Raw genomic sequence first — 288,358 nt, forward strand, 5'->3', positions numbered from 1 at the left:
TAATGAAAGCTCTTCCTGCTGCTCAGTGTGAGAGAGAGAGCTGAATTGTCAGAGACTGTGGACCAGCCACAGTGTGTCATAATGCACTCACTATAGGAGAGCAGTAATATGCATCGATTTGGAGGACAAGTGAACAATCTAAAACAGACTGAAGGAAAGAGACAGGAGCACAGACCAGAACATTTTAGCTTTGTAGAGCAAAAGTGATAGGCCAAGGTTTGTTTATTTGGTTTGCACATACATATACCTCATGTCAAGTTAACAGGTTCATTTTGTTTGATTGCTTTATTATGGCTCAAGTGTTGGATTAAGGCAGAATTTGCGATGTTTAAATATTTACCTGCAGGTTTGCATTGCTTTGGGGCTTGTTGAAAAATAATTTAAAAAATGTGTTTTAATTAGGGCTGTCAATTTAAATATGTTATTATGATTAATTTAGTATGACCCAAAAATGGTTACATTTAGACAGAGTTTGCATCAATTTATCAGCAAGGTTGCATTCACTTTCCAGTTGTTAATTTTTATTTTATTATTTAATATATCACTTACAATATTTTATGGTTTAATTAGGGCTGTGACATTATTAGAGCTGTGGCTCTTTTTTCTTTAAATATTCAATCTCTTTTTGTCTATTCAATAACGTTTTTCATAACTTCATTAAATGGCTTTTCTGTAAAGGTAATATTGATATTTGTGTAATCAGTAATCAGCATTACCTGATTTATTTGATTAACATTTTTAATTAATTGACTGTCTTTATTATAACAGTGCCATTTTTTATTAATTAACATAATTCACACTTATATTTTTGAGTGTGTGTTTAAGAATCCAGGTCTACTTTCTCAGGGAGGAAATAAGAGATTTTGTGAGGGATTTTGGGGCAGCTTGATCTTAACATTTTCCAGTAATACTCAAGGTCTCAGACTGAGGCCTGCTCAGACCTTTAGTTGGTGTGCAAGTATTTATGCATGTAAAAGTGTCTTCCATCCATGCGTGACTGTCGGAGGACACACACACACACACACACACACACACACATTGATTGATGTGTGGCATATGCGAGTCTTCAATGCTGTAGGCCCTGCTGATGGATGGCCTGTGGCTCCTATTTGGGTCGCTGGGCGGCTCAGGCTCTCGAGAGCAGACCGAGAGGGTGCTGTGGAAAGCAGCGTTGATTATCTCCAGTAGGTGGTCTGCTGGCTTCTAGCATGCCTTTTATGTACATGAGCTTCGCGGTGTGGACTGCGGACAAATGAGCGTGTTTTTGACGGGCACTGCAAGATACGTAACAGGAATGGAAGGCGATCGAGTTTACGAGAAGGCATTAAAACAAAATAACATCAGTAAACAACAAAGCATCTTTTTCAAGTAGCTATCAAATGAGAGAGCAAGGCTCAAAGCCCCACTTTGCCCGCCGAACGTCAGTTTGGGTCTCGTCTGGGTCGATCTCTCTTCCAGCGCATGCCAAGACCAGAGCGCCTGGCAATATGAAGCCCCATCATGGATTTAATCATCTCATTCTAATCAGATTAATTAGCATTCTTACGGCTGTCAGGAATAGCACCGCCAATTGTCTTGTTTCGTAGCATCTTTTGTTTTCAAAGCCTCATCGCCTCTGCACAAGATCAGTCAAGCGTGGACACACATCATTGCAGTGCTAACGTGAAGCGTAAGGTTGAGAAACAGAACCGCGGCGGTCGGTTTGACGGAGACCTGAATTGACAGTGACGGATACTGTGCACGACTTACAAAACGTGGATCAGTGTCCATGTTACAGGGACATTAAATCACATTAAAACGGGAATGGGAGGAATGTTTTCAATATCAGAGCTTTAAAGTGTTCTAGCATGAGGAGTTGGTAAATAATTGACTAGCTTGGCCTGGGGTTGGTCTCATTGTCACTGGGTAACAAGCACAAGGACACCGGGCCTCTGTTATTATTGGCCGTGAGTGTTTCAGCTGGAGAACGAGACATGGAGCAGAATAATATGCGCTTTGATCCTCAGCCATCCTTCACACACACTTACCATGCAGACGTCCAGTCAGGTGGCTGCTAAGTGTGTGTGTGTGTGTATATGGAAAGCCCAGGGTCCGCTAATGCAACCCAGGTGGAGCCAGAGCATTTGGATATTAATTAAACCATTCACTTTTGTTCTTGCTCTCTCTCCCTCTCTGTGTGTGGTGAAAGGCCAGCTCTTTTGTTACTGCAGGGTTTTTTTCTTTCTTTCTTCCGAGCTATGACAGTGCTCATTGTTGTGGCGGAACGGAGGAGGTCTGGGCTATAAGCGAGGGAGCGAGTCAGCGGACGGGGTCTAGGCTAATGACAGGAAGTCTTTAAAGTCTGTAGTGCATTTCATCTGTGGCAGTGGGGAGCCCGCTGGCCAGCGCCCGTGTTTGATCCATTCCCAGCCAGGAGCACAGCACTACAGCCACTTAATTAACAGAGCTCTTATTACACACACACAATGTCACACTTAAGAGAGAGATGCACACAACAACATGCTGTTGCGCACAAAGAGCCTAATCCATAGTGTTTTCTGTCGAGCTACAGCTATCATGCATCTTTCATATCGTATGCTTCCCCTATCCTTCAATAACAGCCTGCATTACTTCACAGGATCACAAAGAAATGTGTTCAGATTAGACTGAAGTGATCAGGGAGTATTATTGGTTTCTGCAGAGCTGTAGGTGCTACACCTAGGCAGAATCGGCACAAGGTTTAGCCAGCTTTCTTGTTAAGGAATTATAAGGTGTATCCTATTTGCCTCATCACCTCAACGTAGCATGTGGGGCAACCACAAGTTATGGTTCGCAGATTCTGAACCACAGAAGTATGTCCGAGTAAATGTGTAATAATTGTATCTGTAGGGCAGTACCACAGAAATAACTTAAAAGGGGTCATATGATGTGATTTCAATTTTTTAGAGTGTTACAAGCTTTTGGTGAATAAAGAAGATCAGTAAGGTTGCGAATACTATTGTGAAGAGATATTCTTTATAAATAGTTAAGAGTCAACTACACCCTCCTAAAATGGCTCATTCTAACACGCTTTGCATTGCGCCACCCAAATGTTCACGCAAAGAAAGAAGGCATAACTTTTATTCTCGCTGTTGCCGCCACTGCCATGTTGTGGAGACACTGTTTGTTTCACTGTTAAAGTGAAACTACTTTGTTCGGCCTTCAAAAGAGGACACAACTAGAAATCAGTGATTAAGTTGTGTTTACAACACTGTTCCAGAACAGTTCAACCCAAATATCCAGTTGTGTGCAGCGCATTTTATGAAGGATGTGGACTGTTTCCTGAACCAGTAGCCTAAAATGGTTCTGTGCACAACGACTGTTTCTATAAAGTGGGTCAATTCCAACTTTGCAAGGACAGTCTGGTGCTTCTGACTCACAGCCTGTAAGTAAGTTTACGTATTTAAAGAATTTGGCACTGATGATTCAAACGCGATTTGAGCAGTGTAGAGTATCGCTTATTGGTTGTCATTTCTCCATCACAAATGCAGACATGGTTTTATTTTTATGCAGTGCAGTACGCAACACAACACGTAAAAAGACAGCAGAAGTCATTATAATCAGTAATTATGTCCTGAATGGATACATCAAATGCCTCGTTTGTAATGGGTTTTATTGTTTGGTCTAGTTGAGACAGGACAGGGCATCATAGTATGGTACGTCACACGCTTGAGGTATTCAGCCAATCACAACACACTGGATAGCGTCAATCAGTGTATACTTTGCTTTTTTTTTTTGAATGGTGAGCTTTGTAAAAATGTATGCGTTTCAGAAAGGCGGGGCATAGAGGAGCAACAATAATGTACATTAGGTGGAAAATAACATGTTTTTTTTTACCTTAAACCACATAAACACATTGCATTACACCAAATACACAATTTAATGTTCTTTTTAGCAACGTCATATGACCCCTTTAACACTAGAACTGCCAGAGTTTACTATATACCTAAAACAGCCAGCAGGTAAATTTTACCCTCACACATTACAAATGTTTTTACATGGCAAAAAAACAAATTATTTCACAGAATTTATGCAAATGTCTAGAATCATGAAAAAATTATGTAGACATCCGATATATTTCTGTCCTGTTGTTTTATGTTCAATGCTTTTTTTTTATGCAGGCCACTAATCTCTTTTCATAACTGTCAATATAAACTAAACAAGCCTGCACTGACAACGAGAATTAGAAAGAAGTATATACATATTTGGGTGGTGTAATATTACAATACAATGCCATTAATCAATATATTGATTAATATGAATAAGATATCTCGATCGCTGTGAGATGAGCTGACCTAGGACGTCTTTCTTATTTTCCCACCATCAGTCTCTCCATCGCTCATCATGGTATTTAGTGCTTCTTATACCTCTTCAGCATCTATAAATCACCTATTTTACGCAATTTGTCTTTATTTTTTTTAATTGATAACTGCTAAATTTACCCCGTGGAGGTTCAAGTGTTAAATCCACCTCTAAAAGGTGCATGTTGGTACCCTGGAGTAGTCCAGTAATATTTGCACTGCCTCAGTGAAGCTGTTGTACCCTTAAATGTACTTTTTTATGGTTACTGTATATGGCTAAAAAAAAAAAAAAAATATTAAGGATTGGTTTCCTTTCAGCTCATGACTCGGTTTAGCTGGCCACACAGGAAGTTGAATTGGAATGACAGAAAGTGGAATTTAAAGAACTTTAATTCAAAGAAGTTCAAGTAATGGCATTCTGGGAAATTAGGTGCCCCCTCCCCAACTATAAAAACATATTTGAACATTTGAAACATCTGTTAAGCCAAACTTGAAAGTTTGTCTTTGCAGCTGTATACTTTATTTTATTTTTTTTAAGAATTGCATTTTATATCAATTGTATGTACATTGAAATGAATTATTTTTCCCACACATTCATATTTGAGTTTCTAGCTCATCTCTCTTCTAGTGAAATCCATCAAAAGGAATTGGAAAGTAAAAGACATTCTCATTTTTGAATGGTCCTCAGCCCTTTACTGATTGCTGAATAGGTGTTGTTAAACGTGTAAATGTGGGAGGTCGAATGTATGTTTTCAGGTTTCTGACATACAAAGTAGTTTTTTTTCAGCATAGTTTAGTTTGATTTTGTAAAAATGTTTTGAGGAAGTTCCAATGTGTCTTATAGCACAATGCAATCTAATCTCAAACGATCAAGGTAAATTGCATTCCTTTTGATATTACCCCTTTATAAAAGCTCTACATGTCCAGTATGTCTGTGCAACCTGTTGTATTTTGCTGGTTATGCAAAATTGAATTGTAACATTACGAATGTTTCCAAAAACTATGTTAAAAAACAATAATCCTCCTAATCTCCTAATTTCCTAATCTATTCGCACTTTACCGTCATCTGTACCCAGGGGCCAGATCCCACTGGGGGTGAATTCTGTGGAGACAGTACTGTCTTGCAGTAATCTTTTTCTCTGTCTGATACCTCCATCCATGAGCTGTTTGAGTTGTTCTGTGAGTGCTTGAATCAGCTCAAAAGCCTGTAATGACAAAATATATTGGCTTGTCCTTTGCTTGAGTAGATAACAGTTTAGACAAGTAGCACAGTGTGTGGTCCTTGGGTTTAGTAAATGCCTTATAAATGGGGGATGTCTTTTATTTATTTTTTATAGAGGATTTCAGTCACAATCAGAAACAGTGTCACAATCAGAAACAGTGGGGAGAGTTTGCTAGCAATACTATGCACACTGATGGCATTGTTTATTTACACATGCGATTTACTCTCACTTATATGTAGACATATGTCTGGTTAATATGCACTTCTCTGATCATTCGATCATTATTCGATCAGTGTCATTTTAATATCGTAAAGATCATATTTTAGTTATTATTAATATTTGAGTCAGATTTCTTTTACATTTTGATTTTAATTTTTTAATTGATTTGTATATGTCTGTATATTTTTCATTCATTTTTATTTTCCGTTTAAGGCATTGTAGAAGGAGCCTAATGGTTAGAGGGTAGGACTCCCAATCGAAGGGTTGTGAGTTCTAGTCTCGGGCCGGCAGGAATTGTGGGTGGGGGTAGTGCATGTACAGTTCTCTTTCCACCTTCAATACCACGACTTAGGTGCCCTTGAGCAAGGCATCGAACCCCCAACTGCTCCCCGGGCGCCGCAGCATAAATGGCTGCCCACTGCTCCGGGTGTGTGCTCACAGTGTGTGTGTGTGTTCTCTGCTCTGTGTGTGTGCATTTCGGATGGGTTAAATGCAGAGCACAAATTCTGAGTATGGGTCACCATACTTGGCTGAATGTCACTTCACTACATCAAGTTAAACTAAATTGAAATCACAGGTTCTTAGTGAATTAGTTTTGCACGTTAAAATTGCTGCAACTGTTCAGTTATTAGCTTCTGTGTGCATTTGCGATTCACACGTGAGCTATTCTGGCTTGTGACTGATCTGTTTACCCTGTGATAAACAGAACTAAATAGCGCTGGCCAAAGTCTCCCGCTGTCTCGCTAAGGGCCTCCTGTGATGGACAGAGACCAGGGCTGTGTATACATGTGCAGGCTAACCACAGCTGCGCCAATCCTTCACTCAGACGTCAACGGCAGCGCTAGAACTGTTAGCTTAGCTCCATCACCACCTTAACCTGCATGATTATTTACCCCTGCGATTTAAACACAGTTCACTGAAATCCCGACGCTTGACAAAACTGGACAGAAGACCCGCTTAGATCTAAAGGAGTGGCCTTTTTTCGCTCGCTCTCCCTGTCCTTGCACTTGTGTGCTTGAGTGGCATTAGCCTAATGGCTCCGGCATTCAAATGACCTTATTACCCTTTTAGTAGCCAGTGTGTGTGTGGGCAGTCACAAAGCCACCCGCTCAAACAGTGGCTGGGCTCTAAGTGGAGACAGGGCCCTGGGTAATTTAGCTGTAGTGGAGCGCGCTGGCACTAAAAGCCTGCTGGGTAATTGAGTGGCGCGGGCTGGAGAGAGGCGCCCCTGCCCTGCCTCATTATGCCATGTCTCCTGTGCTGCCTGTCAGAGGGACGCCGCTTAGCCCAAGCCACCCTCGCCTAATGCGCTCTGACATGCCGTGTCCTTTCTGTAAAATAACAGTATCTTCCCTCAGCCCCTGGACCCCTCAAACACATCGATATACAGACGGATGCGCGTGGATCTGAGAGCACGTACAGTACGTACTTGACTGTGATCATTGCAGGTCGCGGACCGACGTGCATCTGTCAGACTCATTTACTGTAATGACCACTTCTTCCACACTAAGTCTATTTCAAGCACAGCTCTGTGAAACCCCGCCTAATGGTTGTCATATTCAACCTGTTATAGTTTATTTCACGACTCTGACCCACGTAGAAGGACCACAGAGCAGTTTAGCATATGTTCTTCTTTATTATGTCACCCCACTCCATATCAGTCCCTCTTATCCTTCCATCTCTCGCTCTCTCTCGCTGTCTGTGTGAGCATGTGTCTGTTATAATTAAGCTGAGGTGTCCCTGTGGCAGGGAAGCAGATCGATTCAGTCTCCAGTGAGATCTGTTGCTCTTACAATCACACACGAACTCAGCGGTGCAGTCCCCTCATCCATAAAGCACTACTCATACCTGTGTGATCTAAGTGCTGGACCATTTGTCTTCATTTTTAACTGCAATCTCAAATGATTTATGAATTGAACCCAGAGAAGGCGACTTGACATGATGCCATGGATCGCATTCAACAAATCAACCCCTGCAATGAACTCAATTCATGGGCTTCCTGCACCTGTTTTTACATTAAAAAAGGCAATTTTCCATTATTAATGTGCATTTTCTCAATTGTCTCTTCAATCTTTGACATTGTTTCATATAACTTGATGCATCCAGAATCAGTCTCTCTTCTAAAGTGTTTTGATTCTCACCCCAGTACTACCCACATAATGATACATCATGCAAATTGTCCATTAATCATTGGTTGGGAGTTGAAAGGTCAGCAGCAAATGAGGCCAAGTAAAGACCCTATGAAATGGCATTATGCATGCAATTTAGTTTTTTTATGTTGACGTATTTCCTTTTAAAAAAACAGGAAATTTGGGCATGACATACATTGAAGAAATTGTCCCTTTACAGGTTTTATATATACATTTTTTATTATTATTGATTCAATAATTAAAATTCATTTTAACCATGTGATTTTAACCACTCGTCACAGAGAAGGAAGTATAAACAAATATTATTGTGACCAAAAGCATGAATCTTATTAGTTGTCAAGAGTACTATGAAAAACAGATTATAACAGCTCTCCTTAAAAAATAAAATAAAAATCTTTGTAGTGCAGGATGAGTCATCAATATGTTTGCTCCGTTTTGCCAGAAAACAATTAGAATTTAAAATACCTATATCTGCTAAAAATGACTATTAGTCATGCACAAGTGGACTTAAAGCCACAAAGCTCATTTTGATTTCATGGGGTCTTTAGAGTGTGTGTGTGGAGGTGCTATTCTTACCAGAAGTGGTTTGTTCATTGCCACAAGCTATTCTTGTCACCTTTGTCCTGTGAATGTGTGACTGTTCTGAGAGTATTAGAGCAAAAGAGAATGACAAAATGAAATTATAGATTATGGTGTATTCTTTTAGCCCTAATATACAAATTAAGTTTATCAGTCAGCCATTTAAAATTATTTCTATTTCTTTGATGCCATAATTTACTCCTTTAGGTCAAAGGAAATATTTCTCATTCATTCCTAAATGTAAAATAAAATTATGTAAAAAGGAAATGCTCTTCTTTTCCCTTCCTACAGATGTGAGAGATACTTCCCTGCTCTTTCCTTACTAACTGAGTGTGACAACAAATCAATAGCTTTAGTTTTCTTTGTCTTCTCACTCGCTCTTCTGCGGGTGTATTGACCAGGCAGCACAGAGGAATGAAAGGATGAGGTGGGCAGTGACCTGTCTCTCCATCTCACAGGGGCTTGCATGGCTGAAGAATTTACACTGGACCCACAAAAACAGTTTTGGTGCTTTTATATTTAGTGTGTGAACTGAGCAGTACGAATGTTTGAGTGTTCACTGTCTGAACATTATCCTTTTGTATTGTATATTATGCATCTTTTTGTGTGTCTAAAGAGTTGGAATGTTTAAAACAGAGATACGTGCATTGAGCAACTGAATTCATTTAAAATTCAGGTAATGATGACTGTATTTGCCTGAATTAGATGATTGTTCATGAGTCAGCACTGCTTGTTGGCTTCTGTGTTTCACTGACTGTTTCTAAGTAGATGTTGAGAGGGTAAGAGAGGATTTTTCACTTCATGAACACTTGCTGGTCATTCCCTAACCACACCTGATGGGTTTACACGGATTACATTGACTGTGTGTTTGCGCATATGTGTTTCTGGTGCCAGGGTCTACGAATTCACGCTTTACGGTTTTCAGAGCATGCAATTTGGAATCTGTAGTTTAATATGGTATTTCTAACATATGTGAAATCCAATGATGTAGAAGCTACTTTAAAACTAACTTCTTGTTCAGTATTTTGATTAATTTATTTTATTATATATATATATATATATATATATATATATATATATATATATATATATATATATATATATATATATATATATGTTATATATAAACAGATAAATTAAGGCATTTTTATAAAAAATATTATTTGTGTGTGTGTACATATATTCATCGTGATCAATTGCATTCAAAATAAGTTTTTTTTTTACATAATATGTGTGTGTACTTCGTATATTTACTATGTATATATAAATACACACATATGCATGTAAAGACTATATTTAAAAAATATTTTATGTAGTAAATGTATTATACATATTGTACATTATATATTAAATATATTTAAATATTATATATATGTAAATCAATGTAAATATTTTCAAAATATATGCTGTGTGTGTAAGTGTGTGTGTGTGTGTGTGTGTGTGTCTATATATATATATATATATATATATATATATATATATATATATATATATATATATATATATAGACACAAATAAATATATGATGAAATCCACTTTTCTTTGCCAAAATCATGTAGTGGCCTGAAGTAGAAAAATGTACAGAAGGTTTTGAGAGCCTTTAGAAAGAGGAAGTGAGGGACAGAGGGAGTGAGAATAAGAGAGAAAGAAAGAGAGAGTTGGTAAATGGGGAAGTCTTCCTGTGAACAAAAGACACAGGCGATTGTGTATTGACACATCCACACCACAGATGAACGGAAGCAACTGTGTCAGATAAAAACAAGTTTATACCGCCGAGATCTCAGCAACTAGAGGCACATTTGTACATTTGTCTGTGCACATGTGTCTGTGCTATTCTTTGTGTTTTGTGTGTATATAATTGTGTATGTGGTTCATAAGCATTTTTAAGGATGTGTGTTATTACTTTTAGTATCATGAGGAGATTGTAATCATTCTCTCCCCTGAGCTCTCTCTTACATTTAAAAAGCATTGTTTCTTCATCCACACGTGGACTATACTGTAGTTCCTCCCACAGGCATGACTAGAAATGGCCTCTGAACAAATAGTTTGATTGTAAAGCTGGTTTATATGAAGGTGAAACAAATTGATTTTCATGTGTGACAGAAGGCCTGCGGTCAGGGTTTCTATATGAGTGGATGGGGGGTATAAGGTACAGAGCTTAGCCAAGTGGAATGGATTAATGTCTGTTCAGAGATGATAAACCCAATGGACTTTTTGGAGGTAAAAGTACAGTAAGGCTGTAGCTGGTTGCACATTGTTTTCAACTGATTCAGACTGGCCATTTATGGTTTATATTTGCTAGAAATAGTAATATAATAATGTAATAATTAGAATGTAATATCTATCTAATATAATTATTAAATATATACATATATAATAAGTAAATACAGTGTGTGTATGTATACATATATATATATATACAGTGTTGGGCAAGCTACTTGGAAAATGTAGTGAGCTAAGCTACCAGTTACTCTACAGTAAATGAAGCTTCACTACACTGAAGCTACCCCCCTGGGAAATGTAGCAAGCTAAGCTACATCAACAGTAGCTTGCTACATCTAAGTTACTTTTAAAATTAAATTTTTATGTTGAACATGTTTTATTACAAGTCAATTCTATCTCAGTGCTTAAAGCTGTCAGTCAAACCGATAGTCAGGTGTAATTGTTTAGTTTAATAGTTTTTTGTGTTCCTTATCAATTTGGCAACAAAAACAATCAAAATACATGTAATTAACAATGTGCGCACAAGTAAGTGTATGCACCTGTTGCATGGCCATGCTTAATATACTGTAGGACTTTGCAGAACAAAATGCAAGACCTCCAAACAGTACAAAAAAAATGGCCAGGCTGGCCCTTATGAAACAAAAATATATTGCAGTATATTGGAAAATATCATGTATTATATTAGGCATATATTCTTATATATATTTATTTTTTCCAATATATTGCAATATATTGACAGCGGGAATCATTTGTATATTTTGCAATATATTATAATATATAATATATGTGTCATCAATATTTCATTAAATGTATTCAAATATATAAAATATTAGAAATAATATAATACAATATATCACAATATATTTTAAGAAATATATTGGTAAATATATTTTCCTTTCGTAAGGGGGACCCTGATCATTTTTACAAGTAGCATCTGAAAACATATTTTCTCTCTGTTATCTCGGTCAGTGTCATGTACTTGTCGAGGTACGGCCACGGCGACTCACTCCTCGGGATTAACTGTTCTCCGACCTCATCCTATGCCATCATTTCATCAAATATTTTTTTGCGTGACTGGCCAAGGAGTGGTACCATCCGGAGCGGTAATGCATCATAAAGATGGTTGGTTGCTATCCACCGTAAACACGAACAACAAGAAGTAGCGCCGTCGCCTCACTACTGATCCAGGATCAGCGATCTTAGCAGTTGTATTTCCCGATCTGAGTTTGAGCTTCAGAAATGCTTGTGAAAATGTAGCTTGTGTGGAAGCTACCGCACTACTTGGTAAAAAAAAGAGCTACGACCAAGCTACCGAGAAATGTAGTTAAACTAGTAGCTTCGCTGCTTGTAGCGACGCTACTGCCCAACACTGTATATATATATATATATATATATATATATATATATATAAGTTTGGACACACCTTGTCATTCAAAGAGTTTTCTTTATTTTCATGACTATGAAAATTGTAGATTCACACTGAAGGCATCAAAACTATGAAATAACACATGTGGAATTATATACATAACAAAAAAGTGTGAAACAACTGAAAATATGTCATATTGTAGGTTCTTCAAAGTAGCCACCTTTTGCTTTGATTACTGCTTTGCACACTCTTGGCATTCTCTTGATGAGCTTCAAGAGGTAGTCACCTGAAATGGTCTTCCAACAGTCTTGAAGGAGTTCCCCGAGAGATGCTTAGCACTTGTTGGCCCTTTTGTTTTCTGTCTGCGGTCCAGCTCACCCCTAAACCATCTCGATTGGGTTCAGGTCTGGTGACTGTGGAGGCCAGGTCATCTGGCGCAGCACCCCATCACTCTCCTTCTTGGTCAAATAACCCTTGATGCCTTCAGTGTGACTCTACAATTTTCATAGTCATGAAAATAAAGAAAACGCTTTGAATGAGAAGGGGTGTCCAAACTTTTGGTCTGTACTATATATATATATATATATATATATATATATATATATATATACATACATACATATGTGTGTGTGTGTGTATATATATATATACCGTAATTCCTCAAATAAAAGCCGGGGCCTTTATTTACCTGAACTGCAGAAGGTAACAGGTTTATAAGAAATTGTTTTAAATAACCGTTTTAAATTAAAATTGATAGCATTCCAGTGGACAGAGATCATAACATTAGCACAGAATCAGTTCAGAATCAATCACCAAAAGAATCAGTTCGGTTCAGACGCGTTCTGTGACGGTCTGCTTCTCACTGAATCACGCATGCGCAATATCATCAGCTCATCGGTTCTCGAATCAGACGCGTCCGACAGAAATGTTTCTCGGTTCAGTGTACTGGTGATCCGAAAACCGATGCAACCGGTTCTTGACTCGAGAACGAGAAATGATCTGGCAGTGGGCATGTACGTTCGTTATCTGGCTCTGCTGCACAAAATTTCCCCCGGCCTTTATTTAAGACCGGCCTTTATTTGTCCATATTGACCACACCCCCATTCACTGTAAGAGGCCCGGCATTTATTTGACTACCGGTTTTTATTTGAGGAATTACGGTATATATATATATATAACTTCTATATACTACAACAATATTTCAAAATAAATGCTGTTCATTGAACTTTCATAAAATAATCCTGATGTATCATGGTTTCCACAAAAATATTAAGCAGGAAATGTTTTAAATATATATTAAACCACATAAAACAGTTCATTTAAATTGTAATAACATTTTACATTATTACTTTTATTTTGATCAAATAATTACAACCTTGATAAACATGGACTTTTTTGAAACATTTAAAAAAAAACTGAATTATTCCACACTTCGATTACAACACTAGTGTGCCATGGATTTAACATTGTGTAAATTATAGTCAAAATTGTCACACAGTCCTCAGATGCAGTGGAGTTGGTAACAATTAGCCATTAGCTGTTAGCCGCTAGCTGAACTGTGGATGATAAGGAACTGGTCAGTTCATTAGCATGGTTAATGAGAACCCCCTCATGAAGCTGATAAGGGAAGTAGCCCATTAATTGTCATTCAATTAACAGCAAGTGAGATTGCATAAAGGGTGATAAGGGGACAGAAGTGGTCATTAGCAATGATGGAAAGCAGAAAAGAGTTGTCCTTCATACGAGCTGTCATTAATGAGACGACAACGTTTCTCCCTTGTGCTTCTGATGTTTTGAGTTTTTTCTTTTTTTGCCACTTAAAAACCGTTGTCTATTCTGTAATAATATCAATATAATTCCCAATAGATAAATTAAGTCCCACTTTCTGTTTCTGTTTCGTGTTTCACTCTAAAACATCTTCAGTTACACAAGTAAAATGAGTTGTGAATGCCATTTCATGTTAAGATTAAATGTGTAAGGTCTCAGAAACCAGAGAATAATGTTAGCTCAGTGTTTGTTCCTGAGAGACCACAGACAAAAAAAAAGCAGACTCTGATCATGCTGACACAAATGTGTCTCTGAGAATTACACACACACTCTGACGGACACAGGACAGACCGGGATGCCAACAGACGCAGATGTTGTGTGTGCGTGTGTGTGTGTGTGTATGTACATGCGTGTCTGTCCTCCCCACACAGTATGTGTCCTTTGCCATGTTCGGGTCTCCTCACGTCCTGTCATATTCAGAGATTTTCCCTCACGAGAAGAGACAGAAGGGGGCCCAAAAACAAGCAACACAACACACATAGATATCCACACACACTTAACAGCCAGTGGGGGTTCACTGTCTGCCGTAATCAATAGATAAAACTCACATGCTAACAACACATACACAAACATGGTGCCCTTAAACAGCGACTTTTGCAGCGGTGGAGAAACAGTGCAGAAAGTTGGGGGAGAAACAGTTTTATTATGATATCTATTTTAGTTCATCAAAAGAGCTTTTCTGAACCATTTAGCTCTAAACTGTTAGCTTGCTAATCAAATGTGAAATGTGCTCAGATCCGATATTTTTGTATAGCTTTTCACATTGGTGATCAAATATCCAGTGTTAACAGATCATCATTCTGAACTGCAAAAAAACTGTATGAACAGGGTTGCCAGGTTTTCACAACAAAATCCACCCAATCAGGGTTTTTTTTTTTTGGTTATGGTAAACATAACGCATTAGTGAGGTTGCTTGAAACAGAACTCATGGTAAGAGTGAAAAAGTAGCCTAATTTTGTGGGAAAACTGGACTTGATAACGTTTGCGCAACACACTGTCATACAGAAGTATACACAGATGGTGTAAAGTAAATGAGTATGCTTTTATTTATTGTAAGATAGTCTGCAGACAGCGAAATTATGGAAAGGCAATATGAAAAATAAGAAATAATACTTTTATGATACAAGCCCTCATGTTTTGCTTGTAAATAGAATTGTCACTCTATGAGTTCTGACGCATCACATTGACTACCTTTCGCAATTGTCGAAAGGTAGTCCACTGCCTTAGTGCTCTTTTTTTTTTTTTTTTTGGATCAGGTTTTTTTTTTAATGAGCTGTCTGTTAGGGAATCTATGTACATGCACAAAAAAGGTAAATACATGCATAGTTTTGTGTATTAATGACAACATGCGCTCGCACACTTATTGTGCTCCACAAAAGCATGTTGTCTCTGACTCCTGTGGCTTGGTGTGTTGCAGTTGAGGGAGTAATTACAGTGTATGTGCTTTGTTTTCTGAGATGTTTAATTATGGTGTTTCTGTAAACGACAAAGTGACAGTTCAGGGCCCTTCTGTGTGTGCGTTCTCGGTATGCACACAGTGGATGGGTAATTTTGGTTGTTTGGTTAATGATATAGCAAAAGCCTGTGACCCTTGAGTGTGTTCTGATGGTTTGATCTTAATGGATCCCCATCATGGCGCTGAGCATCCTGTCTCTCTGGTTCTAACTTCCTCACTTTCTCTCTCACATCGTCTATTTATGTCTGATACTTCTCGGTTCACTGACACAGTTTATCTCAGTGGCATTAATGTCTTCTTTGTAAAGAGTGGACAAAAGCAGGGTGTTATTCTCCTCATTACTAACTCATGAACTCGCTACGCTTCTGATCTGAGGCCACTAAACATAGCCCAAACATCTCAGCTTTTAGAACTCAGCATGAAGTACTAACTGGAAAATGAGTTACAGTGAATATTGAAGTGAACTAAGTAAAGGCCTGTTCACACTAAGAATGATAACTGTAATGATAACTATAGAATTCACACCAATGGAAGATAATGCTGTGTTTGTTGTATGTTGCCTTCTGTTTTAAATGCTTTCGATTTTTTTTTTTAAGTCGGGTGGATTATTTTTTTTCTCTTCTCAGTGTTTTTGTTCATCAGCTCATCAACTTCTGAAAGTTATTTTTTATTCTTTTTATTCTTTTTAAATAGTTTTATGTAGCTGGAATTCATTTTTATTTCAGTTTAAGTTTTAGTAAGTTTAGTGTGCTTCGTTTCAGTGGGGTTTTGTTTTGGTCGAACAGAAGCATCAAACAGAAGACGATTTGTTCTAGTGTTGGGTCATCTTTACCCATTTTCATTTTTCTTTTTATCATATGTAAAACCGTTGGCATGTTAGATTGTATTGTCTAGTCACATTTTGACACCCATTCTGAGAAAACGACTTTCAGAGTGAAAATATTTATTCATAGGCACTGCATAAAACCATACTGATGGACAAACACCATCGCTTCAGCGCCGCAGGGTAGATTGGTTGTATAACGTTTATTCAGATAGACCTCTTTGTATAGGAATGAGAGGAGATGAGACTCATTTTTTGGGAAGTCCATCCAGGAAAACGCATCGAATGGCGTTTATCTCCTGGGCTGCGTTGGCTTCTGAACGCAGGTGCGACCCTGACCTTACGCATACAGACTGTGTCCGTGCCTTTTTTCAGAGCATCAGGGACACAACGATGAGCCGGAAAATCACTCAAAGTCACAAAACACGATTAATTATTAAAAAATGATCGCAGCTCAGTAAAAGCACATCTGTGTAGAGGGCAGGAGTAACATGCAAACGGTAGCCATTAGCACTTGGTGATGTGTGGGTGTGTGTGTGTGAGTGTTTGTAATCCTGTGCACTGCGCATGAACCCAGTACCCAGTGCAGCTAATGAGCTGGCCCGTACGTAATGTGATTAAAACAGTGAGATTTGGTGTCATTCTGCTGGTGTGTTCAGGCGTGCTGAGATGAGCTTTATTAATTTAATAACGCGAGATCATTGGTTGGCTGGACGTGCTTTCCGACACCCCCTTCTCCCCACCTCACAGCTGTTCTTCTGCCCCCATTACAGCTCTCCCCCTCCGTCCTGACTAACACCACCCTATTCAACCTGAACCCTGGCCGACATGTTCACACACTCACCTACTGCCAGTCGAAGGGCCGGCCTGCGGTCCCCACAATGGAACAAAATGCTTAATAATAGTAAATATTATGTGTGTGTGATGTGTATATATACCCATCTCCGTTAAGATACAGTGAGTGTTTGGAAGGATGAAACAGTGTTGAATGAAGTTGTAGAATTTATGTAGAATAAATGTAAAAGTGGCACATATAAGCGTATACATATGAAATAGAATCACTACTCACTATATTTATACACTCCTTCTGTATACCTATTTATTAATAACAAACCTGAATGTGTTTTTCAGTGGAATATTTATTTATTAATAGCCATTACCACATTTAATTTCCCTAATAAGACATCCGAGACACCCTAAAATGTATTGACAAACACTGACAACTAAAATGTATTTTTTTAATCTTATTTTGTTAAACAATTAGATGTATTATGATTAGTTAATTTAACCTATTCTCAGCCTAAATATGTAAGTCATAATTTCTGTTTTATAGGTTTCAAAAAGCAAAATTTCCCCTCGGCTGATTATACTTCTCTTCCACTGTTCATCACTGTCCATAAATGAACTTTGAGAATCTGCATTAGGACCTTAATATGTGTTTGTCAGTTAGTCAGTAAGCTTGTGATTCGTTTATGTCAGGGAATGCATGCCCAGTCATATGTCCAGCTGCATGATGCCTGTGTGTGTGTGTGTGTGTGTGTGTCTCCAAGTGTCTTTGAGTCCATCTTCCTCTCTGTACAGTTCTGTGTTCTCTAATTTTGTGCGCCAGATGACTTTTATTAGTTTTGTGTGACAAAGTCTTTAGAGAGAACGCAGATGGCTGAAATTAGCTGTACAAAAAGCCATTAGAGTAGGTAACAGATGTAAATAGGTTAATCTCTTTGTGTTGCTCACTCCGGAGTCTAACCTCACAGTCACACCGAGTCAGAAGAGAGATCTCTTATTTTCCTCCTCCTCCTCTCTTTGATTCCCTCCCCGTTCATTTCCTGTATGTGACCTGCATAGCAGGAAACAACTTAATTGTGTGAAAACACTGGTCTTGTGTATACTAGTTTGACGCAGATTACCGTTTTTCTTCGTCATGCTGAGTTTTAAATATTGCCTGCGATAATACAGAACAAGCATTCTGCCGGTTACAGAAGATAGACATCAAGCACCTACTGTATGTTTTTGATAGGGCATCAGACAAGACAGAAGATAAAAAACAATTTAGTTATCTATATTATTGTATGACATATTACAGTGGTTTTTAACTAGGAGGCCACTAGTGGGTCTTAGCTAACTTCCAAGTGAGCCCTTAAAATTGTTTAAAATATGACAAACAAGCGTTAGCATAAGCTAAAGATATGTCTTATTTCAACCCAACCTCTGAACAACAATTTTTTTATCCTCTCCTTTTTTCTTTAAACAACCTGGATTGCTTCAGTCTCGGAAAACCTGGAAAACCATGGTAGCCATTTAAGCTCTAAAATATTCAATCAGGTATGAGTAAAAAAAAAAATATTTTAATAATTCTTATACAATAACCTGGAAAAGTCATGGGTCCTTCTAAGTCTTTTATTTTTTGTGTGCAGAAGCCTTTCACCGGAGATCAGGTTGCAGACAACACTAGCAAATCCATGAATTATTAGGCTATCTATAAAAGTTTTTGTCAAACTATCACAATTATTTTTCAAATCCACTGGTCACAAACTGAAAGCTGAGCTCAGAATTAACTTGTATACATCAGACAGACACTAATATAAAGTAGCCTAACAATAAATTGAATAAATGTTAAATAAAATCAAAGTAATAGAGAAGAGGCCAAATCAGTCAGCAGACACCAGGATTCTTCCTGACTGACTGTGGGGCAGGAAGTCGTGGCCTAATGGTTAAGAGAGTTGGATTTATAATCCAAAAGGTTATGAGTTCGAGTTTCGGGCCAGCAGGAATTGTAGGTGGGGGAGTGAATTTAAAGCGCTCTGTTCAGTACCACGACTGAGGTGCCCTTGAGCAAGGCACCGAACCCCAACTGCTCCCAGGGCGCCGCAGCATAAATGGCTGCCCACTGCTCTGGGAGTGTGTTCACGGTGTGTGTTCAATGCTGTGTCTGCGACTTTGGATGGGTTAAATGCAGAGCACGAATTCTGAGTATGGGTCACCATACTTGGCTGTATGTCACGTCACTTTCACTTTCATACATCAATGCCATACAACAATTAACCTTCAGGTGAGATCGGGATTTTTTTTAAACACTATGTCTATTTAAACACCCCTCACCACAGTATAGCAACCTTTTACCTCCAGCAGTCGGTGTGAATGAGGACAGCTCAGTATTTAGTCCAGCAAACACTTCTCCAAGTAATTAGCATCTTTAACGGTTGACTTTGACTAAATAGCAAAACCTTTTTAGTACTGCTTAGGACCATGTCCTTTCATGTTTCCTGATCTCTTTATCTGCGTGGATGAGCCATGATGCTCAGTTTCACACATCCTTTCTGGGCCTTATGTAAGACAACGGTCGTATGATCTCTCTCTCTCTTCAACTCAGTTCTTTCATCTTTCCATCCTTCCATTCCAACAAATAAACAGGCCACAGGCCCACTTTGCATTATGGCCTGACATAGTCCCCATTTTCTATGACTGCATTATATAAGCGCTCTGTCACAGAGGCCAGAGAACAAAGGACCTGACTTATCTCTCCTCAGAGGGGAATTCCACCCCAACAACAATGAGATATTCTTCTTTTTCTGTCTCTAATGGAGTCCATCGATACACAAGGCATCTGAGCTGTTTGACCAGGTTTCCAGTCAAACTAATTTTGCTAGTCATTTGTATAAGATGTTTGCTAATATGCATTTAGCATTGTATCATACATAAATTATTATATAGAATGTTTGGGATATTCTAAGTTGTTAATAGTTAAGCCTTGCAGTTAGCACACATGCTACAATCATGTAGCACTAGCAGTGACAGGAAATGATAAACACGTGCTAAACGCTAGGCCAAGGCCCTGACAATGCAGCTTCCATCAGGACTCGAAAACTATTTTTTCTTGTTGTCATGTATTTTTTAAATTCAGATTAAAATTCAGCATTTTAGTAGCAAAGTAATGGTATGCTAACTTAAAAAGCAAAGCATATGGTACTATATGAAAAAATATTTCAGAAAATGTAAAGTATTCAATATGATCCATGTGAACCCATATTATGTCTACTGAATATACTGCGCTACTTATAACAAATATACACTTACAAAAATACTGTGGTACTACTGTGAAAATACCATTATATGTGTACCTTATCTTTCTACCTGTAGCTTATTATTTCACAGAAGGATGCTTAATAATTGTTTGGTAACACTTTTGCTTGCTTGAGTGTTTCTGAATTATACGAGTGGCTTTGGGATATAAATCGCAGCACTTTATCAGAAGAAAAAAAAGCTACTTCTATTTGTGAAAATATCCCAGGAGATTTATAACGAGTAGTTCTCTGCATTATTACAGTAAAGCGCGTCATTACAGTACTAAGTCACTGCAATGGAGCAGCTCTAATGCTAGTTAATTATAGATGATGAACCACAGAACAAAAAAAATGGAAAAACGTGGAAAATATATTTTAATGGGCATAATTAAATGTGAAAATAAACGAAGGATGTACAGTCAAACCAAAAATTATTCAGAGACAAGATATATATTTTTATATTTTTTAGTGGGTATAGGACACTATTGTTCATTAATGTAAGTGAGGATAACAAAATAAAATAAACTACCAAGTAAAACCAAAAATTATTCAGACCAAGTCTGGGGAAAAAATTGCATAGTTGTGATAGTTGTGTAAGTATTGATAATTGTGTAAAAGCTGTCATACTAACAGCTGTCTTTTAGTTGATTGTAATCCATTACATACCTTTCTATCAAAGTTATCTAGCATTATCCAGATGAATTTGTTCTGACACAGTTAAGTATGAGTTCTTGTCATATTGTATTACCATCTTCTAAACTATATACAATAAACTCTGATAATGTAAGAAAGGTTGAAGGTGTCTGAATAAATTTTGGTTTGACTGTATCTATTTAATAAATTTAGTTAACCAGCTAACATTATACATACTATTTTGGTTTCTGAACCCATTATTTAAAAAAGTTACAAATTAAATAAAAATATCGGTATTGGTACTCAGTACCGGCAAGTACCAAAAATAAAAGTATCGTATCGGGTGAGTACTGTAAAAAGTGGTATAGGTTGGTGGTATAGGTTGTAGTTAATGATTTGTTAATAGCGAGAATTGGGCCTTAAAATAAAGTGTGACTGATCGTTTCATCTTGATGTTCAGATAAGCCACACAGATCCATTTTTTCTGCCCCTCTGTAGTTGCTATTATTCACTCTTATTTTGATCCTAGTACATATCTTCTGTATTCTGAGGTGCCATAATGGAAGACGTCGCTGCTATTTTGTGAGCTAGAAGATAATGTGGGAAAAACAAGTCTCCTAGAGACAGAGTAGTTTGTGTAAGGAAGGTTTGCATTGCTTTGCCGTGTATTGTTGTGGAGGTGTTAGCCGCCAGCTCTCACGCCCCACGTCTGAAAAGACCAAGACAGAGGAGGTAAAGAGTGCATTCAGCCCAGGAACTCATTTCGTCCTTTCAGGGGCCACTCTCAGATTAACAGTACAGGCTTCCATCATGAGATGAGGGCGAGAGAAAAGCCACATCACTGAAGACTAGCACACAAAAGGGGATTTCAATCAGCATGGCACTCAGGCTGGCTTTATGGGCTGACAGGAGTAAATAAGACCGTGCTTTAAGCAGGGCCTCTGCGCTGACACTCACACTCACACATTTGTAGGAAAGATATACACACATACACACACAGATAAACAAACATACACACACTCCTACCTGTAGGCTCAGAGCACAGAAAAACTGCATTATAAACACACATACACACTGTTTTTGTCTAAAGTACACGCCCACGGTTGTACAATATAAGTTTGGACTCACTCCACTGAATTTGTTTCTCATGATCTTAAAAATCTTCTGTAAAAAAAAGTGTTTATAAAAAGGCTAGTAGTTAGTTTTGTAGCTGATTTAAATTGTATGTAATTAATCTCTGTATGTAAGATTTAAGATTTTTATTAAGATTAGATGGTAAGATTTTTGATGCTTCTTATGCTCATTAATGCTGCATTTATTTGATATTGAAATTATCAAATTGTCATCAGCCATCACTTCAGTCTTCAGTGTCACATGATCCTTCAGAAATCATGTTAATATTTGTCAATGTAGAAAATGGTTGTGCTGCTTAATATTTTTTCGTCTAGTTTTTTTCAATATTTAATATTTAATAATACACACATGATATATATACAAGCATACACACACCCAGTCACAATGTTGAAATTTATCTTGAATCCCACTATTGTACAATTGTGGGCCTGACCTCATCTAAACGTGTTGTACAGACATCTCCTTCACAGAGGACTTCAGGCTGTACACTAAATGATGACATCCAAGTTTTCTCGGCGGATTATACACGGCAGCGTGCAAGATTAGAAACTTACAATGAGGCTCAGCTCATGTAATGAAAGATCCCAATGTTCTCTCAGACTATACAACCATGTCTCTCCAGCACATCCCTGCAATGTTCCAGTGAACGCATATACAACCACGTCTCCTAAATCTCATCTGGCTTGATCTGTAGCTGTGGGACAGTGGTCTAAATCTCCCAAAACTACTCACAAATGACATGGTTTACCAATCTAGTTCTAAGAAGGATGATATAAGTCTTAGCACTGGGTTTGTTGAGGAGAATCAGAGCTTGCCAAGAGTTCTGATAAAGCTGAGAGAATCCTCTCCATTCTGCATGCTTACACTCATAAACTCAAGACGAGACATTTTAAGTACCGTACAGTTTACAGATGCAAAGATAAATTCTGTGAAGGGGATTAAGAGTGTTTCAAGTTGTTTATGAACAGAAAAGTCTACACAATGTCCGTCTTGAGGTCCAGAAGTTCTTCAATTTTTAGTATAGTTTCACGTTAGAATAGTTTCAAGGCAGAACACTCAGTTTGGCAGAACAAAGTTTAATCATTTTGTTTTCACCATCATACAATCTCTTCAAGCGGTGAAATGCTTCATCAGTTGAGAGGGCTGGAGAGCTTCAGTCGAGTTTCTAACTTTTTCTTTTCATGTGCGTTTTGTATAGGTATAAGACAACACAAGGACAAAACTTTCACCAGAAGGAGCCTCGACTGACTGGTACGTAATACAGTAGGTGCATCTGCAAAAGGGCTTTACAAACTTTCCCAATCCTTGCATTTTTCATATGTCATTATTATAGTATCCTCATGGCCCATTCTGGCCAAAGAGATGCAGTAATGTCTGGTGTATTCAACTTTTAGACCCAGATCTTTGATCTATTGCACTATTAAAGTATAACATAAGTGATTATTTGTTACTCCTGACTAAACTTAGTGAGAGTTCCTGAATATTTGATATTTACGTGTGTATATATATATATATATGTTTGTGTGTGTGTGTGTGTATCATTATTTACTCTACCTTCAAAGGTTTGGAGTCATTATGTTTTTTTTTTTTTTTTTTTTAAAGAAATACATTATTCAGCAAGTGCTGATTGAATTGATCAAAAACACAGTAAAGCTATTTATAAAATTACTAAAGATTTTAAATAAAATATTAAACAGCATAGCTCGTTTTAACATTGATGATGGTAAGAAATACATTTTAGTGACACAACATATTAGTAACACTGAAGGCATGATGGTTGATAAAAGTTCAGCTTTTTTATATTTCTGGTCGACTAGTAGCCGTTCATTTAAAATATCAGTCGACTACTTGCACGTTTATTTATGAACTGTTAAAATCATTATAATGAGCATTTAATTGCCTACAAAGCCACAAGCACTCAAGCACACATATAAAATGTTAGACTGCATTAACATTTAATATATTTGCTAAACTAGTGCTTTCTTTGTTCTCTGTTTAAGAGATGAATTCGGCGACACTGACTCATCATCTCTGCAGTAGTGATGCACCTTGTTTCATAGGGAGTACGTAATCAGAGAATATTTGTTTTCCATTTAATTTGGTTCATTTGAAAGTAGACATTTCACTCTCTATAGATATATTTTTAATGGTTGTAGGGCAAAGATATAGCTACATGGAGTTTCGCGCTTAAGTTCACAAGGTTGCTTTCATTATTTTACAAAAGCACGTTTGGTTGTTTTTGTAAGCACACACAAATAAACTTATATCTTTACAGATTTGAAAGATGAATTACTCTTATCTGAATGACCAAAAATGCCTATTTTAGAGGTAAAGTTCACCCAAAAATAAAATTTTTATGTTTATCCGCTTACCCCCAGGGCATCCAAGATGTAGGTGACTTTGTTTCTTCAGTAGAACACAAACTGTTTTTTTTTTTAAACTGAAACCGTTGTAGTCTTATAATGTAATTGGATGGGAATTATGGCTCAAGTTTGCACATTGCGTGTATTAGAGGTAAAAAAAAAAATTCTTGCACAGATTGATCGTTTTGTGTCTTTACACATCAATGTATCATCACAAGCCGCAGTGTTTAATTAGGTTTTTATTGTATGTTGTATGATATTGACATTTACTTGAGGTGAAATACTAGTAAAAGGTAAAATCTGTGTGTTTATGTACATATACATGTACATATATATAGGTGCCCTTTTTCCTGACTACACAATACTGAAGTGTGCTGTACTTGCCCAAATGCTTTTATGGTGGAACTTTGTAGTTCATTAATGAACTATGAAAGCCTTGATCATGTAGTAGACATTGCCTCCTGGCTCTTTAGACAGCATATGTTCCTCATCCCCAGCGTTCACACACTTACACACTCAAACTCACCTATGAGCGCCATCAGGGGTCTGATTATGTTTATGTGTGTGTGCGTGCGTGGATAGAAGCTGGAAAGGGTCTGTTTGTCTGTTCATCTGTGTTTGTGGGTGGCTGGGGCTGTCGGTGGGCGTCTTTGTCATGTATGTGTGCCATACATGTCTGTGTGTGTGGGACTGTATCACAGACGGGCTCGAGTGTGTCAGAGAGGCCGCTGTCTCGCAGCTTGTAGTCATATTCCATAAAGCCTATGAGACTCAGCTGGCAGTATGTGTGAGTTCGGTCTATTTCCGTCTTTCTGACTGTGGCACTGCCCACCGTGTGTGAGTCTGCGTACCACTACCCACTGTCTATGTGGAATGCCAGTGGGAGACCGTCATCCTGTGCCCCCTTGCAGCGGGATCTACTATTCCTGTGCCTTCATCTCCAACTTACCATCCTCTCTTTCTTCCTGCATGTCTCTTTCACTGTCTCCACCTCCTCTCCGTCTCTCTTCATTTCTCTCTGTGGGTATCTATGTAAAGTACATAGTTTTGGCAGGCAACAAACACATTTATTATTGTTAGATTTCTATTTTATCTACACTATAAATAGTAATCTGATTGATGTCGAGTTTTATTTGTAGATACTTGCTATAGTCGATGACACGATGTGCTCTGATCCAGAAATCATTGTACTGTCCTTAGTCCCTAATGGCACTGGAGCTGGACCCACTTAGGAAACAATGTTCATTATTGACTCCAAACTTCTATCAAGATATTTGCTTTTTGTTGTCTGGCTTAGACAGAATACCGGCTAAAATCACATCTAATTTCGATGCCTTAACCACCCAACAAAACACCCCACCCCCAACTTGTGGTGATTTTCGGAAGTCTTTTGAATAGATTTAAACATAGTAAAAGCCTTTTGGCTGCACTATAATTGTTAGCTGAAAGCATAATAAAATTTCCCAAATATTCAACAAATGGACATGAAAGGAATGGCAGATTTTTTAAGCATTTGGAACAAAGAAATCTTGTCCCAATTTTCATATCATGCCTCTACCTCACAGTGGTAACACAATCAAAATCTGACTCACTTTTTTAAGTTCTCAGTACTGTTACTGAGCTTAAACAATGAAAAGCACAGTGATTGTTTATATATATATATATATATATATATATATATATATATATATATATATATATATATATATATATATATATATATATATATATATATATATGTTTTTCTTTTAAACTTTATATTCATGGAAGAATCCTAAAAACCTTTTCCCACAAAAATGTTAAGCAGTACATCTGTTTTCAACATCAATGATAATAATAATAATTGTTTCTTGAGCACCAAATCAGCATATTATAATGATTTCTGGAGGATCATGTGACACTGAAGACTGTATGAATGGCTGCTTAAAATTCAGCTTTGCCTGTCAGCACAGGAATAAATTACATTTGGAATTATATTTAGATTATCAACAATTATTTTTAGTAAAAGTAATAATTTCTCAAAATCTTTCTCAAATTTTAAAACAAATATATATATACATATACAGGTGCTTCTCAATAAATTGGAATGTCGAGGGAAAGTTCATTTATTTCAGTAATTCAAAGTCAAATTGTGAAACTCATTTATTAAATTGAATGCACACAGACTGAAGTAGTCTAAGTCTTTGGTTCTTTTAATTGTGATGATTTTGTCTCACATTTAACAAAAACCCACCAATTCACAATCTCAACAAATTAGAATAAGGTGACATTCCAATCAGGTAATCAACTCAAAACACATGCAAAGGTTTCCTTAGCATTCTAAATGGTCTCTGACAATCAATGACACCCTTCACAAGGAGTGTTAGTCACAAAAATTCACAGAATGCTGTACACAATCATGTTAACAGAAAGTTGAGTGGAACGAAAAAGTGTGGAAGAAAAAGATTTACAGCCAACTGAAAGAACCACAGATTTATGAGGATTGTCAAGCAAACTTGATTCATGAATTTTAGAGGACTTCTCAATGAATGCACTGAGGCTGGGGTCAAGGCATCAAGAGCCAATGTCACTGCACCCGTTTACCAAGAAATTATGGAGCACTTCATACTTCCTTCTGCTGACCAGCTTTTTGAAGATTCTGATTTAATTTTTCAGCAGGATTTGGCACCTGCCCACACTGCCAAAAGCACCAAAAGTTGGTTAAATGACCATGGTGGTGGTTTGCTTGACCGGCCAGCAAACTCACCAGACCTGAACCCCATAGAGAATCTATGGGGTATTGTCAAGAGGAAAATGAGAAACAAGAGACCAAAAAATGCAGATGAGCTGAAGGCCACTGTCAAAGAAACCTGGGCTTCCATACCACCTCAGCAGTGCCACAAACTGATCACCTCCATGCCACGCCGAATTGAGGCAGTAATTAAAGCAAAATGAGCCCCTACCAAGTATTGAGTACATGTACATGTACAGTTTCCAGAAGGCCAACGATTCACTTAATTTGTTGAGATCCTGAATTGGTGGGTTTTTGTTAAATGTGAGCCAAAATCATCACAATTAAAAGAACCAAAGACTTAAACTACTTCAGTCTGTGTGCACTGAATTTATTTAATACATGAGTTTGATAATTTGAGTTGAATTACTGAAATAAATGAACTTTCCTAAACATTCTAATTTATTGAGAAGCACCTGTATATATGTATTCGCAGTCGTTGTCAGGCAGTTGTGTCTGTCGCCTCCAGTTTTCTCACCTCTCTTTCCTCCTGAGGCCAACAGCAGCAGCAGCAGTGGCAGCGGCAGCATCGGCATTCCTAATTGGCCGTGTGCTTGACGTCAGCTGTTGTGATCATATAAATTTATTGGTGCTTAGAAGGCACAAGCTATTAAAACATTACAATAGACATTAGTGCAGGCCCTAGCAGTCTGCTCGGCCTAACGAACATATGCTTCCCTACCAATGCCTAAACTCTTATTTATGGATTTAATTTAATGTGCGGGAAGAATTCTAAATTAAATTTGGTGTGTGCCTCTGGAGAGTGTCGGTGTATAATAACATGGTAATTTTTACACATCTTTATGAGAAATGAGAAAATTAATTCTTTCTGACAAGCTGTAATTACTGGGCTTGGACCAGTCGCAGCTGAACAGTTTGAGCTCAGCTAGTCTGCCAATGAACTGAAGGAGAGGAGAACAGATAAGGAGGACACACACAATTATAGACGCACACCCACATGCACACACGGACACAAAGACACGTAATTATATACACCCACAAACACACACCCCCACACACACCTACAGACCAACATACACACGCTTAATGCTAAAACACGCAGTCACGAATGCCCATGCAAACTAACAGACTCCTACACACGTAATTGCACACACAAATATATAGAAGATGCCATAAACCAGTAGTTGTAAGCTGGTTTTGCTTCAAAACCAAGATTTTGCATTGGGGCATCAATTGGTAACCAAACACTATACCGAAATCGCAACCATGTTCTTAAAATCAATCAGTGAAAAAATTTTTTTTATTTACATTTTGATTACACTTTAGTTTAGGGACCAATTCTCACTATTAACCTAGTGCCTATTATTAACATATTTGCTTTATAAGTGCTAATAAACAGCAAATATTCTGCACAACCATATTCTACATCCCTAATCCTGCCCAATACCTCAACTTAACAACTGCCTACTGACTATTAATAAGCAGCAAATTAGTAGCTTAATGAGGCAAATGTCATAATTAAAGGGGTCATATGATGTGATTACAAGATTTCCTTTCTCTTTGGAGTGTTACAAGCTGTTTGTGCACAGATAAGATCCCTGAGGTTGCAAAGACTAAAGTCTCAAACCCAAAGAGATATTCTTTATAATAGCTAAGACTCCTCCATGCCCTCCTAAAATGGCTCATTTAAACACACCCCACGTCTACATCACTGTGTGGGAAGATTTGCATAACACCAAGTGTTCAAGAAAAGAAAAAAACTTTTTTTCTCGCTGTTGCTGTGCCCCATAATTGTGGAGACACTATGTGTTACATTGTGAAAGCGAAACTACTTTCCAAAAGAGGACACAACTAGAAATCAGTGGTTAAGTTATATTTACAACACTGTTCCAGAACAGTTCAATCCACATATTTATGTGTGTGCAGCGCATTTAAGGGAGGACTGTTTCCTAAACTACAATGCCGGTAGTTCTGACTCACAACCTGTAAGCATGTTTTCATATTTAAAGAATTTGCTTGTAATGGGTTTTATTGGTTTGTCTAGTTGCACCAGGACAGGGCATCACAGTATGATAAGAGGTGTAACATTTCCGTCACACGTTGTAGGTATTCAGCCAATCACAATGCACTGGATAGCTGGCCAATCAGCATACACCTCACTTTTCAGAACGTATTTTTCAGTGCGTATTTGACTTGTTTCTTAAAAGTGGAATTTTTTTCATCAAATGATTTAGTAGAATCTGAATGGACTCAAACACTATATAAAAAAGTAAAAATAAATAAAGGTATAAATAAATAAAGATGGTAAAAAAGGCGGCTGTGGTTGCTAGAACTGTACTGTAAAAAATACAGTAGTAACATTTTCTTTCTTGTTTTATTAGAAACAGTTTTTTTGTATGTGCTATTTTCATCATTTTGACAGAATAATATAGAATTTTAATATTGTACATTTATTAGTTATTGGCTAGAACATAAAAAAATAAATATTAACTTATATTCTGAGGTTTAATACAGGTGCTGTCAACATTTCCCAAAGGATCAACCTAATTGGTTCTCTTCAGAGCAGCATGTGATTGGTGGAAAACAAATCGGACATTTCGGACAGGGTTATGGGGGAGGTCTCAGCCGGTAGGGGGTTCTGTTGGCCTGTCCGATGTCATCAACATGAATCACTAGCAGATCTGCCCCATTCAAGGTCATCTGCCATTTAGTATTCACAGCAAAGCTTGACCACCCCACTAGGTCTCATAGCTAAATAATGATCACACATACTTTACCCTATTGAATTTTGTAATAAGAGAGGAGCTGTTTTATAGCTGTTGTTTCTGATGCTATCAATATGACATGATGGGTCACTTTAGTTTCAGCACTGTAGTTGTGTGTGGCACACGCTGACTCTGCATCCAGGGGCCATTTCAGTTTATTTATTCATTCTGTTCCATTTTGTCATGCACTGTTAAATGTTTAATCCTCTCATCCCTGTGGTTGGGGACCGCCAGGGGAATGCCGCCCTAGTGGTCACTGGGGTAAATAATACATGACGATGTGTGCATGTATGTGTGTCTGTAGTGATGAGATGCAGGTGTCAGTCCATAAGATGTCTGTTTTGATGTCTCTCTCTCCATCTCTCTCTGTCACACACACACTTTGAAACACTAGGTCAGAGTCTATTAACTCTTCTGAAGGGTGGCCTGTCAGAGTGTGTTAGCTGATGGCTCCATTGTCTTTCACTTTGTGACTTCGCTCACTCTAAGATAACAGGTTGAGCTCACATAAGCACTCAGAGCTGCTCTGGGTGCCCTCTGTCTGTGGATGGAGAAGATGAAACATTTATTTACCTGGAGTGAGGAGTTTGGGAACAGACCACCACTCTGTTTTTGATCAACAATGACAAAGCATGCTGTCATATGTTTATCGGACAACAATGTAGAGTATTCGTGATTTCTCCCGCACCATTTGTGCTGCAGACATGAGTAATGCCTCAGATTATGTGGCTTGTTGATGAAAGTTATACATTACTTTTAATGCCACCACACATTACTAGGCTGAAACTCAGTGTTCTGTGTTTGTTCTGTTGCTGCAAACTAATCACAGATTAGGTGCGTCAATTACAAGATCATCCTTTTTCTTTTTTGTAGATGTTATCCCAAAAAATTTACAGCATTGAACTTGAAAAAAAAAAAAGCTTCAAATAGTTTTCAGATTTGAAAAAGGTTTTATGTGTTAATTGTGAGATTTCAAATCAGATTTCACACAAGTTACATATTAGGTTTTAAAGCACTTTCAAATTTTAGGCAAGTTTGAATTCAAATTTACAAATTAGATTTGAAACTGCATTCAAATTTCAAACCTGCCTGAAATCAACTTTCAAACCAGCTTTTCAATACATTTCAAAAGATACAAATTAAATTTCAAACTACTTTTATACTTTTATATAACTTTTATATTTTTTCCAATTTTAAATTAGATTTCAAAGCAGTTACAAATTAGATTTAAAACCATTTTGATTTAAAACTATCTTGAAATTTGTTGTATCTGTGAATATTTACAGCATAAAACAAGTTAGCACAGTAGACATTCTGCAAGCTAAACACTTGCTGCATACAAATCGCATACTTTTTCGTAGAATCAAAGGGTTACAAGTTTCAATTTCATAGTCAGTCTTACAATTTTTGCAGTGCAAACCATAAAAAATCTGAGGTCTTCAAATACACATTTATTGCTACATGGTAAATTGATTGTTCTATAGGACTGTTCTATAGGACTTTTTAGTATCCCATCACTACAATGCCCTATGAACTTAAACGGCCTCCTCAAAGGCCAGACCTGACACAATACAACTAGACACAATCTCACAATTGCTGGTTCATTTCACTGACACCCTCTTGTTTCCAGGAATCTGAGCCTGCACACAAAACTACTAATCAAACCACTCCCTTTATGCAAATCAGCCCCTTGTTAACCCCAATCAAAGAGGTTGCTGGATGCTGCTTTCAACATCCCTCAATGCAGCATCTCCACAACTGCTGTGGCCTCATGGGTAATTACAAAGCTACCCGGCCAGTCTGTCTGACAGCGTTGTGCCACTATGCTCATGACCCCGGCATGACCTCTGAGAGTGTAGGTAATCACCTGTGTGTCCTGAGCTTAGATCTCTATTAGTGCATAAGCACAGTTCAGCTCCACAGAGGAGGGCGAACACACCCCACATTCATCTGCTCGCGGTGAGGTCAGCTCACCTATGAGAGGGAGACTTGCCTGCCTGGTTAGCACACGGCCCACTGAATTGTAGGATTATATTGTAGCTTGATGTGGCATGATGGATGATGTCATGCTGACTAACAGGAATTTTAATATATATATATAAATAGAACATAAAAAAATAAATATTAACTTATATTCTGAGGTTTAATACAGGTGCTGTCAACATTTCCCAAAGGATCAACCTAATTGGTTCTCTTCAGAGCAGCACGTGATTGGTGGAAAACAAATCGGACATTTCGGACAGGGTTATGGTTATGGGGGAGGTCTCAGCCGGTAGGGGGTTATATATAAATATATATATATATATATATATATATATATATATATATATATATATATATATATATATTTTTTTTTTTTTTTTTTTTTTACACAGTGTATGCTATACTAGTTGAAAATTCAGTTTTAGCAGGTATATACACATTTGGAAATTTCATTCTCCCGTACATTTTTTTGCTATACTATTTATTATATAAATTATTATTATTCCTTTTAGTTTTATAAAAGTTAAAAGATTCTATTTTACTGTTCAATTTACAACATATGTTTAGTATTAATAATTATAATAATTTCAGGAAAAAAAGTCAGATTGTCTTTACATAAATTATTGCATGAATCCACAATATATGACGATTTTTACTATTTTTTATAATAATAGAAGAAAACTGTAATTGTTGCTTTTAAATATTACATATTTTGCTTTTACAACAACAATTTATTATTATTATTACTATTATTGTTGTTGTTGTAAAACATACAAAAAAATTATTTTTACTATGTAATTTTAGACATATGTTAATGTAATATGTGATCACATATTACGGCACAGGCATATTTGTAGCAATAGCCAACAATACATTGTATGGGTCAAAATTCGTGATTTTTCTTTTATTGCAAAAAAAAAAAATTTGGATATTAATCAAAGATCGTGTTCTATGAAGATGTTAATTTCCTACCGTAAATATATCAAAACTTAACTTTTGTTTGGTAATATGCATTTCTAAGGACTTAATTTGGGACAACAATTTGCAGATTTTCTCAGTATTTTGATTTTATGGTTAACTAAGCATACATGAATAAAAAGCTTATTTATAAAGCTTTCAGGTGATGTATTGATGTCAATAATTAAAAAAAGGACCCTTATGACTGGTTTTGTTTTCCAGGGTTGCATATAATGTCTGTGTTAATGTGTCTTCTGACATATCGTAGTATAAAGTGTACAGCTCTTCCTGTAAACCTCTCACATCTTTAACTTTAACATTCTCTGTTGTATGTCACCCCATCTTTCTACACTAAATCCTTATCCGTCTATTCTGGCCAAGAAAGCGAGTGATAGCTACAGTATGAAAATAGTGTGGGAAAACTGCCAACAAAAAGTCTTGCTTCCCATTATAGACGCGCTCTAATTAGAAGTATAATAAGATCACATGATCTTAGTCGTCCAGATGTATACATTCATGCAAAGCTCAGACACTTTGACAAGGGGCACGTCAGCTGTCTGCATTGGTATGCAGAATTGCTGCCCCAGCCTAATGTATTCATGGACATAATCCCTCTATTGGTCCGACCGCATGCATATGCATGTTTTCTTTGGACCTTGTGTCCAAGAGGGCAGCTAATATGCTTCAAATGAAGAGCAGCACTCCATCAGAGATGATTAACATCAGGTGCAGAATTTTGTCATGTGGTTCCTCTGTCTGGGGCTAAACTAGGTTAAGCTGAAGTTTATGTTTGATATCTATCTTTAACTGTGCATTTTAGTGTTTTTTCTGTCAAAAGAATGTAAACTGTTGATTCCAGAGCCTCCCCTCCAGATTTTGGTCCCAGAACACTAACCACCATGAAGAAGAGCGACACAAAGCCCATTGGTGGATGGAAGCTTCTGTTCAGGAGTTTTGCTCCTATTGTTGCAGTGTAAGATAGAAATACGAAAGTCTTTACAGGGAGAGACACGTTTGATAGAGTTGTGGGACGTCTGTGAATATAAGCTGAAGGACAACCATTGTCTCTGGGCGACCTCAATTTGGTACTGTATAGTCCTTCTCGCCACACTGTCTGCAGCCACAAAGCCACCATTCTCCTCCTCTTGCTCTCCAGAAAGAGGGATTAGTCAAATAACGCAACTGCGTGTCCAGATTTCTAACTATCGGACCACATTACAGAGGGAAGAATGAGTCCAGGGGAACTGGGCGGGAAGATGTTTTTATATAACTTCTCTTTTTATTTCCCCTTTTCACATCTCTGAGCCGAAATAAGTTGGGTCGGATGGATAGAAAATGATGGAAGCCCATAAGGAATGCGGGGTATTTTGGAATGGGGGGGGGGGGGGGGGCTCCAGACACAGCTGCATTTCCTGTTTATACTTGGACAAGTCTGAGGCCCTCCATGAAGAACAGGAGATCCATTCTTCTTTCTTTCTTTCTTTCTTTCTTTCTTTCTTTCTTTCTCTACCTTCTGCCACCCATTCGGGCTCAGGGCACAGGTTTTTGTATGTGACAGACCTGTTTTCAGTGTACACGCCCCTTACATTGCTAATTCTGAGAGGGCAACCAAGATTAATAAGCAATTTTAACCAGTGATATGGACCGTGTCCATAGCGTCATTGTCAGGTGAGACAGGTGAGGACATAACCCCTCAATTTCCATTATATGTTTACAGCTCCTTTCTCAGGAGGTTTGCTAAGAACAGGTCAATTTTAGCCTGTCTAATAAATATTCATGAACCTCTCTTCTGATTGGCCTGTTGTTTTCTGAGTGACGCACGGCCAGGCCAACCACACGTTACTAGGGTCACCCAACATCACAGCGCTAGCTGGAGGCAGAAAACAATGGGGAAACTGGGGGCGGCCCACTCAAACCAGCACAGATTCTGCTATGTAAGGAACTTAAAATATCATCTTCTTGTGATGTTGGGTGCCAGAATCGATGTAATACAGCCCCAAATTAGAAATATGATCGCATATTTGCTGCCACTGCCAGACAAACAAACTCTTGACAGCTATAGTTAACCATGATAAAACAAGCGTACTGGACAGAAACATTCATAAAAAAAATCTACTTTGACAATATGGGACCTTTAATATGTTGTGTGTTTTAATAGAACAGTGACGACTGCACAGAGTAGCATTATAACAGAACTTTCAAATGTATCTAATATGATAAATCAGTGCTGCTTTTCTTTTTCCCACATACGCATGACCAGAAGGAGCGGAAGTGCTCGACTGTGGCATAATAAAAGCTCTGCTGCTTTCAAACCATGTGTCACGCTCGTTCAGCGACCTCGTTTCCCTTTGACGGCTTTTAGCCTCACCTTGCTTCTTTTACTACTACGTAATAAATCATCAGCTCATCCATACACCAGATTTCTGCTTGAGGACCATTGGCTGTGTGGATGAAACTCCCTTGTTTCCACACTCAGTCACAGCGTCATCAAACAACGCTACCTGGTCTTTGTTTATTTTGAATACCCACCTTCCAGTGGTGAAAATTACATATTGTGCCTTTTATTCACTTGGAAATCCATCACACAAGTAAAACAGATTGCAACCACTGTTGCGTCTTGATGCAATTCTATAGAAGTTACTCTTCCTGTTGTTCAATAAACCACCTGTCTGGGTGATTTAACAGTGATGTTTCATTTGCCTCCATCAGTGCTATAGAAAAGGTCAGAATCTTGCATTTTACCATCATCACAGTCTCGAGTTTAAGACATGAGAGATGGCCTTTCTTGCTTCTATCTCAGTTTCTTTCATCGAGTCGACTCTTTAGTCTATCAGGTGCTGTGAGCATGTCAGAGGCTCGAATGCGCCCTTACATGACCCTCATTGTCCTCAGACTGGAGACACAGATGGGGACTTGAGCTGACCTGCCTTTTTCTATTGTGAGATGTCTGAAATATCCAGAGAACCAAAGCAACAAACGCTGGGTGTCACTCAATGTTGCTCAAACTTTTCCATTAGCAACTTTGTGAAAGTCACACTATTCAAACGCAGGCTTTAGAAATGATGCCCAGTGTGCAGAATGACCTTCTGGAGTCACTCATAGAAATCTGTAAACAGACCCATTGTGAAGGATGTATGAACTTTAAGAGCCCTGGAGTTATATACCACTCAAAATATATTATTAACTCCTGTAAGAGTCCCTTGATATTGAATAGATTGAAATCAGTTTTGTCCTTTTCCTTCTCTTTTGAATAAAACGTTTTCTGAGTTCGCGTTCCTTCAATCAGTGTAATAACTCCCAATGATTTGATAGAATCTAGTCAGGTTTAAAAAAAAACAATACAAACAAGTGTTACAATTTTTTTCTTTTTTTCATGATAACAGCATAATTTGGTCGAAAACAGACCAAACACTGTGCTGTAACAGTAAAAGAGCACTTCTCCTTGCTTAACTTCACCTCTCTGTCATTCTGTCCTCGCCGAGTTTCAGATATAATGAAGACGGAAGATGAAACAACAAGACAATTATTTTTGCATGCATATTAAGCGCCATCCATCATGCTTAATAGCCTCTTTAAGATCGGCCCACATTCAAACTCGTGTTGTTTATTCTTCAAGGTTAAATTTGCTTTTGTTTCCCATCATGTCGAAGGGGAACAAACTGCAACCAAGTTGAATCAGGGAGTGCGTGAGATGTGACACAAGGACCACAAACCAAGTCCTGTGGTGGACTGGGACGTGCTAGTCCACTCCTAATGTATTCATTACTGAGAGGTGACTCTCGCCGTGAATCGTGTTGGCAGCTCACAGGTGTTTGTCTCTTTCATTTCTTCTGCCCCTGTTCTTGTTTTCCGCCTCGCTCATATTGCACGAGCGCACACGCAGACACAGGCGCACATGCCCGCAGACGCGTACAGCTGGTTCGTTGTTGTCGCAGGTCTGAAAAACAAAGCTCCAGCAGATGGTTGTTTTAGTGCCAGAGCAAAGAGGATCTACAGTTCCGTCACCATGGTCACACACACACACACACGTTTACACTCACACTCACTTTGTCTTTGTCTTGCCTGTCCCTTTATTCTCTCTCTCTGTCTTTCTGTAATGTTTATCAAGAATATGATCCCCTCTGAAAGTGTGTTACTGTCCTGCATTCTGATTTACAGAGAGCAGTATACACGCACCTACACCTTACCTTGCTATTTAAATGAGGACACATCTAGACATCTGTTGTTTTATGCAACAATTAGTTCTTGTCCATGAATTGTATTGGTCTAGCAGCATTCTAAGAGGGCTGGAATTTAGTTGAACAGCACTTGGGATGTTTCACTCAGCTTTGTGTGTATATATATATGTGTGTGTGTGTGTGTGTGTGTGTGTGTGTGTGTGTATGTGTACATATATTATGTAAACACAAACTTTTATTTTGGATGTGATTAATCGATTTGACAGCAATAACTATTTTATTAAAATACTGTAAATTATATATGTATTTATAAATATTTAACTTTACAATTAATGCTATAAATTAAATATTTATTTATAATTATTTCATTCATTATTTCATTTTTTTAAAATTTATTTCTTACTACATTTATGTAATAGATCAGGCATACTGTCACTTGTCCAGGTAATAAATTCATAGATGCACATTGGTTAGTTATCGTATGGACAATATACTTTACATTTTTACGTCCCTGAAAATGACGTGGAACAAAACAAACTGTGATTGGTTGCTTTACATGTGTATCAGACAGCCTCTTTTCCAGTACTTGGCCAATGAGAGCTGCTATGGAGCCCAGAAAGTCAGTTAAAATGTTAAAATGGCCGGTGTACGGCGATAGAAAATAGTTTGTACAGTATAAAAACCATCACGCCTATAGAATTATCCCATAAAACATGGAAACATGTGTTTGTGTGTGTAAGTAACTGTGTGAGAAATGGATATGTCATTGATTGGGCCTACCAGTCTGACCAGCTATCGGTTTGACCCCTCCACACACCAACCATAAAGTGCAAAGTTCACAATGCAGTTGTGTCTCTTACACATTGTTTGTTTTCCTATCATAAATTCTGTCGAGCTAATGATTTTTTTTATTTAATGATCCCTTTATTCTGCTCCTAATCCCCTAAACTGAACACCACTCAAACCGTTTTAGATTTACATTTCAATAGTTTATATACTTAATTTCTCCACTATTGTTTATTAAGCTGATTTCAGGTCTAACTTTTCCTTGCAAGGGAAAAAACATTATGTTGACAAAACCTGACCCACACCCTGAAACAAAGGCATTATGAGAGCTTTATTTTGGTTTGCGAAGAATCTGACCCATAGTGCATTTGTTTTGCATTTGAACCTAAGTAGCTTATTTAAGCATGTGCTCAAGTTTAAATTCTATTACCTAATTATATAAGTTCTATAAAAACACAGGATATCCGAAAGCATGCTATGGGACAGGTGTAAGATCTTTTTTTTTATCATTCATAAAAGAATTCCAACCAATGTTAATGCCATAAAACCTAAACTTCCTATTAAAAAATGTTGGAATGTAAATCCATTTAACAAACTGTGCCAATAATCTGTTGTGATGCTCCCATATTTCCATGTCACGGTGGCAGCTCGTCGCCATGGCAGCAGAGGAAGTGGATGCTTCGCTGCGGTCATTTGGCTTGAAAATTTGATCTCCACACCAAGTTGACAATGAAGATGTCACAAATCAAATTACACTCATTGTCGAGCCGGGCCCTGTGAACAGGACAGCCGTGCGCACACAGACATGATGTACACACTCGCAGGATGATTGGGTACAAAATGCTTATTTAGAGTGAATGGTTCTTGAACACCCATTACAATTTTTGCCTGTCATACCTATCAAAATCATCATTAAAATTAACATTGAATTGGAAAATGATAACATTAGGTCATAAGTCTTAAAGGACCTTCGGATTTGAAGTTTTGAAGGATTTGCAGAATTACATTTTCCTAAGTATACAGAATGGGCTTCAAAGTGAACCAGACTTTGTGGCAGTTGTATCAAATCTAGCGATGTGAAATCCAGAGGAAACCCCTCATCCTGAAAGGCTGAGCTTCCCACAGAAACTCCTAAAAGCCTGTTTTAACTCACTTAACACATCAGAAGGTTATTAGAATAGCCTTTTTTACCTCCATCGATACCGTGTTTTAAAGCCCCTTAAGATTTAAGCACCCAGAGCGCAAAGTAACTGCGTGAACACGGGACCGCTGGACACGTAGCCATTCTCTCCAGCGGTTCCCGCCGCTCGGGGACCGGAGCTGCTGTCTCCGTGGTAACAGTGTGGCACTGAGGAGATCGAAGGCTGAAGTTCAGCTGTATTGATCTCGCACTGTTCCCTCTGTGCGCAGTCACTCTGAAAAATGGAGAACGCGAGACGAAAAGTGAAAATGACTGAATGGTGGAGTCCACAATTCATTTCCCGTGGTTTTGCAACACTCAGGGACACACACACACACATATACGTGGAACTGAACACTAGCTATATGTAGTTCAAAAACCTAAATGATCTTTTGAAAACAGATAATATCATTTTTTGTTATATATTATCACAGCTGGGTAGAATACATTAAAATAGTAATCTGTTAGTACTGTTAGTAGTTAGTAACGTGTTCCATTACATTACATATTTTCGGTTATTTAAACTGCCTACTTTTAAGTTACTTTTTGATCACTTTTGACCTATCTCTTCTATCACATCATATTGATATAAACATACTAAGAGTAATTAACAACATGAAGTCCGTTTTGAACATTACATGACATTAAGGTTTCCCAAACTGGGGTTTGTGAAGGAACTGAAGTGGGTTTGTGAGTTAATGAAAAGCTAATAATTAATTAAATCATAAAAATGTAAATTTTTTATAAATCTATCAAATACATTTTAAAATCTAAATAAAACACGTATTAAAAAATGTCGTTTACCGGCATGTCATGTGACCATAACCAACGTCAGAGAACCAAGAACATGCAAATGCGATACTTTACTGTTAAAATATTGGTTTTAAAATCTCCGATACTTCAAGCAAATATATTAGGTGAAAAAGAATCAGTTGACAAAAAAAGTTTGTGAATTTGTGCATTTTAATGTTTGAAAGACAAAAGCCTTTTAAAGACATAGAAATACATGGTTAAATAACCTATATGATAATTCAAATGAAAATTCGTGTTGACGAGTAGTTGTTGCAATGTTGAAACACTTCTTAAATTTCAAATCCAGTGGTCAAATGCTGTGTCTTCTACAAAACTGTAAGATTTTGGAAGAGTGTATATAAGCAGTAAGCTATTTTAGAAATTTAAAAAGATGAAAAAGATGAGTTCGGAAGAATCAATAAATGATGAATCATAATAATTTGTAATTATGTAATCGATAAAAAAGTAACTGTAGTTTGTTTACGAGTATTTTCAATTGCAGTTTGATATAATTATGTAAAATAAAATTATATATATTTATATTTATATATTGTCACGGGAGGAGCACAAGACAGACACAGTGGGCGTGGCGTCAGGCCTCGGATAGGCTTTTATCATAAATCATAAAATAACACGGGGATAAAAGGTGGCCAAAGGGGAGGAGTGTCCAAAATAACAGGGAATCTGGTGTCCTCGTCGTGCTGCAGGGTTCGTGTGGGCCGGGCAGTGTTCATGGAGGAAGGGTCCAGGTAAGGGGTGGAGTCCGGCGGCCGAACGCGCTCCCCTCCTCGGTCCGGGGCGCGAGGGGCGGTGGCTTCCTCTAGCGGCCGCATCTCTCTCATTGGCCGCGGTGCTGGTAGGGGATGGACGGCCCGGCATCCTGGGTGCGGGTGCGGTTCTACTCCGGATCGCGGGTCCGGCAGCTCACGTCTCTTGTGGCGCGGGAGTCCCTCAATGCACCCTTCCTGGACCCACGCAGACACCAGCGTGCATGCACGGGGAAGAGACCGGTCTCCCGAGGAGAGGCGCGTTGGGCTTTTAAAAAGCGGCGGTGATGAGGCTCCATTCCCTTCAGGTGTGCCCCATCACACGCCGCCAGCCCTGACTCGTCCAGCGCCCCTCCTCTCACACACCCACTCCAGTCGGGAGCCTGGTGAAGGGCGGCGATTTAGGACGGGGTGCCGGTGACAATCAGGGAGGAGGCAGCTGACTCATCACAATATATATATATATATATATATATATATATATATATATATATATATATATATATATAATTATTATAATTTTTTATTTTTTTTACCACTCATCAGCATGTAAAAGACAGCATATTGAGCATGACTTCAGAATGGTCTAAAGAGCATGTTGTGCTTCATTCAAAGGAAATCTTATTGTCTGTGCAAAGGATTCACATAGTCAATGTACTTATTTGTTTTAACATTTACAAAACATTTTATTTCCAGGTCTAAATTCAATTTTTGATGTGATCTTGTATTCAATGCTCTCTATAAATCAGTGAAATCTTTGTTGACGGCATCATGTTCCGCAACACAATTTGATTAACAGGTTAAAGTTCTCACTGTTTCTCCATCTATCATCTTCCTTCTCTCAATCCTCTCCACCCCCGTCCCTTTCTGTCTCTTTCGCTTTGCTTTCTTCTCCATCTTCTATTTGTATCCCCACGATGGTTTCATATATGGAGCCAATCTCCTGAGAAGAAAGCCTCCCACACTTTTATACAAAACGGCTGTAATTGCATTGAGAGTCGTCGTGAATGAAATGGATGGAAACCTTGACCAGGTGTCGCCCCCTTCAAGAATCCAGTTGCCTGTGAGCGTGCGTGCGAGTTCACTGTGGTTATTTGGAATACAGACCCAGACAAATTGACTCGATGCTTTTTGTAAAGTTAACAAATTAACGTCTTCATCGACGCTCGCAGTGGATTTGTTGCCTTCGGCGAATTGGTTATCGGTGTCTTTTGAGCAAGATCCAGAGAGTGGGTCATGCACACAGATACTGTAATCTTTCTCATGTTGCGAGGAATGTTTTTGTCGTCTTTTAAAACTTTTTGTTACTTACTACTTTTCACTGGCTGTTTTTATCATGACTAGTTGTCTGTTCAAAGCACTGCAGAGGACTGTTAAAGACTTTTATGGGTTGTTAGTTAGTTTTAAGCCACTGTTGGTGGAAGTGGAAGTGTCCGCTCTTTGAAGGCCAGAGACGGTCAGAGGCGGCATCCCCTCCGCCCCCTCCTCTGCTGGGCCGTGGAGAGACGCTCTCTCTGGGCCACAGCTAATTGTGGAGAGTTCAGGAAGACCATCATTAGCACTCAAAGCCACACATGGCCACCAGATGTGTGGCCATATAGAGACTGCCACGTTTTTTCTCTCTCTCGATCTTGCTCTGTCACTTTCTCTGGCTCTCACATGCCTCCCCCCTCATCTTCCAACTTAATAATCTGTCTTTTGTTTCCATGCAGGCTATTGTTCATTAAGATGGCCTCTGCCTTGTAAGAGAAGTCACTGAGTACTGAATAGCATTCTTTGTAACAAAGAGACGTGAGAGAGGGGTATAGGGCGGAGGGGGGCATCTTGGGGGATTTTGTGTGTCCCTCTGGTATTTTTATGGCTTGTTTGTGCAGTCTGAGAATTGGACATTGTAGTTTGTGAGAGACAGAGAGAGAGAGAGAGACGTGGTACCTTTCCCTGTTTGTTGACTACAGTCACGCTAAAGACTTTAAGGCCTTCAAGACTGAAGTCTTTTTGAACAAATTCATGATCCTACGTATTAAACCTCTCACTAAATTCATCATACGGACATGAATGATTTCTCATATAATGCATATAATGCAATCTGATTATCGCCTAGTGGGCAAACTGTGTCATTTCCAGGGACTAATATATCAGGTTGGTTTGGACCAGTTTTATTACAGTTAATACATTTTAATACATTATTTATTTTTCAGTTACTTTTTTATATATTATATATTTTGCATTATATATTTTTTTAAATATAATTTTATATTTTAGTTTATTATAATTGTTTTAATTATTATTATTATTATTATTTTATTTTTTCATTTTCAATTTGTCATTAACAATCCATGATTTTATTTTATTAAATTTTTTTTCATGATTTAATGATTTATTTAATTATTCAATCTTTACATTTCATACAATTATTACTTATTTTTTGTAATTTGTCATGTTTAATGCAGGATTTTTTTGTTTTGATTTGTATTATAATTTTTTTGTATTAAAAATACAAGAAACCATATAGTTGCCAATGCACTGGGAACTATTCACAATACACCAGAATCGTGTCGTTGAATGCACTTAAACTACACAAGCATTTTCTTAATTAAATGTTCAGATTTAGCTGTGTATTATTTTAATGCTGTCTACCATAATTTGTGGTAGATGTGTCTCTATTCATGTGGATGTGTGTGTTTTGTGAGGGTTCACGGCCTTCAATGTGAATGTATGTTTGTGTGCTTGTGTAATTGTTTCTGTTTGTGTGAGTAACATTCATACACGATGATATATAATAAAGAAAACCGGCCTTCTTCGGAGGGTTCTGCTCCAGTGTCAGAGTGGCAGCGGTTGCCATGGTTCTGTTTACAAACACTTCTCCCTCCCTTTAGCCTTTCTTCCCCTCAAGCGGAGGGGCTGGTGGGGAGGTGAGTACAATCGATTCACAATCGAACCGACATTACTCTGTTTGGAAGCTAATGCACTTTCGACTGAACTGGAAGAAAGATGAGGGGAGAAGGAAGGGGAAAAAAACGCACACAACAAAAACCAGTGGGAGAGAGTGTTACGGCGAGGAAAAGAAAGGGTTGTATTGAGGCGGAAAACATGTTCTCTGGGAAGAAATCAATTAAAACGAACCTTTAAATTACACCGCATGGCCGCGCCACGTCTGTTAGGGGCCGGGGCACTGCTGTGGTCTGAGCGAGCGACGAGCTGCGAGGGCCCACAACCACTGTGAAAAGTGCTGCAATAATGGCAGATTGGTGTGAGATGTCGAGTTGTGGCTGCGCCTCCGCACTAAACTCTCTTCTGTGTGGGGTTCGCTTGGTTTGCCGCCAAATCCTCATTGCGTCTGGAAGATGGTCCAATTTCTGTTCATTTCAATTGTATGCATAAGGAGTCTTTCACAATGGCCATTGTTACCAAGCAGATTAACAGAATTGTATGGAGGTGTCGTGCTCACATACTAAACAGTCTCAATTGAATATGTATGTCTCAGAAAACGAGCCCCTCCTGCACGCTAAAGCCATAGCTAAGAAGCCTGCTATGAGTTGATGATGGGTAGTTGCCTTAAAAATGACAATTCTGTCATTATTATCTCAACATAACGTCCTGCTAAACCCCTTTAACTTTTTATCATTTGAACGCTAAAGAAGAAGCTTTGATGAATGTTCACTCTTCTCTTTTCCATTCGATGAAAAAATATGGTGGCTAGGGGCTGTCAAGCTAATTAAAAAGCACAATGAAAGCCTAGTAAAGTACCTTATTTGAGTCTTCTAAAGCATGCAGTAGCTTTATGTGATAAACAGAGCAGAATCTGATTTAAGTTCATTGGTTTAGAGTGTGGCCACAAATGACTTTTGTTTTTGCAAATTTTCATGGACGAAATCCAGTAGTTTCAAAAGTTTCAAAAGCGAATTTCAAGTTTTTCTCCATGCAGATTTCGCAAGAGGTTTAAGTTGCTCACGCAAAATTGCCGCATTTACCAACCTGGTTCATTTGAAAAAGATGTCTATTTGTGTGATGCTTTTATACATCTCATTACTACTGACATAATTCAATTTCGCTAATGTTAATGACCCTTACACGAGTATGAGTAAATGATCACAGAATTTTGATTTCAGGTGATCTATCACTTTAACATTTGGAAATCAAGATAAATCCTCTTGTGGAGTTGAAGTAGAGGGTTCTTCATCTGGGGGACTGGGATGGGCCTCCTTGCGGAGCTGCGCCGTAGGCCCTTCCACTCTGTCACAAAGACAGGCCTGTATACACAGTCAGGATGTGTTCTCAGTTATGTGTCCGTACCACAGTGTCTTGTTTGTACAAGGCTGGCCTCAATGTTGTGCTGTTCTACAAGGCCATGTGGCTAGACACAGCTGAGTGCCTCTCGAAGGAGCTGCATCAAAGGGCACTGTATTCAGAAACAGACAGGTTGAGCATGTTACCTGCGCGGAACGACTGTTTAGAAACGGGAGGGCTGGATTAAATTAAACATATTCAGCACTCTCAGATAATTACATCAGCATGTAAAAGTCTAATTAGTGATCTCCAGCGGGACACATCTACTGACACTAATTAAATATAGTCAATCCTGCATTCCCCTCAACCCCACCATTTACACACATCCAGATATCTCACACACCACACTGACAGGTGAAGTGTGTGTTTAATGGGCTCAACAGTAATGTTTTTTTTGGATGGTCGGCCAGACTAGTAGTTCATTATTTTATTTGCCCTCACAAAAAAATCAATTCTTACAAACTTTGAAACCCACAGATTGGCATTCAGATTTATACCATATAGCTCTATTACAATCGATTACTAGCTGTTTTATTATTGTTTTTATGTTCTGCATGTTAGTCAACCATATGATTTTGATTTTATGAGCAAAAGTTGTTCAAAATATTAATAAGCAGTTTTTGTTTTCTTTTTATTTTCAAAGAAATCTTAATAAAAGATTATACCAAACTACTTAAATATTATTTCTTTTGAAAACCTTTTCTCTTTTAATTAGGATTTTTTTTTTAGGACTACTTTTGACTTTGTGAATATTAAAAAAAAAAATCAAAATGATTTTTAATTCAGATAATTAAAAACATGCTCATCTTAAAAGCGATATACAAAAGACTACTAAAGACATGTATCTATGAGTTGCATTTTATAGTAATTTTGAATACATTTGCATACTGGGACAAAAAATTTGCATCATGACATCGACGGATTACATTCCTAGATGTACATCAGAAAGTCATGTGACTCTGCCCTAATTCATGTGACTGAAGAATGCTGTGAATAAACCTAAAAACTAACCAGCGGACAAATAGACATTGCATAATAATACATTTATTGTACTATATATAGATCATCCTTCCGAAGCTCTAAATTCAACAAATCATATTAAATGTTTACATTTGCAAGATGTAAAAACACAAGATCAACAAATGTAAGTATGTCAACGCAGAACAGCTCCAAAACTCTCTCGCAGGGTCTCGGGCCCCACTTATTATTAAATACTTCTGCCTCTGGTGTGTGAAAGCTGGTATTTAGGAAAGAGGGCAGGGAATAGATATAGATCAGATGCAGCTCAATGTGTGTATTGTGTCTCCGTCTGTTTTAAGGTTCGACTGTGGGCCTCCTGTGGCATTTTTTCGTCTTTCAGTCGGTGCCCTTTGACCCTGAAGTCTGTCTCTGATGACTGCGTTTGTGTGCAAGTCTAGTCTGGAGTTTTGACTTGTGCACGGTTACAGTACTAATTTACTACCCCACCGTTTGTGTCTCTTCTAATTAAGGCCAAGTCATGGCAGACTAGAACTGGGCCCCATCATACGTCTGCTCCTTATTATACATTGAGCCTCGCACTCTCTAACACACAGTCACACACACAAATGGAGAGATTACCCTCAGGTCCAGTTTAATCGCTTTCTTCCTTCAAGTGCAGGCTCGGGGGTGGAGCATGCTAATTCCAGCAGGGGGTCGCCAAGGTAGCGAGGGGCTGCAAGGGCGGGACAATGGCAGTGTGCAGGGCATTGATTTGAACCATACCTCTGCACATTCCTCTACAAAACACAATGAAGTGCATTATTCTGCTCGACTAGCCCCCCTTCATCCCGACCCCTTTCCTCTTCTCTCTCTAACAAAGAGCCTTTCACCCGGTAATGTCTAAAGCTTCTCGTCCCACTTACTAACTGTTCTCACCTTAGACACACGTATGTCTCTATGTATTGGCCAACACTGGCACAGTGTTGTGTACTGTAGAACCCCAACCTCTCTGGTTAAAATTCACCCAAAATATAAGTTTGGATACTAAAAGAACTAAGAAGCAGGCTTTTATTGTTAACCAAACATTATTAAAACCTATTTGTGTGAATTAAAACAAATCTCACACAATATATATATAAAAAAAAAAAAAATATTAGACAAAAGCACATAAAGTTAATACACATGTATATAAGAAAATTACCTTAGAATTTACTCACCTTCGTGTTCCAAACCTGTGTGTCTTTTTCCTTCTGGAAACCTTTGCAGTGGTAATATAATATAATAATGCAGTGGTCTATAACTGAGACTTTTGAAAATGATGCTGACCCCATTTTAGTTTGAAAACTCTGGGGTTGCATTTCATTGTAAACGGACTAAAACGGAAACTTTCAATGACAAACAGAGACAGAGCGATAGCGTGGCTGGCCACGTGATCTCCGTGTATCCTTGATGACCATGTAACCGTATCATATCTCTGTCAAGTATATCACTGTGTTTGTTTTGGCATGACTCCCAATTGACATTATCGGCCGCCATGGCCGCCTTGTAATCATTAGTTATTTTGAGTAACAATTCCACCTCATCATCTGTCCACACAAACATTTTCTTGCTTTTCCTCGTCATCATGCTGATTGTTGAACCTTCCAGTGACTAGCAAACGACTTCTTGTCTATACTTTTACATGCATGCCCTGTGTGCATGAATGGTCACGTGACATGCACACTCTCTGTTTCTGGTCTTATAAAAAGAGATGTTTTGAAAAATGTTCACGCTGCTCTTTTTTTAGTAGAAGCATATTGTGACCAAGAACTGTCAGGCTCTAAAAAGTAGAAAGCAGCACCATAAAGGAGTCCATATGACTGGTGTGCTGTATTTCAAGTTTCTGAAACCAAATCATCTCTTTATATAAGGAACAGAGTGAAATTTCTGTTGCTAATTTCAGTCGCTATTGCACTGAAAATCTCCATCATACCTCTCAAATCTCAATACAAATTCTGCACATTCCCTGTAACTATTAGTCAAAGTTCCCTGTAACTATTAGAAAAGTTTCTTGATGTCATAGATTTTGTCACATCTATTGGGTCATTTCTCTTTAAGAACGGGATGTTTTTTCCCGCTTGTTTCAAAGATGGCAAAGTTGCATTTTTATCTGTCTATCAGCCCAACCGAGAGCCCATTGCACACAAAATAACTGGGAATTTATCTTTGTATCTGGTTCTTAACAAATACAGATTATCCTTTAAACTCGTGTGGCTGTATGTTTGCATATCGGCAGGAGAGAGAGAGCAGAAAAACACTTAAACCACTTTATCGGACTTGTTCGCCGTGTAAACAGCACAGAGTATAAACAATGTCAGTCTCGAGTGTCGAGTCCAAATCTATTCCAGAGCCGTTCGGTTAATTAAAGCCATCCTTCCCCATGTGCAAGTGAACAAATCAGCTGTCTTAATTATGATAATTAGCAGCAACATCCTTTCAGATTCCTGCACAAAAAACGGAGAAATTGAATCGCATGATGCCACTCGTTAACGAGGTCGTCAGTCAAGCGGCGCAGCTAATTACGACAGGAGGGAGATTTCTCTTCAGACCAATGCAGTGATTTTTCACCAAGTCAAAGAAGATGCTCACACACACAACGCCGGGGTTCCCTAATGCTATCGCACACACACACTCATATATACGGCCTCTGCTTGTCGCGTAACTTCCTGTATGCGAGACTGACTCTAGGGAGGTTTGCGATCACGACCGGTTTATATTTTCTAGCTCTGTTCTCTTGCTATTTTCAATGGTTGACTGCGTCTCTGTGCAGCCTGTCGAGGTCAGTTCAGACGCTTCAGCTCCCATTTAAAAGAACAAGTTGCAGCAGCCTCGTCTGGGAGCGTACATCTGTATTTGAGAGGGTATTGTAGATGTGCACTTATGTAAGTGTGTTATCTGTGTGTGAGAGTGTGTGTAGAACAGGGCTGATTGAATTAGAGTAATTAGAGACAGCTCACAGTGTCAGTATTAATCACACTGCAGTCTCATTATGGGCCCTGCACATCATTCCTTTCATCTCGTAATGATCCTCAGTCACCAAGTCACACATATTAACCCACATCCCCCGTTTCTCTTCTCTCTCGGTTTCTCTCGTTCCGTCTTACACACTTATATACATATATACATATTCAAACGTACATACTTAAACATACCCCCACACACACAAAATTATATCATTAATATGTATATATATATATATATATATATAAAGATTTAATATTTATAACAATATATGTTATATATATATGTATGTATATATTATTTTAAATGGCTCTCTAAAATACTTGAATCTGATTGATCAGCATTTAAGAGAATAGTTTTGAAAAATGGCTGTGTATTATACAAATGTTGCTGTAAATATGCATAATATATGCCGTTTTCCATACTGATTTTTTATTGTATCATTGCTAATCATAATGCTTAATAATGTTTTACTAATATAATCTATGAATTATATTCTAATATAATTGTAATAAGTTTTATAAGAAGTATATAAATATATATACACTTACAGATACATATTTTTTGTTATTATTAAATTCCATATAGAAATATTTCAGTAATTTGTAATCATATTTTTTTTACATGTAAAACTTCATTTATTCATTTGTACACACTGTCCGTGTAAAATGCAATTTCAATATATTTATATTTATAATTAAAATATTTTAGTATAAATTGCTATATATTTAGTAATTTTATATTTTGTATGCATATTTATATATTTTGGTTATTTTTATGTAAAACATCAATCATTTCTTCATTTGTTTTTACACACTCTCTGGAGTAGTAGAAGAGAGAGAGAGAGAGTGAGAGAGCGAGTGAGCTATTGCATTAGATAACAATAGCAAGTTCAATTCATCAGTCTCTCTGACAGAAGGGTGGCAAACACAAAACCTTTTCTCTCATATCACATCTAGGCTGAAGTTTGCCCATAGGGATGAAATAGCTCCATTTTGCAGATCTTTTCTGTGGCCTTATAATACCAAAACTTTGAAGCCTCAGGCAGTATGCAGCATCCCTGTAGTGAAGTATGGTGGATACCTCAGGGATCCTTCTCTGGGGCAGGAACTGGAAAACTCATAAGGATGGAGAGGGAAAATGGATGGAGCTAAGTCCAGATAAACCCTGGAGGAAAACGGTGCTGGGCCCTGGAAGATGATTCCGATTCCAACAAGACAATGACCTGTAACATACTGCAGTAGTCAGACTGGAGTGGATTGAAACCAGAAAGGTTACAGTCTTGGAGTGGCCCAGTCAAATTTCAAACCTACTGAGCACCTGTGGAATGACTTACATTCTGCTGTTCAAAAACGTCATGAGGAAAAAATGACAAAAATTAAGATACATGATGACAGAGACACTCAGAGATATTAAGACCTGACATGACTGTCCAAACTCTATTTACTCTTGAGGACAAATACTTTTCTTTTTCAGTTTCTTTTTACCATTATTATTATTTACGTTTATTTAGAGGAAAATCAGATGATTCATTTGGCTTTTTTCTTTGACTTTGTTTGGACATCTCTAGTACAGTATTTGCAATCCCGTTCTTGTAATTCATGGAGTTACCTGATGTACACAGTAAATGTATGATGTCTAAAGAACTGTGCATATGCACACTAACCTGAATTCTGCAATGATTGTGTGTTACAGACTGTTCAGCGCAATCCCGCCACACATTCACACTCTCTACAGGAGGAATGAAGACAGGTGAAGCTGAAGACAGGTAAGAACCACAGATCCGGGTCACTTTGGAGATTTTTACTATAAAAAAATATAACTGATCAGACACATCTAATTTCTGCACCCTATGCCGGAAACTGGTGCTTGTTGACACATGAGGAAATTGTTACAATGATTAAATCTCAGTTCTAAGTAAAAGTCAGGTGATACATGTGTTTTCTCTAGCATTGGCTTAACTTTCAAATTTTTCCTCATTTTGGTAACACATCTCACCGAGCTTCACACCACACCACATTTAATTTAGTTTTATTTTTGATTTTTTGATTTTTTTTCTGAAAGTTGTTTGGTAAAGTTGCTACATTTTTGTTTTGATTTTGAACATATCACAGAACTGTTTACATTTTTATTATTATTATTTTTAAGCTTTTGGGAAAACAAACATTTGTCACATTTGCTGTCATTTTAATTTAATATTTAAGTTTCATTGTGTCAACTTACTCCATAGAGTGTGACAAGATGCCCCGCTATTGTCACTATGGTCAATGTGTATTCAGTAAACTGTAGAGTAGGTTTTTTCATTGGCAACACCAGTGGATACGTTCAAGATATTGTTTATAGCCATAAACTGCCAGTTACACAAACACACACACACACACACATATATACACTGTATGAATGTATCTAAAGTAAAGAAAAAAATAGAAAATGACAAATCAGTGGTCATATGTTATGTAACTTATTTTTTATAAAATAAATATGTCTGCTTAAAAAAATCTAATATCTTTTAAAGGTAACGTCTCTGTTGCTTTATAACAAATTAATAAAATATCACTTTTATGAACAAGAATAGAAAGAAAAAAAAACATCAGCTCGAAGAAATGCTGAAATTAATACCCAGTCTGGGCTCAAGCTAAGGTGTCTCAGCTTTTATTTGTTTCTGCTCATTACATGCTGAACTTGTGTTTACACAACAGCAAAGGGAAATATCTCCATTTAAGAAGGAGAGCAAATCTCCAGCGTTCCCAGTGTCATTATTCATCTTTTTCTTTTAATGAATCTGAAATAATTATTTGGTTTGAGGAGTGCAATCCCTAATAAGGTGTAGCAGGAAAAACAACAGGGAAAAAAAGGAATCAGGGGAGCGGCGTCTTTTGAGTACAGCCACTGTGTTTGTGTTAATGAATGCAGGTTAGGTTAATGACGAGGAATAGACTTCAAACAGCACCGTGAGGTTGTCTGTCTCTGATGAGGGTCTTTTTGATGCTTTTTCATAACTGCTTCTAAGGGTAAAGTCTTTGCATTGGCTGCTCTCATCTCTGTAGCACACAGTGTCACATACACGCTGAACTCTGATCAGGGCTTTAGGTCAGCAATCTGTTGTAGAAGTCGGGCGTAACGCTCAGTGATTGGAGATTGAAAATGGCTCGTCCAATCACTGACAGCCGTCCTCATGGGCTGGAGAGGGAGATGCAGTGTGACATTGCGCGAAATCATTTGCTGAGGTTAACAATGTGGGCTGATTTGGACTTTTACATAGCTTAAAGCATCATATTATCATCAAGGTGATGTTAAATTCGTGTTTTTTTTTCTGTTGAAAGTGTGTGGTGTGTAAGTGAGCCTCAATAAAGCTCAGACCCCATCTGTATGTATATGTGTGAAGTAACACTTGAATATATACTTAAATGTAGGGCTGTCAAAGTTAACATGTTAATTAAATTAAATGCAATTAAACATTTATCTAATTGTTATATTTTTCCTAACCAATCTAAATATAGTTCTGTGGGGGTAAATTAATTACCACATAAATTGAGTTAGATAGAATAGCTGTTGTCGTTGCATTTATACCAAAGGGGATGATCATATTTGGGAGTCCAAAATGCCATAGTATCTGAACCTCCTTTGTATCTTTCTATATCCACATCTGTTTTTACACCCTTTCTCAGTCTTTTCCATCCTATCACCATTCATTCTTTCTGTATCCGTCTTATTTGATGTCATAAGTGCATGTTGTCTAGCTGACTGAGGGCTGTTTAATTTGATCTAACCAAAGGAAAACAAACAGACTGTTCCATCACTCATCTCTCTGCTTTGGACTTTTTCCTTCCTTCCTTCCCTCCCTGCTTTTTTTCTGGTCTGCTGCTCCTATCATTCTTTTGTGTACACACCATTCTATTCACTTCTCCTTCATTTCACTCTCTCCCTTTCATTTGTTCATTTTCTTTTGTTCTCTCAATCATTTCCGCCTCCTTTTTTCTCCCCCACAAGCTCTATCCTGCTTTCTCTAGCACTAATTGTGTTGTGAAACACCTTTGCTGTGTGTTCGGGGCCCGAGTCCATAAGGGCCTGTGTGTATGTGTGTGTTAGTGAGCGTTTGATGTGTAGTGCTGTCCGCGCTGCTCTGTATGCTGGTGAGAAGGGGATCATTATGTGTGCTTGTATTCGAGTCGTTTTTATTTAAGACGCCAGACAATGGACTGGTGATTGAAGAAAACAGCAGGCTGACAATGAGTCTCTGTGTCTGATAATGCAGCACCATCCTGCCGGGCAGCTTTAGGAGGGCCCCGGCTCATTGTGGCTCCGGAGAGAAAGGGAAATAGGGAGAGAGAACAAACCCGCTGCTTAGTAGGAGGAATATTTTGTCGTGGTATGTCATTATTTTGCAAATTTGTATTATCTCATCATGTTGTCTTCATTGTAATTGCGGCTAATTAGAGGGCTAGTTAGAGGCCGGGCTTTGAGGCTAGCTTTAGCGTGAAAGAAGCCCGCCGATTAGCACTCTCCACCAGAGGAAGCACAGAATGGGGAGATTAATCTGGTTACCTTGACGACACTCGCTTCCATCTGCGAGGAACAATGCGGTTTTGTTTCTTTGGATCAGTTCAGATCAACAGAACGTGGTGCTCTCGCTTTAACAATGCCCAATTCTGTCTAACCTTCACTGCCGCCCTTCTGTTTCTGGCCTCCCCTACCACCTCTACTCCTTCTCCTCCAAATCTTCATCCTCTTCTTTCCTCGGTTTTCTCGCTTCTTGACGTCCCTGTGATCTTTCAAATATCGTGACTTTTAAAGTCTTTGAAGTGTGCGTATAAGAGATGGCCATTGTGGTTGTTTTTGTCTACTTGACATGATAGATTAATCATCCAACTACTCAAGGAGTTGACAAAATATCATCCAGCTATTTGACATTTAAATCAGTCAACTGTTCAAAAACTTGACAGGTAAATAATATGACTAATTGACAGATACACATCATTCAAATGGACATACTGGAAAGGTAGATCCTCTGATTAAGAGAACTTGACAGATAAATCATTTGACTTCTTGGAAGATACTTGACAGTTTAAGTCTTTATCTATTTTAGACTAAGTATCCAAGTACTCAGGAACTCAACCCACAAGTCATCCTAACAGTACTTGCCAACTTGACAGAAATATCAGATGAATACTTCACAGCTAAATTATTTGAGTACTTGTAAACTCAGCAAATATAAATCATCCAAATACTCAACAGACATATAATCTGACCACTCTAACAGTAAATCATTTGATTATTCGATTACTAACCAGATAAATCATCCGACTAGCCAAGTACATGCCAGATATCATCCAACTAATTGAGTCCATGACAGTTAAATTGTGAGTATCCAAGAACTCAACCAAAAAGTCATCTGACTACTTGTTAACATGACCGATAAATAATTTTAGTGCTTGTAAACTCGACAAATATAAATCATCCAAATACTCAACAAACAAATAATCCAACCATTTTACAAGTTAATCATTTGATTACTCGATCACTCATCAAATAAATCATCCAATTAGTCAAGTACATGCCAGATATAATCCAGCTAGTTGAGTTCATGACAGTTAAATTATGTGAGTACCCAAAAACTCAACCAATTAGTCATCTGACTACTTGCTAACTTGACACATAAATCATTTGAGTACTTATAAAGTCAAGAAATATAAATCATCCAAATACTCAACAGACCAATAATCCGACCATTTGACAGGTATATCATTTGATTACTCAGTCACTCAGCAAATAAACCATACGTCTACTCAAAAACTTGACAGATAAATAGTATAGTGTTACTCAACAGAAAAACCATCTAATGACTTGAGTACTCAACAGATAAATCATCTGATGACTTTTATTCTCAACAAGTACTATTACTTGAGTACTTGGTGTACATGTGACCTGTTTATTGAGTACTCTGGTACTCGTGTCCATCCCTAGTGTGTGTTGATTGAAAGGCAGGAGAATGGGGTTGTGTGTTGTGACAGGCGGAGGTTACCAGAGGTTGTGACCTTGTCACGCCAAGCCTGAAGGTTCGTCCTCAAATCCCCCTCTGGGCTGAAAAGCACTTAATGAAATAATACACTCGCCTGACTGTAGACACAGCTCAGGGACTCCCCTGCTAACACCAGCCTCTGAGACAGTGAGCTTGTACAGTGGAAGAGAAAAGGCTGTTAAAAGTAAAAAAGTCTTTTGTTTTCTTTGTGATTAGGAGGAAAAGAGAGAAGGAAAAAATAGGAAGAAAATCAGCCTTGCAGACGCATGTAAGTGTTCATTGTGATGAGCAGTTAGAGTCTCTCCATCTGGTGTTCACTTTGCACTCTGAACAGAAAGAGAGAGAGAGAGACAATTGAAAGAATGCCAGTGACATCTGCTCCCATGGGCGCCACAATGGAGATCCATAGAGATCATACTCACACAGCCCTCACTTACAAAGACACCACTGTACGTACGAGTGTGTGTTCACAATCCATGTGATCTGGGACTCCACAGCATCATGACAAAGCCATTGCCATTGTGCCATCCAAAGATGAAACTCTCAAACTTCTGTTCTGCATTATAATTCAGAGAAATGTAGTGAAATACATTTATTTATTTGTGTTTGGATATTGTTGACAGTCTGTTGGTCTGACAACTTTATGCCATTGTTAAATATATAACATGTGTTTCCAAACGAGTTAAGTAAGACATGATGTACAAGCAGCCTGTCGTTACTGCAAAAATAAACACAGACAGAGTGATCAGGTTTCTTATTTACAGATTATGACTGGCTGACGGTTTCATTTATTCTATGAATATATATATATTAAAAATAAATATTTGACATGAATAATGTATTCAAGTTGAAATTATTTTATGGAAAGAAAAAAGAATAATACATGACACATGAATCTAGCATATAGAAAGAAAAATAGAAATTTGACTGCACAATCTCAGAATTAACCAATCAGAATGATATATTCCAAAGAACAGTAATAATAAAAATATATTGTGTTGTGTTGGCAGTTTATTAGCACATAACATATTTTCCCAAGTGCACTGCTGTTAAAAAAATTATTTGCTTTGCTTTCTTTCTTTTTTCTTTAAGAAATTAATACTTTTGTTCAGCAAGGATGTTAAATATCATTCTTTTGAACTTTGTATTCATCAGAGTCCTGAAAAAAGTATCACTGTTTCCCCAAAAATATTAAGCAGCACAGCTAAGAAATATTTCTTGAGCAGCAAATATGAATATTAGAATACTTTCTGATGAATCATGTGATGCTGAAGATTGTAAAGGAGTAACGACTGCTGAAATTTAAGCCTTGACATTACAGGAATAAATAACATTTGTAATAAATTATTTCAATTACAAAATATATTGAAATAAAAATATATTTAAAAAAACAGTATCACTCTTTTCACTATATTTTTGATCAAATAAATGAAGGCTAAGTAAGCATAAGAGACTTAAAAAAAAACATTAAAACATCCACCCAAACGTTTGAACATAAGTCTATACAATATATGCTTATTACTTCTCTTTAAAATGTTATAACTTGTAAATATACCTGTTTTTGTCAATATATCCAGTTTCAACTTAAAGCATCTTCTATCGAAGCAAATGAGGGTAAGGCTAGTGCAGGTATGTGGGTTTGTTAGTGCGGGGGGGTGTTTTTGTGTTTCTGCACACTTATCTTTGAGGAACATTTCCCATGTTGTTTTTCATGTGCATTCAAACTGGAGTCTGACGATACGCTCATAATTTCCAAAGTCATCTCTCTCCAAATCGCTTCAAAGATTTGCAGAGTGCCAAAGATTTTCACTTTTTTTTTTTTCTCGGGCCAGTTCTGGTGCAGTGCAGCAAGGAGTGGGGAACAACAAAAAGCAAAAAACAAAAATTAAACAATATCCGAACAGAAAGTGTTTTTAAAGAGCCTCCGTCGAGATGAACTTTCAGATGTGTCTCCAACGGCACACATCTGCTGTGTGTGATACATCTGTTCTTCAGCCACTGAAAGCTGACAGGAAATATCCTCATTATTGAAGCGTCGCTGATTATTCATACATTCACTCACTCATTTGTTCACCCACCTGTTTATTGGTTCACTCCTTCACTCTGAAAAATAGCTGCTTGATTTGAATGAAGAGTGTCTTGTGTCTTCACAGAGGAAATGAGGGGGTCTTGTGTGGGGAAATTGCTTTGGTTCGAGTTTACATATGGAAGCAAACTGAAATGTTGGAATTTGGAGCCAAGATGGCACTCATGATGCACTTGACCAGACAGAGCTGTGCTTGTGTGTGTGTGTGTGTGTTTGTGACTACACCTGATGATTATGCCTGTTTTGGCAGGAGCAGTGGGGGCTATCGTGCCACGTCCTCTCAGAGGTCTGCTTACCATCATGATAACCCAGCCGTGGCCCCGCTCTCTTAATGGCAGCGATTATGACATGATGTCACCTGTGTGAGCAAGCTATTGTTTGACTCCTGCCAACATGCCATTTCCCCCCAAATGCACGGCCTCTCTGTTACATGCACATTTAGAGGAAAGGATGAGGAGGAGGTGGCCAAGTGCCTTTCGTACTGCTCTAAATTCTACTGCTTCCGTCATGACTCCTTAATAACCTACGACACTTCGCTGAAAATTATGTTTTTTTTTTTCATGTTCTAAAAATGTATGATTTTCTTTATGAAGCATATAATGCTGATTCTTTTCAGGATAATGAAAGTGAATAGGGACTGGGGCTGTAAAGCTCAAAAATAACAGAAAAAGTGCTCTGGGTCAATCTTCTGAAGTTGTACAAGCATTGGGCGAGAATCAGACTGAAATATATTCATTGAAAATCTTGATATCTGCTCTGGCATGTCCATGAGAGGTATGGCAAACAATGACCAAAGCTGAATGATTTGTTCACAATAAGAATTGATCTTGTTCTTTTGATCGGGCTATAAATCTATCATACAATATTACTTTCCTTTAGTGCTTGAGTTATGCACTTTTTATGGTGTTTCTTTGTCTTTTTTGAGCTTGAAAGCTTTGATCCCCATTCATTGTAATTTCATGGAAAAGAGCCACCAGCACATTGCTCAACATATCTCCCTTTCTTTTCCACAGTAGAAAATCATACAAGACATTTAGGAGAAAATATATAATTTCCCTTTAAAGCAAATCACTTTTTTTTATAAAGTGTGCTTAATTCTGAACATGGTGTCCCTGGAGATCAGCGAACAGATGGGAATTAGTCGTTGTTGAATATCAAAGAGTGCATGGCATCGGAAACAGATCCTACAATCAGAGGAAGTGACATGGGAGAGAGATAAAGAATAAAAAATAAAACCAGTAGCGCAAACTTAGAGACCTTGATATAGGTACCTAAGAGATGCTTATTTATTTATTTATTTATTTATTGTTTTTTAGTGATAAAGTTTGCAACCAAGGTATTGTCTTTCCCAAATACACACATGGACACACTCACACACATGGGTCCCCTCCCCTCGTTGTGCCATGCAGTCTGCTTGGCGATGCCCTCTGTGCCATCTGTAGCCTGTGCCCTGTGTGCGTGCCCCTCCCCCGCCCTCCTGCACTGTGCTGGGTGGGCTTAACCATCTGTGTGCCAGAGGGGGATCACAGGAAATGGACATGATAACACACAAACATACACAAGCACTTATACATCCATTCTCTGCAGGTTTGATCCTTAGCTGTACTACGTCTGCTGGTAATAATGAGTGCTAATCTTTTAAGCCATATAGGAGTAGTTAAATTAAGGTCAAGATTTGTTATTAAACAGTAATGACCAGATTATTGGTCAGGCCATGTAATTGGCTAATATTTGGGCCTTGTATGATCTCATTTTAATTTATAAATGTATTTTATATAATATGTCACTATACATTCACTATATTCACTATATTTTATCCGCTTTGGATAAAAGCGTCTGCTAAATGCATAAATATTCATTTATAATATTAAGTTATTTATTTTATTTTATTGTGGACATTCTGTCATTTGGTTAATTATTATATCATATTTAGTCTAGTGCTGTCAATCGCTAAATAAAAATTAACGAATTAATCGCACGTTTTCTGAAATTAATCACGATTAATCCCACCTAACATTAACGTTTTGAAATATACTTTTATATTGCGATAATTTCACATTCAATCTTCAAATTAACGTACAACATAAAGACAGTATAGTTTTTAATATTTGTTTAATGCCACCTTTTTTTATGACTGAAGCCCAGTATCAATGATACCATACTCATTTTCTCTATAAAATTGCTCCCCACTAATATTTAACCATTGACTATAACCATTCAACATTACAGTATAATTGAGAGCTATCAATTTGAACATTTATTAGACTTTAAAAAAGTCTAGTGTGTAAGATGTGAGACAGTGCTGGGCTGCTCCAGGAAAGTTTTGAAAACCATTTACTTTTCAGTTCTGTTTTTTATATAGATAGATAGAGATAGATAGAGTCTTTGTCAATGTATATTGTGCTACGATGAATGAGTACTAAAAAAATATTTTAATTACTAATATGAATAAAAATAATAATGACATAGTAAATACATTGTCCCTTCTCTCTTTTTTTCTTTCTGTCCTCCCCTCTTTTGTTTTTCCGCTTTCCTCCTTTGCATTCCCAGAATCCTCCCTGAGGAAGTTAGTGCTGGATTGTAGTGTTTGAGGGTATTTGGCAGTCTAGGAATGGGGAAAAGTCTTGGATATTTGGCAGATTTAAGATGGTGTGTGTGTGTGTGAGTAAGGAAGGATCTAGGATGTTTGGATGAGATTACATGGCACCATGTCTGACAGTTTGGCATGGTAAGTGTTGGCCGTATGTGTCTGTTAGGTAGTCTAGGAGATTTGCCGCTCTGAGGGTCAGCAGTGTCAGGTGTTTGGCTGGAAAGGGGAGGTGGTGTAGGGTTTTGAGCTTGTAGTCCTCAGGAGTTGACAGGACCGTGGTGGGCAGAGTGGAGTGTTTGGCGGCAGGAGCATGAGGGGGCAGAAATGGGTGTTCTGGCAGCCGAGTCCAGGATGGATGGGGACGCCCATGGCATGGATAGGAAACATGGCTGGAGGATTACGCAGAAAGAGAGTGAGTGGAATCTAGGTGGCAGAGAGAGAGGATGTGCCTTCAGGTGACCAGGATTAAGAGAAAGATCTGTTTCGGGTTCCCCTCAGAACACCCGCAGCCTCTCTTTCCTTCTTGCTCTTCCTTGAAAGCTAATCGGCTTCCTCCTCAAAAGCAGTCACTGCAAACATTATAGTTCCTGCAGAACAAACAAGAACACCACCGCCGTACCGTAACTTTCTATCCCCAGAGGAAAGAAAAATTACAAATGAGATCCCTTTGATATATAAACGGTGCTTTTCCTAGATGGCAATGAAATGACATGGAGAGCAAATGGAGTCTCCTGCTTCTCAGAGTGTTCTCCCGAGAGAAGGACTGCAGTCTCATATGTATGAAAGCATGTTTCCAACTAAGAGTAAGAGATAAAAAAAGATAACCATGAAATAATAAAGTCCCATCATCAGAGATAAAGTTGCAGTTACGTGCTTCCGTACATGTGTCTCCTCCTGAAGTTCCTAAAGAGACCCCAACAATATCTCAAGCTTTGCTTTGGGTCGATTCTAAGGTAGACACAATCAACTTTCCAAACAACAAGCTCTGTTTTCATCTCGCAGTAGAGCTTCAGTCTTTTCTTCATTCACCGTTAAGAGGCGAATGCGGTGGCAGCATGGAGGCAGGCGGAGGATGAGGAGGTGTTGTAGCTGCAGGCTGGAGATCTGAGAGCTTCGCTCCATCCAGCTTCTCACAGATGGACTTTTAGAGGAGCTGCACAAAGCCACTGTGGAGAATCATCTCAACACTGCTTTCTTCCTCTCGTTTTACTTTCCTTTCTCATTCCAGCCTGTGCTGTCTCGCCACAGGCACAGAAGTGTTGAGACTGTGTAGGAGCATGTGTTCTTGAGTTTCCAGGAGAGATGTGTCAGGTGTATATACTCACCGAATTCTGTCCCGTGCAGAACCCTGAACCCAACCTGCCATAAACGCGCCTAGAATCACCTTGCCTAGACGTTCTAGCAATTGAATGTATAGTTCACATTTTGTATACTATTTGAGAAAAATAGCAATAAGGCTTTCCAGATGTTTAATTTTTTAAAGGTTCAGTAGCACTATCTGCCTTTTAACTTCAAGGGTCGGACTGGAAAAATAGTCATTTACAACTTAACTGATTCATTAAGCAGTAAACTAACATTTTAAGGTTTTAAATCAATATTTATCACTTTTTTTATTGGGCCTGTTAAGAACAGAAGAGACTGGTCTAACATGACTGTTTGGAGTTAGGAAGACTAAATGAATGAGAAGATGAACAGAGAGGGAGGTAGAGATGAAGGGATGAGAGAATGGATGGATGGATGTGTTCTAGGGGGCATTATCGTTCGTCATTATTTGAGCTCCTGCAGCGCTCCATCGCGGCTCTAATGGCGCGAAGACACTTGGTGTTTCTTTCCTCTCTTCTCTCTCTCCCTTTCATTCACACTATTCTTTCCCAAGCCTGGCACTGCAGAGTAGTTTAGTCAGTTAGAGCTTGTTTCAGCCTTGTTAGCAAAGTGAAACACAACAACTGTCTTGTATGTACCTGTAATCCAGTAGACTGCTTCTTGACTGTCGGTTCACGGTTGGAATGGAGTGATGTCTTCGTTGTAATGCATTGTTTTGTAGCGGCTGAGTCATGTGGGGCTGGTACATGTCTTTGAAAGTGAAATGAAGCGTAATTTTGCCCTCCAGGTTGTGAATATACTTCTCCTACTGAGAGCTTCAAAAGACACGCATCTCACTGGACTGTCAGAGAAAGCCAATGTTCGGCTGTGTTAATATTCATGTCTGCCCTGTCCATTTATGTGCTTATGTATCCAAAATTGGACACTACAAAAGAGTGTGTCAGCGAGTTTCATTGACATAAATCAGGGGTTTTAACCTTTACAGACCCAGAGCCCCCCATCAAGACATCAAGGGATAAATGTTAAAAAGGTACATTTCATTAATAACATAAACATTATTATTTTCTGTAGTGCTGAACATATCAAAAATCGCATCGTGAAATTAAAGTCAGTATATTTGGAAAACATTAAAACTATGAGAATTAAGTAGAAATTAGCACAACAAAGCAAATTCAGTAAAAGAGTAAAGTCTTTAAGAAGACAAGATTAAAGTGCAATATTAAATATTAGTTAAATCCTACTTTTGGATAGTTTTAACAATAAAGATATCTGAAAAGGCAACCATTGGTTGACTCCTTGGGTTAAGTATTGGAGACGTCGAGCGCAGCAGGTTTTCACTCCTTCAGGGTTGATTACTTTGATTATCATCCTCATATTCTCTTGAGAAACAACATATCCTCAGTGAACTCAGTGCTGATGTCCCTAAAGACAAAGATTTTTTTATTTCTTAATCTTGTCCTAAAGTAGATTTTACTAAATCGTCCACATCCATTTCTCACACAGAAGCTACGTTTCTACAACAGCATTTCTTGCAAAATATTTTTCTCCTGAAATGCTAACTTTAATCTTGTATGTCTATATAACTTTGTTCTGGTATTTTCAACTTATTCCAAAAATATTCCAACTGTATTCTTGTAATCTTAAAACCTTTTTTTGTGTGTGTGCAGTTGTAGTTCCTGCACCCCAGGTTGAAAAATAAATAGTTCACCCAAAAATTCTGTCATTATCTTCTCACCCTCCTGCTAGTATACCCATGTTATTATCATGTAAGTGTGTCGATAAGACTTTTGGTTTGTTTGTGTCTGTGTGTATGTGTGTGTGTGACTGTCTAGTGTGTAAAACAGAGAAAAAACATACCAACAACATAACAACAACGGAACACCTTACAGACCTGCATGTAAAACTCTGAGAAAAGCTGCTGTTATATATTTTGTGATATGTTGATATTTGCCATTGCCAGATGACTGACAGTAGCAGAGGCAGACAGACAGAGAATCTGTGTGTGTGTGTGTGTGTGTGTGTGTGTGTGTGTGTGTGTGTGTGTGTGTGTGTGTGTGAGTGTGAGTGTGTATAAAGGCGGTCTTCTGCTGAGGAGGGGAGATAAGGACTCTATCTTAATGGCTTCTCTCGTCTGCCACTCAGCCATCAGACAGAGATTTCCTCTCCCTCAGTCCAGATAAACACACTTCACAACCTTGTCACACGTCTTGCACAAGCAAGAGAGAGAAAGAAGGGACGTGAATGAGAGATTGGTAACTGTAAAGATGCATAAAGGAATACTTCACCCAAAAATGAATATTCTGTCATAATGTGTAGGAAAATGCTGCCTACTTTTGCATAGAATGAAAATGATGTACTGGAGTTTTCAAGTTTCAAAAGAACCTTATAAATATAATAAGTGGACCATATGACAAGCCTACCAGTTGTGAATTTCACAGATTTTGACTTTTTATTGTAGGCTTTTTCACTGGTTCAATTATACTGGATGAACCAATTCAGTAAAAGAACCACAAAAAAAAATTTCAGTTCAGAGTTCAGAGACCAATGATGACAGAATTTTTATTTTGAGAATAAAATGAAATGGAATGCTTATTTTTGAGCCACATTATTTTATTCTGTTTGGTTTTGGTAAATTCTAAAAATAATGATGAACTTAAGGAAACTGAAGGACTTCCCTGATTTTGCCTCTTAGGGGGTAATAGCTGAACTTTAGCTGTGTGTGTGTGTGTGTGTGTGTGTGTGTGTGTAACAGTGTAAGGAAATTGTTTACTGCCTGTCTATGTCAGACCCTCACTACTCTGTGCCTCTAATGCAGCACAGCTGTGAGGGGGCTTGGACACTACACATCTGCTGAAGGGACCTATTGTGCGTTTGCACGTGTGCATGCGCTGGATACATGTATTTGTGGAGATAAACAGATAAAGACTGTACACACGTGCACATATGTTCCTGTACATTTGCAACCTTTGTTTTCCATGCATGCAAATAACCTGCATGAAGGTAAGTGTGCTGTGAAGTTCAATTCTCACATAAAAGCCCAGTTAGAAAAGTGAAGTTTGTAGATTTGTGGGAATTGAGCGAATCAGCCCATCAGGAGAGTTTGAACCTTGAAAGCACCTGCCTTCTCCATTCACGCTCCCGCTCTCTTAAAAAGCCATCTTCATCAATAGCAGCTTTTAAAGTGGATGAAACTGTTTGGAACTGCTCTTTATTCCTGTTCTGATGGATTTTCTGCTCTCTCCGGTCTTTGTCTCACTGGCTGTTGTTGATGTTATTTCAACTCTTTTTTTATTTTCATTTCTCCATCACCTTGCAGCCTTGACTGGAAAGATCGTTCAAATGTTTAACTACAGATAATTGCTACCTGAGAGAAGCTAATTAATGTGCTGCTTGCTCTTGTGTGTATGAACAGATTTGAATGTATGTACTGTATGTCTTTACATTTTATACACTGTATTATCTCGCTTTTGAAACATCTCTACAATATCCTGTCTTCTGTCACCACTTTGTATTAGTGCTTTCTAAGGCAAGCACTGCTATTACTACTGCTCAAACTTGGGGTTAGACGTTTAAACAAACCCTTAACCCCTTGTATTAAACTTGGTCAAGTGTGCTGTCCAGCACAGTGTGGCTTCTTTAGTAGTAAGTTTCTAAACAGATGATTTTTGATAGGATTAATCCGGCAAACAATTCCCGTATGTTTAGAATGACTCTAGCATCATGACTGACTTTTCACATTTAGACATCAAGAATTTTCATCAGAAATTGTTCTCAGCCGTTCACACAGGATGTGTTTTTCAGTGTCACTTCTTTTCAATTGGGTTTCTATGTAAACGCATACTAGACAGACGTATTGGACTATTGGACTCGCATATCAGGCGTCTTGCTTTTTCAAAGCATAACCATGAAATGTGTCACATACTTATGCACTATTCTATGAGGTTTGGTAGTATAAATAGTGTGAGTAGTGTGTTCACACTGAGAAATTCCAAAAAGAAAAAGTGCATTTTAAATACCTGGATAATGCACTTAAATAGGCTTCAGGCTCTGATTATTAATCACTAAATAACCTTTTAAAATTCATTGCTGAGTACATAGTACATAGTGTATAGTGTATACTGTGTCATATGCCCCCTAATTCTGTTTTATACATGTATAATATATTACATAGGCAATATAGACATATAAAAAGAGAAAAAACACTATTATTTGTATTTATCAGGGCCATACAAGTCTACAGTCTTGGCAGAGGTCAGGTCAGGTCAGGCCAGGTCGGTGTGTCTTGAACGTTGTCATGCTGCTAACAATTTCCTCAGTGATCAACAGGAAAATGCACAAATAATGTTACCACAATGCTCTAACTGCATTATTACAGTTTGTGCTGGAGAGGTCAGGGCACAGTGCTGTTCTGAGTTCACTAACTTACTCAATAAATTGGATTACATACCAAACATTATATGATTTTTTTACATTCTTATCGTAAATTAAATACCGTAAATACCGTATAAAGAAATGGTTTGTTGTAAATATGACCATGGCTGCGGGAGACATATAAAGGAAATATGATTAGCATTAACATGCATGTGTGTGCAAGTTCACAAACGTACACTAAATGTGTCTGCAGTTTGTTCAGAAGGTGGACAGCAGTGTGTGTGTGTGCGAGGAGGCTGAGAAAGACTGACACTCTGTTTAGAGTTCAGCGTTCAAGTCTTGCTGCTGTATTTTAATCTGTCAGACTGCTTTCCTCCGTTTAGAAGAATAGTTTGTTCATTCTCTTTCTCTCTCTCTCTGTCTAGCTCCCTCTCCCCCCCTCTCTTGCTCTGTAATAATGAGTGACAGGGGCCGTGTGTTAGTTACACTATGAAGACCCAAAGCATAGAGCTCGCTCGAAAACTCGTGTTTGTTTGTGGTTGATGTGCACGTGCTTAAGCCACTTTTTGTCATTCATTTCAATTGGATGTAACAATCTAAAATAGGTTTGCTGGTCCATGCCTGTTCAATAATATATATGTATATTTTATTGTTCTTACATACTTTTTTTCATGTGTGTGTGTGTGTTTGTTTAGATTTTGTTCTGTTTTGTTCTTGTTTGATGTCTGAGTAAAAACAATTACATTTTGTATACAAGAAAGTTATCCAACTTTTGAATGGCGTGACCTTTTTATGTGGCTTAACTGAGTGATGTGTGTGTTTGTGTGTGTGTGTGTGTGTGTGTGTGTGTGTGCGTGCACTTAGTTATACTTTAAAAAAAAAAACAAGTAATCTTGCCAGCCTTGTTTCAGACATCTTGGGACATCCTAAAATGGAAAATGATTCATAAATTTGGCAAATGCTTTTTTTTCCCCCAAAACTGAAATGTTCCTTTCATTCTTAGGGATAGTCTGTAGTAATTAATATTATCTTTATGTAAAAATAATAGAAGCCTATGATACTGAACATTAAGATGAACAAAGTGTGTGTATGTGTGTGTGTGTTTGATCGTAAGTGTGTATTTGATCAGAAACAGACAGAGGGACACTGTGGCTGAAGGAAGGGGGCAGTGCTGCTGCATGTGTGTGTATGTGTGTGTGAGTGTGAAGCTGTGCTCCGCGATACACAATGTCATCCGCTGGCCCTTTAAGAGGCGATCTAGCAGCTTAGAGCCATAGAGAGGGGTGGAGAGAGAGAGAGAGAGAGAGAGAGTGAGAGAGAGAGAGAGGGGAGGGAGTGCGAGTTCGGCGTGTGAGAGTGTGTGTGCAGCGGAGAGAAACAGAAACAGTCTCTGGTTTTGCGAGAGGTTAGAGGAGCACCAGGCAGCGTGTGCGTGTATGTGTGTGTGTGTTCTCGGAGGACCCCGGGTGTCGGACGCGTATGTTGTCGTGGAAGGACTCCTGCATCTCAGACCCCTTGTTTCAGCATGCTTACTGAGCCTGAGCTTCCTCAGGAGTTTAACAGGTATGTTCACACACACTCACGCACAAGCGCTCACTTTTCCAAGCCAATGCCGGGAGGAGGAGAGCGAGGGACAGGCAGATGAGCAGGAGAAGAGTGTGTCTGTGTGGTAGTCTAAGAAACAGACATTTTTAGTTTGTTTGGCATGTTTAAGGCTGGCTGTGTGTGAATGTGTCTGCGGTTTAGAAAAGAGAAGAAAGTTCAGTGTGACTTCGAGATGTGTGTGTTTTTTTTTACTGTTTTCTCTGTGAGCATGAGACGCTGGGACTGTATTCTACATATCACACTTGAAACTAAGTTGTAAATGTCTCTAGTGTTTGGTCTAACAGGTGACATGCTGTCGGTGTGTGTATGTTTGTCTATCGCCCTATACACACACACACAGACACACACACACATATATACATATGTATATGTGTGTGTGTGAGTATTAGATGGTGTTTGATAAGGGTCGGTGCTCTCCCGTCAGTGTTTCCCTGGCGCAACCTCTTTTTTTTTTACTCATGTTGCACTTCAGGGTAACACGCTTGGCAACTGAAACACAGAGCATTTCACTTCTGTACCACTTTCCTGCTTCACAATATGCCTTTTTTTCACCATTAGTCCATGTTGTTTTAATCTTGTTTGTGTTGTTTTGGTGTTTTATTGTGGCCAGATGTCTGCACTGGCCTTCTGTTGTGGTGGTCCGAGGTGGGAAATGTTCTCACCTACTTTAATATGTCAACAAAAGTGGCTTTGCTGCCGAATAAAGAGGTTTTACTTTAAAGCTCCATAGGGAAGATTACACATAATACTCGTTTTTTAATGCAAGCTTCACCCCCGACACACACACACACATTTATTTTTTATTGCATTAGAGCACTGCACTGTTTTACCAGATGAAACTAATCTTTTGTTCGGCGATAAACTCTGGGGTTTTATCCCTGAATTAAAAACACATTTATATGTCAGGAAAATGTGTTTTTAATAAATCATCATGCTCTTTCTGGGAGGAGGGCGAGGATGGGGGCAGAAAGAGATAACAACAACTATGAGGAATTAAACATTTAAAGGATTACATAGAAAAGCAGAATGTATAGTGATAAATGCAGGGATTACAATGACTTAGAAGAAAAGGATGGTTAAACTCTAGTTTCCAGTAATGCTAGCTGTCAGTGGTTAAAGAGCATGAAACTGAGTGTGTGATTATGAGTGTGTGTGTGTGTGAGGATGGGAGCGAAAGTGCAGTGTTTGTCCATGTAAAGTGTATGTGCATGTGTCTTTTCTGTCCCGATGCTGAGTGTCTTTGAAAAAAGTCTGCTGTCTTTTTTTTATTTGTGCATAGAAAAACCGTTTTACTGAGATTAAGCAAGGAATTAATGAGACCTATAAAAAATGCAGTTATAATGTTTGATGGTGATATAAAATAATTTATAATTGTTGTTTGTATGTTGATATCATATCACTCATCTGATGAATGATTAATTTAAAAAACATTCACTTCAATTTAATTTTGGTTTCATTTTAAAATTAGCATGCTGTAAAGTGCAAAAGGTTTTGTTAAAAAAGAATTATAGTAACAAAATTGACTTTATTCATTTATTAAGAACATTTCCTGTTTGGTGTAGTTTTTTTTTGTATTTATTTGACATCTAAAAATACAGAACTATGAAGTGTTTTTTAAATCATCTGTACTACGAAGCAGTAGTAGATAATTATACAAAATGTTGCTTTGCTTAAAATACGTTGCTAAATATTTTTTTTTATATAAAATAATATAATCATTCTAAATAATATAATCATTATCATTAATAATAATAATAATAATAATAATAATAATATAAAATATTGTGTATTATTATCATTATTGTTATTCTTATTATTGGAGTGGTAATCTGGGTGAGTTTAGATTTATTAGAGGAGCTCAGAGGATATTCTATGGCCAAACTGTCACATTCCTCAAAGAGAGAGAGAGACAGCGATTGAGTGTGAGAGGGGGAAAGGGGACTTTAACACTTCTCCATTTGTCTCCCTCCTTTAATGGATGGTTGTGTTACATCGCACTCTCTCGCTCGCCCTTTCTCTGTCTGTCTGTCTCTGAGTCAGTCAATTCTTCCTGGTAAAAGATACACAGAAGACACAGTGGGTCCGTTCACCACTAAGCATGTGTGATTGAACTAGCTGGTGACAAATGTGGCTGATGCACTTCCATTTTTGATTCCTCTGCGTCAAAGAGAAAACAGATTAAACCACCAGCCTTTACTTTTGTCATTTAACACATATTACTTGCAAGCTGCTTTATAGCATACACAAAGTGCGGCTTTATCTAGTTGAAGGAGTGTGTTTATGTACTTGGATATAGAGGAAAAATGTCCCCAGAAGTGAAATACTGAAGAAAAAAATCTTCCTTTGAAGAACATTCAGAGAAAAAGAGGAAAAAAACAAAGAATGAGTAAAGTGTTTTTTTTATATATGCATATTCTAAAAATGCAAAGGGTTAAGGTCGGAGTTAAGCTATAGTGTTTATAATTAGCTTTATATAAACACAATTGAAGTCTGTGGTTGAGAGACTATATTAAGACTATATTTGTGGTGACCAGGTAGTCCCTTCAGAGAAACAGCTTAGTAAACTTAAAATATGTTGTCTAAATATACATTTAGAAAGGGTTATATTGGGTTTAGGGGAAGGAAAATATCTTAGCTTTGTAGAAAAAAAAAGTCAACGGAAAGTCTCCACAGTGATAGAAAAACAAACGTGTGTGTGTGTGTGTTCTTATGCTACATTGTGGGGACCAAATGTTCCCACAAGTATAGTAAAACCTATAAACAATTAAAATGATGTTTATCTGAAAGTGTAACAGTGCAAACAGATTTTCTTTAAGGGGTAGGTTTAGGGTTAGGGTTAGGGTTGGGTTAGGCAATAGAAAATATTATTTGGTCAGTATAAAAGTAATAGAAGTCTCTGGAAAGTCCCCACAATTTACAGAAATAAACTTAACTGTAGATTGTGTACAGATTTGTCCCTAAACTAGAGCTAAATCTGACAAACATTCCCTTTGGGGACATTCAGGAATGTCCTCATTTAAAAAAAAAAATATATATATATATATGTATATATATAAATATATATATATATATGTATATATATATACATATATATATATATATATATATATATATATATATATATATATATATATATATATATATATATATATATATATATATATATACATACATACACACACACACACACACACACACATATATATATTATTATTATTATTAATAATAAATTTTTTTTTTTTTTGGACATTCCTGAATGTCCCTAAAGGCATTTTTTAGAAATTCAGTTAAGGTGTGTGTTTCTCTATAAAAGTTATAATTAGCTTTATATAAAAACACTAGAAATCTGTGTTGTGTCCTCATTTATGTTTAATGTGTGTGTGTGTTCTGTCTGATTGATGGAGGTTCTGGATCTTCTCTCTGGGTCATTCATTACAGACTGGCTCCATTGTGTAGTCCGTGTTATGAGCTCTCGCAGCGGCTTGATAACCGTGTCTCCATGAAAAAAAGGAGGGTCAAAAGAGAAGAATGCTGAAGTGTTTCCTCCTCCCCCTTCAGAAATCTTCCCAGACCTCCCCTGTGCGATCAGCTGACCGTCGGGACGTCCGCTAAGACTGAAGGGAACTGAGTCCCTTTTAGGTTAAAGTCTTATTTATTGAGTCCGAGAGGATAACAACACAAAACACTATGACGACAAATCAGAGGTGACAGCATTGACAATTGCATCATGGGAAGGATAATAAAAATCAATGGACTGCTTTTCTCTATCCAGTCCCTCAAGCTGTATTATAACGGCTCTGTGCTTGCAGGTAAAGGAGGAGTCTGGATGGAAGACTGTGTTGCATATGCCTGTTACACCCAATTTGTTGTTGTACAGGACTGTATGAATGGAGTAAATGATGCCAGCACCCGTTTACACAGCCACCCCGGGGCTTCTGAGAGCAACCCACGATGGATAAGCATTTGACAGGGGCATCAAATTTACAGAAACTCACACACACTAAAAGAAAACAAGCAGAGGCTGAGAAAGTTTTCATAGAAGTTTCAAGTGTGTGTGTAATATGTAAAATGTCACTAGAAACATGAGTCAGTCCAGAGAAATAATTAATTAGAGATGATAGGAAACTATGCAGACAGATGAAGTGATGACTAAAATACTGGCAACCCCCCTCTGTATGTGTGTGTGTGTGTGTGTGTGCACGCATGTGTGTTGATGCAGCAGTTGCCTTGGTGCTGTGGGCACAGTATTCGCTTGGTGCCTTGTGTCCACCCAGCGGCAAACACACACCATTGCTTATTATGCATTTGTGTGTGCGAGCGGGCTTGTTTTCGCTTTTCTCATATGACTTTTGATTTTGTGTGTGTGTGACTTCACCTCCATGTCTAAACAGTAATGGCTGACAGTGACATTAGGCTCTGTGTTCTTGCCTTTTGTGGCGACGCTGGACAGGAAATTGGGGTGGCCCTGCAGCCCTCGCGTCAGAGGGAAAAACAGAGACGGCATTGTGTTTTCTCTGAGTACGTGTGTGAATAATGTGTGTATTTAGAGACACATACACTTGTGTGAAATTGTTCACCGACTTTAAGTGGGGGGAGCGGGGGGGGCTTTTTAAAAGACGTTTCTATGAGTGATTATTCAAGGAAAAAATATTTTTTAGCACAGTTAGCTAGCCATCAGCTATATTAAAGACGTTGTTAACAAATCTGAAAAAGTTTTTTTTTGTGAGGGATTAGTAATGTATAAATTGGTGCATGGAAACGTGATCTTTATTCTATGTTTTGGTAAATTAACCCACCCCACCACCACCTCACATAAAATCCAAGTGCCGTCACAGCAGCAGTCAACGCTGTGATTAGTGATTACGGCGTGAATGAAGAGCCCTCACAAGTTTGCACTACAGATGAATTTACTTCAGCGGAGTCGCTCTCTCTGACTCTCTCTTCTCTTCTGCTCCTCTACCGGCCGCTCTATTCCCACAGAGAGAAAAATTGAGAGAGCTATAAATAGCTGTAAAGTAATATACTTAAAAGACTGTCCAAAACAAAAAGAGTCGGGCACAAATGGTTGATTGTGCAAAACGGGACTATCTGCGACTTTATCATCCTGGGAGCAGAAGTTAAAGAGTAGAGAGAGGGATGAGCAATTCTCCTAATGTCTGAGTGGATTGTGAGGTATTCTCAGTTTCTTACCGAAGGCATCGTTGTTGTTATCTGTGCTGAACGGGCCGATTGTCTGAACTTTGGGACACACTTTGTTTCATTCCCACACTCTGATAACAAAGAAGAGCTGACCTCCCTAATCAGATAATCATATTACACAGGAATTTACCTTCACCAAGTGTGATGATGCTTTTATAGTTTTTAAGGGAGTGTAATCCATCAGAAAAATGTCTAGATTTTTTATTTGCCACTGCATGTGTTGATTTACTTCAGATATTCCCCACAAGTGAGTTACTGTAAATGGGGAATGTCCGGGAATGTCAAAAAAATAAATAAAATAAATAAATAAATAAATAATAATAATAATAATAATCTTATGCAAAGTTTTGTTCAAAGGCATCAGTGTTACATACTATAATGCTAATAAATATTATTAGCATTATACACAAGCAACAAAAGGTGTCTATCTTGACTTTTTCAACCACGCTCTGTGTATCTGGATGCTTTTTATCGTAGGGATACACATGCAAAGCATCATCATGCAAGTTCTCGCGGGCCGTGCACATCCGAGTGTGTGCGTATGTGACACGTTTAGCCTCTAAATTATGTCCTGTCATTAGAGGCACTTCTGGAGTGTTAACCACTGCTGATGGTGATTAGGAAAAGCTCCTGGATTCAGTATTTAAAGTGCAGCTCCACTCCGCTGTTTAATGGACCCTGTATTTTGGACGATTAGCGTCTGCGGAGAAATGTACATGTGATATGAGAGGGACTTAGGAGAGCGCTCAATCTGCATCTAAGCTCAAAGTGGAAGTGTGCCTTTAATCTGGGCTTAACGCACGCAGTCTTTGGGAGGGGGCCGAGTGGTGCACCAGTGGGGCAGCCATTAGCTTTTACGATTAGCCGTGAAAGTTAGCCTCTAGACCTGAAGTTCAACTGCGATGGGACAGGATGCGAATGCTTAAGTTTCTGAAATATACAAAAATTTATGTCATTTTCTTTGATGATACACCCCGAACTGGATAATACTGGTGTTTGGAGATTATACTGCCTTCATTTGTGTGTGTTTAGTCACCTCACCCGTATCAGCACATTGATATTCAAGGCTGTTTATGAATAACATAATTCTTAGCCTTGTGAAAATGAAAGGCAATAAAGTTATTAATCTACCAGATAATGAGCGAAGACTGCTGTTAAAGTTTACAATGCAAATAAGCAGACATGACTAGCCTGTAAGGAAGTCTTAGCTTCAGAGACCGTTCTTTGTGCGCCTGTGTTGTGTTAGCGAGTGTGTGTGTCAGTGGACAGGGTCTTGTGTGTTTGGCAGAACGGCCTTTATTGGAAGCACAGAAGGATGGAGTGAAATTATGCTAATGGCTGCTAATTATGACCTTGGAGACCAGCTTTTCTGCCAATTTATCTACTTAATAAAACCCTCTCTTTTTTTAATCCCAACATCTCGACAAGCTTTAAATGTTTCATGTAGACTCTCTACCGTGACAGGTCTGCCAACTTTAAATGAAATAGTGGCTATAACCTGCTCACCCGGGGAGTGGAATTGTATAGTAATTATACTTCAAAGGCTCGCAGGAAAATAGACATTTCATTGCTCAAGAGGAGCTGTGAAAAGCCTCTGTCAGTGGGCCGGCAAGGAAGAAGGAAAGAAAGAGTGTGTGTGACAGGGAAGAGCGGAAAAGAGATGCGGACGTGTCTAAAGGTGCGCACAGATATGAATGACAGAGATACATTTATAAAGAAAATAAACCACCTGAGTAATTACTAACAATATTTGTGAGAAATATCGCCTTGAGAATCTCCAATTCCACTAAATGGTTGCGGTTCCATTAATTATTCTTTTTGGCACTTTTTTGGAATTATTAGTCTATTTTTTTTTTTAAATGATATACTGAACAAAAATTATTTTTGCTTACCAATTTTCATTTTTATATATATATATATATATATATATATATATATATATATATATATATATTTTTTTTTTTTTTTTTTTTATTATTATTATTATTATTTACTAAAAATCTGTTCTAAATGTGTGTCTTTAACTACTAGCTTTCCAGCTATTCATGAAGCTGATTTAGTTTCACGAGCCTTAACTAAACAGTTATTAAACACCCGTTCTCGGGTTCGAGTTGGATGTGACAAGCAATTTGCTGGTTCCAATAAGAACTGGTTCTCGATTGCCTGTGAGGCTTGTGTGTGTCTTTGTTGGTCCTGATGTGTGTGTTGGGGGTTGGTGTGTTAGAGAAAGCGGCACAGAGGTGTGTGTGTGTGCGTGTGTGTCGAATTGAAACAAAAGGGCCCAGTGTGTTGGAGTGTCTGGAGGTAGAGTAAACACAGTGTTGGTGGAGGGGTAGACAGGTCGTGCGGCTCTGACGGCCCAAGTGCAGTTTATACAGCTGCACTGACTGCTTTTACTGCCCCAGTTTGAACCAGCATAAAGCCAAGGTAACCCCCACACACACACATGTTCACATTCATACAGCCAAATTAACACAGATATAGTGACTACTACAATTATAGGTATTACACACCTGCGTTAGTGTTTGTTATGACAGAGCAGTTGCTGTCAGGCTCTAGCAGTATGACATCTGCATCACAGTTTATCATTTAACTCTTCACTTTATCTCATCTATACAGTTAGTCGAAGCGTATCTTCTTTGTTTCTGTAGCCGCCAGCCTTGGGTTTGATTGAGGTGAGTCTTATTCATCCCATCCAGACAGTTAGAAACCTTATATGATGTTTGTCTTTACAGCTAATCTAAACCAAATAAGCAGTAAATGAGAGAAAGAGAAACCTTAGCAGCGCTCCGGAGCTCCGCCAGATGTGGTGTCTGAGTCAGACCAGGGCTATGTGAATACCATACAGTTCAGCACACGCAAACTGTGTGTACCGAGACTGACGATGCTAGGTGATGAAAGATCATTGTGGTAAAAAAGTAACCTTTCTATTGCACTGACTTTGTGCCGTATATTAGTCTCATTTTTCTACCTCAGAGCATAAAATATATTAAGTGATTGTGAACTAAAGGGTAAAAAAGAAATAAGTGTAACAGTGAGCTATAAAGTCAGTTATAAAATCACATTTGAGCAGTTGGAGCACATGAAGTGACATTATGAGATATGAAGTCAAAACTATGTGATATAAACTTGCATTGTGAAAAAGTGTCACAATAATGATACAAAGTTACAGTTGTAAGAATTAAAGTCACAATTATGAGAAAGTCTCCATTTGAAGACATAAAGTCATAATTATGAGCAATTACAAGAAATAATTCACAGTTAGGCTTCCATAGCTTTGCTTATAAAACTAGCTTTGGGGGAAAGCAAAGTTACTACAACATTGCATTCAAATCAAATTTGTTTGCCAATTCTTTTAGTTGAAGAGTAGGAGCCATATAAAAGTACTTCTCTCCATCTCCCTTTATCCTTGTCTGTCTTTTTCTCTTAAAAGAGTGGTACTTATTCCCCAGGGCCATAGTAACACTAGCCCCAAGGCTGAGAAGCGTCTATGAAAGCACTTAGGCAATGCCGTAAGCCAGATAAAATCTTATTAGGAGAGCATATTCATTTTTCCTTTGCGTGCATTGTGGGAGAGAGAGTTCATTTAATAAATGCTTTTTCTTTCTGACTGTATCAGAGGAACACAGACTGTCATCAAGGCCTATTTTCTCTGGCATTGTCAACACCATATACACTGTCATTAACATCTACTGTGGCACACACGCTCACGGACACACCATTGTCTGTCTGTGTTCTTGGCTAACGTGATATTTGATGTGCGCTGGGCCGTCTGCACTTTTCTTTAATGGGCCGCTCGAGTCTTTACATCAAACAGGCTGGCTAAACACATCATGTGCAGCGCTGCTACAGTAAATGGCTCTGTGATAGTGTAGGTGGGACGTCTCTTTGATGGAGGGATGGATGTGGACAAAGCTACGGCATTGATGGCTGTCATTATGCGGGTAGTGTGTGTCAGGTGTGTGTGCGTGTGTGAAATGCTCCTGTATATGTCACTCACAATTAAACAACAGCCACGTCTCTGTCTCTGCCATGTCTTTCCTGAATGCCTCAGTCACTTTTCCTTTCTCGTTTTTCCAGGATGTCTTCCAAGCGACCAGCCTCTCCATATGGGGGAACAGATGGAGAGGTAGTCATGGCGACGAGCAGACAGCGATTGGAGGATGAAGAGGTTGACGGACATGCTGTCATTCACTTGCCCCTGAGTACGTACTGCAGCAAAGTGTCCCCGCGATCTCCGCGACTGCTCGACAGCCCCCCAACACTACACGCGAACATGGTAGGTCTCAACGCGCAAACCTCTGTCATGCGATTGGACGAGGTTAGCCCCTCCCACTTGGTTAATATGCATTCGACTGACTCCTCCCATTATCTCTCTCTCATTTGGCGTGGAAATACCCGTCACGCTTCGATGACGTCATAGGCAGACGCAGCAAGACAGGTCGTCTTCTTGAATGTGGCCAAAATGACTCATAAGCTCGGCTGTACATGTGTCATTTTGGAGTGTGAGTGCATGATGGGTCACTGTAGTCATGAAGGATATAGACTGTATCAGACATTCAAAGTCATAAGATAAAATACAAGCGAGATGGACCCTGTGACCCCAAATCGTCATCCTCACGTTAACGCACCTGAGCTCATGTATCTCTTCAGTGACCTTTCGCCCCACTCTGCTATCTCTTCCTCTCGATAAACACAGACTTCAGGAATCAATTTGGCTGTAAAACAATGAATCAGTACTTAAGGAACTTAACGGTAAGCTAATTCTGCAATTAGCTGTGATTACAGTGCACACTGGACTCTGCAGTTTTGGAACCGTTTCCCACAATAAACCAAAGTCCTCAAGCTTTCTCACTCAAGCGTACTCACTTTATATACTCGGCTTGCAGCGTGGTGTGTTTGTTTATGACTGTCGGTTCTCCCTTTTAGAGTCGTTTGCTGTTAAACTACTATATTTTGGGGGCGAAAATGTGCAGCATTTTTACCTTTTAGGAAGGTGCATATTAGTGCCTTAAAGAACAAATATACTCTATTTACATCCTTTAAAATAAAGGTTCCAAAAGAGGTTTTCTTAGCGATGCTGTAGAACACTTTAGTTTCCCCCACAGACCCTTTCAGTAATTTAAAAAAAGTGTTAATAATCTAAAGAACCTTTTATTCAATGGAAAGGTTCCATGAATGTTATAGTCTCTTTATGGAACCAGATGCCAATAAATAACCATTATTTTTAAGAGTGTGATGGAAGGTAATGCACTAAGATGTAGCCTACCTTTTGAGGGTCCTGCCCTGGTGAATAATAACAAATTTTGCATTTTTCAAAAAAGTTTAGATTTGACACAGATTTGCAATTGGCTGTTGTACATGATGATGTCAGTTCAGTAATACAAATAATAAATCTGCACGTAAAACCAAACTAATGTTTGTTATACAAAGGATTGTTATTCATATTAATCATAACGTGAATAATTATGTATCAGCAGCAGTGCAGTGCTTGTAATTGTTGTGTTATCTGAAAGACTAGACTGCTGTCTCTGTCTCTCGCGCTGACATGACAGACGTGGCATGAAAAAACATGCGCGCTGTATTTGATGTGGATTAATAAAGCGTATCCGTCTCGAGCACGGGCGGATTTTGGGGAAAGCAGGCTGGCATGTGTGAGACATTAAGTTTCCCTGAGCCGATCCGCGCTGACTGGCAGAAGAGTTGAGTGAGAGAGAGATTTACACGAGTGGGGACTCGGAGGGGCTTTGTCACGGCAATTGTATAAAGTGATAGGGAAGTGTAAATCGACTCGGCGAGTCCCTGGGTAGCGCGCAGCGGAAGATTACCGCTTTATCTTGTCATTGTAAATTAACACGGCAGCGGCGCACACGCTCTTCAGACTCCACTGACCTCTTCATCCTGAGAGAGAGAGAGAGAGAGAGAGAGAGAGAGAGAGAGGCGCGTTCGTGATGATGGGGTCAGCGGGGCTGAAGCGCGCACAACCTGCTACAATAGAAGACGTGCTGGCGGTGCGCGTCCCCGCCGGTCTGTAAACTCCTGCCAGTTTTTTGCAGGCGGGAAGTAGAGGGCTTTGAAATCGAAAGGTGGGAAGAGCTTTACACGCGGGTGATAATAGCGAGGTGTTAATTACTCTCCCTTTTGTCCGGTTAATGAGGAGAGGCATTAAGGGAAGACGTGTGTTTCACGTTAATATTTGTTCTTAGATGCGTCAAATGCAGCCTTTAAATGTCAAAAACAACAGACTATCCTTTAACCTGACTCCTGTACAGTCTTCTGAAAAGACTGCTTTTGTAAAAAAATCTAAACTTTTTCATAAATGTTGTTTTCCAAAACACCATTAAAAGCTCATTTAATTTGTTGATATATTTCTAGCTTATTATATTTTATGTAATATTTTAAATACTTTAATATTTTAAAATATTTTTATAATAAATTTTATTATGATAAAAATCAATTATTTGAGGGTTATTGTCAATCCAAGCCTAGATATTTCAAGAGAGAAACCAACAAAACGGTGGTAAAAATGTTCAACATTTCCTTGATAACATAGCGTTCTTATATTTTTCATGTTTTAGTTTTTCCCAAACAAATATAATCTACAAATCTGACAATCTTTTGAAATTGTAGTGTCACACAAATCGAATTAATTAAAGTATTTTTCTATGGCATAACCTAATGTAAATTCAGAGATGAGACGATGTAAGGTGTTTGAAAGTGTGTGAAGCGTTAGTAAATCTTCATCTGTGTGTGTGTGTGTGTTGTGTGTGTTGTGTGTGTGTGTGTGTGTGCATGCTCACGGCAGGATCAGGGCTGACAATAGCTTGGTTGAGCCAGGTTTAGAGGTGAGCGGATTGCGAACACACGGTAGAGATCAGCAACACGGGCTTAAGACAACAGACGAGGCGTCAGCACCGCAGGAGAGGAGAGAGGTCCAACTCGAGCGTGTGTGTTTCAGCAGCGGGACTCTTGACAGTTTAACTGATAGCAAGCATAGAGGTTAGTTTCCTAACGCGTGGTGAACGCGAGCCAGAGAATCACACAGCCGTGCTCTGAGTTAGTCTCATTAGCTAGACGCTACCTGTATCAGAAAAATATCTGGATTTAAGTTAGCATATGGAAGCGCGAGAGAGAAGGAATGAGAGAAACGCTCTGAGGGAAACAGGTTGGAATCCTGCGGAGTACAGGAAGGACAAACATTAAAAAAAGATGGCAGAAAAAGGTGGCATTTGGAAGAAAGCTGGCATCTGTGCTGAAGGGAGAAGATGAGAGAGAGAGAAAACTAGAGGGGGAAAGAAGGCATTTTTGCTTTCTTGGCAAGAGTTGAAGTGTGTTTAAATGTGCTCCTGTCACACATGAGCTTAAGAGGACAAAAGTTGGCTAATTCTGTCGCCATGCTGCCGTGGTTCAGGGATGAAGAGAGGGTCGTGGAGAGAGGCGCAGTTTCAGCCTTTCCACGAAGAATTGACATCTGCACAACTAAAAGCAGAACCACCCACACCGCACAGAACGGCACATCAGAAATACATATAAATACATATACTCAGCTTTGCACACTTATTCATACGGGGTGGAAAATCGCATGCACGCACGTTATCGACGGACAAAATAGGGGTACTTATCCTGAATATCAACCCTACTGTAGAACTGTTACTCACTGTGCACTACATTTAAAAATAGGGGAAAGAAAGCAACACATAAGCCATTAGCTCATCTGCTTCTTCATCTGTCCGAGACTTAGTGTCACGGCCGAGGACATTAAAAAGCGAAGGAATACAGTTTCCTCCGCCGCCATCTCACCTTCTATTCGAATTGTTTTCTAGACATCTCTGGAGAAAGACGCGAGCTGCGGTTTGAAGTATGCTGTGGATTAGATAGATTGGAAGTGACAGGTGTGACCGTGTTTTAAGATGCATGCCACACTAAAGCAGGCAGAGAGAAACGCCTGCCATTCTGCCACTCGCTCCCACTCTCTCCCTGGCTTTCTCTCCTCTGAAGTCCTCCCTTCTTCTTTCTATCTTTCTTCTCTGTTAGTTCTTTAACAGCTAGGTGACAGTTTTGTTTGCGGATGACGGGGTGATCTCACACCGCTTTGGTCATTTGTGACAAGTACAACAGTCTCCTAATCCCAGTTCGACTGGCCCGACTGGAGCTGATGGGGACGAGGGGGATGCGACAGAGGGGTGTGTCTGGAAAAACTTGCCTTTTTGCAGGCAGAAACTGGGGGGAATCAGTGTGCAAGCTGTCATATTTTCAGTCTATCACAAAAGCCTGTTAAGATCTTTTAAGCTTGCCAGTCATCAGTCTGTTTGTGAATGAGTATCAACGTGAAATGTCTCTCAATATGCGTTCGTAGCAAGTGAAAGTGTTTCAGTTTAATTAGTTCTACAGTAATTATTATAATCATGATGATGATGATGGATTGTGACTAGTCAATCTGTGTGATATGTTCAGTGTAACTGGATATATGAAGCGTTAACTATGTACTAGATCTGAATATGATGTTTGTTTATTCATCTGTTTTGTGCGAAAGAAAGTGATTAATGTTATTTCACGGCATGTAAATGACTGAAATAAATTAAATGGCAACATTCAATGTTAAAACACTTAGTCAATTAATAATTTTACTTAACATAAAAATAACTTTTTTATAATATATATATAGTTCTCGTACTGTAATAAAAACTACTAATGATCATTATTTTAAAAACTTGTTTCCATTGCATTTAAACTTTTCCAATTTGTATAGAATTAATTGTTTTGTAAACAGTAGAAGATATTATTGAAAATAAACACCGTACAATTTTTCGAGATTAAATAAATGTCAAAACATGTAAAAATGGTAAGGAATTTAGTCATTTAATAATTTTATCACATAAAACTTAATGATTATAAATAAATTGCAGTAAAACACTGTTACAAATGCGCATTAAGAAATGACTAGTGCTGAAAATAAATACATGATTATTATTAATAATATTATTATGTTTTCTGTAGCATTTCAACTTTTTCCATATTGTATATAATGAATTGTTTTGTTTGCAGGGCCAAGTCAGATCATCTAACAGTCTCACTTTACTGATAAAAATAAAATTGTATTTGCCACTGTTCTGTCTTGTGAAAGTCTTGTGTAATTGGTGTCGCATTAAGCTTTAGTAAATGAACCATCTGCTGCTCTCTGTTCACTCTCTCATTATTAAAAATCTAAGCGGGTAATAGACCTGCACAGGGAGCTTGAGCAATCTTGTGAACTTCAGTTTGGACTGAGGACATTTCGATTTGCGTGATGGATGCAGGTGGCATGAAGTAGCTGATGTTGATTGTTGAGGTGTAAATCTGGTCACTGGATCCCAAACACGTCAGAGCGGATTATGCTATTGTCTGATTGGCTGTGATCGCCGTCAGTCACGCGGGTGGTAAGGTAGATAATAGATGTGGATTAACCAAAGATTAACCCTGATTAAAGGACTTGGACTGTTGACCTGGTCTCTAAATACCTGACTTGTTTTGTAATTAAACTTTATAAAGGAGATCCGGAGCTGGGCGAAAGTAATGTGGTGTGTCTGTGTGTGTGATAAATCATCATAAATCTCCACATCTGTCATTTACCCATTTTAAAGTGTGTGCATTTACTTGCTGAAGCAAAAAAACACCAATATTTAAAACTAATAAATTAATAATTAATGTATATACCGTATAAGCATTAGCATTGTGCGCTGTTGCATTTATTAAAGTTTCACTGTAAAAAAACTTCGTCAGGCAACCTAAAAAAATAAGATTGTGTAGTAACATCTAAATAAACTGGTTTTATTCAAGTAAAAATGTCATTTAATATGACTATATTAGGTTACATGAATAAAAATAATTTGAATGGCTCAGATTAGTTAGAAAAAGCCTATTAAGGCAACAGCTGCACAGTTTCCCTTTTTAAAGTGCACAAGCCTAATTCTGAGCCGCATTACATAAGAAACCATAAGATGAGAACTGCTATATATTTGGACGCAAGATCAATGCATGAAACGCCGAATGGTGATTGATAACGCAGCTGTCATGTTGGTCAAGAAGAGAAGAAAGCTGTGGTTGAAAAACTTGGACGTTCTTGTGTGTTTGGAGCGGATTCAAAGTAGAAAAACTTCCCTTCTCAGAGAAAGAGACAATTCCTGTGATGGCGAAACGACTGAAACTTTTCGCCGCTAATGATTTTGTCTAAAGAGACTTCAGACTGACAGAGGCAAAGAGAGAAAGAGAGACTTTCTAAAGTACAGATGGGCAGATGAGGATGAAAGTAAATCTAAACATGCCTCAACACTCAGGAACAGGACGAAATAATTAGTGAAGGGCTGTTTGTCGCTTTGTTTAACTCCCTGTCGCTCTCTCCGTCTCTCTGTCAGGATCAGGATGGCTGTAAAGGCCTGGCCCTGAGCCCTTACCCCCAGCACAACTCTTCTACCTCACCCAGTAAGCAGCAGCAGCAGCAGGAGGAGGGGTCCATGCGGCCGGGGAGCGAACCCAGCTCCGCTTCAGCTCTGGGCACACCAGAGAGACGCAAGGGCAGCCTGGCCGACGTGGTCGACACGCTCAAACAGCGCAAGATGGAGGAACTCATCAAGAACGAGCCAGAGGGTGAGTGAGGGAGAATTGAATACGTGTTTTGACACACATCGTGCTTTTAAGACGAACAATGATATAACCTGTTCAGTAACTGGTTTGCAACTTTTGAGTAATACAAAGTCATTTAATTTAGCATCTTTATCACAAGCTACATTTGATGGCTTGGAAAGATTTCTTTAGTTAGTTGTTTTGACATTCATAGCAATTAATTTATAAACAATAAATATAAATGTATTTGTTAGAAAATTGTGTAAACATTTATTCTTTCATTATTTATTCATTGACTGATTTTAAAATTGATAGCAATTGATTTTAAAATACGTTTGCGGTCATTGAATGTATTGTTAATATATATTTATTATGTATTTTATATATTTATTAATATATATTTATTACTATCACAAGCTACTTTTGATTGCAAGGAAAAAATTAATTTGAAAATAATGTAAAACATTTTGTTTTCGTTCTATTAAATTGAATACATAAATATGAAATATTTCAATTAATTTAAAGTCATTTTCATCAGCTTTTTTCCAGTCTTTGATTATAGTGGGAGCGATCTAGCTTTGAGTTGTTGTTGTTGTTGATCTGAAAGGCTGGAGATCAGCAGGTTTTAGGAGCCATTGGGCAGCCAAATTTTCCCCTCCAGAACCAGTTTTTCTGTGTGGAAATGGCACATGGAACAGGTTCAGATTGGGCATCAGCTCCGAAACCAGCACTGGCACCCTGTCAGTGGAAAAAGTTCACTATTAGATTTTTAGAAGACATTGGCACACATGTGTGTCTTATTGTGATGAAATCACAATGTGAAAACTGGCTGAAATTGTGAAGGATTCATGGAGAGCATCTCCCATTCTGTCTGTCTTTCTTTCTCTCCCTGACTCACTCACTCGTACACACTCATTCTTTCTTCCATCTTTCTGTCTCCCATCATTCCTCACTAACAAATTCTGCTTAATGAGAGCTGTTGATAAAGTCAGGCCTTTGTTTAAGCAGGCAGGGATCAGCTGTTCGGAGCCATTGTGTGTCACACTTTGCATATTCATTTCAGACTGATTACTGAGAGAACGGCTCTCAGCTCCTTCCACAAGATCTCTCTCTCTCTCTCTGTCTCTTACATCACACCACACTCGCTCTGTAATTAGAGGCCAGTTCCTCATGAATAATCAGAATCTGCTCCCTATGTGAATTAGCCAGTGCGTGTGCAAATACACATGTGAACATACTGACAATGGATGGAATGAATATGTCATGGCCAAAAGTTTTGCCAAAGGTTTTCACATGTTTTATGGTATACTGGAAAACATGATAAGCATATCATAAGTTTTAAAGGCTTTAATTGGCAAAAAATATATAATGGGCCAATATTTACAGTGTTGACCCTTGTTCTTCATAACCTCTGCAGTTCGCTCTGGCGTGCTGGATATTAGCTTCTGGGCCAAAACCTGACTGATGGTGATCCATTCTTGCCTTATTAGTTCTTTGAGTTGATCACAGCTTGTGGGCTTCTGTTTGTCCACTTGCCTTTGAAGACTGACCACAGGTTCTCTATGGGATTGAGGAATCCGGAGAGTTGCCTGGCCACTAATCCAAAATTTCAATGAAATGATCTTCGAGCCACTTCTTTATCACTCTTACTTTGTGACATTGTGCTCCATCATGCTGGAAAATGCACAGATCATCAAATTGCTCATTGATCATTGGAAGAAGTTGCTCTTGCAGGAAGTTTTGATACCATTCTTTAGTCATGGCAGTATTTTTGGGCAGAATTTTGAGAGAGCTCACTCTCTTGGTTGAAAAGCAACCCCACACATAATGGTCTCAGGATGCTTCACTGTTTGCACACCACAGGACTCATGGTATAGAGTTCACCTTTTCTTCTCTGAACAATCGATTTTCCAGATGTCCCAAACAGTCGGAAGGGAGCTTCATCAGAGAAAATAACATTGCACCAGTATTCTGCTCTCCACTCCTTGTACTCCTTGCAGAATTTCAGTCTGTCCTTGACTTTTTTCTTGGAGAGAAGTGGCTATTTGCTGTCCTTCTTGACACCAGGACGTTGTCCAAAAGTCTTGGCCTCACTGTGCGTACAGACACTCTGGGACGTCCTGAAGAGTTCTTCACTGCAGTCGAACCTCTCTCCTTGAAGTTCTTGATGATCTGGTAAAAGATTCTTTCAGGTGAAATATTCTTTGTAGTCATTTCCTTGCCTGTAATGCCATTTTGATGCAAAGCGATGATGACTGTACATGTTTATTTGGCGGTACGCATTGCTAACAAGAACAATGATTGGAAGCACTTCTTCTCTCCTTTTATAGCGATCAGTCTGCTCTTAAAATTTATTTAGTATGATAGTGTTCTCACATTCACACTTTCTGCTGATATGATTAGTCAGTTAATGTTAGCTGGTAATTTTGTGTCAGGATCAGAAAACTGTCAAATTTGTTTTGTTGTGAAAAGGTCATTTTTTTGGTCAATGAAGCTTTTAGCAATTATTTAAAATGCATCTGATCACTCTACACATACACACATTCTAATCTAGAAACAATGTGGAAGAACACCACATCAGATTTAAGCAGCATACTTTGCAAAACAAAATTTATGTCACTGCCAAAACCTTTGTCTATGACTGTACACAGGTTGGTTGATAGATAGATAGATGTATTGTTTTCTTGCAGTGCACACTGAAGGTTACTTACAGCTGAACCTGCTGTCAGACATGTGAAGAATGCAGAAAAACAAAGCTAGCATTCACTGTAGTATTTATATACAGCAGGGTTTAGTGTGCTCTGTTTTTTGTATGTACGGGTGTGTGGCGGTGTTTTACAACTATTGCATTACTCCATGATTTGTCCTAGGGTGAGGTTACATTCAAGCTCATGAAACAACATTTAGCTGCACATATTAAAGTTAAGCAAATTCATATTTCACAAAGACTGTTGCCCTGTAAAGAATTGAAACATTACTGTTAATGTATTGGCCGAGAAAACACACCAACTTCAAAGCTGGAGGTTTGCGGTGTTATCTAGTGTGATCACTGCTTCACCCTGTGAAGCCCGAAACATGAAGCATCAGTTTTCTGGAAGGCAATATTGTCCCAAACTGCCTGTTAGTTTGTCGATTTAGCTCCCATATGTGCTTATTTTTGTTGTGTAACTGTTAACCAACTTGTCTAGGAACATATTTAGCGTTGCCTGAAGATATTGCTGATCTGGAGAATTTTTATTTTATTTTACATTATGCCTTTTTATCTCTGATCTACTAGCCAAGGATGTGTAAGACTTTGCAAACGACAGTCGTTGGAGTATTTCTGGCACCGATTCTGCTCATTTGTGTGAATATCCTCCTATTCTATGAAACCAAGCAGGATTTTGCTTCATTTACATTTGATTTTAATAGTTACGTCAGAGAAAATAGTTACATTGAAGAAAGCCACAAGGTCAAAGCAAGAGTCTGGCTGTGAAATTCAACAGCTGTCGTATACAGGAAGCCAGGAAGAACGCAAGACAGCATATATAAGATACTTACAGAACTCTTGAGAACAAGAAAGCAAGCTAGTCCATTAGCAGGAGACTACAGTAGCGCATTATCTCTCTACTTTCTGTTCAAATAAAATGTGCAAACAAAAGAAGCCCCGGTCCCTCAAGAAGCACAGACACAGAGAAAAAGAAGCAGAAAAGAAAAGAGAGAAGAGAGAAATGAAGAGGGGGAGGGTGGGCAGTGCATTGAGCCAGGGCTCTCATAGCTTGATAAAAATCCCTTTTCAACTCGCCTGTCCATTGTTTGCTTGTGTACTTCACAAAGACCATTAGCTGCAAACGGCAGGTTATGATGAAAAATTAATGAATGCTTTAATCATTATGAAAGGGCCGTATTATTACCGTTCCCTTTCTCTCTGTCTCTCTTCCCGCCCTCCCTCTCTTTTTCACACGCTGCTTCTAGCTGGATCAATCACACGCTCACATGTACTCGCACATTCATCGAAAGTCACTCACGCGCTGGAAACGTAGCTCTGGCTTGTGAAGGGAAAGTAGAGAGGGAGGGAGGAAAGGAAATGGGTCAGAAAACAGTAAGAGAGAAGCGAGAGGGGGCCGTATGCGTCTCGCTGCCCGTGGTGAAATTGGGAGTGTGTTAGTCAGCGTGTTAGCGAGCCATTTGCTCACCTGTCCCCCCTCGCTGCTCCACTTCCCCTCAGATAAACAGCCCGAGCTGAATCGTTTGTTACGACCAGATACCAGCCAAACTTACACTGGGTCAGGCAAGATGTGTGTGTGTGTGTTTGACCGTCCGAGTCTGTCCCTGATCGACCGGCCTCAATGATACAGCACATCTAGACACAGTTTCCGCATGAACATGTTACTGCGCAAACACTTTTTTGCATTGCAGGTGGGAAAACAGTTGGTCGACCGAAATGAATGCTTAATAGTTAATTGGGTGGCATTATATAATGATATTTGAAAACTACAGTAAGAAATATTAATCTATAATTTATGATCATTACAACATTATAGATAATATATGGCATATAAGATTAACTCAGTTTGGCATTTAAATTAATAAAAAAATTATTCATTTAAAATTATTTAATTTAAAATATTTAATAAAAAAAACATTCAGCACTCTTTTGTAACTTTAAAATCTTTATTTAGATAATAATACTTCCATCTTTACGCGCACACACACACACACTCATACACACGTATATAAAATGCAGAATTAACTTCTAATTACTACCATTCAGGTGCTTTGTTATCTTTTTGTTGTTGCTTTACACAATGTTTATGCTAAATGTATAAACCAAAAATTACAGTAGGCTATGTGTGTGGTGTGGTGTGTCAGGCAGCAGCATGCTGGAGTGTGTGTGTGTTATTAGCTTTAGTAATGGAAAGAGGGCAGGAGGGCTGTCAGGGGTTCAGAGGGAGCACAGTGTCTCTCTCAGGAGTCTGGACAGCAAACACACACACACAAACACACACACACACAGAGACAGAGAAAGTGAGAGAGAGAGCACTTCCTGTGTTTTGTCCGTCCACACACAAACACACTCTTAAAGACTGACTGCAATCAGACAGCCTTACTGCAAATGAACTTCATCCTCATCATGAACTACTCCAAATCTTTGAGAAGCCTTCTTCTTTGATGGTATGATCACACTCCTCCTCCCCTCGGCTCTCTGTGGAGGAGATGTAGTCCTCACTAGTACTTGGCAGTCTGTGTTATGTGGGGCACAGATGTTCAGGGTCTCCTGAGCGTCCACGTGTGTGTGTGTGTGTGTGTGTGTACACGCGAGTGTATATGTTTGTCAGCCTTGGCGCTGGGCTGAGCTTGATTCATGGTCAGGGCCAAGCTTTGGTTCCCTGAGCACTGAACCTTACACACACACAGAGAGAGAGAGAGAGAGAGAGAGAGAGCTCTCAAACTGAGTATGTCACACAGCCCTTTACAGACAATGGTCTCATTCACCTTCTGTGCCTCTCTTCGAGTCTCCCCACCCTGTGTGTTTTTACACACAAAACAGATCACTCCTCTCATCACTAACTCTCATTCAGAGTCCAGAAAGTTATTTTTGCCCTACCAGCCAATGACGGGTAAATTAAGAAAAATTTCCAGTCATAATTTTTTTTTTATAGACTGTGAAACTTTTGCATTTTGCTGTATGTATTTGTGTATGTGTGTGTGGTAATTAAACTATAAAATGTTTTTTTTTTTCCTTACCCAATATTTATCTGTCGATCTCTACTGTAATAAAAAATGTAATTGCAATTAAAAACAATGTAAAATAACTGTAAAATATTCCAAAAAATGTAAAAATAATAATATACATTTAGATAGATAGATAGATAGATAGATAGATAGATAGATAGATAGATAGATAGATAGATAGATAGATAGATAGATTTACGTTCATCTGAAGTTGCCTTTAAAGTTCTCCACCTCAGATGCTGTTAGATGCCGCTCAGCCCTCTTGAAGTAACAGCTTGGTCTTGTTTACGAGTGTTGGCCCCCTCGCACCGGATGGCCGTGGAGTGAGCCGAGATTGATGGTTCAATTTAGACTTGACTAATTGAGTCCTTCTCCTTGCTTCTCTCTCTGTGGGATGCTCCAGCTTCAAAGCCCGTCCTGGGGTCAGCTGCCGCCCGGATGCCTTTATTATCTTACGCTGCCTCCGTCGGTCTGGGGTCAGACTGGAGGTGGCTTTTAATGCACAGTGGGCCGTAAGTTGTGCGACTGCACTGTTTTATAGTATGACACTGAACTGTAGGGCACGTCGAATGGTGTTTTAAGATCAGAGCAAAGCTGCACGCACACACAGTCACACAGAGTGTACGTCTTTTGTAAGACATGCGTGAGGGGGGTGTTCGGAGGCACTGGGGCATTTTATAAGACAGCACTTAGGCCCTGTCATTGTTAGCCGAGGGCTCACGCATCCATACCCCTCAATGAGAGAGAATAAGAAGGGCGGATACACTCTTCCATGAAGACGAAAGGGGTAGAAGAGCTCTGAAGCAGTTCAGCAGTGGATCTCTGTCTAGATCTCCCCAGGGTGTGCTAATCCGCTATATGACTGCTGCTGCTGAGTGCTTTCACACACACACACACACATACACATATAATATAACTGACCCCAAACACACTCATGTGCTTGGACACAGTCACACAAACACAGTTATACAAAGTTAGGTTCTTCAGCAGTTTTTTAGGATGTTGTATCAAGTAAGAACGAACAGATCGAAATAAAAAAAACTACCAAAGGACTTCTATATGCAGCTGTACAGAGACAAATTCAGGCACACAGAGTGCGAGGAGGGCATGCTACGAGCGCTGAGAGCGTCTGTGAGCGAAGAGGCAGAGCGTGGGAGAGAGAACAACTTCCATATGCAATTTCCAGCATTTGGTAGTAATTAGTTAGATGTATAAATTAACATTAGGAGGAAGCTTTTCACTGGAGTTGTTTGTCATTATCTTTCCCTCGCGCTCTGAAAAACAAGGGTTTAGTTAGAGACCGAGGACAGAATAAGAAAGAATGGAGAGCAACACGAAACAAAATATGGATCCATAGAGGTTATGAAAGAGATATTGATCTCAGAGGTGAAACCTGGAGAAATGTAGCAGCTAATAAATCAGTATAAATCTATGAAAGAAGTTGTTTTCCTCTCAATTCTTTCTTTAGCACTATTTGTAAGTGCTAAATAAGTGCAAAATTGTGACAGCCACTTTAAAACTTACTATAAGAATGAATAATTACAAATGATATCTCAACTGAGTGTCTTCTGAATCTACGTTTGGCCATTACACCAAAATGAGATTTCATAATTCTCATCAAATTCTGCCAAAACCAAATTATTTCACAATGCTGTTCACATTTACTTTACACCTCTGTATTCTTACTGTACTGTGTGTCAGTGATTGTCTGCTAAAGTTTCTTCAGTCAAAGCTGATATTAATAAGTCTCTTGAGCTCTCACTAAAAAGTTCCTCTGGACAGTTCTGTAAAAAAAAAAAAAAAAAAATGATGCAATCCAACCTGATAGACAAACAGACGCCTTCTGAATGAAGTTTTGCTTCTAACTCTGTTTACCGAATCTAGCACAACAAAACACCGTCTATTCTAACTCGCAGCCATTATCACGCTATAGAGATTTTTCTCAGTAGCTCCGTCAGTCTTTACTGGGAAAAGCACAAGATGCCTCCTTTTTTCCGAGTAGACGATTGCATGCCTGTTTATTTGTCTCCGGCTCAATCCAAGTCAGTGTACTTTCCTTTGAGGTTGGCAAAACAGCTGAAGACATGAGAGTTAACGGGGTCCTATTGTGAGCGTGCCATTGTTCCAGCGTATGAAAGGCACATTCAAGTCAGTTGTATTGAATTGTTTGGGTCTGCCTTTCAGTTTGTATTCTTCTGCTGCCTTGCACAAGACAATCAATAGGGATGAGCCTTCTCACTGGATGGGTGATATTAGAGCTGAATGCCGCTTACTGGATGGGAAAAGCTGTCTGAGGACACACACACACACACACATTTAGAGCTTTTGGCATAACAGCGCTGTGGTCTCTTTTACTTTAAGTGTGGGCTTCGGATTAGAGACTTGGAGATGGACGTCTTTGTGCATTACTTATGTGTGTGCGATTGTGATTGTGTGTCTAAAGTTTTGTTATTGACCTCCTGGTGTGGCATTAAGAAAGGCACAAAAGCCGGAGGTTCATGAATTAGACTGTGGCTCCATAGCAGGGCCATTATAGAGCTGACTGTTCCATAGCCACACCATTGTGGCTCAAGACTTGGACAGTTGCACACAGCCGTCATTGACGTGCATGAATTGGAAATGCTCCTGAGCCGTGATGGTTGAATACAGGGTCTGAACATGAGGAATCCATATATTAGCAGCTCCGTTTGCCTGGCTAGATTTAATGATGTGCCTGTGAATTGCATAATATGAATATTACTTATGGAGATGTGTAGATGATGACTGTTTTCGTGAGGCATCTAAGAACTTCTGTGTATGCTAACAGACACGCAATTGCTACTGAGAGGCAGCTTTCTGAAAAAAATAATCAGTTGAGGCAAATAAAGTGAGCTCTTCACCGTTTGTTTAGTTGTTAAACCTATGAAGCTCTCAGACGTCGAACAGTTGCGTGATTCTTATGCTAATTTGCAGAGCACACCCATATCTATTAACATGCTAATTTTATTTTGTGTGTGTTGGCATTTTTGAAGCTAATGCTAAATAATGGAATACAATATCCCATGAATATTCATCACAACTTTTAAAAACTGAGCGAGCTCTATAAAATATCACTCTCCCCTCTCTTTGATCATGCTTTAGTGGATAAAGAGCTTTCTGAATCTCCTATGCGTGAGAGTCCATCACAGCCCTTTTTTTTTCCTGGTGACTTTTTGAAGCACGATGTGTGTGATTTCTTTAAAGGGAATCCAGGCAAGAGGAAATATGGCAATAGCAGGCATATGCATATGGTTGAACCACTCGGTTTTGGCGTGCTGTTGCATTGTGGGTAATTGCGGGTCAGTGGTTTTGGTTATTTTTATGTGGCGTTTCACATGGCTAGCATCAGCTCGCAAATCTCTTCTTCATATCCATTACACGCCCTTGTAAATCTAAATCTAAATCCATTCTCTCCTTTTCTAACACATGCATGGACTCGCTTGAGCCTCAGCAGGGTTAAAAAGGGAAATGTAAAGTAAATTACAAAGCAGATTTAGGTGTATTTGCTTGGGTTGGAGCAGATTAGTACAAACAGTGGATGTGCACGGGCCAAATGTCAGGGGCCGCGCACACACTCGCACAAAAGTCTTCGGCAAAGGTAAACACACAGAAGTCAGTCTGTCTGGACGTTTTGTAGTTGAAGTTTGAATTTAATGCACTGCAAGTGTACATGCCAGTTTCTTTTGGTCAATTCAATTATTTGGAAAACTATTAGGAAAAGTTTAGACTTCTGAAGTACCATGAATGGAAACAGTAAAGCTATAAATCAGGATGCATTGCCAATGCCATACTAAGGTTAAAGGTTTAGGTTAGGGTTAGGATTTAGTAGCTTTTTCAACATTGTTCCCCCCAATTCAAAATTATATTATTCTATTGCTTTGCCAAAGTTTACCTTGCTAATTCTTGCTCTTGTACCCACTGTGGCAATGCTAAGCTTAAACTTGCACTGTATTATAAATTGCAATACATTTCATACATGCTTCAGTAGACCGTTTTGTCCCTTAAAGTCACAATCTTTTTGCCTGTATTGTGTTGTGAAGAAATGTAGAGCAGGGACTTGGCTCCATTCATCAGTTGTTGATTGAATGGAGGCAGATCTGAGTGTTAGTTTACAGTTGACTCTAAGAAACAAGCTGGGTTTAAGAAGATTAAATAGATTGTCCGAAAGACTGAGTTATGACATTTCGATACAAAAAAATTGAAAATGCACAGATTAATTGTTCAAAAAGATGTTCCATTTCATGTCGAATTTAATGTGAAGACCAGCTAAGACTTTCTCTTGGGTATTGTAAAGACAACATACAATAATTTATTGACTCTCCATCACATACTGCATACCCCATGTAGCCCTCCACTTCCTGGTTTTGAGCGTATGGGACTGAGGCCGGTAGTGGACACCAGTGACTGAATGAAGCTCCGGTAGGGGGTCTTTGAACACGAGAGGGAAGCTCAGAATTAACCCCAGCTGTCCTGCGGTCAGGCAGCGCACTTTGAAATGAAGCAATCTGTCTCTGCTGAGCGGCCCTAGGTCAGCACCCTTCGGCCTGCCAGAAAATAGGCCCTTTATTTAAGCCAGATGTTCAGAAACAAGCAAGGCGGATCCCAATCCTCCCTCTTTCCCTTCATGTGTGTCTCTCTTTCTGCCTTGCTTTGCTTTTGGACTCTTTCCGACTCCGCCACTGTATTTAAAAAAAAAAAAACAATTTTGATCCCCCCCCTCCGCCCCTTCTCCTGTCCCATGGTAGCAGAGCACCCAGCTCACTTCTCTGGGAGAGCGAGCTCTAGCCTGGCTGTACGCCCGAGCCTGATCCCCTGCCTGGACGTGGGGACCGCTGGAAGACTGAACAGGTGTTCTCCACTTTTTGATTTCAGTGCATTTGAATTAATCCTGTCAGCTCAGCTGTTAAAACAACTGTCACCCCCAGCTGCTAGTCATTTTAGGCTGGATCTGACACACTCCGCCAGTCTATGGCAGTCGCCGATGACATACACACACTCTCACCGTCTGTTCCCTGGCCCATTGTCATGGCCACAAAGTGTTCTGCGCACGCACGTACAAATCCAGACGCATTCGCACAAAGGAAACCTCGGCACATGAGCATAGTTAAAAGTAAAATTATATTGAATGTTAAAACATTCTTTATAATATAAAGAACTGATTTATGCTTTGGAAGCAGTGTTCACATTGAGCTTTGTAACACAGGTTAGATAGCCTGATGAGGTTATTATCTAGCCATAAACGCTCATAGTGTGCATTATTACATATCAGATGACCTTGATTATTTCACATAGTATTGCTGATTTGCACCCGTGTGCACAAACACATTTAAATGTATATATGCATATATACATAATTATTGTCATCTGAATGCTAATGCTCCTCTTCCTGTCCCATCTTCACATCTTTTCGTCTTCTCGCCCTCCTATTTCTCAGAGGTGCTGTTTCAGAGAGTGTTGCTCCTGTCGTTTGGATCTTTTTCAACCTCCTTTTCTTTCATCCGGATTCACATACCCCTCAGTTAGATACAGGTTACACATTCTGGCAAATATTTCTCACACATTTAAATATCTGTTTACTTGTTTTTAATGCCAAGAGCACAGAAAAACGCAGTGGGTTAATTACTGGTGCATGATAAATGGTTTATCGAGGGAGCGTTCTGAAACTTGGGCTGTTTAGTTTTGCCATGCCTTCTCTTTTTTGTGCATTACAAGTTGATAGGGAGTACATTTGTTTCCCAAAAAAAAAAAAAAAAAAAAGTTCAGGTTTGTGAGGCAAATGTAGGATTCATTAGCTTCATTTAGGGCCAGTGCTCCAACCTAAGTGTTCCAGCCTTTCAGTGTTTTAAGTGATTAATTATCTTTTCAGAGGGCTGGGCCACGTACTAATCTCCTCATAAGGCTGTTCTCACCTTTGAGAGAGAAACAGATACAGTACATGGAACAGAGAGCACAAATAAGTGCTCTTGCACAATAGAATGTATAGTTTGTCATGTGTTTGGTATATTTGCTTACAGGCTTGTGACGTTTCGGGACTTTGGACCCCAGTGTGCACACAGCGGCGAAAGCTGTGGATTTAGCCCCCGCTCCTCTGTTGTTTCTGCACAGATGAACCTCTCCATAGTTCTTTTTTGTGCATTCAGTAGTCTTTCTCAACCTTTTTTGTCTTGTGTCTCCCGACGGGCCCATCAGTCATGCTCAAGCATTTCCATGGCTGTTGCTTTTGTAACTTATATTATACTGGATATTTAGCAATCTGTAATATTCCCCTCTCAAAGAAAACAAAAAAACAAACAGGCTCAAACGGTTTCAGAAATACACAGTCTGTTATCTAATGGTTAGTTTGGAATATGAAAAATATATTACTGTGGATACAAGTTAAATACATATACACTAACACTAAGTCTCTTTAAATGCTCATAGTAGTATTGTGATTTTTTATTTGATTATGATTATGATTTGATGCTCAAGACATATTTGTTATAATTATCATTGTTGAAAATAGTTGTGCTGTTTAATATTTTTGTGTAAACCATGATGCTTTTTTCATTTTATTTAGTCATTTTTATCAATTTAATGCATCATTGATGATTAAAAGTATTTCAACTGTAATAGTTGTGCTTTTAATTATTTTGATTATTTCAAAAGCTAATGCTTTTAATTGTTCTACAAAATGTTACATATATACGTACATATGCTTAACACAGAAAAAATTCTGTTAAGAATTTCTCTGTTAAAATGTGTTTCTGTTTGAACACTAGTGGGTACATCTGAGTTCTCCTAACAGATGGGATAGTGTGCATATTTGTAACCATATTTGAGGGCCTCTAAAGTGCCTCGTTCCAGTGCATTTAATATGTTAACATTATTACGAGTGTACTGTACAGTCCGGCACAGTATGTTTTTAAATAGATGAATTAAGATGAAACAGACCGCTTTGTGCTGTCCCGTACCCCAGCTGGTGACTAACCAGTGGAAATATAGCTTATAAGTGGGGCATTATTCCCATGACCAACCTTATCAAGCAATCAAAGTTTTAACCTTAAAGCATGTGAATTTATCGCCGTCCCCCACCCTGTCCACCTCCCCGCTTCCTGTCCTGCAGATGAAGAGAAAGAAGGATGTGCTGGGTGGTGGGTGCAGGGGTCTGACTGGCTTTGGCCGGGCATGGGCAGCTTCTTAGGAGCTGTTAACAATCACCTAATGGCTCTCACATGGCTACCAGTATCTGGGAGCAATGGAGCCCACACAATGCAGGCCATTCTTACAGCAAGAGCTTTTTAACCGCCCCAGGCACACAGAGACAACAGCAACGATTAAATCCAGTGTAAATCCGGAGTGTGTTGGGGGGAAAGCATGCCTTTAGATTCCCTACTTCCTGTTTGCACAAGTCGGATCCATTTTTCCAAGCCATTTTGCTTATTGATAAATATGTGTCTGTGCCTTGTCAGAAATAAAGGCTGTTTGTGAATACTTCACAAATTCAGAAATGGAAAAACAATGCAGACAGAGGAAGTGAATTGTAATATGGGTAATAACTGTTTTCATCTGCCAGGGGCAGTTTGTTATGACAAGAGGTTAACATGGAGACTTCTGAGTGGGTCTGACTTGTGTGTGTGTGTGTGTGTTATTTGCCTCCAAAATGCAAAGCAGCATTATCATGTCAGCATAGTCTGCCTGTGTGTATGACAGGCCTGTGACAGCTGCTTTCTGAAAGCCACAGTACACTTCAACGTGACATACAGCAATTGTGATTTCAACAGACACCGCGGCCTCTGCCGTGCGCTTTGACAGATTTTATATATTTATTTGGTGACTTATTTATTTATTTTCAACTGTGCGCGTCAATACGTTTCAGTCTGTGTGATGTTGACTTTGTAAGAGCAAGTGTTTGCAACCGTATGTGTGTCTGTTGCCTCGGTCCAAAGCTTTTTTTTTTTTTTTTTCAAGCTGTCCCGCAGTTAATGCATCAGAGATTCGGACGAACACGTTGTATTCTTTTGTTGTCATTTTAAAGTGATGTAATGAAAGCGGGTGGCGGCAGGGCCCCGGGGCTATGACAGCTCTCTGCTGACTGGGCTGCGCGCGAGACGCACTGAAGAGGGGTTATTGCCACGAGACAGATTGAAAGTGTCATTTTCCATTATAGAGCACACGGAGGAAGCACAAATATGCCCTGGCCTACTTTAACAGGATGCCTTTGACAAGAGAAATGTGTGTGCTTGGAGGAGAGGGGAGCCCTGAGCCCAGCTTAACCCTTTCTTCTGACACCGCAGCACAAGAAATTTAGCAGATGATCTGCTTATAATGGAAAAACACCTTCATGTTATTTCAATTGTGTATCGCTTTGTCTATCTTCAGTTGAACACGATATTTGAAGTGACTACCTGCTTAAATTAGCATACATTTAAAGCATAATTCCACAGTTGCATACTATTTCAGACCAAAGTGTCTGCAAACATCATATTTCATTATTTTCTTTGAGTTTTAAGTGTTTTGAGATGTTATCATGTTCAGACTAATTCACTTAGCCTGCTATTTAAAAACAAACAACACGCAGGCTCGCCGCATATGGAATATAAAGAGGCTTATTTTATCACTGTATGGGTGCATGTTAATTAATTTCTACATGTATGTACAATGGCATATATCTGTGCGTGCTTGTGTGTGTGCGTATCAGTAGCGTGGCTGACACTCAGATGTACGGCAGCCAAATTTGAAGTCTTGGACGTCCTCAGAGAACGTCTTAATTTTCTCAGACTTTCTCACACGTCGTGATGGTTTTGCTCACATTCTTCTTCACAATGTCATGCCCTCCACGCAGTTATTTCAATCTGGCAGTGTAAATTTGGCACCACGCGAGAGGTGCCAGAATAAATTTGGCGGGAGTTTTGGTTCAAATCAAATTGGACATAAGCACCCACAACACCATCTGTCAGAGAAGGATTGCAGATATGTGAAGGGCACAATTCCGTCAGAGATAAACGACTTTTTCAATTTGTGAATCTCACCCTGCAACTTTAGTTGGGAATTCTTTTCTATTAATTTACGGGAAATTGATTTATCGTCGTCTAAGTGAGGACTAGAGCTGAAGAGCACACTTTGCGGCACTCGTGGGACTTCGTTCGTATCACACTGCGGAACATACTGTAAATGTATTTCTCACTCAGGCTTTCCACAAACATTCTATCAAATTCAATAAAACATTCAATGACAAATTTCAGTAGATTGTTCATAAAACTATTTTTACGCTCATTCAGTTTATGTACTGTACAAATGGTTCTGCAAACAATTTACAATATTAGCTCTGATGTTTTGACTGTGACCAATTCAAACGAGGACTAACTACATAGTTCGATGTCAAAATCTTTTTTTTTACTGACCCCCCCCCCCCCCCCAAAAAAAAAAAACACACACACACAGTACATGTGGAGAACAAACAGGGTATTTTTCCAACCAAGGTGTCTTTCTTTATATATATATATATATATATATATATATATATATATATATATATATATATATATATATATATATATATATATAAAGAAAATTGTCCCTGTTGCCCTGGTGACTGCTTTGATTGTAAAGGGTGTTTAACATCCTGACCTTTAGCTTCAGCTTTGCTCTTTCCGCTGACTCCACATGCTTACCACGTTCTGACTTTTCACAAAACCTCACCTTATCTCACTCCATCGTGCTCTGTCCCTCCATGTTTCTCTTTTTTTCTTTCTGTTTGTGTCACCTCTCTGAGACAGGAATGTTTTTTGAGCAAAAAGAAGAAAGAAGACATTCTCTGTGTGTGTGTGTGTGTGTGAGAATGTTTGTACAGAGTGTTGCTAAGCGTTGCCTTTTCCTCCATCAGCACACATAATTGGGACTTTTAGCTTGAATGGCGGCTTTTGATGAGAGATTTGGTCCGATGTTTTTTTTTCTTTCTTCTTCTTCTTCCCCAGTGCATTTCTAAACTCACAGTCTCTCAGTGTCTGCTGCGCCGGGAGAAAACACGAGCGACAGCCGATGTTTGAACGTGCTTTAGAAAGAATTTTCAACACGGTCTCTGGGCAAATAACAGCCGTAAATAAATTGATCATCAAGGGTGATTATAATCATTTTTTCATTTGACAGGGGAATTCAGGACCAGAGTCTGCCGAGCATGTTTGTTTCTGAATCAAACTTCTGCCATTCACTTTTTAAAATCTCATGACTTTTTTTTTTTTAAGCATGACACTCTAAATGACTACTGATCTGCACTGCATTAATTGATTACAGTGTTTTAGCCACAAAGGCAGTAATTAATTACTAGTTTCATGACTGAAACCCATCTGTGGGTGTTTGTATTCACTCCTCTGAAAGATCTCAGCGCAGCTGGACTCCTGTGTGTGCGTCTCTCGTGTTGGACATGTATATGGTGCTGAACTCAAAGTGTGTGACGATCCTTTCTGTCCAACCTTAGATAAACTAGCTGGGTGCTTGTATAATTGGTTATTCAATCCTGACCTCTGTGGCGACTGGGAGCTGCAGCAGCGTGTTGCTTTCTGCCAAGAGCAGTCAATGTGGAGCCTGTTCTGGCGCTGCGTGCTGGGCCAGGCCCGAGCCAGGGCCTTTCCTGTGAGCCCTCCCCACCCGCGTGAAGCTGGCGCTGGGACACTGGCCCTTTTGTTGTCCACCGTGGGCCTGGCTCTCCTTGTCTCATTCCCCCTCCATCTCCCCACTTTCCTCTACTCCTCCAAAACCAACCCCCCCACCCCCTCTTTCTTTTCCGAACAAAACATCTCATTGGCTTTGCAAATATGAGATAATTGGAAAAATGGAGTTGGCCGCGCTGAGTCAGAGCGTTTTGGGGCAAAAAATAGCATCACAACGGCAAGGCATAGAGAAACAGTGAGTGAGTGATGAAACTGTTTGTGAAGTACAGAGCCCGGGCCGCCCTAAGTTGGACCATGGTGTGTGAAGAATGAAAGTGCGCTCAGTGGTGGCACATCCTGAGCGGTTCTTCCACACTTTTAGGCCAGGTGGCCGGACATCTTGGCCATGGTTCTGCCCAGCTGCTGGAGTCCCCTGGAGCCAATGAACTTTAATAATGCCCCATAATTCACCTATTATTGTCAGATTAACTTCTCCTCTCCCATGCTGGCATGGCTGGTGTGGTGGTTGGTGAGTTTGTGATCTCATATTCAGTGTACAGATGGGTGTGTGTGACTTACGTGCTTGTTTGTCATGTGTCTGCCGAACATCCTGTTGTAGACACAACCAGAGACATATGACTATGAGGATGGTTGGATGGATCAGGATGGCTGACTGGGCCAGGGGTTTCCAAAATTGGGTCCAGGGACAATGAAAACCATTGTTTTATTTAAAAAATATTTTATGTTTTAAATATTAATCACTGCTTTCTTATAAAAATTACAAATAATTAATAAATGCTATTATTCATATTTTATTAGCATTTTTTTTCTAACCGCTGTCATCTATATCCTGCTCACTATTTGTTGTTGTTTTTTTAAAGCTGCTTAGGAACAATATTTTAGATTTCAGGCATTACAAGGAAACATTCTCATTCAATCATGTTATGCCTAATTTAAATACATCTTGGCACTCCTGATCTCATACACACCCATGCTGTGAGTTTTTCCAAGAGTCAGTCAATGTTCTCTTTCCGTTGTACCCCTCAGGCAGTACTGGTCCCACCAAAAATGTGCTCCCCACCTCGTAAGGGCGCATACGCAGGGTCCCGCCCAGCTACCACAAACAAGACCCCTTTACACTAATGCATACAAGCTGTGCTGCTGTATTGGGAATATACTACTGGAAGCACTCCCAAAGTTTCTGCCCTCTTTTAGTCCTTTCTTCCTCTCTCTCTGGCATTCTGAGCATAATGTGACACTTCTGAAACTTTAAAGGAGACATTTGTGAGATTAATGGAGTTTTTTTTTTATATATATATAAATTTTCAGTTAATTCAAAGCATCAATCCATTCCATTTCATTGCTATCTATAAGAAACAACTGACATATTAAAATAGATCTTATTTGTGATTTTCAGTACACTACATTCAAATACAAGTCTTTATTATCAGTATACTGACGTGCTATAAAGTAGCAGGTTCTAGCATTTTATAATTCCAGTATATGTTGAAGCGTCATATTTCATATTGAAAAAACTAAAAGCAACATCACAGGCTGAAGTGAGAGGTGCTTCTATCAAAGGGCACCGCAACAGTCCTTTTCTTCCCAAACCATAATAGAGTACGAAGAACGAGATCAAGACAGGGGAGCTGCCATGAAAGACAGATACATCAGCATATCTGCTTCCTCCTCTGTCCATTTTGCAGTAAACGATTGCGCAGATCCCCGCTGCGGGCTGTCACATAAAAGAGGGCTTTCTATTTTTATTAATAGTTAAAGTGAAGGAGCTGTCAGCAGGGACAATAGCGGCCATGTTAATAAATAAAAATAATAACCATTACAGTGCTGTGGTAAGAGAGAGAGGGAGAAAGTGACATACTGAGACAGAAAGAGAGAGAGAGCAGGCAGGGGGGATAGACAGAGTGGCCATTTGTTGAAACCTTTCGTTTGTCAAAGCTCTCGGGCTTAAAAGCCTCTGTCATTGTTACGCACAGATGCCAGAATAGAGGAAAGAGAGCGAGAGAGCGAGCCGAGGGCTAATAACACCTGTTGGGGTGACAGTGAGACAGCTGTCAGTAGAAACAGCAGCAGTGAAGGTGATTGGCTGAACGGCGAGGGAGTGTGTCCATAAACCAAAGGCTGTGTCTTTTACAGGCCTGAAACTGCCAAACTTTGAAGTCCAAAGGCGAGACCAGGAACGAAGAGGATGTTCAGAAATACTCAAGTGACAAGAATGCGCTAAACTTTAAATTGCAGACATGCCACTGAGGAAGTCTGACCACTAATCAGACATTAAATATTTGGCAAGTCTTCTTCTATTTGGCAAGTCTTTGAGTGTAAGTGTGTGCCGCCCACCTGGGGCCTGTGCAGTCTATCAGTCGCAAAGACACAGGTTAGTGCTCAGTGTTTTAACTCCAGCAGAATTGGTAATGGTGCCACCTGGTGTTTTTACTTTGGTGGAGAAGTGTTTAAGTGTGTGTGTGTGTTTGCTTTTGAAGATGTGCATTTTCATATTCTGAAGGCTTTAGTGATTAAGATTCAGACGAGATGTTTTTAAAGACACGATTTATCACATAAAATCATATGGTATCAAACCTTTGACCAAATTGCAGACAACATGCTTTACTATTAGAGGTACAGAATGAAAAAACAAAACAATGAAGATGGGAAATGGAAAAGAAAAGGAAATCATAACTGAATGTAGAGTCCATGCATCTGTGTATTTAAAGTTTTTGCTTTTAAAAATGCGAATTCCCATATTCGGAAGTGTTTAGTGATTAAGATTTAAATATGCCCGAATACATAAGGTAAATGAGAGAAAGATGTTTTCAACATACAGTCTGAAGATATATACTGTACAACTGACATTGCTGTTGCAAGCATCATTCTTTACTATTTAAGCTACAGGATAGAAGAATAAGAAACAAAAATAAAATAAAATTGTAATTGAATGTAAAGTTTTTTTGTATGTATTTTTTGCATTTTGAGATGTCAATTTTAATATTCCAAAGGGTTTAATGATTTTTAGAGATGTTTTTCAACACCTTTATCACCTAAACTAAAATGAATCGAACCCATGACCTTGCCATTGCAAGTGCTATGCTGTACTATTTGAGTAACAGGATGTAGAATGACAAAAAGTATAAAAATGAAACATAAAGGAAAAGGAAATCACAACTGAATTTAAAGTTGTATGTGTGTCATTTCTCAGCCTGCTAAAATACTGACCGCTGTCATTTACCACAAATACACACCTCTTTCACTCTTTGTGTCCCCCTCTTCCTCTCATTTTTGTTTCATATCGCAGTTAATTGTTGTGATGGTGATGCTGGTGTGTGTGTGTGTGTGTGTGTGTGTTAGAGAGGAATACTGAGGGTGGTGTTGAGAGTTGTTGTAATTTTCCTCTCTCTCTCTCTTGTTTGAGACGTCCGTCCTTGGCAGGTTAGTAATTAGCGTGTGGGGTGGAGGGGTTAGCGGGTCTACGGGGTGTATTAGAAAAACAAAACACACAGCCTCGATAATGTGTCCATTGTACCCAGTGCATTAAGAGCCTCTTTGTGTTAGCTGAAGCATAGGGCTAATGATTGGCTAACAGCAGGTGAGGAAGCCGCTCAACTCTTTCTCTCTCCTTCTCTCTCTCTCCATCCTCTCTTCCTCCTGTTGGTGCCATTAGAGAGACAGGCCTTTATTACAGCAAATGGACTTTAAATGAGCTATATTGTGATGTTGCCTGCCTGTGGTAATTCTTTCTTTCTCTCTCTCTCTCTCTCTCTGTCTCCCCTCCAGAGGCCCCCAGTATTGAGAGGCTGTTGTCTAAGGACTGGAAGGACAAGATATTGGCCATGGGTTCTGGCAACTTTGGAGAGATCAAAGGTAATACGAAAGACTCTGTGTCTTCATGTGACCTCAGAATGTATGCATGTTGTGTTTGAGGGGTGATATATCCCTTGTGGCTTTTTTTAGTGGTACAAAACCAAAGTATTTGCGTTTCCAATCACCGCTATAATTGTACGTATCGAATGTCACCTTAGACATCTTCAAGCGCTCCGAGAGCTCAGGTATGCTAATCCACCTAGCGCTAGCCTCTTCGCCGGCCCCGGTTAATGATCTGCCAGGATGACTTGCTAAGCAACAGCCTCGCTCATGTTAGCACGGTTAATGATACATCCTGTTAGGTCACTCAGCCGTAGCGAGAACACACTCCACTGTCACTTTAACAAGCCTCCATACACCTTCCTCACGCTAGCGGCGTGTTCGCGAGGCTAACTTGGGAGTAAATGTACTTCATTAAGCGGCTCAGAAATATTTAATCAAATGAAGCTTGTTCTCACTCCTGGAGCAGAAAAGGGAGCGCCATTGATCAAGCTGTCGGTGCGGTAACCCTACCGTGTTGACATTTTAGTAAGAGAGCATCCCTGCCACGACCACCGATGACTAGCGGTAGGAAAGGGCCCTCGCCACTGTCCCCTCTCTGTGTGTGGATACCCTTTAAGATCAGAAACGGACACACAAATATATAGGTCCTTTTAAATTAGGTGTTTTAATGTTACACATAAAATGTAAAGATAGCAAACAAGAAGTCAGAGGGATGATTGACATATGTTCAACCAATCAGAAATATTGAATCGTTTTGTATGTTCACTGTCAGCTTTGCTGAGACGCCTTTGGGAATGGGTTTTTGGCGAGAGGGTGTTTTGTCGAAATGTTGAAAGTTAGCAAAACTGCTTATATTGCTCCTAGCAAATTCGTTACAAGCTATTTTGCCACTAGCAGGTATTTTCGATGAAATTAAACCAAGGTTGAAGTTGATTTTGGGTTCCCCAAAGAACCTTTCATTAAACAGTTCTTAAAAGATTTTACATTTTAAAGAAAACAATTTTTTTTAAATTATTTTCCACTGTAAAGAAACCTTTGTCCAGTAGAAAGATTCCATGTCACACCATAGATGCCAATACGGAACCTTTATGGGTGGATGGGTGCTGCATAGTGACATGGTGATACAGAAATATATAATTTATTTTTGCACAACTGAAGTACATTATTGATCAGCGTTCAGAACCAGATCTATGCATTTGATTGAACAGATGCATTGTACTTTATGAAGTCGACTAAATATATTGTACAGTAAAGAACAGCCTGTGTAAACCACATAGGAGATGATTACATGGCAAAAGAAACAGAATGAGCAAAGAGAAGATTGAAAGAAAAGTGGTAATGGACAATAAGAGCCTCGGGCTAAGCTCTTTCTCTCCTTCTCTCCGTCATGTAAGACAGCACTGTGCTGCTTTATGGATTTATCTTTTAAGCCCAGTCATTAATTAGCAGTGAGAGCTGCTTGACAGGTATTACATTGTTACAAATTGGTTAATTACTGTGGTTTGTGACATGAAGCAAGGCAGTAAAGGCAGCCTTAGGATGTTTAGAGAGAGAGGAAACCACTTATTGATCCAAAGCTGAACTTTCAGTAGGCGAGGTAAAAAGCCTTCGGTTGTGATTGATGAGGCTGGTGTGTTTTCTTATGTGTGTGTATCAACACCTTCTGTCAACTCTAGACTATGGGCATCTAGAGTATATTGTGTCAGAGGTCCATTCACATTTTAATGAGTGAATCTCACTGACTGCGCTTGGGATGTGCAAAGTTACAAACGCTTCAATAATAAACTAGTTGGTAAGTAGTCTGAATGACTAGTTGGTAAACCCTGTGTAATAATGGTGGTTGACCAGCAATGATCAGATACATTCACTGGAAATGAGGGGGCGGGGGTTGTTTTGGGGTCAAAAACAGCTGGACAGAGTGCAGGGATCTCAAGACACATTTTTAAACAATTTGACATTTTTCTATATGACGTGTTCTAACCAGGCACAAAAACAATAAAGTTTTTTTTTTTTTTCTGCTGACCCAGATGGGAAACAAGAAATTAGTTATTTAATTTTTAGATCATAAATGTATATTTGTTGTTTAATATTACGGTTTATTTACAAAGATATATACGTATATTTATTAGGTTTTATTTGCAATAGTAGCTGGAAATTATAGTTTATCTCCATGAATGCAGTGTCAAACAATACATTATTAGTTGCATAATTGATATTAAATATAAATTACGTTTATAAGATTTAAATAAATATTTAACATTTGAATATTAAAAATACTTAAATTTAAATATACAAAAAAAAAAGTAAAGAAAAATATCCATTCTAACCCATCCCATGTATGAGCAATAGGGTCTCGGAAAGAAAGCGGGAAAGAAAGATAGCTTTGATCCCTCTTTTCTCTGGAAGACTCGTCACTTTTCACACAAGGCCCTCTCTTGTCCCGGGCCGGCTGAGATACACACCCTCTTGTGAAAGCTCAGTCTGGGAGCTGTTAAGGGGAGCTGCAGGTTTATTTTTTCAACTGGCCGCCTTTGACAGTTGCCTTTATTGTGCATTGTTGTGTGTGTGTGTGTGTGTGTTTGTGAAGGGGTTACAAATGGAACCTACTTTCACCTTCCTGCCAGGCCAAAGGGTCAGGTCAGCTGCTAAGACTCCCTTCTTTCTCTTGCTTTCTTCATCATCTGTTTTTCCCTGGTGAGGAATGTGGCCCCTCAGAAGGTAGAGACCAAGAACAATGGGGGATTGTGGGGCTGCGCAGACGTGTGTCTGTGTGTGCGTGTTTTAACACAGATATATGACCTCAGAAGCACAATTGCACACACATGAACTCATTAACAGACATGTGCTCATTTGGACATTTGAACGCTTTAGGGGTTTAGCACACACACAAACACACACATTGTTTGATTGGTGGTAGTCTGGGGTAATACCGCAGTGCAACGACATCCTGTCGAGTGATTTAGTCTTCCCCTCCTGCCGTCTGCTTGGAGGTTGCTCGTATGTCAGAGCGTTCTCAGCTTCAGCCCAGGTCAGAGGTCAGCTCATGCTAAATGTGTAGCGACGGCAAGGTAAACACCAGGGCGATAGCACATCTCAGGAGGAGCACATCTGGGTACAAGGCTTCCTTGACTAGTTCTTTGACCTTTGGCCTGTGCCCTTTAACCCCTGCAGGCACCCCGGACAGCCTGGCGGAGAAAGAGCGCCAGCTGATGGGGATGATCACACAGCTCAGCAGTCTCAGAGAGCAGCTACTTGCCGCCCATGAGGAGCAGAAGAAACTGGCCGCTTCGCAGATCGAAAAACAGCGCCAGCAAATGGAGTTAGCGAAACAGCAACAGGACCAGGTCAGCACTTAATCACCGTGTTTTGCCGTGCATGTGCCCTGTGTTTCTTTATCTTTAGTTATGCACATTTCGTCAGTTATTTCACATCTGATCCTAACTAGTGGTTTTTTTTTCAATTGCTGAAGCCAATAAAGGTATCTGGAGGGCAGGATAGGCTAATATAATGTTGATATATGAAGAACGTTTTTTTTATAACAAATGAAGTTTACACACAAATCTAGATATTAAATAAACCTGTAAGTTCTAACCAGGTACAATGCGACACGCTTGGTGTTACACGCAGTGAAATCTCATCGGGCAAAAAGCCTTCTCCACTTAGCTGTGTATTAATCAATAAATGTATTCTGATAGGCTGTAATTTAGTCACTTTGCAAAGCATTTTACTGTTAGAAAGAACAGAAAATAATCAATCTGATATTTGAAACAAAATGTACTATTCTGAATGGGTTAAGGAAGCCCTGTATATTAGACTTGTTCTGGGTTCTCTCGACCCTGATAGCACTTGTTTCTAAAAGGGGGAATTTACAATTCGTATTTTTTTTTTTTTCATAAACTGTTTTTTTTTTAAACGTTGTACTGCTTTTTGATGGCTGATGTTACTTTAAAGGGGATACATTTAAAGACAAAACTTTTCTGACAGGGCTTTTCCGACACTGTCATCATGTTAATTAGAGCACCCCTGCTAAAATATTCAAACAAAACCAAATTAGCAAACCATAAACTAGCCAGCCTCACTAATAATATAGTTTGCAGTTGTATGACCAGTAAATTAATCAACCGGTGTGACCCATTCCTTCTTATCATGTCTGATTAGGACACAGTGGTATTGTGATGAACATTTAAATAGAGCAGAACACAGAACAGTGAGTGTTATCAGTATGAGTGAAGGAGAGGTATGGGTGTGTAACATACGAACGTTCTCCACTTTGAACCACATTCACAAAGAAACCTTCTGTTCTCTCCATCCCCCTATAAGTGTGTGTGTGTGTGTGTGTGTAACATTCAGGTCCCCTCCAGCATGCATGCAGGAGTCTAAAGGTGTTTGCATACAGAAGAGTGTGCTTTAGCTTTGTTGTGTGTATAGTTGCTTCTGGGGAGCTCAGTTTTACAAAAGAAAACAGATCAGTATTAACACATATACTAACACACCCCTGTACACACACACACACACACACACAACGCTCCAGGACTGGGTGCCACTCCTTGGTAAATATGTATGAAATACAAAAGCACACCCAAGAGCTTCAAACACACAGTTTACCGTCACCATACAAGCATGTGACCCCATCTGCACAAATAATCTCCTCTCTTCTTGAAAAAACAGTTTGACATATCTGACAGTTTGACATGTTCTGTCCACAGATTGCACGACAACAGCAGCAACTTCTGCAGCAACAACACAAAATCAACCTCCTGCAGCAACAGATCCAGGTGAGTCTTCATATAGATGTGCATGTCCACTTGTAGATTGTATACATGTTTTGCCTTTATGCTTTTGAAGAGGCATGTTTGTGAGATGTCACAATGTGAGTGATTAGTCACAGTGACCGTGGGGTTTCATCAAACGTTGTTGTCCACCAATCAGCAATCAGCCCCCCTAAACCAATCATTAACCAGATCAGCGCTGGTATCCAGAGTCCACATCCGTAGTCCTTTTGTAGAACTGTCAAAATATAGCAACAGAAACAAAGACAAAGCAACATTACAATGGAATACTATACTTCTAATTTTAAGGCAATCCGTATTATGATAACCTCAGTAGAAAAAGATAAATGGCAGATTCAAGAAACTTTGATTAAAATATAAACACATCTTAAGCAAAAAGTATAAATAATAATAATAAAAAAGTCTAATTAAGAATAGCCTACCCCACCCCCTACCCATTTGTACATGGTTTTAGGAAACAGTTCTTCAATGCACTTGGAATATCATAGATGTGATTTTGAACTAATTTATATAAATTCATACAATTTTCTAAAAGTGAATATTCTAAATGGCATTTCAAAGGTCATAGCTACCTTTATTATAATTCTAAAATAATTTAACTGTTTAAAATAGCTTTACATGGAGTATAGCATTGAGTATAATACTTGAATTGACCTTCCCTTTGAAGAGCAAATCACATTTTAAAAAACTTATGAGATTCCATTTTGGTTCATGTGCAGCCTAAAAAGATTACTTCCTATAGACAAGCAGCTTAATACGTTTTTTTAAAATAGTGTGTATTTACCCATGGCAATCATGCTAACTATGATTTAAATGAATCTTTAAAAAAAAGGTAGGGAATGTGTAGGGAATGCCCTAATGGCTGGTAAAGGAGCTTTTAGATAACTAAAAACAGACACTTTTTTTATGGGTTTGTCCCAGCTGATTTATACATGGGGCAGAGAGACACTGGCCTGCTTTGTGTGTGCAGGTGTGAAGCGAATAAAGGCTTTGTGTGCAAGAGGAGATGAGATGAGTCTAATTTGGTTGATAAAATGAGACTTAGCCTTGAGAGGGTCTCCGGCAGTTTTGGCCAGGAAGCCACATCACACTGAGACTATTCACACACACACACACACAGTCACACACAGATCACTCCTGTCCGTTGGACCCATGCCATTCTCATTTAGCGCCTGACTGTGTGTGTTTGTGTGTGTGTGTGTTGCAGCTGTTTTCGTTTGTGTGTGCATGTTCATACTACACAGCTTAGCCTGAACATGTGTATGTGAGACTTATCTGTGTCTATTTCAAAATCCACATCAGCTCATATCTATATGTGTGTCAGTAGCAGCTGTGTGTGCGTCAGTCCCCAAAACACGTCCGCTTGGGTTTCTCCAGCCCCGCTCGTCGCTCACAGAAACAAAGCTTCTTTTTCCCATGACTTTGCAACCTTTTCCCAAACAAGCACTTCTCCATTCAGCCCAGTGGAACAATAGTTTCTCACAGTCAACACGGAGGCGGTGAAGGGGGGCGAGAGGAGGAGCCCCTTCTTATGGACCAATCATATATTAGCCCTAAATCACCTCCTTAAAAAAACACATTTGACTTGTGTGTAACACACAGGCCGCTAACATACTGTGAGCAAACACTTGTGTCAGAGACAAATATAGCAGTCCTGAACTTTTAGAGTATGTTTAGAGTTTAATACAAGATGTAACTGAGGTCAAAAGCCAGATTCCACTGCCAAAAGAAGGAAAATAAGCTTTAAAGTCAACATGAAATAAAAAGTGACCCTATTTACCTTTTAATAAATGTTCCTGGTCTTATTTTTAACAGTACTTCAGTACATGTAATTCAAAACAACATTTTTCTTTTGGCTTTTTTTTCTTTTTTTCTGCAGTCCAACCCTTGTCCTCATCAAATAATCTGTTTTACTGGGTCACATTGAAGAAGTCAAATAGATAGTGCTATTTCATGTTGACTGTGAATTGTAGGGCCAGTAGCACATTTAAAACTCCTTGAAGAGTTACTTCTCTCCTGAAATACACACACAGTTAACACATATATCTCTCTCAGTGTGGGCCCACTTCTTTTGGCTCTTGGGGGTAACGTGCATACACACTCTTTCATTCTTATTAAAGCTGTGTCTCCGCTCAGGACCCCTCACGAGTCCCTCGCAGGACCCCTGACGGTTATCCAACCAGGAACACAGGCTCTTAGATGAAAGAATACACCTGCCGAGAAGCTTGAGGCACACATGCATGAAATGCAGGATATAATGCATTTCCATGCTTAACGAGAGGCGTAATGTCGAGAAAGACCTGTGGGCGCTGTGGCTGGGAGCTACCCACTGGTACAGCCACCTCCTGAGCGCCGCTGTACTGTAACACTTTCCCGCTGTCTGTTCGCTTTTCTCTCATTAGCAGCCTCCTTTCAGCACACCTCCTCCGACTCTGCAGGGTATCGCGCTGGTGTTAGAAAATTTCTGCTACTCAGCGTAGGGGCTGAGGTGAGGCTCCTCAGCTGTCAATGTGGCAGTCAACACAAGTAGCCAGACCTCCCATGAGGAGCTGTTTACGCTGGCTAATTTGACGTCGAACGTCAGCCATTTAGCAGGACGGCATTAGCCGCGGCTATAGAAACGAGCACTGTTGTCGCATATTTTTGCTAACTAAATAGTTTAAGTCTTCAGACACGGTGTCGACAGAAACTGGTGGCTGCTTATAAAACACATATTAGAGTCAACCTACATTTCGGGAAAACTAACCTAATAAAGAGCTTCCATGGCAGTAGCTTATACATGTCAAACACAGCATGATCGCTTCCTAACTCAATCAGACTCATTTGCTGAGCGTCAGTGCCTCCTTGAGATTGTAAATCCATTTTCCCAAGGAATGAGAGTTAAAAAAGAAGGTTGAAGAGAAAAAAAGACAACAGGAGTGTTAGCGCATCAGAGTTAGACCAGGTCCTGTGCACAGGAGCGGCTAACCCAATTGGCTGTGTAATTGTTTAATTTGTCTCATTACACCTAAATGAATGTAATTGGTGTTTTTCCTGCATGAAGTGGCCGCACTGGTTGTGTGAGCTGGGCTTTGTGCAGCACTGCGGATATGACGCTGGAGGAGTCTCTCATTACATGATCCCAATTGACATGTGCACTCACTTTATTTTATTAAGAATATTTCAGGCTGCATTTAAGAGTTTCTAAAGATGAAGTATGTAATTTCTGCACAATTAGCATTATCATTTATTTACTATAAACATTGTATTACCTTATTATGTACAGTTTTCAGGATAATCAACTTATCAGCATATTTAAATAACAAAATTGCACGTTCAACCTATTTCTTTGTGGTGTCTCTAAGTTGACCTTAAAAGATTGACTTTTGGACAGAAAATAAGGAATATTTGTGTGTCTGTGTGCATGTTCTGACTGTGGGTATGTTCAGTTTCCCTGGAAAGAAAACAGCAAGGTGGAGAGTGTGCTAGACAGACATGTCTAACATACTCATTCAACTCATATTTGTAAGTAAAGATTCGGACCACAGGATCAACAAGACATTGAGTGAGAGAGAGAATGATGAGGGAAATTCAATCTTAAAAGAAGGATGCACAAAAAATTCTCCAAAGTGCTATATGTTCAACAAGGAAGCCGAAGAGGAGGGAAATTAGCAGATACAAAGTGCAGAACAACTGTGTGTTACCTAAGCGACTGGCCCTGAGCAGCATATAACAGCCTGGTGTGTGCCCGTGTATGCATGTCTTGGTGTGTTTGAGTGTGTGGGGAAGGCTTCTCTCAGCCCGGTGGTTGGCAGTTAATGGGAGCTATTTGAGGAAGGACACACAGGCAGAGGACCAGATGGGCGCTGCGTTATGCCCACCTACAGCGGGCGGCTGACGCACCTCCTGCACTCACACCTAATGGGGGCCTAATAAAAGGCTGGCTGTGCAGACACAGGCTCGCCACTCAATTTCATTAGCCGCTAATCAGCCAAAGGTGCCCTTGGCTCACGGAAAAGGACCGTTTGCTGGAAAAAAAAAATGAGAGGCATACTTGGAAAAAAAGAAAGAAGGGCATGAGTGAGAAAATGGACATGCGTTTGCAATTGGAAAGAGCAGGGTGGTTGTTTTGGTGGGGTTCGAAAATGCCACATTTGTCTGGAAGCCGCGATCAGGCATGGAAAAGGGAGATCAAGCATCAGTCATGTGACCTCAATGCAACTCTTTAATAGTCTAGATTTTGATAAGGTTCCAACTGTGTTTTTTCTCCATAGAATATCTGACTTTTAAAGGTTATATATAAAAACAAACTGAGAAAAGAGCTGAGAAAATTGCTTTGAATCCAACATTAAGATGAATAGTTTTTACTGTGGAGAACTGTGAAAAGAATTGGTCCCACTTTATATTAGGTGGTCTTAACTACTATGAACTTACATTTAAATTAATAATTTAATACAGTGCATTTATTGCATACATACGTTTTTACACTGTACTTATGTTTAAAAATACCTGCATCTAAATACATCTTTACATTTTTTCTCTAACTGCATTTATAATTTCACTGCTGACCCATCCCTTACACCTAAACCCACTCTTAAACCTACCCATACAACCAAACATGTCCCTAACCTTACCCATATCCCACCTCAATAGCAGCAAAAGTGTTTTGAAATACAATATGAACACAAATACATTGTACTAATTTTTGATGTAAGTACATAGTTAAGGGCACCTAATATAAAGTGGGACCAAACTATTTAGCAGCAAACTTCTGTAAAGCTTTCTGATGTAGACAAGTAATCATTCCTAAATGCTCAGGTAACTTTACTGCAAAAAATACTTTCTACATACAGTACAATCAGTCATTTTAACACAAAGTAATGATTATAGTTTTTAAATAATTGTAATACTTTTATATTGTGGTTGAAATCCCATTGGAGGACATGAATGGTAAAAATACATACAGACCCAAAGCTGCTGAAAGAATTGGCGACAGTACCTGTTGTGCTCTATTAGGGCCATGATAACTTACCCTAAAATGACATCCCACAGTTGTCATGAAGTAAAACTCTCATGAACATGAGAACATTGACAGCTTCCTTTTTCAGCTTTTAATGTTTAACCAGGTATATAATAAGCCGAGACACTTAATAAAGAGACTCAGGAAGTAGATCCATGTATGCAAAAGCAGATTGTCTGCACGTGTTTGTTTGAGCGTGTGCGCAATTTCGATTGTACTCACCAGGGACAGTCCTTTCGTACTGATGCCTGCACCAGACTGGCAATCATCGCAAGCTCTCTGTAAAAGTTAATGGCCTATGCCCACGTCCACAGGGCTAATATTAAGTGCCAGTCTGCAAGTACAGTGCGTGTGTGCTAACGCTGCTATCCAGGCGCAAATTAATTATTAGTTATATGGCTTTGTGTCCCCTCTTCAGCGCGAGGTCACTGAGGCCCGCCTTTAATTGCCGGAGCATATGGCTGGAAACAGATTTTAGCGGTGAGACTCGTTCTTAACCACCGTTTTTGCGCGCATTCTCAGATGTGAGCCATATTGTCAATGCTGGCAGCTATTGTTTCACTCATTTACTTCTTAGAGCAAATTACTCCCTAATAATAGCTCTACCTTAGAGTTTTTCTCTCCTCTGTGCCAGCAAACCTGTTCACACTGCATATGTTAATTATCTGCACATCTTCATTATGTTCAAAAAGCTTTAGGTTCAAGCTGTGCCGCCTGGCGAGAGGCTCTGACTCAGTTTGGTGCCAACTTTCCACTTTTTCCCTTTCTGTTTGTTACTTTCAGCATTTTTTTTCTTTCTTGCTCTCCTTCACTCTCTATCTCTCTATCTCTTCATATAAACCATGAAAGTTGGAAAGTTAGTCACTCTCTTCTTATCCTTGACAGGTTTTTTCCCTTTTTCTCTTTTGCAATACATTTTTCTCAAGGCTGTTTAGGCAGGTTTTTTAAGGTTCTAGTTGTACTTTTTGTATAAATAGTTATGTATGTTTTTTTATTTTTATTTTCTATCATGGAGTTAGTCTATTGGACCAGTCTACAGACAGCATTTTTTTCTCATTTGATATTTATTGGTGAAACCTGTTCAGACCCAATTAACAGGACAGATTCCTCTGCTTTTCAAGTAAGCAATTCTTCCGAGTTCAAGGAGTCAGTATGGAATTCCACAGCCAGCTGTTGGCTGATTAAAAGAGCTTTACAGAGCTTGCAGCTGGAGCTTTCTGGAATATTCCACAGTTGTCATGTACATTAGACAAAAAGGGATTCCTTCTCCTCCTGTGCAACTGAGTGTTTCTCTAAACTATTACTAGTTTAACGGCAACTCATCTGCCAATCCCTACAGTTGAGTTACTTTGTTCCTGTCTAAGATTATTCTTTCTTAAGGCTTCTTTGTTTCTGGTCCCAGTCAAAGTGAGAAATGCTTTACAGGTGATGTTAACCATTCAAGTCCTTCAATTTAAATCTCCTTTGGTAGCAACTTTAAAGTTTAGTCCTGTTGTTCTCTAATTCCTGATGCATGTCAACTGGATGCATTAAACTGCATTAACTGGCCTGAAAATGTCAATATCAGCCTCACCTACTCTGCGTGGGTAATGCTATTTGCTACATTGATTGAATAGAGAACAGCATGACGGTGTGTTCGAATGCTTTGAGGAGATCCACGAGCCTCTAATTCCATATGCACCCACACACACTTGCTTACATGTCTGTGCATTTAAGAGAAGAGCGTGTGCTTGTAATTTGCCACAAAACACTCCTTGCTTAAAACCACCGGAGAACACAACACACACGTGCACATTGGCTAGCAAACACTACTGTGGCCACAGAGCTGTAACTCGCGGTGAGGAGACACAGGCAGAACCAGAGGAGCATATGTCCAATTAGGACTGGAAGTTAGAGCCGCACCAGCCCGTAGGGGGTCCTGTCAAAATGCAACAATAAAACGCCACTTCCTCCTGATCTGGGAACAGGAGGCCTGCCGTTTGTGGTTAACCAAAATGGAGGGATGATTGCTCTGTGGTAGGAATTTAAAAACCACCAGCCTCTGTTCATCTTAGCACACGACTGCTGTGATAAAGCGCCTCCTCTGCTCTCGGAGCATGTCACTTTCATATATACAAAGTATTGTCACTTTTGGAGCTTTTGTGCTTTTCTCGTCAGTAGAACCATCTGTTCTCTTCTTCTTTGGGCTTGTGTGTCTCAAGAATCTCCCTTTGCCAAAGTTTCTGGCTTGTGTTTTTTTCTTCTTCCTCCTTTTTTAATCCTGGAAACCTTGTGAAGTGGTGTGGCGAGTTGCCGAGCATGGTTCTCTGCAGAAATTGAGTCCAGCTGTTGCCAGAGCGTGAGGAAGCTCCTTCACATGACAATAATCAAGGGGAACAACTATCCCAAGAGCCACTCGTCCACACCTCACTTGTCCTCAGGTGACAGTTGCTGGACAAGCACAGTGTTTAAACTCTTTCTAGAAGTAAAATAGCCAGACAAAGGGTGTTCCCCTTGCTAATTATTCTAGCCAAAAAACATCCATTACGTATGAAGTCTAACTGACATGTAAATCAGCCAACTACAAGTCATTCTGCAAGAAAATATGAAACCGATAATTCCAATTCATGTCCAATTTAGCATTTGTCGGTCAGTGATCAAACTGCGGGTGGTCTGAAGGATTTTCTTCGTAGTTGACATGTTTTGGCTAAACTCTTTGTTTGTGACCAACATCTTAATTGTTTTCATTCTATCTCTTCAGCAGGTCCAGGGTCAGTTGCCTCCACTGATGATTCCCGTGTTCCCTCCAGATCAGAGAACTCTAGCGGCCGCTGCAGCACAACAAGGATTTCTACTTCCTCCAGGGTTCAATTACAAACCAGGCTGCAGTGAGTATTAAAGTAGCATTTCAGTGATGGGTTGTAAAATGAAAAACGTCAGTCCAGTTTATTGTTCACACTAGAGATTTCAAACCAGATTGCTGAAAGCGAAGTCTTCAACCCAATGTTGGGCAGCATCTCCCTCCTGTCTGGTGTGTTATTAAGATCAGCCAACACCACTGATGCCCGTCATCTCCCGCACATGACAGACTCTCATACTAGACAAACTCACTTGCTTTTGTGTCTCTGTATTTCTTGTTCAAAAGTAGGAACAGGAAAAAAAGAAAACTTCCTCTGGGGTTTGTGTTTTTGGCCGTAGCAGTCCAACTGTGAAGCAATGTGTTGTTTACCGCGAGAAACGTGGCGGCAAGTGCCAGCAGCGCAGCAGCAGAACGCTCGCGCTCTCACGGGGGGGTAGAGTGACCTGCCCCAGGTTTCTTCATATTAACACGGGCGGCCGCCAGAACACGCGTCCAATACGCCTCGCACACGCCTCCGACTCCTCTCCAACTGTACGCGTGCACACACACATCGCATTCATTGCACACTCATACACACTCATGAATGTACATCTCCCTTGTGAGAAGGACCGGTCCGCATCTCCAGCTCCGCCCACTGTGCTTCACAGTTTCCCAAACAAGTCCCCCCTCCCTCTTCCTCTTCCCGAAGGCCCCCTCTCTCCCAACCATACAGCCTCTATTTCAATTACAGCCAGCAGCACCATCAAACCCTGCCCAAAAATTCAATTACGCATGTCATTTAGTTACCATTACAGTGCCCACTCACAAGGGAAGAAGCCGTTGTTTGAACCCCTTAAAACCAGAGCGGAAAAAGGGGGATGAAATCCCTCTGGTCGCAGGGTCCGGACTAAGGGGATGCTGGTTCCCACCCATTGCTCCCCAGAGCCAGGCCACGGAGCTCTTCCAGTCAGTCTGAAGATACTGCCTCCCCGCCAACAGCAACATGTTTACTTTCCTTAGTTTTGCTCTTTTGTTACAGCTGTACCCGGGAGAGACATAAAATAGCTGGAATATTTGTGTTTGTTTAGGGACTGAGAGAAAGACAAGAAAAAAAGACAAAACACACACATCTCACCAGAATACATCCTTGAACCGGGTCCAGGGCAATCTCTAACCTAGCGGATAAGTATTTTGGTGGGAGGGAAGGAGTGTATGGGAAAAAAGTTTTGGACCCACTGATGGAGCGTCTGGTTTATTGCTTACTGAGACAAGCTCTGAATTCCTCTACAAACCCCCTTGTACAGATACTCTGGAGCATCCAAAAGTGAAGTCTTCTGCCTTGATGCCCAATCTACAAGTGCATTTACCTGCACTATAAAAGTTACATTTCAATTGGAATAAAGCAGAAATTGTGTAATTAAATGCATTAATTTACTTTCATCAGATTCCATTTTAATTCCTTCCACCAATTTACAAACGGCATGCACAGAAAAGTGGGATATCATAGATGAAGGGCACGTCAATGCTGGCTTCAAAACACACACACCAAAAATCATTGATACTTCAAGAATAACAGAATTATGCTCTCACTTATCTGATATATTTAAAGACCATCTATCTGGATATTGAGCAAATGCATCTTCTGCCCCTTTTTCTCAGAGCGCCTCTTCCAACCTCTCCTCCCAGCATCATTCCATTGTTCATCACACTTTGAACTCAAAAAGCTGCAGAACAGATTTAGGGCACACTCGTGGTTTCTCATGCCACAGGCTTTTTCAGCGTGATCCTGATAACCCCCCCCCCCCCCCCCCCCCCACACTTCCTCTATGCGAACTGGACTGACCTTTACCTCTCAGTCGTATAATTATAAAGCCCATATCTGCAGGTGGACGCTAATAACTCTCGCTATTCACTCCTCAAGTTCTGATTCATCTCTCCAACGCAGAGACTCTTGTGCAGGGCCTGAGGAGACGGGGCACTGACGTTAGCTCGTTAATTACCGTCCTCTCCTTATCATGCCTTAGCCTTCAACTGCTATTGTGCTCGGGGTATTAAAGCTGCAGCTACACAATCAGCCTTTCATTAGAATAGAGGGGGGGGGGACTTCACAATGGAGGTCTTTACTGACAGAAGAGAAAGCAGTGAATCTGTCGCTCCATCGAAGGAGAGCAGAGGGGGATGGGGCCCAGAGCCTGGGCAGAAGTGTGGGGAGATGAAAGGGAGATTCTGACATGCCTATAATGCTCTCTTCCTCAGGTGACCCTTACCCTTTACAGCTAATACCTACAACTATGGCAGCAGCTGCTGCGGCGACGCCTGGCCTCGGCCCTCTTCAGCTGCAGGTAACGTCCATCTTGTGGTTTTGTTTGTTTCTGTGTGTTCCTGTATGTGTGTGTCCATCCTTTTCTCAGAATTTTTCCCAACCTTTCAAACAAAATCTCTTTTTCTCCCCTCGTTTTTTTCCCCCTTTTTTGTTTTGTGATCCCGATAGAGAACAACAATGCCCACTGTTCTCCTCAACCCTTTTCCTCATGCCAACTGCAAGTTGCCATAGAAATGGGCCTTTGTGAGGGGCCGGAGCCCAGAGAGAGAATGCCGCACTGCTGGCTCTGGGGTGCTGATATTGTTCACTGTGGAGCGAAGGGTACCATAGAAACTGTTTTTAAGGGGGACAGAGCACAGAGGGACACTGAACAGAGAGCAAACACAAAAAGATATTATGGGTTGTCTGAATAGAGTCAAACCCTAATGCAGCCTCACTGTGCTGCTCTGAAATGGAAAACGCAGTAAACATGCATCTCCACGTCTGTCCTTTTTCGTCTTCCTCCCTAGTTTGGTCTCTGGCAGGAGGAGAAGAGAGGGGTGAAGAGAATAAATCACACAGATGAGGGGGAATAGAGATGCACATCTGCTACAACACTGTGTTTGTGTAAGAATATTGTATTCCGACTTACTCTAGCCCAGTATGGACGGGCTGCATTGAACCCCTTGTCACCAAGAGCCTGGCTGTTTGAGATGCATTAACCTGGGGCTCCACAGGGTCCGTGACCGGCCCTTCCTCTCTGTTACCTCCCTCAGGCATTAAAGAGTCTGACTAAGAAGCCAAATTCACTATTAGCAAAAATAGATGAACATAAGAGTGAATTTTATTAGGGCTTTGCGCATGCAAAGATATATACACACCTGCATATCTGAATCACAGATAAAGCATATGTAAGAGGTATAAATGGCTCTCACACATACGTGCTCGCATCGAAACAGGTGGTATTTCCCAGGTGCCCTCTGGATAACAAGTGATAAAACAGGATATTTTTTTCGGGTATTTTTTTTTTTAAACCCTTGCTGTCTGTGCACTCACCCCGCTGTGCTCCGTATGACTGGCTTATTGCGAGAATCTTGTCCCGTCTGATTTTATCTGCTTCAGAGCTTGTCTCCATATGTTCCTTCGTGTTAAGATTCAAAAAATCCCAGATTGAACAGCTTTGTCAGGCACAATTGGATTTCGTCAGAAAAACAACAGGGAAAAAAAAGAAACAACAACATCCAATGCCACTGTTCTCTCATTCCAGCCTTAAATCTCCCTTGCAATACACACACACACTTACAGAGAGAGAGATTACGGCTTTGTCACAAAGAAAATGATTTACTAAAGCTAAGCTAAATACAGAAGTCTCAGACAGAAGCACATTGGATTTCCTCAGGGACAATCAGTGCGTCTGTGCGTCTTATCTTTAGACCCCCCAACACGATGAGAGGCCCAAAATATTTGCTTTGGTCACTCCACAAGCTGTTGTTCAGTGGTTCACACACTCAACCCAATGAGCTTACACTTTCAATGTGCGTACGAATTTGGCTTGCAAGACCAGAATTACAACAATACTATTTAAATTTGCATTTATGTATTTGACAGTCATTGCGTTTAAGATTCTATCAGTTTGCATTTCCTAAGAATCAAACCCATAGCCTTTCTAGCATCATACTCATACATCATAGCTAGGGGAATGCTTAAATATATATGTGACCCTCTTTGTGAAATCCAGGCTAAAGTCACAGAATCTAATTATGAGATAACAAAATGTAACCACTGTTTGACCCTTAAAGCCCGGTTCCATTGACTAGTTTGATCACTCTGTGTGTTTCGCCATCCCTGGCTCGGTTGGAAGAGGTGGGCCAGAGTATGGTTCAGTTATATATAGGCCTAGATCAGTAAGTGTGAGTGCTAACCACGCCAGACCGCGGAACTTATGATACATCCAGCATGATTGCGTGTACATTTGTGAGCGGCAAAGCGATAGATCTGTAAAGCAATTTATTGTGAGAGAGGGTCGTGTGTTACCACATCAGACTCAAATGCACAGGCTCAAAATAATAAAACACAAAGTTAACAAAACAAGGCACTCCACTGTGTTGAGCGGGAGCACTTCTCTGCTGTCTTCATGTGCATTTCGGAAACTTCCTGTTCCCCACTTATGAAGTCATGATTACGAGCATGTTGCATTCTTTTCTGTTAAAAGTAACACTAAACAGTGGTTTGTGAATGTCTGCTTAGCCTAAATAATTTTAACGGGCGTGCTTCATGTGAGTGCTGCTGCAGTCTAGGCCCACCCCAAATGTTCTCATTGGTTGAGACGTGTGATGACACCCATCCCAAGCCAGTACTGATCAACATCCCACCCCTCCTGTGATACATGGTTTGTCTGTATGTGTATTCAAAGCCAGCGAACAATGGACTTTCATAATAATAAAAAAACTGCGTTACTGGGCCATAAAATAATTGTTGGTGTTAATCAATTAATGCAGTTATGCAATTATAACATGTTAACTTGCCCTGTCCTAATATTATATATATATATATATATATATATATATATATATATATATATATATATATATATATATATATATATATATATATATATACTGTATGCGTGTGTCAATCGAAAACATTAATGTATTCTGTCACTTGCAGTGTAGATATGTTGATAACTTGTAGTACAGTCATCCAACCTAACCTTGCTTCTTACATCCTAGGTAGTGTGCATGTCGAGTATTTAGAGAAATTCTCTTTAGGTTATATGTTTAAACACACCTGCAGTCGCCAGATGAACAAAGTCACATCTGTGTGAGACTGCTCACCTACAAATGGTCATTAAACAAGACCTTTAAGTGTGTATGTGTGTCCGAGTGAGAGGGAGTCATTGCACCGGGGTCACCATCTTCAAGGTGTTTGCCATTATTCACTGCAGAGGGTCTTTAAACCTGGCCACAAAACCACTTTTCACAACTGCGGCCACAGTTCACATTGGCCTAATATTCTATAACCAGCTAAATTAACCTGTGTAACCCACCAAACCACACACAAATACACTGAGGGATTGTCTTGAAAAGCAGGGACAGTGACTATGACGGTGTTAAAAATGTGGGAATAAAGAAAGAGGGAAAGATGAGAAAAGGGGGAGTAGAAAGGTATGAGCTGTGAGCAGCAGTACTGAAGAGGTATAAAGTGGGTCAATGGAGGAGGTCAGCCATCATATGTAGAGGCAGATGTTGGACCATATTGCACTGGATTACTGCAGCACACAGCAGAATAAGCAGAGAAAGCGAGAGGGAGACTGTATTAAATGCCTTTTATCAGCTGTAAGAAACAGTACATGTATTTTTATTTGTAGTTCAAACCCCAAGCGATTAATTTTTTTGACAGGCATTTGTGTGCTCACAATGATAAGCACCATGAATTCCTTTCAGATAGCGATCTGGTGGCATTGTCTGAGCTCGATGAGGTCAGTGACACTGTTAATAGATAGCATGGCTGGATTGATCCTGTCCAGCTTGCCCTGTCTGCACCACAACATAATAAGCTTACATAACGTTCCCAGTGTATCACACAATGGGAATGTTATTTTGAAGCTTCCCAACAGGCAGACCTAAAACTGAGTCTCTTCCCTGACAATCTGAAAAAATAATTAAGCAGAAAAGAGAAAAAATGATCCTACCTCACAATAGATTTTAATTTGGCTTTTGTATTTTTGTAAGCACAAGCTTTAGTACTAATTGACACTTAGGGAGGGAGATTTCTTGGCAGTGGCTTCAGTCAGACGCAACTCATGTCGAAGTTCATCCCGCCTGGCACACTAATCAAAACGGGACACAACTCAACAGCCAGTGTTTAGTTTAGCAAAAAAAAAATTAAAATACAACAAGAATAGGACTAATTGACGATGACAAAGAAAAAAAGCATGAGGCGCACAATTGCCAGCGGTGACCAAAACGACAATAGCGTAGAGGATCACTCCAAACTGCTTCCATTTTGACAACAAAGCAAGATGGGAAAAGAAGCTCATAATCTGAGTAAAGCAGGGGATTACTGGAGAGCGAGAGATGTCTGCTCAGCCACATAAAGACACGCAGATCCACTCCGACGGATAGCGCTGACAGCAGCCCGTCTTCCTGCGCTCAGAGAGGGGATGGGGACTTAGCGAGGATGGGGGGGAGGCTTTGTTAAAACATGTGTCACCAACACTAATACTCTCCAATCGGCCTTATGAGTTAAAGCGCAAATGCCAATCTATCTCCTCCCGTCACCCTGCATATACACACGAACAAACACACACACACTACTTAATGCAGTCACATCTGACCTGCTAGATCGGACAGGCCTGAAATCAGGTGCAGCATCACAGACTGGCATTGTCATTGGGATCTTTCTTTTGCTTCCTTCCTCTGTGTTGATGGTGTGTTTTCTCTTACCTTTGTCGCCTTTAAAAACACACACAGAGTTCTAGTTAGAGAGTTAGAGCTGGCCTAAGACTCCTCTGTGGGGATTAGCAAAGAGAGAGAGTGAGAGAAGCAAGGGGAGAAGCTTTAAGAGTTCAAAAGGACGGAGCTTGACTGAAGGAGACAAGAGTCCTATCAAATCCTTCACAGATACACCCTCCCCCATCCAGCACCTCTGTGTGTGTGTTTTTGCGTAAGGCTGACATTTAAATTCCTCTGTTACATCCCCACTTTTGAGATCAGCCACCCATTCATCCCCCATTCTCGCTGCGTGTGCATACGTGAGCCCATGGGCACTCGAGGGGCACTGTGCTGTCACTTCCTGTTTGCTCATGCTGACGACGGGGTGGCAGTGCTTTGAGGGTGTTCAGTGGCAGCCCGTGTTGGAAGTGCAGTGTATGTGTGTGTCGGTCTAGCGGTTGTGACTGACGAGAGCTGGCCCTGTAATAGAACTCAATTCAGAAAGCAAATAAAGCAGTCTGATGCAGTGGACCAGACACGGAGCATCTCGCCCTCACGCACACACACAGGCAGGGCATGCACCGACAGGAACCGTATGTCACGCTCAGGCACACACACAACCAGGGGCCATGGTGGGAGTAATTGAACAGAAATGACCAACAAGAGCTTTATTTCATGTCCTGCTCCCCTGCACAGACTACAGCTCACAACTGAGGTCACCTCCTGATCAGAAAGCCCAGAAAGATTTGTGTGTGTGTGTTGAGGTAGTGTATGACTGTGCACAACCAGAGTGAGGAATACAAATAGAAGAAATGCTTAGAAGGTTTATTTTAAAGATAATGACTGACTGACTGTACAATGGCACGCTCATTACTTAACATAAAGAAATATAGCTTTGAGTTGAGATTATTTTGTGATGTTAAACAAGAGATAAATTTGTAGGACAAAAGTCACCTATACTGTACAGTTGAGTGTTGGAATAATTCTAATATTTCAGCAGTTTAAAAATTCCATTCAAACAGCATACTGTTTCTACAAATGTCTAATTTTACTTACTGTAGACATTAAAAAACGTAAGGCGAAACAGTGTTAATTAATATCGTCCATTGTATTGTACATAAATATAATTATACATATATATATATATACATACATATATATCGATGTACCTCTCCTTTTAGGCATAGGGTTAATATAGCAGTGTCCTGTAATTGAAGGAAAAATCAGTACTTATTAACTTTATTAGCTCTCTGAGGTGCAAATTTAGGCAGATAAAAGCCAGTGTGAGTGGATAGAGATGTTCCGTGTGGAGATATGTCTCTCAGCATGATGGTGTGTTAATCTCTGTGTGTTCTCATCTGATAGAAATATTTAATTCTAGCAGATACAGCCGACAGAAGATTGTGGAGAATGTGCTGTTGAGGTTGAGAGAGAGACAGAACTGCCATGGACATTTGCATAAACCAGTCTTTGTTTCCTGCTGGTGGCTGGCAGCCAGAGACGAACAGAAGGACGGAAGTTTTACTCACAAACAGCCACTTGCTTCCAAACCTTAAAGAGAAAAATACAATTTAAAAAACAGCCCGTCACTCCTGCTACTGTAAACACAGATTTTGTTCCTCATCTTTTCCCACAAATACAATAAAAGCCCCCCCTCTCTCTCTCTTCATTCTTAGCTTTCCTCAAAGACCACAAAATTGCACATGAAAACCTCACAAACACACTTATTGCAGGAATTGTACAAACAGCTTCGGGAATATGTTTTATTTGATGTGCAGCCGCTGTACTGTCTGCTTGTTACCGTAGAAACATGTGCTGTGGTCCATAAACACATTGTTGAGGAGCACATCAACAAGCTCTGCATTTAACAGTTGGAATATGTTTTTGTTTGAGGTTGACACATACTTATTTGACGGGTAATGCAGATATCCATATTTAAAGACCTAAATAGAATATTGATATATACGTATAAATACATTTTGTCAAAATTCTAATTTTGTCATTTTTAAGATTATCCAGTATATTGGCCACTAATGAAAACATTTTAAACAACAGAGAAAGAAACAAGCAAAATGTTTCATGGGTCCTCCTGTCCTGGTGTGCGTTCTTAAAAGAATCAACGTGGATGCGGTGTTTGTTTCCTCTCCCAGTGGCAAAGAGATTCACAACTTCTCCCTTTACATAAACACATTCACCAGTTTTTCGCCTTGAGAGGCATTTTTTTTTCAGTCTTTCCTTAGTGAATATGACCCTTATGGTGAGTGTTTTTTCCCAGGATGCACCTTGGCTGGGACATGTCTCACTCAGGCGTCTGCTAGCTGTTAGCGTAGCCCCTTGAGGCCGGATGGTGGAACATAAAGTGACAGCTCTGTCCCTTCACACATAAACAACCATCAGCCTTCTCCACTAATGGCCAAACCAGCTTTTTAGCCTGTTTTTTTTTTCTTTTTGTTTGTTTATGTGTTCTGTGTATTCATTTATTCATGGACCTTTCTCTCTTCTTCATCCACTCTTCTGTACCTTCTGCCTCTGTCTGTCCTCTCTTTCTTTTTCTATCTCTCTCTGTCTCTGAGTAGCAGTTTTATGCAGCTCAGCTGGCTGCCATGCAGGTGTCTCCGGGGGCCAAACACAGCACAGTGCCTCAGGCCAACCTGGCAACCGGAACACACTCGCCCACCAGCGGCCAGAGCGAGAAAAACAGAAGCACCCCGCCACCAAAGCCCAAGGTATGCATTTGTGGATGTGTATTAGGCTGGAACAACTGCGTACATTTACCATCCAGAGCTAATAGTCTTTGTATGTACTGGTTTTGATGTTTTTTTTTTTCTTTGGTTGATTACCCATAACTCGTGCAAGCTGGCACTATGCCCTCAACTCTCCATGCCTCATTGCATTGTTCCATTTCAAGTGCTTGGTTATGGAAGCTTCTGAAGGTCCTTGGTCCTCAAACCCGAAGTCTAGCTACCACCACTGTGTTGTGCTTTTTCCGATAGTGTATAAGGCTCTGAGCAGGTATCTTTCCCTTTGGCCATCATGGCAGCAGGAGGCCAGAGCTATCTGAGCGGAATAAAGCTCCATGAATATCAGGCAGGGCAGAAATAAAAGCAGCCTGTCTGGCCTCTCTTCCCTCCTGCTGGGCTGGTCATTCTAGACGCCCGGACACCCCTGCAAGCCCATTCTGTTCCGCTCAGCAGTACAATAGCTGGACCGTGGGGCGGCCAGGGCTGGATAAACATGTGTGAAGGCCTGTTGCCTGCTCTCTCTCCGGCCTTGAGCCACGGCTAAGCCTGATGCTTGTTTGGACAGGGAAGAGAACAGACCTGGAGCTCAACCACATGCCTGTTGCATAGAGGAAGAGTTCAGTATGTTTCCGTCTGTCAATCTCAGTGCAAAGCTTTGGCGGTCCTCATCGTTTGGGCCTGGCCCCATGCAGCTCGATGTGTCAAAGGCTAATGAAGACTGGTTTCCTCAAACATTTGGTCCTTTGTCACATGCCCAAATAAATGGAGAGAAAAAAGAGGGAAAGGGATAATACAGATAATTGGCAGTGCCGTCTGCACCTGCTAGGCCTCCGCAGCTACTGAGCCATGAGAAAATGACCTTTTCCTTAAATATATTTTTCTGTCTCTCTCATATAACCTGTCAAGTATTTCAAAGTGGATACTTGGTATCTCAAACCTTCGGTTTCCCTCTCCAGATTTTTCCTCAATCAGGACTCTCTTGTTTGTTCTATCTGTGTCTGCAAGCTTTTGCCATCATGAAGGGGCAGGCATGTATATTTCAAGGTTGCTGCCCTGGGGTAGTTGCCACTCTCTCATTTTAAGACGTGCGCCATGTGTCAGACAGCTGGTTGGACTGAGGCGTACAAAGCTTAAGTGCATTACCCCGGGGGAAGCCTCAGAACTCAGGTGCATCACAGAGTCACTATATCACGGTTTTCACTATGTGACCAACTCAGATTCAAACATGCAGACCCTCACACCCACATTCCTTCACCTAGGCCCAGTGCTGCCACAGTTGGTTCTAGGATCTTTCTTAAAATTGCTATATTTACACTTACAACTAGATTGTATGGTTGGTCAGCATTCTGAGCTTTGATGCTTCCAGTGTAAACAACCTCAAGCAGTCGCGACACACTAATCGCTTCCAGTATTGACACAATGTTATTGTTAATTTATTTTTTAAAGTTACTTCTTTGGGCTTTTTATACTTTTATGTGGAAAGTTGCGCTGTGTGTTGATGCACTAACCATAAGGCTATTGGCACCGACAGGTTACTGTTAATTTCTAAGGTTTTTTTTTAGGTTTTGGATTTCTACATGACTTATATCTAATTTTATATGAGATTTAAGCTTATTCATTTTCTATTTGAGTTGTCTCCTCCTGTAAAATGTATGACGGATCTTAAAGCTAGCCTTCTTCCTCTCACATGGCTTTGCCAGTCTTCATTAGTTCTCCTCTCACCCGCTACATTCTCTTTGGCTAACATCCCACCCAAGGATTTGCTTCTCGAAGAACAATCCACCATTGGGGCGGGAGGCAGGCATTATCTGTCATAAATATTCAGTTTTCCTCTTCAATGCAGCCTCACTACACACCCGACACAATATGGGTCATGATACAGTATTCTCCTCAATCGCGTCTTAGTGTTCTCATTGAGCAGGGTCTTTTGTGTGTCTCCCTTATGATGGAGTCCACATCCCACTGGTTCTCTTTCCATTGAGCAGCACTAATGAGGACAATCCTGTTACGGCCCATCACAGCACAAGCAGTGAGGGAAAGGTCTTAATCAAGCTCTCCAGACCTTAGAAGCTCGTTTCCAAATACCTAGCATGCCGCCTTGCTGCCTACAGCCTCTAAAAGAGAGCAAATGTCTGCTCCTTCTACTGCAGAGGCAAGACGAAGAGAGACACTGTAGTTCTGTGAGATGTGGTTGTCCTCTATGGCTGCTCCAAATGCTTTTGTGTTTCTGGCCATTAATGATACAGAGAAAAGCTCAAGAAACAGGTGTCGGTACAGATGCTGCGCTCCCCATATAAGCACATATAAGATCCCACTGCAGTGGGAGCATGCTAGTGACCTGAGACTCACTCAGCCAGGCAATATGATTGACATCTGTGGCTTGAACGAGGGCTGGTGAGGTCTTTAGACCCTAGAGGTCTGAGGTCTGTTGTGGTTTCGATATGGAACTGTAAAGCTGTTGAGAACAATAGTAATGACAGAAAGGCATTGAAACCATGAAAGACAGGTTTAGGCCTTCATTGCAATGTTCTAATGATGTGCACAGGGCAGTATCTGCCATTCTGAGACCTAATTGGCTCTATGGTGCCTTCTCTGATGTGATTACAATGTCATCAGGGTTGATATCCGGGTATTAGTCATTTGCATGTATGGATAGAGTCCACCACTGGTAACCTGGAGGCACAGAGGCGGTGTTGTTTGTTTATTATGTAATTTAGTCCAATTGATATCTGCGCACATCTGAAACTGGAATGTGTGCATCAAATAATCATTTGCGCTTATATTTATGGAATACTTGGTTATTCTGTGTTTGTGTGTATGCTTGTGTTTTTTCTTCTCAATGCACAACATGTTTGGTAAATGTGTGTGAATCTTCTCATTTAAGCATGTTTCTTTACATGGTATGCTCGCTTTGTCCCATTTGTTCTATTGTTTGATTGAGCATGGGTGTGCTGCATGTCTATTGCGCCATGGCATTGCACAAATTCAATCCAACATTGGCAAGTTTATCAACTGGCCTGCGCAACCGCAATTAATCTTACATTTCCTTGTGTTCTGGCCGCATCTGCTGAAAACCTACATTTCGGCGTGCGGTCAGCTGATTTGACCCCTGCTGGGAGATTTGATTGGGTCCCAAGTCTCTGAGGAGAAAAATCACACCAGGCCAAACGTGTTGCTGTTTTGCAGGACGAGGGCGCTCAGCCCTTGAATCTGTCGTCCAAGCCTAAGGCATCCGAGAGCAAGTCACCCAACTCCCCCGCTTCCCCACAGGTCCCTGCCCTGAAGCTGGGCCCCGGGTCCCTGAAGCACAGCGCCCCCTCCAGCATCGGAGGACCGCCGTCCAGACTCAGCTCCATAGGTACCCACACCTCCACAGTTCATTGCAATTCAGTAAACACACACAAATCGCAGCATAACCTGCTTAATGTTATTAAATATTGCCCTGGATGTATCTCTCAAGAGCATTTCCTACTCCCTGGATATGTTTTTCTGCTGGCACAGACTCTTGTATGAGACGGTAATTGATGTTACATTTTTAGGTTTGTAGAATTTAATTTTGCCTGAAGGGCACATTGTCAAACATTTATTAGTCTAAATGGTGGGGGAGAGCTTGTTAAGCAGCTGTGTTTGGAAGCGAAAGAGAGCGAGACAGCGGATGGGAAGGTTTAACGGCGTTTATTTCTGTTGTTTAGAGGTGCTGAATAGAGCAACACAAGCCTTCCTGACAGGCGCTGAGATTAGACAAGCCTCTTATACAACTCTGTTACCACCCACAGCACAAACAACATACATTAATAGCACAATAAAGCAATATTCTCCCCTCCTCACAACAGTTAGCCATTTCAGACTTCTTCCCTGTAATCGCAGTGTTTTTCTACAAATCCTGGGATTTAATGGCAGATTAGTGGATTTGGTGCCCAGATGTTTTTTGTTCTGAAAAAATGGATTAGAAAGTAAAGTTTTTACTGGAATCCTTTAGAACATGATGCGACGAGCGGTTCTTTTAGATCATTAAATTTGAAAGTGCCGTATGTCCCATGATTACTCCATCTGGAGCACATCTTTAAGGGGTCAGGAAGTATTGTGATATCAAAGACGTATTCAGAACCCCACATAAAATGTTGTTTGTGGGTGTATGTGTTTATCTGGATGCATATTTATATTTCGACAGATGCCTTTGAATGCCCTTTTTGTGCAATTTCTTCATCTTTCCATCCTTGTTCTCCACCTCTCTTATCTGTTTGACCTTGCTAAGTGACATCTGTCCTGAGACTTTCCAGAATGCCCAACCCCATGCATCCCTTACTTTTTGTGTCACTGTCACCAAAGAAACACAACAGGGGCTGTCAAAGACGGTGTCCTCTAAGGCCATCACTCTTCCTTGCCTTTCCTCAGAAGCCAAAAAGAAAGTTTCACTCTTCGGGTCACTGTAATGTTAAAATTGAAGTGCTGTTTATATTTTGCGTTATTAGTCTGATAGTCATCTCTTCTTTAAACAAGTAATTCTAAACGTTAGAACAACAATCTCTCTTTAGTGGGGTCATTGCTCTCAATTAACACTCCAGACATTTTTTTTTTGTACCCTCTATTAAATCAACTGTCAGGAAGTGTGCTGGCTCTCACACCCTGTGACCTGTGGCCACTTCAGCAGATATGACTTTTAAAAGAGTTCCCTACTCTGTCATTTCAAATGAAAGCATTTAATCCATCCTATCCAGCATTAGCGACCGGATTAGGGAAGATAAAGACTCATAATCTAGCATAGGTCTTTGTTAGATCTATCCTGGCAAGATAATGCTCCACCACACATACACTAGCTAACAGATGCGGCTAACGGCTTGGGCGGTTAAGCTGCTGAGAATAATACAAATAATAGCCATGAAAAGATGGTTGGAAACATCTTTGATATGCTTGGAGGCAGATGTTGCAGAATGGGCCAAATTAGGCCGCTTATGGCTTTAATATCAGTAATCTCCTCTCTTTTTTTTTTTTCTTTAAAGATTTGCCTGAGCTTTGGTCTGAATAAAAGCTTACAGAATGGCAGACAGAGAGAAAGAGAGAGAGAGACTGCTTTTATATATGTGGGATATAAGACAAATTGCACATTTTAGCAAATCTCTCAATGTAAAAAATGCAGATTTGGGAGATTTTCTTCGGACGTCAGCATCTGTTTTTAACTGGATCTCTTATCGTTTATGTGTGAAAGTAATGCTCCCTTTCCAAAACCTAGTGAGCTGCCTAAAGAGGCAACATTTTAAGGCAAAAGCTATCCCAAAAGGTAGGAATATATAATTATACATCCTCCTTAACTGAGAAGGCAATCACAGAATGCATTGCGACAAGTGCAATAAATTGCAAAATGCATTGCAACAACATGCAAAATTGCTAACAGGGAATGGAAGTTGGCGATTTGGAAAATGCAGGAACCATTTGAAAATGACTGCTTTACAAAAAGACACATTCATATGCTTTACCCGTCTGCTGTCTTACAGGCTCTTGTTTTATGCTTGCGCTCTTTCTCACTCATACCTTTCACGTTTTCAGACCTGCTGTCGTCCATCACCTCCGGCGGCTACCTGAACGACCATGAGGCAGTGACCAAAGCTTTCCAGGAGGCCCGACAGATGAAGGAGCAGCTAAAGAGAGAACAGCAGGTTCTCGACGCCAAAGTAGCGGCAGTCAACAGCCTGAGCCTCAACAATGGTCGCTCAGAGAAGGTTCGATTAACTCTGGTCTTGCATTTACAGACTTGCTCATTCTTTCAATTTGTGAAGGGATTCATCACCAATGAAGTGAGAATTAAAACAGCCAAAACAACACAAACAGAAGCGTTAATTACAACAGAACGTGTTTATCTCTGAACAAAGCGATTTCCCAAAGCTGTTCTTGTGAAGAGGAGCAGTGGAGGTGAATAAGATCTGAAAGCTCTTTTGTTGTGCACAATGGCGATGTCTGGGAGGCAGGCTGAGGGCAAGCAGGGCGCAGTGAACAGGATGCTAATTTTAATGGCGTAGCTGATGCTAATGTGAAGTGACTGGAGTGACTCCTTGGCTGTGCGGCTAAATTGGGCTTGTTTGCTAAACACACTGGAGTCAGCTGGTCCACGAGACACAGGACAGGAAACGCCTTCGACCACAGATAATAAAACACACTCGCTTTTCCGAGGAATTTGCATACAAATGCTTTAAAAAGCAGAGTGCGTCAGTAAACAAGCATTAAATTATGGACAATTTTGCCTCGTCCATCTCTAATGGCGTGATTGTGCACATCGGCAGAGGAAGGCGCTTGTGTATACACAGGTGTCCTTGCTTCCTGATCTTCTCTGCCACACAGAGATTTGGTTTATTTCATAAACCTTTATGTGTAAACTCATATCAACATCTGCAAATACACAGTAGGTAAATGCTTAACAAAAGCATGTTTATGGGTGTGCTGATCTCCGCTTCAGTTTAACACACGCACACGTTGGAAGGGTTTTTCTTCTCTCGGCCAGGCTTAGTGGCTGTGCTGATTGCTACTAGGTTAATGAAGGTGCATTAGGAATAATCCACATCTCCCAAGCACTCTATCCTTATTATGATTTACAACAGATCAGCTGCACTTTACCCTGACCACAGCTTTATGCCCTTACACACACCGCCCTCCCTGCTGCACTTTTGCACGTTTAGAGTACAGAGGGGTTATTTTTGATTAAGGCCACACATCCGAATGCTGAAAAAAGGGCAGATTAGCTGCAGTACATAGGCAACAAACACCTGAAGAGAGTTTTCAATTATCTCTGTCTTACAGTATGTAGATGAATTATTTTCCTGTATCTGCCATATTTCAGAGTGAAGCATTAAGTTTTAATAAAATAAAAATAAAAAGACTTTAGCCTTTTGTTACATATCAGCTATGACCCATGTTTTGCTACTTAGTAGTCTTAGCAAGGGGGGTTGGGGTGATGCAAAATAACTCTAGAGAGCATCTGACTGGACAAAAATCTGTAGTACAGGATGAGTCGTGTAGTTTTGTCCATTTTCTTAGAGAAGGCTAATTTTTAAATGTGCATTTCTATTTAAAATGACTTTTTTCCCCAACTTTTAGGAGTACTGTAGCATATAGATGATTTCAAAGTTAATAGACATAGACTAAAATCCAGTCTGGATTGCAGTGGTTTGTGCTGAAATGCCACATGGCAAAGTTGTTCTTTCAATATTCTTTCCCCATTCATATTTTTACTTTCATATTGTTACTTGACTTTACCTCCTACGTGACTGAGGTCCACATCTGCCAGCCCATCTAATGTTTGTTTTTCCTCTTCAGTCCATTATCTCCTGATTTTAGACAATTACTGTCCCTCTCCATTTTAGCCTCAACTCTCTGAGTGAGAGTGTGCTGCGTGCTTTTAACTTGTTCTCCAGGAACACATTGTGCGGGCAAATCAAGCCCTGTTCCTAAACCCTTTTGTGTCACACTAAGCTAAATGGATTGTGGAAGATGAACAAGGCCAATCGTCTATGTCTATGTGAAGTTTTAGTGTCAATCCAAACAAGGTTTAGCTGGTTAGCATGGCCCGGTTAGCCTCTGCTGGTACATGTTGTAACTACACCAGCTTAAAACCAACTTTCTTTCAAAATTAGCTGATATTTTGCAAGTAAATGTTGTGAAAATCTTTCATGAGGGCTCTTAAAAGTAGTAAATATACTTGTAGTTGAGATGAACAGGAGTATTAATGGATAGCTTTCGCCAGATAATAAAGACCTTCTACTGTATAAAGCCTAAGTTTTCATGTTGTCACATTATCAAACCTGATCATCTCTCCATTTGTCTCTCTCTTTCTCTTGTCTCTCCGGGGAGAGATTCTCTCTCCATTACACATTCATTTAAACCCCACTCACTTACTCAGTCTGAACAATTAAATCTCGATGGCTGCGAAATGGTGTAATGCATTTCATTACAGAGTCGCAGAAGGCCCGGGTCACTCTCTAATGGTGAGGACTTTGTCTGTGAGTGTGTTTTAAACGTAGCGTGGATTCAGGATGGAGTCTAATTGACTAATTAAGCCCCAGATGCAGCTTCGGGGGGGTGATGGGGGGTGTGCATGTTTAGAGAGAGCAGAGGGTGTTGTGTTGAAATATGTGGCCCAGCTACATTAGCCATGTAAATGCATAGTAAATCTCTTTTTATTGGGTGTAATAAATACCCAGGAGGCTGTGCGGTCCAGCCCCACTCTCATCTCTGGAGCACTCGCGCTCTCTAATGCATTGACCTTAGGGCTAAGCGAGAGAGACAGAGATCGAGTGAGTAAGAGAGGGAAAGAATAAATGTAAATAGATTGCAGGTGGCAACCAGGCTACTCGTTTTTGATGGATAAACATTAACTCACATTTTCATTCATTTTCATTTTCTTCTGAGTCTTTTTGTATGCACTTGAATTGTCAGTTCATTGGTGCATATGCTAATGAATCTGTTGAGTTGTTGAATATGAATCTAACTGGGTTGGCTGTATGTTATGTGTGTACAGGATAAAGCCGCTCTTGAAAGCCTGAGCCAACAGTTAAAACATTCTGAAGAGAGCAAGTTCACTCATGCAATGATGGACTTCGGCATCAGTGGCGATTCAGATGGTAAGATGCTCTTTTTTAAAATTAATCTCTCTATTGATTTTGTGTCATAAAAAAGTTCAATGAAATAAAATAAAAATACATATATATTTTCATTTTATCGTGAACAACTCATCCATCCATATTTAATCATAAATTTGTTTTGATCTTATAACTTAACTTAAAAATACTTCTCCAGTCATTTCACCTTCTTACAGTCACTTGCATGCTCACACCATAACCAGTGGATGAAACCAGGACCCAATCCTAAATTTTTAATTTTTTAGTTGTGCTATTTTTTTCCCCTTTGATAATCAGTTTTTCTCAAATGTGTGTCATAACATTTTAAAAACTTCAAAGATACATTAAGGTTAATGTGCAATAACCATGGACCCTATTTACTTTTTGACTGCCAACTCGCTTTTAATCTTTCTCCATTCCATTCTTCATGGTTCTCAGTGGATACAATTACATCCAACCCTACATTTCTGTCTCAATTGATGTGTACTGTACTTGTGAGTATGTGTATCCCCACACTAACAGTGACTCCCTGTTTTCCTTCTCCAGGAAGCCCGAGTGTGTCAGACTCACGGATCTTCAGGGAGGCTCGAGGACGTGGCAGCAGCGAACCGCACATCAAGCGGCCCATGAACGCCTTTATGGTCTGGGCTAAAGACGAGAGGAGGAAGATCCTTCAGGCTTTCCCTGACATGCATAACTCAAACATCAGCAAGATCCTCGGTGAGAGAGAGAGAATAGCCAGAGACAGCGCTAGTAAATCTCTCCAACCACTTATCTAGCCACTTCAGGTTTACTAGCGTCCTCTCTTGTTTCCAGCTGTGCAGTTTTTGACTCAAGGCTTTTGATCGATTTATATTCCATCCGGCTTTGATTCACCACATACTGTATTCCCTAATTGGCTGAGATTTGTGGGTACATTAAATATGGGTGGGGCTTAAAGGCTGGCTCCTTCGGGAAGAACTATGCAGCCAGCCACAGAGAATTCCCTCTGTTCCTTCTCCCCAACACACACACACACACATCCCTTTCCCGCACTGCATTGTGTAACCACAGCCTAATGAATCGCTCTAGAGGGCCGACTCCAACAATGATGATATAATTCATTATGCATTAAACCAGCTCTCCAGTCTGTCTGACATTTTCTCCAGACCTCTGGGATTGTGTTTGACATTTTAAAGAGCTCCTAAGCGTTTTATAACGCTGGAAAATCTGGTTTTAATAAGGCCCCGCTCTCTCAATTGTTAACAGAAGGAGTTTCCCCTTTCCAGTGCTGGGTGCATGTCAGGGCCAGTGGTGACAGCTTTTTCCCATTAAACATACAGTAGGACTGTGTAAATTCAACACAGACTCACATATACACACACGTAACACCCTGAACACACGTTTGCTGGAGTTCCTGGGACTGTGGCATGTGTACACTTGTGTATGTGTTCACACTTCTCTGTTAATGAGAAATAAGAGACACCGGCCACAGGTACACCTGTTGAGCTCTGATAATTAGATGGAGTGTGTTAGTAGCCCACTTAACCCGCTGTCACCTGGAATAATGACGCACGTCACCAGTGTGTGTTTTGGAGGGCAGAGAGCATACTCTATTCTTCTCTGTTTGACATCAGCTCCACTCAAAGGTACTCATTAGACCAAACAAAAACCCTCTCTTAGTGCAAAGTGCCAGTTCTGAGGCTAACGATAGGCAGTTAAAAGCTGTACTGAGCATTGAGAGTGTGCAAAATTGCATATTTTAAAAATCGAATTGCCTGAATGATTTAGTCATCTAATCTGTCTTAAAGAAGCAGTGTTTTAGTCGGGGTTTGAGTTCATCTGAGCCTGATCTGCCCTATTTTTTTCCTAAATGTTTATGGCTGTAGCGGCTATCCGTTTTCTTCTGTCTGATTCGCGAGTGTGTTTGTTCTCTCTAACACCTTGTTGTTCTTGCAGGTTCTCGTTGGAAATCCATGACCAACCTGGAAAAGCAGCCATATTATGAAGAACAGGCCCGTCTTAGTAAGCAGCACCTAGAGAAATACCCAGACTACAAATACAAACCACGGCCAAAACGCACCTGCCTAGTGGACGGAAAGAAATTGCGCATTGGAGAATATAAGGCCATCATGCGCAACCGCAGACAGGAAATGCGCCAGTACTTCACCGTAGGGTACGTTTCATTATATTACACCTTCCAGTAATGTATTCATTTTAAAGTCTACATCTTGTTCCCAGTAGACAATCAAGAACCCACCCCACATTTTTTCTTAAATATACAGTTTCACTCAGTTTTTTAAGTGAAATGGGTTATGGATGCCATTTCTGGTTGATTTTTAGCATGTATAGTACCAATCATTTGACTAGCATCCCATGTTGCCTGTTTGTAAAGTGTAAACTTTTAGGAAACAACAATCTGATGAGTGTTTTCACCCAGGCTCTGCTAACAGATTGCATGTTTGTTGTACAACAGGCAGCAAGCCCAGTTGCCCTTGTCCTCAGCGGGCGTTGTGTACCCAGGCGCGCTCTCTATGGCAGGAATGCCCTCTCCACAGATGCCCTCTGAGCACTCGAGCATGTCTAGTAGCCCCGAACCAGTCCCACCCAGCAGCCAGCCCTCTTACCTCACACACAAGGGGGAGGTGCCTCGTGTTAAAGAGGAGGAGCTCCGAATGGACGACGGCAACGGCGAAGCCTACGATGACTTCGACTACGAAGATGATGACGGGGACTATGGCAGTGACAGTGAGAATCACATCACTCAGTAAAGCTGCCGATCACGGCCATCTCACCAGTCACCTGGCATCTCACGCGAGCAAACTTCATTCCACCCCCATACACCGTCCAATCAGGACTCCTCCAGAGCCAAGCCCGATATTCACAGCAAAGCACAGGACCTGTCGAAATCAAAGTGACTGTTACATGGAAAGGAGGGTCTTGTAAAGGAAGTATAACACTTGCCTTGACTCCCGCTGAACGAACGAACCGCGGCAAGTTCACATTGAATCACGAGTAAGCTACGACGACATAGGAACAATGACCCTTAACCGGTTTGTTGTCGAGACATTTATTACTAAGGACCTGTCAGTCGACCCGTCATAGACACTTTAAAACGGTGGACCTGTATGTTTCTAAAGAGACACTTTTAAACAGCTTTTTTCTTGGTTCTATAATCTTCTCACTCAGGTACACAGTGCCAACAAGTGGCTTGTGAATGTGTTTTTGTTGTTTTTGTGCAACAGTTTTAATAGAGAAAAAAGACTTATTTTCCTCTTCACCGTAAAGCACCTGAGAGGAGTAAAATGACAGACATTTCCTTTTTTTTTCTCTCTCTTCGGTGTGCTATTAGCTGAATCTTTCTATCATCCTCACACCCATGTCCTATCACTCAAAGATGTCATTTCTGTTGGACGAAAGGATGGAAGGGAGGATTCGCGTCCCTTCACTCAGGAGTTCGGACATCGCTGGATGACAGACAATCCCTTCTCCCTCACATCTTTTCCTCTTGACACGCTTTTACTCTTCCTTTCTCCTCCTCTTCTGTAGGAGCTTTGGTTGTTGACGTCTCTCTCAGGTGTGGAGACAAACTTTACGAGATAGCACAAACTTTGTGTTTGATGGACAGCCAACATGGCGATGGTTATCATGGAGAGTGAAGCCTCGAGCAGAATTATTGTATGCGTGCACATTTCTTTATGTTTGTGTGTGTGGATGAATGCGCATTTCGCTAGGTTTTAAGTTAATTTTTATTACGTGTAGACGGTTGATGTGCTGGTCATGTGAACATTTGCAAAAGGAAAAACATTAATATTCAATATGTACGATTCATGCTAGCAGCCAGATCAGTGCGGAAGGCAGCCAAATGTTTAATAATAACGCTGTATTTATCATTCTTTTTGTTTTAATTTTTCGTCCGGTCATTCATTTGATGTTAATTTTTTTTTCCCCGTCATTCTCATTGTCTCCCCGAACAACTTGTTTCTGTCATCGCTGGGTGACAGACATCGCTGCACCTCATTCTGAAAGGAAAGGAGGAGACACGGAGAGAAAAGCTCTCTTGAAGAGAGGCTGTGCTTGAATGGCGTATTGAAGGAGGAGAATAGAGTTCCCACAAGCCCCGGTGCTCAGCACTCTGTTTTCAAAGGACAGCTCTGAGAGAAACCAGGGAGATCTCTGTTCAAGACGAGCACGAGTGTGCGTTTCAATCAGCGCCCCTTAATATATCTCACATCTCTACTCCTCCGAAGGGCAGGGGCTTGTGTTCTGTCTCTCTCTCTCTCGCTCCTCTTTATTTCCCATCTATCACTGGTTTTATCAGTGCAGAGGAGTCTCCGAGCCGGGCCATCAGTCATCCGCTCTCTGTGTGGCTCTGACTGACCCACTCCATCTTACTGCACCTGTGTGGCTGCTGTTGGCACAGCGATGGCGTTTGATTGACGTCTGCCCTAACCGTAACTACTCTGCCAGCCTCTCCCTGGCCTGGTGTGGGCATAAGCGGGCAGCTGGATGACAGAGACACAAGCTGTTAGGTGAACAGCAGCCAGACTCCAGACATTAATATCTGTTTTTCCCCTTCACATCTACCCAAAGGCCGTCCACTCACAACACATATCAAATTATATATTTAGAATTCACACGTATAACTAAAACCATATTTGAATTTTCTGGCCTACTTGAGATTTTTTTTTCTAACCATAAATGTTAAAGGTACTCTTGACGCCTGTAGCGCTAGCAAAGTGATGACCAATCGCATTTAGCGTGTTCGTCTTTGTCTAGTTTATTCGGTTCGATGAGCTCCAGTCCCGTCTGTTGTTTGTATTTGTGTTTTGCCTCCATGTCAACGTCTCTCTGCTGTCGAGGTTGGGAGGAGCCGTTTCAGACTCTGCATGTTAATGTTTTAGTTTGTATTTGCAAATACTGTATTTTATTTTAACTGCCTCTAGTGTAATAATATTATTAACAATAATTATAAGAATAGGCAGCATTTCCTAAGTTTAGTAAGTTATGTACAGTATAATTTATTATTTTCCTCCATTTGGATTTTTTTTTATGATCGTATGGAAACTGCGCTTGAGAAAGCATTATATTTAGCTGGGTAGGTGTTTAGATCTAATCATTATGTTCAATATTCAGTTTTTTCATTCTCTTATTTTATTTTATTTGTTCTTGGGTTTTTTGTTGTTGAATTAATCCTGTTCTGATGCTGATATATCTCTGAGAAAGTGGTCACGGTGAACTGCTGATATGAAGGAAAAGAGACATTTCTCTTTATTTCCATTTTCTTTTTCTCCTCCGTGCATCGTTCATGAACTCCAAACACGTTTCTTAAAGCACTAGGACTCCGGACACTTGGAGACAAACATAAGAAGAACATGATATTTTTATTTGTAATGGTTTATGTATAATGTGAAGTTTCCTATCTGTTATTTTCTCTTTTTCTTTTACTGAAGATAAAGAAAACCGCTATATTATACCCCAATTGTTATTGAACAGAAAGAGCGTGGATCTTGTTTACTGATTTTTGTCATCCTCTCTCTTACATTTCATTGGAACATCACTGGTTTAGACAAATGCATTTGTTTACCTATTTTGTCAAATTGGGGTACAGTTACAGTACACAGCACCTAACCCTTAAAAGGATAGTTCACCCCAAAAATGAAATTGAAAAAGCCTATATGTCTTACTTTCTTCTGTAGAACACCAATGGAGACATTTAGCAGATTGTCCAAGCTGCCCTATCAACACAATAACAGTAGATAGAGACCAGGGGCTCTGAAAAGAAAAAACAATGCATCATAAAAGAGCTCCAAACAGCTGTATTATATTCTTAAGCCATTTAACAGCTTTGTGAGAGAAACAGACAAATGTAAGCAAGTCACCATTCACTTTCATTATGGGCAAAACAGCAGCCTGGACATTCTGTTAAACATCTTTAGACATGACTTTTCTGAATTGATCAAACTGTCTTGATTCCAGTGAAGCTCCACTGAAGGGCCATATTAGATGTTTTTATCTCCAGAATTGTTTTAGCTCCACACACTGCCTCCGTCTGTCAATCAAGCTCACACTAGTGACATCACAGTCAGAAAATAGCCAGCATCTGATGTGACCATGCCTTCACATTTAGTAATTCCCACAATCATATCAATCGATAGGGACACGTATGCTGGCTGGTTTAACACACTAGGTCACGTTCTGTCAACCAATGATCCGTCAGCATGGTCTTTAGAACTCATACTCTGCTAATGATGGCCTGTATTATGAACAATAACTAAAAAGACAATCAAAGTCATGTGTGGAGCTCAAAACGACGTTAAATGACATCAAACTAAAAGTACTTCGAAACGTATCTTACCATCTCAACTTGAAAATCGAGAAAGATAATTATGTAAATATAGCATAGAGTTATAGATTTATATTTTGTTCATAACACAGTGTAATATAAGTTGTATATTTCTTTCTCTCTTTTATTGATGTTATTCATGCCACAATAAAAGCAAGAGTTACTGTACTCTTATGAAAAAAAAAATGAAAAAAAAAAGCAAGCCGTGGGTTACCACCATCTGTTCTAAGTTGACGTTTTTCAGTATTACTGCCAGTCAAGGCTCAAATAAAAACAGCAACGTGTTCTGTATCTCTACTGTGTGTCTGTGGCTCCTTTTTCTGCCCTACTGCAACTCACCAACTCCATAATTAAACTGCCAAAAAGCATCACACTGCACACTCAATACTATCTGTCTACAGTTACGTGCCAACACATGAAGCAATCGCAACATTTTTAGGCCAAACAAAGGGAATTCCCAGTGCTGAACGTCATTGTGTGTGTCTGGAATTACATACGTCACGCCGGATAGTAGGACACCTGCTGAGGTTACAAATATTTGTAGAAGAATGTTCATGAATTACACCGTATTCTTAACAAATCTTAAAGGTTTGTCTCGATCGCTCCCCCTCACGTAGGTGGTCGGAGATGTTTTAACTTTCATACCAGACTTTCTTAACCACACATTTCAATTAGAAATAATATTTGTGCCACAAATCAAAAAAATTGCCTAGTGTTATCATACAATTAAAGAACGCAAAGCAATAAAAATACCACTTTTATGTGCACACAGAGTATGTCTGGATTAGATTTCAGTCAAAATAATGAGGCTCTGGTGCTGCCCTCAAAGGAGTGTAACAGTAGGATTTATGCATCGGAGCATTTATGCATTTTTCCTGCATCATTTATGCAGGAAAAATTGCAGTCATTTTCTAAGAAATACATACATTTTTTTGCAAAAAAATAAAACGTTAAGCAAGTGTATCTGCTTTTGTTCATTAAAAAGTGATGTACTACATTACCCACAAACTTGATATATATTTTTCTATTGTATTTTATGTTGTTTATATAGTTGTCTCCCTTATAAAAAGGACATAGTCATGTTCTTTTGTCTTTTGTCCAATTTTCAAATACTTGTTGTGACTGTTTGACTTAGTTTCAAGGCTTGCAACTCTCGGCTGAAATGTCTGAAATGCCTCTGGAGAAAAATAAATAAAATACTCCCAAAACCAAGGCTGCTTAAAAAGACACCTAACTCTGTAGCAGAGCACCCAATTTTTCCACCAATCAGAAGGCCAGAGGGCAATGGTTCACATCCAATCAAGCAGTTGGTCTAATCAACCTGAAACAAGCATGGCGGGAATGGAAACAACATAAAGGACAATGCATAAAGGTGAGGCTCTCTTTTAAAAATCACAAGCTTTATGTAATGAAATATGATGGTTGTGTTAATGTCAATGCTTTTGTAAAAGCTGCAGGGTTCAGTGCTCTTGTCTTTTCTGGCCCTGTAATGTTTCCTCTCTGGTGGGTCTGTGCTGCTGTCTTGAGTGTTTGTCTGAGAGGGAGTTAAGTACTCCAAATTTTCACTTAAACGCAGAGGAAAGTGGACTGGAAAATTGAGTCTTTAAGTCTTTAAGTGAAGTAGCGTAGCTCAGGGCACTGTAAATATTTGATTTTTTCCCTGTAGCTAATACTGAATAGAGTGTTTTGTAAGAGTGTGTGTGTGCATTTCTGCTCAGTATGAGGCTAAGTTCAGAAAAGAAACATCTGATTCCTCGAGTTATCTTTCCTGCTGTCTTTTCGCCATCTCTGCTGAGTGCCGAACGGAAAAAGGGGGGCAAGATGTTTTCATGAGGCAACAGCATCATCTGAGGGAAGCAATTAGCATAATTCAGAGTGTGTATTTACTGTTTTTACATGTTTGTAAGCTCATGCTAGCTTATGTATTTTTACAGTTACCATGTCTGTGCGCGTGATGCATATGCCTGTGTGTGTGTGTGAGTTCCAGAGAGCTTCTGCGACAGCTCAGTGAAATGTGCAGATTTGAAGCGTGGGTGTTTGGAGATTGAGTGAAAACGATGTCACATTAATGATTTAAAGTAGGTAATAGGATGTGATGTGCCTCCAGAGCCGCCAGCTAAGCTGAGTTTAAGACACTCCACTAATGTATTCATGAAGAGGGGGGGATTAGAGACAGTACTCAGAACTCCAACACACAAGCAATCACACACACATTACCAATGACAGACAAATGTGTACACACACGACACCTTAGTGCGACCGAAGCCAAACGCATCTGCACTTGCACTACAAAGGCAAAACGTTAACACGCATGTCATTCAACATCACAGAGGCCACATACATATGGCTGCCACCAGAGCGAATGTCAGACAACAGGTTACGCACTAAATATAAACCAAACCAAATAAAATCACCAAACTCCCAACATTCGCACTTCATACATCCACCGAAATGTGACATGAACCTAAACAAATAAACTAAATGACAACTGACAGATTTGATGCATAATATTTTTGGGGAAATGCATCCTTTCTGAATAAAAGTATTATTTTCTTTTTTTATATATTTCAAATCAAGGTATAAGAGTCTTGTCTATTTTTTCACTGCATCATTTTATTGGCTATGACATACATTTTGTAAAGTACAAATATTGTATAATTTCTCTATTAATAATAGTGCATGATTATAAAAGCTTAAGCAAAGTGCGGTTTAATTTTTTTTTGGCCATGTCTTCCCAAAATTAATTAATGTCAAATAAACCATCAGATTTTAAACCTCAATGTGAGCTACCCTTTTTTTCCCCTTTAAAAGTGCAGAGTCTTTTCTGACACAAGGACAAATCAACTTTCAGTTAATAAAGCCATTGTAGAAATGGCCTATTCACAGTAAACATCGATTCATGTATTATGTGAGCAAACACGTTTCAAGTGACAGTGCACTAAAATATTCTCTCATCATTTGCTCACCCTCATGCCATTCCAGACCTGGGTGGCTTTCTTTCTTCTTCATAACACAAGAGAAGATATTTTGAGGTGGATTTTTTTTTTCTTTTTTTTTTTTTTTTTACAGTAAGTCGTGAAAACCTTTTTTCTTTTAGGTGAATGGCATGTTAATAAGGCTTAGGCTGTGAGGCTTTAATTAGGCTTTCAATATGACTGAATAAAAAATAAATACAATTTTTTTATAATAATATAAAAAATATATAGAATGCATCTTTGTATCAACAATGTATGAGAATGTTTCGCATCTTGTGGCCCTTCAAAGTGAATTCAGTGCGTGTGGTCTGGGGATGTGCTAGACCTGCAAACACAGCTGTAGATGGTTTATTCTGCTATTTAGCTACAGTTTAGCAGTAGGTGAGAGACAGGCATGGCATTGAGAGGAACAGCACAGCCTAAGGCTACTGTCCAATCAGCTCTGACACATATTTCCCCTTACAGACAACACATTACGTTTGTTCTCATTCAGTGACTTCATCAACAGCTGGTCTACTCCATCCCCCCATCAATCTTCATTCACATGAAATCATATTATTTTGTCTTTGAGAGGCGTCTGCCTCTTGTGCATTTGACAGTTCTTATCTCAGGTCTTATTTCAGATAGTCTCAGTCTGTAAAGTTACCATGTTTCCTAAATATCTGCAAACATATTATGGTATTTTTATGCTTTAGTAGTACGGTCAAAAACTTACATACAGTACCTTTAACCTTTGTATATAGCTAGTCAGAATTATCATACGAATAATTCACACAGTGATGACTGAGCATTTTATTTTACAATTGATTTTTTGGATTCTGTTATACAAGTAGACCTTATACTTGAAAATGTATATACATATTTAAAAAAAAAAGGATATGAACTTGTCCCATTGTTTGGAATTTGCTTCTTTGTTCTTGTTTTCCTAATTGCTTGTGTCCTTAATAAACTTGAGAACTTCTTATATTAGTTAGATTAGTTTTAGCTGTGATATTAAAATTATAATAGTTAATTGTTAAATTTCAATGGTACATTAGGGACCAGACTTTATGTTGAAAGTCAAATATTTGGCAACATAAACCTGTAAGCTCAGAGTTACAAGAAACTCTTTTGTGTTGTTGATTCGGTTTATTCGTGCATCATTGTTAGCACAAATATGATCAAAACACCACTGCAATTTCTGCACTTTTAAAAGTTTTGGAGACAGCATTTAACATTTTATACCACCAGTTTGACTGTGTTTGTGCTTCATCCGGAGAACAGCTTGACTAAGCGGTATGTGAGGAGACCGCTTTCACCCACTGGCCTCCATTTGTAATTTATCAAATTGATTTTTGAAGCATTTTTCTCCAGCCATTAACACCCGAATCCACACATGCTAATATTATGCTAATAGTATGTTAATTGAGAGGGGAGCTGCTAAGCAGGCCTGCTGTCAGGAGCTCTTGTGAAAACTGGGTGGGGTCACTCGCAAGCTGCAAAACGAGCCGCAACACAAATAAACAAATCTCTAAAAGCTTACGGGAGCAGCGCCGCATGTTAACGCACAAAGGGAGGAAGGGAGGGAGGGAGGGGGGGGGGGTGCAGTCGGCCACTCATCAGAATAAACAAATGTGTGATTAAAAATGATGCTGTACTCCTGAATGTCATTCGTCCATGTCACTGGATAAGAGGTGATTCACACAGTGTTTTGCATTTAAAATACAGGGCATGCATAGCAGTGCAATGAAAAACACTAGGTATAGAGATGCATTTTTAAAGTTAAACTTCTTTTAACTTGAGTGCATCATTTTTAGAATGGTGTTTTAAGTGTGAGACATGAATGCGACAGTCTGTTGTCCATCTACCACATGCCTTAATAAAAAAATCAACAGAAAAGCAGAGAAATTAAAAATGTGAGGTTACGTCTACATTAATCCGGATACAAAAAACACTCTCCGTACACACAAGTGTTCTCAAGCATATTCCAAAAGTTTCTTATTCACGCTGAAACATAAGAAAACGTTAAATTTGCCTTAGTGTGCATGTGTCAAACCTCATAAAGAGCTTATTGTGATGATACAGGCGTAACAAATTCCATGCAATTCTTCTGGCAGGACCATTTTATTTATGAAAATATCCCACCATTCACTGGCGTCCAGGTCGCAGTCGCTCACTATTATGCATGTTTGATCTAAAACACAACTGCGCTCATGCAGGACAACAATTGTGAGTACATTTCCTGTCGTCTTTGTAAAACTGTAATATGAAGAGTGTACAAAGTAGGCACAATACAGTCAACATACAGTCAATATCTATTGATACAATATGCGTCACATGACTAAACATGCATCATCATTTTCAAAAGTGTATTAAGCTCAAATTTATCCACTTTGAAGAGCGTATTCAAAAAGTTGTGTTTTCCTTGACAGATACACACTCTCAGACTGAATGGAAAGCGAAAACGGAGAGAAAAAGATGTTTTTAAAACGAATACATAGTAGTGTGGACAGGGGCGTAGCAACCGGGGGGGACGGGGGGGACACGTCCCCCGCACTTTTAGAAACAGGTGATTCTGACCCCTGCTAATATTTTTATTTTTTTTAGGATCCAGCGTGAATATTTCCTGTAGTGTTCTCTGATTTGTTACTTAGATTTGAGTGAAGTAACATTCAGCCAATCACAGAGCGATTCATCTCCTGGGCGCGTCTGCTATGAGCTTCAAATCTCTTGTTGCTCTTCTGAATTTTCGTTCGTTCGTTTGTTCACTTTGCTATTAGGCCGTCTGGGATAAAATGCACCCCAGAAAAAAGCAAAGGACGATTACATCCTTTTTTTCAAACACACACTGTAAGTATGTTACAGTATGTCGCGATGACACGAATCGCGCGATAAAGTTTTCATGTTATGATTTAACCTATTGAACCCGTATGGACCTCGTCACGTCGCGCCGGATTCAGTGTGTTAAATGCTCTCCTAATTGTCGCTTTGGATAAAAGCGTCTGCTAAATAAGACGTAACAATATTATTGGTTTCTGCTGTCTTTTGTTTGTCTACGTGCTGCTCGCAGAGTAAAATTATCATTTCACAATAAATCATATTTGTTTTGCAACGAATATCTTAAAATACTTTATCAAATTTTATTATTTTAATTCATAACTGTTACTTTATGTCCTAACTGGTCTGTAGGAAAGGCAGGCTGTGACGTCACTGGCAGAGAGAGGGGGCAGTTGCTCAACCTCTCCAGAATGTGTACAGGTGAGATTTGTATAAAAAAAAAGCAGATTGACTATCTTAAAGCTGAGGTAGGCAACTTTTGACGCTCTAGCGGTTAATAAACAGAACTGCTTGCGTCTTGCGGAAGAACATTGTAGCCGGAACTACTTCTCTCTGTTTATGTCTATGAAGAATCACAAAGGTACTGGGTTACTCCGCCGCGGTACCCCCGAAGCAATCTAAAATAGTCCGAATATAAACACTTATTATAGGTGCACCCTAGTGATTCAGGACAAGCCAAAAACACGGTTTGGAAAATGGATTCATGGTGTACTCGCTTATTATATAAATTTTTCTACATTTTGAACACAAACAAAGTTAGGGACCGCAGCTCTGATTGGTTATTTTTTACCGGGAGTGATGTATTTCTGCAAATGGCAATAGGAGCACTGGGAGGAGCCGGAGGAGCTTGATTTTTTCACAGATTATCTGTCTCATATTTTTCATAAAATGTATGTTGTATAAAATTACTGTAGATGTAATCTGTATACTCATTTAACACCTGTTTTGTCCAACTGTTAAAAAGAAAAGTTATTGTTCAAATGTAGTGCAACTGAAATATTGTAAATATCATAAAATATCTTTATTATTAAAAAAAAAAAAAAAAAATTATAGATGGTCTCCCATTGGTCTCAAAGTCCTGCAGTATTTTTAAATTTTGAGTATGATTTATCAAAAATAGGTTCCTGTAAGCTATCATGTCATGTTCCCAAATTTGAAAAAGTAAAATGCCAATTGGTATTCTATTTAGAATTTATTATGAACATCAGCTTTGGGTCAAATCACCATACAGCTGTCCCCCCCACTTTTAAAATGGCTGCTACGCCCCTGAGTGTGGACAAAGAGGCAGTATAATGGAATGAAAAAAAAGAGTGTGTTTTGAAAAAGTTAAATGCTGTGTAATGCTCAAGACAATGTAAAAAGACGTATGCGCAATGGTCAAACTGTTTAGCACGTATGTACACAGAAAAACATTAGAAAACAGCATAGTGGGATTCAAAAACATGTTCTGTGTAAAACTTAACCTGCATGGACTATATCGACACAAGATATCGACCAATTCACGTTAATGTAGAATTAGAATTTGCATGTTCAGTATCCCAAAGAAACCCGGATGGTCTGCTATTTCCAGTGGAAACACTTTAACAGTGTTATAATATTATTCACAATCCATTGCCCATTGGAGGAGGATTCTGTTCAGCTCTACAAACACCAAAATAAAATGTGTTAAAAAACTACAGACATGGCAAACTTGCAAGACCCACATTACATGAGAGAGGTTAAGATAAAGAGGTTTGAGTGATTAATAATCAAAATCTTAACCTAACTTAACTTAAATATTTATTTAATCTGTAACAGCACTATGAACTTTTAAAGACATACTTGAACATTACCTTTTATTTATGCATTATGCAAAACATGAAGACAGTGTTTCTCATGAAGGACCCCCTAAAGGTATATGAGTCTGACACTTCTTTTCAACATGGAAGGAATATTTTTTTGTGTGTAAATTAAATTAACTTGAATGTGAATATGAGGACGTTGACCGGAGTGGTTACAAAACCTGTCTACTCTTCTGCTATACATTCAAATTATTTGCATTACAAAAAGAGTAAATTAATTTAGGGCATAATATAAGAACCTGTGATTGTTTTACAGACATAGTCAATTCTGTTTTAGTTCTTCGCGTGCTTTCTCTGCACCAATGTTTGTTTGATTTTTGTTGTTATTGAGGACTTGGAAAAAAGGGCATAAGTAATGACTAATATCTGTTTCTTACACTAGTTCTGAAGCGCATTACTTACTCATTCTGTACAGCGTGTCTCTCATAATGTCCATCTCCAGCAAGAAAGCCACACCTGCAGCTTACTGAGGTCTAGAATACAAGGGGAAATATATGAGTTAGCATTCCCATGACTTCAACTAGCAGGACTGCGCTGTTTTCGATATAATTAACCAATTTCACACGAGCAAACGTGTTTTCTGAATATTGGCACAGCTTTGGTTTGGCCGATGCCCCCACTATGTTAGACTAACAGCACTTTTTACGTGTAAAATTGCTTTTAAATTTCATTAAACAAGAAGCTTATATTGAGTAACTTACGATTGCCGTTGCGAAATTAAGTACAAACAGGAGAATCGACCGGTCACGCGCCTCCGGGCAACATGCAGTAGTAGCGCTTCTTTCCTGAATCATGAATGAACTAGTGCTTCGAACGAATCGTTTAAGGGAATGATTCAGTGACTCGCTCATAAAGACAGTCACTTATCGCCGTCTACAGGCAAAATAATTAAATCTACAGAAAGCTAAAGTGCCAAATAATTATTATTATTTCTGACCTGATTTGTATAAATTCTTATGTTTTATTTAGTCAGAATACACAGCTAATTTTGAAAGGCCATCAATTAAAAAATACTTTTTTAGTTACAGTGTAGCTCTGACCTGTACCTCTATGCCCCCTAGTCTCCAAAAGCCCACAGCTAACCTCTTCAAGAAGTGGAATTTTCACTCTAGAAAAGCACCTCCTTTCCCCTCTCAGACTTGTTTTTGCCCTTTCACTGGCAGTGCACTGGAGCGAGTCTTTAATTTGCCCCGGTCGCCATTTGCTCTGTGCTCGAAGACTTTTGAGTTTGTTTTTGTTTTTTTCCTGGCAAATATTTGTTTTTGATTTGCCAGAATGAGAGAGGCCCCACTGGCATGTTCTGGGGCAGCATTGCTCATGCCCTCAGTGCGGTGACCGCTATTGCCAGCTGTTGACTTTGTAGCTGAAATTTGTTTAAATATTCACTTTTCTTCATACGCTGTGGCTCTGTTCAAAAGCTAAGGGTTACAGCCTCAAAGCCTTATTATTGAATAAAGACATCCAGATTCATGTGCTTTATAATAATATTATTAATAATGATGCATTTTCTGAACACAGATCTGATACCTCTCTGAAATTTACATTTTTAGGATGCCATGACCATCTCTCTACCCCTAAATATGATAAACCCTCTCTCTATTTTAAATTCCATCAGTATTGTGTCAAAAACAGCATGTTGTTTCTAAAGTTGTATAATTTCACTTTTATATCGTCTTTGCACTGAAGCCGAATATTAAGTAATTAAATCTTAAACCAGCAAAGATCTTTTTTTTTATTCAAAATTATTTATAACGAAGCTATATGCAGGTTTTTATTTCTCAGTATACAAACAATTTATTTTATTTAAAATAAAATAAATCAAAAAATTTCTTTAAAAAGCAGAAAAATGAAACTGAAATACAATCAAATTAAAGTGTGCTAAACTTAGACCAAAATACGTTTTTTATTTTTTTGTAAAGTCAATGTGAATTGCAGTTCAAAACCCATTTTATACCTATAGTGTACTTAAATGTGAAACAGAACATTGAATAAGGGAAAAAAATAAATAAGGGCAAAACTTTTTTTTATTTACCTGTACTGATTTAGATGATTTTGAAAAGGGTGCTAGAATATAACCAGACCAAATGCAAAATGATTCTTAATGAATCCTATTTGGCAACTGATTAACATTATCCAATAGCCTATGTGGACTAAGTTAAGTCAGCTGAAAGAGTTGAACATTTCTACATTTTAATTAAAGATTACAAAGTTACTTTTTTTTCTCCAGAACAACATGTGCCAATGAACTATTCATAATAAATCCAGGACCATGCATCAAGAAACTAAATAAGATCAATTTTGATGTTGGCTTGAACATCTAAAACCATTGCATGTCTCTGCTTCCGTTATGACTGATTCTTTCAAAATTGGAGCATCTGGCGTGGAGAATAAGTCCATCAGGGATGAAAGGGTAGGTGTTTTTACGGCCCAGCTAATGTTATTTGCATGAGGGACACATTAGTGGCCTTTGCCATGAATAGTAGGATAGAGTGAGATGAGAAGGGTCAGATGAGACATCAGAGACCACGAGATCGACAGGATTTGCGCCAGCGTCCGGGGATTACAGTGCATTGAGCACACACAGTATTCTGAGTGACGGGGATTTAACCGTGGCCAGATAAATCCCAGGGTTGTGTAATTGTCGAGCGCTGAGTGTTGTTCGCGCAGAGCGAGCCTGTCGAACAGATGTGGGGTCATCCTGCGGTGTCTTTAGTCCTGTGGTTAGTCCTTTAATAAGAGCAAGGGGACACTGCTCACCACAAACTACAGGCCTGTAAACTGCGCTGGGAGTTCCACACAGTACACACAGACTTAGTTTTGTCTCGAATAGTATTCAATATCTCAAGAGAATTTGGTAAATAAAGCGTGAAAAGAAGAACGGTCTGTTTTATTTTTAAGCTGATGGACAGAGAGAGCAGATCCTCGCATGGATGGAGTATTTCTGCATGTTTCCTCGGCTTATGGATTATGATGTTTTCAAAGAAATCTCTCTGAAGCCAAAATCACAAGTCAAACCTGCTATTTTTCTCTCAGTTTTGACAAGAATTGGGATTCCGATGAGAACATCCTGAGCATTCGTGTGATTTAAGAGATGCGTCCGAGGAGCCGAGCCAGACTCCAGCTCTGATGAAAAGCCACAGGTCTCAACTTGAAGAATTTGGAAGGGAGAAATATGTTGAACGGTCTTATTTGCAAGAAAGGATGGTGTGCAGACATCATGTCATGTTTGTCTTTGCAGACACCAGTTGAGAAATTTCAGTTTTTATTGATTTCAGTCCCATCAACCCATAAGATACAATGGATATATATAAAAGGACATTACATTTTGATGTGTATTAGAGGTGGTCGACATGAAATATCAAGGAGTGACAGTCCTGTAATTATAATAAATAAATAAATAAATTCCCCTATGTTAACATTTAGATTAAATCTGATGTCATCTAACACTCACTTAATTTTCACCTTTAAAAACACCAATTATTTAATAAGTTAAATCGACTCTTTAGCTAATCGTAAAATGAACCTCAATTTTGTTAACTGTACTTTATAATGTTCTAATGCCTAAATTCACTTGTACGATTTAAATATGAATAATTATATATTTTAGTTTGAATGTTTTTTATTTTTAATACAAAATAGTATATAATTTTTAAAACATGAAAATATTTCTTAGCTTAAGCCATATTTCTCAAGTCAAGAATCCTATACTTCATCCTAAACCTTTTCTAAACCTAATAAGCTGTACTATTAAAACTTTTGCAAAAAAAAGCAAAAAAATTCAGTATTTTTTCCTTTACGTATGTGAATAAATTGTAATCTAAAATGGTGATGTTGAAAATAAAGTCAAGTAAGAAATTAAAATGAGGAGAATAGCTCTTAGCATTACTTTAATTCTAAAAATACTCTTTTCTGTCTCGCATGCACTGTCCACATACACCAACTCTTCTGAGAGTAGAAATACATTAAAATTCTCCAGACAAGCATAATTGGTGTGTCTGAAATATTGCAAATAACAGTAATTATCAGATATTACTCGTTCCGTGGAAGCCGCCGTGTCATTTTCTGTTTTGATTGCCGTGGTCAGATGTCTGCAAAAAGTTTCCGCCACTCAATTTACAATGCAACATTAGAACATCTTTGTTTTGAGGATGTGTTTATGTTGGAGTTGAACTCTTTCACATTCTAATTGGATTTTCTTTCTTTCTTTCTTTTTCAAAGAAACGAAAGAAAACAAACAGAAGTCAGTGGTCTTTTGTTTCGGAATCTTAGTTTTGTTGATTTTCGACCCTTTAAAGTCCTCTGATATCCGGAAGTGTTTACAGTCTAATTACTGTCTGTGTTCAGCTCCCCTCTAGAGCTCCCAGCTGTGGAGCGGCTCGAGATGAAAAACATACGCGGGGGAAAGAGAGAATGAGAGAATTAATGGAGAGAAAGGGGGGAGAGGATGGATGTGTGTTGACAGTTGGAATGTCTCCGGTTCCGCAGGTCATGTGGAGATTCTGTCCCCTGAAAGTGATCCAGATGCTCTGGGCTTTGACTTGGGACCAAGAGGCGTCTCTCTCTTTCTCTCTCTCACACACACACACACACACACACACACACACACTCGCATACAACCTGTGTGCCACAGCTTGCGGGGCCGAATACACACGAGGGAGGGGTGGCAGAAGGCCCTTGTGCAGCGGGGATCCCCTTTTGCCAAAGACACAGGGATAAGCAAAGGAACGCCCCTGCTCTGTCAGGATAACATTATTTCTATGTCGCTGACAACCTGTTTCAACTGGAAAGCAGTTTGAGACTGTTTCTGACAAGGGCAGAGATTCATCCTTGCCCTTGTCTTCATAATTAAAGTGTCTGAATCTTAATAATGCAGGCAAAATCATACATCCTCAAACTGAAACCAACAAATCAAACATGCAGCATCTGCGGGGAAGGTTAGAAAAGCAGGAAATTACTGAATTAAGTTACTCCTTTTTTTTTTTTTTTTTTTTTTTTTAAATATTTAAGATGCACAGTTGGGTCCAAAAGTCTAACATTTTTAAGTAAAGTGCATGCACGATGCATATGAAGCCGGATTGTTTTGCATTTGTGTGGACGGACCGTCTTCTTTGTGTTCCCTCCATCTGCATTTCTCCCACTGCAAATCTGCATCGCTGACATTTGCGAGAGATTTGAAGTGCGTCGCAAAGGTTGTCAAGGGATTAATCTCGTATCATGCTGTGGTGCAGAAAAACGGCCACTTCCAAGAATTAAACACAATTTACCCATCAAGCCTCCTTATTCACCACCGCAGACAAGCATAAATAATATCTCTGCGGTCCAGATTCGCTAATTTACCAGCTTAAGCATCTCCTAAATGTTATTAGGGAAGCCAAGGAGCTTCACAGACCTCCTTCCGGCAGTGATTTGTTATCCGTGTGTGCTGTGTGCATGAGTGTGAGAGAGAGAGAGGAGCGTACCTGACACCTTCTCCAAGCAGCCTGTAACCTCAGGGGCATGTACCCTGTGCTTGGCATCCACTCCCCTCTTCATCGTCCAACACATGATTGTCTCCGTCTCTGGCTGCTGAAATATCTGTATTCATTACATGCCTCTCGCATTAGTGTAATTTCATGTGCAGAGCTGAGTTCATTTGTTTAAAGTTTGTCTGACGCATTAAACTTGTACATTTTGTAGTGTTTGCACACAACTGTGTACACTAAGATTAATTGAGTGAGTCAATATGGACATGTTCCTGAAGGCAGTTCCAAAAGTTAACTTACAGGTTGCTTTTAGAAACAGCTTACATTGCATTCATGCTATACATTTATCCAATTCCTTTCCATTGCTAGTACCATGCTTTACTGTTTGAGGAATGTGTACCTCAGATAGCCTACACTAAATTTGAAGATGATATACACCAAATTCTAAAGCAGCAGAAGTGAACCATAATAGTGGAAGAAGTGAGAAAAATGCTGGTTGTAAATTTAAATGTTTACATTTTTGAAAAACCTCAAAAGGGTCAGTATTGTGGTAATATAAGTAGATTTGTTTACTTAATCTTTGAGTAATTTTAAGCAAAGTTTTAGAAACATGTTAAAATCTGATTCACCAATAAGAGCCAATAACATTTTTATTCTCTTATTTTATTCTCGGAGTATTGAGTTATTAGCTTAGCAACATGCTAACATCAAACTTTATTGAAATTAACAAATGTATTAAATTAAAGAAAAAAATTAAAACACATTAATATAGTTATTAATATAGATATGTGTAGAAATTGACAATTTTAGCCAATATTTGTTTGTACAATTTTATTAATTTATTATTTTTATTGTACCAACAGTTATCTTCGCAAGACACTAAAAGCAAACTCTACTGAAATCAAATGAGGGTCAAAGTATTTTTTCAAAATGTCAGTACAATTTAAAAAATATGATTTTACCCAACTTTTTATATTTGAATGTAACTATTGAAAGCCGTTGCAAGTCCAGATGATTTTGTCACTGAAATGGTTCACTGTAAAAATTTACTATTTTATTTTTACTTATATTTTTCATATATATATATTTTAATTCTATTAGCTTAGCAACATGTTAACATCTAATTCTAATAACTTATAGCTAATAATTGGTATATATGATCTGTTCTCCAAAAAGCGTCATTAAAAAATGTCCAGTGTAATTAAAAATAGATTATTGCTTATTAGAGTATCAAGCTGTTACTTAGCAACATGCTAAGTCAAGTCGAGTCTACAATGCAGAGCGTTATAGGTATATGTGTTGCGTAGATGTTTCTCTCTATTTAGAGCATTTCTTATAGTAATCAGTAACGATGAGCTTTCATTTAAAGGTAGAGGTTACTAGGTAAAGTAGGCAGGTTTCGGAGAAAAGTAATTAGGTTTTTGTAACAGAGCCCTATTCTCCCTCTTAGAGGCATGTCCATCTTTGCATGTGTACAGAGACTGTCTAGATCTCACAGTGTATGTTTATCAGGGTGCAGCAGAGTGCATCCCTTGAGCAACAAACCTGTTATTATTCTGACAGTCCTCTGGAGGCCATGCTGGCAGGCTGGCTTCTCTAGCAGGTTAGCAGTAGAGAGCTTAGCATCACCTGCCAGCCTGTGTTAAAGAGGTGAAGACGTTTCCAGTGACTGGCTTAGTGTCATACACACAGGGCCTGTGTGTGTGTGTGTGTGTGTGTGTGTTCACTGGAGCCCTGTGGGGGTTTCCCACACCGTCCGTCCCTGTGTGAGAGAGGTGGAGCCGGGTGTCAAGCGCTGTCAGAGCACCTCACTGCAGGGAGTGAGAGACGTGTGTAACACATTTTTTCATTTCTTATCCAATCACAGTGCTTAGATGAGCAAGAATGGGTGGAGCATATCTTGAGTGACAGAAGCCACATGCTTCACCTGAGCCAAGGAATCTGTTTTGATGATTTTATTAGTGGTGCTTGGTAAGATTGGTCAGCAGTCTCATAAACTGAGCATTGAAGATTCACACAAAAACATGGAATGTTTTGTCATAAAATGAATTTATAAGGTGCACTTTTACTGTTTGAGCATATTTTAAATTTTAAAAATCATTTTGTTCAGCTATAGTAATGTAAAGTTTCCATAGATTTTAAATATTATTCATGGACCAATGTAAAGAAACTTTTTTTTTTCAAGCGTAGTATTTACATTTTTTCCACACATCGAAATTATAGAAGTGGAAATGTTCTCTGAACAAAATTAATTTGTTGAGGCTTTTTAATATGAGGTTTACTGTGTAAAAATAGGGATCAATAAGACGATCGTAATAAGCTCACTCAACAAAAATGTAATATTTCTGGATTATAATGTGTTCCATGTAGCCCATACAGCTCCTCTTATATGTGAGACTAAAAACATTATGCATAAGCAAGCGTTCAAGGTCAGGCAACATGGTGGCTAGTCAACTTCAATCTACTCTGGGTTGAGATCACACATACCTGCGATCTCTTCGGGTCTCTGTTTCGTCCTGCAGACCGATCATCGACTGACTCCAGCTGTAAGGTCAAATTACACTTGTTAACATCTTTCATCTCGACTTCTGGACAAACTTCATTTTTGACAGGCAAATGATCGGTAAATTGCTCTGTATCAAACAGACAAGGTTCCTGCAGTATGAGATCATCCCCCACCGTGTCTTTTCTTGATTCTGCTCAGTGTTGATGTGCCTGACGTTAATACAGTGAATTGGTACTCAAAATAGTATTCCGGGCAAAGGCTCAATCCTTAGATAAAATGTGTTGTTTTTAGATTTTTTTCCCCCCTTTTGGGACAAATTGCACGCAGGAGACAGGTGAAATGTAACTTTGACACTCGCTCACGCGTGCACCAGAGATGTATAGTAACGAAGTAGAACTACTTCGCTACTGTACTTAAGTACTAAAAGGCGGTATCTGTACTTTACTGGAGTATTATTTTTTTCTCCTACTTCCACTTTTACTTCGGTACATATTTTCGCTGAGTTTAATACTTTTACTCCGATATTTTTTTCATGTGCTCCATCGTTACTCGTTACAATTATAAAAATGTTACGAATCATTCCATTACAAACCACTGCCAGAACTGTAGATGGCAGGTTAGATGAAGCTGGCACATCACTGAGCGAATCAAGCGATTAAGAAGACTGCGCGTGTTGACTGAACTGCTGTGAAGAGAGAAATGAACACCGAGCCGAGCCAGATAATGACTCGTTCACGAGTCAAGAACCGGTTGCATCGGTTCTCGGATGACCAGTAACGTTAGTTCTTTATGGCAGTTCGATTCAATAAACCAGTTGAAGAAAACCGTTCACCGATTCTTTTGCGCTCGACGCAATGGCGTCATTGCCGTTGACTGCACCTGGGCTAATAACATTAACACAGAATTAGTTCAGAATCAATCACCAAAAGAATCAGTTCGTTTCAGACGCTCTGTGTGTCGGTTTGCTTCACGCTAAATCACACATGCGCCGTATCATCAGCTCCTCGGTTCACGAATCGGACGCGTCTGACAGAAACGGTTCTTGACTCGTGAACGAATCATTATCTGGCTCGGCTCGGTGTTCATCTTCAGTTCTCTCTTCACAGCAGTTCAGTCAGAGTACTGTTTGAGTCAATGATTTACTCCGGGTTATTGGTTTGTTTTAACTCAGGGGGAGTGTCAGACACATTAAACAAGTTCATCTGTGGATTAATCCGTATTGGAGACGCGAACCGTTTAAAACGATTCAGTTCGATTTGGTGAACTGTTTCAAAAAAAGATCCGGTTACATCGAATGATTCATACGCGAACCGGATATCACAAACTGCTTTGTCTTAAAACCAAGGGGCAAGGAACTCGACCGGAAGTTGAAGTCGGGTGGGGGCTGCCATCTTTTAGCAGAACTTCACTTGCGTTAGCATTCCCATTGACTCCCATTCATTTTGGCGTCACTTTGACAGCGAATAACTTTACATCTGAGGCGTTAAAAGACCCTGTTTGTCCATTATTTATTTCTTAAGATACACGACAATGTATAAAGGGCTCCATTACCTTCTATGTTACCATATGGCCCCGTATAAACAGTTTTTGTAAAAAATAGGCTAACGATTGCGTCATAACCACTCGGCTCTCTGTCGCATTACCGTACAGACAGGAGGAGAAGCTCGCAGGCAATTAACTTAATATGGTGTACTGTCGTTACATTTTAAAATACTATACAAAATAATTAATCAGAATACTTACTCCTACTCACTCACGACAAAGAACTCCCCGCTCAAGCTCGCCGTCTCTGCAAGATTAACGATGGCAGTTTTCACGCACAGCTACTAGAAGATTTACATCTGCCAGACAGGTTGCTGACGTCGTCAAGCTTCGTTTGAGTCTGCGCGTCAGAAACGGAAGTGCTAAAAAACGCTAAAACTGGGCTTCATTTGTCTCAATTGAGTTCCAATGGGGTCGCTGTGTCCATTTCTTTTACTGTCTATGCTTAAAACAGACATGTAAGAGAAGACAATGCTGAATAAAGTCATAGTTTTTGCTATTTTTGGACCAAAATGTATTTTCGATGCTTCAAAAAATTCTAAATGACCCTCTGATGTCTTACGGGTTTGAAACAACATGAGGGTAAGTTATTAATGACATAATTTTGCAAATTGGGCTAACTAACCCTAGTAACCGTTTTTTGTTTACAAGAAGTTACAGTCAAAGGAATTATGATTGTCCTTTAGGTTAATCATTTGAAATAGTAAAAACAATATGTTCAAACTTTTGACTACTTTCTTTAATAGCTACATATCACAATACTTCTACTTTTACTTTCAGTACTTGAGTAGTAAATTTTAAAATAGACTACTTGCAATACTTAAGTACAAAAAATGTTGAATACTTTAGTACTTCTACTTAAGTGTGGTGCTTAAAGAGCACTTCTACTTCTACTCAAGTCACTTTTTTGATAGAGCACTTGTACTTTTACTCAAGTATGGGTCTCTAGTACTTTATACATCTCTGGCGTGCACACACGCAAACAGAGTGGATCATTGCGTCTCGTGCCCACGCAGGCCTGGTTTTTCCCCTCGCCAAGTCACAGGGTGCCGGCGGGGTTCGAGGTGACAGCGCGGCATCAATATCACGCGCCGCCGACGCCTCCTTGCTCTCTCTGGCAATGTGCACCTCGCCAACCTTTCTCTCTCTCTCTATCTCTCTCTCAAACACACACATAGAGACATACACACTTTCACTCCTCTCACCTTCAGTGCTGAGCGCTCACCATCTGCAGCGCTGCTAACACCCAGCCACTGCCAAAGCACAGGCCCCCGCACGGCCTAGTCACACACACACACACAACATACGTGCAGTGCACACACACGAACTGTCACATCCTCACACACTTCAGCACAGAACACAAGGGCTTTTTCTCTACTAGTCTGAGACCATGGTAGGTCAACTGACCGACTGATGGACACTGCACGACACAAAGTTGAAATCGCCAGTTATGTTCAAATTGGCTGGTCTTGTGTTACTTCAAGGAGTAGAAGCACACAAGGGGTATTAGTCCACCTGAAACTAAATATTATAAAGATTCAGGTAGATACAATTAATAGATTTGAAGAACAATTGACAATATTTGCAAGCTTAGTGCCATCCACATTTTTAGGGTTAGGGTTAGGTATTTGTTATATTTGACACAGGCCATATTCTAATAGCAGAATTTCAGTGAAATATATAAATAGATTTATTTATATCATTTATAAAATATTATTATTATATTTATTTATATAATACAATGTATTTAAATTATATTTAACCTTAAATAGCAATATAAAATATAATTTATTATTTTGTAATTATTAAATGTTTACCAGTATTTTTTTTTTTATTCTGTTCAATTGCTAGCAAAGATTGCTGTGCCATTATTGAAAAAATGTTTTAGTTTTAAATATTTTATATTATTTTATAATGTTATTAATACAAATTTTATTAACAGTGTGTGCTTGTATGTGTGTTCAATATTAAGTCTATATATAAGACTGCTGCACCATTATTTGAATTCATTTTCCTCACTATGTTTAGCTTAGTTATTATGTATGTATGTATGTATGTGTGTGTAGATAGATAGCTAGACCTTTTCAAATAAACTCGCTTTAAAATGGCATGTAAAAACAAAACAAACTGTGGTTGGTTGCTTTATATATCAGTCAGATGATCTTTTGCTGTCTGAGTGAGCAATTCTTGACCTCAGACTTAATGCTGGTAGTCAAATGTCTGGCTATGCAAACTAATTCCCTACAAACTCTAATCCAAAGAGAGCAAAAAAAAAGCAGAGCACATACCAGAGAAGAAGATTCTTCCGGTGGAGAGACAGAAAGCGCACGTATGACCAAAGCGGAATGTTTTAGCTCTTACAACAGAAAAAAGCCCCACAGGTTTATTTAATTATCTCTCAGTAATCGAGGTCCCAGGTGATCGTTCCCGAGAGGAGAGCATGAGGGCTTGATGATATTACACACTGAATTACGCTCTGAGTGTGATATTACTGTGAGAAATTTCACGTCTTCCAGGCTAAACGTCTTGTTGTGGAGTGTCTTAATTCATTTACCGCTGTTTGCTGCCTCAGTGCCCCTGAGCAGAGGTGAATTAATGGTGGTCATTTCTCGCCCTTCCTCATTCCATTAAACGGACACGGGCGCTCGCAGGCACCCGTCGAAAGAAGAAAAAACTCCTTCTCGCACAGGCCTCGAAGAGAAGAGCCCATGAAATGTGTAGTGGAGTTTAATGACTTATAATGAGATTCATAAAACATGGCTGAAATTGCGTGAAAAAAGCGGCGGGAGAAAAAACGGTAACGAAACGCGTTGACAGCAAGCAGGCTTGACATTTGGCCTTGTGTAATTAGGAATGTGCCAGCCTCCCTTCCCTCTAAATCTGGGCTCTAAATCATTATTCTCCACGGTGTTGACTTTGTCATGTTTCTGCGCTTAAGCTTTACCATTTCTGTAAATATTGCAGCCAAAATTACATTACAGTTTTTTTCTACCCCTTAATTGCTTGCCCTCCAAACACAATCTGCTTTGGCAGTACATAAGATGGTATAGGAGTTAACGGAGGCTGGAAGCTGGCACGCAAGCTGCACGCGCTCAGAAGAGGCCCGCTAAGAAGAAGAGATGAAGAGTTGAGAAGCTGGAGACAGCTGATCACACACACAAGCTGTAGAGCAGCAGGCAGATGCCATCGGAACACGGCTGTCTGTCAGCAAAACTGGCAGCATAGAGCAGTCGAGAGAGGGAAAAAAAACTGAAACGTCGAGGGAAAGATGGAGTGAGGGTGACGGGAAGACTCGAGCTGAGACTGTAGGACCGAGCGGAGAGATAAAAATACCAATGTACAGGAAAACAAGGGAAGATGTGGCAATGGAGGGCACAGAGTGACTTTGGAGTGTGTGACAAAACTGTGCATGAAGGGAAAACAGATCAAGATCTACCGTTTTATTCCGTAATTGATTTGACAGTGGCCTCAACATATTTAGACACTCAATATATAAAAAAGTTAATTGTAAGTAAAGAAAGTCCATTTTAAGAAAGTAAAACATTATGTTATGTTTCAGTTTATAAAACTAAACGGTTATCCGTGAGATTATTTTAACATTGGGGGTCAAACTTGCAAAAATCTGCAATTGAGCGAATAAAGCTCATTTATTTGCAGATTCCACTTGTTTTTTGTTTTTGGATTTGTAATGTTTTCCTTCAATGACACTTCATGCATGTTAAGTGTCCAAATCTCCAAACTAAGGTCAGCGCTGTCAAAACAATTAACATAGCGATTGAAATTGACTCTTAATTTCCCTAAACAGTTGCGTTTCACTTTATAATGAAGTACATTCTTTTCACATAACACATTTCTTTTGATGTGGGTCAGATTCAGGTGTGTTTCGCTTTTTGAGAGCACTGGCGTTAATTTAGAAGTGCGTGAAAGCACCTGAGAAAATCGGTATGAGAGAAGCAAGTGGAAGACTGCAGAAATAGCTTAAAATCCTGAAACAAAACAGAAAAGAGAGCGATATTAACTGGAGGGCCCCCATAGACACTGAAAAGGACGATATTCAGATCTGAGGAAATCATTAGTTTCTCAGTGCCTAACTGAATCTTTGTTTAGGCTGCATTCCTGAACAGTTGTAAACATAGAAATTGAGAAATTTATAGAGCAGGCTAAAAGAAAACAAAATCGGATGGGATTATTATTAGCTTGCTTGTTTGACGGTTTATTTATTCAATAATTCTGATCCAAATCAAAGATTTTATATTGCATGGTCCAAATATATGAGAAAATCTGCATTTAGATTAATTATCATTTATTATTAGTAGTAGTAGTAGTAGTATTAAAAGTATTTTTTACTTTTTAAAACCATTATTTTCACCAAAACTGCTTTCCTACATGGATAATATCTTTCCATTAATGTCATGAAACTGTTCTCAGCTTCTCCTTAGTTCCCTCATTATATTCATCTCCCCTTCGTCTTCATTTGATGCACGCTCTGAACCGCACATTCCCCAACTTTCTTTCCCTAAGAGGCTGTTGAAAGGGATGTCATCAGGGGTGGAGAATCTCTGTGATTGTATTTGCGAGGGGTGGACGGGTTCTTCCGCTTCGGTTTTTGGGAAGGTTCTTCTCGGCGTCCCGCTAAGCCACTAGCTCTCGGACTCTAATCCCTTCAGCCAGTGGGGAGCGATGACACTCCGTAAATACCAATAACAAATAATGAAGCATTGCTTTATCTGTGTGATGGGACCAGAGTTAATCTGTGGACCACTCTTGACACTCAATTAAAAGTGAAGAATGTGTCCTTCTCCGAGTTTCGGAGGAGTTCAAGGGTGGACCGTGCTCTCAGACACGCTTGCTAAATACATGGAGATGAGAAGTTCGGTGACATGTTGGGACCTCAAGAGCCTTTGGCTGCCTTGCTTAGCTTAGTACCACTGACTTGATATGAACAGAGAGGAGTCAAGATAGGAACATTAAATTGAGACTAGCTGAAGCAAAAACAGGACAGCTAAAAACTGAATGTAATATCAATGTGTCAGGGGAACACTGTAATGGAGTATGAAATAAATTTAGTCAAGTCAGAACATAAATTGAATAAGGGAATATTTCTCAGTCAGTTTCTACACAGGCATTAGGCAATAGTGGAGTATGTTGACACAGAGTCCGCCATGAAACAACCTATTATAAGCACAAATGCAAACTATAGAGAATTGTGAAACTATATAATTGTGATATTATATATATATATATATAAATATAAACTAAATGTTGAAAGTAACATTTAAAATAGTTTTTAGCCAACAAATGTTGTAATTAATAAAACTTACAAGTTTACAATAACATTCAAAATGCATGAAAAGTTAAATACATCATGAAGATAAAGTGGTTCTCTACTAGGGGGCCTCAGGCAAACTTTCAAATAATATTTTATTTTTCTTAGAACCATCTGGATGAGGAAGTGTGATTTCAAGACTTGGTAAAGTCATGTAAATTATTACTTGGCATTCTTGGCATTTTTATATATTTTTTTTATTCATATACATTTTTCTAGTTATCCCAATCTCTAAAATATTTTATCATGCATCCAGTAAATCATAAAAAAAAAATGGACAGATTTTGGACAAATTTTGTTGTGGACCGTGAGGGGCCTTGGAGTCAGAAAGGTTAAGAAGCACTGGCTTTTTGAACCCAAAGAGTCATGTGTCCCATTTTGAAATTGCAGGATGAGGTCAGAGGGGACTATGTGCCATACTGCATGTTCATCTGGACGGAATACTGCAAGGATGGGATTCTACAACACAACAGGCCCAGGTAAGCACTTAGACCCACAAATTCATAATGTCAAAATGAGCAAGAAATATTTCACATTATAAAAAAAAAAAAAACAATTGTAGGCCACTAATGAAATAAGCAGCACCTTCGTGACATTGATCATGTGACTCGGACAGTCAGGTGTTCTTCTTTAGATCGTTTCAAGTCATGCTGGAGAACATAATCATCAGGTTTCACACAAACACGTAGAGTTCATGCAGCTCAAATACTGCTGTCATGAAAGAAAAATAGGGGGACAATGTTTTCAATCTTTAGTGATAGAGAAAGTGCAATTTATAATTTAAAAACATTGTGTTATCTTAAACAATACAAAATAGTTTCTTTCCCACTAATGTTATACTTCTGAGCATAACTTGCGAGGAACAGCATGCTGACATCAATGTAGACAGCTTAACGTTCATAAAGTGGCTCACATGATGCCAGTAACTGATTATTTCTCTCGAATCCATTGATCTGGAAGAGATGGGGTGGCAGTTTGTGTGTGACAGTCTGTCTATGGCCCTGACCCGCGTGTGTCGTGTGGGCACGGGGGTAAACACTGTAGTGCGGTTCATCAGCATGGGGCCACACGGAGCCAGCCTCCTGCAGTCCGTTTCCCTCCACCCACAGAGGAAATACACTGGGCTCTGTTTATGCTTCAGGGGCCTCCACTGTTCAGAAATCTGAGAACGGCAGAGAAGAGGAGGGAGAAAGAACTTATCTTCTACTTTCCATGACGATTTAGAGGTTTTTACGAATTTTAAAAAGAAGACACCTCAGTCCCAGCAGATGGTTGTTGGGAGCCGCGTGTTCTTAACAATCTCTAATTCCCCAGTTTAAAGATGTTCTGTGGTCACCCACTCTGCCCTCAGGACTGTATCTGCCCTCACATTATTAAAGTCTGCATAGAGAACAGTCTGGCATTGCTGGCCCGATAGAAATGTTTTGACACCGGCACCGCGCCGCCCTCTCACCAGACGCAATCACGCCGGTTTACCTTCCAAAACACAACGCCATCTAATTATTTATTTTTTTTATTTATCCTGCAAAATGGATTTTTTTTTGTCTCTCGCTCTTAAACCCTCCATTCTTCTCCCCCAAAGAGGTGCCTCTGTTCGCAGCAGATAAATAGGAATTCCAAACTCCAACGCTTCATTTGTCATGGTATGAAATCCAAGAGTGGAATCTAGAAATAGCTCCAGCAATGTTAATGTGCAGTGCCTGAGGCCTGATAACATGTAGGAGGTTTTTAGTGATATTTGCCTCTTGCATATTTTGTTCCGGGATTTTGTTTTTTTTCTGTTTCTTTCTTTTTTTTTTTTTTTTGAAAGAGAAGAAAAAGAAAAAAAAAAACAAGATCTGCACTTTTTTGCTGCGAATATTGCGAAATGATATTCCTTTTTCCTCCACACTGGCTGAGCCCATTATTTGGCTATGACATTACAGTTTTAATTGAATTGAATGCAATTTACTCTTTAAGAAAACTTTTAATTAAACACCATATGGACAGATCGTGGGGAGAAGTGGCCTCCACAAAGTTCCCTGAGGGAGATTTGTGATATAATTAAGAATATGAACTGTAATGACACTCGGGATTTAATGAAACTTGCAATGCAAATAGGGCTATGTATAACCAGCATTCATCTGACAAAATGACTGAAGTTTAGAGATGCGTCTAGAGAAACCTCGTTCCCCTGAGCTTACACTGTGTAAAATTTGAGTGTATTGTGGGGGTGGGGACCCCAAAGACGGGCCACATGAGAGCTTACATGACCTTACCGAGACTAATGGCGAACCTGGATCACGGAAACACTTTGTAAATGATTTGCAACACGTCCCAGACTCCGCGTGATGATGCCTCGGATTCAATTGAAATGTTGACCACAAAACAACCTCACTTATTTTTCAAATGAAATGTGCCAGTCCTCGTGGAAGGTTATCAAGCAGTCACCTGTTTTCTTTTGACCGCCTGGCCATCTTTTCACACCGCATTACTGCTGCGAGCACTTATTTTCAGCTCCGCAGAAATGCAAACTGTGTTATATTTCAAAAAAGGGCTTGTTAGTCTAATGGAGCTTTGTTACTCTTTATTTCATCTTTTATTGCAATGGCTGCAGACCCAATTCTCCACTCTCCACACATTGAGTTTTGGACATTTATAGTAAATAAATAGTATTGTAATATAATATAGTAAGTATATCATAGTAAAATCAATGAAAATAAGAAACAAAAAAATGAAAGTATGTGTAATTATAATGTGATAAAGATTCAAATTTTTAATAATTATTATTATTACTATCATCATTTGTGATCCACTGAAGGTGTGCACGTATGCTGGACACTTGCCTTTCCTTCTATTCTATAAATATGTTTTAACGTTACTAACAACAGCAGTTTTGCAAATAGATTCATAATACTTGAGCTAATTCATATTTCATGTTTATTTACAAACTAACCCCAACCATTTAAGCGTAACAGTAATGTGAAAAATGAATTTCATTATATATAGTAAATATAATAATTATATATATATAAACATATTGGTCTTAATGAAAAAGCATTTGATAGGAAACCTTCCCTTCGAGCAAACGTTACTAGAAAATTATTCCAGAATATTTGCACTGAGATATCAAAAGAAAGAAACACTGAGCACAAACCATCTCTGTGCGTGCGGCACGAGGCCCTTCTGTGCTTGTTTACTCTCTGATCCTGATGCATCTCACAGGGGTCACGGGGGTGAGGGAGGACATCGCCTAATTACCAATAAAAGCTGAGGTAAAATGTCTTCTGTTGCGCAGATTCAAAGTCTGGGGTGAAAGCAGAGAGGAGAAATAAATAGCCGGGCAAAGATGTTAAAAGCCTGGTGCACAAAAGAATTTGCAGCAGGAGCTCCATGAAAGCAGAGAGACAGTAAATATGAGAGCTGGGATGACAAGAAACAAAGGCAAGGAGTAGAAAGAAAGAAAAAAAATCTGGGAGCTGTATAAAAGACAGGAAACACAGTGTTTTCAGCACAACAAACTCATTTACAGATAGCCTAGGACTTGAAAACAATTATCAGCCATCTTTCCCATCTCTATAGCTCCGTCTCTCGCTTTGTGAGGGCGCTTTGTTTTCTCAAGGACATATTAATTATTTTAGATCAGCCTGATTTTCTTTTTTAATGCACGTCTAAGATTGGTCAGCCTTTTATGTTTTCCTTGCGTATGAAGGCTGGAGAGACACATTTCAAAGTTGCCGAAGAGTGTTTGTTCTAATGCAGGTTCATTAAAGCTTATATGTCCCTTGCGTTAAATATGCTTTTTTACGTTCAAACCATAACACTCTACTTCTGTAATACAAGAATAGGCTTTCCTGCTTTTTTAAAGTTAGCTCTAAACCGAAAAACAACAACAAAACAGATTTAAAGAGTGCTATAGAGTGGCTCCTGTGTGTTTGTGCCTATAGCAGGAACACTTTGACATCCCTAAAGACTGTTAAAAGACTTCGGATTAGGTGATATCACTCTCGCTCACTCTACAAACCTCTCTGAAGGGAGCTTTATATTTGCTTATGAATAAAAAGAAAGGGCACATATACACACAGGCACCTAAAAAAAACTCTGCATTCCACATTTAATTGAGAACCAAATCCTACAAACAGAGTCGGTCCAAAGTAAACGATTCAAAACCCCAATTCAGCCAATCAGGTGAGAAGCTTTAGTGTCCTTGGCGATGGCGTCTCCGCCCTCTTGTGCGGGGCACAGATGACCTATTGTCCCACTGACTCGCAAAGCACACAAGCCGTACTGTAACACCTCCGAAAAACTCCGTCACTTTCACCTACAGAGACTGAACACTGCTTTTATAATACAACTGTTTCATCGCTTAAAGAATGACTTCATTCTTCATTTAATGTGTTAAATACATGGAGGGAGGGAAATGTAAATGTGTCCCTTTAATATGGCCTAATTATATATCATTATGAACAAATATCTTAAATTTATATTTTCCATGGAAAACATATTCTGAATTACAGATAAAATGTATGATAATGTATGATGGAAATATTATCACAACCATTTAATTAAATGCAGAAATTATCAAATAAAAAAAACTGTTTGATTTAATATACCAATTATAAAATGTATTTATGTTAATACAAATATTCAGTATGTTCTACAAAATGTGTTAACCCCATTTTTTAGTATCGTCTTTAACCAAGTAATTATAAAAAGCTTGCATAATGTTGCCTCCAAAATAATAAATCAAATAAAAAAGAATTGACAGATAAAATAGGATTGATATTTTATGTCTTTATGAATGTTATTGTAAAATATATTCATGTTAAATTATATGTCTTAGATGGGCTTGTGGCGTAACAAATTAATGTTTTAAATTACAAATATTGCATGTATTTTCTCCATTTTATGAGGTCTTAAAAACTGCATACAAATCAGATATAATCTACAATAAACACTGCAGAACTCCGTTGTCAACTGCTTATATAAATACAAAAAATAAAAATGTAAAATACAAACATTACTTTTATTTTTGCTCTATCATGATTATATAAAAGAAACTCACCTCAGTTCTACTGCCATTCTGCTGCTCATTTTAACATAACTAATAGGACATAAGGAATTGCAGAACTTGCAGTAACTGTAGCTGAAAATCATATACCACAAAGCCTTTTCATCATTTTATGTATGCTTTGAGGCCCTTTTTAAGTCCATGGACAGCACACTGCTGCCATCTGTTGGCCAGTTTTTTGTGGCGCAGAGACACATGCGACATCAATTACATTATTAGATTTATAAGAATATAGTCAGCTTTTAAATAAAGACACGTTTATAGCATTCTTCATCATCCAGTTTTACCCTACCTATCTGAGTTGGAAAGATACACTGATTATAACTGAGACAGAAAGATAAATCAACAAATAAAAAAACTTGCCCTTTACAGACAGCAATATAAATGACTTCAGGTTTCTCTGGAATTAAAACTACACAAACAGCAAAAAAATAAAACAAATATTTTTAAATCGATCCTGCACGACATTACCCACACCCCACAGACCTATCTCTGATGACCTCTGACCCCAAAGGTAATGTCATTAGGAATATGAGGAACTGAAGGTCAAACACATGATTCCTGGTGTGTAATCATGAGTCAGAGCATTTGCGTGTGGAGTGTGGGGAGAAAATGGCATTTGTCTGATATTCTAGTGTGTTTGGGTCAGATTTTGCCATCTTAGTGTAAATCAAATGTCCCCTCGAGCACAGTTAAACCTGAAATCGCCTACATCAAGGAAAATTACTTAATTAGCATACAAAATGATGTTGTAATGAAGATATGATAATGCAACAAGGTCAAGCTCAGTATAAAAACAACAGAAGTCAATGGATAGTCTCCAAGATGATAGAAAAAAAGTGTGTGTGTGTGTGGGGGGGGGGGGGGCATATATTTACATAAATAAAAAAATACTATTTCTATTTCTCTAATTCCATTTAATTTTTTATGTAATTTAATTTGTTTACTTGCCATTTCTTCATAATTTAGAAATTTACTATCAATGTCTGAGTTCGTAAAAGTAAATCACTGAACAAAAAATTTCTTTGAGATTTTTTTTCACCCAGAAACTGCAATTACGTTTTACAAGTACCTTAATTACAAAGAAACGGCAGGTATTCAATTAAATGTATTTTTTTTTTATTATAATGTCTGAAATAGTATTTTCTTCTATAATGTAGCTACTCAATAATCATTGTTTTATTTACAACTTTGAAAAATCATTTTATAGCGAATAAGACGATTAAAAAAAAAGAAGCTAGTCTGATAATGGCATAAAAAATGAAAACACTAGGCCAAGTCAGTTGGTCCACATATGTAGTGTTAATAATGTTTCAGATATACTGTAAGTACAACTTTATGAATTGAATGAACTATTGATAACAACAGTAATTCTATCAAAGGAGATCTCACACACAGGCAGCTTCCTATTGTCAACAGTGCTTAACTGAACACTGATATTGTCAGAGACTGATTTGCTGCTTCTTTGAGTTGTGACAATGGCGTTCACTCCATCATTTTTGTTCCACAGACAGCAGGCCTGTAACAAAACTGTCACAGTCAGGATTTGCTTAGTGAAAAGCAACAGCAGCAGCAGAAAGATTAGTTTTGGAGCCCTCTCTAAGAGTTAAGTGCCGCGCGGCGCGCTGATACAAAGCCCGTTTGATCCTCAGGGATTGTGGGATGTAAAGCGTTTGAGTCTGTCAGCCCCTTTGTCATGATAGCATGTTTTTTTCTCCATCTTCTTCTTCATTCGCTCGCCCGTCTATTGTTATTATCCTCTCTAGCAGCAGCTGCTGGCATTGTCATCGCTGTTAATCTGAGGGAATATCTTTAGCTCTCCGTGTTACGAACAGCTGTCGGTATTGTGCGAGAGTCGTTAATCTGATCCGCAATCTTTAGCTCCTCAATTTGGGGCTTTGATCCGGGCCATTACGCCGCATATTGCATGTAGTCTTTGTTGTAAATCTGAGCTGGAATTGTTCCACATCTGTAGACAAACATCCCGGCGGCCTGCTGTTGCCAGATGTTTCTCCGCTGCACTCTTTCATTGTACAATGGTTTATTTAGTTGAATCTGAATCTGTTTCAACAATGACTCCTCTATAAAGGGAACACAGCATGGGTAAGTCTAATACAGAGTGCTTTGATGAAAATAATTTGTCAAAATGCACCTGGATTGGATCAACCCACGTTCATTTAAAGGGATAGTTCAGCTAAAAAAGGAAATATCTGTCATTATTCACTATCATGCTGTTGCATACATGCATGAGTTATAGAAGTTATTTTGAAAATGTATCAGTGTTTTTTTTTTCTCCATACAATGAAAGTAAATGGGATCCAAACATTTTTGTTTGACCCCACTGACTTTCATTGTACACTGAACAAAATTATAAATGCAACACTTTTGTTTTTGCCCCCAATTTTCATGAGCTGAACTCAGAAGACTTTTTCTATGTACACAAAAGATCCATTACACACGAATCTGTCTAAATCTGTGTTAGTGAGCACTTCTCCTTTAAGATAATCCATCCACCGCACTGGTGTGGCATATCAAGATGCTGATTAGACAGCATGATTATTGCACAGGTGTGCCTTAGGCTGACCACAATAAAAGGCCACTCTGAAATGTGCAGTTTTATCACACAGCACAGTGTCACAGATGTCGCGAGTTTTGAGGGAACGTGCCATTGGCATGCTGACTGCAGGAATGTCCACCAGTGCATGTGAATTGAATGTTCATTTCTTTACCATAAGCATCTCCAAAGGCATTTCAGAGAATTTGGCAGTACATCAAACCGGCCTCACAACCGCAGAACACATGTAACCACACCAGCGCAGGACCTCCACATCCAGCATCTTCACCTCCAAGATCGTCTGATACCAGCCACATGGACAGCTGCTGCAACAATCGGTTTGCATAACCAAAGAATTTCTGCACAAAACTATTTGAAACCGTCTCGGAAGCTCATCTGCATGCTCGTGTTCCTCATCGGGGTCTCAACCTGCCTGCAGTTTGTCATCGTAACTGACTTGAGTGGGCAAATGCTCACATTCAATGGAGTCTTGCACTTTGGAGAGGTGTTCTTGTCACGGATGAATCACAGTTTTCACTGTACAGGGCAGATGGCAGACAGCATGTATGGCGTCGTGTGGGAGAGTGGTTTGTTGATGTCAGTGTTGTGGATCGAGTGGCCTATGGTGGCGGTGGGGTTATGGTATGGGCACGAACACGGGTGCATTTTATTTATATCATTTAGAATGCACAGAGATACCGTGACGTGATTCTGAGGCCCATTGTTGTGCCATTCGTCCACGACCATTACTTAATGTTGCAGCAAGATAATGCACGGCCCCATGTTACAAGGATCTGTACACAATTCCTGGAAGCTGAAAACATCCCAGTTCCTGCATGGCCAGCATACTCACTGGACATGTCACCCAATTTTGATCCTGTTCACACATGATCTCTTTACGGCAATTTACCAGTAATTTTCCGGAAAAGTCCGTATGTGTGAAAGGGCTTATTGACATGTTTAGAATGTTCTGGATCGGCGTATACGACAGTGTGTTCCAGTTCCTGCCAATATCCAGCAACTTGACAAAGACATTCCACAGGCCACAATCAACAACCTGATCAACTCTATGTGAAGGAGATGTGTTGCACTACATGAGGCAAATGGTGGTCACACCAGGTACTGACTGGTTTTCAGACCCCCCAAAACTGTAAAACTGCACATTTCAGAGTGGGGCCTTTTATGCTGTCTTATCAGCATCTTGATATGCCACACCTGTGAGGTTGATGGATTATCTTGGCAAAGGAGAAGTGCTTACTAACACAGATTTAGACAGATTTGTGAACAATATTTGAGAGAAATAGGCCTTTTGTGTACATAGAAGTCGTCGTAGATCTCTGAGTTCAGCTCATGAAAAATTGGGGCCAAAAAAAAAAAAGTGTTGTGTTTATAGTTAACATTATATAACATTCTTAATGATTTTCAGTGGTCATGAATGCACACAACAGGATTTCGCATTGACACTCTTTTGATGTGTATACAAATGCTGTAGCCATAAACAAAAGTCTTCATTACTACCCTCGAAAACATCAGATCAGCCTTGCAGCCTATTCCAGTCATCTCATTGTGAAGATACACACATTAGCTACGACAAGAGCTTCCATTAAACAATGAAAACTAATGAGGTTACAGTGAAATAAAACTAGATCGAGCAAGCCGAGTACAATTACCCCAAATATAAATACCCCCCCACCATGTTTAAAGAGCCATTAATCAGATAAAAATAGACTGAAGAAGTCTTTTGTGATTAACGAGGTGAGACTTGTGCTAATTACTGTTTCCTCCGCTTGTAATTAGGTTGGCACATCTAATCAAGATGAATGAACACCCTGACCCGCTGCACATTGTTTGTGGCTCACAAACCCAGCGGCTTTTACATCTTTATTCCTCAAACCATATTATCATGACCTTGTCTCTATGAGACACGCTCCCATAACTGTGTATTGCTTTATTACACCCTCCTGCAGTGTGTTAAAAGAGATGCTGTGAATGCGAGCTTTGTCTGTTCCGTTCTGCCTTCAGCTGCTTTTAAGCTTTTTCAGTCATTTAGTCCATGTCTACCACCTGTTGTGGAAAAAAGCGGAGGCATGAATAGATGCGTGCAGCATGCATGGGCTTTTTGTACAATGCATCTTGCTTTTAATGATGAGAATGTGTAGGTAAGTTTGTAGGGAACAAACTTTTAGGTGTGTTATGTTTTGCTCACATTATTGTATGTAAATGAGGCACAAGGATTGTCCTAATATCTCGATATGTTTGCTTCTCGGCACTTGTAATTATTTCAGACAAGTGTTTGTAATTCGACCTTTGTAAAATGGAAATAAGTTGAGGCGTGAATACAGATATTGAATTTGGTAATTAATGCAGAGCTCTTGGTGGAAGTCGCTGGAGGGACTGGAACTAATTCAATTACAGTCTGAACTGGAGCGCTGTTATAATTATTTCTTTCTGAAACACTCTGTAGCATAAAATGCAGGCTTGTTTTTTTTTTTTTACCCCCATTCACTGCCGTTAACTACTTTTGTGAACAAAAAATAGTGGCTTAATCCATTACTCATTGTAACACTGTGCTGTGCCATAAAAAAATATTTACCTAATTTGGTGTTCCCAGTCCAAAATGACCGAGCTTTTATAAACTGCTTGTAAATCTCTCATTATGGTATATTATAACCCAGTCTTGGACTGTATCTATTTGTGAACTTGTTTTCTTTCAGTTAGCACAGCTTTTATATGTCCTTTTGGAAGTGATTGATTGTAGGCCTGAGCTTATGCACCTTAGCTCTTGAGAGAATAAAATCTTAGATAATACTGAGGTGCATGGGCTCAGATCAATGAGGCCTACGATCAGTCAGTTCCAACCAGTCCTAACTGAAAGAAAACAAGCTGATTAAAAATTTAATGCAATATTTGGTAATAATATATATCATAATGAGACATTTAGAAGCAATTTTGGTCAAAGAATGTATGTATAATGCATTAAAATATGGAATTAAATGGTATTAATGCATTATAATTATTCAGAATGTGCCTTGTAATACATTATTAGAACATGAGAGTTAAACATATTGAGCTCTGTATGCACATATTACAGATCAAGTAGGCAAACTGCATAATGGGAAATCAAGACAAGAAAATGGGGCAAATATAATTGGTTACATTTTATTTCTATTCAAAGGATTTGATACATAATCTACAATGCAACACTTCAGGATTTCATCCCCAGGCTATTATTTAACCCTATTAACAGTTCTTAGAAAAAGAATATCTCTGTTTAGATATTAACAACAGACATTGTTTAATAATAAGCAAAGATTTTCTTTTACAGTTTGTTTACAGTTGTACATATACCCCTGCACTAAAAACCGCCAGTAGATGCTTGCATGAGGCTGTTCTGTACATCTTCTGTTCACCAGAAGCACTTCACTGGTTGAAAGTTGGAACCACCAATCACTTTGAGGTTTATATATATGCTAAAAAGTGCAAAGAAATCAGTTAATCTTCACAGACTGTTAAAAGAGAGAAATTTTCCACTACTCTAGTTTGATGAACATTTCTGGCTAAAAAAAAAAAAAAAAAGAAAGGAAAAAGTAAAATGTAGCATTCTGTGTGGTCTTTGACAGTTCAAAATCGTGATCAAGGTGCAAGCCTGACAGCTACAAAAGAACTGGCATAGAAAAAGAAGCATATGTCAAAATACATTAAAACAACCAGAAATTCACAGTTTCTAGTATTTACAGAATTGTAGATGGTTGTTTGTAGCATAGGCAAACTGACACAGGAAACTGAGGTAAATGAGGGAAGCCAGGCGGTGCGAAGGCAAGTCTCAGAGCTGAGGTTTGCACCAGAAAACTTCTTAGGAGAAAGAAAAAAATAAATAAATCTTGGTCACATTTTATAATACATTGCTCATGTGTACTGCGCAGCTTTAGAAACTAAGGGGAATTGATTTCAGTGGCATACTTTATCTTGTGCTCTAAGAGATTTGATGTCGAAGATTTTTAATGAATCAGTCGATTTAACTGGGAACTATGGTGTCAAAAAACAAAATTAGATCAGCTTTAAATGTTCAAAAGTTTGGGGTCAGGAAGATTTTCTAACATTTTTAAAAGAAGTCTTTTAATCTCACCAAGGCTGCATTCATTTGTTCAAAAATATGGTTACAGTTTATACAATACAAAAAGGACTGTTTTCAGTTTAAAATTTTATTCATTCCTTTTATGGCATTTCTCCATTATTGTTAATCCCAGTTGTTATGCTAAATATTTTTTGGGACATTTTTCCGACACGTTTTCAGGATTCTTTGATGAATAAAAAGCAATGAACTGAATAAAAAGTATTAATTTCTTTCAAAAATAAATAAATAAATACATAGATACATACATAAAATAAAATCGAATTGACTCCAAACTTCTGAACAGTGGTATAACAGATATAAAAAATATATTTATTTAATTTACACAAGGACATTATTTGCCCTTACATTTAACATCTCTAGGCCATTTTTGTCTCAGTTCAGATTCATTTCTGACCTTGGTTCTTCTGAGTAAGATATGGGATTAATAAACTACGACACCATTGCTGTGTAACTTGGTTACACAAAAATAGTTTTTACTTTAGCAGTTAATTTATTAACAGGGACCCTGCAAAATAAAGCAGTGCCTAAAATCTCCCACTATGTGCACTTAAAATTAGGCTTAAGCTCAAAGAGCAAGGTGAACTGGGGACTGATTTGTTCTTAAAGCAATCAGAGTTTGTGCAAAAAGGCCTGTTATTTAGCTATGTGGACAGGGGTTACGAATACAAAAGCTTTAGTGCGTCCAGCAGGCGATACCTTCGTTAAAGCTCCCAGGAAATACATCCATTACAAAAAGTTCAGCGAAACCTCCCAGAAGAAGCACACGTCTCAAGAGCGACCTCTTTAACAGCGCCATTTAAATAAGTACAAAAACCACCGTTCAAAATGTAAATATTACCACATGTTATTTCTACCGTGAAAAAATACACTGTGCATAATGTACAAGCGAGAAATATCAGCACTTTGGTGTGGGCTTCAGATTAGCTACCGGCTCGGTGTAGCCACGGCTACTGTGCGTCTACTTTCTCCAAGCACCACGCTGAGAAAACAATGAGAAACTTTATGAAGGCTCGATACAGTGGTTCACAGTGACAGGACAAGGGAGGAACCGTCTGCCAGAGACGAACAACGAAGCTTCTATTGGTCCCTGAATTACACATCTTAATGCAGCTGTGCCAGGAACAACCTTCGTAGGAACAGACAGGCCCAAAGTTCACCGTTTAGACAGAATCAGTGACTATCCATACAGTAAAGCCTACATTATCTTACAGTACACTGATTTCTCCCATTAAAAGTTGTGTAAACAAGCTGGAATGACCTTTAGGGTGATAGTTAGTCGCTGAAAACAGACCCAGCTGCCCTCCTCCTCGGTCTCCAGATAATAATTGTTGTCAGAGGTTCCCTGTCCTTAGAGGATGGGTTTCTGGGGAGCTTTTCTTAATTTGAGATTCTCCAGGGCTTGTCTTAACATACATTGGCAAGTCGAGGCTCTAGAGTAAGCAATCTATTGGAGCGTTTGCTTCCTCAATTGGCAATTTCACTTCACTGAAAACGGACTAGGGCACTGGGGTGGGTCTCTCTCTCGACCGCCACATAAAAGCGAGGAGGAGGGCTTAGGTGCTTGGTTCTCTATAACGCTAAACCAGCTTTGAGTTCAGCGGTGATGTGGGGCTTATCTAAAATGATGTGTTCAGACAAGTAAGTGCAGTGTTCATTCTACAAACTGAAGAGGTCTCCAGCTAGTTCTTGTGTCCACCAGGGGGAGCCCTTCTCTGGAGAAGCTCAAGCCCAGGTCTGAGAGATTATTCTGGAAGGTGCAGTGACATCACCTCTGGTTTCATCTTGAAGTACTGGCTGAAACGGAGAACTGCATATCTGCAGAAGCAAATATGGTGGCCAGGAATAAGAATACACTGTTGAAATCTAGATTATATGGATGTTGTTGTAGAAATGTGAAAACTTACCCCAAGAAGTCAAAGTCAATGGTGGAGTACTGAGCTTGGATCAATGCCCAGAGTCCCCAAAAGAAATGAGATGCCTGGGGAGGACAAAAAACAAAGAACATGAGGAAAAATGAGGATAGCTTTACATTTTATTTTTTACTTTTTTTCCACATAGGAAGATATCATGGTACTGAGGAGTAAAAATGTATTCATACTATATCCCAAAATGATAATAATAAAAAAATATATATATTTTATATATAACTATAATTATATTCATGTTAGCTATTTCATTGTTAAATAAGACTTGTATTGTTCTAATTAATTAAATTAAGCTGAAATAAAATTAAGTATTAAATAAGAAATTTTATAAAATAAATATAAAATATAAATTATAAAAACTTAAAAACAAACTTTAAAAATAGATACTAAAACTGAAATAAAGCTAAATAAAAAAACTAATAAAAATGACAATATTTTTTATAAATTATGACAATACATAATTTTACTAAAATAAAAATAAAAGCTATTTCAAAATGTTAATAAATACTATAATACTACATAAAATTAACACAAAGTCATATGAATATGAAATGAATATTTTACTTTAAAACAGTAAAGCTTATTTTCAGTACCTGGAAGATATGTATAAATGAATAAATAAATAAACGTCCAGTACAACAAATACTAACTTACTGTATTAATATTTTAAGTGATCTATTAATATATCATTTGTTCCCAAACTTCCCATTACATTAATGAAAATTCGCCTTACACCACTGACAAGAGATGGCTGATGTTCAACTGTTGAAAAAACAATGTTTCGATGCACAAATCTTATTGTTCACACAAACAGACTTCATTCAATAACCACAAATGATCTTTATTTTCTATTTTGATTTGAGAGTAAAATGGGTGAGATTGACCCTGACACTGACGTTAACTGTGTGACAGATTGTATGTTGTACTGTTGCTTGGAAACATCTGACCCACGCCTTTCTAAGCAGAGATGGCTTCCTTTGAGTGGAGCCATTAAAAAAGGAAAAAGGATAACTGCATGGAAGTTATTAGTGTTGATTCTGGATCACTGACAGTGAAGTAAAAGCATATAAAATGTGGCATTTCTATAAAAGCCCTCTGATGAGACTAAATCACTCCTGCCATCATGTGAGTAAAGATCACGGGTTTGCTGGCCTACAATAAAGTCTCTATCCTCTATCAGTGTTTTTCACTCAACTGCACAGAATAAATGTTCGCCTCTGCCAGAGTCAAGGGTCCCGAACTCCCTCAGACACAATCTCGGAGTATATTCAGACCATCTTTTATAAACTCTGTGTCTCCTGGCTTAGGCATTTGAGGATAGTGTGCAAACATCAGAGTGACATCATAAAGCAGAGCTTCAATGGGCATCTGAAATGACAAGTCTGTAGAATATATTTGGAATACTTTTATATTATACATTATTATGGAAACACACTACTGTTGTAGTGTGCAAAAATTGGGGTTTGGGAAGACTTTCTAATGTTTTTGAAAAAAGGCTGCATTTATTTTTAATAAAAAATATTGTTGTGTAATTATTTAAAATGAAAAATGACTGTATTCTACTGCAATATAATATATACTATAACATTAAGTAATAATTATATAATGTGAATTCACTGCAGTCTTCAGTGTCATGTGATCCATGTGAAAACATATTTTTGTGAAAACACTTTGATAAGTAGGAAGTCTAAAATATCACTTTTGATCAATTTTATGCATGCATGCTCAATAAAAGTATTGTTTTTAATTTAAAAACATCTGACTGACCAAACTTTGGAAAGGTGGTGTACAAAGCATATAAATATATATTTATTTATTTTTTGCAATTTTCAATTGATTTCCTCTTTGTAAACTTTCCGCAGCTGTATCCAATATTATTCAGAATTGCCTTTGTTTGACATATTATCATCTAAATTATATAATGCAGAAATAAATGAATAACCAGAATACAAAATTCTGCTTATTAAAAGCATAAGACAGCTGCCTCAGATTTCTAGAAACCGTAATATCTGCTTAATCTGTTTATGGCAGGTTAGTGTATTAACATGACACTTACTTAATCAGAATATGAGCATACCGTACCGTAAAAAAAACAAAAAAAAAACAGGGCTTTTCAGTTTGATCTAGCTTTCAATTAAGGCCGCAGAAAAAGGAATCCAAAACGAAGGCAACAAAATCACATTCATTAAGCCTCACGCTATGGCATTCCTCAGGCATTTGTTTTAGTGTCTCTCAAGGACAGGAGAGAAAACGGACCCTCCCACAGTTTTGTTCACCATATCTGAAAGCCAGAGTTAGATTTTTTTTCTCCTTCTTCCCCTGTAAAAACTGAAAAATCAAAAAACGTCTGCCCTGCTTTTAACACGTCGATTGATCACAAAAGACTAAACAGCGAGAGTAAAGAGGATATTAAATTAGTGTTCCTCTCCGAAATAAATATCATCATCAAGAAAGGGCAGGTGTGCTACTCGATCGTCAAAGAATGACCTGCGAACACACACAAACACCCAGAGCTCCTCTCATTAGACGCTTGCAAGGATGGCCAGGATGTCAAGGCTCCTTCTCTGACAACTTGCAATCACTATTCATACCTTTGTCTCCACTTCAGCGTGGCTCTAATGCAGACCATCTATCTGTTCCAGTTTACTTTGTAAAATGCTGCATGTCATTAAAGACAGTAATTACATGGAAAAAACAAAAGACTGATGTTTAATTTGGCAGGGTGCAGATGGAATCGAAATGAGTCACGATTCCAGACCATGGCGGATAAATCCAGTTTCGACTCACCAAGGCGAAGCGGTTGACTTGCACGTACAGCACCTCCACTTCAGTGCCAGAGACCTGTGTGCCCTGTGATTTGTACTCCTTGTAGGCCTCCAGATAGGCCCGGAGCCACTGCAACTGGAGCTCTCGCCCAGGATACAGCGTGTAGTCCACCTCATTCAGACCTGTCAATCACAAGAAGGCCACACCCACTTGGTTAAGCGGGTTCTTTTCTCTTCTATACAATAGCTTAATTTGTGTTCGTATTGCATTACCTGCAAATTCATTGAAGTGATTCCCAATGTCAAAGGCTTGGTAATTGTACCCAGCATATTCGTAGTCAATGAATTTGACATTTCCTGCAGGAGGGGAAACAAATAGCAATTTGTTTAGAGAAGCACAGGGGCATTGTCTTTTTAATAACCCTTGTTCTTTTTTACTGTTACAATCTATTGCCTGTATTAGCAAACCAACACTACATGGGCATTATCTGTAATTTAAATGACTTGTCAAATCACATCTGGGAAAAGGAGTAAGGATTTGCATTCTGGTGCAAGACAAGAAAGCATAAACAAATGGCAAAGTGAACAAGACATGAGGACAGATTTCATGCACTTATAGCATGCATTGTGGAAAAAAAAAACGCATGTTATATTTAGGTGATTCTTCAATTAGGGTCGCTTTGAAAAAAAAAATTTCAGATGGTTTCATTTCATTTAAAGTATTTTTCACATCCTGTAATAATAACATGATCATCTGTGTGCAATGGTAATGATTTTATTTCATGTTTTTGACAAACTGTGCTTCCAGATCATGATGCAACATCTTTATAATATTTTCGATGTTCATTTTATCCATGCTTATATTCCATTATGTATCATTTCAATCACCAAATATTAACATTAATAATTGTATCATTAAAAAAAACAAAAAAAAAGCACAAAATACATTTTCAATATATTAAATATTTTTAATAAGTGTAGGGGTAAGTGAAATTGATTCTGTATTCTGGAAAGTGCTATATTTCAACACTCTTAAATTAGAAACAATTCAAAGTATAATAGATTTAAAAGTTTTTATAATATATAAAAAATTATAATACCGGTAATAATAACAATAATAATAATAATATAAAAATTATGAATCTGTTATCAATTTTAAAAAAGTCTAAAATTGATGAAAATTGATAAAATCTAATTGATGAATCACTATTTACATGAGTCTGAGAAAAGTGGAAAACTTGCAACTTTGTTTTATGTTATTCTTAAAGGGACATTTATTATTATTATTATTATTATTTTGAATATTTCAAATTAAAACAAACAAGGTTTTCAGCTTGAATACAAATTATTTAGCGAGTGGGCAAATTTTTTTGCAAGTTTTCCTGGAAATCTCGTGACTGGTGAAAGAAAGAGTGCATCGCGTAAACAGTCTTCTGCTCTACAGGAGGAAACACAACAGTAAAAAGTACAGAGAGAGTAAAAGAAAAGCCAGAATTAAAAAAAAAAATGGATAAACAAGTCAGGTTAGACAAGAGTTTACAGCTTTTTAAAAAGTAAATCAATAGAAATTGAGAAAAACTGTAAAACCACAGGGCTGGAGGGACGGAAGAGTTAAAGGAGAGAAAATGGCAGCGTTGCCATCTAGTGGCACATAGTCTGTATAGCAGTGGTTTCGCAAGCAATGACTTGATCGGTCAGGTGATGTAGACAGTGTTGACTTCAAAATACAAAGCCTTACTCCTCTCAGTCTACATATGTGTAATGCATTATTCATTAATCACTGCCTAGTTTGTAATATCTAACATTATTGCACCTAAAGTGTGTTTGACTTTACGTTGCCTTGCATTCCCAGTGCTCTAGAGCTTATGGTGAGTTACAAAAAAAGAAAAAAAGAAATTATTTATTTGAAATTGGACAGAAGTGTTGGTCTACAGAAAGAGACACGTGAGGTGGTTACCGGACCCGGTGGCGTCCTAGCGGGACACACTGAACACCTCCAGTCAGTGGCTATAGCCCTGTGCAGCAGATGAAGAGATTTGGGCAAACTCACATCTGTCACAGAACACACACAGCTTCACTGCAGAGAGGCCATTGGGCGCCTCCCCCCGTTAAAAACAAACACGGCTCATCTCATAAACGCACACCCCCACCACACAGCATCCCCATTGGTTCATTAGCCAGCCAATGAGGCCCCGAGTTACTGGCTCTATGCAAATGCCACAGCGGCTTCCTGTGCAGGTCGAGCCGGTGGGACTCTCAAACTTATTTGACTCCCTGATGTCAACAAAAGGCGAGTAAAACAAAAACAAGGCCTATTGCGCAACACTCCCGCTCTTGGTTACTATAGGTCTCGTCTGGAAGGGGAGCAGGGATGTCAAAAACAAACATTTTACTGTGAAAACTTCCTCCCGCCTCTTGGTCGGTGTTAAAAGCGAGTTGGAGGAAGTGGCTTAGCTTTTTTTTTTCTGAAAACAGAGCCTCCTTCCGCTCTCAAAGTTCAAATACAAACAAGTGGCCAAGGTCACAGCTGCCTCCAAACCCTGTTCCCCAAGCAGATTTCCATGAGCCAATCTCTAATCGCTCGTGGGGAATTATTTACTGCTTCAAGAACAGTTTTTAGAGGCAAGTGATACCTTTGGGACAAACGATATGTGCTGACAGTTGCTGCAAAAAACAAACAAACACAGGAACTACACATTTTCACGCTACTGCTGTGGCAGAGCAGCCATTTTCTCATGCTCATAATCATAAGTGGGTCATTTGTGTTATGCTGATGATTTTAATTAAACACAGGGTGAATTTTAATTGATAATGTAAGTGTGCCTACGTGTATTTATTTATACATTTAAAAAAAACAACTACAATATAATATATACATCTAAAAAATCCATATTACAAATATATAGTTCTTTATTTATGTTATTTATAAATATAATTTATTTTATAAAAATATTATACTTTATTGGGTTTTGGTACCCGAGAACACGACAAAAATGTCAACATCCACTCAAACCAAAGAGAGATGATTAAATGAAAAATTACAATTGAAAAATATTTACAATTAGAATATTTTATTAAAATGTGCACATTTATAAATTTTCTAAATTCATTTAGATTTTTTAAATATAAAAACTACAGTATAATCTATACATCTAAAATATTCATAACAAATGTATAGTTCTTTATAAATTATATTATTTATAAATATAATTTGTTTTATAAAAAAAAACTACAGTATAATATATAGCCTACCAACAATCTACACATCTAAATAATTCATATAACAAATATATAATTCTTTATTCATTATATTATTTAATAAAAATAATGTACTTTATTGGGTTTAGTGACCTGAGAACATGACAAAAATGTCAAAGAGAAATTGAGTAAATATGACAAATTTTAAATCTTTTATTAAAAATGTAAATATTTATACATTTTCAATTCTAATATAGGCCTATACATTTAATTCTTAGATTTATTTACATGTTTTAAAGTAAACACAGTATGACTAAAATTTCGATCATATCAAATGACTCTTTAAATTTCCTTCCTGTTATTTTCTTGTCTTTGTAGAACTTAAGCTGAAGTGCCCTAGCCTGCGCTAGGCATATTTATGAAAGTCTGACACTGTGTTTTATAGAAATACTTCCTCATTTCATAAATATATTTACAGAAAGGAAAGAACTGAAAAGGTAAGATAACAGGAATGACTCGAGTCACATTCTCCATCCTGTGGGACAGGTAGCAGCAGACAGTCACCCGTCTCTACATCATGAAGATAGCATTCAACAACATTCCCCAAAGCAAACACAAAAACACATTTGCTTTTGATTTCAAGAACAGAAAACACATTTTATGGAAACCAGTGGATTCTCCTGATGCCTTGAGTAAATTGGATGAAACTGTAATTTTACTACCCTTTAGGAAAGGGCATCCATGTTATATTTCAGAGGTGAAAACACTAAATTTAAGCCTACCTTAGGCAGGGGGGGTTGGGGAAACATACGCTGTGGCTGAAGGAAGCTGCTGGGGTTTGTTGGACTCACCTTCCTGTTGGTTGTAGATGATGTTCTTACAGAGCAGATCGTTGTGACACAGAACCACTGGGGAACCCAGTTTAGAAAGGTTCTGCTGAAGCCAGATCATCTCGTCTCGAAGACACTCAGTGCTGGGCACCTCACTGTTCAGCCTGGAAACAGACGACACATACACACATTCAGAAAACACAAACACACTTCTGTGTTCCAGCGTGATTCAAATAAGGCACGCTGTACACGAACCTGCCTCACTCAATAAGATAAAAATCTTATGAACAACTATCTATAAATAGTAAACTAACCACAGAGACACTGTACGGGCATGTAATAGGTTGTCAGCACTCGTTGCGCAATAACTTTTGCTTTTGTTTTAAAAACATATATTCACTTCGAATCCAACTGTACATTCCAACATTCCTGAACTATTAGCTCAGGCTTCACATGACATGGACAAACGCTCTAGCAACCCACACAACAAAAGGAAAAGAAAAAAAAAACTCCATGTCCCAGTTTTTCATGTACTGTACAAGCACTCACATTTCCTTCAGACAAATGTACAAATTCAGTTGTATCTGCAATGATTTGTCAACAGATATTTCATGGGTATATATATATATTTCAATAAAAAATCGTCCTTCATTGAGGTTTTAACTTTTTTGTAAAGGGCATTTGACCTTTTTTGTATGTTCCCGCTGAAGTTGGAGGAGAAAATGAGATGGGAGATTTTCAACATACCCTAACTGTCATGAACCGGAATGAATCGGAATAGTTCACCCAGAGATAGACAAGACGAGCTTTTGAGGTTAAAAAAATATATAATTGTACATTTCTTCAGAAAACATTAGATCGTTTCGCTAGAGAAGACCCTTCTTCCTCGGCTGGGATCGTTTAGAGCCCTTTGAAGCTGCATTTAAACTGCATTTTAGAAGTTCAAACTCCTAACAAGAAGTCCATTATATGGAGAGAAATCCTGAAACGTTTTCTCAGAAAACACAAATTTCTTTACGACTGAAGAAAGAAAGACATGAACATCTCGGATGACAAGGGGGTGAGAACATTATCTGTAAATTGTTGTTCTAGAAGTGAACTTCTCCTTTAATTCTTCTACCTTACTTTTGATATTCGTGTTCATATTATTCTATAAATAAGTCTTTGTTATATTTGAATATGGATTAGCGTCATCGGTACTGAATCTATTTTTAAAAGAGGTTACATTATAAAAGGATTATTAATTGTTATCTGCGAAACAAAACAAAACCGACATTGTTCTCAATGCATGCTGTTCTCAGCTTGCATCTGTACAAACATATTTATCTGTGCCTCGATGAGTCATGTCATCTAACATTGGGAGGATTTTCAAACCACAATGTAAGCAAAGCATATTGGGAGAAAAAAAATACTAATGATAATATCGAAAGATCCCGAAATACTTTCTGTACGTCATAGCATGTGAACCTGAGTTCTGAAGCTCCTTGTAATGACAGCTTCAATATCGGCCAGAGACATTATACCGAAAGGGGTGTGTTATCTGGCATGTTCTGCTTTGTTTAAAAACATCAAAACACAATTATGTAAAATACGGCTTATACTGCGAATTAAAGCTCACCTCTGGTCCTTCTCAGGGTCGTCAAAGTGTGTAGGAACAAGAGAGAAGTACTTGCTTATCCTCAGCCAGAGGTCTGATTGGGGCACCCAGCCGTTGTGGGCATGTATGGCATGGTATTTTGCCATCTGCCTCGCAATGTGCCTGTAAACAAATAAAAATGGCTTATTTTAAGGTTAAGATGACATTTTTAGTGTGCCCCTACAGTATGTAATACAAACAGTTCAAAAGTTAGGGATCGGGAAGAAACTTTTAAAACATTTTTGAAACAAGTCACCTAATCTCACCAAGGATGCATTTCTTAAATAAAAAATATACTAAAAACTGTTGTATTGTGAGATATAACTACAAACTGTTTTATATATTAGAAAATAATTACAATGTAATTTATTCATGTTATGGCACAGTTGAATTTTCAGAATCATTACTCCAGTCTTCAGTGTCACATGATCCTTACAATTCTGGTTTGGTGCTCGAAGAAGCGTATCTTATTATATAAAGGATGATTTTTATTTGAAATATAAAATGTCTTTGCTGTCATTTTTGACCAATTTAATGAATCCTTGCTGAATAAAACGAATCTTTTTTTTTTTTTTTACCCAAAACTTTTGAACGGTAATGCATTTAAACGGCAGCACTTTGGTCATCGCCCTGTTAACACAGTAGCCTTGTTCTTTCACAGCTGTCTGAGACCCGACAAACATTGGCAGGAGGACTGGGTCAGCGTGCGAGAGAGAGAGAGAAAGAGTGCAGTGTGTCATTCGTGTCTTAAGGGATTACTGGGTAAGGTTTGGGGTTATGTGACAAGTGTCTGGCTAGTTGGAGGTCAGCGACCAGTATCTCCATCTCCGTCACGCCATCCTGAATCAATTAGCTCCGTATTATAAAGGATGATTGGATTCGAACATGCGGTTTCTCACCTGAAGATGGCAGGGCTGCGGATGTGCTCGGGCTCCAGGGCCACCCCCTGCAGGAACTCATAGCACAGGCCGTTGTTGAAGGTGCAGTAGAGGCGTGGAGCACACCTGTGCGCCTGCAGGACACGGAAGCTCTTCACTTCGTTCTCACGGTCCACAAACAGTTCCGTCTTGTTCCCATAGACCCGAACCAGGACCACGTCCTGCAAGGACCCGCCGACATAACAGCCAATCAGCTTGTTCGTGATGCCGTCAGTGAAAGACTGAAGAAAGAGGAAGAAGAAGAAGAAAAAAAACATTCTCGCTCAGATGGTTTGAGGTTAACGGTTAGTGATGTTCATTAAAATAAAATAAAAAACTCTTTGTGAAATCAGCATCACATGCTTCGAGTTCCTTTTCTGCTTCTCAGCTGAAGAGAAACCTCTTATTTACATGCATACAAAAAAGATTGATCACCGAACGCGGTGTAACCAAAACAACTAAATGACTTTTAGTTTATATAGACTAAAAAGTGTTTGTTTTTTCTGGGTGACAGAGCTGAACAAATTGACTTTGTCTACTAATGTAAAAACGAAGCGTGTTTGGGACGCCAAGCATTCCAGGCCACAATCATCTGTACTATCTGGGATTGACGGGCAGTGGGCGGAACGTCAGGAATTTGATTTCTGCCAGCCTCAGAGTCATCTGGCATGTGCTGAGCTCTCAATTTTGTTTGAAAGTTGATGAAAACAACCAAAAACATATCTAGTTTCCCACCCGCATGCAAACGACGTGACACACCCCTATCAGCTCTGTTTATAGAAGGAAACACAATTCAGCACCTTAGGCTAAACACTGCTCGGTTTACCAGAATATTATTACAGATCTCAGTTTTGTTCTATGATGTCTAATGTTGTTCAGACTTTTTTTCTGCTTGTCTTTGGGAAACACACTGATAAAGTGTCAATGACTTAATATAAATTTCCACTCGGCCATCTCAATCAGAGGTCATTCGATTCAATGCCAGTACTAAGCACTTGAAAAACTTGATTCAAGGTGCATGTCACCCCTGGTGCACAGCTAAAGAAAAGATTCCTATCTTCACAATCCTCAACGACACCAAGGCGACGGAAAGCCAAACCGGCACATTGAACATTGTTAACGCCTTAGTCAATAGTCAATACATCTAGGTTTCATTATTCGTGGAACTGACTTTGTATATGCTACGTTTCTAAGAGACTCAATGAAATGCAGCTTATCCAGAAAGGCTGATAACTTCTAGAAGAATGAATAGTCATACAAAATATGCTTGTTCTTGGAAAAGGTAGTTCTGTGAAATGCCTTGATCAATCATTAAAGAAATTCTGAGGCTCTGTGTATCAGTTTCATGCACTGTACTCTTGGTTGCACTCAGGTTAATTCATTATATATGAACACAGAGTGCACTGGGGTGAACAGAGCAGTGTAATGTCACCGTCACAGTCCTCTTTCTGTGTCAGCTGTAAGCACACACCTATTAGTGCTATAGAAACTTAACAGGATAGCAAACAAATGCCTTGACACTGAGTGTCCTACAAAAATAATGACTTCGAGCCATTTTAGAAATGATGAATGATGTACGAGGCCTTAATGCAGGTAGAACATTTCCTCATACTTCATTCCATTTCTGGGAACAGTTAATGACTAAGACTATCTGAAATTATTACTAGTAGTATCGTATTTTTTTTAAAAGGTATTAGGTACTACTGGGATACTTAATAAAGAAATTAATAAAATAGAAATGACATAAAAACAGAAGCGAAATCGAATAAAGTAATAAATAAGCTAAAAAATATTAATGCACAAAATCGAAGAATCCACCACCTACATTCTCTTTGTAGTTCTACTTTCCACTTGTACGGCTGCTGTAACTTTCTTGTACTAGTGCATTAAATACATTGTAGTATGAATGCATACATGCATGCACGAGCAATACATTTTTATGAATGAGAGTGTTACAACATAAGTGCTTTCTCTGACAGCAGTGTGTCTGCTAAGCGCAATGGTGCCCACGGGACCATCTGGTGACGCAGCTCATGATCTGAAGGCGCAACGCGCTTAACTTCGCTTTCTGCATTATATAATGCACCAAACGAGCTGCTGTCAGTAAATGCAGGCTTTCTGCATCAGGTAGGGTCGTGCGCGAGGGGAAAAGACATGTGAATTACCTTCATTTTGACCTCTGAGGGTTTCCAGTGGGGTCTCAGCGTCTTGATGAGTTTCAGGGCTCCGGCTCTGTAATCGTGCTCATCTAGAGTCACATCTAATTTAGGAACCACAGGCGCACCTTCTGGAACGTGAATGTAATTGGCCATTGCTGTAAACGTACGCTGCTGCTGCTGCTGCTGCTGCTGCTGCTACTCTGACGGTGAAGATTCAATGAATGCGATAATGTACAGCAGGGTGCGGATTTAAACTCAGGTTGCGCACGGTTACGCCTCCAGTGGTGCTATTCGATTCGCGAAGCAACCGGTTCGTTTCCACGATTCAAACGAACCGACTCTTAGAGCGTTCTGGAGGGGCTGTTTTGTAAAATGTAAAAAAAACTCGTAAAAAAAAAAACAATCCTGATTCAAACATCTGTCATTTTCTTACGTGGAACACAGAACAAAACAACAGAGTAAAAAAAAGGGTTGCAAACGCGTGTTTCCAAATAAAAACTAAGGGATTCTGAAAGTCTTGAGTGAGAGGGTTAATTTTTTGTATGTTATTGCAATACATTTAGCATTTATCTTCATTGTGTCATTTGGTGTCATTATCTTTGTGTGTGTTCAAGGAGGAGAAAAAAGGTGAGCGATACAACTGCTCAACTGATTGGCATGAACAATATGAGCGTAACCTTTAAATGACAGAATTTTACTAACTTTAAAAATGTATGGTGGTGAATCCCCTCAAATCACTCAAGTGGAATCACAAACAGCACAAATGTACACTGAAAATATAAACCGAAGTTTTAAAGAAATCAGCTGTGAATAGGTTTTTGAACCGGCTCATTCAAGTGAACTATCCAAACGATCACTAAAGTGATTCGGACTGCTCAGCGCTATCAAATGATCCCACCCCCGTGCGTTAAGAGACTGTCGCGGTGCATGCTGGTACAATATGACTCACACTGCTTTCAGCGTTTCTGTGTCACTAAGATAATACTCAGATAGACAGGCTTGCATGTTTGCTTTTCTGTTTTCCAGTCACAAAAATATGTACTTTACTGTAGATGTTCATCTGAAATGGCTTTTAGCAAGATTTTCACAGAGATACATTAGTGTAAGATCTGTAGCAACCTGTGATTAATGACAATCACAAGCGTTACAGTGATTCTGAATTTCAAATCGACGTATACTTAAAATAAATGTAACAAACATTTATTGTCAATATATTATGAATAACCAAACTATAGAAATATATAGGAAAGACGTGTGTATTGGTTAATGGATGCCAACTGTGTGTCAAGTTATTAATACTTTATCTATCTATCTAGTTTATATATATATATATATATATATATATATATATATATATATATATATAATTTTTTTTTTTTTATCCAGCATGTTCTGTGAGTCTTTTTAGAGATCACAGGGACGTGTCCCATGATGGCCCTGGGATTATCATGACATCACCGTCAGTTTGTCAGCATCACTGGATGGTATCTAACATAAGAACTTTAAAACAACGAGGACGCTCTGACGCACTGCATTAAAAAAAACAAAAAACAAAAAAAAAACACAAAATTCTAATTTTATCCTGTGCACGTATTTCTTGCCCACGGGGGGCGCTCGGTGGCTCAAAAAGTTAACTTGATAGATTGAAGGAAATTTTTCTAGTAAAGGTTGATCATAGTCGTCATTATTATATAAATATTTAATAATATTGATACACTATATATTTATAATGCCGTACAGCCTCATAATGCTAACGATCTCGTCATTTTGAGTTCGTATCTGAACATATGTTCTCGTATACACGGTTATAAGCTTTTCTTATAGGATTTTCTTCTTTTTTTATATTACAGAATAAACTTCAAACATTTTATATCACATCATGTTCATTGCATCTTTAGAACAAGGACTATTTGTGCTCCACGTGACACGATTCTGACCAATCCCGTGGCGCCGTGGGCCGGAAATGATGGCACACTAGTGCTTCCATTATGTTCCTGACTGTAGCGTTAGCGAGGGCTCGAGTTTAGCTTACACACACTCACACAAACACACCTCGTGTAGCTGGTGGCACAGCACTTTAGCTGGGAGTGCAGCTCTGAGCTCCACAATCCTCCCCGACACGTAATCTGTCCACAAAGTACTGGTGTGTGTCGTTGGTTTGCTGTTTTTGTAAGGTAATGACTGATTTCCTGACTAGCCAAGCTTGTGTTAGCCAGCACATCTGTTCTGTCATGTGTAGAATACCTTGTTTGTAGACATCATCTTGATTATTAATACACGTTTAGCTGTGTCTGAGATATAGTCCATAAGTGTATCCTGTCATTATTCTAGGCCTCCATGGTGAGTATGGCTATGAGACAGACTCCTCTCACCTGCTCTGGTCACACCAGACCTGTTGTGGATCTGGCGTTCAGTGGAATAACTCCTTATGGATATTTCCTCATTAGCGCTTGTAAAGGTTGGTGTGATTTTGAATCTTAAAACCAACCCATTAAATATGAAAAAGGAGTGATAATTGCAGTAAGTGACTGCTTATGGGTTAATTGAGTGTAAAATCAATCTGAATCTTTGTTTTGGTAATCCAAAATTGCAGATGGCAAACCTATGTTGCGCCAGGGAGACACAGGGGACTGGATCGGGACGTTCTTGGGTCACAAGGGTGCTGTCTGGGGTGCCACCTTGAATAAAGAAGCTACAAAAGCAGCTACAGCCGCAGCAGATTTTACAGCGTAAGAACAAGCAGCAACTAAAAATGAAATGGGTGAAATAATATTGGTGAAATGTTATTTTACTTTTTTTTTATTTATTTGTTTTAATATGACAGAAAGGTATGGGACGCTGTCACTGGAGATGAGGTCCTCACCCTGGCGCACAAGCACATTGTGAAATCTGTGAACTTCACAGAGGTAATACTTGATGCGGAGAGCCAGATGTTTACAAGATAGCTGTACTAGAATGATTTTTAAAGGATTGTGTGATGAGGAATTATCAAGAGTAGATTACATTTAAAGATACATTAAGATAGAAAAGTTATTTTCAATGTTAATAATAAATTCAAATAGAATAGTTTTTTATTGTAATGTTTCATGAAATTGGGATTTTTACTGTATTTGTAATTAAGTAAATGCAGGCTGAACATTTAAAAACAGCAAAAAAAAAATCAGACTGCAAAATTTAGAAACAGAAGTGTACTTCAATTTCTTCTATAAGTGAAATATTTTATTTTTAAATATATACTTATTAGTTTACTTCTTTCATTAAATATTTTAAGTACACTAGAATTACAGTGCATCAGGAAAGTGTTCAAAGCTCCTCACTTTTTCTACATTTTGTTTTTACAGCCTTATTCCAAAATGGGTTAAATTATTTTCCTAAATTTTATAAACAATACCCCAGAAAAAAAAATCACATGTACATAAGTATGCAAAGCCTTTTTCAATACTTTGTTGAAACATCTTTGACACCAATTACAACCTCAAATATTTTTGGGCATGATTTGAAGCTTTTATAATCATCATTTGGCAATTATCTGTTTTTTTCTCCTCGGCTCTTCACCTCTCAAGCTCTGTCAGGTTGGATGGGGGGCAGACAGATACATTTTTTAGGTTTCTCCAGAAATATTTGATTGAGTTTAATCCCAGGCTCTGGCTGGCCCACTCAAGGACATTCACAGAGTTGTCTAGAAGCCTGTGTGATTAGGGTCTTTAGCCATTTTTCCACTGTCGGGCCAGTGCTTTAAATGGGGGTGGCAGGGCTAATAGCCTTGGACCTGTAGCACCGAGGCAAAAATATCACTGCTTCACTAAAACCCACCCTTTACACGCTTCTCAGGAACAATGTCATGAAACCCCATCATTTCACCAACAAAGAGAAGTTATCAGAAAACTAATAAGATTTAAGTCACTGGAATTAGTGTGATCACAAAACAAATATAATAAAAGCAGCCGTTTGTTTGCATTCTTTGTTAAATATTTAAATCCAAAAGCATCTATGTTTTACTACAATAATTAATACATTGATCATAATTAATAAAATTAATCAAGATTGAAAATGTCACACGATATAAAGAATTATGAACATAGCCTGCTTATTCAGTCAAGTCTGTTTCTGTTTATTTGTAGTCACAGTAGCCTATATACATCACATTTAGAAAGAATGAACATTTCTATATTTTTATAAAACCCCCCCCAAACAAAAACATTATTATATGTTTATGACATAGGGTACATACGCATAGCTAAACTCGAGACCAGACTTATGACAGAGAAAATGTATTACTAAATAAATACACGATTGTGATAGAGCGGACATCCAATTTCTTAAAGTAGTCGCATGTAACATGGTAACGTTAATGCCTAGCATACATAATCTTTTACATCGCTTATATATATTTCTGCTTTGTATGGTGATTATAATCCACATCGGATCAAGTAATTTCAAACACTGGCCCCCTGAAAGGGGGTTTTGAGCTCAACTTATTTTTTTTACGTTTTTAATGCTGGTGTTGTAGCCATTAGCTTAATGAAGTGCTCCATTGCGATGACGCTCTCTAGACGTCGAGAAACTCAGCCTTTGTTCATAACCACTCCTCTAGCCCCAGCTGACCCACTTTGGCCCAAGCTTTTCATCCAGCAAAAAAAAAAACATGCCGTTGGCCCCGAGGAAGCCTGATCAATTACCAAAAGTGACAGTGGAAACGCTTCAACCCAGTCTGATGTTCTGAATGCTCTGGACTGGGTTTTCATTAAGGCTATCTCAATATTTTGGTGCATTGAGCTTTTCCTCTACTCTGAGGAGTCCTTCAGTCCCTGCCGCTGAATAACAGACCCACCACATGAGGCTGCTACCTGCACACTTTACTTTTGGGATGGTACTCCACAGGTGATGAGCAGTGACTGGTTTCCTTCAAACATGATTCTCAGAATTGAGGTTTATCAGACCAGATAAATTTGTTCCTCGGAGTCTGAGGGGTCCTTTAGATACATTTCTGCAATTTCCAAGTGTTTTTTTAAATGTGTCTTCACTGAGGAGAGGATTGAGTCTGGCCATAAAGCACAGATTGGTGGAGTGTCACAGTGATGTTTGTCCTTCTGTAGATTTCTCCTATATCCTCATATGATCATGGAGCTCAACTAGAGTGAGCATCAGGTTCTTGGTCACCACACTAACCAAAGCTCTTCTCCATCAATTGCTTTGTTTTGCCAGGAGGCCAGCTCTAGGAAGTGTCCTGGTTGTTTCAAACTTCTTCCATTAAGGGTAACAGAGACTATATGCTTCTGTGAACCTTCAATCCTGCAGAGATCTTTCCGTATCCTTCCCCAGATCTGTGCCTTAATACAATCGTGTCTTTGTGGTCTACAGACAATTCCTTGAACTTCATGGCTTGGTTTGTTCTCTGACATGCACCTTACTGTGGGACCTTATATAGACACAGGTGTGTGCCATTTCAACCAATCATGTCCAATCAACTGAATTTACCACAGCTGGACTCCAATTAAGTTGTAGAAGCGTCTCAAGGATGATCAGTAGAAAAACAGGATGCACCTGAGCTCAATTTTGAGTGTCATGGCAAATGCTGTGAATACATGTACATGTGGTAAAAAAAAAAAAAAAAGTAAATACATTTGCAAAGATATCAAACTAACTTCTTTCGCATTGTCATTATGGGGTATTGTATTAGGGATGTTCCCGAAAGGTAATGATGTGTACTACAGCACCCCTAAGAATTAATACGATAGAATTAATATAAAATATACAAGAAAAATATATTTCAATGCTTTCTTACACAATTATATAGTTGGGTAATTATCCTGTATATAAATGGCAGGCATCAGGGATTATTATTATGGAGTACATTGAGATCACTTATGCACTTTTTCTTTTTACTTTCACTTTTGAGATTCGTGTTCACACATAGCCTACTTTACTACAGAGCAGCAGTATTTACCACACATTTGACAAGATTAGATGTTTGTCAGTGATGCTCAGGATGTGCAAATTATTTGCCATCGTCCTATCAGTCATCTCTCATTACCTCTCTCTGTTTCTGTGGTGAAATTATATCTACTGTTATGTAGAAGGCAACTGCAATCAAGTGGCTAACCATGATGCTTTAGTGGCTCTGTAGAACACATTATTCATTTTTCGTGCCTTTCCAAATACGTATTTGAATTTTGAGGAAAATAACCAAATAAGTCCATTTTGGAATAAGTGAAGCACTGTACATAACGAGAACATTGCCCTTTCAAGTTGAGATCTAAGGCTGAACAATGTTAAAATTTACTTCTGGATTTCTATAATCCAAACTTTATATGCAAATACCAGTAGCAATGATGTCTTTTCAGTAATGTCAATTCATTTCAAGCTTCTGGACACTGTTAATTGAGTTGAGTTACTTTGTTAAACAGAACGTTTTTTACCATCTTATGTTGAATCAACAGGACAGTAACTATCTCCTGACTGGAGGAAATGATAAAGTGCTGCGCATCTATGATCTCGGCAAACCAGAAGCAGGTTTGTAAAGTGTCTTTTTGGGTTTGTGTTGATTTCCAAAAGCCAATTCCTAGACCGCTTCTTAGATAAAATGACATGGAAGGCTAAATGGCATTTGTAATCCAGAACCCCAGGAGATTGCAGGCCACACCTCGGCTATAAAGAAAGCTCTGTGGTGTAACAATGACCAACAGATTCTCTCAGCTGCTGATGACAAAACTATCAGGTGAGTGTCCAGAATGGCAACGGAGAAAGTCTTTGAATTTTACGGTAGATACTTTGCCTATTTCAGACTGATATTTTATAGTGTCTATAAATATTTGTGTCTGATTCTGAGTTTTTGTCTTTCATGTGTAGACTTTGGGACAAGAACACAAAGGAGGCAGTGAAGACTCTGTCGTTTGATGCTTCTGTCAGCAGCATGGAGTATATTCCTGATGGGGAGATCCTTGTCATCACATATGGAAGAACCGTTGCTTTCCACAATGCCCAAAGGTAGATGACAAGCTGTCATATCATTCAAATTTTACCTTGCAGACTGAATCAGAGTAAAACATCTTCTTAAAATGTATTGACAGCTGAATAACTGTCAAATGTTTTCTTTTTTTTTTTTCTTTTTTTAGTTTGGATTTGATAAAGTCTGTGGATGCCCCTGCATCTATTCACTCTGCCTCACTGCATCCTGAGAAAGACTTCTTTGTGGCTGGAGGAGACGACTTCAAACTTTACAAATATGACTACACAACCAAAGAGGAATTGGGTAGGAATATAGTTGCTTAGTTAATGTATTTAACTACAATATAAAAAAACAAAGCTGCTTATAGATGGGCTCGTGAACATATACTTATTTGTTCATGCTTGACATTAAGTTTGTCTCTCTTTCAGAGTCATATAAGGGTCACTTTGGGCCTGTACACTGTGTGCGGTTTAGCCCTGATGGAGAGCTGTATGCAAGTGGCTCAGAGGACGGCACTCTGCGTCTGTGGCAGACTGCTGTAGGGAAAACATACGGCCTGTGGAAATGTGTCCTGCCTGGTGAGTTTACATAGATATTGTCAAGACAGTTAGCATGTAGGGCTGCACAAGTGGTTGACTTGAAACCAAAATTGCGATATTGCTTAGTGCAATTGAATTAAATATATGCATGCCACTGCATTTTTTTTTACATGCAAACAGCTCATGATCCAGTGTTTTCAATTGTCTTTGAGCAGCTCAGTTTGCAGTTAAGGCTACTCTGAGCTTGGGTTGCTTAAAACATGTATAGGAACACACAAAGCTCCAACCGTCTTTCCAAACTTGTCATGAGAACTTGAAGCGCATGTAAACTCACCATTGTGAACAACATAGAAGTTTTAAGGGCTCTCGGCAGTAAAAGTTTGGTGGTTTAACATATCAAAATGAATAAATTAAGACCGTCATAAATATTAGCATTGAAATTTTACAAAAACAACAACTTTTAGTAGTAATAGTAGCAATATATTTATCTTTTATTTTATGTTAAATATTATTATTGTAAAGTAAAAATAGTTCTTCTTAATATCATTAAATAAAATCATATTTTTTTTATTTTTTAGCCATTGATTTATAATCACAAGATTGAGTCAATCATGCAGCCCTACAACTAAGCTGAGCATTGTTTTTAATTACAATTTTTATCTGAAAAAAGTTGCAAAAAAAAAAACCAAATTGTGCAGCTCTATTAGCATGTATGTGTGTGTGTGTGTATATATATATATATATATATATATATGCATGCATGATTCAAAAAGATGACTTTGTTTCTGAAAGCCTAAACTATAAATACATTATCAGTCTAATATGCTTCTATTAATTAACCAAAAGAAAATTTGGATGGCAAATATAACAATGCCATATAAGCACTAAGTCCAGCAGAATTCCAGCACTGCTGTTAGATTTTGAAAGGCTTATGACAGATGTCCCTGCCTTTTACTTTAGCGATTAGCTGATAAGTGGCTTGATTTGCCTCTCATTTGCATGAAAAAATGCTCTTTCCACTTTGCTGTCATACCTACAATATATGGCATGATCCTGCCTTGCATGCTAATCAATAATTAGATTCTATATCAGTTATTTTATAAGGGATTTTCAATTTGAAAGTGCCAGGTCAGGAAAAGGCTTTATATGTGGCTTTGTGTATCAGATTCTGTACCCTACATTAAATCTCTCTGTCCCTTTCAGAGGAGCTGTCATTAGAGAACTCTGAAGCGCTGTACTGCCCTCCAGCTGAGATCAAGGCCTGAGTTGGGCGAGAAAGAGGAAGACCATGAGGCGAAGGAGGAGACATCACGGGAGAGGTCAGGGGACAGGATGGGTCGAGGAAACCACACCCCAGCAAAGTGCTGTGCCACCACCCTTCTTCACATGAGACGGACCGCACTGCCGAGCGTGGAGACAAACCAATACGCATGTACACACTGTGGAAAAGAGCATCAGGAGACGGCGGTAGAGCTGAGAATGCTAGTTCAAATGCTAATCCTCCAGCTGCCTGCTCTTTCTTTGATACCCATGATACACCAGTCAGCTCTTTCATAAGCGGTCTGTTTCTGCAGCACTGTGATCACTGGTTAAGATTGTTTTTGTTTTGTTTTTTGTTTTGGTGTCGCAACATGTGCTTTCAGTACATTTTGTTTGTTAATGCAAGAGCTCAATCTTCAGTTTGACAGCATCTCTCAGCGCAAGTGCTCCTGAGGAACGTGTTATTCAAAAGTTTATCAATGGTAGTGTGAATTCGGTGTCAATGTTTTCCACGACAGCCTGGGAAATACGTAAACGCGTAAAGCTTAAAAGTGACTTAAGTTCTTTAAAAAAAAATTGTCTTTGGTTGCAACATATGTTGTATCATTTGGCTAATAAAATTATGACATGCCTTTATCAAATTTAATGTTTTTCTTTGTGTTTTTATTCATCACAAAATATAAGTCTTACCAAATAACTTAATACTGTGGTATTCTGCACTTGAATTACTTATTAGTCCACCAGTAGTTGCCTTTTATTTCTAATCTAATTTTAAATTTACTTTTCATCCTCGTTATTTATTTATTTCCACCGCAATATTTATTTTACATTCGAAGGAATTTTTGGAATTTGGTAAGTCAATCTCTTATAAACAAGTGGTTCAAGACGTCTTTTTATCGCCAGTGATTTTAAATAGTCTAACATCCAATCAGAGCGCTTCTATCTGCGGAGCGCGTCCAATAGGAGTGTCTCTCCTAAGTTGGTCACTGATCCCATAAAAGAAGTCAGTCAGCCAGCGATAGAGTCTTGCTCAAGCCAACAGACATGTCGGAATTTCTGGAGGACCCGTCTGTGCTCACTAAAGATAAGCTCAAAAGTGCACTGCTGGCCCATAATGTGGCTCTGCCGAACGGCGAACAGAAGAAAGACGTATACGTACAGCTGTACTTGAAGAATCTGACCGCGCAGAATAAAAAGAGCAGTAGCTCTCCAGATGTCTTCTCCAGCGACGAGGATCTCCCTCCAGCCCCCGTGCTATCCAACAGCAGCCGCTCTGGCAGGGTGGGTTACTTGAGCTTCCTTGGTTTGGAAATGCTTTTAATTTTTGGCTTGTATTTGATTTGCATGTAAAATGAATCAGATTGAGTTGATGCATTTCGCAGATTCGAATTGTAACGTTATCTGTTGTATGAAGTCGTGCATGTTCTAAAGGCGTGCTTGTTCGAGTAAAATTAAGAGGGTATGATTATCGGAGTAAATAAATGTCATAAGTGTCCGGGTTTGCCCATGTGCATGCCTCACAACTGAAAACAAACCGGCATGGCCAACTTTTACTATGGTGTCCGGTTCGTGAACGAATCCATCGTTATTTTTGAGTTGGATCATTTCAGTGAATCAATGGAGTTAGATTACCAAACAGGTCTACGATTCGTTCACGAAAAGAGAATTGAAGAAGTGTTGCAAATGTGTCGTATTTAAAATATTTGTATTACTTTTAGCACACTCTCGACATAATAACGTTAAGTTAGTTGATTTTAATTAGTAGCATTAGATTAAAACCTGCAGTAATGGCTACATTTAGCCAAAGATTGAGAATCTTTTTACCATTTGAATCACTTGCATTATATTTACGTTTTAAATGACGACTTAAGAGCTGAATCACAGCTAACTTACAAGTACCCTAACTTGGTCTCTTGGAACTACAATAAAATCCCTGAAAATGTAATCAAAACACGTATAATTAATCAAAAATGAAGTCTGAAACGCAAAATGTATGTATTGCTTTATTTGAACGCTTACTGTAATATTATTTCTTGCAGAAATTTCAGGTATCACATTACACGCGGTGCCTTGAAAGAATCATTTCTGGAACAGGGTTTTGAAGCGAACTCTTCGAAAGAACCGATTCGAACGCTACATCCCGTTGACGTGCGACGATTTCCCGCGTAAATGCGTCGGTCTGATTCATTGCTTTTAGTGTTTAAAATCATAAATGCGTCACTTGCAGAGATTCTAACGTGTCGGAGATCTTAAACTGCTTTGTGTAATCCCCGTTTTACATCTGTTTTAGACGTGTCCATTCAAGTCACAGGAAACGTAAAAGCCCCAGCTTTATTATGAATGCATGTGGGAAGATCCATCCATAGTGTGGAAATGTTTACCTAGCATACCATAGTAATTCAAAAAGCTTTGATTTGGTTTGCTATGCATCCAAACCTGGTGATGTTGCTACTCCTTGGCATTTCGTAAAATATGCTGAAGTGATGAAACACCTGTTCTTAGAGAGGGAGGGGAGTGTTTTTCACGTTTCTAAATATTTGTTACTCATTTTTAATTCCCAGAGCTGTTTCAATCTATAATACGGCCTGTCTGAATTTAAATAAGCACAGTGTGCTTAAGTTATGTTTTAAGTTTACAAGTTAGTTTTGGTTATTCAGCCTTAGACGACAACCAATTGATTAATCGGGGGAAATTTTGTTTTTTAATTAAATCTGCATCTTCCTATTGTACTGCGAATTAGGCCGATTTATTGGCAGGTGCATTTGCGGGCAGCTTGGGTGGGGTTTCGCCTAAAAGTATATGTAGGAAGTGTTCGTGACCATGTATTAAAAAATAAATGTGTAAAATATATATACTTTAAATGACAAAAGTATTTTTCACAAATAAACATTTAATAAAAATATAATTAAAAAGGAAGTGAACACCGTAACCCCCAGGGCACTCTATTCTAGGATTTCAAATTCTAGGAAGTTTGTGTGCATTGGGAAATCACATTTTTCAGTGAAAATGACATTAATATGACACAGGGCAAATGCATATTAAAATTTTAAAATTAAAAGCCATTTTAAAACAATGAAAGTAAACAAGAGGAAGAATAAGTCTGTCAAAATAAGCACTGTCAAAATAAGTCTCGCATCTAAATGTTAGAATATATAAATAAATAATATAAAATATAGTGATTAAATGTTATTTACATGTAATATATAATTAATAAAACTGATAACATAAGTAAATAAATCAAAAGCATTAATAAATAACAGAAAATAAATTTTAAAAATAATTTTATTGGATGTACTGATCAAATCTTAGGTAAATATATAATGAATGAATAAACTAATTAGATGGCGAGAAAATATATACATTTTTATTGATATTTTTTTTTAAATGTTATGAAAACATAATAAATGAAAATGGTAGAATAAATAATATTTTAAATAAATATAAAAAAAGTTCAATTCAACTTTACTCCAAATATATGAACTTACCTGTTTTCAATACTTTAATATTGGACACAAACGAACACGTTAAATATAGTGTTAAACTGTTGGACTTTAAATGAAATTTACTATTGATTTTCACCATTGACTGATTTTGCAGAACATTTAGACCGATAACTTCCATACGCAGATGCGACCAATTTTTCACAGTACGCGTGATATGACAGTTGCGTTCAACTATATATGAACTAGCAGTTTTAAATACAGTATTTTTAACGTTAGTTTATCAGTATGTTTTAAAGTATGTATTTTGGGGATTTTCCCAACCGTGGTCAGTAATAATCATCAAAATTAAAAGAAATAAACTTTTGAAATATATCGCTCCGTGTGTAATGAATGAATATAATATACAAGTTTAAATTTTTGAACGGAATTAGTGAAATAAATCAACTTTTTGATAATATTCTAATTATTCGACCAGCACCTCTATGCTTGGTTTGAGCTGCTTTATTTTATATGCATTTGGGAACGCCACATTCATCGTTACAATTCTTATAAATATGTTGTTGTTTACAAAAAGTCACACAATCCTTCAGAAATCATTCTAATATGCTGATTTGATGCACCAAGAAACGTTTCTGATTATTATCAATGTTGAAAACAGTTTTGCTGCTAAATATTTTTGTGGAAACAATGATACCACCCAAACATTTGAATAAGATTTAAAAAATAAAAAGAAAGAGAAATGTTGTCATTTTATTGATTGTGCATGAAGCCCCAAAGTGAGTGAAGATATTTAAAATGATTTATATCTAATAAATGCATTAACAAATTGAATTAATATATTTGCAAAATTGTTTTCAACATTGATAATAATCAGAAATGTTTCTTGAGAATCAAATAAATTGTAATGAATTCCAAAAGATCATGTGACACTGAAAACTGGAGTTATGCTAAAGAAATGACTTGCCTTGCCTAATATTTCACAATATTATTATTATTATTTTTTTCTTTTTGATCAAATAAATTCAGCCTTGATGAGCAGAAAAGGTTTTTTTTTTTTTTTTTTTTTTTTTATCATTAATAGGTGTAATGTTTCAATTTTATGCAGGTACTTTAATGACAATTCTATATACTTTACTATAATGTATTATAGTACATTATTATAATATATTGTATTGTTGTCACTATTATTAAATGCTGCTTTTTATTTTTTTACAGGACTGTATGTATTTTTACAATAAAATATCTTTTAATTAGAGCCCGACCGATATATCGGCCGGCCGATATTATCGGCCGATATGAGCTTATTGCATTTAAATCGGCATCGGCGTTTATAACGGCCGATGAAACATGAGAAACAGTCTCATGCTTTACTCATGTTATGAGTGTTGCATAGTTTACCCACCAGAGGGAGCTCTGCAGCTCCAGAGTTGACAACAGCGCCAGAAATCCACTAGCGAAGAAAGCGATCAGCCAAGCCAGCCACGGAGATTTTTTTTCTGTTTTGACGGTGAGTCTGTCGTTCTTCATGTGAAATGATTTAGTTCATACACTGTATATACAATGATGTGGTAGTTCTAGCTAAGGGTCCTATCATTATCACTTATAAATATTCTGTAACATCACTTACAGCCGCTAATGCATTGCTATATTAGATTAGCCACAGAGCTAATACCATGTTTATCAGTGGAAGAGTGCGAACGTTAATAAGAGGTCAAACTATAACGTTATCGTTTAACTTATTCTAAATATATCTGCAGTGTTTCCCACATAATGACCGGGTAACTGTGGCAGGGGGGCAATGACTAGAAGTTATGTACAGCGTGCCTCGAAAAAACAACAGCTTTTATGTTATTGAATGAATTCATTAAAAATAGGTCATTGCACTTACATCAAATCACGATATGGACGAATATCTGTAAGTATTAAGCCGGAATAGTCTTTTTAAATATGAATCCTGCATGTTCTGCGTGTCTCTCTTAATGAATGGCGCAGAAGCGCCTCTTCATTCATTAAACACACTTAAGCGCGCATTAAGCTCGCGGTGAATTCAGCGTCTGCTGTCTCACTAAATAAGCACGTGAACACATGAGCAACATCTCCAGAACTGCTCTGACAGTCACTTCATGAGCATTTGACCGTTTGATTTAAGTAAAAGCAGCATCACATCACATACACAGAACTGTAAATGTACGCCAACCCGTCAAAATAAAAGTCCAGTTAAAGACTGTTGTTCAGCAGAATGTACAAAAGCCTTTCATAGACTCGATTACTAAAATATTCGATAGCTACAGCCTTATGTTATTCTAACGTTAATATATCTTCCTTTTTAGCAGGCCCCTTAAATGCTTGCTATTAACTTGTTTGAAGGTGGTTCTTCTCAAAATTGACAGCGGTGTGTTCATGACACTAACGTTAACCATTCAACTTCGACTAGGTGCGTCAGAAATGATTAACCAGAGGGGACATGTAAATAAATGTGAGCTGAACAAGCGCTTTTTTAAATTTATTTTTATTTTTTACAGATTGTTTCAAAGCAGCTTTAAAGACATAACAGGAAAATGTTGTAATATTGTTAAATAGAAGTAGGTAATAGGTAATACCTATTGGTTGACAAATAAAAAATATATATATTTCTCATTTTTGCCTATGTAGGAGATCCCTGTTTATTATAATTCTAATTCTAATGATGACACGAGTAATGATACATGGTGATATTATTAATACACATGCTTATTCTTTCTCTGTCTCTCTTTCTGCCCTACAGATGGCTGAAAAAGGTGAATGCTGTAGCAGCAAAGTGTGCGACTACTTCTGCAAATACTTTAACTTTAGTATTATAATTTATTTACAGTACACACACAGACTGTTAAAACCAGCTTCAACTGGAAGAAAGTAAAAGTGTTAAATGTTTAAAATCAGACTGTTTTTTTGATCATTAAAAAATAAATACTTTTGATGTGCAATTGTTTAGTCATTGAGAGACTATAATCTAAAGCTTTTTTTTTTTTTTACATAATCTCTTCTGGAAAATGGTTTATACAGCCCACATACATAGAACAGGCAGATATTTTGCTATTGAATGTTGTGTAAGTGCAGCTTATAGGAAATGGGTCTAATATCCAGTTTATTTTCAAAATCAAAATATCGGCTTATAAATCGGCTCTTTTCGAGTTAATATCGGCATCGGCATCGGCCCCCAAAAATCCATATCGGTTGGACTCTACTTTTAATGTGAGTGCTTGGGGCGTGCTAAGGTTTTCCTTATTTTTTGTCTCTAGCTGATCACATGCCTGATTCATAACCAACTTTTTTAGTTTAATCACATTTTATTTTATATTATTTATTTATTCATGTTCAAGCACTTTTCCATAGATTTTTTTCCATCAATCCCCTAGCACTCTGTTGTGACCCCCTGGGGGTCAACGGACGGACCCCATTGGGAAAACCATTGACTTAAATGATTGAATGGGAAGTTTGAGGTCTAGGAGTTGTAAGATAATGTGAGCAGCACAAGGCTGTTTTCATATTGGGTTTGGTCCCTTTATTGAGGAAATACTTTCTTGTTGAGGAATTTCTGCTTCAGCTGCCAAGTGTGTGTGTGTGTGTGTGTGTGTGTGTTTGCATTCCTCTTTGAAGATCTGTCTCTCATATAGTAATTTCTGGAGTGATGTGACCCATCTTTTGCATGTTTACATTGACAAGTAGGCTTGCCCTAATTGATGGTGTTGACTGTGAGACCGGTGTTAAGCAAAGTTTAAATAGTAAAGCCCGACTGATGTATCATCTTGCCAATATTATCTGCTAATATGACCATGTTGCCTATTTTTTTTACAGAAAACATAATGCAGATAAAATGCTTGAAATGGTGTAATTACCTAGTTTGTTCATTTGAATCATTTACCTATTTTTTTTATTTGATGAATAAAAAATTAATGAATTTTATTTAAAAACTAAGGAAATCCTGGAAAAGAGGAAAAATTCAAAATAACTTAAAAACTAATAATTGCTTTACGCTGAATTGCTGCTATTGGAAAGCAAAAGTAAAATGTGCACGCCGCTTTTACAAGCTATTTAAAAGCCAAGGAAAGGAAGAAAGAAAAGGATGTACGCCCACTGTGATACCGGTATTACCAACGTTGTCACACGTTGATTAACCACTGTCACAACCCTATTGACAACCATAGTATACTTTAAGGCTGTCAAAATACCTGAATTATAGCTGATATATGATTTGATATTAAACACGATATTAAATATATTAATTTAATATAAAAATATTGATATTACTGATATTAAAATTCTAATTATATTCAAATTTAAAATGCATAATTTCAGTTAGGGTAGAAAAAAGCTTTTGGCTTCTCTCCTGAGGCCACAAGAGGGCACAGAGCAAAATATTGCTAATGCACGTTTATTCGAAGCATAAGAAAACATAACTGGATAAAACAAACAAACATAATGTTTATAATCCAATTAGAATGAATAAAATCGCCTAAACAACTATAAACAAAACAGTGTCATGTATGCATGCATAGTTAAATACAAAGGGCGGAAAGCCAGACACACTTTTTTTTTTTAAACCCAAGATGCAGTGGGATGGGGAACAAAAACCGAACGTAAAGTCTAAAGATATGTTTTTAAAAGTTGAATTTACATTAATTTTACATGGCTTTCTAAACATGCGGCTTTCTTGTGTGAGATGCGAGTCCAATGGTGTGCCTCTAGAAATTGTGCGACATCTGCGTTCTGTGTGAACGGCTTGGTTTCAGTTTTGTTGTAAACAAGATCTTCGCTTCTGTAGTGGCTTCAACTGGATAGGCTAACAAAAACATTATAATGCAACTTACATAGTCATTGCATCTCGTGCGCCACTGATAAAAATCAAGTATACTTCAGACGTCTGCATCATTTCATTTTTCGTCATCCGCTTGCAGGCAATTTTTTTGAAACTGCAGACGCGGATGTGCGCGAGGTGGAACGGAACACAGAATGTGAAGTATACCCCGGGCTTATAAGGCAGCCTCCTTAATGCACCCCTAAAATTGTGTGGATTTTTATTTTAAATTTGACTAATATTTGAAAATCAATTTTTTTTTTTTTTTTTTTTTTTTTTTTGATAGCCTTAGTATACTTCACTCTTATTTTTTGTCAGTTGCATGAATTGTGGACCATTTAGTTGTCTGATCTCATCTTCAAACTTATATTAAGTGTTTTGACCAAATTGTGCTTTTCTGTGTTCCAATAAAACTGTTATGCAAAAGCCACAATTGGATCTATTGTGAGTAAGCAACAACATCATGCTTCATTATTGCAAATTTCAAGGGAGTTGACTTCTGCTGAACCAGATGCTCACTTTTATTTTGGATAGTGGTGGTAGGGACCAAAATTAAGCAACAGTAGTGAAATAAGTGTGTATAGGGAGATAGATGGAGAGAGGCGGTTCATTGTTGAAGAAATTTACAAAGAATGTTTTAATTTGTCATTTGACAATGAAACCATCCATTTCAGTGCATCACGAATATTGAAAGTTAAATACGTTCTCAATGTGTAAACATTATTGAGGTACTATTAGTATTTGTGTCCAGGTTATGTATTACAATAGTCAGGTTTTTTTTTTTCATAATTCAAATTCAAATTCAAATTCTGACATTAGCAGAAACTTTATAGGCATGAGGGAGTTGCCTGTGGAATAAGGAAAGGCTCTTTTCCCTCCGTCCTGCTGGAATGCTGTGATTATGATCAGCCCCCTGAAGGCCCCTAAGTGAAGCTCATGCGCCTTCATGATCTCCTCCTGCCCCTCATAACACATTCTCTCTTCCTCTACTTCACGGTTTTCACCATTTCTACTTGGTCACATGGTTGTTTATGGAGCAAGGCTTGACTCCATGGAATGTTACTGGATTTGTATTGTTCGTGCTACGTCCCACTACAAAAGTCTCTTCTCAATGCCTTCAGTCCCTAATGCCACTATTTCAGTGGCACTTTGCATAAGCATTATAGATTTTTCATTTCACCTAATTTAACTTCATAGGTTTATCCAAATAAACATTTGCTCCTGCATTTACATGCTAGGCACATGTTTTCTTCATAGGGCTTGTTTTTAAACTCCACCCAGCTGGTTTTTCATATAGGTAATAGTGTGTGTATATAGGGCTGAGGGGATGTAAAGAATGTACTTGTTTGTTTCCTTTGAAAACTAGCTTGGGGTTCGGAGCAGGCAGGGCACTGTTATTCTCTTGTGTCCTGTTCCAGTGTGTAATCAGGAGCCTATAAGGCATGTTTAGACACCTGTTGCTTTGCCATTTTCACATTCAGTGCTAAAGCTTAGCAAAGTGCATGTGAATACTAAACCACTATATTCACTTTTATTAAGGTAATGTGACTTTTCTCCACAGAAAGCCACCAGGAAAACTGACAAAGTCCGTCCAGAGGATGTTGATGTCATTGATTTGAGCAACGAGGCTTTGAAGGACCTTTTACTAAAGTATGGCCTGAATGCTGGACCCATTGTTGGTGAGCCGTTTTTGAGATCCAAACTCAACATGAAGTGTAAATGTTTGCAGATATCGTAATGTTTCAACAGCGGGCCACCAAAAAGTAAAATGCTGTGTGAACCACACCTTTTGAAATACCCCTCATGAAATATAACATATAATATACACACAAAATGTCACATTGCAAAACAACCACCCAACATTTTCTCGCTTCTGGAATAATCCAGTGGTATTGTGCAAGGCTATCAGTAAATCAGCAGTTTAGCCAAGCATGCAGCTTTGCGTGTTTATCCAACTCTGGCCTGAATAGTCATAATGTCCTTAAATGGATGTTGGAAAGCTCTTCAGACAATGCAGCAGACTATATTTCAGAAATATTGTCGTGATGAAGTTCACTGATTTGATACTGACTTTAATGTCTTCATCACATCAGCATCCACTCGGAAGGTCTACGAGAAAAGGCTTCAGAAGCTGTTGGATCAAGGTCCTCCAGAGATTGTAGCCCCTCCCTCAGAGACATCTCAGACAGACGGCAGACAGAATGGCATCATAGACTCAGACCAGTACAGTGACAAAGAGGAAGGTAATGGACAAACAGATCCCTTTTATTTAAGCACATACTTATAGAAATACATGTTCAAAAAATGCTCTTTTGATTGTTTGTCAGAAACGGTAGCTCCAGCCCTTGAGTTTGTGCCAGAACCTGAACCGGAAGTAGAGGCAGAGTCTATTCCAGTTGTGGAGCGACCAATCAGGAGCAGAGGGAAAGTACCAGTGACTAGCAGAACACGCAGTGGCCAGCACAACAGGGTGAGGAGGAAGAAAGAAACCTGTGCATTGTGCTTGCTTGTGCTTTTCCTTTTCCTTGTTTGTTTCTTTTGTACATCTGCCAAAATGCCTCTGTTAAATCAAATGGTTTAATCCGTTTACCTGCAACAAAGGAAATGTGATGCGTTTACACGACAATGATGTAGTCAAAAACGGTGATGTAGTTCAAAGTTTTAGATTCTTGTTGACATGGCATTTTCAAAACATGCCGCCAAAACCGCCAAATCACTTCTGTATGCCAGACCAGTAGTTGGCGCTGTCACCTTGTTAGTAAACAGTACCAGTAGGGAAGTGACGATTATACGTTGTATATGATGCGTTTCCACTGTTGATTGTAATATTGGTAAAGTAAATCCACACTTTGCCGAAGAAGTGTTCGCAAACTCTTGAGCTGCAGCAACACTACCATGTACTCCATTGTTGTGTTTGTTTGTTCACGCCATTAAAATCAACACGTACTGCGCATGTTTACATACCTAACACGTACTAAGCACGCACATGACGTCACCGTTTTCAAAGATTCCTGTATTGGGTGTTTACATGCAAACTATAACTGTGCCGTTTTTCAAAAACTTGCATTTGAAACCCGTTTTCAAAAATATGCGTTATCAGTCACCAAAACGCCACTGTTGTGAAGATGTTCACATGATGTCAGTTACAGCTAGCTCTCCCACGGTCTCATATCCCTTCCCTTTTTCACTTTAGCTTCAGCTCGGCCCAGACTTTAATCCTCTTTTATCTTCTTATTCCTTCGCTACCTCCAGACACGCTTGGCTTTCCCATTCCTGTGTGACTTTACTCAGTTTTACATCTCTTTGTAGACTTATTCAGGTCACTTGTAAACATGGCCAAGAGAATTCTTTCATCAAAGACTTCTTCCATTCAGAGGATCTCAATTCACATAAAAGCTGCTCAAGTTTGGGCATGCTGTTCAAGGCAGTACAATAGTTGCATCCTGTCACCCTTTACTCTTGGGAAAAAAAATAAATATAAATTTAAGTTCTTTGACTCTAATAGAGACAGTTGCCTTTTTTTTTCTTTTTTTTTCACCCTATGTGACGTCCCCACCTGCATATTTTCCCAGAATTACCTGTCCAGGGTTCAGTAGCACCACCTTGTGTAGAAGAGATTTGACCTACTGCAGGTTGTCACATGACTGCTCTATATTTGAATGTTGTCATGCCTGATGTCAATATCAGATAAGCTCCATACTCATGCATGGAAAATTCTAGACTTTTTGTTATGTAATGTGTAGGAGGATGAAGATGAGGAGGATGTTTTGAACATAAAGAGAAAGATGAAAAGATCTTCTCGCAGGCTGGATCAGATGGTTCCTGCAAGCGACGACACTGTAACATAAGCTGTGGTTATGATATTAATGTGCATCACCTGGTTTCTGGGTGTGGTGAGAAAAGATAAACACATTTGGGTTTGCACACAGGTGGACTGGGTTATGTTGAGCTCAAATTTGTTTCACAAATGAGCCAAGGCTATAATATACTTGTTACTCAATAGTAAGCAAGGTTTGTATGCATATGTGGTGTTTTCAGGAGAACTCTGAGCACTCATCTGCAGAATACGGCTCTGTTTCTCAAGACAGGAGAAGAACAGGACCTGTGGTAGGTGGCCATGACACTAGCATAGTGCCAACTGCCTAAATGATTATCCTGATCTCATGAACATGCTTTTATCCTTATATTAAAGGCAGCAAGAAAAGAGCCCAGACCCTTGCTCACAGATAGGATGTCAAAGCTGTCATCTAAGACTGAATCTCTGAGACGACGCAGTGCACCAGTCCGCTCATTTCGGCCTGATTTGAATGAGGCTCCGGTCACTGATAAGGTGTCATTCTGCTTAAAAAAAAAAAACTTGTCCGAGGCTTCAGTTTGACACGAAAAAATAAAACCATTGAGGTTCTGAGTTTGTAATCATTTACTCTCCCTGAAGTTATTCCAAACCTGTGTGTATGATTCTTCTGTTGAACACAAAAGAGTATTGAAGAATATTGGTAACCAAACAGTTGCTGGAAGCATAGTATGGAGAAAAAAAAATACAATGGAAGTCAATGGCTACCAGCATTTGGTTACCAAGCTTCCTTTTAAAATATGATCTTTTGTTTTCGACACAAGATAAATTCATATAGGTTTGGAACGCCATGTCTCATTTGTTTGTTTGGAAATCATGTCTCATAGGATTTTTCTAAGCCCTCATTAGCGAAGGAGGTTTCTATTTCTCTGGTGAGGATGAAAGCACAAACCTTGGTAGGTCCAGAAAAAACCTCACACATGAATATGAATCGCATCATGTTCTAGTGCCACAGTGTATCTTATGCTGTCATATTGAAGGCAGAACCCAAGGATCCCAAACCCTCAAAGCGCTCCTCTATGTCTGCGACTGACTGGTCAGAATCACCAAAACATCACAACTCTCCTTACCAGTCAACCTTATCTGGTTTACATAGCACCACTCCCATTGACAAGGTGCCAACCTTATAGAAATCTTCCATATCTTTCAACTTGAGAATGAAAGTGTCACGTTTAATGGAGTCGCTAATTATTTTTTTTCTGTCACTCTTCTCTGTAGTTTGATGAGAATGCAGCTGAAATCACTTCTCCTCCAGTTAGAGCATCCAATCGAGAGCCGCTAGCTTCCCTGCTTAACACTGCTTGTGTTGAGGTGATGATATACATGTGTCCATCTTTAGTGATTGATTTTAGCTCTAAATCCCCATCTACTTGTCCTCTAAATGCATATTTGTGCAACATAAAGAATCTTAATTGAAATGTTCATGGTCTCAGGTGGATGGCCAGGGTATGCAGGACATGCTGAGCTGTAGATCTGCGAACCGTGCTCCTGTGGTATGTCTCAAGGCAGTCCACACCTGTTTTTAACAAATTTTAGGTGCTCATAAGGTTTTGTTTCTTCTCTGAAGGCTCAGGATGTCAAATCTGTCACTGTATCGAAGCTTTCAAAGTCTCATTTGAGTCAAACCAAACCTTCCAAACCCTTGATGGCCATGGTGAGCCATCTTTCACCTTCCTGTGATGGCCAAAGACAGGTTTTCCCATCACACTCAATTTCTTTTAGGGATTCTGCATCCAATACGGCTTCAGAGGACACTCTACCGGTCTTGTATGACATTTCCCAGGTTTGCAGTTGATTTATTGTTGGATATTTGTTTTTGACATGGTAATGGGTTGCAGTGCAATTGTAATTGACCGTTGTTGGTTCATCAGGAGAGCTTTGGCTCACCAAAGACTGAATCCAAGACTAGACAGTCCAAAATCACCCCTTTCTTTTCCCAAATCACTTCTGTCCGAGGACTTGGTGGCAGCCAGACTGAGACGCCAAAGTCTGCAACGGTAATTTTATGAGTTTTAAGGTGCTTGGTTCCGAAGGTGTGTAAAGGTGATGAGGAAATGTGGGATTCACAAGCTTGGGATTCAAGAGTCATTTAGATTATGCACGACTGTGGTGTTATATAACTTCTTTCTTTCTTTTTGTTTTGAAGTGAAAGCTGTCAACATGGATTTTCAATATTGCAACGCTTGTGGTGGTGTGTTATCCTGCCCCAGTTTTCACATCTTTGTTGCTCTGTCTTTGTGCACAGGTTGAAAAGGTGTCTGCTATTGATCAGACCCCAAGGACTGTAGAGCGAGATGTGCTTAAAGAGATCTTTCCCACTGAAAACCTCAACACCCCTACTGGAATCAGGTATGGAGGAGGAAAGAGGTTTCTAGCATTCACACTGATCAAACACCGGAGCCTTGTGTTTTAGGGTCGAACACTGATAAGGGTGTCCAAGTCTTGAAAAACCTGGTTTAAAACGGCCCCCTAAAGCTATACTATTTTTAAGGTACTATACATTTGATTATAAAGTATCAAATGGTGAAACAAAGTAAAAAGTAAAAACTTACTCTCCTTAAACCTTGAATATGTGAGTGTACAATTAATAATTATCTCAATCATTATTTTGCTAAATGTATTTAAGGTAAAAAGTTGTATTTTTCTTTACTATTATTGTTATCATTATTTGTACAAATATAATTGAACTCATAAATATCATTAGGTACATAAGAACTTAACTTCTTTTCAGACAGTTATCAACCTGACTTTATGATAAGTATTAACATACCATAAAAGATGCTTATTCAAGTGATTGTAGGCATGAGTTTTTTTTTTTTTTTTTTTATGAAATAATTCTGAACAAAATGAGTTATGAGAATATATACACACAAACAAGAGATAAGTTACAATAAAAGATAAGTAGCAAAAGATTGCAAATAAACAGAACTAATTATTTTTTTATTTTTTTTTTTTTTTACGTACATAAAATGGACAAAGTGTATTTTTTTTCTTGTTTCTATTAAAGTATTTGAAAACAAGGTAAATTTTCCTTGAAGCAAAATTTTCTAAAATATTAAGACTTCTTTTCAGAGAATCCATCTTAAATCAAGTTTATTCTTCAAATGTATTTTTAGTGCCACCTGTCGCCGACCAATCAGAGGAGCAGCCGGCCGGCCCCTGGTCGGTGACACATGGCTGGACGAATCCCGTCTCCGTCTTAAGGAGCTCAGAGAAACCAGCTCCTCCTCCACCTACACAGAGACCCAATCCTACACAGAGACACGATCTGTTCCAAGTGTGGCCGCTGTCCCTCTGACCGCCTCCAAGCCCACGGCGCCCCCTGCTGTGAAGAGCAGAGCGTGGCGCAGCCTGCCAGTGTGGGTGCAGCTTCTGCTGCTCAGTGTGGTCGCTGGATTCCTGTTCTTTGTCTACCAGGCCATGGAGACTGATGAGATTGGACTCTTCGGGCAGAGCGGAGCAGATGATAGCACCAGCAAATGAATGTGACGCGAATCGGCCCACTCTTTGCCCTCTCTATCGCACTCAGCCAGTGCATCTCTCTGGTGACTCAACAGCTGTGGACTTTTACCTGAGATCGTTATAGATTCATACAGAGCTTTTGCATCATGTATGTCTGCTCATGTTCTCTTCCAAATGAACCGGTTTAGAGGAAAAAAAACCTGGTTATAATTTTAATACGGTGACTTGCCTTTTGTATGTTGGGTTTTTTTTTTTTTTTTTTTACTTAATTTTACAGAATAATGTTGATGCTGTCTGTGAATGGGAGTCTGAGTTGTAGTGCTGAAGGAGTCGGATAAATACACTTGCTTTGTTTGTAAACTACATTTAGCGTCTACTTGTGACTATTTTTGCATTTATTTTCACATGTAGCTCTTTAAAGGTGCCGTATCCATCTTAACATTGATGCCCTTGTAGTATTTATGTATGTTGTGGAAATACAAATATTTTCAATAAAATGTTTTGCAATGTGAGGCCATTTTAATTTTTTGGGTTTTATCATTTTAATCCCTTATTAATTCGGGATCTTGGAGTTGCAAATTGACAGTTTGCAAGAAGATTTACACTGTCTAGTTCTTAAAAACAAAACAAAAATTAGAAAACTCTTTTCTCAGTTTTGAAAAATGTGTTCTTTAAATCGTCAAAATTTTAAATGTCTTTTTAAAACAAGAATTTGGGTTAATAAACTGCAAGATCTTTATACTAATGTAATAGTAGAACTGGACAATGAGTTAAACACCTGCCATCGTGTCCTTTACTCTGCTTTTAAGACTGATACATTTACGAATCAATATTCTGAATATGTATTTATTTTACATTACAAAGTGCTCTGTATTTGTGAGGTAAAGCTTGGAAGGTTCAGGTACTTTTTATGTACATGACAGAATATGGCTTAATAAAGCGGTTTACCTCATCAATTTCCGTTTGGTTTATTTGTATAAGTGTCTGTGCACAGTATATGATGAACCGAAATCTTAACTAATTGTATTGTAAAGGGTGAGAGAACGGGTTCTTCACAGAGACACTGGAAAGTCTGACCTCCCTCTGATCTGGTATACTGTAGGTAATGAGGATATAACCGCTCGGGCCTGTGCTCGGATCCAGGAATAGACCTTCTCATTGAGTTTAATCGCCTTACACCAGCCTCTGCTGTGCGTAATAAGCTCACACACATTATCACGAGTTCAGGTTTGCAGTGAAACTCAACCATCAGTTACTACAATTTAGTTGGACACATATTTGCACCAATAACTTGGTGCAAATTAATGTGGTGTGATTAATAAATGTGTTTTTTTTTTTTTTTATGAATGCTAGTGTGGCCCATAACTCCTCTTTCAAATGGATTGGTGTTCACTCCGTGTGATGACGTCACAGAAGGTCAGGGTGATTTAGTCTGAGGTCATCTGATGTCTCCGATTCGCCTGCCGCTGATGCACCCAGGAGGCGCCGTTTCTTTACAACCGACGTGTGAGTGCACTACATCTTTCTATATTAATTTCTGAAGAACTTGAATGAGAGAGAAATTCTGTTTCTCTGCAATGTATGCGAGAAAGGCTAACTTCTGTTTGCTTCTAATTGTCTCCTGACTGTTTCAGCAGTAAACCCTGGTGAAAATGTACCCAACTACCATAACACAGCTGGCACGGTCGAACCCTTTCCAGGCTCCTCTTTTCTCTATTAAACCAGATCAGCAACAAGAGAGCCTGCAGATAAAGCACAAACTTGCTGCAGCAGCTTATGCTGGTAAGAAGTTCTTCTTTACCTCCTGAATTGAAAAGTTGGTTGCAAAAAGTAATATACTTCTGTCCAAAATAGATGATTTTTTTTTATGTTTATATTTTTAAAAAAAAAATCTTTTTTGTCCTCTGAATTTTTTCTATTGCTAGTATTTTAGGTCGTTTTTTTATTTATGTGTTGTAAGAGTTTTGGAGAGATTGTTGGTGTTGTGACTATACTATATTTAAAGTGCACTCTGACTGTCAGAATGCACGTCATTCCATTCGTAAAGAATTAACCTCCTCCACAAGGATTACACTCAGGGCTAATAGACTTTACCTTGTCATAATTGACTGTTAATTCCTAGATGCTTTTTCTCAAGAAAACATTGCACTTGAACATGAAGGACACCTTTTTACTGTTAAAAGAATAGTTGACCCAAATATAATCATATACTTCTTTCGCCCTTCTTCCATGGGACACAGAGAGAGACATTTTTGTGCTAAGTGGTGTCTTCACTATCCAATTACAGTGAATGAGGATATCATCCTGATTGTAGTTCTAATGGTTTGTAAAGAATATATAAAGTTTCCTGCAGTCTTGCAATAGTTCAATGTATCTCAAGCTCAATGTATTTTTCCTCTGTTTTCTCTCACACAGACAATATTGATGTTTGTGATGTTAAATGTGGTTTCTCTTTGTCCCTCAGATGCAGATGTGAGCTGTGAATATGGGTCAAATAAATATTACGCCTTCTGCGGCTTCGGTGGGGTTTTGAGTTGTGGTCTCACACACACAGCAGTCGTGCCCCTCGACCTCATTAAATGCCGCATACAGGTGTTGCTTTTGCTTCTCTAATGTAACTTTAAAACTATATATGTAAAAACTAAAGAGGTTACCTAATGGTTTTGACTTCCTCCAGGTGGACCCGGTTAAGTACAAGTCCATCTTCAATGGTTTCTCAGTGACTCTGAGAGAGGATGGCTTTAGGGGTCTGGGCAAAGGGTGGGCTCCTACATTCATTGGTTACTCCATGCAAGGCCTTTGCAAGTTTGGTTTCTATGAAGTCTTTAAGGTGCTGTACAATGACATGCTTGGAGAGGTGAGTCTCTGCTTTGGAGATACAAAGAAGATGTCCCAGAACACGTATATTTTTGCATATTTGTTTATGGTGACTACTGTTGTTTGTTTTGGTCTGGTGAGCAGGAGAATGCTTATTTGTGGAGGACATCAGTGTATCTGGCCGCATCTGCCAGCGCTGAATTTTTCGCAGATATTGCACTGGCTCCTATGGAAGCATGCAAAGTGCGCATCCAGACGCAGCCCGGCTATGCTAACACCCTGAGAGAGTGCGCCCCCAAAATGCATGCTGAGGAGGGGCTAAAAGCGTGAGTAGATACTTCACACTACAATCCTCAGAGGTCTAAAGAGACCAAATAAGATTTTGTTGTTGTTGTTAATTAAATGAATGGCATATTTTGCTATATTTAATACATATTTCATGGTACTAGACCATATTTACCTCTAAATTATACACTATTTATTTCTATATCAAATAATGCAAAACAAATTTTATTTGTATTTATATAAACAAATTTATATTGTTTTCCAATTAATACATTAAGTTAAAATGAATCAAAAGTATTTTCTAAAAGTATATATAGGGCTATATAATGTATAAAACAATATTGTTCTATATATAATCTATACATAGTTCTGTGTATGCCCTATTTGTTTATAAGAGTATTTTCAGATATAATTGTTTATGATTATTAGGTTTTGTGTTTGAATGTATATAGTCATTATCAAAGACTGCATCATCGTGGCTGATTTGTAGATTATGACCCTCGAAAATTGCTCTGTATTTTCAATATTTCTAATTTATTTCCTATCACGGTCATTTTTACCCAAGAAAATCCCAAGGGACCCTTTAACCTTTCTTTTTTAACTTATCAAGTGCCACAAAAATCTAATTTCGTACCATTCTGAAGAAGTTAAAAATGAAAAAAAAATAATAATAAAATAACAATTAATATATATATATATATATATATTGTAAAATGTGTAAAATTATAAAATGACCAAAGACCAGTAGAGGGTTAAGTCTGACCAAACTACACCAAAATTACATTCTCTTTAAGAGTGCATTACACTTTTACAAATTACAGTTATTTAATCAGAATCAATAGCTCTATGAAAGAAATGTAATATTCATTGAACCTTTCCAGGTGCTTGGAAAAATTTTTTTTTAGATGATTCAGATCGCCACACTTGCAAAAATATACTTATCTTAAGATTTCTTCACTGTTTTTGGGGTACCCAAAATGGTCATGGCTGTGAAAACCCTCTTTTGTACTTTTTTTTAAGAGTGCACCTATGAGGCCCTTGAGAGGACTCTGCTGGAGTCTTAATTGTCTGTGGCTTTGTCTGTCTAGGTTTTATAAAGGTGTTTATCCCTTGTGGCTGAGGCAGATCCCATACACCATGATGAAGTTTGCCTGTTTCGAGCGAACCGTGGAGATGCTGTACAAGTACATAGTACCGAAACCACGCAGTGAGTGCTCCAAACCTGAGCAGCTGGTGGTGACCTTTGTTGCTGGTTATATTGGTAAGTTGTTAGGCCCTTAGATACAAGTTTAGAAACATACCTTTTAGCATGATATTTCTCTGTAAAGAGTGGCGGCTTAAGCTTGCCCCGAATGATATAAATAATTCTAAGCTGTGTTGTATGTCTGTCCTCAGCTGGCGTGTTCTGTGCTGTGGTGTCCCATCCCGCTGACTCTGTGGTGTCTGTACTGAACAAAGAGAAAGGCAGTTCAGCTGTAGAGGTGCTGAAAAGGCTGGGACCCGCAGGTGAGTATGCATATGCATATTTATAACATTTAACAGTCAACAGCTGTTGATCAAATAACAAAGAAAAAAACCCTGAGGGGGTTGTTTTGCCATAATGTCCAGCATACTGTACACTTCTTGCTTATCACATGATTACTTACCAAATAAATACATTCATAAACATAAAATACTGATTTAAATTGGAATTATTTTATTATGTAAGAAGAAAAGATTAGTGGCTAGCATAGATGGGAGAAAACCATGATTATACATTTTAATGGCCATTATAAAATAATATTTCACCACAGAATAACACAACTGACCAAACAAAAAGACGTACATTAAAAATAGCTATTATTATTCTTTGTCGTCATTGCTGTCACATTAGTAAGGGGTCAATCGGAGCTCTATTCCAAGAAAACATTGTTGTTACATGACCAATTTGTGGACGATTTCAACTGAAAAAAAAGTTTGTTATTTGCCTGATCTTTATTTTTGTGACAAACAATATTAAATAAGCAACTTTTAGACTATTTCATAGCATATACCCAGTTAAACATTATCATAGAATAAATAAATAAAAAAGATACAGATGTATACTGTAGCATTTGCAATTTATGTCAAAAGACTTCCCTGTGGTAGACTGATTGATATGTGTTTAGCAGAATGTATTTTTTATTACGGTAATTAAACACTGATTATACTATATCAATTTTGCCCTCAAAAGACAGAAAGATATTCAGGCATGTATCTTCAGCATGGCTTTGTATAATATTGTTAAAAACGTTTTATACATAGTTAATGTTATTATATTGCTCATAAACTGCTCATAAAAAGCTTTAGACTTCGAAGCACCATTTCACTGAGGTTGCGGATGGGTGTTATACTCTTTATCACCAAAAGAGGAGGCTGTTGTTCCTTGACTCATTCCCATTAGATCAGCTCAGTATCACATGGATCTCATTAGAAATCAAAAATGACCAATTCATTTTGTTCTTTTATCTCAGATGGTTAATTATTGGCATGTTTGCGTGTCGTGAGATCTAAGCACCGCTTATAGTAACAGGTCTATATTTGTGTAATGTGTGTTCATATGAGCTATGTTTTTCCCCCAGGTGTGTGGAAGGGTCTTTTTGCTCGAATCATTATGATTGGCACACTGACCGCTCTCCAGTGGTTCATCTACGACTCCGTGAAGGTGTACTTCCGTCTGCCCCGTCCACCGCCCCCTGAGATGCCCGAGTCCCTTAAGAGGAAGATGGGTCTCCTGGACTACTAGACTCCTTTCTTATCAACAGTATCCTGAATAACTAAATAAAGGCAAAGATTTTTCCACATTCACCACTTAACCAATAAACTCCACAGTCTCTGGAGTGTTTATCATTGAAGAAAGCACTATTGAAGGATCACTAGATGCTCCCAGTGTCACTAATGAATATTAGAGTAAAATCAATCACACACTAAACATCTGTTGACTTTTATGTGACTCCTGTAAGTTTTGTCAAACTGTTTTGCTCTCAATATGTAACTAAACTAACTAAATCCACAAAGACTATTGTATGTATCACCTAGAAATAGAATTGTTGAAATGTAAGTGTTTTGTCATTATGTGTAGAATTATAAAAAAATGTCTGAAATTATGGAATGTTATATGCACATATTTTATATATGGTTTAAATATATAGGCTTATTTTTATACAACAGAACAGGGTTTAATTGTTGTTATCGTTAACTAAAACAAATTAAAATGTTTTTGTTAATTTAAATAAAGCTGAAGTAAAATAATGTTAGGTGAAAAACTTAAAACTAAAAAATTTAAGCACCTACTTGAAATAAAAGACTAGTTTAGGCTAGATTTACTGAAACTAAATACAAATTTAGGCTAAACAAAAATATAAAAAATACTTAAAACAACAACAAAAAGCAAATAAAAAATTTACTAAAATTTTAACTTAACTGAAAATGAAAACTAGAATATAAATGATTATTATATTATACTATAAAAACGAATAAAAAACATTAATAAACACCATAATATTATATACATATTGCTAATGCTAAGATCAATTAAATAAAACTGTATAATTAAAAAACATACAGAATTAGAATTAAATAAAACAATTACATGATCTTTAAAAAATCTTAAATGCTAAAAAAAAACAAAAAAAACATGAGAAATACAAGTAAACATTTTAGGTCGTTCTGGTTCTGCTATCAAAGGGCAAACAAGATGGAAACTCCTGATTTGGAATATCATCTGAATACACTTCTCAGTTTCATTTCTGAATGTTTCATAGCGTTTTTCAGTCACATTCAGAGATGTGCTCCCCACAGTGTCTCGATAGCTTTGAGTGGCCTGTAAGAGTGATGAACAGATCCTGTCTCATTGTGATGTCACAATGCCCTTGCGTTCTCTCTCCTCTTCTGTTCTCATCAGCTTGATGTAAGCAACAGGAAAATAGTGACCCGTGACCTCAATACAGCTCTCCTATCAGAGGAACACCAAGCAGAGAGGGGTCATTCACTTCGAAGAGTGGGTCTACATTTGGGTCGTCTTTGTGAGAGTGGATGAGTTTTTGAGAGGGAGGGATGGATGGGGATAGTCTGTGTTTGTGTGCTCTATTGTTGTCATTATATCCCATTTGGTTTGTGTTGTTAATGTGGTTTGCAGTGGCAGAGCCGTGAAGTTGAATTCTGAGAAATGAATGCTCTCTGGTTTGCTTCCAAGGCCTCTGATGCTGAGGGTTGAAGGTCACGGGGTTCCAAGTTGCATTTCCCTGTAACCTTTACTCCACAAATGCATTCACACTGTAATGGCTCCACATGCACCTTCACCTCCCTAAGGAGTAATGCAGCATCAAGCCATCAGAAGTGTGTTAAAAGCACATGATTTCATTGTGCTTTTAGTATATAAATCATACAAACTAGAATGAATAAATGAATCAAAACCCACATAAAATACTGTTAGTCCAGCTGGCTATCTTTAGTGAAAACATGTGCATAGAGGGTTCAAGCAGCTGTTTTATAATACTTCGTAAGGCAATAAAAGCAGAACATTTAGGCCAAAAGAAGCAATCAAATCCATACAGCTTCACCAGCAAATACCATCCTCTATGTATTTGTGCATGGAAGTGTGAGCTAATGTGTCTGTCTCCCTCTATTATCACAGCCCTTGTCTCCTAAAGGTCAGTCTGAAATAGTATGCAGTCCTCTCGCCGGGTCACATGGGTTCATTAATAACCAAAGGAATGGCAGCGGCTGTATTATTCCAGGGGAGGGATTGAAGAGTCTAGGCACTGGAAAATTCATTACAGGTCTTAATAATGAAGAAGAATGGATATATAAAACTTAAATCAATATTTCCTTTTTGCCAACTCGGAGTCAAGACGTCACTATAGAAGAAATCCTATTCATTTCCCATGTTTCAGCTGCCCTCATTACCCTCAGAAAAGCCTCTCTTTCTCTCTCTTTCTCTCTCTTTCTCTCTGATAATGGCAGGCCAGTGGTTGGCTACTATTTGAATGGGTGTTGGGTTTGTGCTAACTGATTGGTGGTAATAAATGAGGTGAATTATAGCAGTGAGGGATGTACCCATGATGTTTACAGTCATTGCACTGTTTAGACACTAAATACATTTATCAGTCATGGCAACTATTTAACTTAAAATTTCTCAACTAGCATCTGATAACTAATTTCAGTGAGATGATCGGTTGTATTTGTACTTTGGTATTGACAAAGTGCTATTTTTAGACTCCAAAAATCTAAATTTAGCAGGATTGACACAATTTAGATAAACTTCATGTGAGCTAAGCGTTCTTTGATGGCTCGATTGCCTTTAAGGAAAACATGAATATTTTTTTTTATTCACTCACCCTTATGTTATTCCATAGCTGTAGGACTTACTTCATTCTGTGGAACACAAGACGTACATTTTCGAGTAATCACTCATTTTAGTAAAACAAGTTTGGAACAAGATGAGGCAGAGTAAATAGAAGAATCTTGAATTTCCTTGTTTTTATAGTGGCACTGTTATAGTGGCTTGTTTTCCTTTGTTTAATGTATGTATAACTTTACACACAATCTTCCTTTTAGCCAAATAATGACATTGCTGTCAAGGCTGCTCAAATGTCACAGACTGATGAATGCTCTTATTGGACAATCCAGTGGGAGGAACAGGAGCCTCATTGGTCCCCATATTTAGGAGTTAAGAAAGTATTGTTTGATCATGAGAAGCGAAACGGCTGTGTTGCTGAGTCGACATTAGCACAAACATTGATTCTATCTACTCTATCTATCTATCTATCTATCTGTCTATCTGTCTGGCTCCAAAATGAAATAAAGTTAATACATTTATTGTATCATGCTGTTTTTCAGTTTTCAAATTTAGAGCATGTTTTGTTTTATTTCAGCCTTTGCTTTCTCGTGATAGGCCTATGTCCACTTTAAATAAGGTAGGCAAGCATTTTTTTAAATGTTTTGAGTTACCACCAGTTTCACATATTTTGTTGCACGCATCTGGATGTGTTTACTAGGCAGCTCAAAACCTTTACAGGTCATGGTTGCATAACACATATAACCCCTCCATGTAGTTCCAGCGACTCCATTGGGCAAACCAACATTACACATAATCAAATGAAAGCTCAATGCAATGTTTTCATTGTAACATTGAACTGCATCATGCTGATCGGGATGCGACTCTAATAAGTGGAATATATTGCATTAATACAGATGCCATTATTGTGCAAGGTCAGTAAAGAGGAAGTATTTTTATGATGACAACGAAATCCTCGACATAACTCTCAAAGGGGAAGTGGGCCGGTCTCTCGTTCTCATATTCCTCATGTCAGTAAGGGCATCGCATGCACTTGTAACAGAAGGTCATACGCTCTCTGCGTAGCGCCGCACGCTCAAATCCTGCTCCTCCGCGAGTCTCGCGATCACGTACGCACGCTCTCTCTCTCTGGTGCTCGGCGACTCTCACTGGCCTTCCTGCAGCTAAGGATACTTATTTAACATTCCTGTAACAAATGTAGGTATATGGTTTGAATGGCTGTTTTATTGTTTCGCATATGCCTCAGTTAAATAAATTCTCTCGATCAGCAAGTGTTGAACGATTGTCGTCGTGATGCGATGAAAGCAGGGTCGTTTGAAACTGAAGAATGGCGGATCAATGCGCTGTTTAGTGATGATTTCAACGCTTCCGTGCGCCCCATCTCGATGTTTAAACGTATTTAGTTCCATTAAGTGAAGTAACTATCGTATTTCCGTTCTAAATTGTTAGATGAGCAGCCAAGGACGCGTGTGCGGTGCATGCATGAACATGGAGGAACCTAGAGCACGCTGAACTTGTATTTGGCCTTATTTAGGAAGAGCCGATGGAGGGAGGCCAAACTGCGAATGTATGATTAACTCGAGACGCTTAAAATAAGAGCAGATCGATTACCATCATGATTTTACAATTTACTGTTTGTTTTCGAACGCAATCGCTGCTTCTGAATCGTCAAGGACGTCATAAGGACGGTTGCGTCATAAAAGGGTTTATTTTTTAATGTTGATTTCTGTTGTGTGCACAATCGCAACAATCTATATATAATTGCTACTCTATATCAAAAGAGTAAATATTCTACTCTAATTGTTAAAAAAGTATTTTTATTTTAGCTTTAAATAAAATGTGTACATTTTAATATGAAGTCTTTTTTTCTTGCTATACAATATTTAAATGTTTGTAATATTTAATACACCACGATATTTTAATTATGACACAACACATTTTTACATATAATTTAGTTTTGTTGTAATTACATTATATGACATCATGACAGGCTCTCCATTCATTCACTAGTGAGTTATGTTAATTAGCAGAAGCGATTCAAGATAAGGTTTGGAGATAAAAGCACGACCGTTATGTTGTAACCGTGTTATGGCCAGGGAGAATTGCACTAATACATTTTATTGTGGCAATACCTAACATAAATTTAGATGATAATATCTAACGTCTAACATAATCTCCATGATCCCATTGAGGATTAGTGTCACATGTGAAGTGTGTGTGTGTGTGTGTGTGTGTCAGGTTTTGCATGCTCATAAGCCATTGTGTCTGGTGGTGTCTTAAGTTTGTCTAGTCAACTGTAATAAACTTGATTGGGATTCTAAGAGTCTAAACATAAATTACAATGTTATTTGCATAAGGCATCTAGAAGTCTCTTAGATGCAGGATATTATTAATTACAGTCAGTATTTATCAGTAATTGTTTTTTTTTTTTTTCTCTTGGACATTGACTAATATGAACACACATTGAATAAATAAACTTCCATGTAAAGAAACTTCACACTCCCTTCAGTTTGTCTAGATTTAGCAAAGGGGGGCAGAATGACCTGACTCCGGTGGCTAGTTATATTACTGAGTGGGCCTCTGCTTTTAACTCAGGATATGGGTAATTTGCTCAGTATGGAGTAATGGTTTACGCATTGAGGGTGACCTTGTTACCTTGACCCAGCTTTGGTGCCTGACATGGCTAGTTTAAAGCCATTTTTTACACCGCTAACATTTACCCCACGGGTTCCTGTAATTTCTTTAATCTTTTCTATTGTTCATTGTATGCTCCTAGTAGTTTGCATTGTGAACAGTGAACATGATCTGCCTCATTCTTCCAGTGAGATCATGGCCTCAGTAATGGAGAAGCTGATCACCCCTCTGGCCAGCGGCCCCGCTGAGCCCCCCAGGAACAAAGTCACAGTTGTAGGCGTGGGGCAGGTGGGCATGGCCTGTGCCGTCAGCATCCTGCTCAGGGTAAGAGACTCTCATTTGTATCACTGAAGGGTTATTTTTAGCTTCTATGGTGTTTAAATTAAGATGCAATGTCACATTTACCATTGATTTGCGAAGTTTAACTGGAAATATCCAGTTATTGCAATATGAGTCAATCCCGACTGGGAGTTCACCTGAGGGCAAAAACATTTCCCATGAAGATTATGTGAATACTCCGCCTTCACCTGTGACCACACCTTTTATATAAAAAATTGTCAGGTATTTCAAGTAATAATGATTCATGTTGACTTGTAGGAGCTTGCAGATGAACTGGCTTTGGTTGATGTTGTGGAGGATAGACTGAAGGGGGAGATGTTGGATCTGCAACACGGCAGCCTTTTCCTCAAGACCCCGAAGATTGTGGCTGATAAGGGTGGGATGCACTTTTTATTGCATGAGACTGACTCTTTAAAAATCACATTATTTGATCAGATTAAGTATATTAGATTTCTCCTGTAAAAAATTAATAGAACAGTTGTATATGCAGATTGTGCCTTCATGCAAGTTAATAATGGATCCAAAGTTTAGAGTGGAAGTGTATGTTTATTATGATTTTTATTTGGCCGACAGACTACTCTGTGACCGCTAACTCCCGTATCGTGGTGGTGACGGCCGGAGTGCGTCAGCAGGAGGGTGAGAGCAGACTGAACCTGGTGCAGAGGAACGTCAACATTTTCAAACACATCATCCCTCAGATCGTCAAATACAGTCCTGACTGCACCCTCATCGTGGTGTCCAATCCAGGTGAGCCAACACACTCACAACATGCTTAATTTTTAATGAATTGCTTAGTTTTGCTGTACCGCACCACAACACAAAGTGAATGAATGACATTATCTAAACAGATGCAACAAATTATGTTATGTGAGTTAATTTGTAGAAATGTAATGATAATAGAAAATGATATCTCGGCCAAAGATGTATCGCACAGGTTCTAAAAAAATGAATGGCATTCTAAATGTGTGCATTTCAGGTTCCCGTAGTGTATTAATAGTAACTGTGGTGGTCTCTGTGTTCATACAGTGGATGTTTTGACCTACGTGACCTGGAAGCTGAGCGGCCTGCCAAAGCACCGTGTCATCGGTAGCGGGACCAACCTGGACTCTGCTCGCTTCCGCCACATTATGGCCGAGAAACTGGGCATCCACTCCAGCAGCTTCAACGGCTATATCCTGGGAGAGCACGGAGACTCCAGCGGTGAGAGAGGGAGCTGAATGAAAAGGAAAATATGAGAGAAAATGGGTGTAGAGAGGAGGAAGTGCTAGTAGAACGAATATTAAAATGGATGAATGTGAACTGCTTCTGCATGAGGTGACATGGTTTCAGTCGTTGACAGCATATTTGATTCTAAGTGCTGTTTTTGTGTTTCACAGTGGCTGTGTGGAGCGGAGCTAATGTTGCTGGAGTCAGCCTGCAGAAACTCAACCCTGACATTGGCACAGATAAAGACAGCGAGAACTGGAAGAAAGTTCACAAGGAGGTAGTGGACAGGTAAGTCACAATCCTATGACATAGGATCTGTTATCTGACTGTCTGGAAATTTAAGAATATGGATTAATACATTTTAGTTAACCACAGTGCTGTTGAGAAGGTGAATTAAAAATCATTTTCAGACAGAATTTTAATGTTCGAACCCATATCCTATCTTTTGTTTTATTATTAAAACACAAAAGGAGGTTTTGTGAAGGTCTTTCTTTAACCAAAACAGTTCAAAGAGAACATCTCCAAAAAGTAGCTAAGCTACACTCACTTTCTAATAGGTACTACATTTAGTTTTAAACTTACTTTGCAGCCTTTAAAATGTTTGTTCTATGTAGTATGAATAATATTTGGAAATGCTACCATGTTGTTTCACTATTATTCACAAATCCTCTCCTGTGGTCTTATGAGATTTATTGTGCATTTCCATCTCTTCCAGCCAGGTGCTATTCGCCCACTTGTATATTTAATAATAAATTCAGAGCATTTTTTTTGCTTCTATAGTAGGGATATTTGGACACTTTGGGATATTTAGCTTGTAATCCAAATTTGCTTTTTGCGTTCAACTGTTACTGCCATCTTTTCTTAGTGCTTATGAAGTGATCAAGCTGAAGGGTTACACTAACTGGGCCATCGGTCTCAGTGTGGCCGACCTGACGGAGACCCTGGTGAAGAACCTGAGCAGGGTCCACCCTGTCTCCACCATGGTGAAGGTGAGAGGAGTTTACACTCAGTTTAACATCATAGTAGAGACATTCTCCTCCATATCACAGAACTGTACCGAATGAAGCAATCGGGAACCTTTGATATAGTGATCACTTAAGTTTCCTAATGTATGGTCTGTAGGGCATGTATGGTATCAGCGACGAGGTGTACCTGAGCCTGCCCTGTGTGCTGAACAGCAGCGGAGTGGGCAGCGTTATCAACATGACCCTGACCGATGACGAAATCGCTCAGCTGAAGAAGAGTGCCGACACTCTGTGGGGCATACAGAAAGACCTGAAGGACCTGTAGATAAACCGCCTGGACACCATGCACTCTTTTCATTGTCTCTGTTCACACTCCCTCAGTATCTTTACACTCCCTCTAACTCTGTGACGGTCTTTTCTTCTCACTTGCTTTTGGACACGGTTGCTTTTGAAGTTTATTTTTCATTATTTTGACATTTTTTCTTCTAAAGAGAATGATCAAAGGGAAACATCTTTGGTTCTTCACATTTGCACTTGTTAACCAAGTCACTCTGTGTGGGCAATAAAGAAAGAACCAACACCTCTCTTGTCTAGACATAATTTAGTGAGATCATTAGGGAACATTCTTGGGTCTTTGTTTAAGTCAAGAGGAGACAGGACTGAAGTGAGATAGATACAAATGTATTCATTCTTCTGAATCCTGTTGTAAGTGATGATCATGTGAGTGTGTCTAAGATGAATTTAATAAATCACTTCAAATGGCTGTTTTTGTGGTCTCTGAGTACTAATACATATATTTTGTACAACGTTGTGGTTAATTTTGTTTTTTTTTTCATAAGCTGTGTAACCTACTGGATTTTCAACAATAAATGTGCAAATTATACAACATAGATTTAAATATTTATGTTTATACTTTTTTGTGACGTTTAAATATATAAGTGAAAATTACAGTATGTTTGTCAACAAAGTAAAAATGATTATGATTAAGACACTCAAAACCTTTTTTTATTAATTTAGTCAACTTTAAAAACTTAACCCGTCAACAATCATATGATTTACTGATTTACTTAAAGCCATCAAACAATATAAAACGTTTTATTGCACAAATACAGTAACTCAGTGAAGGAAGTAAGCCATAAAATTCCATGATTGAGAAATAAAAAAGCATAATAACAGGCAAAGCGTGCCTGAAGGAATTACCCACAGTTTTCAACCAAGCAAACCGCATCCTTCCATCTGCTCGTTTTTTCAGGAAGTTCCTGTTTGTTTTCTCAGGTAGAGCATCATTGGCAGCAGGTGCTTGTGTTTGGGTCTGTCGGTGTCAGTAGTCGCTTCATTTCGCTTCCCAAAGCGCAGCCCAAACGGGTTGTAGTTGAATTTACTGCGTGTTAATCGATGTTTACAGGAAATATGACTCGAATCGTCTTTTTCTTGAATGAAAAAGCAAAGTCTTGCGTCGTCTGAAGCGCTGGGCTCGTCAAACTGCCTCCGCTCCACTGAGAGATAGTGCTGCTTGGACTCTGCAAAGTAAGATATCCCTTTCAGTGCATTTTCTAAAAAGCTTTAATTTGATTTATTTTCCATGTATTTTGATTACAAAGCATTAGCCTTACCTGGAATGGGCTCAGATGTATCCATGTCAGTGAATGGTGCTCTCAAAGCTGTGGACTGACAGATCATTGCAGACATGAAGAGAATCAGTGCCTTGATTTTCATAACTGCTGAATTGGAAATCTTATGGAGCACAGCTGAGCTTTTCTCTCTTCAGTGAAGAAACCCATGCTCTGCTGTCCTCCTTCAATATAAAGCTTTGCTGGTGACATCCTCTGACCTTATTTTACATGTACGAGTGTCTGTGGCAAATAGGACCTCCCTTTAGCCACATCCAGAGCATTTTAAATGTTAAAATGTAAGCTTTTATTCTTGGAAATCCTGTGGTAAATTGTACACTGAAATCCACTGCGATTATTCAAATAAGTTCTGCTGCAAAGACCCACCAAAAGCACATTATGTGTGGTTTTATACCCATCACATATTTTAATTTGGGTTTTCTCTCATTCGGTGCCAGGGAAAACATGATATGAAAGTAAAATAAGGGCTTGTACCTGGAAAACATAAATGACTGAAGCCACTGTAATGGTGTACAATCATAGTCATTTTCAGTGCCTTGTGGAAAAATAAAGTTAATTTTCATTGTCGTCTTGCCATGGTAATAAGATCATGCCTGGATATCATAACAACAAGAAAATATTCCTGGCATAATACATTATCTTTCATGGTGTGGGTTTGAATTATGCAAAATGGTTTGTGATGGTGCTCTGATAAGAGCTTTTTAGCCTCAGCCTTCAAGTTTTTTTCGTGATACTGCTAACGTCCTGAATGTAAATACATTGAAATTAATCTCTCTGTCAGCAATGTTTTGGTTGTATGTGGCATTTCAATCTTTTGTAATTTGCTAAAGAGCTTAATTCTTTCTGTATGAACTTTAATGGATCCCGTTTAATGCAACATAGACTCCGGACTGTCCTTTAAAAAGTCTATTTTCTTTATAAAAACAAATAGCAAATGTTGTCGTTCAGAAGTTAAACGTCAAACACATGTAGACGTGCGTCATAACTTGTGTATTTACTTTTGTCTTTCTTATTCAATTTAATTCTTTTTTTCCTTTCTTTTAAAAAAAAAGTATTTTTAAGAATTTTCCATGCTAAAGCCACTGGGATTGGTTGCTTAACTTGTGTATTTTGCGTTTTAGAAGTATTAGATTGACCAAAAGAGAAATATGCACTAGGTGCATGTGCACGTGCTGTGGCGTTTCTCCTGATGTCTGTGGACTTCAGACATGCGTTCACAGTGTGCACGTACAGGTTTTTTTAGACTTCACTAAATGTTAGAGTAAGAGAGCAACAGCTCACAGTGTGTCCAGGACCTCCAGGCGCTCCATTAACTTGAAGAGAAACAGTATTTGTGGTTGTTTAGATGGTTTTAGCTTCTTTACTTTTACCACAATAATAGTAATTCAGCCCATTCCGCATTTGCAACAGCAGTCGACAGATAAAAACGGTTTGTAAGAGTTTGTGAGATGCGACTGTCCAGATCTTTGTCAATAACATCATTAAGTGGACTTCCATTATGGGAAGAGGAAAGCCTACCTGTGCAAGACCTCTTGCTTTTTGAGGTCTCGTGGGAAGTCACCAACAAGGGTAAGAGCCTACAACACGGTGTGTTACAATTTATGCAACACACTGTTTTGTAATTGTTTTAAGTTACATAATTTTGTTTTTTGTGCATAATTTCCCAATGTAAGCAATTTTTCGAAATAATGCAAATTATATGAATATATATAGCTTAATTGATTGTATTCATGATACGTGCTAGCTATGAGATTAACCTTTGCCAGACAGATTTATAACATTATAACATAAATATTAATAATCAAATAGCCTATTTGGTTGTGTGCTATATTATGTAACTTTGTAAACTATATATTGTAAATCTAAAGTTAATTCTACAATTTCTCATTACCAAGCTCATAAAAATAATATTGCATGACCTTAGCAATAATCTGATTTTGGCCCCCAAAAATGCATTTGACCTCACAACTGTTCACCCCATTATCAGAAAGCTTGAAAACGCTCAACATGAAGCAGAATTCATATACTCTTGCATCAGTGGGGCTGTACAGCAGGTTAACCATTAAGCTCCAGATCAATAGTCAGGTTTTTGAGGCTTAAATCTGATCTTTCTTTTTTTTTAAAACACTGTTTTAGTTTGAACTTCTTTCTTATTTTGTTAATCTTCTCTCTTCTCATAAATATTTTATTCCCTTCACAACTGTGTGTCTGTCTTCAGTTGGGGGGTATATACACTGTTATTCAGACTAAAGCAAAGATCACTGTGGACGAATGGGGAGAGAACTACATCATGATGGGACCGTACTACGAACACAACTTCAAGACCCAGGTGGAGAAATGTGAACCTCCAAACCAAGCCATCAAAGCTGCTATGGACTCCTTGATTAACAACGGTTGCCAGGTATTGCACACATGATTATTGGTGACGTTCAAGGTTGCTGACCTCACGCTTCCAATGTAGACCGTGGTCAAGTTTATTGAGGGTTGTTTTCATTTAACCAATTAAAAATGCTTTAAAGCTGGCAAAAACAATTATTGACATGCCTGCTGTATCAGTATCAAATGATAGTATTAATGCTAGACAGAAAAAAACAGCTTTTAAATGCATGCATATATATATATATATATATATATATATATATATATATATATATATATATATATATATATATATATATATATATATATAATTTTTTTGTCTTGGTCTCATTCTGACCAGCAGATGATGCCAGAGTATCACTTTAGAGAGGAAATCGAAAATTTTGTGTGTGTTCTTCTGTGTGAGTGACACACCAGTTAAGAGATTTGATTGATTTATGGATTTATGTAAAGTATCTTTTATGTAACAATTCCTTTAGCTTGTGGTATATCGTAGCAACAGGGCCTTTGTTGCACTGAAAGTACTAAAACAATTTAATTTGAACAAAGCAATTTTTTTAATCAATTTTCAAACAAACACACACACACACACACTTTTTTGATATTTAAAAAAAGAAACAAAACAACAGAAAGAAAGAAATGTTTTACTTGGCATCTGAATTAAAATAAGTACTAATCACAGATATGTGTACAATACTAACACAATGGCTAAAACTTTCCATTTAAAAACAAACTGAAAATATAAAATTAAAAGATAATTAAAAACATGAATAATACTATGACAATATATAAATATTAAATAACAGCAAGTCACTCTTTTTCTGTTGCCTTTAATTTGACAGATTTTTAATTTGACAGAGACAACCACCTACAGTTTTCATTAGTATGGTTTTTGCCTTCACTTCCTCTCTACATGCAGGTGCATTTTGGCCGCTGGTTGATTGAGGGCAGTCCATACGTCATCCTCTTTGATATTGGCGCCGCTGCCTGGAACCTGGACCGCTGGAAGGGGGATCTGTGGAACGCGTGCAGCATCGGACTACCCTATCATGACCGGGAGGCCAACGACTCGCTCATCTTTGGTTCTCTTGTGGCCTGGTTCTTCAAGGAGGTGAAGAAGCACCCTTTCTAAATACCTCACCAAACTATCTGATTTTGCTTGCCTGGAATACACTGGATTCATTTTGTAGTTGCACCTGTACTTTTCCAGTCTATCCTAGCAAGAATTGATGTAGTGTATGCTAACTTTCTGGGATGAAAAATGAAATGTTTGATGGAGTAATGTGCTGAAGTGTAACCGGTCTTGTCTTCATCTGCAGTTAACAGACCAGCTACAGGACAAGCCCAACGTAATTGCTCATTTCCACGAGTGGCAGGCTGGTACGGGACTTGTACTAAGCCGCTCCCGAAAAATTCCCTTGGCAACTATTTTTACTACACATGCCACCTTACTGGGACGGTACTTGTGTGCCGGTAATGCAGACTTCTACAACAACCTGGACAAGGTGAGGATTGCTTTGACACAGTACACCAGTGATTCTCAACCTGTTTGGCCCCTCACTGTCCAAAAAAATATTCAAAAGCCCCTTACATATTATAACCAGTTCTTTTATTTGTCTGAGATCAGTGTTGGGCAGTAACTAGTTACAGTGATGATATAACTTTTTGCGGTAACTAGTGTAACTAATTACTAATAAGGTTTCAGAGAATAATACTACAGTTACTATCCATAAAACAACTAGTTAGTTACTTTTGAGTAACTAGCCCAACACTGTCTGGGTTATAATGTATCAGCCCGTCCTACAGATGATACATGCCTTTTTCGTACTTGATTATTACTTGATTTGTAAGTAACCTGCAGTGTGCATATTTGTAGTGATTTAATTTTTAGTTAGTTATATGTTAGTGCTGGTAAGATCATGAAAATGGGGCCCCAATTTAATGATCTTGCCTGGGGCCCCATAAACCCACTGGTCAGCCCTGGGGATATATAGGTCAAGTCAAGTCAATCAGCTTTATTTATATAGTGCTTTTAACAATACAGATTGTGTCAAAGCAGCTTTACACAATCTTTACAGCTTTATTCAAAAGACATAAGACATACAATACAACATCCCTCATGTTCTCTGCTGTTTAAAGTGTGTCCCACAGAAATCACTCAAGTTGGTTGGTGTAGTAAACCCTTATTAGAGGTGGAACTGAGCAGGTGTGGGTGCATGCAGTGATAATTGGGCCTGGTGTGGGGAGAATAAAGGTCATCATGCCTGAAGGTTGCAAGGGTTTGCCAGAATAATTGACAGCATCTTATGATTCAACGGCTGAAGAGTTTGCCTTTTGGTCCTACAGAGACTTCCTTCACCTGCTGATGAGGGGAAGCTTATATAGCTTTTGTTTTGTAAATTTTGATTTCAGCAAAGGTTGCAAAAATGATTTTTGGCCTTTGCATAACATTAGTCCATAGCCTTCCCTTTTCAAATAATTGTTCATATCCAACTCATTGTATTATTATGTATATGCAGTTTAACATAGATCAAGAGGCAGGAGATAGACAGATCTACCATCGGTACTGTTTGGAGAGAGCCGCGGTACACTGTGCACATGTCTTCACCACCGTGTCCCAGATCACAGCTGTGGAGGCCAATCATATGCTCCACAGACAACCAGGTGTCACCTGCATTACAAATCACCTCATCTGTTCTTATTGGCTTCTGAATATATCAAGTTGAAAAGATCATGTTTGTATTTCTGCTCCATGCAGATGTCGTCACCCCAAACGGGTTGAATGTTAGGAAGTTCTCTGCCATGCATGAGTTCCAGAACCTGCACTCAATGAACAAAGCCAAAATCCAGGAGTTCGTAAGGGGACATTTCTATGGGTTAGAGCTCTTTTCTGTCTTCGCAATAACACATACTTGTTCACTTGTGCAAAAAATTAAAAATAAAGTAAGAAAAAAACAAAAAAAATCTCTTCTCTTTGACAGCCATCTGGACTTCAATCTGGAAAAGACCTTATTCTTTTTCATCGCAGGACGATATGAGTTTTCTAATAAAGGAGCAGACCTGTTTCTTGAATCTCTGTCCAGATTAAACTACTTGCTAAGGGTATGAACAGTCACTGCAAAACTTTAGAAAACACCTGTAGTTTCTTCACAAACTGAAATAATCCAGTAGCATTCAAAGCAAAAGATGTTCATTCCTGACTGTGTTTGTGCTCACGCTGGCTGACAGGTTCACAAGAATGATTTTACAGTGGTTGTGTTTTTCATCATGCCTGCCAAAACCAACAACTTCAACGTGGAGTCTCTTAAAGGACAGGCTGTACGCAAGCAGCTGTGGTGTGTATAATCTTTGACATTACCAGTCTCTGGGAATTAATGACTTTTTATATATGTACAATAGTAACAACAATAATATAAAAAGAAAATATTACATTTCATATCTTGTAGCACTAGTAGAGCCCTGATACTGAAATAGATTTCCCTTTGGCTTTACTAATATTATTTATTAGGCAATGAAATGAAGCCTTGATCTTGAAATGCCTTTTATTTTTAGATGGCTTTAAGTGTGTAAGACTTCTCAAATATGTCTTTCGTCTGTCTCTCAGGGACACCGCTCAGTCGGTGAAGGAGAAGTTTGGCAAAAGGCTTTATGAGAGCTTGTTAAGGTTGGTGATTTCCTCATGCAGAGCTGTAATAACAGGGCTCAAATAGATGCGACAGTAAAAGTTGTCAGTACACGGCTGATGAACAGGAAGGATGAACATCTGACGTCATAAACTGGAGTTGCTGTGTAACCTTCAATTGTTGATATTTCACAGTGTTATCCAGGTGTTGATGAGACTACTGTACCATACACTTCCCCAGGGAGTTGTCAGATTATTCATAATGACATTATTTGATGTCAATGGGTCATTTCCGGAGAGATGAGGCTTGTGCCAACTGAATTTATTTTCAGATAGGACCTCCTCTAATGAAGCTCTACTGTATTCACAGGGGTGAGATCCCAGACATGAGCAAAATCCTGGACAGAGATGATTTCACAATCATGAAGAGGGCCATTTATGCAACTCAGGTCAGACAAAATGTTGCACAGTTATTATATCACAAGAGGCCACATTTAAAAAGGAAGCAAATGAATCTATCCTTTAAAGCACTGATCCTCAAATCTGGCTCGCGAGATCCACTTTCCTGCGAAGTTTAGCTCTAACCCTAATCAAACACGCATGAGTTTGCTAATCAGTGTCTTCAGGATCATTAGAAAATCACAGGTAGGTGTGTTTAATTAGAGTCGGAGCTAAACTCTGCAGGAAACTGGATCTCGCGAGCCAGATTTGAGGATCACTGCTTTAAAGCAATAATTCTGTTTTCAAGGCATCACTGGATTGAAATTTCTAAAACATTCTGGTTAAAAAAAATGTTTAGAGTATTACACTTCCGCAAATAATTCTGTGTCCAGAATCCAGTTTTGTATTGAACAAGACGATGATTATTTTAAGTATACTCACTACACACACACACATATTAGTAAGTGTATAGTTAATATATACACTAGTCAGCATTTGAAATGGATCACATTCTTTCCTTACATTTAACAACATTTTATAACATTAATCAGGTAGTTTTAAATGGGTCTTTATATATTTTTATTCATGAATACATGAATATATCTGTTTAACCCCTTCAGGATGATACTGTATTATCCCTTTTGTTAAATTACAGTCTAGTTAATATTTCTTTTTCTTTTTTGGCAACACCTAATCATTGTTTTAGGACAAACTATAGGATATGGGTCTAAAGATAGACATCTCAGATCAAATAAGCGTTGTTAGAGGGGTTTTCATTCATCCTCACCTGCATGTTTTTTATGAATGGACTCTAATCAAAGGTCAGGCCGGGGGTTATAGGGAATATCAACACACTACACCGCTGTAAATCTTTGGTGGAATCCCCTGAATCACTCTGCTGGAATACTTGCATGACAGAGCTTAGTGGCATATTTAACAGTGTTTCCTGACTGACTACAGTCAATCGATTTAATGTGTTACTGAGATTTATTCTACAGCTTTTTAATGACAGTGTTATGAGCAGCCAGTCAATATACAGCCACTCCGGTTAGATTTATCTGGGTATCAAGATTTCGGGAAGAGATATTGATCTGTTAGCGTTGGTGTTGGTTTATAAGAAGGAATGAGAGTAAGAAATTAGTCTACTATTTCTGGAGGGTTAAAGTCCATTTAATCTTTTCATAAGAGTTACCTAGACTCTGAAACTTAATAGAAAAAGTAATGTATATAAACCATTGAAATGGTGCAAGCAGAAACAGAAGCAGAGAAGACAGCCAATTTTCATAGTAAGATAATTATTTTTTTTATTATTATCGACTTTAAATGGAGAGAAAATATATGACTAAACTTTGATCAACCTGATTTTTTAATTTAAATCATGCTTATGGATGACTGTTTTTATTTTTTTATTTTAATCATGCTTATGGATGACTGTTTTTATTTTTTTTATTTAAATCATGCTTATGGATGACTGTTTTAATTTTTTTATTTGCTAATTTTTCATTCTCTTCCATTGTCAAATACACTAACGTGCAATTGCATCCATGCATTTGCTCTACACAGAGACACTCTTTTCCTCCAGTAACAACTCACAACATGCTGGACGACTCCACAGACCCGATCCTGAGCAACATCCGCCGAATCGGCCTCTTCAATGGACGCAATGACAGAGTGAAGGTGCGTAGTTATCTATATGTGTGATGCCAGTAGATTTTAATGAAAAAATCTGTTAAAATGCAGGGTTCTGTCTTACTGTGACACTGTTTTCACAATAATGATGCATTTTATTTGTGGAAAATCATTTTTTTAATTTCCTTGGTCTTTGGAAAATATAAGAGCCAGTGTGCCAAAAGGACAGGTTGTGGAATGTGTTATATTATGATGTAATAATGTGGATAAGCACCGCCTCCACAGAAGTTCAATGCCTGCTTCTACATCAATGCCTGTTAAGCACCGCCCACTGGTTTGCACACGTAGTGTAAACAACAAGAGAGGCGAACGTAGGTCTACACATAAAACCAAACGATAAAGATGCTCGGAAAATAAGACGCTGTTCAGTGTTTAATAACACCCTCAAGTCTTTCCAAACCCTTAAGTCCTTGGTTCATCTTCAGAACACAAATTGAGATATTTTTGATGAAATCTGAGAGCTATCTGACCATCCATAGACAGCAACGCAACCAAAATGTTCCCAGGTCAGAAACATAGTAAATACATCTGTAAAACAGTCCATGTGACATCAGTGGCTCAACTTTAGTTTTGCGATGCTATGAGAATACTTTTAAGGCAAAGAAAACAAAAATAAGAGAATTTACTCAACCATTCTTCTCCCCCAAGTTACGTCTTACGCCATTTTAAAGAGTATTACAATGCATATGCACGCTTTCCCCTAAGTGTAGACAATGCTTATTACACAAATTACATTCATGCACACACTTTACCCATGAATGTAAACAACACTAATTATGTCCAATACGTTCTTGGGTACTTTCCAAAATGGCTAAATACGTAAGTTGAGTTCATTGTTATATTTGTTTTCTCTGCGCAAAAAAAAGTATTCTCGTAGCATCACTAAACTGATGTTGAGCCACTGATGCCACATGGACTCTTTTACAGCTGTGTTTTCGAAGTTTCTGTACCTGGAAACATTTTGGTTGCGTTGCTGTCTATGGAGGGTCAGATAGCTCTCTGATGTCATCAAAAATATCTTAATTTTTCGTTCTGAAGATGAACAAAGTTTTGGAACGACATGAAGTTGAGTAATTAATGACATAATTTTCATTTTGGGGTGAACTAACCCTTTAAAAACAGGACCGAAAATAGTTTTTTTTTAGATGTAAAAATCTTGATTACATTATAAGGAGACTTCAGAGAACAGTACAAAAGAATAAAAAACGCAATTCATGACTCATTTAATAATTTGACAATTGTATTTATTTTCATTATTACTCATAATGAATTATGAACGCCCACACTGTGTTAATTGCTTCTATGTCAGATTGTGTTCCATCCGGAGTTCCTGTCCTCCACCAGCCCCTTGCTGCCCATGGACTATGAGGAGTTTGTGCGCGGCTGCCATCTGGGAGTGTTTCCATCCTACTACGAACCATGGGGCTACACTCCAGGTTTCACACAGAACACACACACAATATGACTCCATTTCAAAGGTTTTTGGGGTTTTCTGATCATCATCTGTAATTCGTTGTGTTCAGGTGAGTGTACCGTCATGGGCATCCCCAGCGTGACTACTAACCTGTCTGGGTTTGGGTGTTTCATGGAGGAACATGTGTCTGACCCCTCTGAATATGGTCAGTGAATAAGAAACTGTCTGCACAGCTTAATCATTTATTTGTATTATCGATTTATTTAAATTAGACTTTGATATGACACACTGATTCAATTAATACACCTGGCTCAGCTAGTTATGCTATTGGATCTGCATATGTGTTGTAGGAATCTACATTGTGGACCGGCGGTTCCGTTCTGCGGATGAGTCGTGTAACCAGCTGACTCAGTTCATGTTTTCATTCTGCCAGCAGTCGCGTAGACAGCGAATAATCCAACGCAACCGCACGGAGAGACTCTCTGACCTGCTGGATTGGAGATACCTCGGACGGGTGAGTGTCATCCAAAGTTCTGTTAAGAAACTCTAGATGACGCAGTCTGATAGGTCTTGCTCAATCTGACATGACCATGGCTAATTGGCTCTTCTTGTATCAGCAGCCAATGAGCTTGCTGCTCAACATTGAAATGCTTGCTGTAGCAGTTGCAGTGTGCTTTAGAAACCCTCCAACTTCCCCAGCTCCACCTGTATAGATCTGCTCCGGGGTGATTAATGTATGCTATATTGGGGTTATTTCATATATGTTATATGTGCAGCGGCAGTATTTCCTACATGCTCACAGCAGCATGTTGTGGATGTGTTGGCAAAAGCAAGTCTTGCTACTTGCTACTGCCGCCGCAGTGCAGCAGATCTATTCCACTAAAACCAAACACGTTGTCATGTATATTAACGTGTCAAACCCTCCGAGATTTGTCACTATTGAACTGTTTCTCCCTGCTTAGTTCTACATGCATGCTCGGCATTTGGCCCTCAGCAGATCCTTCCCTGGTAAATTCAAAATGGACCATCTTAACCTCCCACCGGTAAGCCTCTCACAGTCTCTCAGATGCACATTAATGCACAGTCATTTTCCTTTATCACTGACAATGAGAACATGATAGACTGCTGCACTCTATGAAAGCTATGTGACCCAATAGGGCAAGGACATCTTATATTAGATATATTACCGTAACCATACAAAGATTTGAGGTCAGTATGATATGGTTTAAAAAATATGTATACATACTTTTATTCATCAAGGACACATTCATTTGATAGAAAATTGACATTAAGATATTTAAATGCTTATGACAAATAAATGCTTACCTTTTATACTTTCTATCTATTCATTAAGAAATCCTGAAAAAAATCAGTTTCTGCAAAAATGTTATGCATTACAGATGTTTTCAACACTGATATCAATGGGAAGGTTTCTTGAGCAGCAAATCAGCATATCAGAATGATTTCTGAAGGATCATGTGACACTGAAGACTTGAGTAATGATGCTGAAAATACAGCTTTGTCATAACTGGAATAAATTACATTTAAAAGTACATGCATTTCAAGGGCTTGTGTACTATGGGGATTCGATTTTTTGGGGACAAAGTAAAAAATAATAATTGAAAATTTATCTGGGCCTTTTTTATGGTGTATTAAACAACTCTTCAAAAAATTACTAAAATAGACCTTGCCTTAAAGGATGCATATATCTGACATCATTCATAATCATCAAATACCATTAAATCATTGTCAGCATCACAGGTTAATGCTGCTGTGGAGCGAATACTTCACATCCACCGTGTTCCACCTCGTCTCATGCTAATCAGGTGTTATTGAATGTATGTGTGACGTCTAACGCTCCAGAGTGATGAGGATGAACTGCTGCTGAGCTTCACCCTCGAGTTTAATTGACAGGATAACATTTACCTGCACAGGAAGATGACTTGATTTCCATTCAAACTTTTGATCGCCATACACTCACTCACAGTTCATCTACATGTACTAAGAATACACACACGGAAATGTAAAGTGACATAGATAAAGGTGGCATAGGTATCGAATAACTGAATAAACAATGTCATTTTGACTTATTTTTTTGAATACTATTATAAGTGACTGAATCTTTTTTTTGTTTCCAGACACAAGGCTTCCGTTACCCCCGACCTGCTTCTGTGCCTCCATCCCCATCGGCTTCCCTCCACTCCACCCCTCACCACAGCGATGAGGAAGATGACGACACCTATGATGAAGAAGAGGAGGCGGAGAGGGACAGGCAGAACATCAAGGCACCATTCACTCTGGGTGCAGAGCCTGAGGGTAAGAGCAATCAACCGCTGGAAAATGGGAATTAAGATCGGCCCTGTCCTGCTCCAGTAGTTCAGACTCTAGGACATATTTACACCTCCTGCCCTCTGAGAATGTGCTATATTTGTCTGACTGCAGCTTTTGAATGGATTATTGATCAAGTATCTCCAATTTATGAATGAAAAGATTTCTTAAGCACACAGTGGCATTCAAAAGTCTAAGATGATACTCCGGTTTAATAACCCATTTAAACTTGTGGCTAATGATAACTGATCCACATGGACTCATCTGAACAGATTTGACGTGAACTTGTGGAGTTCATACAACTCAAATGTTCCTGTAATTAAAGCAGAAATAGGACAAACCAAATAGTAAGACAGAAAAATGTTAATTCTTCTGTTTACTTATTAATTGAAATTGCTATAGTGACAATATCATGGAAATACTGTATTAATTAAAACAAAAATAAGAGCATTTTCAGCATTGGTCTCAGCTTTTGGAAAGAAATTGGGTACTAAACACATGTTTTTGGTGTTTTAAACTAAATTTGGCATATTAGTGCCACATGAGATATAATAATTTGTGCAAATGTAGAAAAAAGAAAAAAAAAAAACTTTTATATACATATCAATGATTAGCGGCGTTCAATCACATAAGGTGCAAATATGTATCCCATCCATATTTTATTAAAAAGTCTTACTCACGGTAGTGGTTACCAGTGCAAATTCAGTTTAATTAATTGAGAAAATGTTCACACATTCGTAAATATGTATTTTACAGACCAGTCAATTCACATGTTGATTTAACATGAGAAAATGAAAAGGACAAAACAAATCTGTACAGTTAATTTTAAAGTACACATAATTTCGATCATCATAAATAGTCTCTTTTCCAAGATGATATGTCTTGAAAAAACAACCTAATATTTCCCCTGAAAGAAATAAAGAAATAAAGAAATAAAAAACCTTACTATCAGTGGTTATTTCACAGATCAGTCCAAACAATCTGGAGAAACACAGAACTCTACATTACTCAAATCTGACTGTAATAGTGTTGAACAGTGAGTGGTGAACCTTCAGAGATGTCAAACACAGGCAGCGCTGTAGCGGAGGATGAACTTGAAACATTAAATTCCCACATGGCTCACAAAACTGGAAGCATTCAGATGAAAGAGTGAGTTGTTGGCGGTCTTTGAGCTGGTTTCAGTAAGGCTCACCCTCGTCTCTGGCTTGCTGGAGAACATTTAAGAGAAATGCAGCCGCTTTAGAGATGCTCAGGTTCTCTGTGTTTTGGCTTTGTGACTCTGTGGAGTAGGACAGTTCACATATTAATAGTAAGATTTATTTACAAGCTTACAAGCAGTGTTACACATGCAATGCAATATTAACACTGTAATATCTCAGCAAGCATTACTAATGGTTAAGACAACAAAAGTCACAAACTGTGAGGTTTTTAATAAATTCATACCCAAGCGTATTGTGTCATACAAGTCCCCTTCATTTCGGTCTTCTGACACAAAGCGGCGCCCCTCTATTATAATAAACAATGAAAAACTAACTCGTTCAAAATCGCACGGAACAAAAGTAAATATATATGCAGTTTTAGACACAAATATGGTTGAAAAATAGCAGGAACATACGTGTGCCCTTCAGATATAACATGGCTTGGGGCGTCCAATTCCGACGCTGAAAACTGCCCTTTAATATATATAGAGATAGATAGAGATTACTTGCATTGTTTTATGTAGAGCATAATAAAAATATTAAAAAAAATCTGCAAATAATCAGTTTTACAATTAAAATAGTAAAAGATGTAAAAAATTATTTTCATGTAGAATATTTTAAAAACAATAATTAAAAATAATTTTATATTTTAATGTTTAATATATAATATACATAAAAACTAAACATCTATTAAATAAAACAATAATTACATTATTCACTAATAATTGAATAGTTTAAATTAAAATAATACATGTTTAAATAAATAATATTAGATCATACCATGGGCGCACTCCAGGAATGGGACACAAATGTTGCCAGAAGCAACAGCGCAAGTGCGTAAGCCGCAAGAGTCCTTAAATCCTGAAAGGGTGAATTTGTGTTAAAATATATAACTTCCCATGTGCAAGAACATTGCAGTCAGCCTTTTGTAACACTGTAAATTTTCTCTACAATGTTCATTACATTATGCACAAACATTCCTAAACTCATAAAAATTCCTGGTAGCTTCTTTATTTATATTTTTTATTCTGTCTAGTTACAAGTGAATTGGTAAAAGTGCACGAGACAAACACAAGCATGAATGTGGACTTACTTTCATAGTGTCGGACGTTGTCTTCTGCTGCTGAGTCTCAGAGGCGAGATCAAAAGTGAAGAGTGTGAAGTCTGTTCTTGATATTTATAATCATCAGGGTGGGGGAACTTTGAATGAATTAGTCTTCAGCTATAGGTCAAGTCCCATTGATTCACAACAGGGCCGGACCACGAACCTTTCAGAGCGATTAGTTACCCCTTCCTTTAAAACTAATCAGGCTACTTTACTGCTATGACGTTTGAAGACGCGCTCGCAGGCCTGGCTACACTTACATCTGTAAGTTAGGATGCTTTTTAGACCTGCTGAAGAGAAATTTCCATTCGTGTGCACTTTTAATAGCTAACTAATGAAAAGAAGAGGGCGGAAAGTATTGATATGTTTACACCTTCAGCAATGAAGCGTCTCAAATACACCAGCTAATCGTTTTTTATGAATGAACAGTTAGCGGCTGATGGGGTTTCCCTGCTGACACTACATATATAAATATCTGCTGGGCTCTGCCGTCAAATTACTGGCAATTTATGTCTCTTCTAGAAGAGAGTAATAATGGATAAGAAGCATACACCTTAAATGTGTATGGTCTCGGAAATAGATTACAAAACAAGTACAAAACTAGACCGAAGAAAACAAGTTTGTCTCATTCCTCAATATACTTGAGGCACTGTTTGTCATTCTTTAGGTCGCAAGAGAAAAAATATATTATTATTAATAAAGAAAAATAAATATGACCAATAATTTAATCAACAAAAACCAAAAATAAAATAATAATAATCATAACATTTATATATATATATATATATATATATATAATGTATTTTATATAAAATAATTATTTTTCATGCTGTCAAACGATTAAACGAATCCAAAATAAAAGTTTTTGTTTACATTACATGTGTGTACGGTTCATTTATTATGTATATTTAAATACACACATAAAGTATATATTTTGAAAAAATTTACAAGTATATACATTTATATTTTGTTATAAATATTTCATATATAAAAGATTTTCTTAAATGTATACATGCATGTGTTTGTATTTATTTATACATAATAAAAAATACACCGTACACACACATATATTATGTAAACAAAAACTTATTTTGGATATGATTAATCGCAATTATATATATGATTTATTTATTATCATTAATAACAGTTGTTTTTTATTATAATTTAATATTAATAATAATGTATTCATATATCAAATTATTTTTGAATATTAATATTACAACCATATTCATTTTATTATTAACAAAACATTTTAAAGCCCCTTTTGAGGAACCCCAAATGGTGTCTCAATACCTACATAATAAAGCAATAAGAATAAGAATATAGACACTGACCTCATTTCAAGTTTTTCAGTTTTTATTTACAAACGTTTATGGCAGCTGAACCATCCTGAAATCCCATTTTTGAAGACAGAGAGAAAAAAAATAGTTTTATTTTATAATACTAATAATAACATCTCCATATGTCAGTCTGATTAGTAATAGTTTAATTTTAAAATAAAGTGTAAATATCACACAGATTCAGCAGGTGTGATAGAAAAAAAAAGAGAAGAAATTAGTCATCCAGCTCTCCTCCCCTCTTTAAAACACAATTACAGACACCACCATGTAACAAGGCCATTATTGTAACAGAAAACAGACTTCCAGAAGTGAAACAAACCTTCCTCACGGGAGGATCTCCAGGAACTTCTTGATCAAGTTTGTGTTTATAAATGAGGGCACAGTGGTTCAGGGATGCAGTGATGCTGTGATGCAGCTTTGCTTTGGCCAGCCGCCGAAGGAGTGGCTTGTTTCCCGCTCTATTTCACTGACGCAAATAACACTCAGACGTCCTTACAATGGAAACACTTCTGAATATAAAGCTTCGGTAATACGACCTCTATACTCATCATGGCTGTTTGAAGGTAAAGCTTTAGAAGATCCATCATAAATAAGTGGTAAAAAAAGAGTCTGTTAAACCATGCTGTTGCTTTCACTCATTTTGTCCACATACTGGAGAAACAAAAAGAGGTATGGGAGGGTTAGGACACTTTAAAAAAAGAAACATCATACAATACAATAATATACATTCCTATTCATGACATGTTTATCAGTTAAAATACCAGATAAAGGACAGCATGATTCATGCTCCCATGCAGAACAGAATTAGCAGTGACTGACCAAGATGACTGACTGTCCGCTCAGCCTTAGGAAGGCATTAAAAGAACAACAAACAGATGTTGAAAGACACTCGCAAGACAGGTGCCCAAAAAAAAGCCTAGTGTTTATCTAAATGTGTGTTAGCCACTATTTGAGTGGTATCCTCAGTCTGGTTTATGTAGTTGATACCATTAAGTCAGTAAGGTTTTTCAATGATTTCGAAATTAGTCTCATATGCTCACCAAGGCAGCATTTATTTGACCAAAATACAGTAAAACAGTAATACCTTGAAAGGTTATTACAGTTTAAAATAGGCATTTTCTTTTTTAAATGCATTATAAAAGAGAAGTTATTTCTGTGAAATATCCAGTGTCACATGATCCTTCAGAAATCATTTTTAATATGCTTTTAATATGCTGCTAAAGAAACTTTACTACTTCTTATTGTTACCAATACTTACGACAGTGCTGCTAAATATTTCTCACAAAAAAATATTACCTTTGACATGATTTCAGGATATTGTAATATTAGAAATGTTGATTAATGCATTCTTACTGAAAAAAACAACAACAATATTTCTTAAAAAAAAAAACTTTCAAACAATAATATATGTAATTTAAGATATCCAGTTGTTCTTTTAAGAATATAATTCTCTTGTACCAATTTGGTATTATTTTTTTAAACTAAGGAAAAATATCCCTTCATCACAAAGCCCTTAATATTGGAATATTTGAATATACGTGTACAAAAACATAACTAGTTTTCAAAGATGTCCCTTTTGACTTGTTACATTTTAGTGCAAAAGCATGTTAGTCTCACAGCTGCTAAAGCAAGCAAAAGCTTTTGAAGTGAATTCACAATAGGACTGTGTCCTAACCAGACGTGACGTCATACGTTTCTACTGAGAAGCAGTTTATCTGTTCACACTGATGAACACATTCAATTAGAATGTGCTTGGATAATGGTTTGGTAGCTCATTTACACTTTTCATGTTTGTTATTTGTCATTTATTGCATAACGTCTGGTAAGAACGTGTTAAATTCACTGCAATCTGAGAGGATCCATGTATGGAAATAAAAACAAGAGAGGGAGAAAAGATCACCTCACACTCTCCTCTAAATCAAACTTACCCCACTAATAAAGGGAAGATTCAGCAAGTATCCCAGCACAGGAATTCTCCTGATGAAGCCTGCGACCACTGGAAAGAATCCCCTACACGTGAAGAGAAGGCATTAGAGTGCAGATATAGACTGATATTAGGAATTACTGGGATCATTTTGAGATTATTGATCCGAAATGTTACATTTTTTTTTTTTTTTTTTTTATCTATCAACAGACTTTAAGAATAGTGAGTTTTAAATAGAAAGTTTTATTTTGTAAGTGATAGAATCATTTTACTTATTACTGTGTAAAATAAGTGTTCCTTTAATTTTCACTTTTTCACTCATAAAATGTTTGGTTTATCTGTATCAGTGTAGATAATATCTATAGCCAGCTTCAGACAATCTGTATTGTACCACTAGTTATGTAGCTGCATAGTGTGCCTAGTTAAGAGCTTCCTACTTCTTTAAAAACAAAATACCTGAATAATAGAAAGAAGCCATAAAACTCTAGAATCACTCCAAGGATGGGCCACCCGATCAGCACTACAAAGACGCCTCCTAGGAAGAAGCTGGTGGCTTTCATTTTGTGCTTCTGAAAGAAGAACTTGAACGTCCTCTCCAGCCCGATTACAAACGCCAGGCCGACAACAAAAAGGATCTGAGACAAATGAAGACCAAGAGGTAAGAGATAGGAACTGCCTTTGGGTCGAGGGATGTGTGCTTATTGTGTCTATATGCACTCATAATATATAATGATAACAAATTATGGTATAAAAGTGTTCTATTTTAGCTATTATGAGAGAACACTTAATACCAGGAAAATCTACAGCAGCATAATGAAGAATATGATGGAAAACGTAGAAATAAGTAGCAAAACAATACTATTCACAACAAAGTTAAACTGCTCAGAAACTAGCACAAACGTGCATTAATATATATATATATATATATATATATATATATATATATATATATATATATATACACTCACACACATATATATATATATATATGCACTCACACACACACACACATATATATATATATATATATATATGTGTGTGAGTGTATATATATATATATATATATATATATATATATATATATATATATATATATATAACACAGACTTTTTTTATATACTGTAATTACTCTGATAAGAAATTCATAATATATACACTGTTTATATTCGTTTCTGATTAGTATAATTAAATTATCATATAGTTATAGATATGCAAGGCATAACCAAAAAAATTAATTAAAATAAATCAAAGACAGCATGGGAACACTTACATTTCCTATGGCAAGGAGAGCTTTATCGAAAAACAGGATCATCCCAAAAAACAGAAAAAATACACCAAATCCTGTTAGCCCCATTCCAATTTCTGTCGAGAGACGGAAAGATTATGATGATCATATGCATAAAGCTGTGTTTATAGGACTGTTCCGTCTTCATGCAATCAGTCTGGTGCAGTTCACCATCCACATTAAAAAAGGCTTTCAAGCTATAACGTTTATTTTGTCTGTTTCTTGTCATGTAATTCACTGCTCATGACTTTTACATTAGACTTAATACTGGTGGAGTGACATCTGTACACAGCTGCATGAATCCACACACACATAAATACTCAAGACAGGCGATATAATAAAGACAACGGGCTTTACAGATGAAAGCACTAACGCTAGACATTGTCTGAGGAAGAGCTGTCAGTCAGACAGGTTGTGTTAATCTTACTCTGGGAGTCGGTGAGGGAAATCATCTTGGCTTGTCTCGCTCAGCAGCTGTCACAGGAGCGGCCACGCGTACCGGAAACACTCACTTCGACTTCCGGGAAAACTTTACCAACCTAATGCATCTCGTGTTAATGTATTATTTTTTTAACAATTGCTATTTTGAATAATTAGTACGCAAAAAAAAAAAAAAAAATCTAAATCATTTTAAGACATGTAATGTGTTTTTGCGTGCCTAGTGATGACATGGTAAAAGTGATTAGTAAATATGGGACTATATTTAAAGAAACATTTACTGTAATATGTCGTAGTGTACACACACAATTTTAACCATAATAACCTTGATAAATGTACATAGAAACGTAGATGGAACACTAATACTGAGAAAGTTGTTTACTTCCGTGTCCACCGCGCCATCTTCCGGTCAATGTTTACAACAGCAGTTCGTTCACGCTGATCTACCTGGAGAGGTTTCTACAGAGCTACAACATTTTCACGGGTCTTTGTGTAATTCGTGTCATTTGTACCGTTCTTTGATCTTTTTTGTCTGATGTATACTTCCATATAAGAATGGTAAGTTGACGTTTTGGGCATTTTCCATGAACAATGTATCAGTTGGCGTCACATTATTTTAAGCATCATGCCAACCCCTCGAATCTCTGGTATATTTTAGACAAATTATTATCCAGCAATTAATTTTCATAGCATGAAAAGAGTACTTTTAATTTGAGTGTTGTACTTCTAACTAAATTTAATGAACAAAAACTTAATGTGTAGAACGTTATTTGACACTTCTAAGCGTGACATTTAATTAATAAATATTACTAGAAAATAACATAGAATAACAATATAGGCAGCCAACAACTTAAAGCAAGCATTTTATTAGTATAATCTCAGAACTTTATCACACAATATTAAGAAAGCTTTATAAAACATTAGAGTATTTTTTTATATATATCTGATTATTACGTGCAGCTTCTATCTGCACTGCAAATATTTTTTTCTCAATAAATACAGAGAATCCAAGAACTGGGTTACACTGCAAGCTGTTTCTGACAACAACAAAAACAAGTTTTTAAAATATATTAATGAATCAATTACCATTATTTAGAAGAGAGAGAGAGAGAGAGAGAGAGAGAGAGAGAATACAATGCAAAATGCAGAACACATTAAGTTTCAAAGCAATGTTGATTTTGAGGCACTATTTGACACTAGGAATATACTGCACCTCCAGGGCTCTTTTGTTTATACTTTAACACATACTAGATTATATTCTTGTTCGTAAATATCCCTCGAAGTTTAATTAACAATTTGCCATATTTCCAAACGTGCTTGTGTCCATTATTCTGGGGGTTTCTTCTTGGCCTCAACGTCCTTCTTAAAGGCCTCGATTTTCTTTGAAATATTGGGTACCTTGAAAAAGTTACAAACAAATCAATCATATCAGACAATGATCACTAAACAATGGAGCCGTTCTCTATTTTAAGACTAATGCCATTTAGTCTTATTAGAATTCGTTTATTGTGAGATTTTAGACAGACACATAGTTAATATGTGAATAAATGTTGTTTTTATAACCTCGTAATTCTGTGCCAGATACATGCCAACCACGTTCCCCAGAGTGAAGCCAAGCTGGAAGAACAAAAGATGCTCAAAGATCAGCAAAAATCAAATCACATAGAGATACATTCTCCTATAATATAAACAATCCGACTGTAAACGTGTAAATTTAGCTCAAATTAAGGCCTTTGATTAGTTAGTTAACGTACTTTGATATTAGGTGCTGCAATGTGAATAAGCAAGCGAATAAACACACGTTTACAATCTTACTAACAGATGTAAGTACTTACTATGAATTGCATCATGATTAAAGCTTTGAAATGGTAAAAAGAAACTAAATAACGATGACACTGGTCCTGAAATGTAGTATGGTTTATCGTTTGACACGGTTAGCCTTCAACTAGCTTCATTTGTCATCAGGGTGACATCAACACACCGGAAGTAGTATTCTTGCAAAATAAGAGTCTTAATTATGACTTAAAGAGCACATAAAATGTTTCATTGCACTACACCAAGTTATAGTCCAAATTGTGATTTCATTTAACTATAATATAATTTTCCCCACTTTCATTAAAATGTTAATTGATTTTAAATTAAAAAAAAAATAAAAAAATAAATATATATATATATATATATATATATATATATATATATATATATATATATATATATTATTTTTTTAATGTAACAAAAGAATATTTAAACGCTATCAGGTGAATGAGACACAAGTTTAGAAGAATTATGAACTAGTTTCCACACATTCTTTTATTTATAATATTTTTTTTAGTGCTTGTCACACTACATATATTATATTGAAAACAAACAATACATATATTGCAAAACTGTTCAACTGAAGGTCTGTCATGTTAAAACAATGGCTTTCCACACAAAGATGTCATTAATTCACTTGTCACAATGGCAAAAATCGTGTGTTTATGTGTGTGTCACCAGCCAAACAAGCGTCTTGATCTATCCGGTTAGGTAATAGTTAAAACAATTAACATAACTGAACACAAGAGCACAAACATTATATAAGAGAATCACCTTACATTTCAAATATAACGGTAATAAAACAAACATGCCTGTAACTAAAGCACAATGATACAAACAGCATACAAAACTAACCCAAACGTTGATGTCTAAATGATAAAAAAGGACAAGAAATGATCATGCAGTCTTCACTGTATAAATTAACACTATCAGGACCACATTTTTTAAAATGAATTTAACAATATCATTAAATTGTATTTTCCCAGAGTTCTTTAGATATCTCTGTATATCTCTGACTCTTTATATAATTTAAAGTTTCTTCCATTTCAAATTATGTAGAATAAGAAATTTTAGACCATTTTTTTCCCAAGTATAAACATAGTTAATATTTGTAATACAATACTTTCCAAATAATGTGTAGCAAACACAAAGTATAATTTCACTTTGTCGATGATGGATTTCAATATGCTCCAATAAACATTTCTTATGGTCTAGAAAATAGGCATGGGAAACAACATGGGTACCTTTAAATGGAAATATTTCATTTTATAATCAGTATATTCTCAATAGTCTCTGTAATTGATCTGTGTAAATATATTAGCCTATTTTAGCTTCGTTTAAAACAATCTGTAAATATAGAAAAGTTTCTGCCTTGCACCTAAACATGGTCAATATACTGTACATAATGACTGCTTTTCTATTGCAGTAACACTGTCAAGTGAAAACCACAGTTGGGGCGATGCTAAAAATATAACTTGGCAAGGAACATAGTCTCTTTGTAACATAATAAACAGCACAACCCCCCACCCCCACCCCCAAATCCGTAATTTCCCATTTTAATCACCATAGCACATTGTTGTTCTTCAGTCTTCTTCGTACTGCAAGTGATTCCCTTAAATGAAGCATCATATAATTCAATTGGAAACACATGAGTGAAATGTCTGGTGATGATAACGAATCAAGTTAACGATGCATCCTGATTTATTTGGACTCCAGTGGGCTGCTGGGTTGCCCCTGTATGATCCCATTCTGCAGAGTTGGTGCTTGCATGTCGATGAAAAGTAGATTCTTCAGGATGCTCACGTAGAAAGGACCGTAAACCTTTTTGTTGAAGTTGACGAGGTTGACAAAACTGACCCCAAGCCCCATGAGCTCCGGCTGAATCAGACCCAAGCCTGGTGGTACGGGAGGGGGCTTCCTGTGAGAGTTGGTAGAGGCGAGGACCACCCTAAAGTACTGCTGTACCCTTCCCTCTGAGGGACAGAAAAGGCATATTAAAACACGATGCAGGCTTTAAGGCAATATTATGAGTTCAGCTCTGACGGCATTTGTTGTTGATTTTAATTATGTTAGTATGTTTAGATATTTTTACTGGTAAACAAGACAAAGTATAAGAAAATAATTTGTTTGCTATGTCACAAGTGCTGTTGATTGGAATTATATATCGAGTATTCCTTTACATTTTTCCCTTACCAACAAGTGTGCGTATTGGGTTGTTTTCCTGGGTGATGTCACAGATCTGGCCCTTTAACGTTTCCTGCAGTTCAGCCGGAAGAGCTGGGAAGTTTCTTTCAGCCAGAGACTTGTTCACCTCACAGCAGATCTGTGCACTGACGTTTCCAAGAGCTTCAGTGAGATTAAAGTCTCTGTAAGCCAAACAGGGGAGGAAAAAAGCCAACAGGCAAGATCTTTTAAATTGAGACATTCATAATAGTCTTTATGTAGACGTGTGTGTTTGACCTGTGCATGTGTTTGCCTGAGCAGAGTTTAGGGGAAGGTCGGGGATCAGACATACGTGCTATGCATGCCCTCCAGCAGTACTGCTGTCATCTTCTTAAGTCTCTCGACAAGATCTGGCAGGCCTGACACGGCCCCTCCTATTGAGCTGCAGACTATCAGCAGAACAGACGCCACCGCTTGATAGAGCTGAAGAGACCGCTGCATCTCCTGCAACCTCACTTCATCCGTCATCACGGTCTGCAAGCGTTAGATCATAAAGCACTCTTTAAAGATGCATTTTGAATTTGTGATCAGTGCTCAGTATGATTGATAATAACTGTGTTTGTTCTCCAACCTCAGGCAGTGGGCCCTTGCACTCGTCCCAGGTCAGCAGTCTGATGTAGGCTGTATTTAGCACCAGCGTGGGGCCTGGTAAGGGTTTGGCGCTCTGCCCAGAATGGCTGCTCTTGTCTGCTGGTGGCATGACTCGAGTGGCCTGCTCTATTGAAGATTTGATCCACTCAGTTGTATGGTCCAAAGCACCTAGGTAAATTAAAATGATGTTAAAGGTTGCCCAGGTGTGCAAAGGAGTCCAGCTACTTTTGGATGAACTATCCCTTTAAATGGGATAGTTTAAATAGTTAATTTAAATAGTTCATACTATAACTATATAATAATAATAATAGTCGTTAATTATAGTTAAACATATTAATAATAATAATTATAATAATTGTTAAACTAATAATAGTTTGAATAATTTCAATAGTTTTTACACGTTGATCTAAACCTTAAGTTATTCTATAGAGATATATTTTTTTAATTCTCAGTGTTTTTTTTTTTTTTTATATTTTTACCCATACAATAAAAGTCAATGGTGTCCAGTTTTGTTGTGGACCCCATTGACTTTCACTGTACAGACAAAAATAGTCAAAACATCTTCAAAGCATCTTTTGTGTTTCACAGGAAAAAGAAGGCCAAATGGTTCTGGAATGACAAAAGGTTGATCAATACTGACAAAATGTTAGTTTATTTTGTGAAAATGGCTGGTCCTTTTTTTATTTTAAATGATGTTATTTGACTTACTGGGAGTTCTTTCCAGAATGCTCTGGAATTTGGCTCTCTCATACTCTACCGACTGCCTCTGAAGCTCTGGCCTGAGGCTCTGGATGGTAAAATTCACCATGTCCATTTTCATCAGGTCCAGCACCCGGAAGATTTCCCTGTTTTGACACAGACGATCATTTAAAAGTCAGTTACTTTGCCTCAGGTGAATGTTTACATGGAAGATGGCTGTTAGTGAAGACAACATCATTACTGATTTGTACCCCATATCCCCCTTAGTTACTTAGTTACTATTAAAACGTGATTTAATTATTAATTCACAACACATGCTTATGTACAAAACATCTATATCTTCTAATATAATTTAATCGATTTATAAATATATAAAAAATTATGTACTTTTGCTACTAAGATAACAAAACTAAAACTGAAATAAAAAACTATGTGTGTCTAATATATATACATATACATATTAAATTAAATTTAAATTAAATTAAATTAAATTTATGCATTTAGCAGACGATTTTATCCAAAGCGACTTATAGTGCATTCAGGCTATCAATTTTTACCTATCATATATATATATATGATAATATAATGCCCCCCAAAATATTTGATTTTTGCATATGTGTGGTTTCAGTTGCTATTAAATGTTTTCTTCTTCAGAAATTAAGAACAAATTTTAGTATAAAAGAAATTGTACTTACCTGTACACAGATTTCATGCACAAATTTCAATGAGACCGGGATGCACTATTTTTGTGAATTATTACACAAGCCAGTGAGCTCTAAAGTGAAACTGACCAAGTTCTACAAAGCTATACAAGAAGACACCTTTATAACATACTTGAAGAGTGTCACTAAGTCGCCCGAGTTCTCCTTGAGCTTCTTGATCTCATCGTCTCGGACCGGTGCACAGAACTTGCCCATAGTATTGATGATATAAGACATAAGGCCCTGAATATCAACCGCATTGTTATCAGCCTGCTGGCGGATCAGGTCCATGTCCAGAACCTCCATGATCTGAGTACGCAAACGATTGGCCCCGGGGTTCAGGAAGGACAGCAGGGTCTTTTTGGTGATGGGACAAAAATGATTAAGTAGTCATTTGCCATCAGAGTGCTTTTCATCACTGTATCAAAGTAAATGTGTAACTTACATCTCTGATCTCTTCCAGAAGTTTGATGGCGTAATCATACTCAGGAGGGTCATCATTCAGCTCGGTTTCAAGACAGTCCCAGAAGGCCTTGTGCACCATATCTTTAACTCTCTTCTCCAGGCTTTAAGAAAAAAAAGGTTTGGATTCAATTGTTCATTGAGTCTGTGTGTGTGTGTGTTTATATATATATATATGCCAAATTGAATGCAAAATGCATAAAAATATTGACTATACATCAATATGTTTATGACTATTGGCCAAACAACATATTGTATAATTCTGTGTATGTTTTCATAATCATCACCCTTAACCTGTTCTTGACCCATGTCTATAATTATGAACAGTTACCAAGCAACTGAACATCAAGAGGGATCTGGAGATGGTAAATGGTAATTATATAACAGTTTAGTACCTATTTTGGGGTAGATCCGGAGGCTCTAGGTGGAAGTTCCGGTTGACAATGATCTCATGAGCCAGGCTCAGATTAGAAAGGTCCCGAGCTGAGGTCATGACCTCATCAAGCGTTAGGGTTTTTGGTGGGCTGCCTGAAGACACAATGGCAATAGAGGTTAAAAGTCTTTTTGTTAACTAAAAAACCTAAACCAAACTAAAATTTAAATATTAGAAAAACAAAAAAAAAATGTGTTGTGCAGACACACTGCATTAAAATAAGTTGAAGTGCTAAATTGCTAAAACTGAAATAAAAATTAATTAAAGCTAAATAATCAGTAAAATTAAAACAAAAGACAAAAGCACACAAATTTACTAAACCTAAAATACAAATATAGAAATAAGAGCTAATTCGACCTGTTAATAAATACTACAGTTGTATATAAATACTACTAAAATAGCACTAGTTTAGATACATCATCATTATTGTTACATAAATGCTAAACTATTACTGAGATGAATCTACTGAAAATAAATATACAAAAATACTTCTTTGCCATTTGAATGGTAGTAGGACACGTACAAGAAGGAGAGTTGTGTTTGCTTGACGAATCGCTGGTGAAGCTCTGGCGAGAACAGTCCACATCACTAGACGAGGTCAAACTGTCGCATCTTTCCGATGACTCCGTGTCACTGTTCTTGTCCTCGCTGGCCACCGTAGAGGTAGAGGTGGGACGTTCATCGTTCAGGGGCATCGTGAGGGGCTGCTGCAAATTATGTAAAAAGGTACTGATAAACATTTCATGGCTAAAATCAAGTCTTTTTTTTTCTCGAGACAAACTTGAAGTTATTTTTTTTTTGTGGAAATGGTGCAATGACTTCTATGACAATAGGATAAAGTCAGAGGATATAAAGCTTCGTTGAAATAACAAAGAACATGACTTGCAAAGGCGAGGGAAAATAAATGGGCGACAAAAGATCTCAGTGGTATTCATGTGGCCCACAAAGAGACATTGTATTTTAAATGTGATTCAGACGTTGACCGCTGCTGTCTCTTGGGTGACAGATAACGCCGGATAGCTGTGTGATCTTTAAAAGCAAACCTATCTCGTTACACCCCTTTGCTTTTATAGGCTTCACTACACACCTGTTCCCTAATGTAACAGAGTAACTGCTTGTCTTTTAAGGAAGTTGAGTCTGCCTCAGTAACAAAAAGTCAACAGTGACCTTCATTAATTAATAAAAATACCTTATTTTTCTCCCAGTGGTACTGTAAAACAACAAGAATTTGAAATTGCATTGATTCTCTGCTAATTCTGAGAGTTAAAGGAATAGTTAAACCGAAAATGTTAGTTCTACCATCATTTCCTCATGTCGTTCCAAACCTGTATGGGTTTCATACTTCTGTGGAACACAATCTGAGACACTGTTTACTTTGATTTTATAAGGGAAAATGATTTAAAGTCTCCTTTTGTGTTCCACTGAAGAAAAGATAAGTCATTCTGGTTTGGGAAAACATGAGGCTATATAAGATATAAATATCAGATGAAAAACTCTTGAAAAGAAGAAAAAGAAAAAAAACAGAATATGTTGACATCTTACAACTAAAACTAAAGTTAATATACAATAAAGTAAAATAATATACTTTACTTTATATAATTAAAAATGTGAAAAAAAATAATAGAAAAGGCAAAAGCACATATGAACACTGCTAAAACTTAAACTAAAATGGAAACAGACCATTTAAAAACGAAAGGTTATCCGCACTGTTAATAAATATTATAATAATATAAAATATAATAATTTAATAGTATAAAACTAGTAAAAAAAAAACATGTTTCAGTATAAATAAATCATAATAAATGATCATTTTTGGGCGAATAATTTTTTTTTTGTCCCTTTGAGATAATTTGACATATGGTGACATAACATGTTCTAGCTCTTCCATTCTTGTTACTCCCAAAAGAGAGTATCTATTTTGAGCATGGGGGAAAAGCACTGCGACCTCTTCTCCTATTAGACCGGTTCAGTAGTTCAGTAGTTGAGGTAACAGAAAGCCATGCAATGCACATCCTCAGTAAGGTTTAAATTAGGAGAGACCGATGAGGAGAGCAACACTGGCACAGTTTACAGCTCGTTCTGCTCTGGGCCCATAAAGGAGGTGCTGGAACACACATACACACACACACACACAAAAACACACAGTGCTCTGAACACGTGACTTATCTTCAGCTCACAAACAAGGACAAAACACGACCAAACTGTCAAAGCAGAAGAGCAGCCGAACTGGACTTTCCAGATCATGCAAACCCCAACCCATTTAAAGCTTAGCAACATAGAATCAGTAAACAGTCACTTTATGGTCTGTATGTGAAATCAATATTAAATAGATTGAGAAGTTTGTAGACAAACTTCGAATTGGCTTGAAAAAACCTAGCCAGAAAGTTTTAAAAAGTTTTAAAAGCTTGCAGTTTGAATGTTTTCAAGGCAATACACTCCATTAGAAAAACAGATGGGGTGGTTGCTAGGGTGTTTCTAGCGTGACTAGCATGTTGCTAACATGTCTTTAGCATGACTAGCATGTTTCTAGCATGTTGCTACCAAGATTAAGAAATTATTAACATGTTTCTAGCACAATAAGAATGTTGTTAACTTGATTAACATGTTGGTAACATGATTAGCATGTTACTAGCAAATTGCTAGCATGATTAGCTCGTTATTAGCATGTTTCTAGTATGTTGCTAATATGGTTAACAAATTATTAGCATGTTTGTTGCAGGATTAGCATTTTACTAGCATATTTCTTGCATGATTAGCATGTTACTAGCACATTGCTTGCATGATTAACTTGTTATTAGATGTTTTAGATGCATTAGATGTTTCTAGCACGGCTTATATTTTTAAAACATGGTTAACATGTTATTAACATGTTTGTTGCAGGATTAACATGTTACTAGCATATTTATAGCATGATTAACATGTTGTTCGCATAATTAGCATGTTATTAGCATGTTTCTTGCAGGATTAACATGTTACTAGCGAGTTTATAACATGATTAGCATGTTGTTAGTATAATTAGCATGTTATTAGCATGTTTGCTGCAGGATTAACATGTTACTAGCATGTTTATAGCATGATTAACATGTTGTTACCATGTTATTAGCATGTTTATTGCAGGATTAGCACATTAATAACATGTTTATAGCATGATTAGCATGTTGTTAGCATAATTAGCATGTTATTAGCATGTTAATAGCATGATTAGCAAGTTATTAACATGTTTATAGCATGATTAGCATGTTGTTAGTATAATTAACATGTTATTAACATGTTTGTTGCAGGATTAACATGTTACTAGCATGATTAACATGTTGTTTGCATAATTAGCATGTTATTAGCATGTTTCTTGCAGGATTAACATGTTACTAGCATGTTTATAGCATGATTAGCATGTTGTTAGCATGTTTGTTGCAGGATTAATATGTTGTTATCATGTTTTTAGCATGTTTATTGCAGGATTAGCACATTAATAACATGTTTATAGCATGATTAGCATGTTGTTAGCAAAATTAGCATGTTATTAGCATGTTAATATCATGATTAGCAAGTTATTAACATGTTTCTAGCACGATTAACATGTTGTTCATGTGATTAGCATGTTACTAGCACATTGCTGGAATTATGTTTCTGGCATGACTAACATTTTCAAAAACATGGTTTGCATGTTATTAGCATGTTTCTAGCATGATTATCTTGCTGCTTGTATGTTTTTAATGTGATTTAACATTGCAAATGAAAAAATCCAACTAAAAACTAGGTAAAACCAGCTGATTCAATAAAAAAGAGACCAGTTAAAACCAGCTAAAACCACCTGAACCAGTCAAAAACCAGCTTAAAACCAGCCTAGGCTAGTTGTCTAGTCTTAGCTGGTTTAAGGTGAAAGTAGCTGCTTTAAACTTGGTTGGTCATTCAGCAGGTGTCCAAGCTTTACCAGCCTAATCAGCTAAAAAGGTGCCAAAACCACTTTAAAACCAGCCTGGAAGCATCCAACCAGCTAGATAGATAGATAAATAGATTAAAAATATTAGATAGAGTGGAAGCTTAAATGAGTTTCAATGGGTTAGAAATAGATACATAGAAGGGAAGTTTGATTGAGCCTAATGGGGCTTCAGTGTTAAGATTTAAATTTTTGACAGTTGGAATTTGAATAGTCTTGTCTCATTTGAGCATTCCGTCAATGTAAGTCTATGGGATTTTTATGATTTTTAATCTTCAATTTTAAGAAACCGTGAATGTGATCGGTCTGAAAAAAAAATAGCAACCCGAGTCAGATCAGTCTAAACTGCTGGACTGAGTTTGGTGGTTCTAGTTTGAAAGCTCTAGGAGTAGCGTTAGCGTTCAGAAATGTAGTTTAATAATAATAATAAGGAGAAGTTTAAACAGAATATCAGTAACTTAATTATCAGTAACGTTAAATATCAATTTAATTAAACAAGTCATCGAGCACGCGTCTGTACCATAGACAGTATAAAACCTGTCTGTAAATGTAATAAAGCCAACGCAAAGACGTAACGTTACGCGTTCGATTGAATTTTCGACTGTTTTATTATAAATGCATTGCAATCAGTGAGTCAGTGATGTAAACATCACCATTGTCCAGCTCCTTAAATTTGCAAATATATATAAACTCTAAACGAATACAATTATGTAACAATTACCTGAGTCAAGTCCCCGATATTGAGGACTTAGCAAACAACAGTGGACAAGCGAGTCTTTCCTCGATTTGCAGGTGAAATGTATTGATACTCCTTCCTTAGTACACTACTAGGGCTTTAAAGGGCTCTTTAAAATAACACTTGGCTTGTAGTGTTATTGTGAAACTGGGGAAATCTATTACTCTGCACCTATAGGGGTTTCGATATTTTGTCTTTGGTTTAAGAATTAAAGCTATTAAGAGAAAATGAAAATATTCCTGTGGGAAAGAGAATTACATTATAAAGCAAGCACGAGACGGTTGTTTTAAAATAAGACAATAAAAATATCGACAATATCGCACGTATAGGACTGGCACACAACCCCTAGGAACATAATGGCACAGTCCAGCTTGCATGAGCTTCTTTGTTTACGGATATGACGTAAAAGTACATAAAAACTACTTTACAAAGTACCAATGCATAAAACATTATTAATTTACTGTCGACGAATGCATATGTCAGTTTTATTCGAACTATTTAATTAAGTTCTGATTCTGTCGATAACATAAAGCGAATTCGATCGTTCGCTTAATCCCTCCCATTGAGCATTGTGATGATTTGTTATTATTCAAAAGACTTCAAATCACTTCCTGATTCAGAAATGCTTTGAGGTTTAAAAGAAAACCGTGTTTACTAAAGCGTTGAGGACATGCTTTATTCAAACAGAACCATGGCAACTAAACAAACAGACGTTAACCCCTCAGTGACTGGAGAAATTTGGTCATTTATTTAAAATTAATAATTAAAACAAAATTAGACACCGTTTTACTACACAAGGCTTGGAAGTGGCCTTACCTATTGCAAAATAAAAACGAATAAACAAATAAAAATCTTTGTTGATGAAAATGCTTTTAATTTCAGTGTAAACAGACCATAGGCAGTAAAAATCTTAAAAAAGGTCATAATAAAATAAATAAAATGGACAGACATTACTGTTATCATTTAATTGAAACACATAGAAAACTATTAAGTATTAAATTAAGACAAAGCACATATACAAACACTCACAAAAGCCATGTTTTTAGCACCATTTTCTTTATATTTCCTAAAAAAGCAAGTGAAAAGTCATTGCAGTAGATTTCTGGGTCCCATTAATCGCGAACTGAATTCACAACCTTCACTGTCCTGTTGTTTATGAAGTCAGTTTTCCTGTAACCAGCCTGTGGTAGAATAAAGAATCAGAGGACAAGAGTAAATAAACATGCAGTGAAAGCAAAATCTGAAACATGTGAATTGGTTCTCTAGATCAGTTCTCAACCCGGAGGCCACAAACTGAGGGAAGTCAAAGGATGACTTGAAATTATTTAAAATAAGACCGAACGTGCTTAAAAATAAGATAAAACAAAAATAAAGACATTCCTTAATTAAAAGCACGCCCAGCAGTCTTGAGATATGTATGTATGTGACTCTGGACCACAAAACCAGTCTTTAGGGATAATCTGATAAATCTGAAAGCTGAATAAATAATATTTGGCCGAGATACAACTATTTGAATATCTAGAATCTGAGGGTGCAAAAAAAATCTAAATATTGAGAAAATCACCTTAAAGTTGTCCAAATGAAGTTTTTAGCAATTCATATTACTAAACAAAAATTAAGTTTTGATGTATGTACAGTAGGAAAATTACAAAATATCTTCATGGAGCATGATCTTCAACAAATATCCTAATGATTTTTGGCATAAAAGAAAAATCTATAATTTTGACCCATAAAATGGATTGTTGGCTATTGCTACAAATATACCCCAGTGACTTAAGACTGGTTTTGTGGTCCAGGGTCACACACACATATATATATATATATATATATATATATATATATATATATATATATATATATATATATATATATATATATATATATTTGTGAAAAGTGGGGACATCCCATAGGCGTAATGGTTTTTATACTGTAGAAACTGTATATTCTATGGCCCTTCACCAATGCTACACCTAACCCTAACCCTCACAGGAAACTATGTGCAGTTTTACTTTATCAAAAAAATGGGGACATGGGTTATGTCCTCATAAGTCACCCTCTCCTTGTAATACCTGTGTCATACCCATGTCATTATACAGAGTTGTGTCCTGATATGTCACAAAAACAAGAGCGCACACACACACACACACACACACACACACACATTTTTTAAAATATATAAATAAAAAATATTGTTTACATGTTTTCTAATATTAATAAATCTTTGCATCTTTGCAAATTTTTGTAATTTTGTAATTTCAGTAATTTTTGCCTTTTTATAGATGGGAGAAAAAGGGAGTGAGGCATAAATGATGAGGACAAGGTGAGGCAGAATAATGAGATCAGGAAATGATGTGAAATGACACAAATTTGCTTCACTGCATTAGTGCCACAATCGATGTTCATGTACACTAACTACTACATTTATTTCTATTAATTTTGTTATGCCTTCCAACAGTTAACTGCATTCATATCTTCATTGTAAACACTGTTAATATGTAGTAGCTGCCCTAAACTGATCTTCTTCGACTAGTGGTAAGAATGGACTGCTTGATTATTTATTTGTTATCAATAATAAGTAATAACCTCTTATTACTTCATTACTGTGCAAACATTTCACCTTTTTGAAAATGCTATGCAGCTCTGAATGCCTCCATAGGGTATGAAGTAAAATACAAGCCGCCTGGCCCGCACGTGTGGGTCCAAACCTAGATTAAATTGAGAATTAAAACTATGAATTAAATGAGTCACATAAAATAGTTTTATCATACATCCCATAACTGAAAGTCTGGCTTTCCTGAAAATCAATCTATACCCGTTATCTTTAGTGCTGATGCTGATGATCTTGGGTAACGCTCCTTGGTTTGTGATGGCACAGGTGTTCGATACAGATGCATGGCTCAGATTGATGAGAATGTGACAGATCATCACTGTGACCTCTATAGGCTGCTCAACACTTCGGTCAGAGTTTGGCAGGATGGAAACCAGCTCCGGTAACACCTGTTTAACTGTAGACATGTTCATAAACCATTTGTTTATTCACCCTTCTGCCTGGCACAGCCATGTGCCGTTATTGTGCATGTTGTTAAAAAATGGCAGCTCACCAATATCTGCATGCAGTTCTCTGTAACGAGAGATGTTTTTTAACAGTGACACAGATATTCTGATCTCTTCCTTCTCTCCTTCTTGTAGCATCTTTTTCACCTGAGATAGACCTCCTTCTTTTTGCACAATGAAGTGTCCGATGGCTTGGGATGTCTAATGGAGATAAAAGACATTAATAGAAGCCTGAATGTAATGTGAAGCCAGTGCTGGTTATAGTTATTTTACTGTGATTCATTTCAAGATCATACCTCTCCAGAACAAGCTGTGAGGTTCTGCAGCGCTCCGATGGATGCCACCTTTGTGTGCTGGTTTGTGCTGACAGCAATGAGAGAGAGATACATGCGGACGGTGATGGCGCTCCAGAGCCACTCTACACCCTGAGGACTGCCGTTCTCCTCAAGTAACGGATAGTCTTCATCCACTTCCTGAGCCTAAGGTGAGTCACAACATATGATGCCAAATATGAGGTCAATTTGTGTTTGACGCCAATACATTTGCTTTAGAGATTTTGGTCAGTTTGAATACTCAACAGAAAAAAGTCAAGGCATACATTTTCCTTACATAAATCCTTCCAGTTCAAATTTTTCAAGATGAGTTTGTTTCGTCATTGTTACAGATATGGAGAAATTCAACATTGCATCACTTGCTCATCAATGGATCCTCTACAGTGAATGGGTGCCCTCAGAATAAGCGTCCAAACAAATTATAAAAACAACACAACAATCCACAAGTAATTCACACGACTCGTGTCCATTGATAAATGACGTGAAGCAAAAAGCTGCATGTTTTTGACAAACAAATCCATCATTAAGATGTTTTTACCGTTGCTTCCAGGTAAAAGTCCCCTATCCATAATATTTTAAAGTCATCTCGTCCTAATCAGGAGAGAAATGTGCGCAGATCAAGCACATTTACAAGCTAAAACAGTTCTAGATAATTATATGTATTTTGATATGAGAGAACAACAAGAGGAACACTGGAGAAAGTGTTATTATAGATTATGGACTCAAAACATTGGTTTAATGATAAATTGCCATATTGATGGATTTGATTCTTACAAACAAGCAGATTTTAACTTCACAAGAGCCTTATTAGGTGCGTTTACATGGACACTTTTTGCTTCCATCGGAATGAATACATTCGTATGTAGTGTTTACATGAACGGTAAATAAAGTGATCGGGTTGATGTGCGCGTTTACATGTCACAAGCTTCTGATCGGATTTACTCTTTTGACATGTGCACACTGCATGAATATACAGAGTTTCCCGCTGCTGTTTTAAAAAACACACATTATATTTATCTACGAGTCCTAATTAGGCGAGGACCAGCACATGAACTGTTTTTCTGCTTAACTTTACTTTAGCAAAAAAAAAAAAAAAAGTAGTAAAAGTGCCTCTTCCCGCACTCAAAACTAGACATCTGTTGATGAGAGTCTTAAACGAGGACTGTTGGGATTTGGTTGTGTTCCACTTCACATTTATACTGATTTATAATGACAGGACACTTATTTATGACACTTCCTTGTTCCGTGCGTCATATGTCATTATGCTATTTCTACGTAACTGCACATGCGCAGTACTTTCCAGTTTCGGTTTTGAATCCGATCAAGGGTTTGACGTCCTCTCGCTCGGATTATAAAAGGGATAAACCACCCCTTACAATCCGATCGAAATTTTAGTCAGATCAAGCCAATTCAATCCGATTGACGTGTTTACATGTGAAATTTTTACTCTGATTGTGCTTCTTGTCCTATTACGATCGGATTAGAAGGGTCCATGTAAACGTAGCTATTGATGGAGTGTCGTGTGAATTGCTTGTGGATTACTGTCATGTTTGGACTCTCATTCCGATGGCATCTATTCATTACAGAGCATCCACTGGTGAACAAATGATGCTGAATTTCTCCAAATCCACTGGTGATCCATTGCTAAACCTCTCCAAGTCTGTTCTGGTGAAGAAACAAACTCACCTACCTCTGAGATGGCTTGAGGGTAAAAGAAGACATTTCAACAAACTCTTTTCTGTCTAGTCTACAGTGTAACACTAACCTCCTCAGTGTTTTTGGGACTGGTGAGGATGAAACAGCCAGGGTTGCTAGTTTCTGCTTTGTGATTTTGTTTGGGCTGTTGTACCACTGGGGAATCCACACGAGGCAACTCACAATCAAATCGATAAGAAAGATTGTGCAGGATGCACACACAGTTTTCTGTGGCCTGGAAAGCAAGAATTAATCATTAAATTATTATAAATTGTTCACCAGTTGGAATAATCACTCCATGATCATATTAGACAATATAACATTATACAAAACATAATATCTGGCTTTCTCCTTGATACCTCAAGGAGGCTGAGAGGCATAGTTTCTTATCACACAATAGGTATCACTGAAGTAAATTTGGACGGTCACGTTTATGCATTCATCTGTGTCACAAAGTTCTGAGCATTCAGAATGAATCATTTTAGAAGTTTTTAGTTTGAATAAATAATTTTCCCAATGGGGAGGACATTTTGTGCTATGAAATCTAAACATTTTCATTGTACAGGAACATCAAGGTCTTTTATCTTCAAAGATCAAGGAACATTTCTGACTCCTTTAATAATTATATTGACATAAATTAAAGACGTACTGTTGCTGTTGATAAAGATGGGGATTTAATGTGAGTAGCTCTTTACCTTATCATCAGGTTTGTAGTCTGCAATGCTACCACGGATATAATAGATGATAGACTCAATGAGACCCTCACAGTCTCGCATGGCTTTACGTCCATCTGGACCAGCTGAACTCAAATTTCTAAAAAAAAAAATAATAATAATACCAATTATTATTTATTTCATGTAGAAATGCAATTGAGAATATAAAAATATCTACTCAGTTATACCCAGAAAGGTGTACCAACATTTTTTATAAAAAAATACAGAAAAAAACAGTAAATATTAGTGCTGTCAAATGATTAATTGCATAGATGATAATAATATATGTGTGTGTACTGTGTATATTTTTTATTTATATATAAATACACACACATGCATGTATATATTTCAGAAAAAATCTGTTATGTTTGTATATTAAATATATTTATATATAATATAAATTATATGAATATAAATATATATATGTAAATGCATGTCAATATTTTCCAAATATATATACTGTACGTGTGTGTACTTATATATACATAATAAATATACACAGTACACATGCATATATTATGTAAACAAAAACTTTAATCGCCATTAATCATTTTACAGCACTAGTGAATATGATTATAATTGAAAATAACTACAGTATGTTCTGTTTTAATATATTTTAAAATGTAATATATTCCTATGATGACACTATTACTCTAGTCTTCAGTGTCATGTGACCCTTCAGAAATCATTCTGATATGCTGATTTGGTGATCTTTTAGAAATCTTTTGTTGCTGTCTTGCTGAATACAAGTATTAATTTCTTTAAAAAAAAAAAAAAACATCTTGCTGTCCCCAAATGTTTGTATACACACAGTAGTGTATATTAGAATAATGTATATGTATAACTGGCAGTGGTAGCACTAGGAGTGGCCTGGCTTATCAAAATAAATATGCTTCATTTAAAACCTTTTGTATTTTCTCTTTAAATTGGAAATACCTCAGGCAGCCAGTAGTGTTGTAGAAAATGTCAGGGTCAGCAAGGAGTTCCAACTTGGGGTCTTCCCCTTCAGAAATGCCTGAGCAGGGCACCAGCACACTATCTGTTAGAGGTTTGACCGCATCTTTAGCGAGCTGCTCTTTCAAGAGGTCATGAGAAGACAGATTCCACAGCAGCCCTGGAGAGAGAATAACATCTGCAAGATTAGTGGGAGGCTAGAGGTCACACGTTCAAGATCTGGATGTTTCTTATGTTGTGAGTTTTAGCTGGATCATCTAAAGTGGAGCCAAGTTTGACTGCGTAATGAAATTAAATATATTATGGATGAAAATTTGAAATACTCTAATGAATCCTTTACCAGTGAGCTGCCGTCGGGTCTCGATGTCTCGGTTGTTCTTGAGCAGTCTCAGGATCACTGGAAGCCCCTCACAGTCTTTGACTTCCATTTTGTTCTCATTGTTTTCGAAAACAATATTTCGGAGTGCGCCGACAGCAGCCCGTTGCAGCTCCTCGCTTTCATTCTCCATGAGCTTCAGCAGCTTTGGGATGCCTTGAAGATAAAGTACCTGAACAGATGGAACACGCTAAAATAAGAAACCTCAAATTAAATAGGTCAAATTCTGCAATTTTGTTTTCTGGTAGTCAAGGTTCTTGGACCAAATTTTTTATGACCATTTTCCAGCTTCTCTCTGACCTTCAGAATTAAACAGCCTGTTTTTGCTGTTTGTGGTCACTAGGATTTTTTTAAAATGTTTTTGAATTAAGTTTTTTATGCTTTAAGCTGCATTTGTTTGATCAAAAATACTGTAAAAACTGTAATATTACAAATCATTATTACAATAACTGTTTTCTGTTTTAATACATTTTAAATAGTGCTGTAAAATGATTAATCATGATTAATTGCATCCAAAATAAAAGTTTTTGTTTACATGATATATATCTGTGTACTATATCTGTTAATTATGTATATATAAATACATGCACATGCATGTATATATTTAAGATAAATATGTTATGTTTTTTACACTCATTGGCCACTTTATTAGGTACACCTTGCTAGTACTGGGCTGGAGCCAGTTTTGTCTTCAGAGAAATATTTTCAGTTTTGTGTTCCTGTAGCTCAATTGGTAGAGCACTGCCTTATCAAGCGCAAGGTTGGGGGTTCGATTCCCCAGGAACACATGATATGTAAAGATTGATAGCCTGAATGCACTCTTAAGTCGCTTTGGATAAAAGCGACTACTAAATGCATAAATTAAATTTTAATTTAATTTTTAACAGCCTTAATTCTACGTGGCATAGATTCAACAAAGTGTTGGAATGATTCCTCAGAGATTTTGTTCCATATTGACATGATAACATCACACAGTTGCTGCAGTTGGCCAGCTGCACATCCATGATGCGAATCTCCAGTTCCACCACATCCCAAAGCTGCTCTATTGGATTGAGATCTGGTGACTGTGGAGGCCATTTGAGTAAAGTGCACTCATTTTCGTGTTCAAGAAACCAATCTGAGATGATTTGAGCTTTGTGACATGGTGCATTATCCTGCTGGAAGTAGCCATCAGAAGATGGGTGCACTGTAGTCATTAAGGCATGGAGATGGTCAGCAGCAATACTCAGGTAGGCTGTGGTGTTAAAACGATGCTCAATTGTTTCTAAAGGGCCCAAAGTGTGCCAAGAAAATATCCCCCACACCATTACACCACCAGCAGCCGCCTGAACCAATGAGACGAGGCAGAATGGATCTATGCTTTCATGTTCTTTATGCCAACTTCTGACCCTAACATCTGAGGGACGCAGCAGAAATTGAGACTCATCTGACCAGGCAATATTTTTCCAATCTTCTATTGTCCAATTTTGGTGAGCCTGTGCGAATTATAGCCTCTGTTTCCTGTTCTTAGCTGACAGGAGCAGCACCCGGTGTGGTCTTCTGCTGCTGTAGCTCATCTGCTTTTGGGTTCGACGTGTTGTGTGTTCAGAGATAGTATTCTGCAAACTTTGGTTGTATTGAGTATTTATTTGAGTTACTGTTGCCTTTCTATCATCTCTAACCAGCCCATTCTCCTCTGACCTCTGACATCAACAAGGCATTTTTTATCCACACAACTGCCACTCACTGGATATGTTCTCTTTTTTCGGAACATTCTCTGTAAATCCTAGAGATGGTCGTGCATGAAAATCTTAGTAGATCAGCAGTTTTTTAAATACTCAGACCAGCTCATCTGACACCAACAACCATTCCAAGTTCCAAGTCAGTTATATCCCCTTTCTTCCCCATTCTGATGCTCGGTTTTGAATTCCTAAATGCACTGAGTTGCTGTCATGTGATTTGCTGATTAGCAATTTGTGTTACCAAGCAATTGAAGGTGTACCTAATAAAGTGGCCGGTAAGTGCATATTAAATATATTTATAATATATAAATTATATGAATATAAATAAACGCATGTAAATACATATGCACATATTTTCAAAATATATGCTGTATGCGTGTGTTTTTCAGACCTGTGAACCTCTGCATACCAGCTCACAGCGTCTTTCATAAGGACAGACGAAGTTGCTGAGCACTGAATCACTGTTGTTATGTAAGCATGGGCGGCTGTGTGTGCATGTGCTAACAGTTGTAATGTCACAACCACAATCATTCAGAATTAACTGCAGGTCAGTTTAACAAATTATATGGGTGGACTGGGGAGGTAGCTTTGTGATTATTAACATTACAGTTCATCTACATACAATAGTACATAGTACAAATAGTACAAACTGGTTTGAGAAGAGAAAAGAAAATCCAATTATATACAGGTATGTCAGGTAACATAAACTGTAACACTAGCCCAAAAAAAAAAGGGAATGCACAATATATATATATATATATATATATATAAAATAGTTTATTAACAAATCTTAGAGATTTTAATATTTTGTAATTGTATGATATCGTATATTAAATTCCCTTGTTTTTATGATATATTTAGATAACTTTGCTGTCATATAACTATAACTAACTTAAAGTTCATCTATAAAAACACTTATTATTAAAAATATATTTATTCGGATATATTATTCTATTATTTTATCGACAACGTTTTAATATGGGCTATTTTTGGATTCAAAGTGAATGCAGGAAATCCCCTTGAGCTGTGTTTTGTTTGCTAGAGGATTCAGTGTTGATAGTTCAAGAATGCCAAGCTCATATCTTAAAGCACTAGACTGCACCAACTCCTTTTTAATATCAATTGTGCTTTAAATGTTTTTTGTAATGTCTTAAAAGTCAAGTTTGTAAGGTATAAAATGAACAGCAGAAACGTAACCCTAAAGTCAAATGTTGTTGTCCTAATCATTTACTGTCTGACAGTTCTCTAAACATGTAAACCAGACTAAATACTTTCCTCTCACTTTCTTCCACACCCGTTTACACTTAATTAAAGTGCCACCTCTTCATGTTGTACTATGACTCACCGTTTAATTTCGCCTGAGGTGTTTGTTATCAATGCAACCACTGAGGCTAGACTTTGAGTATCATTTTTGGGTGGATCATACTAGCATATTTCATTTTAGAGTTAAGTATCACTAACCTTTTTCTTGGCATCTGGACTGTTAAAGCACTGGTTCTGTATAAAGTTAGTCGCGGTGATTTGTGCTTCCATGTTATCTTGTGCAAGCAGATTTACAGCCTCTTTTAGTGTCATCTCTGGACCAAGTTCAACTTGTCTGCTCTTCCTTTAAAACACAGACATACAACAGAAATGTAACAGAGTTCCTTCCAAATAAAATAGTTCAGACCAAGTAGTGCCCAAACCTTTGTACATGTCTTTGTTTCAAGGTATTTACTAATACTGGTAGTCTAACACTTGTATATTAAAAATGGCAAGGGTATATGTATTTATATATGATTTATTAATTTATTATAAGTAAAATAATTATATATACATTATATATCTATATATCTTCTTAAATTATGGTACAATGTGTATAAACTGCTTTTTTTTGCCTAATGTTATTGTTTTCCAATGCAAATTATGATCACCCGATGTTTGTCATTTTCTCTATAACAATTGAGAAACAAAGAATTGTTACACTGAAGAAGGCAGATAGCCAAAATGCCTGCTTTTATCTCCTGCTCTAACTTAAATTTAAACATTTACTGTGCAGACCAATCTTTATAATGTATTATATACATTAAAACTAATTTAATGTAGGTTTAATTTAAATTCAGTTTTATAGAATATAATTTAATAATGAATAATTGTTCTCTGAACCAAATTGTGAAAAGTTTTTTTTTTTTTTAGGGCAATGTATAAGCTAATGTTTTTGTTGCAAGATAATTACTAATAAACTAATACTTGTATAATACTTTTATTGAAATATATGCTATTTGTATTTATTATATATAATTAATTTAATAATGCATTATATTTATTGTGGTGTGTGTGTGTGTGTGTATATATATATATATATATATATATAAAACCAGCATGCCAGTTTTATGTACAATGCTAATTTAATGTATTATTAAATTTAACGTAAAGTTTTATTTAAATTTAATATTATAAAATGCTCAAATAACACTGTCAAACAATATGGGTATTTAACTGTGATTAAGCAGGTAAAAACTATACTACTGACTTACTTTGCCGACGCTGTCCTTGTTTGTGGTTTGACCTCCAGCTTTTCTATCCTCCTCAAACTCCCTGACTGCTCCTCCATGCTGATCAGCGAGCCAGGCTGTGAGGGTCGTCTTCCTGCAACAAACTCCAGGCTCGGCTTCCGTATGCGGCTCTGCCAGGACACGTCCTCAGATTGTTCTTGAGCACCAAACCCCCCGTCTCTCGGCTTGCAGAGGGTCCTCTGAAGGGTGTGCTTCTCTAACTCCATCCTGTTTCTCTCTGCAGGAGCATTGTGTGGGGTGTTTGGTAAAAAAACATCATCTGTATCATCCATTTCATTGTTCTCAAACACAGGCTTTCTGGAGGGCTGTGTGACAGCCGACAGGCCTGCGAACCTCGGGTTTCGCAGAGTCTCGGAGTGGGCGTAACGTAAAGTTAGTTTGTTCATATGAAAACGGTTGACTGTAGGGGCCGAGGGGAGAGTGAAAGAATTGGACCCCCAGCATAAAGCCGGGCTTTTAGAGGTGTAACGACAGCTTCCATAGCCTCTGTGAAATCGAGATGGATCGGTACTTGACCACTGAGGTCGATCAACCATCCGTGACAACCTTGTGGCTTCATGATTGATGGAGATCGTCCGCTGCAAAGTATAGTTCATGTCATTATCTCAAATGAATTAAGTTAGTGATATTAAATGACCATAACCATGGAAATAAACTAATGCTTTCTTCCATTTCTGATGCAAACCTATCAAATCGCTTCAGAAGATGCAAAAATCGTACAAACTACTTTTATTATTACTTTTAAGGTGTTTTTTATCCGTTTTTGGAACTGGAAAGCTTTACCATTCACTTTCATTGTATGGCAACAGAATTTTTGATTTTGGGTGAACTATCCCCTTTAAAAACAACTTTTATCCTAATGGAAAATTGTCCTTACCTTCAGGTGCAGACTTCCTAACGATGAACTACTTGAAATATGACAGCTGGACAGACTGTCTGAGAGAGATGACTCTGCAACGCCCAAAATAACACACAATTGGACCACATACAATACAACACAATGGAAAACATATTCTTCATTATCACTTACAAATCCTACTAAATACATCTGAATGAGTGAGTTCTGATAAAATAAGGTAGGGTTCACCTTTCTCAACTAGCAAAAAAAAGTACCAAAAGTGTTTATTTGCAGTATTGTTATTACATTTACATGTATCAAAATGTATTACATAGTTATTACATTATAATAATTTATTTAATTATATCTATATATATTTTGTTATAGATGTATATGGACTTCAGCTATTATTTGTAAATATGTAAATATTCGGTACAAGAATATAAGTCATAGCTACAATCAGGTATAATCAATCAGTGGTATACATCAAAGTCACTTTGACACACTGATACCATGGTAGATCCTAAGTAACTGTTGTAAAAGTTTTTTTTTTTAATAAATGTATAAATTAATATGATTTTGCACTTTACGCACAAATAAAATATAAAATAACCAAAGGACAGGGTTAAGAGAACAAAGGACCATTGCAAGCTGACCATAAACATTTGTCTAACATCCCGTATTTTTTCCTTTAATGTAAAAATGTATACACCTGTATTATATTCCAAACCAAAACACTGCTTATTTTGAGATATTTGCTTTTATTTCATGCAGTTTCATCCCACATACCTGGCGGTTTTGGTTTCTTTCTTTTCCGTGAGAGAGTGAGCTGAACTTGTTGCTGTAGTCGGATGAGCCGGTGTGCGTCCGCGAGAGCGAGTTTGTCCTTCTCCGGTAAAGCTAAAGAAGAGTCTTCCGAGCGAAAAGCGCCGTGAACGGGCAACACAGAGCGCATGAAGTCTGCCTCCTCCGCCATCGGGACGGGTGTGATGAAGCGTCAGGTGTTTGAGTCTCTGTTGGGCGTGTGGTAGCAGCGCTGAGCTTGTTCTTTGTGTTCAGGGTGTGGTTTACACATGCGTCATTTCACACACATCGTGTTTTTGCATAATTCACCGGCTGCGCTCGTGGAGGTGGACAGACGCTTTGTGGACTGGACTCAGCTAAAGCTGGGGAATGGTTGGCACTTTGCATTGAAGTGTGGACTCAGCATTGTTCATTTTAGCGCAGTAACAATAAACTTTCGGACTCCCCATGACCTTGAAGTCCCGCCCACAATAGCGACGTCATAATCGAAAGTTTGTATAGGTGAAATACTGCCATGGTAACTATTTCTGCCAACATACAACATTTATTATTTAGTTTTATTTATACAATCCACTGTTTTATATTCCCATAGCTATCACACAACCAAGAGTGCTGTTGTACTGAATATTTTTTATAGATTAGCTGTTCTCAACCAGGGGCCCAGGGCCCATTAGGAGGCCTGAAAAATTATTTAAAAAATAAAATAAAAAAAAGCTACAACAACCACATTTCTTATTTTAATTAACTTTTAATTAACCTCTAGAACTCGACTTTAACTAAAGTGTTTGAACAAACTTTGAGTTTGGCTTGAGAAGCCTAACCTGACAGTTTAAGGCAATTGTAAAAGCTTGAAGTTTGAAAATTTAGACAGATAGATAGATAGATAGATAGATAGATAGATAGATAGATAGATAGATAGATAGACAGACAGACAGACAGACAGATAGATAGATAGATAGATAGATAGATTAGATTAGATTATAGATTACTTTTTGTTTGTTTGTTTGTGTATTTTATTTTGTTTATGTGTTTATTTATTGTTTCTGTAATTTTTTTCATTTAGTATCACTTTAATTCGTTTAAGCCTACTGGAAAACATTGAGTGATGCCCAATAGATTATTACGATAATGGATCATTTAACACACAAATACAAAGGTACTCAACCAACAGAGGGCGATATTGTAATATGCTTGTTTTATAAAGTACCACAAAATAGGTTCTGCTGTATTTGAAAATGTGGCATTTGGAAAGCTTAATTTGCTTTTCTCACAATCGTGAACAAATACATATTTATACTAATTATTGTGAAACAGAAATGGACTGGAATTCATTGACAATCTGATTATATTTGTATCTTATTTGTAAATTCGCAAGAAAAATCTTTGTGTTGCCTATTGATTTATTAATTTGTTATTTTTTTTGCCGGTGAATCACAACATTTAAAAGACGGGTTACATCCCTGCACAAAACTCTCAAACAAATAAGGTTCCTTGAGGCGAAACATTGAGAGGTCTCGATTGGCTGAGTGTGATCAGCTGAAGCAGTGCGTCAGTGCACTCTGGAGCAGCTACTACTCTCACACAGACACAGCAGCGAGCGCTCTTCAAACCAAATTATACCTAACGTACATAGGCTGCTTTCCGAAGCTCACCGCACTAAATTTAAGCTATTAGCTTTCATTAAAACGGCGCTTTAAAGTCATTTGCCTGAGGCCGCTGGATATGGGGCTCGTTGGGTCTGTATAACAGACGCGGACAAAGCGGATCAGCTCGTGCCGAGATGAGTGCCACTATGAGCGGCTCTGGGTCAGCGCCCTGCCGCTTCGCACATTACTTTGTTATATGTGGAATAGACAACGAAACGGGTCTGGAGCCCGATGCTTTGGCAGGTAAGATTTGAGTTATTGTGTGTTATATATTGTAGCGTGATTGTAAACGCACTACATCGGGTATAATAAACACGAGCTAGCGTGCACTGATTTCTTAGAAACGATGCTGCTTGAACAGCATTATTCTTCTGACATTCCACGGACATTCAAATCAAATTAATATTATTGGTTGGGAATAGCAGACTCCAATTTGACAAGAGACCCTGAGAAATTAGAGAATTGCGCTGATTTTTGAGACATTGCACAATATTTGCTACAAAACACAGATATCAGTGAATTGTATTTGATTAATGTTTAAAGTGTTCATGTTTTCACCTATGTTTGTGTTCAATCTTCTGTTTTCTTACAAAATGTATTTTTCATACTGCATACTGCTCAATTCACCAAAATTTACAAAAAAAAAAAAATAACGTGGCAAACGTTCCTCATAAAACTGAATTATAACATTAAATCCTATGTATTAAGACTACAAGATAGTTTCATATTCATTTTCACCATTTTCAGTCAGGTCATATTGCAGTTGAGAAAATAAACATATTTTTGCATATAACACATTTATTAAATGCAGTAGCCATTTTGTTTTTCTGATATTGATGATTACTCTATACTAGGAAATTGTTTCTTTGTGATGAGGAAAAGTATCTAAAATCTCAAATATTACCTTTATAATTTGTGTGACAGTGCTGACATGATGGTTCTATGAGCACAATTACTTACAATCATGAAAAAAATAAAATGTAAACAGACTGTGTAACCTTAATTAAACCCAAAGCACATATAGTATCAAAATATTTTATTAGATATAGATGTAGATGTAGAGATGGATGGATAGATAGATGATATTGATTGATCGTAGATAAATAATTAAGTAAATTAAGTAAAGAACATGAAATCAATTATGTTCCCAATCACCCACTGTTCTCTGAAACCTGCTGTATCTGTAAGACGAGGGATTGAATGAATTTAATGTTTAAAGATGCCTCAAAGCATCATTAAAAACAATCATCATTATCCTCATATTGATTGCCTGAATATGTTTGGTTGTCTCATAGTGGTCTGGAATCTGATGATACCTGTTTTAATGGGCTGAATTGTATTGTTGGCATCCTGGGGGAACATAGTGGTCACAGAGGGGAGAAAGCTAAATCAGACAGATCTGAGGACTCAAGATGTCAAAAAATGGGAAGAAAGAAGATTATTATAAATTATTATAATTGATTACTTATTTACTTAGACTATTTAAACTTGTGTTTTTGAGAGATGCTGGTTGGTTTGATTGATGTTATCATATTGGTCTTATCACAAGCATGCATCTTAAAGGTTATTCAACTTTAAAGGTTTTAAAAGATATCACAAAGTACTGTGGTTCAAAGTTACTTGCATTGAGCAATCAATCAGTGCTGATCATTTTGATTTCAGTCACTCATACTGTGATTGGTATCAACAGATGATTCTCAAATGGCTTGATCTGCTTGACTTATATATTATGTATCTGGTGTGGTGAGTTTTTGGCACAGAGCCTTGTGTTTGTACTAGTTGTCTTATATGGGTTATGCACGTTTCTTGTAACCTGATTTGAAAGCACAACAAGCTTTGATCAAGAGTGCAAGTGAAACTGTCAGAGAAAACACGACTTCCAAAAGCAACTGTAACTTGTAATCCCAGTAGCCAGTCTGTGTGCCCTTACCCTGTTTTTCTCCAATCTTTGTCTGGCCTTGTTTTAACAGATGTGCTGATTGCTCTACCTTTTAAAGGCCTAGCACAGTTAAGCAGACTGCTGGGGAACTGTGTGAAGAGCTAAGCTGCGTGTGCGTGATGCTCCCGTGGATTAGATGTGTTGCTTTAAACCAAGAGAGTGCAGAGCGGGCCGTGTGGGATCACATCATAATGATGAGCCTGCTTAGAGCTTCTATTTTTGCTTTCAACGGAGAGTTTTAGAGAGAAGTTTAGTTCTACTTGTAAAAATCAATAAAATACGACTAGTTAAAGGCATATCCTGGGAAATGCAAGTTCAATTCTTATCCACAGCTGCGAAATATGAAATCCTTTTTAGGTTTATACAAGTTTGTAAAAACTATGTGTTGATAGGTTTCTGTTTTTAATTATATTGAAATTGTGGCAGATACAGTACTACTTGATACAATCATACAGTCCCTTAATTATTTGATCGTTTTAGCACTGAATCGAGCATTAAGCAACCACCTAGCCACCACAGCCTTGTCAAGAGCATCTTAACGTCATCGCAACAACACAATTATTAATTACAATAATTACAACAAGAAAAATCTGGTTAATGTTTGTACAGGGAAAACAGCCTTTTCTTTCAGCCGATCTGAGATTGGTCTGGCTCCCCAGATAAAGTTCATCACGATTAAACAGTTTGAGCTTGATTAATTTACCACTGTGTGTGTCCAGTGTCCCCAGGGCTTGGATTTTATCAGCTCCCCGGATTGCTCAGATATGCCATGTGAACTCACACTGAGAGTAGCATTGTTAGATGCTTCATGTGAGATCCATGTACAACATAACCTTTGTTGAAGATTATCCTACTGTTTTTGTTTGATCAATATCGAGTGTTTTGAAAAGCCCCCTCGCCCCACCCCATAGCACCTGTATTCTCTGGTGGCCTAGTTTCTGAAGGTTGGCTTTGGTCGCACCTCCTGTGAGAAGATGAGAACGCTCATTTGTAATTCAAACCACTTGAAGATGGAAAGAGCGAGAGATTGTTTTCCTGATATATTTTTGGCCCTCTTTCCTCGCTACCATTGTTCAAAATGCACATTTCCTGCTGGATACCTCAGCATGTTTCTGCATGACTAAATGTGCTGCCGACCAATCCCAGAGGAGCCCTGCACTCATACGACCTATCTCCCCCTTCCCTGGGCTTTTCCGCATAATCATCACTGCTGGTTGCCCTTTCACTTGACTGTTTTTGTGCATTCTGTTTCTGTTTCTTGTTTTTATTTAAGAGGCTTTGTTGACTGTGTCAGGGTTAATTGAAGTGATCTTTCATTACACAAATGCACTGTGGCTCCTCGATTGGTTTCATTTTGAGTTGCCATGCTTCCTTTCCTTGATGGCAGAGGCTTGTTAAATGTTGTGGTTGTGTGGCTTTGTTTTATGTACTTGTGACTTTGTTTCACAATGTGACTTTGTCAAGCAAGACGACTTTGTTTTTTTGTAGTGGTGTTTGTCTCACAATTTGACTGTCTCACAAGGTGACTTTTTTGTCTTGTAGTTGTATCTTTGTCTCACAAGGTTAGTTTTTTTTTTCTTCTTGTAGTTGTGTCTTTGTCTCATAATGTGACTCTCACAAGGTGACTATTTTTCTTGTAGTTGTATCTTTGTCTCATAATGTGACTCTCACAAGGTGACTATTTTTCTTGTAGTTGTATCTTTGTCTCATAATGTGACTCTCACAAGGTGACTATTTTTCTTGTAGTTGTATCTTTGTCTCATAATGTGACTCTCACAAGGTGACTATTTTTCTTGTAGTTGTGTCTTTGTCTCACAATGTGAGTTTTTTTTCTTGTAGTGGTGTCTTTGTCTCATAATGTGACTCTCACAAGGTGACTATTTTCCTTGTAGTTGTGTCTTTGTCTCACAATGTGAGTTTTTTTTCTTGTAGTGGTGTCTTTGTCTCATAATGTGACTCTCACAAGGTGACTATTTTTCTTGTAGTTGTGTCTTTGTCTCACAATGTGAGTTTTTTTTCTTGTAGTGGTGTCTTTGTCTCATAATGTGACTCTCACAAGGTGACTATTTTCCTTGTAGTTGTGTCTTTGTCTCACAATGTGAGTTTTTTTTCTTGTAGTTGTATCTTTGTCTCATAATGTGACTCTCACAAGGTGACTATTTTTCTTGTAGTTGTGTCTTTGTCTCACAATGTGAGCGTCTCGCAAGGTGACTTTATTTCTTGTAATTGTTGCAGTGCAACTTTGTATCTCCTAATTGTGCTTGGCGACTTTCTCATAATTGTAACTTTATAATTTGTAATTGTAATTTTATATCTCACAATGCAACTTTACCTATTGTAACTGCAATTTTGACAATTACTTTTTCTTGTAGTTTTGATTGTATCTCACAATGTGGCTTTATGTCGCACATGGCAGCTTTATTTCTAGTAATTGCGACATTATATCTCGCAGTGCAACTTTGGTTCGCCTAATTGTGCATGGTGATTTTATTTTATTGTAATTGCAACTTTGTATATCAAAGTGACTTTGGTTCACAGTGCATCTTTGCATATTATAGTGTGGCTTTATTTCTTATTGTTTATTTCACAATTTAACTTCATATCTCAAAATGCAACTGTCTTATTGTAAACTTCCTCAAAATTACTTCCACAAGTGATTCGGGGTGAACAAGCTGCACGACTGGCCATCTTTCATGTCTTTTTCTCTGTTTATCTTTCATTTCTGTTTATTTTTCAGTCCCATTCTCATCAGCCAGTTCTTGTTTAACTCTGGATTTTTTTGGAGGGCTTTTCAAACACTTCTAGCCACATATTCTAGGCTTAAGGGTGTCATGTATGTCTTCTGAGTGGAATAAAAATAAAGACTATAAATAGACCTCTTGCGTTTAAACCCCCCGGAAAAGAGGATTGCTACATGTCAAATAAATTGCTTTCCCTCTGTGTTTATCGTATTGTGATTGTGAACAATAATACGCAAATTAAATGAAAACATGAAACACAACATTTTAATCGCAGTTGTGCACATGCATACATCTTTACGCTCTAGTGATCTGCACTTTTATCATGATTTCAGTTCCCTACAAAATGTTCCGCACCTACAAGCCTTTATCTCATCTTGTGTCTCACTTGATGTGCCATCAGTAAAATGTGTTTTTCTGCTTTGGCAGAGGAAAATATTTCAATCTTTGTACTAGCCTGTCTCCATTGTTCACACCTCTACCTAAAGAGGGCATTTGTCTCTAGAATTACCTCTTATTTACTGAGGATTTGACACCATGAATGGTCAATAACAGTGAATCGTCGGTATCTGGTCCCCTTGATATGGAGTGGTGCTTTTTGAAACTACTGTCTCCATTTTGTTACTGTCAAACTTTTGTTTTGGTCCCTAAACAAGTCCCTTGTAACAAGTACTTTGGCTAACTAGATGCTGAGGTACATTTTACCCAGCCAGCAGTGTGTCTGCCATTAGTGGCAATGACGTGAGTCATACAAAAACTAAATACATGGATTCAGAGAGGAACACAATACCAAACTATACTTGCACTTCTGAAATCCCTAGTTGCTTTTAATGTTCTGCAGTTTAACATGCATTTCAAATGGTTTCCCAAGTTTTTGTGTAAATTTGAAATAAAATATTAAATGATGCACTGATATTGAAGTCTGATAGTTTGTGTAACTAAATTACCTAAAATCACTATCATAACATTGTAATTTATGTATTAAATTTCATTCATTTCCTAAAGATTTACTGTTTTGTTTTTAATTGAGTTGAATTTATATCCAATATCCATCACTACTGCAATATAAAAGCTTTAATATTGCTCAATAACCTCGGTTTCTGATATATTTATATTTGTTTGTTCTCCACATTAATGTCAGCTTTGGTGACACACTGGGTCCTTTTCATTTTTGTAACGATACAAGGCTTCAAACGTACCTGCTGAAGCTGGTGAGGATCGAGGTCTCATAAAATGCTTCTAATATTTCAGCCTATATGAGACTTACAAAACCTAGGCGTCCAAAGTGGTGCATTGCTACATTGTGGCCACATGACGCGTCTCCGTTCATTGTTTCTTAATGACGCTGGCTAGCTCTGCAGAGACACAAGGCAGTAGTGGACAGCTATAAAGAGAGCTGGTTACTAGACCATCTGTCTGTGAGCACCAGCGTGGACATTGGGACAATGGCTATGCTAATGTCGCAACACCTCCTTGGCTCCCCATTGACTTTTTTTCTTTTTTCAGAATAATCCTGAATTGGGGGAAAACAGGTCAAATGCTAATGTTGCGTTGCTGAACCTTTCCTCTTCCGTTCCACCCTAGGGTATTTAAACTGTGTTTGGTAACACTTTAGTATAGGGACCAATTCTTACTTTTAACTAGTTGCTTATTAGCATGCCTGTTATTAACATATTGGCTGTCCTTAAATATTTAGCACTTAAAAGCACATATTCTGAATCTGCATGACAATATACATCCCTAGTCTTACCCAATACCTAAACTTAACATCTAGTTTACCAACTATTAATAAGCAGCAAATTATGAGTTTGAGAATTGTCGAGAATTGGACTCCATGTTTTTTTTTTTTTTTATGTTAGTCTACAACCGTTAACCCTGCATTATTTTGAAACTAGAGTCGTGCTTTTACTCTCCCCAGTACATTTTAGGCCGCTTCTGAAGATCAGAGATGTGGGAGGGGGTCTTGTAAACCTGTTAGCATAATCTGCTCAGAGACTCAGTACAACTGTAATCTGCCTTCCTCTGAATTTCAGGTAAAGTTCAATGCTGTGCCACAAACATGCGATTCACATTTTCACAACTTGTAGTTTAATTGTACTGTGAATATGAAAAAACTTAAATATATAAAACATGTTTCTATTATTTTTAGGGGTGAAATTAACAATATTTTTAGATGCATTGACATTTCTTTTTACTTTGTTTTTATTTATTTTAGTTTTTTGTTTCATTTTTCATTTTGTAAGTTATTTGGTCTTGTTTTGTTAGGGTTTTTTTTTTTGGTTTATTTGTCAAATGTACTTTTTTTTATTTAGTTTTTTTTTTTCAATTTGTTTGTTATTTGTGAAATTTACAATATTGTTTAGATGCATTGACTTTTTACCTAAGTTTTTCATTTTGTTTGTTATTTGGTCTTGTTTTGTAAGTTTTAGTTTTTGTTTTGTTTTTTTATTTGTTTGTTATTTGTTTTTGTTTAGATTTTTGTTTTTCATTCTTTTTTTTTCATTTATTTATTGCATTTTGTTTTGTGTTTCCGACTCTCAACTCTCAACATTTTAAAGAGGGTATGTTTTGTTCAACAATGACCCTGTACACAAAGAAATGCCCATAAAAAAATTATTTACTAAGTGCGGCATAGAATAAAACCAAAATAATCCTTCCATCAAATCACACAACATATGTGCCTTACATTACTGATGATTAGTGGCCTAATGGTTAGTGAGTCGGACTCCCAATTGAAAGGTTGTGAGTTTGAGTCGAGAATTGTAGGTGGGGGGGGGGGGGATGCATGTACAATGCTCTCTCCACCTTCAATACCATGACTTAGGTGCCCTTGAGCATGGCATCGAACCCCCAACTACTCCCCGGGCGCCGCGGCATAGATGGCTGCCCACTTCTCCGGGTGTGTGTTCACAGTGTGTGTGTGTTCACTGCTCTGTGTGTGTGCACTTCGGATGGGTTAAATGCAGAGCACAAATTCTGAGTATGGTTCACCATACATGGCTGAATGTCACGTCCCTTGATGTTGAGTCTAAATGGAAGCAAATCCCTGCATCCATGTTCCAACATCTAGCAGAAAGCCTTTCTAGAAGATTGGAAGCTGTTATGGCAGCAAAAGGAACAATTAATGCCGTGACATTTTTGCTGACATTAAATTAAATGTTCAGCAACACAAGAGCATCAGTGAGGCACTAATGTTGGGTAATGGCCTGCTGTCAGTTCACCCCAGATGTGTTCAATAGGGTTTCAAGTCCAGGTTTGTACAGGCCAGTTTTCCGAACCAGATTTTAGTGCACAAATCTTTAGTGCACAAAAAAAGAGTTTTAGTTCCACTTTATATTAATTGCCTCTAAAAACATACACAGTAAGTACAGAGTATCAAATTATTAATTTAAATTTTAGTATTTGTTAAAGAAAGTGGGTCCAAAGATTGTATGGTGCATCATTAAGATGCTTGTTCTCATAACAAGATGTCTTCATTTCGTGGTATACGTTCAGCGATGAATGGGATGATTATGTCACTCAAGCACTTTTAAAGGCATCTGGGGGGCAGTTTGTCTACTTTGGGTGAATATCTGCCATAAGTATAATTTGCTCTAGATGAGAACGGTTTAAAGCTCTCTGCACAGAAGCTGGTGGCATAGTGCCGAATGTGCAATATTTGTCATAAATTTCTGAGTTATGTCATGGGTGTGAAATCCACTTACATAACATCTTTACCACTCTGCATGGCCCTCATCCTAATCTGAGGTAAGGCCATTCAGAAGCCTTCATCATATAAACTTATGTTTTTGTGTATGTGGACTGGATTGCATACAGCTTTCAAAGTAAAAGCTTGTTTTTAAAGATAGAAGTCTTTCGGAAAGTAGATGGATGCAGGTCTGGATATGTAATGTCTCTGGTTGCTTTGAGTTTTTCAACCACAAAGGTATCATTGCAAACATTTCATATGCTGATATTCATATCTAAGATCTCGAACAGGTCGAAAAGGTTACGCAATTGAATCTGCTTGGTCTTGTGTGTGTGTGAGACTGAAAGACCATGAACTGGTCATGTTGACTTTGTTCCTTGACTAAGATCCAGCTCATCGGTGACCTGTGTCCTCAGATAAGATTTGTCAAACACCACGTGACCGTTTGATTTCAGTGTGATTCATATGCTTCTTCAGATCAGATTTGTATCTATACTGTTTAACACGATTGTTCATTTGTTTATCTTTTAGTATTTCATGGTAATTATACAGTTCAAACTTCTGAATATTAGTTTCGTCATCCCATTACACTCTGCATTAAAAGTTTAGTATACAAGAATGTAAGTACATAATAGCAGTTTCTAAATCTTATTCTAAGATAAATCGTCCGCATTATTAGGTCTGTTAGTTAGATTTCACACACACAAAAAAAACGCTGATAGGATTTTAGTCAGACTTTGAAATTGAACTTTTAAAAGTGGATGTAAACACTGATTATTACATTCTCTGTGAACTTTGATCTGAATGTCTGCAATCGGCTGATAGGAGTCAACACATTATCTACACAGCCTTGTGTCATGCTTTTTTTTTTGTTTTGTTTGTGTTCATATTTGACTGATTGAGGTTAAGCATGTAACTTACATTACAAGGCTCTTTTTTTTAATAAGGAACTGAAACTGTCTCATTAAATATTTTTGAAGATGAAAGACTTTTGCTACTTGTTCCATCCCTTCACTTGCTTTCAAAGTAATTCTTATCAAGCAAATTAAAGCTACTTGAAATTTCAGTGCTGAACCACAAGTGAATTGATTTCTTGCTTCTGGTGCAGTAAGATAAAGCAGTGAGGTTTTGACGGGCCGGGACTTGTTGTGGATTACAGCTTTAGTAGATGTGTTATGAGTCTGACACTGGAGCTTTACTCACTGCCAAACACTGCGAGGAGAAAAATGACCCCAATGTTTCGTCTTCACAATGTGCTCGCTCAGCATCTAAAACACACACACACTCACATAGCTAGAGCTCAGTTACGTAACGCTGTTGAGGATGGACAAAGGCTCTGCGGGAGACATTGTGTGCCGTCCCTTCCTCTTTCTCTGTCTTCCATCAGCACTTTTAAAATGAATGGTGCTCAGAGCGAGGCCAGTGATTCTGCTCTTTGAAGCTCAATATCACAAATCCAATACTCTCTTCCACTGCTGCCAGCTGTTAATGTAGAAAAAGTTCTGCTTTTATGGGCACTTGGGTAAATGCTGGAGTGCTACCGGAGGATTTTGAGTTATAATATGTATATTTATACACCAGTATGAAACTTACTGATTAGTGTATTGGTACTCCAAGATTCGCAGAGGTAGTTGGGATCTTAGGTGAGTTCAGAGAGTGCTTGATTCACATTCAGTCAGCAGTGACGTTTGTTTGTGACACACCGGCTGAGTCATCCTGTGAATTCCGTTCATAACACTGCAGACACCGCAGAAGCTTCCTCTGTGGGGGAATCTCAAGAACAACACATCTGGCTCTCTGGAATGTAAAAATGAATAAAGAACTCAAATCAATTTTAAAGAACTCCTTTATTTTTTATATTACCGTTTTAATATTGTGTACAACATTTGAAGTATATTTGATATTTGATATTTTATTGTTTGTTCATTAACTGTATTCTCAGTGAAGATTCTCATTACTGTATTATACACAATAATATGTTTTTAGCCATATAAATTACAGTAGTCTGTCATCTTTAATGTATTCTCAGTTCCCATTATATAATTGATTTTATTTTTATCTTATTACAAATGAATCTAAAATCATTTTGTGACCGTTGTTATTTTAAGCAAATCTTTAGTTTGTCGTATGCACTTTTTCTCATTTTAAGTTTGTTAGTATTTTTATTTCTGCCAAGTGAAAACATTTCTGTTTTTTAGGGCTGTGCATTTTCATGCACGTCTCATCAGTAAAGACGCTCCTTTAATTAAAAGTATTATCTCCAGCACGTGTGTTTAGATCAGGGTTGCCAGGTTTTCACAACAAATCCTGCCCAGTTGCTTCTCAATACTAGTCCAAAAGTAGCCCAATCGCGTTTCCAGCAGGTTCCCCGATAAAAAATTGCTTTCCGGGGTTAAAATTTAAGTTTTATGGCATGGTTCCCTTGGTAAACTTCATATTTTAGGGGCTAAATGTCACGTTATTGGTATTGTGGCTTCGACCCGCGGACATGAAAAACTTACCACAGACTTGGCAACAATGGTTGGCATTTACTACACAGAGCAGTAATTCACTGACAATCTACACAAAATCGATTTTAAAATCGGAGGCGATTCTTTGTCGATTTTGAAAGCGATTTTGTGTTAGTTGTCGGTAGACTACGGCTCTGTATAGTAACTGCAGCTCCACCTGAACCAGTGTTGCCAAGTCTGCGGTTGTTTAAAAAGTCTGCGGTTCGAAGCAACTCCAATACCAATAACGTGATATTTAGCCCCTAAAATGCGAATTTTACCAAGACAACCACGGCAAAAAAAAAACAAACATATATTTTAACCCCGGTAAGCATTTTTTTTTTTTTATCTGGGAACCTCCTGGTATCGCGATTAGTTTTGGACTAGTTTTGAGAAGCACCGGGGCAGGATTTGTTGTGAAAACTTGGCAACCCTGATCTGAACACACGTGCTGGAGATAATACTTTTAATTAAAGGAGCGTATTATTTACTGATGAGATGTGCATGAAAATCGCATTCGATTTTTTGCACAGCCCTACTGTTTATATATATATATTTTTTTTTTTCATGGTTTGGTTTTATTTTTTGTTTTCATTTTTTTTGGGGGGGGGGGGTAATAACATTGTGTATTTTAAAAGTGAGGCTCATTCTGAACCATAATGTTCTTTTGTTGTTTTGTAAAAATGGGTAGAACTAATCCAATTTTGATGATCCAGACTATTAGAGTCCAAACTGAAGATGTCTTTCCAGCCGGACATAGAAGTCTGTATTTGAATGTGTGTGTGGGTTGCACATGTAGATATTTCTTAACCACCTCGTCGTGCTCCTTTAACACCCAGCATTAAGATATTCTGCGAGCGCTTGCTGGTCATGCACAACATGATGTCTCCATCCCAACCGAGATTACGGCCTACAGTCAAGCTGCTCGCCAAAGCAGAGGCTGTGAAACATGTCTCACTTCACCTCCATCACCCACCGCTCAGCGTGCAAAATAACACACACGCTGTCTGTGTCTGCAAAGCCATTGCACTTTGGATTCAGTCAAGCATCCATTTTGTTTGCTTCTCCATTTCTGTGTTTGGTTTGACATTTTTGCTTTTTGTTTGTCTGTTTGTGTGTTTGCCATCTCAGCTTTGTACCAATGGCTAGAGGCCGATCGTCAGGGCAGGGACCCAGAGGCCGTGGCAGCAGGTAAACATCATCATTAACCTCCTCACCACTAAGCTTCCCTAAATTTCTCCATTTATATTTCCCATCCTCAGTTATTTTGTCCCTGATTAAACCTGGTATTAAGATCCACCTTGAATGATCTGATCTCAAACAGTCAGGCAACAAAGATTACGGTTTAAACCTGGTTTTAACATGTTTTCCAAATGTATACCCTGTGTCTGCTTGTATATAGACTTTGAGGGGAGGGATCTGATATTGACTAAATACTGTAGGTTGCTTACTGCGTCAGTGCATTACTGCTTAATGGATAAAACACAAAAACAACCAAGCATTCCTCCCAAATATTGAACTAATTCCAAAATCCCAAAATTAATATCCACATTTCATGCTGTCCATTTTAATATTGTGATTTAGATTCACTTGCAGTTTTTAAAATGGGTATTTTATTGAATTATTTGAAGAGTGGAATTAAAATTTGATAGATTATTTTGTTATTGTAACACTTGATTAAATGAATAAATAGGTGATTTAGAGATGTAATTTGTAAAAAAAAAATTAATTTGATTAATTTAGTATTGTTTTTATTATTATTTATATTATTCATTCATTCTTTTTGAAATTATTACATTATATAATGTTAAATGAGTGTATAAATCATAGTATTTAATTTTCAATCATTTAGAATAAATATATTATCAAATTTGATAATTTTTAACATTTGAATTTTAATGTATAAAGCTTTTAGAATTTTAATAGTATAGAATGGTTAATATTATTTTCACATTTATCAGTCAGATGTGTTAATGAAATGAATACATTTAATATCCACAATTTTGATGTTGCTGCAGTTCTGTGCAAATAAATAGATGCACTTTTTTGGATTGAGTAGTTATTTTGTTTTGAAGCTGCTTCTAACCACTTAAAAGCCCTTATTTTAATTTATCTTTTAACTCTCCAGGCTGCATCAGAACAGACTAATATTTACCTTTATATAATATCTACAAATCTAATGTAGATGTGTTTTTGACTACCACTTCACTTGATTGGACATATTAAGAACACATTAATGTCATTTGCAACCTTCTGTAATTTGATGTATTTCTGAAAGAAATGGGATTTTCAGTTTGGAAAACTGTACGGGACTTCATTATATCCATCAAAGATTAAGCATTGCTACAGATCAGAATGAACCAAGACTGAATACCAAGTGTAACCAGGTCATTGTTGTCATTTAGCTTCACTACTTCCTCTTTTCCTCTCGTTTTCTCTTGGTTTGCAGTATTCATCATAGTTAAATGTGGGTCATTTGCCTCAGCTTGTTATTTTAAATCAGTTCCCTGTCTCTTGCAACACTGCCTGTCTTTCTCCCTCCCTCTCTTGTTTTTCTGCTGTTCTCCTGCTGTTCCTGCTATCACATCATGTTGTCTCTCTCTCTCACGTGTATGCCTGCGACCTCAGACTCTCTCTGTTATAAAGGGCTTTAGTAGATTTCTCCTCCTCCCTGTCCCGTCCTGTTAGTTAATGCCCAAGGCTGACACACAGTCTCTCCTGCCAAATCACAGCTAGTTCACTGGCGCTGTAAATAATCTTCATACATGAGAAAACATGAGCTAGGTTGTTAATTAGGCTCAATCCTGATTACCTTGTCTGAGTACAGTTTTCCTCCCATCAATATTGTACTTGTAACATCAGTTAGTTGTCTTGTTTATATTTTTATGCTAACTGCACACATGTTCTCTGCTTCACATTCATTTGATTAAAATTTGCATTTGAACTCTGATCAGATCCAAATCCTGCATGACACATGCTTTTCATGGCGCTTTTTCCAATCGGTGTTCCTGCTTGTTTTTGCTGTCAAAGCTATGCTGTTTTCATCTAACACCACGGGCTGCATGTGTCGGCCTGTTTAAGGCACAGTAGCATGCACTGATCCAGAAAAGCAACTGTTTCTCATGAAACTGTTGCGTTCATGATGGTAGAAAGTGACAGTGCCTCCCTCTTGTTTTTAGACCATCATTGTGTGCCAACTTGTGTGTGATTTGAACCTTTATATTTTCCCTAAACAAATGTGGTTATTGATGCATTTTAATTTTTTATATACATTTAATAATACAAATATAACTGTAGTGTAGTGGTAAAAATGCACTCTAAACATGTCAAGCCTTAGTGCTCAATTGAAAAATATAGGTTCAAATATGTAAATAGTTTGAAAATCCCTTTAATACTGTTTTGATAAACAGTCTTTCCTATAATTTAATTGGATATTCCATATTTTTACCCAACGTTATCTTTTAAAAAATTTGCAAATTTAAATGAGCATATGATAATAACAATAACTCTTGAAAGCAATAACCAAAGTATGAAACTGAAATATAAATAGTTTTCAATATTAAAGCAAAACCGCTAACTATAAATCTACTTTTCTGCTTATGATTCACTAAAATAAATCTTAAAATTAATTTGATATTCTAAACATATTGTGCATATATATATATATATATATATATATATATATATATATATATATATATATATATATATATATATATATATATATATAATGTACATATATAAAATATTAGTTAATTTATTATATATTTATATAAAAAAGTGACCGTGAAAGTGACGTGACATTCAGCCAAGTATGGTGACCCATACTCCGAATTTGTGCTCTTCATTTAACCCATCCAAAGTGCGCACACACAGCAGTGAACATACACACACCGTGAACGCACACCCGGAGCAGTGGGCAGCCATTTATGTCACTGCGCCCGGGTAGCAGTTGGGGGTTCAGTGCCTTGCTCAAGGGCACCTCAGTCATGGTATTGAGATTCGAACCCACAACCTTAGGGTTAGGAGTTAAACCCTCTAACCACCAGGCCATGACTTCCCAATAGCCTTTTTCCCAATTCAAACAGACTGTTCACAATATTTGAGACGGTTATCAACATTTATTTATGCCAGGCTCTGTCATGAAACTCTAGATGGCGCATGCTGATGGGTCGTTAACGCAAACTAATGATATTCACAGCGTTAAACTACTTGGTTCAAGCTGATTGGTTCATGTCACATATGCAGCCAATGAGCTTGCTGCTTTACATTTAAATGGTTAGCATTTGCTAGAGCAGTTTGCAGTGCCTTGAAACCCTTTTGAAACTCTGAAATCCTCCACCTTCCCCAGCTCCACCTGTATAGATCTGCTATGGGTTAATTTATATGCTATTTGTGCAGCAGCAGTATGTCTTAATACTCGCAGCACCATATCAGCTTATGAATAGCAAGTTGCTGTACTTGCTTTGCTGAAGCAACAGCAATAATCTACAACAACAGCAATAACCAGCAGCAGCAATTCAGCAGCATAGTAGATTTATTCCACTGGGACCAAATACATTAACATTGTCGTATCCATTACCATGCTAAATTCTTTTGCATAAGTTGCATAAGAGTGAATGCTGCTGATATTGGTGAACAAACCCAGATGTGTTTGTATGTATGTTGAGATTAAAGGGTGAGGAATCCTGCTAAGACCAATACTATCCCCTCAGAGACAGGTGTCTTATCTGGGTCACATTTACATGGGAAATCCAAGTGGATTATTCTGTCCAACGTACCTGAGAGAGTTGTAATAAACATGTCACAGCAATGTTTGTTTCAACAAGTTATTAAGCTATCAAAAGAAGGTGTGAAATGTGTGTTAGAGTAATGTAAGATTTATTTATCTCTATGTTGAAATGTACATTCAAGTAAACACCTTACGGTTCCATACAACTAAGCAGATGTAACTTGTTTACTTGGATATCCATCCTCTCAAAAGGCCTTGCAGTTTAGTGGCAAAACCATGAAACTTTTATCAGTTTAATGGAGTGTAGCTTAGACCCATGACAAACCTCTTCTTATTTACGACCATGTAT

At 38.1% G+C, this 288,358-nt stretch overlaps 11 protein-coding genes, 1 long non-coding RNA gene and 1 pseudogene across 20 annotated transcripts; 7 read left to right on the forward strand and 6 right to left on the reverse strand.

Moving 5' to 3' along the window:
- Nucleotides 1-23,201: 23,201 nt before the first annotated feature.
- LOC113063359 (transcription factor SOX-5-like) lies at nt 23,202-138,352 on the forward strand. Of its 6 annotated transcripts, none has more exons than XM_026233691.1 (16): nt 23,202-23,264; nt 50,458-50,530; nt 76,036-76,234; nt 82,347-82,578; nt 102,699-102,785; nt 105,960-106,132; nt 107,495-107,563; nt 115,321-115,444; nt 117,652-117,737; nt 124,707-124,856; nt 128,058-128,229; nt 130,416-130,588; nt 133,378-133,480; nt 134,024-134,197; nt 135,416-135,632; nt 135,933-136,227. In XM_026233691.1, exons 2-16 carry the CDS (start codon nt 50,505-50,507, stop codon nt 136,225-136,227), a joined length of 2,280 nt encoding a protein of 759 aa, XP_026089476.1. In that variant the 5' UTR covers nt 23,202-23,264; nt 50,458-50,504. The 6 variants fall into 6 exon arrangements, with proteins under 6 accessions (XP_026089476.1, XP_026089466.1, XP_026089484.1 ...); XM_026233681.1 differs by having other exon boundaries at nt 23,204-23,264; nt 115,318-115,444; nt 135,933-138,352; XM_026233699.1 differs by having other exon boundaries at nt 23,204-23,264; nt 115,318-115,444; nt 128,142-128,229; nt 135,933-138,352.
- On the reverse strand, nt 107,570-148,167 carry LOC113063385 (uncharacterized). The gene is made up of 3 exons (XR_003278682.1): nt 148,137-148,167; nt 147,838-147,908; nt 107,570-107,795 (listed from the first exon to the last, which is right to left on the reverse strand). It is a non-coding gene; the product is annotated as an uncharacterized LOC113063385 (long non-coding RNA).
- A 24,851-nt stretch (nt 148,168-173,018) lies between these two features.
- On the reverse strand, nt 173,019-187,690 carry LOC113063390 (ethanolamine kinase 1-like). The gene is made up of 8 exons (XM_026233747.1): nt 187,447-187,690; nt 185,264-185,523; nt 184,347-184,487; nt 182,750-182,892; nt 178,974-179,057; nt 178,723-178,883; nt 175,915-175,988; nt 173,019-175,825 (listed from the first exon to the last, which is right to left on the reverse strand). The coding sequence occupies exons 1-8, from the start codon at nt 187,591-187,593 to the stop codon at nt 175,753-175,755; spliced, it is 1,083 nt and encodes a 360-aa protein (XP_026089532.1). The 5' UTR covers nt 187,594-187,690; the 3' UTR covers nt 173,019-175,752.
- Nucleotides 187,691-189,550: 1,860 nt separating this feature from the next.
- LOC113063396 (serine-threonine kinase receptor-associated protein-like) lies at nt 189,551-196,816 on the forward strand. The gene is made up of 10 exons (XM_026233760.1): nt 189,551-189,614; nt 189,772-189,898; nt 190,034-190,169; nt 190,265-190,346; nt 193,881-193,953; nt 194,059-194,158; nt 194,290-194,427; nt 194,556-194,692; nt 194,818-194,967; nt 196,132-196,816. Exons 2-10 carry the CDS (start codon nt 189,778-189,780, stop codon nt 196,191-196,193), a joined length of 999 nt encoding a protein of 332 aa, XP_026089545.1. The 5' UTR covers nt 189,551-189,614; nt 189,772-189,777; the 3' UTR covers nt 196,194-196,816.
- A 340-nt stretch (nt 196,817-197,156) lies between these two features.
- On the forward strand, nt 197,157-212,736 carry LOC113063405 (lamina-associated polypeptide 2, isoforms beta/gamma-like). Of its 2 annotated transcripts, XM_026233780.1 has the most exons (15): nt 197,157-197,469; nt 206,027-206,144; nt 206,559-206,708; nt 206,793-206,935; nt 208,209-208,304; nt 208,504-208,572; nt 208,658-208,795; nt 209,146-209,214; nt 209,299-209,433; nt 209,537-209,629; nt 209,752-209,811; nt 209,886-210,011; nt 210,190-210,315; nt 210,564-210,667; nt 211,435-212,736. In XM_026233780.1, the coding sequence occupies exons 1-15, from the start codon at nt 197,233-197,235 to the stop codon at nt 211,799-211,801; spliced, it is 2,031 nt and encodes a 676-aa protein (XP_026089565.1). In that variant the 5' UTR covers nt 197,157-197,232; the 3' UTR covers nt 211,802-212,736. The 2 variants fall into 2 exon arrangements, with proteins under 2 accessions (XP_026089565.1, XP_026089557.1); XM_026233772.1 differs by lacking the exons at nt 208,209-208,304; nt 208,504-208,572; nt 208,658-208,795; ... (4 more) ...; nt 209,886-210,011; nt 210,190-210,315 and having other exon boundaries at nt 197,158-197,469.
- A 486-nt stretch (nt 212,737-213,222) lies between these two features.
- On the forward strand, nt 213,223-217,724 carry LOC113056500 (phosphate carrier protein, mitochondrial-like). Its single transcript, XM_026223288.1, has 8 exons — nt 213,223-213,286; nt 213,418-213,562; nt 214,245-214,372; nt 214,458-214,637; nt 214,742-214,923; nt 215,971-216,143; nt 216,278-216,388; nt 217,483-217,724. Exons 2-8 carry the CDS (start codon nt 213,433-213,435, stop codon nt 217,644-217,646), a joined length of 1,068 nt encoding a protein of 355 aa, XP_026079073.1. The 5' UTR covers nt 213,223-213,286; nt 213,418-213,432; the 3' UTR covers nt 217,647-217,724.
- A 3,518-nt stretch (nt 217,725-221,242) lies between these two features.
- Nucleotides 221,243-225,953, forward strand: LOC113063418 (L-lactate dehydrogenase B-A chain-like). Its single transcript, XM_026233795.1, has 8 exons — nt 221,243-221,396; nt 223,022-223,157; nt 223,431-223,548; nt 223,746-223,919; nt 224,199-224,372; nt 224,549-224,666; nt 225,244-225,367; nt 225,501-225,953. The coding sequence occupies exons 2-8, from the start codon at nt 223,029-223,031 to the stop codon at nt 225,666-225,668; spliced, it is 1,005 nt and encodes a 334-aa protein (XP_026089580.1). The 5' UTR covers nt 221,243-221,396; nt 223,022-223,028; the 3' UTR covers nt 225,669-225,953.
- Nucleotides 225,954-228,214: 2,261 nt separating this feature from the next.
- Nucleotides 228,215-239,071, forward strand: LOC113063430 (glycogen [starch] synthase, liver-like). Of its 2 annotated transcripts, none has more exons than XM_026233826.1 (16): nt 228,215-228,543; nt 229,194-229,375; nt 230,273-230,464; nt 230,673-230,858; nt 231,873-232,017; nt 232,112-232,229; nt 232,335-232,455; nt 232,582-232,688; nt 232,958-233,017; nt 233,346-233,424; nt 234,980-235,093; nt 236,415-236,541; nt 236,629-236,724; nt 236,870-237,033; nt 237,482-237,562; nt 238,658-239,070. In XM_026233826.1, the coding sequence occupies exons 1-16, from the start codon at nt 228,423-228,425 to the stop codon at nt 238,868-238,870; spliced, it is 2,106 nt and encodes a 701-aa protein (XP_026089611.1). In that variant the 5' UTR covers nt 228,215-228,422; the 3' UTR covers nt 238,871-239,070. The 2 variants fall into 2 exon arrangements, with proteins under 2 accessions (XP_026089611.1, XP_026089604.1); XM_026233819.1 differs by having other exon boundaries at nt 228,464-228,543; nt 229,220-229,375; nt 238,658-239,071.
- Nucleotides 239,072-242,438: 3,367 nt separating this feature from the next.
- On the reverse strand, nt 242,439-246,206 carry LOC113063444 (vesicle transport protein GOT1B-like). Its single transcript, XM_026233838.1, has 5 exons — nt 246,128-246,206; nt 245,686-245,777; nt 244,872-245,050; nt 244,420-244,501; nt 242,439-243,142 (listed from the first exon to the last, which is right to left on the reverse strand). The coding sequence occupies exons 1-5, from the start codon at nt 246,150-246,152 to the stop codon at nt 243,104-243,106; spliced, it is 417 nt and encodes a 138-aa protein (XP_026089623.1). The 5' UTR covers nt 246,153-246,206; the 3' UTR covers nt 242,439-243,103.
- A 782-nt stretch (nt 246,207-246,988) lies between these two features.
- On the reverse strand, nt 246,989-248,130 carry LOC113056510 (short transmembrane mitochondrial protein 1). The gene is made up of 3 exons (XM_026223293.1): nt 247,974-248,130; nt 247,702-247,755; nt 246,989-247,536 (listed from the first exon to the last, which is right to left on the reverse strand). The coding sequence occupies exons 1-3, from the start codon at nt 247,986-247,988 to the stop codon at nt 247,465-247,467; spliced, it is 141 nt and encodes a 46-aa protein (XP_026079078.1). The 5' UTR covers nt 247,989-248,130; the 3' UTR covers nt 246,989-247,464.
- A 376-nt stretch (nt 248,131-248,506) lies between these two features.
- On the reverse strand, nt 248,507-257,874 carry LOC113063448 (T-complex protein 11-like protein 2). Of its 2 annotated transcripts, none has more exons than XM_026233852.1 (10): nt 257,721-257,874; nt 253,586-253,769; nt 253,025-253,157; nt 252,613-252,733; nt 252,301-252,524; nt 251,476-251,612; nt 250,748-250,935; nt 250,469-250,650; nt 250,147-250,319; nt 248,507-249,926 (listed from the first exon to the last, which is right to left on the reverse strand). In XM_026233852.1, the coding sequence occupies exons 2-10, from the start codon at nt 253,755-253,757 to the stop codon at nt 249,655-249,657; spliced, it is 1,602 nt and encodes a 533-aa protein (XP_026089637.1). In that variant the 5' UTR covers nt 253,758-253,769; nt 257,721-257,874; the 3' UTR covers nt 248,507-249,654. The 2 variants fall into 2 exon arrangements, with proteins under 2 accessions (XP_026089637.1, XP_026089645.1); XM_026233860.1 differs by having other exon boundaries at nt 253,586-253,766; nt 257,721-257,850.
- Nucleotides 257,875-258,780: 906 nt separating this feature from the next.
- Nucleotides 258,781-271,188, reverse strand: LOC113063455 (plakophilin-2-like). The gene is made up of 13 exons (XM_026233874.1): nt 270,763-271,188; nt 270,013-270,086; nt 269,097-269,713; nt 268,042-268,186; nt 264,824-265,031; nt 264,466-264,643; nt 263,512-263,629; nt 262,887-263,051; nt 261,086-261,268; nt 260,837-260,990; nt 260,548-260,740; nt 260,353-260,440; nt 258,781-258,916 (listed from the first exon to the last, which is right to left on the reverse strand). The coding sequence occupies exons 1-13, from the start codon at nt 270,947-270,949 to the stop codon at nt 258,848-258,850; spliced, it is 2,379 nt and encodes a 792-aa protein (XP_026089659.1). The 5' UTR covers nt 270,950-271,188; the 3' UTR covers nt 258,781-258,847.
- A 1,144-nt stretch (nt 271,189-272,332) lies between these two features.
- Nucleotides 272,333-288,358, forward strand: part of LOC113056883 (DENN domain-containing protein 5B-like) — a 30,441-nt pseudogene continuing 14,415 nt past the window's right edge.

The sequence above is a fragment of the Carassius auratus genome, chromosome 4 (genome assembly GCF_003368295.1).
Source record: "Carassius auratus strain Wakin chromosome 4, ASM336829v1, whole genome shotgun sequence".
NCBI classification, from domain to species: Eukaryota; Metazoa; Chordata; class Actinopteri; order Cypriniformes; family Cyprinidae; genus Carassius; species Carassius auratus.

Bases quoted from the DNA above. Each gene is read 5' to 3' on its own strand.
- LOC113063444 (XM_026233838.1), bottom strand. From the start codon at position 246,152: ATGATTTCCCTCACCGACTCCCAGA. The intron at 245,051-245,685 runs GTAAGTGTTCCC...CATTTGTCTCAG, and splicing joins CTCTCCTTGCCATAGGAAAT to ATCCTTTTTGTTGTCGGCCT. The intron at 244,502-244,871 runs GTATTTTGTTTT...CTTCACGTGTAG, and splicing joins GGCTTCTTTCTATTATTCAG to GGGATTCTTTCCAGTGGTCG.
- LOC113056500 (XM_026223288.1), top strand. From the start codon at position 213,433: ATGTACCCAACTACCATAACACAGCTGGCACGGTCGAACCCTTTCCAG. The intron at 213,563-214,244 runs GTAAGAAGTTCT...TTTGTCCCTCAG, and splicing joins TGCTGCAGCAGCTTATGCTG to ATGCAGATGTGAGCTGTGAA. The intron at 214,638-214,741 runs GTGAGTCTCTGC...TCTGGTGAGCAG, and splicing joins ACAATGACATGCTTGGAGAG to GAGAATGCTTATTTGTGGAG.
- LOC113063418 (XM_026233795.1), top strand. From the start codon at position 223,029: ATGGCCTCAGTAATGGAGAAGCTGATCACCCCTCTGGCCAGCGGCCCC. The intron at 223,158-223,430 runs GTAAGAGACTCT...GTTGACTTGTAG, and splicing joins CCGTCAGCATCCTGCTCAGG to GAGCTTGCAGATGAACTGGC. The intron at 223,549-223,745 runs GTGGGATGCACT...TTTGGCCGACAG, and splicing joins GAAGATTGTGGCTGATAAGG to ACTACTCTGTGACCGCTAAC.
- LOC113063396 (XM_026233760.1), top strand. From the start codon at position 189,778: ATGGTGAGTATGGCTATGAGACAGACTCCTCTCACCTGCTCTGGTCAC. The intron at 190,347-193,880 runs GTAATACTTGAT...TTGAATCAACAG, and splicing joins AATCTGTGAACTTCACAGAG to GACAGTAACTATCTCCTGAC. The intron at 194,428-194,555 runs GTAGATGACAAG...TTCTTTTTTTAG, and splicing joins GCTTTCCACAATGCCCAAAG to TTTGGATTTGATAAAGTCTG.
- LOC113063455 (XM_026233874.1), bottom strand. From the start codon at position 270,949: ATGGCGGAGGAGGCAGACTTCATGCGCTCTGTGTTGCCCGTTCACGGC. The intron at 270,087-270,762 runs GTATGTGGGATG...TGGGCGTTGCAG, and splicing joins AAAGAAACCAAAACCGCCAG to AGTCATCTCTCTCAGACAGT. The intron at 261,269-262,886 runs GTTAGTGTTACA...GACTCACCTTAG, and splicing joins GTCCCAAAAACACTGAGGAG to GCTCAGGAAGTGGATGAAGA.
- LOC113063430 (XM_026233826.1), top strand. From the start codon at position 228,423: ATGCGACTGTCCAGATCTTTGTCAATAACATCATTAAGTGGACTTCCA. The intron at 237,034-237,481 runs GTGAGTGTCATC...CTCCCTGCTTAG, and splicing joins ATTGGAGATACCTCGGACGG to TTCTACATGCATGCTCGGCA. The intron at 237,563-238,657 runs GTAAGCCTCTCA...TTTTGTTTCCAG, and splicing joins ACCATCTTAACCTCCCACCG to ACACAAGGCTTCCGTTACCC.
- LOC113063390 (XM_026233747.1), bottom strand. From the start codon at position 187,593: ATGGCCAATTACATTCACGTTCCAGAAGGTGCGCCTGTGGTTCCTAAA. The intron at 182,893-184,346 runs GTGAGCTTTAAT...GTCTGTTTCCAG, and splicing joins GACCCTGAGAAGGACCAGAG to GCTGAACAGTGAGGTGCCCA. The intron at 175,826-175,914 runs GTAAGTTTTCAC...TTGCTTCTGCAG, and splicing joins ATTGACTTTGACTTCTTGGG to ATATGCAGTTCTCCGTTTCA.
- LOC113063405 (XM_026233780.1), top strand. From the start codon at position 197,233: ATGTCGGAATTTCTGGAGGACCCGTCTGTGCTCACTAAAGATAAGCTC. The intron at 206,145-206,558 runs GTGAGCCGTTTT...TCATCACATCAG, and splicing joins GAATGCTGGACCCATTGTTG to CATCCACTCGGAAGGTCTAC. The intron at 210,316-210,563 runs GTAATTTTATGA...CTTTGTGCACAG, and splicing joins AGACGCCAAAGTCTGCAACG to GTTGAAAAGGTGTCTGCTAT.
- LOC113063448 (XM_026233852.1), bottom strand. From the start codon at position 253,757: ATGCCCCTGAACGATGAACGTCCCACCTCTACCTCTACGGTGGCCAGC. The intron at 253,158-253,585 runs GTACGTGTCCTA...TTGTGTCTTCAG, and splicing joins CAAACACAACTCTCCTTCTT to GCAGCCCACCAAAAACCCTA. The intron at 252,525-252,612 runs GTAAGTTACACA...ATCACCAAAAAG, and splicing joins TTCTGGAAGAGATCAGAGAT to ACCCTGCTGTCCTTCCTGAA.
- LOC113063359 (XM_026233709.1), top strand. From the start codon at position 66,677: ATGCTTACTGAGCCTGAGCTTCCTCAGGAGTTTAACAG. The intron at 102,786-105,959 runs GTAATACGAAAG...TAACCCCTGCAG, and splicing joins CAACTTTGGAGAGATCAAAG to GCACCCCGGACAGCCTGGCG. The intron at 107,564-115,317 runs GTGAGTCTTCAT...CTATCTCTTCAG, and splicing joins TCCTGCAGCAACAGATCCAG to CAGGTCCAGGGTCAGTTGCC.
- LOC113056510 (XM_026223293.1), bottom strand. The intron at 247,537-247,701 runs GTTATAAAAACA...AACTTTTTCAAG, and splicing joins ATCTGGCACAGAATTACGAG to GTACCCAATATTTCAAAGAA.